Here is a 288,358-nt window from a genome sequence, read left to right on the forward strand (position 1 = left end):
AATGGAAAACATTGCAGCTTTGGAAAAATAGTGTTTCTTCTAATTCTTTGGCCACAGTTTTGATGTTTTAGGACTGCTTTTTTTTTTTTTTTTTTTCCCTTCCTTTTTTTCTTTTCCCCATTTGTGCTAGAAAAGGTGAACTTTTCAAATACCTATTCTGAATTAAAATATCGTTTTCATTGTTATGTTTCTGTTTTGTTGGCACTATTCATAATGACTTCTACCCTTCAGTGGCAGCAAAAGCTTATCATACCGTACAATTGGAAAGATCACAGAAAACTTCAGAGCTTTTGAAGAAAGGTGAGGAAAATCCATTCCCTGTTCTAGGCAGAGAGAGTGGCTGATTTCCAGAAAGGTAAATGGGCAGGATAAGGCCACTTCATGTTCACTGATGGCCAGTTGTACGGACTGTGAAGATAATGGACTACCAGCACAAGAGACGGTGCCAATAATCTAATCCAATCCAATCTATTTCAAGTGGTAGAGACCTGATACTCTATGACAATGTGAGGAAGACCTAACTGTCAGGCAAACTTTGAGATGATCATGTTCAGGATCTAAAACTGTTATGACAAGTGTCAACACAGGAAGGGTGAAACAAAGGCATGAATGTCATACAAGTACTGATAAATCTCAGGAAGGCTGGAAACCAAGGCAAATGGATGGAATAAGATGGTGCTTTGTGTTAGCAAGAAGCAGAGGATGGAGAAATTAAATGTTATGGGTCAGCAAAAGAGTGGTTTTGTGCAAATCACTGCTAAAGACAGACAGCCTTGCTAGCCTGCTCTTTGCTCTTAGCTCCAGTCTAATAGTGAATTCTCTCTGTACAGTTATCAGACACGTAAACAATAATGGGAATTATGGGAGACTTTAACTTCCCAGCAAAAGATTGAAAGATAATTACCACTTATGTTCACAGAGGTATACTATGTGATGGATTTCTTCCCAAAAGTGAAAAAATATAAGACCATTTTAGACTTGGCTCCTGTATGGGTTTAAATGTAGTAAAATTTGAATAAAGTGTGATCATGAGCTGACTTTTCTCATTTTACATTTCACGACAGACAAAACCAGGTTTAGAATGAAGGTTTTGAGGCTTAGAAATGCAAACTTTGAAATCTAAGGAAATGAATAATTGAGTCTGACTAAGCAGCTCTGGGACTTGAGTGCAGAGAAGGCATAGTTAAAATTCAAAATTCAAAGAGGAAAAAAGCGATGAGAAAAGGCATGTTTCAGAGGTTAAAAACTGCAGAAATAAAGTAAGAATGACCAAAAACCTCCTTCACATAGGAAATTAAACAATAATAGTAAGTGGTACTTAAGAACCAGAAACCAGGGGGAACAAAGAGAACAAATTAGGACAGTTGCACGCTTGAGGCAAAAATAGATCAAAAGTTACTGATGTCTCAAATGCTGCAAATCTTATTTCCTGCATCTAACAGCAACAACAATGTGATATTAAGGGCAGTGACAGGACTCCCATTGAAAAGGAGGGTAGGGCACTAGGCGCAACATCATCTGAGGTGAAATAACAATCTATAGCGATTCAAGTGAAAAATGAAAAGCTGATATCTACCTAGCCTATTAACAGCATTGGCACACAGAACAACAAGTCAAGTAGGAAAAATGCATAACAATTGTGCAAATCAGGGATAGTCCCCAGAATGGGAGAGTAACAAATACACCTCTGTCCAGAAGAGGGTAAAGAGTCATCCAGACAAGTGTGGGCCTGTTAGTTTGACATCAACACCATGCAAAGTTTTGGAGCAAGAACAGCTAAGACCAGGGAAGGAGGGGGTAATGTGTAATTTACAAAATAATTTATCAGAGCTAAATTGTTTCCAGATAATTTAATAGCTTTCCTTTCTAGGACCAGTTCTTCCCTACACAGGGGATGAATTACATCTATTTCACTTTCTGTGAGCTTCTGATACATTATCTACGGATTTGGGCTTTGGGGCTGCAAGTGAATAAAGGGAATTTACAATTGTTCACACTGAAGAGGGACTTACCAGCAAAGGAGTCGTTACCTATGGTAATTCTCAGAGACAGTTCTGAAACTGCAGCTGCTAAGGAGGCAAAGACTCATGGAGAAATGTAGGCTGGAAGGGACCTCTGAAAACCCAACCTCCTATTCAGGGCAGAGCTGACTTCAAAGTTAGATATGTTCGGTATGGACATGGTGGCTGAAGATTAAAAATTACACATGAGCTTTGAGATTTGCAGGGGACATAAGGTTGGGAAGTACTACCAAGCCTGACAGAAGGATATCGCTTGTGATTGAAATGGTTCAGGTGAAGTGACAGGTGATAATACAAAGCAGAGCCATTCTCAGAGCTTCTCAAAAAAGGGTGTTTTTTTGTCATGTTTGCTATATGGCAGTCAGGAGTTTAAAGCAAGCAAACAAACAAACAAACAAAAGTGACAACAAAACCTCACGTTCATGCACTGTTAGCACAAGGAGGACTGAAAAAGTTTAGTGGTTATATAGTGTGTATGGCTATTCATTTTTTTTTCCCTCCAGTATGAATACACTGGACAAGGCAGCCCTGACACTCATTTGAGACATGAGGCACAGTTCTGCCACTTGTATTCACATTGAACTTAGGAGGAAGAGTTCACAAGACAGAAGGAACAAGTTGCCTATTGCCTGGAAGGGAATGAAAGGACATCATTCTGCCCAGCCAGATGCCAGTTGAGAGAAGAATATGTTGTCTCTACGTAAATGAATTTCTTGAGTAAATATCAAGGAGAAATAGGAAATGTGTAAGTTGGGAGACACATCTGAAATGATGACTGCAGTTGGCTTATGAGCAAGTTTGGACGGGAAATTGGTAGAAACTTCCCATTTTAAGAATAAAGTGCACCATAGATATGAAGTCAGCATTCACCTAAAGAGTAATGGCCAACTCAAATCCCCCACAAGAAAGCAGTGGACAAACCAGAACACTAACAAACATGTTGGGGTCTAGAGTCAAATAGATATACCTAACTTTACTATGCCTAAACATCTGAGGGATTGCTTTTAGAGGCTGAGGGCTTGTACCCCATTTCCAATCACTTTCTCTGTGCCCCCTTCCCCAGAGAAGGAAGCTGCTTGGCTTCCCTGCCCTCTGATTCAGCTGCCCGCTGAGGCTGCCCGCCCCTCAGCACCTCTAAGCAGCAGCACCTTCACGTCTCCTCCTGCACCAGCAGCACATCAGCGCCTCTTGTTCCAGCAGCAGGACATCGGCGTCTCCCATTGCACCATGCAGACCTCCACGCCTCGAGTGCCACCAGCAGTACTCAATGCGAGCTGGACGCTCAGGGCACTTATGGCCACCCACCTTTGTGAGGTCAAAGGCTGACAGTGACTCTCTGCTGACCTCACACGGCTCTCGGGCGCCCCGATGGCAGAGGTTACGGCGCTAAGCTGACTGCCAGGAGAAAAGGCTGACATGAAATGGCTGCTCCACAATGCCAGGAGCAAGGTCTGCTGGAATGGGGGTTCGGAGGGGAGCTCGGCCTTGGGCCTGGGAACTGTGCCTGGGAGCCAGGGACGTCCTTGGTGTGCAGCTGGACACCTGGGCCTGAGAAAGCAAGGTTTCTTTAGAGAGAATTGGAAGCATCGTCACCTAGTGGCTGTGTCAGGGGGACGAGAGAAATGCACAGCATCTCTTGGTTCCCTGAAGTGCACGTGTCCTACGCCCTTGGATGTCTCCATGATAGAAAAAGGGACTGATTTTTACCCAAAACAGAGCTCCTTTCTCTCGGGAGCTTCTCATGCTGCGTGTCCTCCTCTCTTTCTTGTATTTGGCTATGACTTTAGGCTTGTTCTTGCTACTCCTTAAGCAGACTGAAGCTTCCCCGGAACATCACATTAACTGCTTTTCACTACCTCTAAGTGCCTTTCCTCCGCTTCTCATCTAATTAATTAGTGCTATCCTCTTCACGCCTGCTACAGAGGTATCTTTCCTACCTGGTACAAGCTAGAAGAGCTTAGCAGCATCCATACGTCTCTTTCCTTTAGTCCTCACAGTAGACTTGCTCGAGGTAATTTGTGTTGAGCAGTAATCAAGAGAAAGTGTCACCAAGCCAAGGCTGCATTTGCTTGTGCCTTATGGAATCCCTGCAGCTGTGTCCCCTCCCAGCTTCCTGTGTGCCCCAAGCATCCTCGCTTGCAGGGCAGTAGAAGATGCAGAAAAGTCCTGGCCTTAGTGGAAGCACTGCCCTGCAAGAGCTAAGACATCCCTCTTAGCAGCTCACTGTAGCCCCGAAATCCCAAAAAACGGCACGTGCCAGCTACCGGGAAGGAAATGAACTCTGTCATTGTGATATACCCGCTCAAGGCCCTGCTCTTTGGCCCAGGTGTCTACGAGGTGGTTTTGGAAATGAATCCTGTTGCGTGACTCCGTTCTTTCTGGGTGCTACTTTTCAGTTTAAAGCGGTTACTCCTTGTCCTGTCACTCCAGGCCCTGATAAAGACTCCCTCCCCAGCTTTCCTACAGGTTGCCTTTAAGTACAGGAAGGCTCTCCCTGGTGTCGCAGTAAGCTCACCTGTTACCCAGGTGTCACAGTTATTTCCTGTGATAGGAATAATGACCAGGGTTAATCTATTGCAGGTGATTTCATACAATTATAGAAAAGCTTTTGTTGGAAAGCACCTTAGAGGTCTCCAGATCACCCGCGTACTTCAAGCAGGGCCATTTTTAAAGCCCTGTCATATTGCTCAGGGGCTTGTACAGTCAAATTTTGAATGGCCCCAGCAAGAGACTCTACACTCTCACTGTGTCCCTTTGCCAGTGCCTAGGCAGAGTGTGCTTCCCCTGCTGGTCCTGGTGAGATGAACTGATACAAGTTTTGAGAAAACAGAAGTTTATGCTACTGCATGAAGTACCCTTTGTAACATTTTTTTTTTTAACCTTTACTGTTTCATATCTGAAATTTGAAATTCATCAGGGAACTCAGCCTGGCACACAGTAAAACTGATGGCAGATACTTCACAATATTATTCGAATTTCACGTAAACAGAACAGACTAGCAACTTACTTAGGAGAAGTAATACGATTTCAGAAATATTCAAAACCAAAGGCATTCCAAACTAAGTTTAAGTTCAGAGGAAATCCAAAGGAAAAACTAATTTTGAAACTAATAATCAGAGAACATAATCTTCTACAAACGATAGATTTTCCTCCTGTATTGGGTAATTTTGATCTGTCTTTAATGATCATCTAGACATGGCTTTGACACCGAGTATTTTGCTTTGCCACTGCATTAAGTCTTCTTCTCATGTGTGGTAAATGTCCTGCTCTCATGGGATGGGCCTAGGAGACATACGCACTGTGTCTCATGATGCTTGGCTATCATCTTAAATCTGTGAGAAGAGGAAAGGTCTCGCTGCTTCCTGAACAGGGAATTGGATGTCTGCAGTTGAGAACCCTCTGTCTAATCTAGAAACGTGAAGGAAGGAGTTTGCTGGATTGCAAGTGACAGTGAAGAAAGCCACAGATGACATATCAAACTGATTAAAATGTTATTTAGCTCAGGGCATGGCTAATGATGTGGAGCTGGAATAGTTTGACGATTGTAATTACACTCACTATCATTGTTATTTGTTTACAGGATGGTAATGCTTAAAGGTCCCGCTGGAGCCTGAAACAAGGTTGTGCTGGGTGCTGCACGTGCATATATCAGTGGCGATTTGAGAGCTAGTGATACAAACAGACAAAACAGAGATTGAAAGGAGAAACAGAGGGATAGAGAGAAGAAGATCTCCCTGCAGGTCATTTAGGGGAACCAGCCATGAGTACAGTGCATCCAGGTCTCCAGTGCTCTGCTGGCCCAGCCAGATGAATGGAAAACATTGCAGCTTTGGATAAATAGTGTTTCTTCTAATTCTTTGGCCACAGTTTTGATGTTTTAGGACTGCTTTTTTTTTTTTTTTTTCCTTTTTTTCTTTTCCCCATTTGTGCTAGAAAAGGTGAACTTTTCAAATACCTATTCTGAATTAAAATATCGTTTTCATTGTTATGTTTCTGTTTTGTTGGCACTATTCATAATGACTTCTACCCTTCAGTGGCAGCAAAAGCTTATCATACCGTACAATTGGAAAGATCACAGAAAACTTCAGAGCTTTTGAAGAAAGGTGAGGAAAATCCATTCCCTGTTCTAGGCAGAGAGAGTGGCTGATTTCCAGAAAGGTAAATGGGCAGGATAAGGCCACTTCATGTTCACTGACGGCCAGTTGTACGGACTGTGAAGATAATGGACTACCAGCACAAGAGACGGTGCCAATAATCTAATCCAATCCAATCTATTTCAAGTGGTAGAGACCTGATACTCTATGACAATGTGAGGAAGACCTAACTGTCAGGCAAACTTTGAGATGATCATGTTCAGGATCTAAAACTGTTATGACAAGTGTCAACACAGGAAGGGTGAAACAAAGGCATGAATGTCATACAAGTACTGATAAATCTCAGGAAGGCTGGAAACCAAGGCAAATGGATGGAATAAGATGGTGCTTTGTGTTAGCAAGAAGCAGAGGATGGAGAAATTAAATGTTATGGGTCAGCAAAAGAGTGGTTTTGTGCAAATCACTGCTAAAGATAGACAGCCTTGCTAGCCTGCTCTTTGCTCTTAGCTCCAGTCTAATAGTGAATTATCTCTGTACAGTTATCAGACACGTAAACAATAATGGGAATTATGGGAGACTTTAACTTCCCAGCAAAAGATTGAAAGATAATTACCACTTATGTTCACAGAGGTATACTATGTGATGGATTTCTTCCCAAAAGTGAAAAAATATAAGACCATTTTAGACTTGGCTCCTGTATGGGTTTAAATGTAGTAAAATTTGAATAAAGTGTGATCATGAGCTGACTTTTCTCATTTTACATTTCACGACAGACAAAACCAGGTTTAGAATGAAGGTTTTGAGGCTTAGAAATGCAAACTTTGAAATCTAAGGAAATGAATAATTGAGTCTGACTAAGCAGCTCTGGGACTTGAGTGCAGAGAAGGCATAGTTAAAATTCAAAATTCAAAGAGGAAAAAAGCGATGAGAAAAGGCATGTTTCAGAGGTTAAAAACTGCAGAAATAAAGTAAGAATGACCAAAAACCTCCTTCACATAGGAAATTAAACAATAATAGTAAGTGGTACTTAAGCCACAGAAACCAGGGGGAACAAAGAGAACAAATTAGGACAGTTGCACACTTGAGGCAAAAATAGATCAAAAGTTACTGATGTCTCAAATGCTGCAAATCTTATTTCCTGCATCTAACAGCAACAACAATGTGATATTAAGGGCAGTGACAGGACTCCCATTGAAAAGGAGGGTAGGGCACTAGGCGCAACATCATCTGAGGTGAAATAACAATCTATAGCGATTCAAGTGAAAAATGAAAAGCTGATATCTACCTAGCCTATTAACAGCATTGGCACACAGAACAACAAGTCAAGTAGGAAAAATGCATAACAATTGTGCAAATCAGGGATAGTCCCCAGAATGGGAGAGTAACAAATACACCTCTGTCCAGAAGAGGGTAAAGAGTCATCCAGACAAGTGTGGGCCTGTTAGTTTGACATCAACACCATGCAAAGTTTTGGAGCAAGAACAGCTAAGACCAGGGAAGGAGGGGGTAATGTGTAATTTACAAAATAATTTATCAGAGCTAAATTGTTTCCAGATAATTTAATAGCTTTCCTTTCTAGGACCAGTTCTTCCCTACACAGGGGATGAATTACATCTATTTCACTTTCTGTGAGCTTCTGATACATTATCTACGGATTTGGGCTTTGGGGCTGCAAGTGAATAAAGGGAATTTACAATTGTTCACACTGAAGAGGGACTTACCAGCAAAGGAGTCGTTACCTATGGTAATTCTCAGAGACAGTTCTGAAACTGCAGCTGCTAAGGAGGCAAAGACTCATGGAGAAATGTAGGCTGGAAGGGACCTCTGAAAACCCAACCTCCTATTCAGGGCAGAGCTGACTTCAAAGTTAGATATGTTCGGTATGGACATGGTGGCTGAAGATTAAAAATTACACATGAGCTTTGAGATTTGCAGGGGACATAAGGTTGGGAAGTACTACCAAGCCTGACAGAAGGATATCGCTTGTGATTGAAATGGTTCAGGTGAAGTGACAGGTGATAATACAAAGCAGAGCCATTCTCAGAGCTTCTCAAAAAAGGGTGTTTTTTTGTCATGTTTGCTATATGGCAGTCAGGAGTTTAAAGCAAGCAAACAAACAAACAAACAAAAATGACAACAAAACCTCACGTTCATGCACTGTTAGCACAAGGAGGACTGAAAAAGTTTAGTGGTTATATAGTGTGTATGGCTATTCATTTTTTTTTCCCTCCAGTATGAATACACTGGACAAGGCAGCCCTGACACTCATTTGAGACATGAGGCACAGTTCTGCCACTTGTATTCACATTGAACTTAGGAGGAAGAGTTCACAAGACAGAAGGAACAAGTTGCCTATTGCCTGGAAGGGAATGAAAGGACATCATTCTGCCCAGCCAGATGCCAGTTGAGAGAAGAATATGTTGTCTCTACGTAAATGAATTTCTTGAGTAAATATCAAGGAGAAATAGGAAATGTGTAAGTTGGGAGACACATCTGAAATGATGACTGCAGTTGGCTTATGAGCAAGTTTGGACGGGAAATTGGTAGAAACTTCCCATTTTAAGAATAAAGTGCACCATAGATATGAAGTCAGCATTCACCTAAAGAGTAATGGCCAACTCAAATCCCCCACAAGAAAGCAGTGGACAAACCAGAACACTAACAAACATGTTGGGGTCTAGAGTCAAATAGATATACCTAACTTTACTATGCCTAAACATCTGAGGGATTGCTTTTAGAGGCTGAGGGCTTGTACCCCATTTCCAATCACTTTCTCTGTGCCCCCTTCCCCAGAGAAGGAAGCTGCTTGGCTTCCCTGCCCTCTGATTCAGCTGCCCGCTGAGGCTGCCCGCCCCTCAGCACCTCTAAGCAGCAGCACCTTCACGTCTCCTCCTGCACCAGCAGCACATCAGCGCCTCTTGTTCCAGCAGCAGGACGTCGGCGTCTCCCATTGCACCATGCAGACCTCCACGCCTCGAGTGCCACCAGCAGTACTCAATGCGAGCTGGACGCTCAGGGCACTTATGGCCACCCACCTTTGTGAGGTCAAAGGCTGACAGTGACTCTCTGCTGACCTCACACGGCTCTCGGGCGCCCCGATGGCAGAGGTTACGGCGCTAAGCTGACTGCCAGGAGAAAAGGCTGACATGAAATGGCTGCTCCACAATGCCAGGAGCAAGGTCTGCTGGAATGGGGGTTGGGAGGGGAGCTCGGCCTTGGGCCTGGGAACTGTGCCTGGGAGCCAGGGACGTCCTTGGTGTGCAGCTGGACACCTGGGCCTGAGAAAGCAAGGTTTCTTTAGAGAGAATTGGAAGCATCGTCACCTAGTGGCTGTGTCAGGGGGACGAGAGAAATGCACAGCATCTCTTGGTTCCCTGAAGCGCACGTGTCCTACGCCCTTGGATGTCTCCATGATAGAAAAAGGGACTGATTTTTACCCAAAACAGAGCTCCTTTCTCTCGGGAGCTTCTCATGCTGCGTGTCCTCCTCTCTTTCTTGTATTTGGCTATGACTTTAGGCTTGTTCTTGCTACTCCTTAAGCAGACTGAAGCTTCCCCGGAACATCACATTAACTGCTTTTCACTACCTCTAAGTGCCTTTCCTCCGCTTCTCATCTAATTAATTAGTGCTATCCTCTTCACGCCTGCTACAGAGGTATCTTTCCTACCTGGTACAAGCTAGAAGAGCTTAGCAGCATCCATACGTCTCTTTCCTTTAGTCCTCACAGTAGACTTGCTCGAGGTAATTTGTGTTGAGCAGTAATCAAGAGAAAGTGTCACCAAGCCAAGGCTGCATTTGCTTGTGCCTTATGGAATCCCTGCAGCTGTGTCCCCTCCCAGCTTCCTGTGTGCCCCAAGCATCCTCGCTTGCAGGGCAGTAGAAGATGCAGAAAAGTCCTGGCCTTAGTGGAAGCACTGCCCTGCAAGAGCTAAGACATCCCTCTTAGCAGCTCACTGTAGCCCCGAAATCCCAAAAAACGGCACGTGCCAGCTACCGGGAAGGAAATGAACTCTGTCATTGTGATATACCCGCTCAAGGCCCTGCTCTTTGGCCCAGGTGTCTACGAGGTGGTTTTGGAAATGAATCCTGTTGCGTGACTCCGTTCTTTCTGGGTGCTACTTTTCAGTTTAAAGCGGTTACTCCTTGTCCTGTCACTCCAGGCCCTGATAAAGACTCCCTCCCCAGCTTTCCTACAGGTTGCCTTTAAGTACAGGAAGGCTCTCCCTGGTGTCGCAGTAAGCTCACCTGTTACCCAGGTGTCACAGTTATTTCCTGTGATAGGAATAATGACCAGGGTTAATCTATTGCAGGTGATTTCATACAATTATAGAAAAGCTTTTGTTGGAAAGCACCTTAGAGGTCTCCAGATCACCCGCGTACTTCAAGCAGGGCCATTTTTAAAGCCCTGTCATATTGCTCAGGGGCTTGTACAGTCAAATTTTGAATGGCCCCAGCAAGAGACCCTACACTCTCACTGTGTCCCTTTGCCAGTGCCTAGGCAGAGTGTGCTTCCCCTGCTGGTCCTGGTGAGATGAACTGATACAAGTTTTGAGAAAACAGAAGTTTATGCTACTGCATGAAGTACCCTTTGTAACATTTTTTTTTTTAACCTTTACTGTTTCATATCTGAAATTTGAAATTCATCAGGGAACTCAGCCTGGCACACAGTAAAACTGATGGCAGATACTTCACAATATTATTCGAATTTCACGTAAACAGAACAGACTAGCAACTTACTTAGGAGAAGTAATACGATTTCAGAAATATTCAAAACCAAAGGCATTCCAAACTAAGTTTAAGTTCAGAGGAAATCCAAAGGAAAAACTAATTTTGAAACTAATAATCAGAGAACATAATCTTCTACAAACGATAGATTTTCCTCCTGTATTGGGTAATTTTGATCTGTCTTTAATGATCATCTAGACATGGCTTTGACACCGAGTATTTTGCTTTGCCACTGCATTAAGTCTTCTTCTCATGTGTGGTAAATGTCCTGCTCTCATGGGATGGGCCTAGGAGACATACGCACTGTGTCTCATGATGCTTGGCTATCATCTTAAATCTGTGAGAAGAGGAAAGGTCTCGCTGCTTCCTGAACAGGGAATTGGATGTCTGCAGTTGAGAACCCTCTGTCTAATCTAGAAACGTGAAGGAAGGAGTTTGCTGGATTGCAAGTGACAGTGAAGAAAGCCACAGATGACATATCAAACTGATTAAAATGTTATTTAGCTCAGGGCATGGCTAATGATGTGGAGCTGGAATAGTTTGACGATTGTAATTACACTCACTATCATTGTTATTTGTTTACAGGATGGTAATGCCTAAAGGTCCCGCTGGAGCCTGAAACAAGGTTGTGCTGGGTGCTGCACGTGCATATATCAGTGGCGATTTGAGAGCTAGTGATACAAACAGACAAAACAGAGATTGAAAGGAGAAACAGAGGGATAGAGAGAAGAAGATCTCCCTGCAGGTCATTTAGGGGAACCAGCCATGAGTACAGTGCATCCAGGTCTCCAGTGCTCTGCTGGCCCAGCCAGATGAATGGAAAACATTGCAGCTTTGGAAAAATAGTGTTTCTTCTAATTCTTTGGCCACAGTTTTGATGTTTTAGGACTGCTTTTTTTTTTTTTTTTTTCCTTTTTTTCTTTTCCCCATTTGTGCTAGAAAAGGTGAACTTTTCAAATACCTATTCTGAATTAAAATATCGTTTTCATTGTTATGTTTCTGTTTTGTTGGCACTATTCATAATGACTTCTACCCTTCAGTGGCAGCAAAAGCTTATCATACCGTACAATTGGAAAGATCACAGAAAACTTCAGAGCTTTTGAAGAAAGGTGAGGAAAATCCATTCCCTGTTCTAGGCAGAGAGAGTGGCTGATTTCCAGAAAGGTAAATGGGCAGGATAAGGCCACTTCATGTTCACTGACGGCCAGTTGTACGGACTGTGAAGATAATGGACTACCAGCACAAGAGACGGTGCCAATAATCTAATCCAATCCAATCTATTTCAAGTGGTAGAGACCTGATACTCTATGACAATGTGAGGAAGACCTAACTGTCAGGCAAACTTTGAGATGATCATGTTCAGGATCTAAAACTGTTATGACAAGTGTCAACACAGGAAGGGTGAAACAAAGGCATGAATGTCATACAAGTACTGATAAATCTCAGGAAGGCTGGAAACCAAGGCAAATGGATGGAATAAGATGGTGCTTTGTGTTAGCAAGAAGCAGAGGATGGAGAAATTAAATGTTATGGGTCAGCAAAAGAGTGGTTTTGTGCAAATCACTGCTAAAGATAGACAGCCTTGCTAGCCTGCTCTTTGCTCTTAGCTCCAGTCTAATAGTGAATTATCTCTGTACAGTTATCAGACACGTAAACAATAATGGGAATTATGGGAGACTTTAACTTCCCAGCAAAAGATTGAAAGATAATTACCACTTATGTTCACAGAGGTGTACTATGTGATGGATTTCTTCCCAAAAGTGAAAAAATATAAGACCATTTTAGACTTGGCTCCTGTATGGGTTTAAATGTAGTAAAATTTGAATAAAGTGTGATCATGAGCTGACTTTTCTCATTTTACATTTCACGACAGACAAAACCAGGTTTAGAATGAAGGTTTTGAGGCTTAGAAATGCAAACTTTGAAATCTAAGGAAATGAATAATTGAGTCTGACTAAGCAGCTCTGGGACTTGAGTGCAGAGAAGGCATAGTTAAAATTCAAAATTCAAAGAGGAAAAAAGCGATGAGAAAAGGCATGTTTCAGAGGTTAAAAACTGCAGAAATAAAGTAAGAATGACCAAAAACCTCCTTCACATAGGAAATTAAACAATAATAGTAAGTGGTACTTAAGCCACAGAAACCAGGGGGAACAAAGAGAACAAATTAGGACAGTTGCACGCTTGAGGCAAAAATAGATCAAAAGTTACTGATGTCTCAAATGCTGCAAATCTTATTTCCTGCATCTAACAGCAACAACAATGTGATATTAAGGGCAGTGACAGGACTCCCACTGAAAAGGAGGGTAGGGCACTAGGCGCAACATCATCTGAGGTGAAATAACAATCTATAGCGATTCAAGTGAAAAATGAAAAGCTGATATCTACCTAGCCTATTAACAGCATTGGCACACAGAACAACAAGTCAAGTAGGAAAAATGCATAACAATTGTGCAAACCAGGGATAGTCCCCAGAATGGGAGAGTAACAAATACACCTCTGTCCAGAAGAGGGTAAAGAGTCATCCAGACAAGTGTGGGCCTGTTAGTTTGACATCAACACCATGCAAAGTTTTGGAGCAAGAACAGCTAAGACCAGGGAAGGAGGGGGTAATGTGTAATTTACAAAATAATTTATCAGAGCTAAATTGTTTCCAGATAATTTAATAGCTTTCCTTTCTAGGACCAGTTCTTCCCTACACAGGGGATGAATTACATCTATTTCACTTTCTGTGAGCTTCTGATACATTATCTACGGATTTGGGCTTTGGGGCTGCAAGTGAATAAAGGGAATTTACAATTGTTCACACTGAAGAGGGACTTACCAGCAAAGGAGTCGTTACCTATGGTAATTCTCAGAGACAGTTCTGAAACTGCAGCTGCTAAGGAGGCAAAGACTCATGGAGAAATGTAGGCTGGAAGGGACCTCTGAAAACCCAACCTCCTATTCAGGGCAGAGCTGACTTCAAAGTTAGATATGTTCGGTATGGACATGGTGGCTGAAGATTAAAAATTACACATGAGCTTTGAGATTTGCAGGGGACATAAGGTTGGGAAGTACTACCAAGCCTGACAGAAGGATATCGCTTGTGATTGAAATGGTTCAGGTGAAGTGACAGGTGATAATACAAAGCAGAGCCATTCTCAGAGCTTCTCAAAAAAGGGTGTTTTTTTGTCATGTTTGCTATATGGCAGTCAGGAGTTTAAAGCAAGCAAACAAACAAACAAACAAAAATGACAACAAAACCTCACGTTCATGCACTGTTAGCACAAGGAGGACTGAAAAAGTTTAGTGGTTATATAGTGTGTATGGCTATTCATTTTTTTTTCCCTCCAGTATGAATACACTGGACAAGGCAGCCCTGACACTCATTTGAGACATGAGGCACAGTTCTGCCACTTGTATTCACATTGAACTTAGGAGGAAGAGTTCACAAGACAGAAGGAACAAGTTGCCTATTGCCTGGAAGGGAATGAAAGGACATCATTCTGCCCAGCCAGATGCCAGTTGAGAGAAGAATATGTTGTCTCTACGTAAATGAATTTCTTGAGTAAATATCAAGGAGAAATAGGAAATGTGTAAGTTGGGAGACACATCTGAAATGATGACTGCAGTTGGCTTATGAGCAAGTTTGGACGGGAAATTGGTAGAAACTTCCCATTTTAAGAATAAAGTGCACCATAGATATGAAGTCAGCATTCACCTAAACAGTAATGGCCAACTCAAATCCCCCACAAGAAAGCAGTGGACAAACCAGAACACTAACAAACATGTTGGGGTCTAGAGTCAAATAGATATACCTAACTTTACTATGCCTAAACATCTGAGGGATTGCTTTTAGAGGCTGAGGGCTTGTACCCCATTTCCAATCACTTTCTCTGTGCCCCCTTCCCCAGAGAAGGAAGCTGCTTGGCTTCCCTGCCCTCTGATTCAGCTGCCCGCTGAGGCTGCCCGCCCCTCAGCACCTCTAAGCAGCAGCACCTTCACGTCTCCTCCTGCACCAGCAGCACATCAGCGCCTCTTGTTCCAGCAGCAGGACATCGGCGTCTCCCATTGCACCATGCAGACCTCCACGCCTCGAGTGCCACCAGCAGTACTCAATGCGAGCTGGACGCTCAGGGCACTTATGGCCACCCACCTTTGTGAGGTCAAAGGCTGACAGTGACTCTCTGCTGACCTCACACGGCTCTCGGGCGCCCCGATGGCAGAGGTTACGGCGCTAAGCTGACTGCCAGGAGAAAAGGCTGACATGAAATGGCTGCTCCACAATGCCAGGAGCAAGGTCTGCTGGAATGGGGGTTGGGAGGGGAGCTCGGCCTTGGGCCTGGGAACTGTGCCTGGGAGCCAGGGACGTCCTTGGTGTGCAGCTGGACACCTGGGCCTGAGAAAGCAAGGTTTCTTTAGAGAGAATTGGAAGCATCGTCACCTAGTGGCTGTGTCAGGGGGACGAGAGAAATGCACAGCATCTCTTGGTTCCCTGAAGCGCACGTGTCCTACGCCCTTGGATGTCTCCATGATAGAAAAAGGGACTGATTTTTACCCAAAACAGAGCTCCTTTCTCTCGGGAGCTTCTCATGCTGCGTGTCCTCCTCTCTTTCTTGTATTTGGCTATGACTTTAGGCTTGTTCTTGCTACTCCTTAAGCAGACTGAAGCTTCCCCGGAACATCACATTAACTGCTTTTCACTACCTCTAAGTGCCTTTCCTCCGCTTCTCATCTAATTAATTAGTGCTATCCTCTTCACGCCTGCTACAGAGGTATCTTTCCTACCTGGTACAAGCTAGAAGAGCTTAGCAGCATCCATACGTCTCTTTCCTTTAGTCCTCACAGTAGACTTGCTCGAGGTAATTTGTGTTGAGCAGTAATCAAGAGAAAGTGTCACCAAGCCAAGGCTGCATTTGCTTGTGCCTTATGGAATCCCTGCAGCTGTGTCCCCTCCCAGCTTCCTGTGTGCCCCAAGCATCCTCGCTTGCAGGGCAGTAGAAGATGCAGAAAAGTCCTGGCCTTAGTGGAAGCACTGCCCTGCAAGAGCTAAGACATCCCTCTTAGCAGCTCACTGTAGCCCCGAAATCCCAAAAAACGGCACGTGCCAGCTACCGGGAAGGAAATGAACTCTGTCATTGTGATATACCCGCTCAAGGCCCTGCTCTTTGGCCCAGGTGTCTACGAGGTGGTTTTGGAAATGAATCCTGTTGCGTGACTCCGTTCTTTCTGGGTGCTACTTTTCAGTTTAAAGCGGTTACTCCTTGTCCTGTCACTCCAGGCCCTGATAAAGACTCCCTCCCCAGCTTTCCTACAGGTTGCCTTTAAGTACAGGAAGGCTCTCCCTGGTGTCGCAGTAAGCTCACCTGTTACCCAGGTGTCACAGTTATTTCCTGTGATAGGAATAATGACCAGGGTTAATCTATTGCAGGTGATTTCATACAATTATAGAAAAGCTTTTGTTGGAAAGCACCTTAGAGGTCTCCAGATCACCCGCGTACTTCAAGCAGGGCCATTTTTAAAGCCCTGTCATATTGCTCAGGGGCTTGTACAGTCAAATTTTGAATGGCCCCAGCAAGAGACCCTACACTCTCACTGTGTCCCTTTGCCAGTGCCTAGGCAGAGTGTGCTTCCCCTGCTGGTCCTGGTGAGATGAACTGATACAAGTTTTGAGAAAACAGAAGTTTATGCTACTGCATGAAGTACCCTTTGTAACATTTTTTTTTTTAACCTTTACTGTTTCATATCTGAAATTTGAAATTCATCAGGGAACTCAGCCTGGCACACAGTAAAACTGATGGCAGATACTTCACAATATTATTCGAATTTCACGTAAACAGAACAGACTAGCAACTTACTTAGGAGAAGTAATACGATTTCAGAAATATTCAAAACCAAAGGCATTCCAAACTAAGTTTAAGTTCAGAGGAAATCCAAAGGAAAAACTAATTTTGAAACTAATAATCAGAGAACATAATCTTCTACAAACGATAGATTTTCCTCCTGTATTGGGTAATTTTGATCTGTCTTTAATGATCATCTAGACATGGCTTTGACACCGAGTATTTTGCTTTGCCACTGCATTAAGTCTTCTTCTCATGTGTGGTAAATGTCCTGCTCTCATGGGATGGGCCTAGGAGACATACGCACTGTGTCTCATGATGCTTGGCTATCATCTTAAATCTGTGAGAAGAGGAAAGGTCTCGCTGCTTCCTGAACAGGGAATTGGATGTCTGCAGTTGAGAACCCTCTGTCTAATCTAGAAACGTGAAGGAAGGAGTTTGCTGGATTGCAAGTGACAGTGAAGAAAGCCACAGATGACATATCAAACTGATTAAAATGTTATTTAGCTCAGGGCATGGCTAATGATGTGGAGCTGGAATAGTTTGACGATTGTAATTACACTCACTATCATTGTTATTTGTTTACAGGATGGTAATGCCTAAAGGTCCCGCTGGAGCCTGAAACAAGGTTGTGCTGGGTGCTGCACGTGCATATATCAGTGGCGATTTGAGAGCTAGTGATACAAACAGACAAAACAGAGATTGAAAGGAGAAACAGAGGGATAGAGAGAAGAAGATCTCCCTGCAGGTCATTTAGGGGAACCAGCCATGAGTACAGTGCATCCAGGTCTCCAGTGCTCTGCTGGCCCAGCCAGATGAATGGAAAACATTGCAGCTTTGGAAAAATAGTGTTTCTTCTAATTCTTTGGCCACAGTTTTGATGTTTTAGGACTGCTTTTTTTTTTTTTTTTTTCCTTTTTTTCTTTTCCCCATTTGTGCTAGAAAAGGTGAACTTTTCAAATACCTATTCTGAATTAAAATATCGTTTTCATTGTTATGTTTCTGTTTTGTTGGCACTATTCATAATGACTTCTACCCTTCAGTGGCAGCAAAAGCTTATCATACCGTACAATTGGAAAGATCACAGAAAACTTCAGAGCTTTTGAAGAAAGGTGAGGAAAATCCATTCCCTGTTCTAGGCAGAGAGAGTGGCTGATTTCCAGAAAGGTAAATGGGCAGGATAAGGCCACTTCATGTTCACTGACGGCCAGTTGTACGGACTGTGAAGATAATGGACTACCAGCACAAGAGACGGTGCCAATAATCTAATCCAATCCAATCTATTTCAAGTGGTAGAGACCTGATACTCTATGACAATGTGAGGAAGACCTAACTGTCAGGCAAACTTTGAGATGATCATGTTCAGGATCTAAAACTGTTATGACAAGTGTCAACACAGGAAGGGTGAAACAAAGGCATGAATGTCATACAAGTACTGATAAATCTCAGGAAGGCTGGAAACCAAGGCAAATGGATGGAATAAGATGGTGCTTTGTGTTAGCAAGAAGCAGAGGATGGAGAAATTAAATGTTATGGGTCAGCAAAAGAGTGGTTTTGTGCAAATCACTGCTAAAGATAGACAGCCTTGCTAGCCTGCTCTTTGCTCTTAGCTCCAGTCTAATAGTGAATTATCTCTGTACAGTTATCAGACACGTAAACAATAATGGGAATTATGGGAGACTTTAACTTCCCAGCAAAAGATTGAAAGATAATTACCACTTATGTTCACAGAGGTATACTATGTGATGGATTTCTTCCCAAAAGTGAAAAAATATAAGACCATTTTAGACTTGGCTCCTGTATGGGTTTAAATGTAGTAAAATTTGAATAAAGTGTGATCATGAGCTGACTTTTCTCATTTTACATTTCACGACAGACAAAACCAGGTTTAGAATGAAGGTTTTGAGGCTTAGAAATGCAAACTTTGAAATCTAAGGAAATGAATAATTGAGTCTGACTAAGCAGCTCTGGGACTTGAGTGCAGAGAAGGCATAGTTAAAATTCAAAATTCAAAGAGGAAAAAAGCGATGAGAAAAGGCATGTTTCAGAGGTTAAAAACTGCAGAAATAAAGTAAGAATGACCAAAAACCTCCTTCACATAGGAAATTAAACAATAATAGTAAGTGGTACTTAAGCCACAGAAACCAGGGGGAACAAAGAGAACAAATTAGGACAGTTGCACACTTGAGGCAAAAATAGATCAAAAGTTACTGATGTCTCAAATGCTGCAAATCTTATTTCCTGCATCTAACAGCAACAACAATGTGATATTAAGGGCAGTGACAGGACTCCCATTGAAAAGGAGGGTAGGGCACTAGGCGCAACATCATCTGAGGTGAAATAACAATCTATAGCGATTCAAGTGAAAAATGAAAAGCTGATATCTACCTAGCCTATTAACAGCATTGGCACACAGAACAACAAGTCAAGTAGGAAAAATGCATAACAATTGTGCAAACCAGGGATAGTCCCCAGAATGGGAGAGTAACAAATACACCTCTGTCCAGAAGAGGGTAAAGAGTCATCCAGACAAGTGTGGGCCTGTTAGTTTGACATCAACACCATGCAAAGTTTTGGAGCAAGAACAGCTAAGACCAGGGAAGGAGGGGGTAATGTGTAATTTACAAAATAATTTATCAGAGCTAAATTGTTTCCAGATAATTTAATAGCTTTCCTTTCTAGGACCAGTTCTTCCCTACACAGGGGATGAATTACATCTATTTCACTTTCTGTGAGCTTCTGATACATTATCTACGGATTTGGGCTTTGGGGCTGCAAGTGAATAAAGGGAATTTACAATTGTTCACACTGAAGAGGGACTTACCAGCAAAGGAGTCGTTACCTATGGTAATTCTCAGAGACAGTTCTGAAACTGCAGCTGCTAAGGAGGCAAAGACTCATGGAGAAATGTAGGCTGGAAGGGACCTCTGAAAACCCAACCTCCTATTCAGGGCAGAGCTGACTTCAAAGTTAGATATGTTCGGTATGGACATGGTGGCTGAAGATTAAAAATTACACATGAGCTTTGAGATTTGCAGGGGACATAAGGTTGGGAAGTACTACCAAGCCTGACAGAAGGATATCGCTTGTGATTGAAATGGTTCAGGTGAAGTGACAGGTGATAATACAAAGCAGAGCCATTCTCAGAGCTTCTCAAAAAAGGGTGTTTTTTTGTCATGTTTGCTATATGGCAGTCAGGAGTTTAAAGCAAGCAAACAAACAAACAAACAAAAATGACAACAAAACCTCACGTTCATGCACTGTTAGCACAAGGAGGACTGAAAAAGTTTAGTGGTTATATAGTGTGTATGGCTATGCATTTTTTTTTCCCTCCAGTATGAATACACTGGACAAGGCAGCCCTGACACTCATTTGAGACATGAGGCACAGTTCTGCCACTTGTATTCACATTGAACTTAGGAGGAAGAGTTCACAAGACAGAAGGAACAAGTTGCCTATTGCCTGGAAGGGAATGAAAGGACATCATTCTGCCCAGCCAGATGCCAGTTGAGAGAAGAATATGTTGTCTCTACGTAAATGAATTTCTTGAGTAAATATCAAGGAGAAATAGGAAATGTGTAAGTTGGGAGACACATCTGAAATGATGACTGCAGTTGGCTTATGAGCAAGTTTGGACGGGAAATTGGTAGAAACTTCCCATTTTAAGAATAAAGTGCACCATAGATATGAAGTCAGCATTCACCTAAACAGTAATGGCCAACTCAAATCCCCCACAAGAAAGCAGTGGACAAACCAGAACACTAACAAACATGTTGGGGTCTAGAGTCAAATAGATATACCTAACTTTACTATGCCTAAACATCTGAGGGATTGCTTTTAGAGGCTGAGGGCTTGTACCCCATTTCCAATCACTTTCTCTGTGCCCCCTTCCCCAGAGAAGGAAGCTGCTTGGCTTCCCTGCCCTCTGATTCAGCTGCCCGCTGAGGCTGCCCGCCCCTCAGCACCTCTAAGCAGCAGCACCTTCACGTCTCCTCCTGCACCAGCAGCACATCAGCGCCTCTTGTTCCAGCAGCAGGACGTCGGCGTCTCCCATTGCACCATGCAGACCTCCACGCCTCGAGTGCCACCAGCAGTACTCAATGCGAGCTGGACGCTCAGGGCACTTATGGCCACCCACCTTTGTGAGGTCAAAGGCTGACAGTGACTCTCTGCTGACCTCACACGGCTCTCGGGCGCCCCGATGGCAGAGGTTACGGCGCTAAGCTGACTGCCAGGAGAAAAGGCTGACATGAAATGGCTGCTCCACAATGCCAGGAGCAAGGTCTGCTGGAATGGGGGTTCGGAGGGGAGCTCGGCCTTGGGCCTGGGAACTGTGCCTGGGAGCCAGGGACGTCCTTGGTGTGCAGCTGGACACCTGGGCCTGAGAAAGCAAGGTTTCTTTAGAGAGAATTGGAAGCATCGTCACCTAGTGGCTGTGTCAGGGGGACGAGAGAAATGCACAGCATCTCTTGGTTCCCTGAAGTGCACGTGTCCTACGCCCTTGGATGTCTCCATGATAGAAAAAGGGACTGATTTTTACCCAAAACAGAGCTCCTTTCTCTCGGGAGCTTCTCATGCTGCGTGTCCTCCTCTCTTTCTTGTATTTGGCTATGACTTTAGGCTTGTTCTTGCTACTCCTTAAGCAGACTGAAGCTTCCCCGGAACATCACATTAACTGCTTTTCACTACCTCTAAGTGCCTTTCCTCCGCTTCTCATCTAATTAATTAGTGCTATCCTCTTCACGCCTGCTACAGAGGTATCTTTCCTACCTGGTACAAGCTAGAAGAGCTTAGCAGCATCCATACGTCTCTTTCCTTTAGTCCTCACAGTAGACTTGCTCGAGGTAATTTGTGTTGAGCAGTAATCAAGAGAAAGTGTCACCAAGCCAAGGCTGCATTTGCTTGTGCCTTATGGAATCCCTGCAGCTGTGTCCCCTCCCAGCTTCCTGTGTGCCCCAAGCATCCTCGCTTGCAGGGCAGTAGAAGATGCAGAAAAGTCCTGGCCTTAGTGGAAGCACTGCCCTGCAAGAGCTAAGACATCCCTCTTAGCAGCTCACTGTAGCCCCGAAATCCCAAAAAACGGCACGTGCCAGCTAGTGGGAAGGAAATGAACTCTGTCATTGTGATATACCCGCTCAAGGCCCTGCTCTTTGGCCCAGGTGTCTATGAGGTGGTTTTGGAAATGAATCCTGTTGCGTGACTCCGTTCTTTCTGGGTGCTACTTTTCAGTTTAAAGCGGTTACTCCTTGTCCTGTCACTCCAGGCCCTGATAAAGACTCCCTCCCCAGCTTTCCTACAGGTTGCCTTTAAGTACAGGAAGGCTCTCCCTGGTGTCGCAGTAAGCTCACCTGTTACCCAGGTGTCACAGTTATTTCCTGTGATAGGAATAATGACCAGGGTTAATCTATTGCAGGTGATTTCATACAATTATAGAAAAGCTTTTGTTGGAAAGCACCTTAGAGGTCTCCAGATCACCCGCGTACTTCAAGCAGGGCCATTTTTAAAGCCCTGTCATATTGCTCAGGGGCTTGTACAGTCAAATTTTGAATGGCCCCAGCAAGAGACCCTACACTCTCACTGTGTCCCTTTGCCAGTGCCTAGGCAGAGTGTGCTTCCCCTGCTGGTCCTGGTGAGATGAACTGATACAAGTTTTGAGAAAACAGAAGTTTATGCTACTGCATGAAGTACCCTTTGTAACATTTTTTTTTTTAACCTTTACTGTTTCATATCTGAAATTTGAAATTCATCAGGGAACTCAGCCTGGCACACAGTAAAACTGATGGCAGATACTTCACAATATTATTCGAATTTCACGTAAACAGAACAGACTAGCAACTTACTTAGGAGAAGTAATACGATTTCAGAAATATTCAAAACCAAAGGCATTCCAAACTAAGTTTAAGTTCAGAGGAAATCCAAAGGAAAAACTAATTTTGAAACTAATAATCAGAGAACATAATCTTCTACAAACGATAGATTTTCCTCCTGTATTGGGTAATTTTGATCTGTCTTTAATGATCATCTAGACATGGCTTTGACACCGAGTATTTTGCTTTGCCACTGCATTAAGTCTTCTTCTCATGTGTGGTAAATGTCCTGCTCTCATGGGATGGGCCTAGGAGACATACGCACTGTGTCTCATGATGCTTGGCTATCATCTTAAATCTGTGAGAAGAGGAAAGGTCTCGCTGCTTCCTGAACAGGGAATTGGATGTCTGCAGTTGAGAACCCTCTGTCTAATCTAGAAACGTGAAGGAAGGAGTTTGCTGGATTGCAAGTGACAGTGAAGAAAGCCACAGATGACATATCAAACTGATTAAAATGTTATTTAGCTCAGGGCATGGCTAATGATGTGGAGCTGGAATAGTTTGACGATTGTAATTACACTCACTATCATTGTTATTTGTTTACAGGATGGTAATGCCTAAAGGTCCCGCTGGAGCCTGAAACAAGGTTGTGCTGGGTGCTGCACGTGCATATATCAGTGGCGATTTGAGAGCTAGTGATACAAACAGACAAAACAGAGATTGAAAGGAGAAACAGAGGGATAGAGAGAAGAAGATCTCCCTGCAGGTCATTTAGGGGAACCAGCCATGAGTACAGTGCATCCAGGTCTCCAGTGCTCTGCTGGCCCAGCCAGATGAATGGAAAACATTGCAGCTTTGGAAAAATAGTGTTTCTTCTAATTCTTTGGCCACAGTTTTGATGTTTTAGGACTGCTTTTTTTTTTTTTTTTTTCCTTTTTTTCTTTTCCCCATTTGTGCTAGAAAAGGTGAACTTTTCAAATACCTATTCTGAATTAAAATATCGTTTTCATTGTTATGTTTCTGTTTTGTTGGCACTATTCATAATGACTTCTACCCTTCAGTGGCAGCAAAAGCTTATCATACCGTACAATTGGAAAGATCACAGAAAACTTCAGAGCTTTTGAAGAAAGGTGAGGAAAATCCATTCCCTGTTCTAGGCAGAGAGAGTGGCTGATTTCCAGAAAGGTAAATGGGCAGGATAAGGCCACTTCATGTTCACTGACGGCCAGTTGTACGGACTGTGAAGATAATGGACTACCAGCACAAGAGACGGTGCCAATAATCTAATCCAATCCAATCTATTTCAAGTGGTAGAGACCTGATACTCTATGACAATGTGAGGAAGACCTAACTGTCAGGCAAACTTTGAGATGATCATGTTCAGGATCTAAAACTGTTATGACAAGTGTCAACACAGGAAGGGTGAAACAAAGGCATGAATGTCATACAAGTACTGATAAATCTCAGGAAGGCTGGAAACCAAGGCAAATGGATGGAATAAGATGGTGCTTTGTGTTAGCAAGAAGCAGAGGATGGAGAAATTAAATGTTATGGGTCAGCAAAAGAGTGGTTTTGTGCAAATCACTGCTAAAGATAGACAGCCTTGCTAGCCTGCTCTTTGCTCTTAGCTCCAGTCTAATAGTGAATTATCTCTGTACAGTTATCAGACACGTAAACAATAATGGGAATTATGGGAGACTTTAACTTCCCAGCAAAAGATTGAAAGATAATTACCACTTATGTTCATAGAGGTGTACTATGTGATGGATTTCTTCCCAAAAGTGAAAAAATATAAGACCATTTTAGACTTGGCTCCTGTATGGGTTTAAATGTAGTAAAATTTGAATAAAGTGTGATCATGAGCTGACTTTTCTCATTTTACATTTCACGACAGACAAAACCAGGTTTAGAATGAAGGTTTTGAGGCTTAGAAATGCAAACTTTGAAATCTAAGGAAATGAATAATTGAGTCTGACTAAGCAGCTCTGGGACTTGAGTGCAGAGAAGGCATAGTTAAAATTCAAAATTCAAAGAGGAAAAAAGCGATGAGAAAAGGCATGTTTCAGAGGTTAAAAACTGCAGAAATAAAGTAAGAATGACCAAAAACCTCCTTCACATAGGAAATTAAACAATAATAGTAAGTGGTACTTAAGCCACAGAAACCAGGGGGAACAAAGAGAACAAATTAGGACAGTTGCACGCTTGAGGCAAAAATAGATCAAAAGTTACTGATGTCTCAAATGCTGCAAATCTTATTTCCTGCATCTAACAGCAACAACAATGTGATATTAAGGGCAGTGACAGGACTCCCATTGAAAAGGAGGGTAGGGCACTAGGCGCAACATCATCTGAGGTGAAATAACAATCTATAGTGATTCAAGTGAAAAATGAAAAGCTGATATCTACCTAGCCTATTAACAGCATTGGCACACAGAACAACAAGTCAAGTAGGAAAAATGCATAACAATTGTGCAAACCAGGGATAGTCCCCAGAATGGGAGAGTAACAAATACACCTCTGTCCAGAAGAGGGTAAAGAGTCATCCAGACAAGTGTGGGCCTGTTAGTTTGACATCAACACCATGCAAAGTTTTGGAGCAAGAACAGCTAAGACCAGGGAAGGAGGGGGTAATGTGTAATTTACAAAATAATTTATCAGAGCTAAATTGTTTCCAGATAATTTAATAGCTTTCCTTTCTAGGACCAGTTCTTCCCTACACAGGGGATGAATTACATCTATTTCACTTTCTGTGAGCTTCTGATACATTATCTACGGATTTGGGCTTTGGGGCTGCAAGTGAATAAAGGGAATTTACAATTGTTCACACTGAAGAGGGACTTACCAGCAAAGGAGTCGTTACCTATGGTAATTCTCAGAGACAGTTCTGAAACTGCAGCTGCTAAGGAGGCAAAGACTCATGGAGAAATGTAGGCTGGAAGGGACCTCTGAAAACCCAACCTCCTATTCAGGGCAGAGCTGACTTCAAAGTTAGATATGTTCGGTATGGACATGGTGGCTGAAGATTAAAAATTACACATGAGCTTTGAGATTTGCAGGGGACATAAGGTTGGGAAGTACTACCAAGCCTGACAGAAGGATATCGCTTGTGATTGAAATGGTTCAGGTGAAGTGACAGGTGATAATACAAAGCAGAGCCATTCTCAGAGCTTCTCAAAAAAGGGTGTTTTTTTGTCATGTTTGCTATATGGCAGTCAGGAGTTTAAAGCAAGCAAACAAACAAACAAACAAAAATGACAACAAAACCTCACGTTCATGCACTGTTAGCACAAGGAGGACTGAAAAAGTTTAGTGGTTATATAGTGTGTATGGCTATGCATTTTTTTTTCCCTCCAGTATGAATACACTGGACAAGGCAGCCCTGACACTCATTTGAGACATGAGGCACAGTTCTGCCACTTGTATTCACATTGAACTTAGGAGGAAGAGTTCACAAGACAGAAGGAACAAGTTGCCTATTGCCTGGAAGGGAATGAAAGGACATCATTCTGCCCAGCCAGATGCCAGTTGAGAGAAGAATATGTTGTCTCTACGTAAATGAATTTCTTGAGTAAATATCAAGGAGAAATAGGAAATGTGTAAGTTGGGAGACACATCTGAAATGATGACTGCAGTTGGCTTATGAGCAAGTTTGGACGGGAAATTGGTAGAAACTTCCCATTTTAAGAATAAAGTGCACCATAGATATGAAGTCAGCATTCACCTAAACAGTAATGGCCAACTCAAATCCCCCACAAGAAAGCAGTGGACAAACCAGAACACTAACAAACATGTTGGGGTCTAGAGTCAAATAGATATACCTAACTTTACTATGCCTAAACATCTGAGGGATTGCTTTTAGAGGCTGAGGGCTTGTACCCCATTTCCAATCACTTTCTCTGTGCCCCCTTCCCCAGAGAAGGAAGCTGCTTGGCTTCCCTGCCCTCTGATTCAGCTGCCCGCTGAGGCTGCCCGCCCCTCAGCACCTCTAAGCAGCAGCACCTTCACGTCTCCTCCTGCACCAGCAGCACATCAGCGCCTCTTGTTCCAGCAGCAGGACATCGGCGTCTCCCATTGCACCATGCAGACCTCCACGCCTCGAGTGCCACCAGCAGTACTCAATGCGAGCTGGACGCTCAGGGCACTTATGGCCACCCACCTTTGTGAGGTCAAAGGCTGACAGTGACTCTCTGCTGACCTCACACGGCTCTCGGGCGCCCCGATGGCAGAGGTTACGGCGCTAAGCTGACTGCCAGGAGAAAAGGCTGACATGAAATGGCTGCTCCACAATGCCAGGAGCAAGGTCTGCTGGAATGGGGGTTCGGAGGGGAGCTCGGCCTTGGGCCTGGGAACTGTGCCTGGGAGCCAGGGACGTCCTTGGTGTGCAGCTGGACACCTGGGCCTGAGAAAGCAAGGTTTCTTTAGAGAGAATTGGAAGCATCGTCACCTAGTGGCTGTGTCAGGGGGACGAGAGAAATGCACAGCATCTCTTGGTTCCCTGAAGCGCACGTGTCCTACGCCCTTGGATGTCTCCATGATAGAAAAAGGGACTGATTTTTACCCAAAACAGAGCTCCTTTCTCTCGGGAGCTTCTCATGCTGCGTGTCCTCCTCTCTTTCTTGTATTTGGCTATGACTTTAGGCTTGTTCTTGCTGCTCCTTAAGCAGACTGAAGCTTCCCCGGAACATCACATTAACTGCTTTTCACTACCTCTAAGTGCCTTTCCTCCGCTTCTCATCTAATTAATTAGTGCTATCCTCTTCACGCCTGCTACAGAGGTATCTTTCCTACCTGGTACAAGCTAGAAGAGCTTAGCAGCATCCATACGTCTCTTTCCTTTAGTCCTCACAGTAGACTTGCTCGAGGTAATTTGTGTTGAGCAGTAATCAAGAGAAAGTGTCACCAAGCCAAGGCTGCATTTGCTTGTGCCTTATGGAATCCCTGCAGCTGTGTCCCCTCCCAGCTTCCTGTGTGCCCCAAGCATCCTCGCTTGCAGGGCAGTAGAAGATGCAGAAAAGTCCTGGCCTTAGTGGAAGCACTGCCCTGCAAGAGCTAAGACATCCCTCTTAGCAGCTCACTGTAGCCCCGAAATCCCAAAAAACGGCACGTGCCAGCTACCGGGAAGGAAATGAACTCTGTCATTGTGATATACCCGCTCAAGGCCCTGCTCTTTGGCCCAGGTGTCTACGAGGTGGTTTTGGAAATGAATCCTGTTGCGTGACTCCGTTCTTTCTGGGTGCTACTTTTCAGTTTAAAGCGGTTACTCCTTGTCCTGTCACTCCAGGCCCTGATAAAGACTCCCTCCCCAGCTTTCCTACAGGTTGCCTTTAAGTACAGGAAGGCTCTCCCTGGTGTCGCAGTAAGCTCACCTGTTACCCAGGTGTCACAGTTATTTCCTGTGATAGGAATAATGACCAGGGTTAATCTATTGCAGGTGATTTCATACAATTATAGAAAAGCTTTTGTTGGAAAGCACCTTAGAGGTCTCCAGATCACCCGCGTACTTCAAGCAGGGCCATTTTTAAAGCCCTGTCATATTGCTCAGGGGCTTGTACAGTCAAATTTTGAATGGCCCCAGCAAGAGACCCTACACTCTCACTGTGTCCCTTTGCCAGTGCCTAGGCAGAGTGTGCTTCCCCTGCTGGTCCTGGTGAGATGAACTGATACAAGTTTTGAGAAAACAGAAGTTTATGCTACTGCATGAAGTACCCTTTGTAACATTTTTTTTTTTTAACCTTTACTGTTTCATATCTGAAATTTGAAATTCATCAGGGAACTCAGCCTGGCACACAGTAAAACTGATGGCAGATACTTCACAATATTATTCGAATTTCACGTAAACAGAACAGACTAGCAACTTACTTAGGAGAAGTAATACGATTTCAGAAATATTCAAAACCAAAGGCATTCCAAACTAAGTTTAAGTTCAGAGGAAATCCAAAGGAAAAACTAATTTTGAAACTAATAATCAGAGAACATAATCTTCTACAAACGATAGATTTTCCTCCTGTATTGGGTAATTTTGATCTGTCTTTAATGATCATCTAGACATGGCTTTGACACCGAGTATTTTGCTTTGCCACTGCATTAAGTCTTCTTCTCATGTGTGGTAAATGTCCTGCTCTCATGGGATGGGCCTAGGAGACATACGCACTGTGTCTCATGATGCTTGGCTATCATCTTAAATCTGTGAGAAGAGGAAAGGTCTCGCTGCTTCCTGAACAGGGAATTGGATGTCTGCAGTTGAGAACCCTCTGTCTAATCTAGAAACGTGAAGGAAGGAGTTTGCTGGATTGCAAGTGACAGTGAAGAAAGCCACAGATGACATATCAAACTGATTAAAATGTTATTTAGCTCAGGGCATGGCTAATGATGTGGAGCTGGAATAGTTTGACGATTGTAATTACACTCACTATCATTGTTATTTGTTTACAGGATGGTAATGCCTAAAGGTCCCGCTGGAGCCTGAAACAAGGTTGTGCTGGGTGCTGCACGTGCATATATCAGTGGCGATTTGAGAGCTAGTGATACAAACAGACAAAACAGAGATTGAAAGGAGAAACAGAGGGATAGAGACAAGAAGATCTCCCTGCAGGTCATTTAGGGGAACCAGCCATGAGTACAGTGCATCCAGGTCTCCAGTGCTCTGCTGGCCCAGCCAGATGAATGGAAAACATTGCAGCTTTGGAAAAATAGTGTTTCTTCTAATTCTTTGGCCACAGTTTTGATGTTTTAGGACTGCTTTTTTTTTTTTTTTTTTCCTTTTTTCCTTTTCCCCATTTGTGCTAGAAAAGGTGAACTTTTCAAATACCTATTCTGAATTAAAATATCGTTTTCATTGTTATGTTTCTGTTTTGTTGGCACTATTCATAATGACTTCTACCCTTCAGTGGCAGCAAAAGCTTATCATACCGTACAATTGGAAAGATCACAGAAAACTTCAGAGCTTTTGAAGAAAGGTGAGGAAAATCCATTCCCTGTTCTAGGCAGAGAGAGTGGCTGATTTCCAGAAAGGTAAATGGGCAGGATAAGGCCACTTCATGTTCACTGACGGCCAGTTGTACGGACTGTGAAGATAATGGACTACCAGCACAAGAGACGGTGCCAATAATCTAATCCAATCCAATCTATTTCAAGTGGTAGAGACCTGATACTCTATGACAATGTGAGGAAGACCTAACTGTCAGGCAAACTTTGAGATGATCATGTTCAGGATCTAAAACTGTTATGACAAGTGTCAACACAGGAAGGGTGAAACAAAGGCATGAATGTCATACAAGTACTGATAAATCTCAGGAAGGCTGGAAACCAAGGCAAATGGATGGAATAAGATGGTGCTTTGTGTTAGCAAGAAGCAGAGGATGGAGAAATTAAATGTTATGGGTCAGCAAAAGAGTGGTTTTGTGCAAATCACTGCTAAAGATAGACAGCCTTGCTAGCCTGCTCTTTGCTCTTAGCTCCAGTCTAATAGTGAATTATCTCTGTACAGTTATCAGACACGTAAACAATAATGGGAATTATGGGAGACTTTAACTTCCCAGCAAAAGATTGAAAGATAATTACCACTTATGTTCATAGAGGTGTACTATGTGATGGATTTCTTCCCAAAAGTGAAAAAATATAAGACCATTTTAGACTTGGCTCCTGTATGGGTTTAAATGTAGTAAAATTTGAATAAAGTGTGATCATGAGCTGACTTTTCTCATTTTACATTTCACGACAGACAAAACCAGGTTTAGAATGAAGGTTTTGAGGCTTAGAAATGCAAACTTTGAAATCTAAGGAAATGAATAATTGAGTCTGACTAAGCAGCTCTGGGACTTGAGTGCAGAGAAGGCATAGTTAAAATTCAAAATTCAAAGAGGAAAAAAGCGATGAGAAAAGGCATGTTTCAGAGGTTAAAAACTGCAGAAATAAAGTAAGAATGACCAAAAACCTCCTTCACATAGGAAATTAAACAATAATAGTAAGTGGTACTTAAGCCACAGAAACCAGGGGGAACAAAGAGAACAAATTAGGACAGTTGCACGCTTGAGGCAAAAATAGATCAAAAGTTACTGATGTCTCAAATGCTGCAAATCTTATTTCCTGCATCTAACAGCAACAACAATGTGATATTAAGGGCAGTGACAGGACTCCCATTGAAAAGGAGGGTAGGGCACTAGGCGCAACATCATCTGAGGTGAAATAACAATCTATAGCGATTCAAGTGAAAAATGAAAAGCTGATATCTACCTAGCCTATTAACAGCATTGGCACACAGAACAACAAGTCAAGTAGGAAAAATGCATAACAATTGTGCAAATCAGGGATAGTCCCCAGAATGGGAGAGTAACAAATACACCTCTGTCCAGAAGAGGGTAAAGAGTCATCCAGACAAGTGTGGGCCTGTTAGTTTGACATCAACACCATGCAAAGTTTTGGAGCAAGAACAGCTAAGACCAGGGAAGGAGGGGGTAATGTGTAATTTACAAAATAATTTATCAGAGCTAAATTGTTTCCAGATAATTTAATAGCTTTCCTTTCTAGGACCAGTTCTTCCCTACACAGGGGATGAATTACATCTATTTCACTTTCTGTGAGCTTCTGATACATTATCTACGGATTTGGGCTTTGGGGCTGCAAGTGAATAAAGGGAATTTACAATTGTTCACACTGAAGAGGGACTTACCAGCAAAGGAGTCGTTACCTATGGTAATTCTCAGAGACAGTTCTGAAACTGCAGCTGCTAAGGAGGCAAAGACTCATGGAGAAATGTAGGCTGGAAGGGACCTCTGAAAACCCAACCTCCTATTCAGGGCAGAGCTGACTTCAAAGTTAGATATGTTCGGTATGGACATGGTGGCTGAAGATTAAAAATTACACATGAGCTTTGAGATTTGCAGGGGACATAAGGTTGGGAAGTACTACCAAGCCTGACAGAAGGATATCGCTTGTGATTGAAATGGTTCAGGTGAAGTGACAGGTGATAATACAAAGCAGAGCCATTCTCAGAGCTTCTCAAAAAAGGGTGTTTTTTTGTCATGTTTGCTATATGGCAGTCAGGAGTTTAAAGCAAGCAAACAAACAAACAAACAAAAATGACAACAAAACCTCACGTTCATGCACTGTTAGCACAAGGAGGACTGAAAAAGTTTAGTGGTTATATAGTGTGTATGGCTATTCATTTTTTTTTCCCTCCAGTATGAATACACTGGACAAGGCAGCCCTGACACTCATTTGAGACATGAGGCACAGTTCTGCCACTTGTATTCACATTGAACTTAGGAGGAAGAGTTCACAAGACAGAAGGAACAAGTTGCCTATTGCCTGGAAGGGAATGAAAGGACATCATTCTGCCCAGCCAGATGCCAGTTGAGAGAAGAATATGTTGTCTCTACGTAAATGAATTTCTTGAGTAAATATCAAGGAGAAATAGGAAATGTGTAAGTTGGGAGACACATCTGAAATGATGACTGCAGTTGGCTTATGAGCAAGTTTGGACGGGAAATTGGTAGAAACTTCCCATTTTAAGAATAAAGTGCACCATAGATATGAAGTCAGCATTCACCTAAAGAGTAATGGCCAACTCAAATCCCCCACAAGAAAGCAGTGGACAAACCAGAACACTAACAAACATGTTGGGGTCTAGAGTCAAATAGATATACCTAACTTTACTATGCCTAAACATCTGAGGGATTGCTTTTAGAGGCTGAGGGCTTGTACCCCATTTCCAATCACTTTCTCTGTGCCCCCTTCCCCAGAGAAGGAAGCTGCTTGGCTTCCCTGCCCTCTGATTCAGCTGCCCGCTGAGGCTGCCCGCCCCTCAGCACCTCTAAGCAGCAGCACCTTCACGTCTCCTCCTGCACCAGCAGCACATCAGCGCCTCTTGTTCCAGCAGCAGGACATCGGCGTCTCCCATTGCACCATGCAGACCTCCACGCCTCGAGTGCCACCAGCAGTACTCAATGCGAGCTGGACGCTCAGGGCACTTATGGCCACCCACCTTTGTGAGGTCAAAGGCTGACAGTGACTCTCTGCTGACCTCACACGGCTCTCGGGCGCCCCGATGGCAGAGGTTACGGCGCTAAGCTGACTGCCAGGAGAAAAGGCTGACATGAAATGGCTGCTCCACAATGCCAGGAGCAAGGTCTGCTGGAATGGGGGTTCGGAGGGGAGCTCGGCCTTGGGCCTGGGAACTGTGCCTGGGAGCCAGGGACGTCCTTGGTGTGCAGCTGGACACCTGGGCCTGAGAAAGCAAGGTTTCTTTAGAGAGAATTGGAAGCATCGTCACCTAGTGGCTGTGTCAGGGGGACGAGAGAAATGCACAGCATCTCTTGGTTCCCTGAAGCGCACGTGTCCTACGCCCTTGGATGTCTCCATGATAGAAAAAGGGACTGATTTTTACCCAAAACAGAGCTCCTTTCTCTCGGGAGCTTCTCATGCTGCGTGTCCTCCTCTCTTTCTTGTATTTGGCTATGACTTTAGGCTTGTTCTTGCTGCTCCTTAAGCAGACTGAAGCTTCCCCGGAACATCACATTAACTGCTTTTCACTACCTCTAAGTGCCTTTCCTCCGCTTCTCATCTAATTAATTAGTGCTATCCTCTTCACGCCTGCTACAGAGGTATCTTTCCTACCTGGTACAAGCTAGAAGAGCTTAGCAGCATCCATACGTCTCTTTCCTTTAGTCCTCACAGTAGACTTGCTCGAGGTAATTTGTGTTGAGCAGTAATCAAGAGAAAGTGTCACCAAGCCAAGGCTGCATTTGCTTGTGCCTTATGGAATCCCTGCAGCTGTGTCCCCTCCCAGCTTCCTGTGTGCCCCAAGCATCCTCGCTTGCAGGGCAGTAGAAGATGCAGAAAAGTCCTGGCCTTAGTGGAAGCACTGCCCTGCAAGAGCTAAGACATCCCTCTTAGCAGCTCACTGTAGCCCCGAAATCCCAAAAAACGGCACGTGCCAGCTACCGGGAAGGAAATGAACTCTGTCATTGTGATATACCCGCTCAAGGCCCTGCTCTTTGGCCCAGGTGTCTACGAGGTGGTTTTGGAAATGAATCCTGTTGCGTGACTCCGTTCTTTCTGGGTGCTACTTTTCAGTTTAAAGCGGTTACTCCTTGTCCTGTCACTCCAGGCCCTGATAAAGACTCCCTCCCCAGCTTTCCTACAGGTTGCCTTTAAGTACAGGAAGGCTCTCCCTGGTGTCGCAGTAAGCTCACCTGTTACCCAGGTGTCACAGTTATTTCCTGTGATAGGAATAATGACCAGGGTTAATCTATTGCAGGTGATTTCATACAATTATAGAAAAGCTTTTGTTGGAAAGCACCTTAGAGGTCTCCAGATCACCCGCGTACTTCAAGCAGGGCCATTTTTAAAGCCCTGTCATATTGCTCAGGGGCTTGTACAGTCAAATTTTGAATGGCCCCAGCAAGAGACCCTACACTCTCACTGTGTCCCTTTGCCAGTGCCTAGGCAGAGTGTGCTTCCCCTGCTGGTCCTGGTGAGATGAACTGATACAAGTTTTGAGAAAACAGAAGTTTATGCTACTGCATGAAGTACCCTTTGTAACATTTTTTTTTTTAACCTTTACTGTTTCATATCTGAAATTTGAAATTCATCAGGGAACTCAGCCTGGCACACAGTAAAACTGATGGCAGATACTTCACAATATTATTCGAATTTCACGTAAACAGAACAGACTAGCAACTTACTTAGGAGAAGTAATACGATTTCAGAAATATTCAAAACCAAAGGCATTCCAAACTAAGTTTAAGTTCAGAGGAAATCCAAAGGAAAAACTAATTTTGAAACTAATAATCAGAGAACATAATCTTCTACAAACGATAGATTTTCCTCCTGTATTGGGTAATTTTGATCTGTCTTTAATGATCATCTAGACATGGCTTTGACACCGAGTATTTTGCTTTGCCACTGCATTAAGTCTTCTTCTCATGTGTGGTAAATGTCCTGCTCTCATGGGATGGGCCTAGGAGACATACGCACTGTGTCTCATGATGCTTGGCTATCATCTTAAATCTGTGAGAAGAGGAAAGGTCTCGCTGCTTCCTGAACAGGGAATTGGATGTCTGCAGTTGAGAACCCTCTGTCTAATCTAGAAACGTGAAGGAAGGAGTTTGCTGGATTGCAAGTGACAGTGAAGAAAGCCACAGATGACATATCAAACTGATTAAAATGTTATTTAGCTCAGGGCATGGCTAATGATGTGGAGCTGGAATAGTTTGACGATTGTAATTACACTCACTATCATTGTTATTTGTTTACAGGATGGTAATGCCTAAAGGTCCCGCTGGAGCCTGAAACAAGGTTGTGCTGGGTGCTGCACGTGCATATATCAGTGGCGATTTGAGAGCTAGTGATACAAACAGACAAAACAGAGATTGAAAGGAGAAACAGAGGGATAGAGACAAGAAGATCTCCCTGCAGGTCATTTAGGGGAACCAGCCATGAGTACAGTGCATCCAGGTCTCCAGTGCTCTGCTGGCCCAGCCAGATGAATGGAAAACATTGCAGCTTTGGAAAAATAGTGTTTCTTCTAATTCTTTGGCCACAGTTTTGATGTTTTAGGACTGCTTTTTTTTTTTTTTTTTCCTTTTTTCCTTTTCCCCATTTGTGCTAGAAAAGGTGAACTTTTCAAATACCTATTCTGAATTAAAATATCGTTTTCATTGTTATGTTTCTGTTTTGTTGGCACTATTCATAATGACTTCTACCCTTCAGTGGCAGCAAAAGCTTATCATACCGTACAATTGGAAAGATCACAGAAAACTTCAGAGCTTTTGAAGAAAGGTGAGGAAAATCCATTCCCTGTTCTAGGCAGAGAGAGTGGCTGATTTCCAGAAAGGTAAATGGGCAGGATAAGGCCACTTCATGTTCACTGACGGCCAGTTGTACGGACTGTGAAGATAATGGACTACCAGCACAAGAGACGGTGCCAATAATCTAATCCAATCCAATCTATTTCAAGTGGTAGAGACCTGATACTCTATGACAATGTGAGGAAGACCTAACTGTCAGGCAAACTTTGAGATGATCATGTTCAGGATCTAAAACTGTTATGACAAGTGTCAACACAGGAAGGGTGAAACAAAGGCATGAATGTCATACAAGTACTGATAAATCTCAGGAAGGCTGGAAACCAAGGCAAATGGATGGAATAAGATGGTGCTTTGTGTTAGCAAGAAGCAGAGGATGGAGAAATTAAATGTTATGGGTCAGCAAAAGAGTGGTTTTGTGCAAATCACTGCTAAAGATAGACAGCCTTGCTAGCCTGCTCTTTGCTCTTAGCTCCAGTCTAATAGTGAATTATCTCTGTACAGTTATCAGACACGTAAACAATAATGGGAATTATGGGAGACTTTAACTTCCCAGCAAAAGATTGAAAGATAATTACCACTTATGTTCATAGAGGTGTACTATGTGATGGATTTCTTCCCAAAAGTGAAAAAATATAAGACCATTTTAGACTTGGCTCCTGTATGGGTTTAAATGTAGTAAAATTTGAATAAAGTGTGATCATGAGCTGACTTTTCTCATTTTACATTTCACGACAGACAAAACCAGGTTTAGAATGAAGGTTTTGAGGCTTAGAAATGCAAACTTTGAAATCTAAGGAAATGAATAATTGAGTCTGACTAAGCAGCTCTGGGACTTGAGTGCAGAGAAGGCATAGTTAAAATTCAAAATTCAAAGAGGAAAAAAGCGATGAGAAAAGGCATGTTTCAGAGGTTAAAAACTGCAGAAATAAAGTAAGAATGACCAAAAACCTCCTTCACATAGGAAATTAAACAATAATAGTAAGTGGTACTTAAGCCACAGAAACCAGGGGGAACAAAGAGAACAAATTAGGACAGTTGCACGCTTGAGGCAAAAATAGATCAAAAGTTACTGATGTCTCAAATGCTGCAAATCTTATTTCCTGCATCTAACAGCAACAACAATGTGATATTAAGGGCAGTGACAGGACTCCCATTGAAAAGGAGGGTAGGGCACTAGGCGCAACATCATCTGAGGTGAAATAACAATCTATAGCGATTCAAGTGAAAAATGAAAAGCTGATATCTACCTAGCCTATTAACAGCATTGGCACACAGAACAACAAGTCAAGTAGGAAAAATGCATAACAATTGTGCAAATCAGGGATAGTCCCCAGAATGGGAGAGTAACAAATACACCTCTGTCCAGAAGAGGGTAAAGAGTCATCCAGACAAGTGTGGGCCTGTTAGTTTGACATCAACACCATGCAAAGTTTTGGAGCAAGAACAGCTAAGACCAGGGAAGGAGGGGGTAATGTGTAATTTACAAAATAATTTATCAGAGCTAAATTGTTTCCAGATAATTTAATAGCTTTCCTTTCTAGGACCAGTTCTTCCCTACACAGGGGATGAATTACATCTATTTCACTTTCTGTGAGCTTCTGATACATTATCTACGGATTTGGGCTTTGGGGCTGCAAGTGAATAAAGGGAATTTACAATTGTTCACACTGAAGAGGGACTTACCAGCAAAGGAGTCGTTACCTATGGTAATTCTCAGAGACAGTTCTGAAACTGCAGCTGCTAAGGAGGCAAAGACTCATGGAGAAATGTAGGCTGGAAGGGACCTCTGAAAACCCAACCTCCTATTCAGGGCAGAGCTGACTTCAAAGTTAGATATGTTCGGTATGGACATGGTGGCTGAAGATTAAAAATTACACATGAGCTTTGAGATTTGCAGGGGACATAAGGTTGGGAAGTACTACCAAGCCTGACAGAAGGATATCGCTTGTGATTGAAATGGTTCAGGTGAAGTGACAGGTGATAATACAAAGCAGAGCCATTCTCAGAGCTTCTCAAAAAAGGGTGTTTTTTTGTCATGTTTGCTATATGGCAGTCAGGAGTTTAAAGCAAGCAAACAAACAAACAAACAAAAATGACAACAAAACCTCACGTTCATGCACTGTTAGCACAAGGAGGACTGAAAAAGTTTAGTGGTTATATAGTGTGTATGGCTATTCATTTTTTTTTCCCTCCAGTATGAATACACTGGACAAGGCAGCCCTGACACTCATTTGAGACATGAGGCACAGTTCTGCCACTTGTATTCACATTGAACTTAGGAGGAAGAGTTCACAAGACAGAAGGAACAAGTTGCCTATTGCCTGGAAGGGAATGAAAGGACATCATTCTGCCCAGCCAGATGCCAGTTGAGAGAAGAATATGTTGTCTCTACGTAAATGAATTTCTTGAGTAAATATCAAGGAGAAATAGGAAATGTGTAAGTTGGGAGACACATCTGAAATGATGACTGCAGTTGGCTTATGAGCAAGTTTGGACGGGAAATTGGTAGAAACTTCCCATTTTAAGAATAAAGTGCACCATAGATATGAAGTCAGCATTCACCTAAAGAGTAATGGCCAACTCAAATCCCCCACAAGAAAGCAGTGGACAAACCAGAACACTAACAAACATGTTGGGGTCTAGAGTCAAATAGATATACCTAACTTTACTATGCCTAAACATCTGAGGGATTGCTTTTAGAGGCTGAGGGCTTGTACCCCATTTCCAATCACTTTCTCTGTGCCCCCTTCCCCAGAGAAGGAAGCTGCTTGGCTTCCCTGCCCTCTGATTCAGCTGCCCGCTGAGGCTGCCCGCCCCTCAGCACCTCTAAGCAGCAGCACCTTCACGTCTCCTCCTGCACCAGCAGCACATCAGCGCCTCTTGTTCCAGCAGCAGGACATCGGCGTCTCCCATTGCACCATGCAGACCTCCACGCCTCGAGTGCCACCAGCAGTACTCAATGCGAGCTGGACGCTCAGGGCACTTATGGCCACCCACCTTTGTGAGGTCAAAGGCTGACAGTGACTCTCTGCTGACCTCACACGGCTCTCGGGCGCCCCGATGGCAGAGGTTACGGCGCTAAGCTGACTGCCAGGAGAAAAGGCTGACATGAAATGGCTGCTCCACAATGCCAGGAGCAAGGTCTGCTGGAATGGGGGTTCGGAGGGGAGCTCGGCCTTGGGCCTGGGAACTGTGCCTGGGAGCCAGGGACGTCCTTGGTGTGCAGCTGGACACCTGGGCCTGAGAAAGCAAGGTTTCTTTAGAGAGAATTGGAAGCATCGTCACCTAGTGGCTGTGTCAGGGGGACGAGAGAAATGCACAGCATCTCTTGGTTCCCTGAAGTGCACGTGTCCTACGCCCTTGGATGTCTCCATGATAGAAAAAGGGACTGATTTTTACCCAAAACAGAGCTCCTTTCTCTCGGGAGCTTCTCATGCTGCGTGTCCTCCTCTCTTTCTTGTATTTGGCTATGACTTTAGGCTTGTTCTTGCTACTCCTTAAGCAGACTGAAGCTTCCCCGGAACATCACATTAACTGCTTTTCACTACCTCTAAGTGCCTTTCCTCCGCTTCTCATCTAATTAATTAGTGCTATCCTCTTCACGCCTGCTACAGAGGTATCTTTCCTACCTGGTACAAGCTAGAAGAGCTTAGCAGCATCCATACGTCTCTTTCCTTTAGTCCTCACAGTAGACTTGCTCGAGGTAATTTGTGTTGAGCAGTAATCAAGAGAAAGTGTCACCAAGCCAAGGCTGCATTTGCTTGTGCCTTATGGAATCCCTGCAGCTGTGTCCCCTCCCAGCTTCCTGTGTGCCCCAAGCATCCTCGCTTGCAGGGCAGTAGAAGATGCAGAAAAGTCCTGGCCTTAGTGGAAGCACTGCCCTGCAAGAGCTAAGACATCCCTCTTAGCAGCTCACTGTAGCCCCGAAATCCCAAAAAACGGCACGTGCCAGCTACCGGGAAGGAAATGAACTCTGTCATTGTGATATACCCGCTCAAGGCCCTGCTCTTTGGCCCAGGTGTCTACGAGGTGGTTTTGGAAATGAATCCTGTTGCGTGACTCCGTTCTTTCTGGGTGCTACTTTTCAGTTTAAAGCGGTTACTCCTTGTCCTGTCACTCCAGGCCCTGATAAAGACTCCCTCCCCAGCTTTCCTACAGGTTGCCTTTAAGTACAGGAAGGCTCTCCCTGGTGTCGCAGTAAGCTCACCTGTTACCCAGGTGTCACAGTTATTTCCTGTGATAGGAATAATGACCAGGGTTAATCTATTGCAGGTGATTTCATACAATTATAGAAAAGCTTTTGTTGGAAAGCACCTTAGAGGTCTCCAGATCACCCGCGTACTTCAAGCAGGGCCATTTTTAAAGCCCTGTCATATTGCTCAGGGGCTTGTACAGTCAAATTTTGAATGGCCCCAGCAAGAGACCCTACACTCTCACTGTGTCCCTTTGCCAGTGCCTAGGCAGAGTGTGCTTCCCCTGCTGGTCCTGGTGAGATGAACTGATACAAGTTTTGAGAAAACAGAAGTTTATGCTACTGCATGAAGTACCCTTTGTAACATTTTTTTTTTTTAACCTTTACTGTTTCATATCTGAAATTTGAAATTCATCAGGGAACTCAGCCTGGCACACAGTAAAACTGATGGCAGATACTTCACAATATTATTCGAATTTCACGTAAACAGAACAGACTAGCAACTTACTTAGGAGAAGTAATACGATTTCAGAAATATTCAAAACCAAAGGCATTCCAAACTAAGTTTAAGTTCAGAGGAAATCCAAAGGAAAAACTAATTTTGAAACTAATAATCAGAGAACATAATCTTCTACAAACGATAGATTTTCCTCCTGTATTGGGTAATTTTGATCTGTCTTTAATGATCATCCAGACATGGCTTTGACACTGAGTATTTTGCTTTGCCACTGCATTAAGTCTTCTTCTCATGTGTGGTAAATGTCCTGCTCTCATGGGATGGGCCTAGGAGACATACGCACTGTGTCTCATGATGCTTGGCTATCATCTTAAATCTGTGAGAAGAGGAAAGGTCTCGCTGCTTCCTGAACAGGGAATTGGATGTCTGCAGTTGAGAACCCTCTGTCTAATCTAGAAACGTGAAGGAAGGAGTTTGCTGGATTGCAAGTGACAGTGAAGAAAGCCACAGATGACATATCAAACTGATTAAAATGTTATTTAGCTCAGGGCATGGCTAATGATGTGGAGCTGGAATAGTTTGACGATTGTAATTACACTCACTATCATTGTTATTTGTTTACAGGATGGTAATGCCTAAAGGTCCCGCTGGAGCCTGAAACAAGGTTGTGCTGGGTGCTGCACGTGCATATATCAGTGGCGATTTGAGAGCTAGTGATACAAACAGACAAAACAGAGATTGAAAGGAGAAACAGAGGGATAGAGAGAAGAAGATCTCCCTGCAGGTCATTTAGGGGAACCAGCCATGAGTACAGTGCATCCAGGTCTCCAGTGCTCTGCTGGCCCAGCCAGATGAATGGAAAACATTGCAGCTTTGGATAAATAGTGTTTCTTCTAATTCTTTGGCCACAGTTTTGATGTTTTAGGACTGCTTTTTTTTTTTTTTTTTTCCTTTTTTTCTTTTCCCCATTTGTGCTAGAAAAGGTGAACTTTTCAAATACCTATTCTGAATTAAAATATCGTTTTCATTGTTATGTTTCTGTTTTGTTGGCACTATTCATAATGACTTCTACCCTTCAGTGGCAGCAAAAGCTTATCATACCGTACAATTGGAAAGATCACAGAAAACTTCAGAGCTTTTGAAGAAAGGTGAGGAAAATCCATTCCCTGTTCTAGGCAGAGAGAGTGGCTGATTTCCAGAAAGGTAAATGGGCAGGATAAGGCCACTTCATGTTCACTGATGGCCAGTTGTACGGACTGTGAAGATAATGGACTACCAGCACAAGAGACGGTGCCAATAATCTAATCCAATCCAATCTATTTCAAGTGGTAGAGACCTGATACTCTATGACAATGTGAGGAAGACCTAACTGTCAGGCAAACTTTGAGATGATCATGTTCAGGATCTAAAACTGTTATGACAAGTGTCAACACAGGAAGGGTGAAACAAAGGCATGAATGTCATACAAGTACTGATAAATCTCAGGAAGGCTGGAAACCAAGGCAAATGGATGGAATAAGATGGTGCTTTGTGTTAGCAAGAAGCAGAGGATGGAGAAATTAAATGTTATGGGTCAGCAAAAGAGTGGTTTTGTGCAAATCACTGCTAAAGATAGACAGCCTTGCTAGCCTGCTCTTTGCTCTTAGCTCCAGTCTAATAGTGAATTATCTCTGTACAGTTATCAGACACGTAAACAATAATGGGAATTATGGGAGACTTTAACTTCCCAGCAAAAGATTGAAAGATAATTACCACTTATGTTCATAGAGGTGTACTATGTGATGGATTTCTTCCCAAAAGTGAAAAAATATAAGACCATTTTAGACTTGGCTCCTGTATGGGTTTAAATGTAGTAAAATTTGAATAAAGTGTGATCATGAGCTGACTTTTCTCATTTTACATTTCACGACAGACAAAACCAGGTTTAGAATGAAGGTTTTGAGGCTTAGAAATGCAAACTTTGAAATCTAAGGAAATGAATAATTGAGTCTGACTAAGCAGCTCTGGGACTTGAGTGCAGAGAAGGCATAGTTAAAATTCAAAATTCAAAGAGGAAAAAAGCGATGAGAAAAGGCATGTTTCAGAGGTTAAAAACTGCAGAAATAAAGTAAGAATGACCAAAAACCTCCTTCACATAGGAAATTAAACAATAATAGTAAGTGGTACTTAAGCCACAGAAACCAGGGGGAACAAAGAGAACAAATTAGGACAGTTGCACACTTGAGGCAAAAATAGATCAAAAGTTACTGATGTCTCAAATGCTGCAAATCTTATTTCCTGCATCTAACAGCAACAACAATGTGATATTAAGGGCAGTGACAGGACTCCCATTGAAAAGGAGGGTAGGGCACTAGGCGCAACATCATCTGAGGTGAAATAACAATCTATAGCGATTCAAGTGAAAAATGAAAAGCTGATATCTACCTAGCCTATTAACAGCATTGGCACACAGAACAACAAGTCAAGTAGGAAAAATGCATAACAATTGTGCAAATCAGGGATAGTCCCCAGAATGGGAGAGTAACAAATACACCTCTGTCCAGAAGAGGGTAAAGAGTCATCCAGACAAGTGTGGGCCTGTTAGTTTGACATCAACACCATGCAAAGTTTTGGAGCAAGAACAGCTAAGACCAGGGAAGGAGGGGGTAATGTGTAATTTACAAAATAATTTATCAGAGCTAAATTGTTTCCAGATAATTTAATAGCTTTCCTTTCTAGGACCAGTTCTTCCCTACACAGGGGATGAATTACATCTATTTCACTTTCTGTGAGCTTCTGATACATTATCTACGGATTTGGGCTTTGGGGCTGCAAGTGAATAAAGGGAATTTACAATTGTTCACACTGAAGAGGGACTTACCAGCAAAGGAGTCGTTACCTATGGTAATTCTCAGAGACAGTTCTGAAACTGCAGCTGCTAAGGAGGCAAAGACTCATGGAGAAATGTAGGCTGGAAGGGACCTCTGAAAACCCAACCTCCTATTCAGGGCAGAGCTGACTTCAAAGTTAGATATGTTCGGTATGGACATGGTGGCTGAAGATTAAAAATTACACATGAGCTTTGAGATTTGCAGGGGACATAAGGTTGGGAAGTACTACCAAGCCTGACAGAAGGATATCGCTTGTGATTGAAATGGTTCAGGTGAAGTGACAGGTGATAATACAAAGCAGAGCCATTCTCAGAGATTCTCAAAAAAGGGTGTTTTTTTGTCATGTTTGCTATATGGCAGTCAGGAGTTTAAAGCAAGCAAACAAACAAAAATGACAACAAAACCTCACGTTCATGCACTGTTAGCACAAGGAGGACTGAAAAAGTTTAGTGGTTATATAGTGTGTATGGCTATTCATTTTTTTTTCCCTCCAGTATGAATACACTGGACAAGGCAGCCCTGACACTCATTTGAGACATGAGGCACAGTTCTGCCACTTGTATTCACATTGAACTTAGGAGGAAGAGTTCACAAGACAGAAGGAACAAGTTGCCTATTGCCTGGAAGGGAATGAAAGGACATCATTCTGCCCGGCCAGATGCCAGTTGAGAGAAGAATATGTTGTCTCTACGTAAATGAATTTCTTGAGTAAATATCAAGGAGAAATAGGAAATGTGTAAGTTGGGAGACACATCTGAAATGATGACTGCAGTTGGCTTATGAGCAAGTTTGGACGGGAAATTGGTAGAAACTTCCCATTTTAAGAATAAAGTGCACCATAGATATGAAGTCAGCATTCACCTAAAGAGTAATGGCCAACTCAAATCCCCCACAAGAAAGCAGTGGACAAACCAGAACACTAACAAACATGTTGGGGTCTAGAGTCAAATAGATATACCTAACTTTACTATGCCTAAACATCTGAGGGATTGCTTTTAGAGGCTGAGGGCTTGTACCCCATTTCCAATCACTTTCTCTGTGCCCCCTTCCCCAGAGAAGGAAGCTGCTTGGCTTCCCTGCCCTCTGATTCAGCTGCCCGCTGAGGCTGCCCGCCCCTCAGCACCTCTAAGCAGCAGCACCTTCACGTCTCCTCCTGCACCAGCAGCACATCAGCGCCTCTTGTTCCAGCAGCAGGACATCGGCGTCTCCCATTGCACCATGCAGACCTCCACGCCTCGAGTGCCACCAGCAGTACTCAATGCGAGCTGGACGCTCAGGGCACTTATGGCCACCCACCTTTGTGAGGTCAAAGGCTGACAGTGACTCTCTGCTGACCTCACACGGCTCTCGGGCGCCCCGATGGCAGAGGTTACGGCGCTAAGCTGACTGCCAGGAGAAAAGGCTGACATGAAATGGCTGCTCCACAATGCCAGGAGCAAGGTCTGCTGGAATGGGGGTTCGGAGCGGAGCTCGGCCTTGGGCCTGGGAACTGTGCCTGGGAGCCAGGGACGTCCTTGGTGTGCAGCTGGACACCTGGGCCTGAGAAAGCAAGGTTTCTTTAGAGAGAATTGGAAGCATCGTCACCTAGTGGCTGTGTCAGGGGGACGAGAGAAATGCACAGCATCTCTTGGTTCCCTGAAGTGCACGTGTCCTACGCCCTTGGATGTCTCCATGATAGAAAAAGGGACTGATTTTTACCCAAAACAGAGCTCCTTTCTCTCGGGAGCTTCTCATGCTGCGTGTCCTCCTCTCTTTCTTGTATTTGGCTATGACTTTAGGCTTGTTCTTGCTACTCCTTAAGCAGACTGAAGCTTCCCCGGAACATCACATTAACTGCTTTTCACTACCTCTAAGTGCCTTTCCTCCGCTTCTCATCTAATTAATTAGTGCTATCCTCTTCACGCCTGCTACAGAGGTATCTTTCCTACCTGGTACAAGCTAGAAGAGCTTAGCAGCATCCATACGTCTCTTTCCTTTAGTCCTCACAGTAGACTTGCTCGAGGTAATTTGTGCTGAGCAGTAATCAAGAGAAAGTGTCACCAAGCCAAGGCTGCATTTGCTTGTGCCTTATGGAATCCCTGCAGCTGTGTCCCCTCCCAGCTTCCTGTGTGCCCCAAGCATCCTCGCTTGCAGGGCAGTAGAAGATGCAGAAAAGTCCTGGCCTTAGTGGAAGCACTGCCCTGCAAGAGCTAAGACATCCCTCTTAGCAGCTCACTGTAGCCCCGAAATCCCAAAAAACGGCACGTGCCAGCTACTGGGAAGGAAATGAACTCTGCCATTGTGATATACCCGCTCAAGGCCCTGCTCTTTGGCCCAGGTGTCTATGAGGTGGTTTTGGAAATGAATCCTGTTGCGTGACTCCGTTCTTTCTGGGTGCTACTTTTCAGTTTAAAGCGGTTACTCCTTGTCCTGTCACTCCAGGCCCTGATAAAGACTCCCTCCCCAGCTTTCCTACAGGTTGCCTTTAAGTACAGGAAGGCTCTCCCTGGTGTCGCAGTAAGCTCACCTGTTACCCAGGTGTCACAGTTATTTCCTGTGATAGGAATAATGACCAGGGTTAATCTATTGCAGGTGATTTCATACAATTATAGAAAAGCTTTTGTTGGAAAGCACCTTAGAGGTCTCCAGATCACCCGCGTACTTCAAGCAGGGCCATTTTTAAAGCCCTGTCATATTGCTCAGGGGCTTGTACAGTCAAATTTTGAATGGCCCCAGCAAGAGACCCTACACTCTCACTGTGTCCCTTTGCCAGTGCCTAGGCAGAGTGTGCTTCCCCTGCTGGTCCTGGTGAGATGAACTGATACAAGTTTTGAGAAAACAGAAGTTTATGCTACTGCATGAAGTACCCTTTGTAACATTTTTTTTTTTTAACCTTTACTGTTTCATATCTGAAATTTGAAATTCATCAGGGAACTCAGCCTGGCACACAGTAAAACTGATGGCAGATACTTCACAATATTATTCGAATTTCACGTAAACAGAACAGACTAGCAACTTACTTAGGAGAAGTAATACGATTTCAGAAATATTCAAAACCAAAGGCATTCCAAACTAAGTTTAAGTTCAGAGGAAATCCAAAGGAAAAACTAATTTTGAAACTAATAATCAGAGAACATAATCTTCTACAAACGATAGATTTTCCTCCTGTATTGGGTAATTTTGATCTGTCTTTAATGATCATCTAGACATGGCTTTGACACCGAGTATTTTGCTTTGCCACTGCATTAAGTCTTCTTCTCATGTGTGGTAAATGTCCTGCTCTCATGGGATGGGCCTAGGAGACATACGCACTGTGTCTCATGATGCTTGGCTATCATCTTAAATCTGTGAGAAGAGGAAAGGTCTCGCTGCTTCCTGAACAGGGAATTGGATGTCTGCAGTTGAGAACCCTCTGTCTAATCTAGAAACGTGAAGGAAGGAGTTTGCTGGATTGCAAGTGACAGTGAAGAAAGCCACAGATGACATATCAAACTGATTAAAATGTTATTTAGCTCAGGGCATGGCTAATGATGTGGAGCTGGAATAGTTTGACGATTGTAATTACGCTCACTATCATTGTTATTTGTTTACAGGATGGTAATGCCTAAAGGTCGCGCTGGAGCCTGAAACAAGGTTGTGCTGGGTGCTGCACGTGCATATATCAGTGGCGATTTAAGAGCTAGTGATACAAACAGACAAAACAGAGATTGAAAGGAGAAACAGAGGGATAGAGAGAAGAAGATCTCCCTGCAGGTCATTTAGGGGAACCAGCCATGAGTACAGTGCATCCAGGTCTCCAGTGCTCTGCTGGCCCAGCCAGATGAATGGAAAACATTGCAGCTTTGGAAAAATAGTGTTTCTTCTAATTCTTTGGCCACAGTTTTGATGTTTTAGGACTGCTTTTTTTTTTTTTTTTCCTTCCTTTTTTTCTTTTCCCCATTTGTGCTAGAAAAGGTGAACTTTTCAAATACCTATTCTGAATTAAAATATCGTTTTCATTGTTATGTTTCTGTTTTGTTGGCACTATTCATAATGACTTCTACCCTTCAGTGGCAGCAAAAGCTTATCATACCGTACAATTGGAAAGATCACAGAAAACTTCAGAGCTTTTGAAGAAAGGTGAGGAAAATCCATTCCCTGTTCTAGGCAGACAGAGTGGCTGATTTCCAGAAAGGTAAATGGGCAGGATAAGGCCACTTCATGTTCACTGATGGCCAGTTGTACGGACTGTGAAGATAATGGACTACCAGCACAAGAGACGGTGCCAATAATCTAATCCAATCCAATCTATTTCAAGTGGTAGAGACCTGATACTCTATGACAATGTGAGGAAGACCTAACTGTCAGGCAAACTTTGAGATGATCATGTTCAGGATCTAAAACTGTTATGACAAGTGTCAACACAGGAAGGGTGAAACAAAGTCATGAATATCATACAAGTACTGATAAATCTCAGGAAGGCTGGAAACCAAGGCAAATGGATGGAATAAGATGGTGCTTTGTGTTAGCAAGAAGCAGAGGATGGAGAAATTAAATGTTATGGGTCAGCAAAAGAGTGGTTTTGTGCAAATCACTGCTAAAGATAGACAGCCTTGCTAGCCTGCTCTTTGCTCTTAGCTCCAGTCTAATAGTGAATTATCTCTGTACAGTTATCAGACACGTAAACAATAATGGGAATTATGGGAGACTTTAACTTCCCAGCAAAAGATTGAAAGATAATTACCACTTATGTTCATAGAGGTATACTATGTGATGGATTTCTTCCCAAAAGTGAAAAAATATAAGACCATTTTAGACTTGGCTCCTGTATGGGTTTAAATGTAGTAAAATTTGAATAAAGTGTGATCATGAGCTGACTTTTCTCATTTTACATTTCACGACAGACAAAACCAGGTTTAGAATGAAGGTTTTGAGGCTTAGAAATGCAAACTTTGAAATCTAAGGAAATGAATAATTGAGTCTGACTAAGCAGCTCTGGGACTTGAGTGCAGAGAAGGCATAGTTAAAATTCAAAATTCAAAGAGGAAAAAAGCGATGAGAAAAGGCATGTTTCAGAGGTTAAAAACTGCAGAAATAAAGTAAGAATGACCAAAAACCTCCTTCACATAGGAAATTAAACAATAATAGTAAGTGGTACTTAAGCCACAGAAACCAGGGGGAACAAAGAGAACAAATTAGGACAGTTGCACGCTTGAGGCAAAAATAGATCAAAAGTTACTGATGTCTCAAATGCTGCAAATCTTATTTCCTGCATCTAACAGCAACAACAATGTGATATTAAGGGCAGTGACAGGACTCCCATTGAAAAGGAGGGTAGGGCACTAGGCGCAACATCATCTGAGGTGAAATAACAATCTATAGCGATTCAAGTGAAAAATGAAAAGCTGATATCTACCTAGCCTATTAACAGCATTGGCACACAGAACAACAAGTCAAGTAGGAAAAATGCATAACAATTGTGCAAATCAGGGATAGTCCCCAGAATGGGAGAGTAACAAATACACCTCTGTCCAGAAGAGGGTAAAGAGTCATCCAGACAAGTGTGGGCCTGTTAGTTTGACATCAACACCATGCAAAGTTTTGGAGCAAGAACAGCTAAGACCAGGGAAGGAGGGGGTAATGTGTAATTTACAAAATAATTTATCAGAGCTAAATTGTTTCCAGATAATTTAATAGCTTTCCTTTCTAGGACCAGTTCTTCCTTACACAGGGGATGAATTACATCTATTTCACTTTCTGTGAGCTTCTGATACATTATCTACGGATTTGGGCTTTGGGGCTGCAAGTGAATAAAGGGAATTTACAATTGTTCACACTGAAGAGGGACTTACCAGCAAAGGAGTCGTTACCTATGGTAATTCTCAGAGACAGTTCTGAAACTGCAGCTGCTAAGGAGGCAAAGACTCATGGAGAAATGTAGGCTGGAAGGGACCTCTGAAAACCCAACCTCCTATTCAGGGCAGAGCTGACTTCAAAGTTAGATATGTTCGGTATGGACATGGTGGCTGAAGATTAAAAATTACACATGAGCTTTGAGATTTGCAGGGGACATAAGGTTGGGAAGTACTACCAAGCCTGACAGAAGGATATCGCTTGTGATTGAAATGGTTCAGGTGAAGTGACAGGTGATAATACAAAGCAGAGCCATTCTCAGAGATTCTCAAAAAAGGGTGTTTTTTTGTCATGTTTGCTATATGGCAGTCAGGAGTTTAAAGCAAGCAAACAAACAAAAATGACAACAAAACCTCACGTTCATGCACTGTTAGCACAAGGAGGACTGAAAAAGTTTAGTGGTTATATAGTGTGTATGGCTATTCTTTTTTTTTTCCCTCCAGTATGAATACACTGGACAAGGCAGCCCTGACACTCATTTGAGACATGAGGCACAGTTCTGCCACTTGTATTCACATTGAACTTAGGAGGAAGAGTTCACAAGACAGAAGGAACAAGTTGCCTATTGCCTGGAAGGGAATGAAAGGACATCATTCTGCCCGGCCAGATGCCAGTTGAGAGAAGAATATGTTGTCTCTACGTAAATGAATTTCTTGAGTAAATATCAAGGAGAAATAGGAAATGTGTAAGTTGGGAGACACATCTGAAATGATGACTGCAGTTGGCTTATGAGCAAGTTTGGACGGGAAATTGGTAGAAACTTCCCATTTTAAGAATAAAGTGCACCATAGATATGAAGTCAGCATTCACCTAAAGAGTAATGGCCAACTCAAATCCCCCACAAGAAAGCAGTGGACAAACCAGAACACTAACAAACATGTTGGGGTCTAGAGTCAAATAGATATACCTAACTTTACTATGCCTAAACATCTGAGGGATTGCTTTTAGAGGCTGAGGGCTTGTACCCCATTTCCAATCACTTTCTCTGTGCCCCCTTCCCCAGAGAAGGAAGCTGCTTGGCTTCCCTGCCCTCTGATTCAGCTGCCCGCTGAGGCTGCCCGCCCCTCAGCACCTCTAAGCAGCAGCACCTTCACGTCTCCTCCTGCACCAGCAGCACATCAGCGCCTCTTGTTCCAGCAGCAGGACATCGGCGTCTCCCATTGCACCATGCAGACCTCCACGCCTCGAGTGCCACCAGCAGTACTCAATGCGAGCTGGACGCTCAGGGCACTTATGGCCACCCACCTTTGTGAGGTCAAAGGCTGACAGTGACTCTCTGCTGACCTCACACGGCTCTCGGGCGCCCCGATGGCAGAGGTTACGGCGCTAAGCTGACTGCCAGGAGAAAAGGCTGACATGAAATGGCTGCTCCACAATGCCAGGAGCAAGGTCTGCTGGAATGGGGGTTCGGAGGGGAGCTCGGCCTTGGGCCTGGGAACTGTGCCTGGGAGCCAGGGACGTCCTTGGTGTGCAGCTGGACACCTGGGCCTGAGAAAGCAAGGTTTCTTTAGAGAGAATTGGAAGCATCGTCACCTAGTGGCTGTGTCAGGGGGACGAGAGAAATGCACAGCATCTCTTGGTTCCCTGAAGCGCACGTGTCCTACGCCCTTGGATGTCTCCATGATAGAAAAAGGGACTGATTTTTACCCAAAACAGAGCTCCTTTCTCTCGGGAGCTTCTCATGCTGCGTGTCCTCCTCTCTTTCTTGTATTTGGCTATGACTTTAGGCTTGTTCTTGCTACTCCTTAAGCAGACTGAAGCTTCCCCGGAACATCACATTAACTGCTTTTCACTACCTCTAAGTGCCTTTCCTCCGCTTCTCATCTAATTAATTAGTGCTATCCTCTTCACGCCTGCTACAGAGGTATCTTTCCTACCTGGTACAAGCTAGAAGAGCTTAGCAGCATCCATACGTCTCTTTCCTTTAGTCCTCACAGTAGACTTGCTCGAGGTAATTTGTGTTGAGCAGTAATCAAGAGAAAGTGTCACCAAGCCAAGGCTGCATTTGCTTGTGTCTTATGGAATCCCTGCAGCTGTGTCCCCTCCCAGCTTCCTGTGTGCCCCAAGCATCCTCGCTTGCAGGGCAGTAGAAGATGCAGAAAAGTCCTGGCCTTAGTGGAAGCACTGCCCTGCAAGAGCTAAGACATCCCTCTTAGCAGCTCACTGTAGCCCCGAAATCCCAAAAAACGGCACGTGCCAGCTACTGGGAAGGAAATGAACTCTGCCATTGTGATATACCCGCTCAAGGCCCTGCTCTTTGGCCCAGGTGTCTACGAGGTGGTTTTGGAAATGAATCCTGTTGCGTGACTCCGTTCTTTCTGGGTGCTACTTTTCAGTTTAAAGCGGTTACTCCTTGTCCTGTCACTCCAGGCCCTGATAAAGACTCCCTCCCCAGCTTTCCTACAGGTTGCCTTTAAGTACAGGAAGGCTCTCCCTGGTGTCGCAGTAAGCTCACCTGTTACCCAGGTGTCACAGTTATTTCCTGTGATAGGAATAATGACCAGGGTTAATCTATTGCAGGTGATTTCATACAATTATAGAAAAGCTTTTGTTGGAAAGCACCTTAGAGGTCTCCAGATCACCCGCGTACTTCAAGCAGGGCCATTTTTAAAGCCCTGTCATATTGCTCAGGGGCTTGTACAGTCAAATTTTGAATGGCCCCAGCAAGAGACCCTACACTCTCACTGTGTCCCTTTGCCAGTGCCTAGGCAGAGTGTGCTTCCCCTGCTGGTCCTGGTGAGATGAACTAATACAAGTTTTGAGAAAACAGAAGTTTATGCTACTGCATGAAGTACCCTTTGTAACATGTTTTTTTTTTAACCTTTACTGTTTCATATCTGAAATTTGAAATTCATCAGGGAACTCAGCCTGGCACACAGTAAAACTGATGGCAGATACTTCACAATATTATTCGAATTTCACGTAAATAGAACAGACTAGCAACTTACTTAGGAGAAGTAATACGATTTCAGAAATATTCAAAACCAAAGGCATTCCAAACTAAGTTTAAGTTCAGAGGAAATCCAAAGGAAAAACTAATTTTGAAACTAATAATCAGAGAACATAATCTTCTACAAACGATAGATTTTCCTCCTGTATTGGGTAATTTTGATCTGTCTTTAATGATCATCTAGACATGGCTTTGACACTGAGTATTTTGCTTTGCCACTGCATTAAGTCTTCTTCTCATGTGTGGTAAATGTCCTGCTCTCATGGGATGGGCCTAGGAGACATACGCACTGTGTCTCATGATGCTTGGCTATCATCTTAAATCTGTGAGAAGAGGAAAGGTCTCGCTGCTTCCTGAACAGGGAATTGGATGTCTGCAGTTGAGAACCCTCTGTCTAATCTAGAAACGTGAAGGAAGGAGTTTGCTGGATTGCAAGTGACAGTGAAGAAAGCCACAGATGACATATCAAACTGATTAAAATGTTATTTAGCTCAGGGCATGGCTAATGATGTGGAGCTGGAATAGTTTGACGATTGTAATTACACTCACTATCATTGTTATTTGTTTACAGGATGGTAATGCCTAAAGGTCCCGCTGGAGCCTGAAACAAGGTTGTGCTGGGTGCTGCACGTGCATATATCAGTGGCGATTTGAGAGCTAGTGATACAAACAGACAAAACAGAGATTGAAAGGAGAAACAGAGGGATAGAGAGAAGAAGATCTCCCTGCAGGTCATTTAGGGGAACCAGCCATGAGTACAGTGCATCCAGGTCTCCAGTGCTCTGCTGGCCCAGCCAGATGAATGGAAAACATTGCAGCTTTGGAAAAATAGTGTTTCTTCTAATTCTTTGGCCACAGTTTTGATGTTTTAGGACTGCTTTTTTTTTTTTTTTTTCCTTCCTTTTTTTCTTTTCCCCATTTGTGCTAGAAAAGGTGAACTTTTCAAATACCTATTCTGAATTAAAATATCGTTTTCATTGTTATGTTTCTGTTTTGTTGGCACTATTCATAATGACTTCTACCCTTCAGTGGCAGCAAAAGCTTATCATACCGTACAATTGGAAAGATCACAGAAAACTTCAGAGCTTTTGAAGAAAGGTGAGGAAAATCCATTCCCTGTTCTAGGCAGACAGAGTGGCTGATTTCCAGAAAGGTAAATGGGCAGGATAAGGCCACTTCATGTTCACTGATGGCCAGTTGTACGGACTGTGAAGATAATGGACTACCAGCACAAGAGACGGTGCCAATAATCTAATCCAATCCAATCTATTTCAAGTGGTAGAGACCTGATACTCTATGACAATGTGAGGAAGACCTAACTGTCAGGCAAACTTTGAGATGATCATGTTCAGGATCTAAAACTGTTATGACAAGTGTCAACACAGGAAGGGTGAAACAAAGGCATGAATGTCATACAAGTACTGATAAATCTCAGGAAGGCTGGAAACCAAGGCAAATGGATGGAATAAGATGGTGCTTTGTGTTAGCAAGAAGCAGAGGATGGAGAAATTAAATGTTATGGGTCAGCAAAAGAGTGGTTTTGTGCAAATCACTGCTAAAGATAGACAGCCTTGCTAGCCTGCTCTTTGCTCTTAGCTCCAGTCTAATAGTGAATTATCTCTGTACAGTTATCAGACACGTAAACAATAATGGGAATTATGGGAGACTTTAACTTCCCAGCAAAAGATTGAAAGATAATTACCACTTATGTTCATAGAGGTATACTATGTGATGGATTTCTTCCCAAAAGTGAAAAAATATAAGACCATTTTAGACTTGGCTCCTGTATGGGTTTAAATGTAGTAAAATTTGAATAAAGTGTGATCATGAGCTGACTTTTCTCATTTTACATTTCACGACAGACAAAACCAGGTTTAGAATGAAGGTTTTGAGGCTTAGAAATGCAAACTTTGAAATCTAAGGAAATGAATAATTGAGTCTGACTAAGCAGCTCTGGGACTTGAGTGCAGAGAAGGCATAGTTAAAATTCAAAATTCAAAGAGGAAAAAAGCGATGAGAAAAGGCATGTTTCAGAGGTTAAAACCTGCAGAAATAAAGTAAGAATGACCAAAAACCTCCTTCACATAGGAAATTAAACAATAATAGTAAGTGGTACTTAAGCCACAGAAACCAGGGGGAACAAAGAGAACAAATTAGGACAGTTGCACACTTGAGGCAAAAATAGATCAAAAGTTACTGATGTCTCAAATGCTGCAAATCTTATTTCCTGCATCTAACAGCAACAACAATGTGATATTAAGGGCAGTGACAGGACTCCCATTGAAAAGGAGGGTAGGGCACTAGGCGCAACATCATCTGAGGTGAAATAACAATCTATAGCGATTCAAGTGAAAAATGAAAAGCTGATATCTACCTAGCCTATTAACAGCATTGGCACACAGAACAACAAGTCAAGTAGGAAAAATGCATAACAATTGTGCAAATCAGGGATAGTCCCCAGAATGGGAGAGTAACAAATACACCTCTGTCCAGAAGAGGGTAAAGAGTCATCCAGACAAGTGTGGGCCTGTTAGTTTGACATCAACACCATGCAAAGTTTTGGAGCAAGAACAGCTAAGACCAGGGAAGGAGGGGGTAATGTGTAATTTACAAAATAATTTATCAGAGCTAAATTGTTTCCAGATAATTTAATAGCTTTCCTTTCTAGGACCAGTTCTTCCCTACACAGGGGATGAATTACATCTATTTCACTTTCTGTGAGCTTCTGATACATTATCTACGGATTTGGGCTTTGGGGCTGCAAGTGAATAAAGGGAATTTACAATTGTTCACACTGAAGAGGGACTTACCAGCAAAGGAGTCGTTACCTATGGTAATTCTCAGAGACAGTTCTGAAACTGCAGCTGCTAAGGAGGCAAAGACTCATGGAGAAATGTAGGCTGGAAGGGACCTCTGAAAACCCAACCTCCTATTCAGGGCAGAGCTGACTTCAAAGTTAGATATGTTCGGTATGGACATGGTGGCTGAAGATTAAAAATTACACATGAGCTTTGAGATTTGCAGGGGACATAAGGTTGGGAAGTACTACCAAGCCTGACAGAAGGATATCGCTTGTGATTGAAATGGTTCAGGTGAAGTGACAGGTGATAATACAAAGCAGAGCCATTCTCAGAGATTCTCAAAAAAGGGTGTTTTTTGGTCATGTTTGCTATATGGCAGTCAGGAGTTTAAAGCAAGCAAACAAACAAACAAACAAAAATGACAACAAAACCTCACGTTCATGCACTGTTAGCACAAGGAGGACTGAAAAAGTTTAGTGGTTATATAGTGTGTATGGCTATTCTTTTTTTTTTCCCTCCAGTATGAATACACTGGACAAGGCAGCCCTGACACTCATTTGAGACATGAGGCACAGTTCTGCCACTTGTATTCACATTGAACTTAGGAGGAAGAGTTCACAAGACAGAAGGAACAAGTTGCCTATTGCCTGGAAGGGAATGAAAGGACATCATTCTGCCCGGCCAGATGCCAGTTGAGAGAAGAATATGTTGTCTCTACGTAAATGAATTTCTTGAGTAAATATCAAGGAGAAATAGGAAATGTGTAAGTTGGGAGACACATCTGAAATGATGACTGCAGTTGGCTTATGAGCAAGTTTGGACGGGAAATTGGTAGAAACTTCCCATTTTAAGAATAAAGTGCACCATAGATATGAAGTCAGCATTCACCTAAAGAGTAATGGCCAACTCAAATCCCCCACAAGAAAGCAGTGGACAAACCAGAACACTAACAAACATGTTGGGGTCTAGAGTCAAATAGATATACCTAACTTTACTATGCCTAAACATCTGAGGGATTGCTTTTAGAGGCTGAGGGCTTGTACCCCATTTCCAATCACTTTCTCTGTGCCCCCTTCCCCAGAGAAGGAAGCTGCTTGGCTTCCCTGCCCTCTGATTCAGCTGCCCGCTGAGGCTGCCCGCCCCTCAGCACCTCTAAGCAGCAGCACCTTCACGTCTCCTCCTGCACCAGCAGCACATCAGCGCCTCTTGTTCCAGCAGCAGGACATCGGCGTCTCCCATTGCACCATGCAGACCTCCACGCCTCGAGTGCCACCAGCAGTACTCAATGCGAGCTGGACGCTCAGGGCACTTATGGCCACCCACCTTTGTGAGGTCAAAGGCTGACAGTGACTCTCTGCTGACCTCACACGGCTCTCGGGCGCCCCGATGGCAGAGGTTACGGCGCTAAGCTGACTGCCAGGAGAAAAGGCTGACATGAAATGGCTGCTCCACAATGCCAGGAGCAAGGTCTGCTGGAATGGGGGTTCGGAGGGGAGCTCGGCCTTGGGCCTGGGAACTGTGCCTGGGAGCCAGGGACGTCCTTGGTGTGCAGCTGGACACCTGGGCCTGAGAAAGCAAGGTTTCTTTAGAGAGAATTGGAAGCATCGTCACCTAGTGGCTGTGTCAGGGGGACGAGAGAAATGCACAGCATCTCTTGGTTCCCTGAAGTGCACGTGTCCTACGCCCTTGGATGTCTCCATGATAGAAAAAGGGACTGATTTTTACCCAAAACAGAGCTCCTTTCTCTCGGGAGCTTCTCATGCTGCGTGTCCTCCTCTCTTTCTTGTATTTGGCTATGACTTTAGGCTTGTTCTTGCTACTCCTTAAGCAGACTGAAGCTTCCCCGGAACATCACATTAACTGCTTTTCACTACCTCTAAGTGCCTTTCCTCCGCTTCTCATCTAATTAATTAGTGCTATCCTCTTCACGCCTGCTACAGAGGTATCTTTCCTACCTGGTACAAGCTAGAAGAGCTTAGCAGCATCCATACGTCTCTTTCCTTTAGTCCTCACAGTAGACTTGCTCGAGGTAATTTGTGTTGAGCAGTAATCAAGAGAAAGTGTCACCAAGCCAAGGCTGCATTTGCTTGTGTCTTATGGAATCCCTGCAGCTGTGTCCGCTCCCAGCTTCCTGTGTGCCCCAAGCATCCTCGCTTGCAGGGCAGTAGAAGATGCAGAAAAGTCCTGGCCTTAGTGGAAGCACTGCCCTGCAAGAGCTAAGACATCCCTCTTAGCAGCTCACTGTAGCCCCGAAATCCCAAAAAACGGCACGTGCCAGCTACTGGGAAGGAAATGAACTCTGTCATTGTGATATACCCGCTCAAGGCCCTGCTCTTTGGCCCAGGTGTCTATGAGGTGGTTTTGGAAATGAATCCTGTTGCGTGACTCCGTTCTTTCTGGGTGCTACTTTTCAGTTTAAAGCGGTTACTCCTTGTCCTGTCACTCCAGGCCCTGATAAAGACTCCCTCCCCAGCTTTCCTACAGGTTGCCTTTAAGTACAGGAAGGCTCTCCCTGGTGTCGCAGTAAGCTCACCTGTTACCCAGGTGTCACAGTTATTTCCTGTGATAGGAATAATGACCAGGGTTAATCTATTGCAGGTGATTTCATACAATTACAGAAAAGCTTTTGTTGGAAAGCACCTTAGAGGTCTCCAGATCACCCGCGTACTTCAAGCAGGGCCATTTTTAAAGCCCTGTCATATTGCTCAGGGGCTTGTACAGTCAAATTTTGAATGGCCCCAGCAAGAGACCCTACACTCTCACTGTGTCCCTTTGCCAGTGCCTAGGCAGAGTGTGCTTCCCCTGCTGGTCCTGGTGAGATGAACTGATACAAGTTTTGAGAAAACAGAAGTTTATGCTACTGCATGAAGTACCCTTTGTAACATGTTTTTTTTTTAACCTTTACTGTTTCATATCTGAAATTTGAAATTCATCAGGGAACTCAGCCTGGCACACAGTAAAACTGATGGCAGATACTTCACAATATTATTCGAATTTCACGTAAACAGAACAGACTAGCAACTTACTTAGGAGAAGTAATACGATTTCAGAAATATTCAAAACCAAAGGCATTCCAAACTAAGTTTAAGTTCAGAGGAAATCCAAAGGAAAAACTAATTTTGAAACTAATAATCAGAGAACATAATCTTCTACAAACGATAGATTTTCCTCCTGTATTGGGTAATTTTGATCTGTCTTTAATGATCATCTAGACATGGCTTTGACACCGAGTATTTTGCTTTGCCACTGCATTAAGTCTTCTTCTCATGTGTGGTAAATGTCCTGCTCTCATGGGATGGGCCTAGGAGACATACGCACTGTGTCTCATGATGCTTGGCTATCATCTTAAATCTGTGAGAAGAGGAAAGGTCTCGCTGCTTCCTGAACAGGGAATTGGATGTCTGCAGTTGAGAACCCTCTGTCTAATCTAGAAACGTGAAGGAAGGAGTTTGCTGGATTGCAAGTGACAGTGAAGAAAGCCACAGATGACATATCAAACTGATTAAAATGTTATTTAGCTCAGGGCATGGCTAATGATGTGGAGCTGGAATAGTTTGACGATTGTAATTACACTCACTATCATTGTTATTTGTTTACAGGATGGTAATGCCTAAAGGTCCCGCTGGAGCCTGAAACAAGGTTGTGCTGGGTGCTGCACGTGCATATATCAGTGGCGATTTGAGAGCTAGTGATACAAACAGACAAAACAGAGATTGAAAGGAGAAACAGAGGGATAGAGAGAAGAAGATCTCCCTGCAGGTCATTTAGGGGAACCAGCCATGAGTACAGTGCATCCAGGTCTCCAGTGCTCTGCTGGCCCAGCCAGATGAATGGAAAACATTGCAGCTTTGGAAAAATAGTGTTTCTTCTAATTCTTTGGCCACAGTTTTGATGTTTTAGGACTGCTTTTTTTTTTTTTTTTTCCTTCCTTTTTTTCTTTTCCCCATTTGTGCTAGAAAAGGTGAACTTTTCAAATACCTATTCTGAATTAAAATATCGTTTTCATTGTTATGTTTCTGTTTTGTTGGCACTATTCATAATGACTTCTACCCTTCAGTGGCAGCAAAAGCTTATCATACCGTACAATTGGAAAGATCACAGAAAACTTCAGAGCTTTTGAAGAAAGGTGAGGAAAATCCATTCCCTGTTCTAGGCAGACAGAGTGGCTGATTTCCAGAAAGGTAAATGGGCAGGATAAGGCCACTTCATGTTCACTGATGGCCAGTTGTACGGACTGTGAACATAATGGACTACCAGCACAAGAGACGGTGCCAATAATCTAATCCAATCCAATCTATTTCAAGTGGTAGAGACCTGATACTCTATGACAATGTGAGGAAGACCTAACTGTCAGGCAAACTTTGAGATGATCATGTTCAGGATCTAAAACTGTTATGACAAGTGTCAACACAGGAAGGGTGAAACAAAGGCATGAATGTCATACAAGTACTGATAAATCTCAGGAAGGCTGGAAACCAAGGCAAATGGATGGAATAAGATGGTGCTTTGTGTTAGCAAGAAGCAGAGGATGGAGAAATTAAATGTTATGGGTCAGCAAAAGAGTGGTTTTGTGCAAATCACTGCTAAAGATAGACAGCCTTGCTAGCCTGCTCTTTGCTCTTAGCTCCAGTCTAATAGTGAATTATCTCTGTACAGTTATCAGACACGTAAACAATAATGGGAATTATGGGAGACTTTAACTTCCCAGCAAAAGATTGAAAGATAATTACCACTTATGTTCACAGAGGTATACTATGTGATGGATTTCTTCCCAAAAGTGAAAAAATATAAGACCATTTTAGACTTGGCTCCTGTATGGGTTTAAATGTAGTAAAATTTGAATAAAGTGTGATCATGAGCTGACTTTTCTCATTTTACATTTCATGACAGACAAAACCAGGTTTAGAATGAAGGTTTTGAGGCTTAGAAATGCAAACTTTGAAATCTAAGGAAATGAATAATTGAGTCTGACTAAGCAGCTCTGGGACTTGAGTGCAGAGAAGGCATAGTTAAAATTCAAAATTCAAAGAGGAAAAAAGCGATGAGAAAAGGCATGTTTCAGAGGTTAAAAACTGCAGAAATAAAGTAAGAATGACCAAAAACCTCCTTCACATAGGAAATTAAACAATAATAGTAAGTGGTACTTAAGCCACAGAAACCAGGGGGAACAAAGAGAACAAATTAGGACAGTTGCACGCTTGAGGCAAAAATAGATCAAAAGTTACTGATGTCTCAAATGCTGCAAATCTTATTTCCTGCATCTAACAGCAACAACAATGTGATATTAAGGGCAGTGACAGGACTCCCATTGAAAAGGAGGGTAGGGCACTAGGCGCAACATCATCTGAGGTGAAATAACAATCTATAGCGATTCAAGTGAAAAATGAAAAGCTGATATCTACCTAGCCTATTAACAGCATTGGCACACAGAACAACAAGTCAAGTAGGAAAAATGCATAACAATTGTGCAAACCAGGGATAGTCCCCAGAATGGGAGAGTAACAAATACACCTCTGTCCAGAAGAGGGTAAAGAGTCATCCAGACAAGTGTGGGCCTGTTAGTTTGACATCAACACCATGCAAAGTTTTGGAGCAAGAACAGCTAAGACCAGGGAAGGAGGGGGTAATGTGTAATTTACAAAATAATTTATCAGAGCTAAATTGTTTCCAGATAATTTAATAGCTTTCCTTTCTAGGACCAGTTCTTCCCTACACAGGGGATGAATTACATCTATTTCACTTTCTGTGAGCTTCTGATACATTATCTACGGATTTGGGCTTTGGGGCTGCAAGTGAATAAAGGGAATTTACAATTGTTCACACTGAAGAGGGACTTACCAGCAAAGGAGTCGTTACCTATGGTAATTCTCAGAGACAGTTCTGAAACTGCAGCTGCTAAGGAGGCAAAGACTCATGGAGAAATGTAGGCTGGAAGGGACCTCTGAAAACCCAACCTCCTATTCAGGGCAGAGCTGACTTCAAAGTTAGATATGTTCGGTATGGACATGGTGGCTGAAGATTAAAAATTACACATGAGCTTTGAGATTTGCAGGGGACATAAGGTTGGGAAGTACTACCAAGCCTGACAGAAGGATATCGCTTGTGATTGAAATGGTTCAGGTGAAGTGACAGGTGATAATACAAAGCAGAGCCATTCTCAGAGATTCTCAAAAAAGGGTGTTTTTTTGTCATGTTTGCTATATGGCAGTCAGGAGTTTAAAGCAAGCAAACAAACAAACAAACAAAAATGACAACAAAACCTCACGTTCATGCACTGTTAGCACAAGGAGGACTGAAAAAGTTTAGTGGTTATATAGTGTGTATGGCTATTCATTTTTTTTTCCCTCCAGTATGAATACACTGGACAAGGCAGCCCTGACACTCATTTGAGACATGAGGCACAGTTCTGCCACTTGTATTCACATTGAACTTAGGAGGAAGAGTTCACAAGACAGAAGGAACAAGTTGCCTATTGCCTGGAAGGGAATGAAAGGACATCATTCTGCCCGGCCAGATGCCAGTTGAGAGAAGAATATGTTGTCTCTACGTAAATGAATTTCTTGAGTAAATATCAAGGAGAAATAGGAAATGTGTAAGTTGGGAGACACATCTGAAATGATGACTGCAGTTGGCTTATGAGCAAGTTTGGACGGGAAATTGGTAGAAACTTCCCATTTTAAGAATAAAGTGCACCATAGATATGAAGTCAGCATTCACCTAAAGAGTAATGGCCAACTCAAATCCCCCACAAGAAAGCAGTGGACAAACCAGAACACTAACAAACATGTTGGGGTCTAGAGTCAAATAGATATACCTAACTTTACTATGCCTAAACATCTGAGGGATTGCTTTTAGAGGCTGAGGGCTTGTACCCCATTTCCAATCACTTTCTCTGTGCCCCCTTCCCCAGAGAAGGAAGCTGCTTGGCTTCCCTGCCCTCTGATTCAGCTGCCCGCTGAGGCTGCCCGCCCCTCAGCACCTCTAAGCAGCAGCACCTTCACGTCTCCTCCTGCACCAGCAGCACATCAGCGCCTCTTGTTCCAGCAGCAGGACATCGGCGTCTCCCATTGCACCATGCAGACCTCCACGCCTCGAGTGCCACCAGCAGTACTCAATGCGAGCTGGACGCTCAGGGCACTTATGGCCACCCACCTTTGTGAGGTCAAAGGCTGACAGTGACTCTCTGCTGACCTCACACGGCTCTCGGGCGCCCCGATGGCAGAGGTTACGGCGCTAAGCTGACTGCCAGGAGAAAAGGCTGACATGAAATGGCTGCTCCACAATGCCAGGAGCAAGGTCTGCTGGAATGGGGGTTCGGAGCGGAGCTCGGCCTTGGGCCTGGGAACTGTGCCTGGGAGCCAGGGACGTCCTTGGTGTGCAGCTGGACACCTGGGCCTGAGAAAGCAAGGTTTCTTTAGAGAGAATTGGAAGCATCGTCACCTAGTGGCTGTGTCAGGGGGACGAGAGAAATGCACAGCATCTCTTGGTTCCCTGAAGTGCACGTGTCCTACGCCCTTGGATGTCTCCATGATAGAAAAAGGGACTGATTTTTACCCAAAACAGAGCTCCTTTCTCTCGGGAGCTTCTCATGCTGCGTGTCCTCCTCTCTTTCTTGTATTTGGCTATGACTTTAGGCTTGTTCTTGCTACTCCTTAAGCAGACTGAAGCTTCCCCGGAACATCACATTAACTGCTTTTCACTACCTCTAAGTGCCTTTCCTCCGCTTCTCATCTAATTAATTAGTGCTATCCTCTTCACGCCTGCTACAGAGGTATCTTTCCTACCTGGTACAAGCTAGAAGAGCTTAGCAGCATCCATACGTCTCTTTCCTTTAGTCCTCACAGTAGACTTGCTCGAGGCAATTTGTGTTGAGCAGTAATCAAGAGAAAGTGTCACCAAGCCAAGGCTGCATTTGCTTGTGCCTTATGGAATCCCTGCAGCTGTGTCCCCTCCCAGCTTCCTGTGTGCCCCAAGCATCCTCGCTTGCAGGGCAGTAGAAGATGCAGAAAAGTCCTGGCCTTAGTGGAAGCACTGCCCTGCAAGAGCTAAGACATCCCTCTTAGCAGCTCACTGTAGCCCCGAAATCCCAAAAAACGGCACGTGCCAGCTACTGGGAAGGAAATGAACTCTGCCATTGTGATATACCCGCTCAAGGCCCTGCTCTTTGGCCCAGGTGTCTATGAGGTGGTTTTGGAAATGAATCCTGTTGCGTGACTCCGTTCTTTCTGGGTGCTACTTTTCAGTTTAAAGCGGTTACTCCTTGTCCTGTCACTCCAGGCCCTGATAAAGACTCCCTCCCCAGCTTTCCTACAGGTTGCCTTTAAGTACAGGAAGGCTCTCCCTGGTGTCGCAGTAAGCTCACCTGTTACCCAGGTGTCACAGTTATTTCCTGTGATAGGAATAATGACCAGGGTTAATCTATTGCAGGTGATTTCATACAATTATAGAAAAGCTTTTGTTGGAAAGCACCTTAGAGGTCTCCAGATCACCCGCGTACTTCAAGCAGGGCCATTTTTAAAGCCCTGTCATATTGCTCAGGGGCTTGTACAGTCAAATTTTGAATGGCCCCAGCAAGAGACCCTACAGTCTCACTGTGTGCCTTTGCCAGTGCCTAGGCAGAGTGTGCTTCCCCTGCTGGTCCTGGTGAGATGAACTGATACAAGTTTTGAGAAAACAGAAGTTTATGCTACTGCATGAAGTACCCTTTGTAACATTTTTTTTTTTAACCTTTACTGTTTCATATCTGAAATTTGAAATTCATCAGGGAACTCAGCCTGGCACACAGTAAAACTGATGGCAGATACTTCACAATATTATTCGAATTTCACGTAAATAGAACAGACTAGCAACTTACTTAGGAGAAGTAATACGATTTCAGAAATATTCAAAACCAAAGGCATTCCAAACTAAGTTTAAGTTCAGAGGAAATCCAAAGGAAAAACTAATTTTGAAACTAATAATCAGAGAACATAATCTTCTACAAACGATAGATTTTCCTCCTGTATTGGGTAATTTTGATCTGTCTTTAATGATCATCTAGACATGGCTTTGACACTGAGTATTTTGCTTTGCCACTGCATTAAGTCTTCTTCTCATGTGTGGTAAATGTCCTGCTCTCATGGGATGGGCCTAGGAGACATACGCACTGTGTCTCATGATGCTTGGCTATCATCTTAAATCTGTGAGAAGAGGAAAGGTCTCGCTGCTTCCTGAACAGGGAATTGGATGTCTGCAGTTGAGAACCGTCTGTCTAATCTAGAAACGTGAAGGAAGGAGTTTGCTGGATTGCAAGTGACAGTGAAGAAAGCCACAGATGACATATCAAACTGATTAAAATGTTATTTAGCTCAGGGCATGGCTAATGATGTGGAGCTGGAATAGTTTGACGATTGTAATTACACTCACTATCATTGTTATTTGTTTACAGGATGGTAATGCCTAAAGGTCCCGCTGGAGCCTGAAACAAGGTTGTGCTGGGTGCTGCACGTGCATATATCAGTGGCGATTTGAGAGCTAGTGATACAAACAGACAAAACAGAGATTGAAAGGAGAAACAGAGGGATAGAGAGAAGAAGATCTCCCTGCAGGTCATTTAGGGGAACCAGCCATGAGTACAGTGCATCCAGGTCTCCAGTGCTCTGCTGGCCCAGCCAGATGAATGGAAAACATTGCAGCTTTGGAAAAATAGTGTTTCTTCTAATTCTTTGGCCACAGTTTTGATGTTTTGGGACTGCTTTTTTTTTTTTTTTTCCTTCCTTTTTTTCTTTTCCCCATTTGTGCTAGAAAAGGTGAACTTTTCAAATACCTATTCTGAATTAAAATATCGTTTTCATTGTTATGTTTCTGTTTTGTTGGCACTATTCATAATGACTTCTACCCTTCAGTGGCAGCAAAAGCTTATCATACCGTACAATTGGAAAGATCACAGAAAACTTCAGAGCTTTTGAAGAAAGGTGAGGAAAATCCATTCCCTGTTCTAGGCAGACAGAGTGGCTGATTTCCAGAAAGGTAAATGGGCAGGATAAGGCCACTTCATGTTCACTGATGGCCAGTTGTACGGACTGTGAAGATAATGGACTACCAGCACAAGAGACGGTGCCAATAATCTAATCCAATCCAATCTATTTCAAGTGGTAGAGACCTGATACTCTATGACAATGTGAGGAAGACCTAACTGTCAGGCAAACTTTGAGATGATCATGTTCAGGATCTAAAACTGTTATGACAAGTGTCAACACAGGAAGGGTGAAACAAAGGCATGAATGTCATACAAGTACTGATAAATCTCAGGAAGGCTGGAAACCAAGGCAAATGGATGGAATAAGATGGTGCTTTGTGTTAGCAAGAAGCAGAGGATGGAGAAATTAAATGTTATGGGTCAGCAAAAGAGTGGTTTTGTGCAAATCACTGCTAAAGATAGACAGCCTTGCTAGCCTGCTCTTTGCTCTTAGCTCCAGTCTAATAGTGAATTATCTCTGTACAGTTATCAGACACGTAAACAATAATGGGAATTATGGGAGACTTTAACTTCCCAGCAAAAGATTGAAAGATAATTACCACTTATGTTCACAGAGGTATACTATGTGATGGATTTCTTCCCAAAAGTGAAAAAATATAAGACCATTTTAGACTTGGCTCCTGTATGGGTTTAAATGTAGTAAAATTTGAATAAAGTGTGATCATGAGCTGACTTTTCTCATTTTACATTTCACGACAGACAAAACCAGGTTTAGAATGAAGGTTTTGAGGCTTAGAAATGCAAACTTTGAAATCTAAGGAAATGAATAATTGAGTCTGACTAAGCAGCTCTGGGACTTGAGTGCAGAGAAGGCATAGTTAAAATTCAAAATTCAAAGAGGAAAAAAGCGATGAGAAAAGGCATGTTTCAGAGGTTAAAAACTGCAGAAATAAAGTAAGAATGACCAAAAACCTCCTTCACATAGGAAATTAAACAATAATAGTAAGTGGTACTTAAGCCACAGAAACCAGGGGGAACAAAGAGAACAAATTAGGACAGTTGCACGCTTGAGGCAAAAATAGATCAAAAGTTACTGATGTCTCAAATGCTGCAAATCTTATTTCCTGCATCTAACAGCAACAACAATGTGATATTAAGGGCAGTGACAGGACTCCCATTGAAAAGGAGGGTAGGGCACTAGGCGCAACATCATCTGAGGTGAAATAACAATCTATAGCGATTCAAGTGAAAAATGAAAAGCTGATATCTACCTAGCCTATTAACAGCATTGGCACACAGAACAACAAGTCAAGTAGGAAAAATGCATAACAATTGTGCAAACCAGGGATAGTCCCCAGAATGGGAGAGTAACAAATACACCTCTGTCCAGAAGAGGGTAAAGAGTCATCCAGACAAGTGTGGGCCTGTTAGTTTGACATCAACACCATGCAAAGTTTTGGAGCAAGAACAGCTAAGACCAGGGAAGGAGGGGGTAATGTGTAATTTACAAAATAATTTATCAGAGCTAAATTGTTTCCAGATAATTTAATAGCTTTCCTTTCTAGGACCAGTTCTTCCCTACACAGGGGATGAATTACATCTATTTCACTTTCTGTGAGCTTCTGATACATTATCTACGGATTTGGGCTTTGGGGCTGCAAGTGAATAAAGGGAATTTACAATTGTTCACACTGAAGAGGGACTTACCAGCAAAGGAGTCGTTACCTATGGTAATTCTCAGAGACAGTTCTGAAACTGCAGCTGCTAAGGAGGCAAAGACTCATGGAGAAATGTAGGCTGGAAGGGACCTCTGAAAACCCAACCTCCTATTCAGGGCAGAGCTGACTTCAAAGTTAGATATGTTCGGTATGGACATGGTGGCTGAAGATTAAAAATTACACATGAGCTTTGAGATTTGCAGGGGACATAAGGTTGGGAAGTACTACCAAGCCTGACAGAAGGATATCGCTTGTGATTGAAATGGTTCAGGTGAAGTGACAGGTGATAATACAAAGCAGAGCCATTCTCAGAGATTCTCAAAAAAGGGTGTTTTTTTGTCATGTTTGCTATATGGCAGTCAGGAGTTTAAAGCAAGCAAACAAACAAACAAACAAAAATGACAACAAAACCTCACGTTCATGCACTGTTAGCACAAGGAGGACTGAAAAAGTTTAGTGGTTATATAGTGTGTATGGCTATTCATTTTTTTTTCCCTCCAGTATGAATACACTGGACAAGGCAGCCCTGACACTCATTTGAGACATGAGGCACAGTTCTGCCACTTGTATTCACATTGAACTTAGGAGGAAGAGTTCACAAGACAGAAGGAACAAGTTGCCTATTGCCTGGAAGGGAATGAAAGGACATCATTCTGCCCAGCCAGATGCCAGTTGAGAGAAGAATATGTTGTCTCTACGTAAATGAATTTCTTGAGTAAATATCAAGGAGAAATAGGAAATGTGTAAGTTGGGAGACACATCTGAAATGATGACTGCAGTTGGCTTATGAGCAAGTTTGGACGGGAAATTGGTAGAAACTTCCCATTTTAAGAATAAAGTGCACCATAGATATGAAGTCAGCATTCACCTAAAGAGTAATGGCCAACTCAAATCCCCCACAAGAAAGCAGTGGACAAACCAGAACACTAACAAACATGTTGGGGTCTAGAGTCAAACAGATATACCTAACTTTACTATGCCTAAACATCTGAGGGATTGCTTTTAGAGGCTGAGGGCTTGTACCCCATTTCCAATCACTTTCTCTGTGCCCCCTTCCCCAGAGAAGGAAGCTGCTTGGCTTCCCTGCCCTCTGATTCAGCTGCCCGCTGAGGCTGCCCGCCCCTCAGCACCTCTAAGCAGCAGCACCTTCACGTCTCCTCCTGCACCAGCAGCACATCAGCGCCTCTTGTTCCAGCAGCAGGACATCGGCGTCTCCCATTGCACCATGCAGACCTCCACGCCTCGAGTGCCACCAGCAGTACTCAATGCGAGCTGGACGCTCAGGGCACTTATGGCCACCCACCTTTGTGAGGTCAAAGGCTGACAGTGACTCTCTGCTGACCTCACACGGCTCTCGGGCGCCCCGATGGCAGAGGTTACGGCGCTAAGCTGACTGCCAGGAGAAAAGGCTGACATGAAATGGCTGCTCCACAATGCCAGGAGCAAGGTCTGCTGGAATGGGGGTTCGGAGGGGAGCTCGGCCTTGGGCCTGGGAACTGTGCCTGGGAGCCAGGGACGTCCTTGGTGTGCAGCTGGACACCTGGGCCTGAGAAAGCAAGGTTTCTTTAGAGAGAATTGGAAGCATCGTCACCTAGTGGCTGTGTCAGGGGGATGAGAGAAATGCACAGCATCTCTTGGTTCCCTGAAGTGCACGTGTCCTACGCCCTTGGATGTCTCCATGATAGAAAAAGGGACTGATTTTTACCCAAAACAGAGCTCCTTTCTCTCGGGAGTTTCTCATGCTGCGTGTCCTCCTCTCTTTCTTGTATTTGGCTATGACTTTAGGCTTGTTCTTGCTACTCCTTAAGCAGACTGAAGCTTCCCCGGAACATCACATTAACTGCTTTTCACTACCTCTAAGTGCCTTTCCTCCGCTTCTCATCTAATTAATTAGTGCTATCCTCTTCACGCCTGCTACAGAGGTATCTTTCCTACCTGGTACAAGCTAGAAGAGCTTAGCAGCATCCATACGTCTCTTTCCTTTAGTCCTCACAGTAGACTTGCTCGAGGTAATTTGTGTTGAGCAGTAATCAAGAGAAAGTGTCACCAAGCCAAGGCTGCATTTGCTTGTGCCTTATGGAATCCCTGCAGCTGTGTCCGCTCCCAGCTTCCTGTGTGCCCCAAGCATCCTCGCTTGCAGGGCAGTAGAAGATGCAGAAAAGTCCTGGCCTTAGTGGAAGCACTGCCCTGCAAGAGCTAAGACATCCCTCTTAGCAGCTCACTGTAGCCCCGAAATCCCAAAAAACGGCACGTGCCAGCTACTGGGAAGGAAATGAACTCTGTCATTGTGATATACCCGCTCAAGGCCCTGCTCTTTGGCCCAGGTGTCTATGAGGTGGTTTTGGAAATGAATCCTGTTGCGTGACTCCGTTCTTTCTGGGTGCTACTTTTCAGTTTAAAGCGGTTACTCCTTGTCCTGTCACTCCAGGCCCTGATAAAGACTCCCTCCCCAGCTTTCCTACAGGTTGCCTTTAAGTACAGGAAGGCTCTCCCTGGTGTCGCAGTAAGCTCACCTGTTACCCAGGTGTCACAGTTATTTCCTGTGATAGGAATAATGACCAGGGTTAATCTATTGCAGGTGATTTCATACAATTATAGAAAAGCTTTTGTTGGAAAGCACCTTAGAGGTCTCCAGATCACCCGCGTACTTCAAGCAGGGCCATTTTTAAAGCCCTGTCATATTGCTCAGGGGCTTGTACAGTCAAATTTTGAATGGCCCCAGCAAGAGACCCTACACTCTCACTGTGTCCCTTTGCCAGTGCCTAGGCAGAGTGTGCTTCCCCTGCTGGTCCTGGTGAGATGAACTGATACAAGTTTTGAGAAAACAGAAGTTTATGCTACTGCATGAAGTACCCTTTGTAACATGTTTTTTTTTTAACCTTTACTGTTTCATATCTGAAATTTGAAATTCATCAGGGAACTCAGCCTGGCACACAGTAAAACTGATGGCAGATACTTCACAATATTATTCGAATTTCACGTAAACAGAACAGACTAGCAACTTACTTAGGAGAAGTAATACGATTTCAGAAATATTCAAAACCAAAGGCATTCCAAACTAAGTTTAAGTTCAGAGGAAATCCAAAGGAAAAACTAATTTTGAAACTAATAATCAGAGAACATAATCTTCTACAAACGATAGATTTTCCTCCTGTATTGGGTAATTTTGATCTGTCTTTAATGATCATCTAGACATGGCTTTGACACCGAGTATTTTGCTTTGCCACTGCATTAAGTCTTCTTCTCATGTGTGGTAAATGTCCTGCTCTCATGGGATGGGCCTAGGAGACATACGCACTGTGTCTCATGATGCTTGGCTATCATCTTAAATCTGTGAGAAGAGGAAAGGTCTCGCTGCTTCCTGAACAGGGAATTGGATGTCTGCAGTTGAGAACCCTCTGTCTAATCTAGAAACGTGAAGGAAGGAGTTTGCTGGATTGCAAGTGACAGTGAAGAAAGCCACAGATGACATATCAAACTGATTAAAATGTTATTTAGCTCAGGGCATGGCTAATGATGTGGAGCTGGAATAGTTTGACGATTGTAATTACACTCACTATCATTGTTATTTGTTTACAGGATGGTAATGCCTAAAGGTCCCGCTGGAGCCTGAAACAAGGTTGTGCTGGGTGCTGCACGTGCATATATCAGTGGCGATTTGAGAGCTAGTGATACAAACAGACAAAACAGAGATTGAAAGGAGAAACAGAGGGATAGAGAGAAGAAGATCTCCCTGCAGGTCATTTAGGGGAACCAGCCATGAGTACAGTGCATCCAGGTCTCCAGTGCTCTGCTGGCCCAGCCAGATGAATGGAAAACATTGCAGCTTTGGAAAAATAGTGTTTCTTCTAATTCTTTGGCCACACTTTTGATGTTTTAGGACTGCTTTTTTTTTTTTTTTTTTCCCTTCCTTTTTTTCTTTTCCCCATTTGTGCTAGAAAAGGTGAACTTTTCAAATACCTATTCTGAATTAAAATATCGTTTTCATTGTTATGTTTCTGTTTTGTTGGCACTATTCATAATGACTTCTACCCTTCAGTGGCAGCAAAAGCTTATCATACCATACAATTGGAAAGATCACAGAAAACTTCAGAGCTTTTGAAGAAAGGTGAGGAAAATCCATTCCCTGTTCTAGGCAGAGAGAGTGGCTGATTTCCAGAAAGGTAAATGGGCAGGATAAGGCCACTTCATGTTCACTGATGGCCAGTTGTACGGACTGTGAAGATAATGGACTACCAGCACAAGAGACGGTGCCAATAATCTAATCCAATCCAATCTATTTCAAGTGGTAGAGACCTGATACTCTATGACAATGTGAGGAAGACCTAACTGTCAGGCAAACTTTGAGATGATCATGTTCAGGATCTAAAACTGTTATGACAAGTGTCAACACAGGAAGGGTGAAACAAAGGCATGAATGTCATACAAGTACTGATAAATCTCAGGAAGGCTGGAAACCAAGGCAAATGGATGGAATAAGATGGTGCTTTGTGTTAGCAAGAAGCAGAGGATGGAGAAATTAAATGTTATGGGTCAGCAAAAGAGTGGTTTTGTGCAAATCACTGCTAAAGATAGACAGCCTTGCTAGCCTGCTCTTTGCTCTTAGCTCCAGTCTAATAGTGAATTATCTCTGTACAGTTATCAGACATGTAAACAATAATGGGAATTATGGGAGACTTTAACTTCCCAGCAAAAGATTGAAAGATAATTACCACTTATGTTCACAGAGGTGTACTATGTGATGGATTTCTTCCCAAAAGTGAAAAAATATAAGACCATTTTAGACTTGGCTCCTGTATGGGTTTAAATGTAGTAAAATTTGAATAAAGTGTGATCATGAGCTGACTTTTCTCATTTTACATTTCACGACAGACAAAACCAGGTTTAGAATGAAGGTTTTGAGGCTTAGAAATGCAAACTTTGAAATCTAAGGAAATGAATAATTGAGTCTGACTAAGCAGCTCTGGGACTTGAGTGCAGAGAAGGCATAGTTAAAATTCAAAATTCAAAGAGGAAAAAAGCGATGAGAAAAGGCATGTTTCAGAGGTTAAAAACTGCAGAAATAAAGTAAGAATGACCAAAAACCTCCTTCACATAGGAAATTAAACAATAATAGTAAGTGGTACTTAAGCCACAGAAACCAGGGGGAACAAAGAGAACAAATTAGGACAGTTGCACGCTTGAGGCAAAAATAGATCAAAAGTTACTGATGTCTCAAATGCTGCAAATCTTATTTCCTGCATCTAACAGCAACAACAATGTGATATTAAGGGCAGTGACAGGACTCCCATTGAAAAGGAGGGTAGGGCACTAGGCGCAACATCATCTGAGGTGAAATAACAATCTATAGCGATTCAAGTGAAAAATGAAAAGCTGATATCTACCTAGCCTATTAACAGCATTGGCACACAGAACAACAAGTCAAGTAGGAAAAATGCATAACAATTGTGCAAATCAGGGATAGTCCCCAGAATGGGAGAGTAACAAATACACCTCTGTCCAGAAGAGGGTAAAGAGTCATCCAGACAAGTGTGGGCCTGTTAGTTTGACATCAACACCATGCAAAGTTTTGGAGCAAGAACAGCTAAGACCAGGGAAGGAGGGGGTAATGTGTAATTTACAAAATAATTTATCAGAGCTAAATTGTTTCCAGATAATTTAATAGCTTTCCTTTCTAGGACCAGTTCTTCCCTACACAGGGGATGAATTACATCTATTTCACTTTCTGTGAGCTTCTGATACATTATCTACGGATTTGGGCTTTGGGGCTGCAAGTGAATAAAGGGAATTTACAATTGTTCACACTGAAGAGGGACTTACCAGCAAAGGAGTCGTTACCTATGGTAATTCTCAGAGACAGTTCTGAAACTGCAGCTGCTAAGGAGGCAAAGACTCATGGAGAAATGTAGGCTGGAAGGGACCTCTGAAAACCCAACCTCCTATTCAGGGCAGAGCTGACTTCAAAGTTAGATATGTTCGGTATGGACATGGTGGCTGAAGATTAAAAATTACACATGAGCTTTGAGATTTGCAGGGGACATAAGGTTGGGAAGTACTACCAAGCCTGACAGAAGGATATCGCTTGTGATTGAAATGGTTCAGGTGAAGTGACAGGTGATAATACAAAGCAGAGCCATTCTCAGAGATTCTCAAAAAAGGGTGTTTTTTTGTCATGTTTGCTATATGGCAGTCAGGAGTTTAAAGCAAGCAAACAAACAAACAAACAAAAATGACAACAAAACCTCACGTTCATGCACTGTTAGCACAAGGAGGACTGAAAAAGTTTAGTGGTTATATAGTGTGTATGGCTATTCATTTTTTTTTCCCTCCAGTATGAATACACTGGACAAGGCAGCCCTGACACTCATTTGAGACATGAGGCACAGTTCTGCCACTTGTATTCACATTGAACTTAGGAGGAAGAGTTCACAAGACAGAAGGAACAAGTTGCCTATTGCCTGGAAGGGAATGAAAGGACATCATTCTGCCCGGCCAGATGCCAGTTGAGAGAAGAATATGTTGTCTCTACGTAAATGAATTTCTTGAGTAAATATCAAGGAGAAATAGGAAATGTGTAAGTTGGGAGACACATCTGAAATGATGACTGCAGTTGGCTTATGAGCAAGTTTGGACGGGAAATTGGTAGAAACTTCCCATTTTAAGAATAAAGTGCACCATAGATATGAAGTCAGCATTCACCTAAACAGTAATGGCCAACTCAAATCCCCCACAAGAAAGCAGTGGACAAACCAGAACACTAACAAACATGTTGGGGTCTAGAGTCAAATAGATATACCTAACTTTACTATGCCTAAACATCTGAGGGATTGCTTTTAGAGGCTGAGGGCTTGTACCCCATTTACAATCACTTTCTCTGTGCACCCTTCCCCAGAGAAGGAAGCTGCTTGGCTTCCCTGCCCTCTGATTCAGCTGCCCGCTGAGGCTGCCCGCCCCTCAGCACCTCTAAGCAGCAGCACCTTCACGTCTCCTCCTGCACCAGCAGCACATCAGCGCCTCTTGTTCCAGCAGCAGGACATCGGCGTCTCCCATTGCACCATGCAGACCTCCACGCCTCGAGTGCCACCAGCAGTACTCAATGTGAGCTGGACGCTCAGGGCACTTACGGCCACCCACCTTTGTGAGGTCAAAGGCTGACAGTGACTCTCTGCTGACCTCACACGGCTCTCGGGCGCCCCGATGGCAGAGGTTACGGCGCTAAGCTGACTGCCAGGAGAAAAGGCTGACATGAAATGGCTGCTCCACAATGCCAGGAGCAAGGTCTGCTGGAATGGGGGTTCGGAGGGGAGCTCGGCCTTGGGCCTGGGAACTGTGCCTGGGAGCCAGGGACGTCCTTGGTGTGCAGCTGGACACCTGGGCCTGAGAAAGCAAGGTTTCTTTAGAGAGAATTGGAAGCATCGTCACCTAGTGGCTGTGTCAGGGGGATGAGAGAAATGCACAGCATCTCTTGGTTCCCTGAAGTGCACGTGTCCTACGCACTTGGATGTCTCCATGATAGAAAAAGGGACTGATTTTTACCCAAAACAGAGCTCCTTTCTCTCGGGAGCTTCTCATGCTGCGTGTCCTCCTCTCTTTCTTGTATTTGGCTATGACTTTAGGCTTGTTCTTGCTACTCCTTAAGCAGACTGAAGCTTCCCCGGAACATCACATTAACTGCTTTTCACTACCTCTAAGTGCCTTTCCTCCGCTTCTCATCTAATTAATTAGTGCTATCCTCTTCACGCCTGCTACAGAGGTATCTTTCCTACCTGGTACAAGCTAGAAGAGCTTAGCAGCATCCATACGTCTCTTTCCTTTAGTCCTCACAGTAGACTTGCTCGAGGTAATTTGTGTTGAGCAGTAATCAAGAGAAAGTGTCACCAAGCCAAGGCTGCATTTGCTTGTGTCTTATGGAATCCCTGCAGCTGTGTCCGCTCCCAGCTTCCTGTGTGCCCCAAGCATCCTCGCTTGCAGGGCAGTAGAAGATGCAGAAAAGTCCTGGCCTTAGTGGAAGCACTGCCCTGCAAGAGCTAAGACATCCCTCTTAGCAGCTCACTGTAGCCCCGAAATCCCAAAAAACGGCACGTGCCAGCTACTGGGAAGGAAATGAACTCTGCCATTGTGATATACCCGCTCAAGGCCCTGCTCTTTGGCCCAGGTGTCTATGAGGTGGTTTTGGAAATGAATCCTGTTGCGTGACTCCGTTCTTTCTGGGTGCTACTTTTCAGTTTAAAGCGGTTACTCCTTGTCCTGTCACTCCAGGCCCTGATAAAGACTCCCTCCCCAGCTTTCCTACAGGTTGCCTTTAAGTACAGGAAGGCTCTCCCTGGTGTCGCAGTAAGCTCACCTGTTACCCAGGTGTCACAGTTATTTCCTGTGATAGGAATAATGACCAGGGTTAATCTATTGCAGGTGATTTCATACAATTATAGAAAAGCTTTTGTTGGAAAGCACCTTAGAGGTCTCCAGATCACCCGCGTACTTCAAGCAGGGCCATTTTTAAAGCCCTGTCATATTGCTCAGGGGCTTGTACAGTCAAATTTTGAATGGCCCCAGCAAGAGACCCTACACTCTCACTGTGTCCCTTTGCCAGTGCCTAGGCAGAGTGTGCTTCCCCTGCTGGTCCTGGTGAGATGAACTGATACAAGTTTTGAGAAAACAGAAGTTTATGCTACTGCATGAAGTACCCTTTGTAACATTTTTTTTTTTTAACCTTTACTGTTTCATATCTGAAATTTGAAATTCATCAGGGAACTCAGCCTGGCACACAGTAAAACTGATGGCAGATACTTCACAATATTATTCGAATTTCACGTAAATAGAACAGACTAGCAACTTACTTAGGAGAAGTAATACGATTTCAGAAATATTCAAAACCAAAGGCATTCCAAACTAAGTTTAAGTTCAGAGGAAATCCAAAGGAAAAACTAATTTTGAAACTAATAATCAGAGAACATAATCTTCTACAAACGATAGATTTTCCTCCTGTATTGGGTAATTTTGATCTGTCTTTAATGATCATCTAGACATGGCTTTGACACTGAGTATTTTGCTTTGCCACTGCATTAAGTCTTCTTCTCATGTGTGGTAAATGTCCTGCTCTCATGGGATGGGCCTAGGAGACATACGCACTGTGTCTCATGATGCTTGGCTATCATCTTAAATCTGTGAGAAGAGGAAAGGTCTCGCTGCTTCCTGAACAGGGAATTGGATGTCTGCAGTTGAGAACCCTCTGTCTAATCTAGAAACGTGAAGGAAGGAGTTTGCTGGATTGCAAGTGACAGTGAAGAAAGCCACAGATGACATATCAAACTGATTAAAATGTTATTTAGCTCAGGGCATGGCTAATGATGTGGAGCTGGAATAGTTTGACGATTGTAATTACACTCACTATCATTGTTATTTGTTTACAGGATGGTAATGCCTAAAGGTCCCGCTGGAGCCTGAAACAAGGTTGTGCTGGGTGCTGCACGTGCATATATCAGTGGCGATTTGAGAGCTAGTGATACAAACAGACAAAACAGAGATTGAAAGGAGAAACAGAGGGATAGAGAGAAGAAGATCTCCCTGCAGGTCATTTAGGGGAACCAGCCATGAGTACAGTGCATCCAGGTCTCCAGTGCTCTGCTGGCCCAGCCAGATGAATGGAAAACATTGCAGCTTTGGAAAAATAGTGTTTCTTCTAATTCTTTGGCCACACTTTTGATGTTTTAGGACTGCTTTTTTTTTTTTTTTTTTCCCTTCCTTTTTTTCTTTTCCCCATTTGTGCTAGAAAAGGTGAACTTTTCAAATACCTATTCTGAATTAAAATATCGTTTTCATTGTTATGTTTCTGTTTTGTTGGCACTATTCATAATGACTTCTACCCTTCAGTGGCAGCAAAAGCTTATCATACCGTACAATTGGAAAGATCACAGAAAACTTCAGAGCTTTTGAAGAAAGGTGAGGAAAATCCATTCCCTGTTCTAGGCAGAGAGAGTGGCTGATTTCCAGAAAGGTAAATGGGCAGGATAAGGCCACTTCATGTTCACTGATGGCCAGTTGTACGGACTGTGAAGATAATGGACTACCAGCACAAGAGACGGTGCCAATAATCTAATCCAATCCCATCTATTTCAAGTGGTAGAGACCTGATACTCTATGACAATGTGAGGAAGACCTAACTGTCAGGCAAACTTTGAGATGATCATGTTCAGGATCTAAAACTGTTATGACAAGTGTCAACACAGGAAGGGTGAAACAAAGGCATGAATGTCATACAAGTACTGATAAATCTCAGGAAGGCTGGAAACCAAGGCAAATGGATGGAATAAGATGGTGCTTTGTGTTAGCAAGAAGCAGAGGATGGAGAAATTAAATGTTATGGGTCAGCAAAAGAGTGGTTTTGTGCAAATCACTGCTAAAGATAGACAGCCTTGCTAGCCTGCTCTTTGCTCTTAGCTCCAGTCTAATAGTGAATTATCTCTGTACAGTTATCAGACACGTAAACAATAATGGGAATTATGGGAGACTTTAACTTCCCAACAAAAGATTGAAAGATAGTTACCACTTATGTTCATAGAGGTGTACTATGTGATGGATTTCTTCCCAAAAGTGAAAAAATATAAGACCATTTTAGACTTGGCTCCTGTATGGGTTTAAATGTAGTAAAATTTGAATAAAGTGTGATCATGAGCTGACTTTTCTCATTTTACATTTCACGACAGACAAAACCAGGTTTAGAATGAAGGTTTTGAGGCTTAGAAATGCAAACTTTGAAATCTAAGGAAATGAATAATTGAGTCTGACTAAGCAGCTCTGGGACTTGAGTGCAGAGAAGGCATAGTTAAAATTCAAAATTCAAAGAGGAAAAAAGCGATGAGAAAAGGCATGTTTCAGAGGTTAAAAACTGCAGAAATAAAGTAAGAATGACCAAAAACCTCCTTCACATAGGAAATTAAACAATAATAGTAAGTGGTACTTAAGCCACAGAAACCAGGGGGAACAAAGAGAACAAATTAGGACAGTTGCACGCTTGAGGCAAAAATAGATCAAAAGTTACTGATGTCTCAAATGCTGCAAATCTTATTTCCTGCATCTAACAGCAACAACAATGTGATATTAAGGGCAGTGACAGGACTCCCATTGAAAAGGAGGGTAGGGCACTAGGCGCAACATCATCTGAGGTGAAATAACAATCTATAGCGATTCAAGTGAAAAATGAAAAGCTGATATCTACCTAGCCTATTAACAGCATTGGCACACAGAACAACAAGTCAAGTAGGAAAAATGCATAACAATTGTGCAAATCAGGGATAGTCCCCAGAATGGGAGAGTAACAAATACACCTCTGTCCAGAAGAGGGTAAAGAGTCATCCAGACAAGTGTGGGCCTGTTAGTTTGACATCAACACCATGCAATGTTTTGGAGCAAGAACAGCTAAGACCAGGGAAGGAGGGGGTAATGTGTAATTTACAAAATAATTTATCAGAGCTAAATTGTTTCCAGATAATTTAATAGCTTTCCTTTCTAGGACCAGTTCTTCCCTACACAGGGGATGAATTACATCTATTTCACTTTCTGTGAGCTTCTGATACATTATCTACGGATTTGGGCTTTGGGGCTGCAAGTGAATAAAGGGAATTTACAATTGTTCACACTGAAGAGGGACTTACCAGCAAAGGAGTCGTTACCTATGGTAATTCTCAGAGACAGTTCTGAAACTGCAGCTGCTAAGGAGGCAAAGACTCATGGAGAAATGTAGGCTGGAAGGGACCTCTGAAAACCCAACCTCCTATTCAGGGCAGAGCTGACTTCAAAGTTAGATATGTTTGGTATGGACATGGTGGCTGAAGATTAAAAATTACACATGAGCTTTGAGATTTGCAGGGGACATAAGGTTGGGAAGTACTACCAAGCCTGACAGAAGGATATCGCTTGTGATTGAAATGGTTCAGGTGAAGTGACAGGTGATAATACAAAGCAGAGCCATTCTCAGAGATTCTCAAAAAAGGGTGTTTTTTTGTCATGTTTGCTATATGGCAGTCAGGAGTTTAAAGCAAGCAAACAAACAAACAAACAAAAATGACAACAAAACCTCACGTTCATGCACTGTTAGCACAAGGAGGACTGAAAAAGTTTAGTGGTTATATAGTGTGTATGGCTATTCATTTTTTTTTCCCTCCAGTATGAATACACTGGACAAGGCAGCCCTGACACTCATTTGAGACATGAGGCACAGTTCTGCCACTTGTATTCACATTGAACTTAGGAGGAAGAGTTCACAAGACAGAAGGAACAAGTTGCCTATTGCCTGGAAGGGAATGAAAGGACATCATTCTGCCCGGCCAGATGCCAGTTGAGAGAAGAATATGTTGTCTCTACGTAAATGAATTTCTTGAGTAAATATCAAGGAGAAATAGGAAATGTGTAAGTTGGGAGACACATCTGAAATGATGACTGCAGTTGGCTTATGAGCAAGTTTGGACGGGAAATTGGTAGAAACTTCCCATTTTAAGAATAAAGTGCACCATAGATATGAAGTCAGCATTCACCTAAACAGTAATGGCCAACTCAAATCCCCCACAAGAAAGCAGTGGACAAACCAGAACACTAACAAACATGTTGGGGTCTAGAGTCAAATAGATATACCTAACTTTACTATGCCTAAACATCTGAGGGATTGCTTTTAGAGGCTGAGGGCTTGTACCCCATTTCCAATCACTTTCTCTGTGCCCCCTTCCCCAGAGAAGGAAGCTGCTTGGCTTCCCTGCCCTCTGATTCAGCTGCCCGCTGAGGCTGCCCGCCCCTCAGCACCTCTAAGCAGCAGCACCTTCACGTCTCCTCCTGCACCAGCAGCACATCAGCGCCTCTTGTTCCAGCAGCAGGACATCGGCGTCTCCCATTGCACCATGCAGACCTCCACGCCTCGAGTGCCACCAGCAGTACTCAATGCGAGCTGGACGCTCAGGGCACTTATGGCCACCCACCTTTGTGAGGTCAAAGGCTGACAGTGACTCTCTGCTGACCTCACACGGCTCTCGGGCGCCCCGATGGCAGAGGTTACGGCGCTAAGCTGACTGCCAGGAGAAAAGGCTGACATGAAATGGCTGCTCCACAATGCCAGGAGCAAGGTCTGCTGGAATGGGGGTTCGGAGGGGAGCTCGGCCTTGGGCCTGGGAACTGTGCCTGGGAGCCAGGGACGTCCTTGGTGTGCAGCTGGACACCTGGGCCTGAGAAAGCAAGGTTTCTTTAGAGAGAATTGGAAGCATCGTCACCTAGTGGCTGTGTCAGGGGGACGAGAGAAATGCACAGCATCTCTTGGTTCCCTGAAGTGCACGTGTCCTACGCCCTTGGATGTCTCCATGATAGAAAAAGGGACTGATTTTTACCCAAAACAGAGCTCCTTTCTCTCGGGAGCTTCTCATGCTGCGTGTCCTCCTCTCTTTCTTGTATTTGGCTATGACTTTAGGCTTGTTCTTGCTACTCCTTAAGCAGACTGAAGCTTCCCCGGAACATCACATTAACTGCTTTTCACTACCTCTAAGTGCCTTTCCTCCGCTTCTCATCTAATTAATTAGTGCTATCCTCTTCACGCCTGCTACAGAGGTATCTTTCCTACCTGGTACAAGCTAGAAGAGCTTAGCAGCATCCATACGTCTCTTTCCTTTAGTCCTCACAGTAGACTTGCTCGAGGTAATTTGTGTTGAGCAGTAATCAAGAGAAAGTGTCACCAAGCCAAGGCTGCATTTGCTTGTGTCTTATGGAATCCCTGCAGCTGTGTCCGCTCCCAGCTTCCTGTGTGCCCCAAGCATCCTCGCTTGCAGGGCAGTAGAAGATGCAGAAAAGTCCTGGCCTTAGTGGAAGCACTGCCCTGCAAGAGCTAAGACATCCCTCTTAGCAGCTCACTGTAGCCCCGAAATCCCAAAAAACGGCACGTGCCAGCTAGTGGGAAGGAAATGAACTCTGTCATTGTGATATACCCGCTCAAGGCCCTGCTCTTTGGCCCAGGTGTCTATGAGGTGGTTTTGGAAATGAATCCTGTTGCGTGACTCCGTTCTTTCTGGGTGCTACTTTTCAGTTTAAAGCGGTTACTCCTTGTCCTGTCACTCCAGGCCCTGATAAAGACTCCCTCCCCAGCTTTCCTACAGGTTGCCTTTAAGTACAGGAAGGCTCTCCCTGGTGTCGCAGTAAGCTCACCTGTTACCCAGGTGTCACCGTTATTTCCTGTGATAGGAATAATGACCAGGGTTAATCTATTGCAGGTGATTTCATACAATTATAGAAAAGCTTTTGTTGGAAAGCACCTTAGAGGTCTCCAGATCACCCGCGTACTTCAAGCAGGGCCATTTTTAAAGCCCTGTCATATTGCTCAGGGGCTTGTACAGTCAAATTTTGAATGGCCCCAGCAAGAGACCCTACACTCTCACTGTGTCCCTTTGCCAGTGCCTAGGCAGAGTGTGCTTCCCCTGCTGGTCCTGGTGAGATGAACTGATACAAGTTTTGAGAAAACAGAAGTTTATGCTACTGCATGAAGTACCCTTTGTAACATTTTTTTTTTTTAACCTTTACTGTTTCATATCTGAAATTTGAAATTCATCAGGGAACTCAGCCTGGCACACAGTAAAACTGATGGCAGATACTTCACAATATTATTCGAATTTCACGTAAATAGAACAGACTAGCAACTTACTTAGGAGAAGTAATACGATTTCAGAAATATTCAAAACCAAAGGCATTCCAAACTAAGTTTAAGTTCAGAGGAAATCCAAAGGAAAAACTAATTTTGAAACTAATAATCAGAGAACATAATCTTCTACAAACGATAGATTTTCCTCCTGTATTGGGTAATTTTGATCTGTCTTTAATGATCATCTAGACATGGCTTTGACACTGAGTATTTTGCTTTGCCACTGCATTAAGTCTTCTTCTCATGTGTGGTAAATGTCCTGCTCTCATGGGATGGGCCTAGGAGACATACGCACTGTGTCTCATGATGCTTGGCTATCATCTTAAATCTGTGAGAAGAGGAAAGGTCTCGCTGCTTCCTGAACAGGGAATTGGATGTCTGCAGTTGAGAACCCTCTGTCTAATCTAGAAACGTGAAGGAAGGAGTTTGCTGGATTGCAAGTGACAGTGAAGAAAGCCACAGATGACATATCAAACTGATTAAAATGTTATTTAGCTCAGGGCATGGCTAATGATGTGGAGCTGGAATAGTTTGACGATTGTAATTACACTCACTATCATTGTTATTTGTTTACAGGATGGTAATGCCTAAAGGTCCCGCTGGAGCCTGAAACAAGGTTGTGCTGGGTGCTGCACGTGCATATATCAGTGGCGATTTGAGAGCTAGTGATACAAACAGACAAAACAGAGATTGAAAGGAGAAACAGAGGGATAGAGAGAAGAAGATCTCCCTGCAGGTCATTTAGGGGAACCAGCCATGAGTACAGTGCATCCAGGTCTCCAGTGCTCTGCTGGCCCAGCCAGATGAATGGAAAACATTGCAGCTTTGGAAAAATAGTGTTTCTTCTAATTCTTTGGCCACAGTTTTGATGTTTTAGGACTGCTTTTTTTTTTTTTTTCCTTCCTTTTTTTCTTTTCCCCATTTGTGCTAGAAAAGGTGAACTTTTCAAATACCTATTCTGAATTAAAATATCGTTTTCATTGTTATGTTTCTGTTTTGTTGGCACTATTCATAATGACTTCTACCCTTCAGTGGCAGCAAAAGCTTATCATACCGTACAATTGGAAAGATCACAGAAAACTTCAGAGCTTTTGAAGAAAGGTGAGGAAAATCCATTCCCTGTTCTAGGCAGAGAGAGTGGCTGATTTCCAGAAAGGTAAATGGGCAGGATAAGGCCACTTCATGTTCACTGATGGCCAGTTGTACGGACTGTGAAGATAATGGACTACCAGCACAAGAGACGGTGCCAATAATCTAATCCAATCCAATCTATTTCAAGTGGTAGAGACCTGATACTCTATGACAATGTGAGGAAGACCTAACTGTCAGGCAAACTTTGAGATGATCATGTTCAGGATCTAAAACTGTTATGACAAGTGTCAACACAGGAAGGGTGAAACAAAGGCATGAATGTCATACAAGTACTGATAAATCTCAGGAAGGCTGGAAACCAAGGCAAATGGATGGAATAAGATGGTGCTTTGTGTTAGCAAGAAGCAGAGGATGGAGAAATTAAATGTTATGGGTCAGCAAAAGAGTGGTTTTGTGCAAATCACTGCTAAAGATAGACAGCCTTGCTAGCCTGCTCTTTGCTCTTAGCTCCAGTCTAATAGTGAATTCTCTCTGTACAGTTATCAGACACGTAAACAATAATGGGAATTATGGGAGACTTTAACTTCCCAGCAAAAGATTGAAAGATAATTACCACTTATGTTCACAGAGGTATACTATGTGATGGATTTCTTCCCAAAAGTGAAAAAATATAAGACCATTTTAGACTTGGCTCCTGTATGGGTTTAAATGTAGTAAAATTTGAATAAAGTGTGATCATGAGCTGACTTTTCTCATTTTACATTTCACGACAGACAAAACCAGGTTTAGAATGAAGGTTTTGAGGCTTAGAAATGCAAACTTTGAAATCTAAGGAAATGAATAATTGAGTCTGACTAAGCAGCTCTGGGACTTGAGTGCAGAGAAGGCATAGTTAAAATTCAAAATTCAAAGAGGAAAAAAGCGATGAGAAAAGGCATGTTTCAGAGGTTAAAACCTGCAGAAATAAAGTAAGAATGACCAAAAACCTCCTTCACATAGGAAATTAAACAATAATAGTAAGTGGTACTTAAGCCACAGAAACCAGGGGGAACAAAGAGAACAAATTAGGACAGTTGCACACTTGAGGCAAAAATAGATCAAAAGTTACTGATGTCTCAAATGCTGCAAATCTTATTTCCTGCATCTAACAGCAACAACAATGTGATATTAAGGGCAGTGACAGGACTCCCATTGAAAAGGAGGGTAGGGCACTAGGCGCAACATCATCTGAGGTGAAATAACAATCTATAGCGATTCAAGTGAAAAATGAAAAGCTGATATCTACCTAGCCTATTAACAGCATTGGCACACAGAACAACAAGTCAAGTAGGAAAAATGCATAACAATTGTGCAAATCAGGGATAGTCCCCAGAATGGGAGAGTAACAAATACACCTCTGTCCAGAAGAGGGTAAAGAGTCATCCAGACAAGTGTGGGCCTGTTAGTTTGACATCAACACCATGCAAAGTTTTGGAGCAAGAACAGCTAAGACCAGGGAAGGAGGGGGTAATGTGTAATTTACAAAATAATTTATCAGAGCTAAATTGTTTCCAGATAATTTAATAGCTTTCCTTTCTAGGACCAGTTCTTCCCTACACAGGGGATGAATTACATCTATTTCACTTTCTGTGAGCTTCTGATACATTATCTACGGATTTGGGCTTTGGGGCTGCAAGTGAATAAAGGGAATTTACAATTGTTCACACTGAAGAGGGACTTACCAGCAAAGGAGTCGTTACCTATGGTAATTCTCAGAGACAGTTCTGAAACTGCAGCTGCTAAGGAGGCAAAGACTCATGGAGAAATGTAGGCTGGAAGGGACCTCTGAAAACCCAACCTCCTATTCAGGGCAGAGCTGACTTCAAAGTTAGATATGTTCGGTATGGACATGGTGGCTGAAGATTAAAAATTACACATGAGCTTTGAGATTTGCAGGGGACATAAGGTTGGGAAGTACTACCAAGCCTGACAGAAGGATATCGCTTGTGATTGAAATGGTTCAGGTGAAGTGACAGGTGATAATACAAAGCAGAGCCATTCTCAGAGATTCTCAAAAAAGGGTGTTTTTTTGTCATGTTTGCTATATGGCAGTCAGGAGTTTAAAGCAAGCAAACAAACAAACAAACAAAAATGACAACAAAACCTCACGTTCATGCACTGTTAGCACAAGGAGGACTGAAAAAGTTTAGTGGTTATATAGTGTGTATGGCTATTCATTTTTTTTTCCCTCCAGTATGAATACACTGGACAAGGCAGCCCTGACACTCATTTGAGACATGAGGCACAGTTCTGCCACTTGTATTCACATTGAACTTAGGAGGAAGAGTTCACAAGACAGAAGGAACAAGTTGCCTATTGCCTGGAAGGGAATGAAAGGACATCATTCTGCCCGGCCAGATGCCAGTTGAGAGAAGAATATGTTGTCTCTACGTAAATGAATTTCTTGAGTAAATATCAAGGAGAAATAGGAAATGTGTAAGTTGGGAGACACATCTGAAATGATGACTGCAGTTGGCTTATGAGCAAGTTTGGACGGGAAATTGGTAGAAACTTCCCATTTTAAGAATAAAGTGCACCATAGATATGAAGTCAGCATTCACCTAAAGAGTAATGGCCAACTCAAATCCCCCACAAGAAAGCAGTGGACAAACCAGAACACTAACAAACATGTTGGGGTCTAGAGTCAAATAGATATACCTAACTTTACTATGCCTAAACATCTGAGGGATTGCTTTTAGAGGCTGAGGGCTTGTACCCCATTTCCAATCACTTTCTCTGTGCCCCCTTCCCCAGAGAAGGAAGCTGCTTGGCTTCCCTGCCCTCTGATTCAGCTGCCCGCTGAGGCTGCCCGCCCCTCAGCACCTCTAAGCAGCAGCACCTTCACGTCTCCTCCTGCACCAGCAGCACATCAGCGCCTCTTGTTCCAGCAGCAGGACATCGGCGTCTCCCATTGCACCATGCAGACCTCCACGCCTCGAGTGCCACCAGCAGTACTCAATGCGAGCTGGACGCTCAGGGCACTTATGGCCACCCACCTTTGTGAGGTCAAAGGCTGACAGTGACTCTCTGCTGACCTCACACGGCTCTCGGGCGCCCCGATGGCAGAGGTTACGGCGCTAAGCTGACTGCCAGGAGAAAAGGCTGACATGAAATGGCTGCTCCACAATGCCAGGAGCAAGGTCTGCTGGAATGGGGGTTCGGAGCGGAGCTCGGCCTTGGGCCTGGGAACTGTGCCTGGGAGCCAGGGACGTCCTTGGTGTGCAGCTGGACACCTGGGCCTGAGAAAGCAAGGTTTCTTTAGAGAGAATTGGAAGCATCGTCACCTAGTGGCTGTGTCAGGGGGACGAGAGAAATGCACAGCATCTCTTGGTTCCCTGAAGTGCACGTGTCCTACGCCCTTGGATGTCTCCATGATAGAAAAAGGGACTGATTTTTACCCAAAACAGAGCTCCTTTCTCTCGGGAGCTTCTCATGCTGCGTGTCCTCCTCTCTTTCTTGTATTTGGCTATGACTTTAGGCTTGTTCTTGCTACTCCTTAAGCAGACTGAAGCTTCCCCGGAACATCACATTAACTGCTTTTCACTACCTCTAAGTGCCTTTCCTCCGCTTCTCATCTAATTAATTAGTGCTATCCTCTTCACGCCTGCTACAGAGGTATCTTTCCTACCTGGTACAAGCTAGAAGAGCTTAGCAGCATCCATACGTCTCTTTCCTTTAGTCCTCACAGTAGACTTGCTCGAGGTAATTTGTGTTGAGCAGTAATCAAGAGAAAGTGTCACCAAGCCAAGGCTGCATTTGCTTGTGTCTTATGGAATCCCTGCAGCTGTGTCCCCTCCCAGCTTCCTGTGTGCCCCAAGCATCCTCGCTTGCAGGGCAGTAGAAGATGCAGAAAAGTCCTGGCCTTAGTGGAAGCACTGCCCTGCAAGAGCTAAGACATCCCCCTTAGCAGCTCACTGTAGCCCCGAAATCCCAAAAAACGGCACGTGCCAGCTACTGGGAAGGAAATGAACTCTGCCATTGTGATATACCCGCTCAAGGCCCTGCTCTTTGGCCCAGGTGTCTATGAGGTGGTTTTGGAAATGAATCCTGTTGCGTGACTCCGTTCTTTCTGGATGCTACTTTTCAGTTTAAAGCGGTTACTCCTTGTCCTGTCACTCCAGGCCCTGATAAAGACTCCCTCCCCAGCTTTCCTACAGGTTGCCTTTAAGTACAGGAAGGCTCTCCCTGGTGTCGCAGTAAGCTCACCTGTTACCCAGGTGTCACAGTTATTTCCTGTGATAGGAATAATGACCAGGGTTAATCTATTGCAGGTGATTTCATACAATTATAGAAAAGCTTTTGTTGGAAAGCACCTTAGAGGTCTCCAGATCACCCGCGTACTTCAAGCAGGGCCATTTTTAAAGCCCTGTCATATTGCTCAGGGGCTTGTACAGTCAAATTTTGAATGGCCCCAGCAAGAGACCCTACACTCTCACTGTGTCCCTTTGCCAGTGCCTAGGCAGAGTGTGCTTCCCCTGCTGGTCCTGGTGAGATGAACTGATACAAGTTTTGAGAAAACAGAAGTTTATGCTACTGCATGAAGTACCCTTTGTAACATTTTTTTTTTTTAACCTTTACTGTTTCATATCTGAAATTTGAAATTCATCAGGGAACTCAGCCTGGCACACAGTAAAACTGATGGCAGATACTTCACAATATTATTCGAATTTCACGTAAATAGAACAGACTAGCAACTTACTTAGGAGAAGTAATACGATTTCAGAAATATTCAAAACCAAAGGCATTCCAAACTAAGTTTAAGTTCAGAGGAAATCCAAAGGAAAAACTAATTTTGAAACTAATAATCAGAGAACATAATCTTCTACAAACGATAGATTTTCCTCCTGTATTGGGTAATTTTGATCTGTCTTTAATGATCATCTAGACATGGCTTTGACACCGAGTATTTTGCTTTGCCACTGCATTAAGTCTTCTTCTCATGTGTGGTAAATGTCCTGCTCTCATGGGATGGGCCTAGGAGACATACGCACTGTGTCTCATGATGCTTGGCTATCATCTTAAATCTGTGAGAAGAGGAAAGGTCTCGCTGCTTCCTGAACAGGGAATTGGATGTCTGCAGTTGAGAACCCTCTGTCTAATCTAGAAACGTGAAGGAAGGAGTTTGCTGGATTGCAAGTGACAGTGAAGAAAGCCACAGATGACATATCAAACTGATTAAAATGTTATTTAGCTCAGGGCATGGCTAATGATGTGGAGCTGGAATAGTTTGACGATTGTAATTACACTCACTATCATTGTTATTGTGTTTACAGGATGGTAATGCCTAAAGGTCCCGCTGGAGCCTGAAACAAGGTTGTGCTGGGTGCTGCACGTGCATATATCAGTGGCGATTTGAGAGCTAGTGATACAAACAGACAAAACAGAGATTGAAAGGAGAAACAGAGGGATAGAGAGAAGAAGATCTCCCTGCAGGTCATTTAGGGGAACCAGCCATGAGTACAGTGCATCCAGGTCTCCAGTGCTCTGCTGGCCCAGCCAGATGAATGGAAAACATTGCAGCTTTGGAAAAATAGTGTTTCTTCTAATTCTTTGGCCACACTTTTGATGTTTTAGGACTGCTTTTTTTTTTTTTTTTTTCCTTCCTATTTTTCTTTTCCCCATTTGTGCTAGAAAAGGTGAACTTTTCAAATACCTATTCTGAATTAAAATATCGTTTTCATTGTTATGTTTCTGTTTTGTTGGCACTATTCATAATGACTTCTACCCTTCAGTGGCAGCAAAAGCTTATCATACCGTACAATTGGAAAGATCACAGAAAACTTCAGAGCTTTTGAAGAAAGGTGAGGAAAATCCATTCCCTGTTCTAGGCAGACAGAGTGGCTGATTTCCAGAAAGGTAAATGGGCAGGATAAGGCCACTTCATGTTCACTGATGGCCAGTTGTACGGACTGTGAAGATAATGGACTACCAGCACAAGAGACGGTGCCAATAATCTAATCCAATCCAATCTATTTCAAGTGGTAGAGACCTGATACTCTATGACAATGTGAGGAAGACCTAACTGTCAGGCAAACTTTGAGATGATCATGTTCAGGATCTAAAACTGTTATGACAAGTGTCAACACAGGAAGGGTGAAACAAAGGCATGAATGTCATACAAGTACTGATAAATCTCAGGAAGGCTGGAAACCAAGGCAAATGGATGGAATAAGATGGTGCTTTGTGTTAGCAAGAAGCAGAGGATGGAGAAATTAAATGTTATGGGTCAGCAAAAGAGTGGTTTTGTGCAAATCACTGCTAAAGATAGACAGCCTTGCTAGCCTGCTCTTTGCTCTTAGCTCCAGTCTAATAGTGAATTATCTCTGTACAGTTATCAGACACGTAAACAATAATGGGAATTATGGGAGACTTTAACTTCCCAGCAAAAGATTGAAAGATAATTACCACTTATGTTCATAGAGGTATACTATGTGATGGATTTCTTCCCAAAAGTGAAAAAATATAAGACCATTTTAGACTTGGCTCCTGTATGGGTTTAAATGTAGTAAAATTTGAATAAAGTGTGATCATGAGCTGACTTTTCTCATTTTACATTTCACGACAGACAAAACCAGGTTTAGAATGAAGGTTTTGAGGCTTAGAAATGCAAACTTTGAAATCTAAGGAAATGAATAATTGAGTCTGACTAAGCAGCTCTGGGACTTGAGTGCAGAGAAGGCATAGTTAAAATTCAAAATTCAAAGAGGAAAAAAGCGATGAGAAAAGGCATGTTTCAGAGGTTAAAACCTGCAGAAATAAAGTAAGAATGACCAAAAACCTCCTTCACATAGGAAATTAAACAATAATAGTAAGTGGTACTTAAGCCACAGAAACCAGGGGGAACAAAGAGAACAAATTAGGACAGTTGCACACTTGAGGCAAAAATAGATCAAAAGTTACTGATGTCTCAAATGCTGCAAATCTTATTTCCTGCATCTAACAGCAACAACAATGTGATATTAAGGGCAGTGACAGGACTCCCATTGAAAAGGAGGGTAGGGCACTAGGCGCAACATCATCTGAGGTGAAATAACAATCTATAGCGATTCAAGTGAAAAATGAAAAGCTGATATCTACCTAGCCTATTAACAGCATTGGCACACAGAACAACAAGTCAAGTAGGAAAAATGCATAACAATTGTGCAAATCAGGGATAGTCCCCAGAATGGGAGAGTAACAAATACACCTCTGTCCAGAAGAGGGTAAAGAGTCATCCAGACAAGTGTGGGCCTGTTAGTTTGACATCAACACCATGCAAAGTTTTGGAGCAAGAACAGCTAAGACCAGGGAAGGAGGGGGTAATGTGTAATTTACAAAATAATTTATCAGAGCTAAATTGTTTCCAGATAATTTAATAGCTTTCCTTTCTAGGACCAGTTCTTCCCTACACAGGGGATGAATTACATCTATTTCACTTTCTGTGAGCTTCTGATACATTATCTACGGATTTGGGCTTTGGGGCTGCAAGTGAATAAAGGGAATTTACAATTGTTCACACTGAAGAGGGACTTAGCAGCAAAGGAGTCGTTACCTATGGTAATTCTCAGAGACAGTTCTGAAACTGCAGCTGCTAAGGAGGCAAAGACTCATGGAGAAATGTAGGCTGGAAGGGACCTCTGAAAACCCAACCTCCTATTCAGGGCAGAGCTGACTTCAAAGTTAGATATGTTCGGTATGGACATGGTGGCTGAAGATTAAAAATTACACATGAGCTTTGAGATTTGCAGGGGACATAAGGTTGGGAAGTACTACCAAGCCTGACAGAAGGATATCGCTTGTGATTGAAATGGTTCAGGTGAAGTGACAGGTGATAATACAAAGCAGAGCCATTCTCAGAGATTCTCAAAAAAGGGTGTTTTTTTGTCATGTTTGCTATATGGCAGTCAGGAGTTTAAAGCAAGCAAACAAACAAACAAACAAAAATGACAACAAAACCTCACGTTCATGCACTGTTAGCACAAGGAGGACTGAAAAAGTTTAGTGGTTATATAGTGTGTATGGCTATTCATTTTTTTTTCCCTCCAGTATGAATACACTGGACAAGGCAGCCCTGACACTCATTTGAGACATGAGGCACAGTTCTGCCACTTGTATTCACATTGAACTTAGGAGGAAGAGTTCACAAGACAGAAGGAACAAGCTGCCTATTGCCTGGAAGGGAATGAAAGGACATCATTCTGCCCGGCCAGATGCCAGTTGAGAGAAGAATATGTTGTCTCTACGTAAATGAATTTCTTGAGTAAATATCAAGGAGAAATAGGAAATGTGTAAGTTGGGAGACACATCTGAAATGATGACTGCAGTTGGCTTATGAGCAAGTTTGGACGGGAAATTGGTAGAAACTTCCCATTTTAAGAATAAAGTGCACCATAGATATGAAGTCAGCATTCACCTAAACAGTAATGGCCAACTCAAATCCCCCACAAGAAAGCAGTGGACAAACCAGAACACTAACAAACATGTTGGGGTCTAGAGTCAAATAGATATACCTAACTTTACTATGCCTAAACATCTGAGGGATTGCTTTTAGAGGCTGAGGGCTTGTACCCCATTTCCAATCACTTTCTCTGTGTCCCCTTCCCCAGAGAAGGAAGCTGCTTGGCTTCCCTGCCCTCTGATTCAGCTGCCCGCTGAGGCTGCCCGCCCCTCAGCACCTCTAAGCAGCAGCACCTTCACGTCTCCTCCTGCACCAGCAGCACATCAGCGCCTCTTGTTCCAGCAGCAGGACATCGGCGTCTCCCATTGCACCATGCAGACCTCCACGCCTCGAGTGCCACGAGCAGTACTCAATGCGAGCTGGACGCTCAGGGCACTTATGGCCACCCACCTTTGTGAGGTCAAAGGCTGACAGTGACTCTCTGCTGACCTCACACGGCTCTCGGGCGCCCCGATGGCAGAGGTTACGGCGCTAAGCTGACTGCCAGGAGAAAAGGCTGACATGAAATGGCTGCTCCACAATGCCAGGAGCAAGGTCTGCTGGAATGGGGGTTCGGAGCGGAGCTCGGCCTTGGGCCTGGGAACTGTGCCTGGGAGCCAGGGACGTCCTTGGTGTGCAGCTGGACACCTGGGCCTGAGAAAGCAAGGTTTCTTTAGAGAGAATTGGAAGCATCGTCACCTAGTGGCTGTGTCAGGGGGACGAGAGAAATGCACAGCATCTCTTGGTTCCCTGAAGTGCACGTGTCCTACGCCCTTGGATGTCTCCATGATAGAAAAAGGGACTGATTTTTACCCAAAACAGAGCTCCTTTCTCTCGGGAGCTTCTCATGCTGCGTGTCCTCCTCTCTTTCTTGTATTTGGCTATGACTTTAGGCTTGTTCTTGCTACTCCTTAAGCAGACTGAAGCTTCCCCGGAACATCACATTAACTGCTTTTCACTACCTCTAAGTGCCTTTCCTCCGCTTCTCATCTAATTAATTAGTGCTATCCTCTTCACGCCTGCTACAGAGGTATCTTTCCTACCTGGTACAAGCTAGAAGAGCTTAGCAGCATCCATACATCTCTTTCCTTTAGTCCTCACAGTAGACTTGCTCGAGGTAATTTGTGTTGAGCAGTAATCAAGAGAAAGTGTCACCAAGCCAAGGCTGCATTTGCTTGTGTCTTATGGAATCCCTGCAGCTGTGTCCCCTCCCAGCTTCCTGTGTGCCCCAAGCATCCTCGCTTGCAGGGCCGTAGAAGATGCAGAAAAGTCCTGGCCTTAGTGGAAGCACTGCCCTGCAAGAGCTAAGACATCCCTCTTAGCAGCTCACTGTAGCCCCGAAATCCCAAAAAACGGCACGTGCCAGCTACTGGGAAGGAAATGAACTCCGTCATTGTGATATACCCGCTCAAGGCCCTGCTCTTTGGCCCAGGTGTCTATGAGGTGGTTTTGGAAATGAATCCTGTTGCGTGACTCCGTTCTTTCTGGGTGCTACTTTTCAGTTTAAAGCGGTTACTCCTTGTCCTGTCACTCCAGGCCCTGATAAAGACTCCCTCCCCAGCTTTCCTACAGGTTGCCTTTAAGTACAGGAAGGCTCTCCCTGGTGTCGCAGTAAGCTCACCTGTTACCCAGGTGTCACAGTTATTTCCTGTGATAGGAATAATGACCAGGGTTAATCTATTGCAGGTGATTTCATACAATTATAGAAAAGCTTTTGTTGGAAAGCACCTTAGAGGTCTCCAGATCACCCGCGTACTTCAAGCAGGGCCATTTTTAAAGCCCTGTCATATTGCTCAGGTGCTTGTACAGTCAAATTTTGAATGGCCCCAGCAAGAGACCCTACACTCTCACTGTGTCCCTTTGCCAGTGCCTAGGCAGAGTGTGCTTCCCCTGCTGGTCCTGGTGAGATGAACTGATACAAGTTTTGAGAAAACAGAAGTTTATGCTACTGCATGAAGTACCCTTTGTAACATTTTTTTTTTTAACCTTTACTGTTTCATATCTGAAATTTGAAATTCATCAGGGAACTCAGCCTGGCACACAGTAAAACTGATGGCAGATACTTCACAATATTATTCGAATTTCACGTAAACAGAACAGACTAGCAACTTACTTAGGAGAAGTAATACGATTTCAGAAATATTCAAAACCAAAGGCATTCCAAACTAAGTTTAAGTTCAGAGGAAATCCAAAGGAAAAACTAATTTTGAAACTAATAATCAGAGAACATAATCTACTACAAACGATAGATTTTCCTCCTGTATTGGGTAATTTTGATCTATCTTTAATGATCATCTAGACATGGCTTTGACACCGAGTATTTTGCTTTGCCACTGCATTAAGTCTTCTTCTCATGTGTGGTAAATGTCCTGCTCTCATGGGATGGGCCTAGGAGACATACGCACTGTGTCTCATGATGCTTGGCTATCATCTTAAATCTGTGAGAAGAGGAAAGGTCTCGCTGCTTCCTGAACAGGGAATTGGATGTCTGCAGTTGAGAACCCTCTGTCTAATCTAGAAACGTGAAGGAAGGAGTTTGCTGGATTGCAAGTGACAGTGAAGAAAGCCACAGATGACATATCAAACTGATTAAAATGTTATTTAGCTCAGGGCATGGCTAATGATGTGGAGCTGGAATAGTTTGACGATTGTAATTACACTCACTATCATTGTTATTTGTTTACAGGATGGTAATGCCTAAAGGTCCCGCTGGAGCCTGAAACAAGGTTGTGCTGGGTGCTGCACGTGCATATATCAGTGGCGATTTGAGAGCTAGTGATACAAACAGACAAAACAGAGATTGAAAGGAGAAACAGAGGGATAGAGAGAAGAAGATCTCCCTGCAGGTCATTTAGGGGAACCAGCCATGAGTACAGTGCATCCAGGTCTCCAGTGCTCTGCTGGCCCAGCCAGATGAATGGAAAACATTGCAGCTTTGGAAAAATAGTGTTTCTTCTAATTCTTTGGCCACAGTTTTGATGTTTTAGGACTGCTTTTTTTTTTTTTTTTTTTCCTTCCTTTTTTTCTTTTCCCCATTTGTGCTAGTAAAGGTGAACTTTTCAAATACCTATTCTGAATTAAAATATCGTTTTCATTGTTATGTTTCTGTTTTGTTGGCACTATTCATAATGACTTCTACCCTTCAGTGGCAGCAAAAGCTTATCATACCGTACAATTGGAAAGATCACAGAAAACTTCAGAGCTTTTGAAGAAAGGTGAGGAAAATCCATTCCCTGTTCTAGGCAGACAGAGTGGCTGATTTCCAGAAAGGTAAATGGGCAGGATAAGGCCACTTCATGTTCACTGATGGCCAGTTGTACGGACTGTGAAGATAATGGACTACCAGCACAAGAGACGGTGCCAATAATCTAATCCAATCCAATCTATTTCAAGTGGTAGAGACCTGATACTCTATGACAATGTGAGGAAGACCTAACTGTCAGGCAAACTTTGAGATGATCATGTTCAGGATCTAAAACTGTTATGACAAGTGTCAACACAGGAAGGGTGAAACAAAGGCATGAATGTCATACAAGTACTGATAAATCTCAGGAAGGCTGGAAACCAAGGCAAATGGATGGAATAAGATGGTGCTTTGTGTTAGCAAGAAGCAGAGGATGGAGAAATTAAATGTTATGGGTCAGCAAAAGAGTGGTTTTGTGCAAATCACTGCTAAAGATAGACAGCCTTGCTAGCCTGCTCTTTGCTCTTAGCTCCAGTCTAATAGTGAATTATCTCTGTACAGTTATCAGACAAGTAAACAATAATGGGAATTATGGGAGACTTTAACTTCCCAGCAAAAGATTGAAAGATAATTACCACTTATGTTCATAGAGGTGTACTATGTGATGGATTTCTTCCCAAAAGTGAAAAAATATAAGACCATTTTAGACTTGGCTCCTGTATGGGTTTAAATGTAGTAAAATTTGAATAAAGTGTGATCATGAGCTGACTTTTCTCATTTTACATTTCACGACAGACAAAACCAGGTTTAGAATGAAGGTTTTGAGGCTTAGAAATGCAAACTTTGAAATCTAAGGAAATGAATAATTGAGTCTGACTAAGCAGCTCTGGGACTTGAGTGCAGAGAAGGCATAGTTAAAATTCAAAATTCAAAGAGGAAAAAAGCGATGAGAAAAGGCATGTTTCAGAGGTTAAAAACTGCAGAAATAAAGTAAGAATGACCGAAAACTTCCTTCACATAGGAAATTAAACAATAATAGTAAGTGGTACTTAAGCCACAGAAACCAGGGGGAACAAAGAGAACAAATTAGGACAGTTGCACGCTTGAGGCAAAAATAGATCAAACGTTACTGATGTCTCAAATGCTGCAAATCTTATTTCCTGCATCTAACAGCAACAACAATGTGATATTAAGGGCAGTGACAGGACTCCCATTGAAAAGGAGGGTAGGGCACTAGGCGCAACATCATCTGAGGTGAAATAACAATCTATAGCGATTCAAGTGAAAAATGAAAAGCTGATATCTACCTAGCCTATTAACAGCATTGGCACACAGAACAACAAGTCAAGTAGGAAAAATGCATAACAATTGTGCAAATCAGGGATAGTCCCCAGAATGGGAGAGTAACAAATACACCTCTGTCCAGAAGAGGGTAAAGAGTCATCCAGACAAGTGTGGGCCTGTTAGTTTGACATCAACACCATGCAAAGTTTTGGAGCAAGAACAGCTAAGACCAGGGAAGGAGGGGGTAATGTGTAATTTACAAAATAATTTATCAGAGCTAAATTGTTTCCAGATAATTTAATAGCTTTCCTTTCTAGGACCAGTTCTTCCCTACACAGGGGATGAATTACATCTATTTCACTTTCTGTGAGCTTCTGATACATTATCTACGGATTTGGGCTTTGGGGCTGCAAGTGAATAAAGGGAATTTACAATTGTTCACACTGAAGAGGGACTTACCAGCAAAGGAGTCGTTACCTATGGTAATTCTCAGAGACAGTTCTGAAACTGCAGCTGCTAAGGAGGCAAAGACTCATGGAGAAATGTAGGCTGGAAGGGACCTCTGAAAACCCAACCTCCTATTCAGGGCAGAGCTGACTTCAAAGTTAGATATGTTCGGTATGGACATGGTGGCTGAAGATTAAAAATTACACATGAGCTTTGAGATTTGCAGGGGACATAAGGTTGGGAAGTACTACCAAGCCTGACAGAAGGATATCGCTTGTGATTGAAATGGTTCAGGTGAAGTGACAGGTGATAATACAAAGCAGAGCCATTCTCAGAGATTCTCAAAAAAGGGTGTTTTTTTGTCATGTTTGCTATATGGCAGTCAGGAGTTTAAAGCAAGCAAACAAACAAACAAACAAAAATGACAACAAAACCTCACGTTCATGCACTGTTAGCACAAGGAGGACTGAAAAAGTTTAGTGGTTATATAGTGTGTATGGCTATTCATTTTTTTTTCCCTCCAGTATGAATACACTGGACAAGGCAGCCCTGACACTCATTTGAGACATGAGGCACAGTTCTGCCACTTGTATTCACATTGAACTTAGGAGGAAGAGTTCACAAGACAGAAGGAACAAGTTGCCTATTGCCTGGAAGGGAATGAAAGGACATCATTCTGCCCGGCCAGATGCCAGTTGAGAGAAGAATATGTTGTCTCTACGTAAATGAATTTCTTGAGTAAATATCAAGGAGAAATAGGAAATGTGTAAGTTGGGAGACACATCTGAAATGATGACTGCAGTTGGCTTATGAGCAAGTTTGGACGGGAAATTGGTAGAAACTTCCCATTTTAAGAATAAAGTGCACCATAGATATGAAGTCAGCATTCACCTAAAGAGTAATGGCCAACTCAAATCCCCCACAAGAAAGCAGTGGACAAACCAGAACACTAACAAACATGTTGGGGTCTAGAGTCAAATAGATATACCTAACTTTACTATGCCTAAACATCTGAGGGATTGCTTTTAGAGGCTGAGGGCTTGTACCCCATTTCCAATCACTTTCTCTGTGCCCCCTTCCCCAGAGAAGGAAGCTGCTTGGCTTCCCTGCCCTCTGATTCAGCTGCCCGCTGAGGCTGCCCGCCCCTCAGCACCTCTAAGCAGCAGCACCTTCACGTCTCCTCCTGCACCAGCAGCACATCAGCGCCTCTTGTTCCAGCAGCAGGACATCGGCGTCTCCCATTGCACCATGCAGACCTCCACGCCTCGAGTGCCACCAGCAGTACTCAATGCGAGCTGGACGCTCAGGGCACTTATGGCCACCCACCTTTGTGAGGTCAAAGGCTGACAGTGACTCTCTGCTGACCTCACACGGCTCTCGGGCGCCCCGATGGCAGAGGTTACGGCGCTAAGCTGACTGCCAGGAGAAAAGGCTGACATGAAATGGCTGCTCCACAATGCCAGGAGCAAGGTCTGCTGGAATGGGGGTTCGGAGGGGAGCTCGGCCTTGGGCCTGGGAACTGTGCCTGGGAGCCAGGGACGTCCTTGGTGTGCAGCTGGACACCTGGGCCTGAGAAAGCAAGGTTTCTTTAGAGAGAATTGGAAGCATCGTCACCTAGTGGCTGTGTCAGGGGGACGAGAGAAATGCACAGCATCTCTTGGTTCCCTGAAGTGCACGTGTCCTACGCCCTTGGATGTCTCCATGATAGAAAAAGGGACTGATTTTTACCCAAAACAGAGCTCCTTTCTCTCGGGAGCTTCTCATGCTGCGTGTCCTCCTCTCTTTCTTGTATTTGGCTATGACTTTAGGCTTGTTCTTGCTACTCCTTAAGCAGACTGAAGCTTCCCCGGAACATCACATTAACTGCTTTTCACTACCTCTAAGTGCCTTTCCTCCGCTTCTCATCTAATTAATTAGTGCTATCCTCTTCACGCCTGCTACAGAGGTATCTTTCCTACCTGGTACAAGCTAGAAGAGCTTAGCAGCATCCATACGTCTCTTTCCTTTAGTCCTCACAGTAGACTTGCTCGAGGTAATTTGTGTTGAGCAGTAATCAAGAGAAAGTGTCACCAAGCCAAGGCTGCATTTGCTTGTGTCTTATGGAATCCCTGCAGCTGTGTCCCCTCCCAGCTTCCTGTGTGCCCCAAGCATCCTCGCTTGCAGGGCAGTAGAAGATGCAGAAAAGTCCTGGCCTTAGTGGAAGCACTGCCCTGCAAGAGCTAAGACATCCCTCTTAGCAGCTCACTGTAGCCCCGAAATCCCAAAAAACGGCACGTGCCAGCTACTGGGAAGGAAATGAACTCCGTCATTGTGATATACCCGCTCAAGGCCCTGCTCTTTGGCCCAGGTGTCTATGAGGTGGTTTTGGAAATGAATCCTGTTGCGTGACTCCGTTCTTTCTGGGTGCTACTTTTCAGTTTAAAGCGGTTACTCCTTGTCCTGTCACTCCAGGCCCTGATAAAGACTCCCTCCCCAGCTTTCCTACAGGTTGCCTTTAAGTACAGGAAGGCTCTCCCTGGTGTCGCAGTAAGCTCACCTGTTACCCAGGTGTCACAGTTATTTCCTGTGATAGGAATAATGACCAGGGTTAATCTATTGCAGGTGATTTCATACAATTATAGAAAAGCTTTTGTTGGAAAGCACCTTAGAGGTCTCCAGATCACCCGCGTACTTCAAGCAGGGCCATTTTTAAAGCCCTGTCATATTGCTCAGGGGCTTGTACAGTCAAATTTTGAATGGCCCCAGCAAGAGACCCTACACTCTCACTGTGTCCCTTTGCCAGTGCCTAGGCAGAGTGTGCTTCCCCTGCTGGTCCTGGTGAGATGAACTGATACAAGTTTTGAGAAAACAGAAGTTTATGCTACTGCATGAAGTACCCTTTGTAACATTTTTTTTTTTTAACCTTTACTGTTTCATATCTGAAATTTGAAATTCATCAGGGAACTCAGCCTGGCACACAGTAAAACTGATGGCAGATACTTCACAATATTATTCGAATTTCACGTAAACAGAACAGACTAGCAACTTACTTAGGAGAAGTAATACGATTTCAGAAATATTCAAAACCAAAGGCATTCCAAACTAAGTTTAAGTTCAGAGGAAATCCAAAGGAAAAACTAATTTTGAAACTAATAATCAGAGAACATAATCTACTACAAACGATAGATTTTCCTCCTGTATTGGGTAATTTTGATCTATCTTTAATGATCATCTAGACATGGCTTTGACACCGAGTATTTTGCTTTGCCACTGCATTAAGTCTTCTTCTCATGTGTGGTAAATGTCCTGCTCTCATGGGATGGGCCTAGGAGACATACGCACTGTGTCTCATGATGCTTGGCTATCATCTTAAATCTGTGAGAAGAGGAAAGGTCTCGCTGCTTCCTGAACAGGGAATTGGATGTCTGCAGTTGAGAACCGTCTGTCTAATCTAGAAACGTGAAGGAAGGAGTTTGCTGGATTGCAAGTGACAGTGAAGAAAGCCACAGATGACATATCAAACTGATTAAAATGTTATTTAGCTCAGGGCATGGCTAATGATGTGGAGCTGGAATAGTTTGACGATTGTAATTACACTCACTATCATTGTTATTTGTTTACAGGATGGTAATGCCTAAAGGTCCCGCTGGAGCCTGAAACAAGGTTGTGCTGGGTGCTGCACGTGCATATATCAGTGGCGATTTGAGAGCTAGTGATACAAACAGACAAAACAGAGATTGAAAGGAGAAACAGAGGGATAGAGAGAAGAAGATCTCCCTGCAGGTCATTTAGGGGAACCAGCCATGAGTACAGTGCATCCAGGTCTCCAGTGCTCTGCTGGCCCAGCCAGATGAATGGAAAACATTGCAGCTTTGGAAAAATAGTGTTTCTTCTAATTCTTTGGCCACAGTTTTGATGTTTTAGGACTGCTTTTTTTTTTTTTTTTCCTTCCTTTTTTTCTTTTCCCCATTTGTGCTAGTAAAGGTGAACTTTTCAAATACCTATTCTGAATTAAAATATCGTTTTCATTGTTATGTTTCTGTTTTGTTGGCACTATTCATAATGACTTCTACCCTTCAGTGGCAGCAAAAGCTTATCATACCGTACAATTGGAAAGATCACAGAAAACTTCAGAGCTTTTGAAGAAAGGTGAGGAAAATCCATTCCCTGTTCTAGGCAGACAGAGTGGCTGATTTCCAGAAAGGTAAATGGGCAGGATAAGGCCACTTCATGTTCACTGATGGCCAGTTGTACGGACTGTGAAGATAATGGACTACCAGCACAAGAGACGGTGCCAATAATCTAATCCAATCCAATCTATTTCAAGTGGTAGAGACCTGATACTCTATGACAATGTGAGGAAGACCTAACTGTCAGGCAAACTTTGAGATGATCATGTTCAGGATCTAAAACTGTTATGACAAGTGTCAACACAGGAAGGGTGAAACAAAGGCATGAATGTCATACAAGTACTGATAAATCTCAGGAAGGCTGGAAACCAAGGCAAATGGATGGAATAAGATGGTGCTTTGTGTTAGCAAGAAGCAGAGGATGGAGAAATTAAATGTTATGGGTCAGCAAAAGAGTGGTTTTGTGCAAATCACTGCTAAAGATAGACAGCCTTGCTAGCCTGCTCTTTGCTCTTAGCTCCAGTCTAATAGTGAATTATCTCTGTACAGTTATCAGACAAGTAAACAATAATGGGAATTATGGGAGACTTTAACTTCCCAGCAAAAGATTGAAAGATAATTACCACTTATGTTCATAGAGGTGTACTATGTGATGGATTTCTTCCCAAAAGTGAAAAAATATAAGACCATTTTAGACTTGGCTCCTGTATGGGTTTAAATGTAGTAAAATTTGAATAAAGTGTGATCATGAGCTGACTTTTCTCATTTTACATTTCACGACAGACAAAACCAGGTTTAGAATGAAGGTTTTGAGGCTTAGAAATGCAAACTTTGAAATCTAAGGAAATGAATAATTGAGTCTGACTAAGCAGCTCTGGGACTTGAGTGCAGAGAAGGCATAGTTAAAATTCAAAATTCAAAGAGGAAAAAAGCGATGAGAAAAGGCATGTTTCAGAGGTTAAAAACTGCAGAAATAAAGTAAGAATGACCGAAAACTTCCTTCACATAGGAAATTAAACAATAATAGTAAGTGGTACTTAAGCCACAGAAACCAGGGGGAACAAAGAGAACAAATTAGGACAGTTGCACGCTTGAGGCAAAAATAGATCAAACGTTACTGATGTCTCAAATGCTGCAAATCTTATTTCCTGCATCTAACAGCAACAACAATGTGATATTAAGGGCAGTGACAGGACTCCCATTGAAAAGGAGGGTAGGGCACTAGGCGCAACATCATCTGAGGTGAAATAACAATCTATAGCGATTCAAGTGAAAAATGAAAAGCTGATATCTACCTAGCCTATTAACAGCATTGGCACACAGAACAACAAGTCAAGTAGGAAAAATGCATAACAATTGTGCAAATCAGGGATAGTCCCCAGAATGGGAGAGTAACAAATACACCTCTGTCCAGAAGAGGGTAAAGAGTCATCCAGACAAGTGTGGGCCTGTTAGTTTGACATCAACACCATGCAAAGTTTTGGAGCAAGAACAGCTAAGACCAGGGAAGGAGGGGGTAATGTGTAATTTACAAAATAATTTATCAGAGCTAAATTGTTTCCAGATAATTTAATAGCTTTCCTTTCTAGGACCAGTTCTTCCCTACACAGGGGATGAATTACATCTATTTCACTTTCTGTGAGCTTCTGATACATTATCTACGGATTTGGGCTTTGGGGCTGCAAGTGAATAAAGGGAATTTACAATTGTTCACACTGAAGAGGGACTTACCAGCAAAGGAGTCGTTACCTATGGTAATTCTCAGAGACAGTTCTGAAACTGCAGCTGCTAAGGAGGCAAAGACTCATGGAGAAATGTAGGCTGGAAGGGACCTCTGAAAACCCAACCTCCTATTCAGGGCAGAGCTGACTTCAAAGTTAGATATGTTCGGTATGGACATGGTGGCTGAAGATTAAAAATTACACATGAGCTTTGAGATTTGCAGGGGACATAAGGTTGGGAAGTACTACCAAGCCTGACAGAAGGATATCGCTTGTGATTGAAATGGTTCAGGTGAAGTGACAGGTGATAATACAAAGCAGAGCCATTCTCAGAGATTCTCAAAAAAGGGTGTTTTTTTGTCATGTTTGCTATATGGCAGTCAGGAGTTTAAAGCAAGCAAACAAACAAACAAACAAAAATGACAACAAAACCTCACGTTCATGCACTGTTAGCACAAGGAGGACTGAAAAAGTTTAGTGGTTATATAGTGTGTATGGCTATTCATTTTTTTTTCCCTCCAGTATGAATACACTGGACAAGGCAGCCCTGACACTCATTTGAGACATGAGGCACAGTTCTGCCACTTGTATTCACATTGAACTTAGGAGGAAGAGTTCACAAGACAGAAGGAACAAGTTGCCTATTGCCTGGAAGGGAATGAAAGGACATCATTCTGCCCGGCCAGATGCCAGTTGAGAGAAGAATATGTTGTCTCTACGTAAATGAATTTCTTGAGTAAATATCAAGGAGAAATAGGAAATGTGTAAGTTGGGAGACACATCTGAAATGATGACTGCAGTTGGCTTATGAGCAAGTTTGGACGGGAAATTGGTAGAAACTTCCCATTTTAAGAATAAAGTGCACCATAGATATGAAGTCAGCATTCACCTAAAGAGTAATGGCCAACTCAAATCCCCCACAAGAAAGCAGTGGACAAACCAGAACACTAACAAACATGTTGGGGTCTAGAGTCAAATAGATATACCTAACTTTACTATGCCTAAACATCTGAGGGATTGCTTTTAGAGGCTGAGGGCTTGTACCCCATTTCCAATCACTTTCTCTGTGCCCCCTTCCCCAGAGAAGGAAGCTGCTTGGCTTCCCTGCCCTCTGATTCAGCTGCCCGCTGAGGCTGCCCGCCCCTCAGCACCTCTAAGCAGCAGCACCTTCACGTCTCCTCCTGCACCAGCAGCACATCAGCGCCTCTTGTTCCAGCAGCAGGACATCGGCGTCTCCCATTGCACCATGCAGACCTCCACGCCTCGAGTGCCACCAGCAGTACTCAATGCGAGCTGGACGCTCAGGGCACTTATGGCCACCCACCTTTGTGAGGTCAAAGGCTGACAGTGACTCTCTGCTGACCTCACACGGCTCTCGGGCGCCCCGATGGCAGAGGTTACGGCGCTAAGCTGACTGCCAGGAGAAAAGGCTGACATGAAATGGCTGCTCCACAATGCCAGGAGCAAGGTCTGCTGGAATGGGGGTTGGGAGGGGAGCTCGGCCTTGGGCCTGGGAACTGTGCCTGGGAGCCAGGGACGTCCTTGGTGTGCAGCTGGACACCTGGGCCTGAGAAAGCAAGGTTTCTTTAGAGAGAATTGGAAGCATCGTCACCTAGTGGCTGTGTCAGGGGGACGAGAGAAATGCACAGCATCTCTTGGTTCCCTGAAGCGCACGTGTCCTACGCCCTTGGATGTCTCCATGATAGAAAAAGGGACTGATTTTTACCCAAAACAGAGCTCCTTTCTCTCGGGAGCTTCTCATGCTGCGTGTCCTCCTCTCTTTCTTGTATTTGGCTATGACTTTAGGCTTGTTCTTGCTACTCCTTAAGCAGACTGAAGCTTCCCCGGAACATCACATTAACTGCTTTTCACTACCTCTAAGTGCCTTTCCTCCGCTTCTCATCTAATTAATTAGTGCTATCCTCTTCACGCCTGCTACAGAGGTATCTTTCCTACCTGGTACAAGCTAGAAGAGCTTAGCAGCATCCATACGTCTCTTTCCTTTAGTCCTCACAGTAGACTTGCTCGAGGTAATTTGTGTTGAGCAGTAATCAAGAGAAAGTGTCACCAAGCCAAGGCTGCATTTGCTTGTGCCTTATGGAATCCCTGCAGCTGTGTCCCCTCCCAGCTTCCTGTGTGCCCCAAGCATCCTCGCTTGCAGGGCAGTAGAAGATGCAGAAAAGTCCTGGCCTTAGTGGAAGCACTGCCCTGCAAGAGCTAAGACATCCCTCTTAGCAGCTCACTGTAGCCCCGAAATCCCAAAAAACGGCACGTGCCAGCTACCGGGAAGGAAATGAACTCTGTCATTGTGATATACCCGCTCAAGGCCCTGCTCTTTGGCCCAGGTGTCTACGAGGTGGTTTTGGAAATGAATCCTGTTGCGTGACTCCGTTCTTTCTGGGTGCTACTTTTCAGTTTAAAGCGGTTACTCCTTGTCCTGTCACTCCAGGCCCTGATAAAGACTCCCTCCCCAGCTTTCCTACAGGTTGCCTTTAAGTACAGGAAGGCTCTCCCTGGTGTCGCAGTAAGCTCACCTGTTACCCAGGTGTCACAGTTATTTCCTGTGATAGGAATAATGACCAGGGTTAATCTATTGCAGGTGATTTCATACAATTATAGAAAAGCTTTTGTTGGAAAGCACCTTAGAGGTCTCCAGATCACCCGCGTACTTCAAGCAGGGCCATTTTTAAAGCCCTGTCATATTGCTCAGGGGCTTGTACAGTCAAATTTTGAATGGCCCCAGCAAGAGACCCTACACTCTCACTGTGTCCCTTTGCCAGTGCCTAGGCAGAGTGTGCTTCCCCTGCTGGTCCTGGTGAGATGAACTGATACAAGTTTTGAGAAAACAGAAGTTTATGCTACTGCATGAAGTACCCTTTGTAACATTTTTTTTTTTAACCTTTACTGTTTCATATCTGAAATTTGAAATTCATCAGGGAACTCAGCCTGGCACACAGTAAAACTGATGGCAGATACTTCACAATATTATTCGAATTTCACGTAAACAGAACAGACTAGCAACTTACTTAGGAGAAGTAATACGATTTCAGAAATATTCAAAACCAAAGGCATTCCAAACTAAGTTTAAGTTCAGAGGAAATCCAAAGGAAAAACTAATTTTGAAACTAATAATCAGAGAACATAATCTTCTACAAACGATAGATTTTCCTCCTGTATTGGGTAATTTTGATCTGTCTTTAATGATCATCTAGACATGGCTTTGACACCGAGTATTTTGCTTTGCCACTGCATTAAGTCTTCTTCTCATGTGTGGTAAATGTCCTGCTCTCATGGGATGGGCCTAGGAGACATACGCACTGTGTCTCATGATGCTTGGCTATCATCTTAAATCTGTGAGAAGAGGAAAGGTCTCGCTGCTTCCTGAACAGGGAATTGGATGTCTGCAGTTGAGAACCCTCTGTCTAATCTAGAAACGTGAAGGAAGGAGTTTGCTGGATTGCAAGTGACAGTGAAGAAAGCCACAGATGACATATCAAACTGATTAAAATGTTATTTAGCTCAGGGCATGGCTAATGATGTGGAGCTGGAATAGTTTGACGATTGTAATTACACTCACTATCATTGTTATTTGTTTACAGGATGGTAATGCCTAAAGGTCCCGCTGGAGCCTGAAACAAGGTTGTGCTGGGTGCTGCACGTGCATATATCAGTGGCGATTTGAGAGCTAGTGATACAAACAGACAAAACAGAGATTGAAAGGAGAAACAGAGGGATAGAGAGAAGAAGATCTCCCTGCAGGTCATTTAGGGGAACCAGCCATGAGTACAGTGCATCCAGGTCTCCAGTGCTCTGCTGGCCCAGCCAGATGAATGGAAAACATTGCAGCTTTGGAAAAATAGTGTTTCTTCTAATTCTTTGGCCACAGTTTTGATGTTTTAGGACTGCTTTTTTTTTTTTTTTTTTCCTTTTTTTCTTTTCCCCATTTGTGCTAGAAAAGGTGAACTTTTCAAATACCTATTCTGAATTAAAATATCGTTTTCATTGTTATGTTTCTGTTTTGTTGGCACTATTCATAATGACTTCTACCCTTCAGTGGCAGCAAAAGCTTATCATACCGTACAATTGGAAAGATCACAGAAAACTTCAGAGCTTTTGAAGAAAGGTGAGGAAAATCCATTCCCTGTTCTAGGCAGAGAGAGTGGCTGATTTCCAGAAAGGTAAATGGGCAGGATAAGGCCACTTCATGTTCACTGACGGCCAGTTGTACGGACTGTGAAGATAATGGACTACCAGCACAAGAGACGGTGCCAATAATCTAATCCAATCCAATCTATTTCAAGTGGTAGAGACCTGATACTCTATGACAATGTGAGGAAGACCTAACTGTCAGGCAAACTTTGAGATGATCATGTTCAGGATCTAAAACTGTTATGACAAGTGTCAACACAGGAAGGGTGAAACAAAGGCATGAATGTCATACAAGTACTGATAAATCTCAGGAAGGCTGGAAACCAAGGCAAATGGATGGAATAAGATGGTGCTTTGTGTTAGCAAGAAGCAGAGGATGGAGAAATTAAATGTTATGGGTCAGCAAAAGAGTGGTTTTGTGCAAATCACTGCTAAAGATAGACAGCCTTGCTAGCCTGCTCTTTGCTCTTAGCTCCAGTCTAATAGTGAATTATCTCTGTACAGTTATCAGACACGTAAACAATAATGGGAATTATGGGAGACTTTAACTTCCCAGCAAAAGATTGAAAGATAATTACCACTTATGTTCACAGAGGTATACTATGTGATGGATTTCTTCCCAAAAGTGAAAAAATATAAGACCATTTTAGACTTGGCTCCTGTATGGGTTTAAATGTAGTAAAATTTGAATAAAGTGTGATCATGAGCTGACTTTTCTCATTTTACATTTCACGACAGACAAAACCAGGTTTAGAATGAAGGTTTTGAGGCTTAGAAATGCAAACTTTGAAATCTAAGGAAATGAATAATTGAGTCTGACTAAGCAGCTCTGGGACTTGAGTGCAGAGAAGGCATAGTTAAAATTCAAAATTCAAAGAGGAAAAAAGCGATGAGAAAAGGCATGTTTCAGAGGTTAAAAACTGCAGAAATAAAGTAAGAATGACCAAAAACCTCCTTCACATAGGAAATTAAACAATAATAGTAAGTGGTACTTAAGCCACAGAAACCAGGGGGAACAAAGAGAACAAATTAGGACAGTTGCACACTTGAGGCAAAAATAGATCAAAAGTTACTGATGTCTCAAATGCTGCAAATCTTATTTCCTGCATCTAACAGCAACAACAATGTGATATTAAGGGCAGTGACAGGACTCCCATTGAAAAGGAGGGTAGGGCACTAGGCGCAACATCATCTGAGGTGAAATAACAATCTATAGCGATTCAAGTGAAAAATGAAAAGCTGATATCTACCTAGCCTATTAACAGCATTGGCACACAGAACAACAAGTCAAGTAGGAAAAATGCATAACAATTGTGCAAACCAGGGATAGTCCCCAGAATGGGAGAGTAACAAATACACCTCTGTCCAGAAGAGGGTAAAGAGTCATCCAGACAAGTGTGGGCCTGTTAGTTTGACATCAACACCATGCAAAGTTTTGGAGCAAGAACAGCTAAGACCAGGGAAGGAGGGGGTAATGTGTAATTTACAAAATAATTTATCAGAGCTAAATTGTTTCCAGATAATTTAATAGCTTTCCTTTCTAGGACCAGTTCTTCCCTACACAGGGGATGAATTACATCTATTTCACTTTCTGTGAGCTTCTGATACATTATCTACGGATTTGGGCTTTGGGGCTGCAAGTGAATAAAGGGAATTTACAATTGTTCACACTGAAGAGGGACTTACCAGCAAAGGAGTCGTTACCTATGGTAATTCTCAGAGACAGTTCTGAAACTGCAGCTGCTAAGGAGGCAAAGACTCATGGAGAAATGTAGGCTGGAAGGGACCTCTGAAAACCCAACCTCCTATTCAGGGCAGAGCTGACTTCAAAGTTAGATATGTTCGGTATGGACATGGTGGCTGAAGATTAAAAATTACACATGAGCTTTGAGATTTGCAGGGGACATAAGGTTGGGAAGTACTACCAAGCCTGACAGAAGGATATCGCTTGTGATTGAAATGGTTCAGGTGAAGTGACAGGTGATAATACAAAGCAGAGCCATTCTCAGAGCTTCTCAAAAAAGGGTGTTTTTTTGTCATGTTTGCTATATGGCAGTCAGGAGTTTAAAGCAAGCAAACAAACAAACAAACAAAAATGACAACAAAACCTCACGTTCATGCACTGTTAGCACAAGGAGGACTGAAAAAGTTTAGTGGTTATATAGTGTGTATGGCTATGCATTTTTTTTTCCCTCCAGTATGAATACACTGGACAAGGCAGCCCTGACACTCATTTGAGACATGAGGCACAGTTCTGCCACTTGTATTCACATTGAACTTAGGAGGAAGAGTTCACAAGACAGAAGGAACAAGTTGCCTATTGCCTGGAAGGGAATGAAAGGACATCATTCTGCCCAGCCAGATGCCAGTTGAGAGAAGAATATGTTGTCTCTACGTAAATGAATTTCTTGAGTAAATATCAAGGAGAAATAGGAAATGTGTAAGTTGGGAGACACATCTGAAATGATGACTGCAGTTGGCTTATGAGCAAGTTTGGACGGGAAATTGGTAGAAACTTCCCATTTTAAGAATAAAGTGCACCATAGATATGAAGTCAGCATTCACCTAAACAGTAATGGCCAACTCAAATCCCCCACAAGAAAGCAGTGGACAAACCAGAACACTAACAAACATGTTGGGGTCTAGAGTCAAATAGATATACCTAACTTTACTATGCCTAAACATCTGAGGGATTGCTTTTAGAGGCTGAGGGCTTGTACCCCATTTCCAATCACTTTCTCTGTGCCCCCTTCCCCAGAGAAGGAAGCTGCTTGGCTTCCCTGCCCTCTGATTCAGCTGCCCGCTGAGGCTGCCCGCCCCTCAGCACCTCTAAGCAGCAGCACCTTCACGTCTCCTCCTGCACCAGCAGCACATCAGCGCCTCTTGTTCCAGCAGCAGGACGTCGGCGTCTCCCATTGCACCATGCAGACCTCCACGCCTCGAGTGCCACCAGCAGTACTCAATGCGAGCTGGACGCTCAGGGCACTTATGGCCACCCACCTTTGTGAGGTCAAAGGCTGACAGTGACTCTCTGCTGACCTCACACGGCTCTCGGGCGCCCCGATGGCAGAGGTTACGGCGCTAAGCTGACTGCCAGGAGAAAAGGCTGACATGAAATGGCTGCTCCACAATGCCAGGAGCAAGGTCTGCTGGAATGGGGGTTCGGAGGGGAGCTCGGCCTTGGGCCTGGGAACTGTGCCTGGGAGCCAGGGACGTCCTTGGTGTGCAGCTGGACACCTGGGCCTGAGAAAGCAAGGTTTCTTTAGAGAGAATTGGAAGCATCGTCACCTAGTGGCTGTGTCAGGGGGACGAGAGAAATGCACAGCATCTCTTGGTTCCCTGAAGTGCACGTGTCCTACGCCCTTGGATGTCTCCATGATAGAAAAAGGGACTGATTTTTACCCAAAACAGAGCTCCTTTCTCTCGGGAGCTTCTCATGCTGCGTGTCCTCCTCTCTTTCTTGTATTTGGCTATGACTTTAGGCTTGTTCTTGCTACTCCTTAAGCAGACTGAAGCTTCCCCGGAACATCACATTAACTGCTTTTCACTACCTCTAAGTGCCTTTCCTCCGCTTCTCATCTAATTAATTAGTGCTATCCTCTTCACGCCTGCTACAGAGGTATCTTTCCTACCTGGTACAAGCTAGAAGAGCTTAGCAGCATCCATACGTCTCTTTCCTTTAGTCCTCACAGTAGACTTGCTCGAGGTAATTTGTGTTGAGCAGTAATCAAGAGAAAGTGTCACCAAGCCAAGGCTGCATTTGCTTGTGCCTTATGGAATCCCTGCAGCTGTGTCCCCTCCCAGCTTCCTGTGTGCCCCAAGCATCCTCGCTTGCAGGGCAGTAGAAGATGCAGAAAAGTCCTGGCCTTAGTGGAAGCACTGCCCTGCAAGAGCTAAGACATCCCTCTTAGCAGCTCACTGTAGCCCCGAAATCCCAAAAAACGGCACGTGCCAGCTAGTGGGAAGGAAATGAACTCTGTCATTGTGATATACCCGCTCAAGGCCCTGCTCTTTGGCCCAGGTGTCTATGAGGTGGTTTTGGAAATGAATCCTGTTGCGTGACTCCGTTCTTTCTGGGTGCTACTTTTCAGTTTAAAGCGGTTACTCCTTGTCCTGTCACTCCAGGCCCTGATAAAGACTCCCTCCCCAGCTTTCCTACAGGTTGCCTTTAAGTACAGGAAGGCTCTCCCTGGTGTCGCAGTAAGCTCACCTGTTACCCAGGTGTCACAGTTATTTCCTGTGATAGGAATAATGACCAGGGTTAATCTATTGCAGGTGATTTCATACAATTATAGAAAAGCTTTTGTTGGAAAGCACCTTAGAGGTCTCCAGATCACCCGCGTACTTCAAGCAGGGCCATTTTTAAAGCCCTGTCATATTGCTCAGGGGCTTGTACAGTCAAATTTTGAATGGCCCCAGCAAGAGACCCTACACTCTCACTGTGTCCCTTTGCCAGTGCCTAGGCAGAGTGTGCTTCCCCTGCTGGTCCTGGTGAGATGAACTGATACAAGTTTTGAGAAAACAGAAGTTTATGCTACTGCATGAAGTACCCTTTGTAACATTTTTTTTTTTAACCTTTACTGTTTCATATCTGAAATTTGAAATTCATCAGGGAACTCAGCCTGGCACACAGTAAAACTGATGGCAGATACTTCACAATATTATTCGAATTTCACGTAAACAGAACAGACTAGCAACTTACTTAGGAGAAGTAATACGATTTCAGAAATATTCAAAACCAAAGGCATTCCAAACTAAGTTTAAGTTCAGAGGAAATCCAAAGGAAAAACTAATTTTGAAACTAATAATCAGAGAACATAATCTTCTACAAACGATAGATTTTCCTCCTGTATTGGGTAATTTTGATCTGTCTTTAATGATCATCTAGACATGGCTTTGACACCGAGTATTTTGCTTTGCCACTGCATTAAGTCTTCTTCTCATGTGTGGTAAATGTCCTGCTCTCATGGGATGGGCCTAGGAGACATACGCACTGTGTCTCATGATGCTTGGCTATCATCTTAAATCTGTGAGAAGAGGAAAGGTCTCGCTGCTTCCTGAACAGGGAATTGGATGTCTGCAGTTGAGAACCCTCTGTCTAATCTAGAAACGTGAAGGAAGGAGTTTGCTGGATTGCAAGTGACAGTGAAGAAAGCCACAGATGACATATCAAACTGATTAAAATGTTATTTAGCTCAGGGCATGGCTAATGATGTGGAGCTGGAATAGTTTGACGATTGTAATTACACTCACTATCATTGTTATTTGTTTACAGGATGGTAATGCCTAAAGGTCCCGCTGGAGCCTGAAACAAGGTTGTGCTGGGTGCTGCACGTGCATATATCAGTGGCGATTTGAGAGCTAGTGATACAAACAGACAAAACAGAGATTGAAAGGAGAAACAGAGGGATAGAGAGAAGAAGATCTCCCTGCAGGTCATTTAGGGGAACCAGCCATGAGTACAGTGCATCCAGGTCTCCAGTGCTCTGCTGGCCCAGCCAGATGAATGGAAAACATTGCAGCTTTGGAAAAATAGTGTTTCTTCTAATTCTTTGGCCACAGTTTTGATGTTTTAGGACTGCTTTTTTTTTTTTTTTTTTCCTTTTTTTCTTTTCCCCATTTGTGCTAGAAAAGGTGAACTTTTCAAATACCTATTCTGAATTAAAATATCGTTTTCATTGTTATGTTTCTGTTTTGTTGGCACTATTCATAATGACTTCTACCCTTCAGTGGCAGCAAAAGCTTATCATACCGTACAATTGGAAAGATCACAGAAAACTTCAGAGCTTTTGAAGAAAGGTGAGGAAAATCCATTCCCTGTTCTAGGCAGAGAGAGTGGCTGATTTCCAGAAAGGTAAATGGGCAGGATAAGGCCACTTCATGTTCACTGACGGCCAGTTGTACGGACTGTGAAGATAATGGACTACCAGCACAAGAGACGGTGCCAATAATCTAATCCAATCCAATCTATTTCAAGTGGTAGAGACCTGATACTCTATGACAATGTGAGGAAGACCTAACTGTCAGGCAAACTTTGAGATGATCATGTTCAGGATCTAAAACTGTTATGACAAGTGTCAACACAGGAAGGGTGAAACAAAGGCATGAATGTCATACAAGTACTGATAAATCTCAGGAAGGCTGGAAACCAAGGCAAATGGATGGAATAAGATGGTGCTTTGTGTTAGCAAGAAGCAGAGGATGGAGAAATTAAATGTTATGGGTCAGCAAAAGAGTGGTTTTGTGCAAATCACTGCTAAAGATAGACAGCCTTGCTAGCCTGCTCTTTGCTCTTAGCTCCAGTCTAATAGTGAATTATCTCTGTACAGTTATCAGACACGTAAACAATAATGGGAATTATGGGAGACTTTAACTTCCCAGCAAAAGATTGAAAGATAATTACCACTTATGTTCATAGAGGTGTACTATGTGATGGATTTCTTCCCAAAAGTGAAAAAATATAAGACCATTTTAGACTTGGCTCCTGTATGGGTTTAAATGTAGTAAAATTTGAATAAAGTGTGATCATGAGCTGACTTTTCTCATTTTACATTTCACGACAGACAAAACCAGGTTTAGAATGAAGGTTTTGAGGCTTAGAAATGCAAACTTTGAAATCTAAGGAAATGAATAATTGAGTCTGACTAAGCAGCTCTGGGACTTGAGTGCAGAGAAGGCATAGTTAAAATTCAAAATTCAAAGAGGAAAAAAGCGATGAGAAAAGGCATGTTTCAGAGGTTAAAAACTGCAGAAATAAAGTAAGAATGACCAAAAACCTCCTTCACATAGGAAATTAAACAATAATAGTAAGTGGTACTTAAGCCACAGAAACCAGGGGGAACAAAGAGAACAAATTAGGACAGTTGCACGCTTGAGGCAAAAATAGATCAAAAGTTACTGATGTCTCAAATGCTGCAAATCTTATTTCCTGCATCTAACAGCAACAACAATGTGATATTAAGGGCAGTGACAGGACTCCCATTGAAAAGGAGGGTAGGGCACTAGGCGCAACATCATCTGAGGTGAAATAACAATCTATAGTGATTCAAGTGAAAAATGAAAAGCTGATATCTACCTAGCCTATTAACAGCATTGGCACACAGAACAACAAGTCAAGTAGGAAAAATGCATAACAATTGTGCAAACCAGGGATAGTCCCCAGAATGGGAGAGTAACAAATACACCTCTGTCCAGAAGAGGGTAAAGAGTCATCCAGACAAGTGTGGGCCTGTTAGTTTGACATCAACACCATGCAAAGTTTTGGAGCAAGAACAGCTAAGACCAGGGAAGGAGGGGGTAATGTGTAATTTACAAAATAATTTATCAGAGCTAAATTGTTTCCAGATAATTTAATAGCTTTCCTTTCTAGGACCAGTTCTTCCCTACACAGGGGATGAATTACATCTATTTCACTTTCTGTGAGCTTCTGATACATTATCTACGGATTTGGGCTTTGGGGCTGCAAGTGAATAAAGGGAATTTACAATTGTTCACACTGAAGAGGGACTTACCAGCAAAGGAGTCGTTACCTATGGTAATTCTCAGAGACAGTTCTGAAACTGCAGCTGCTAAGGAGGCAAAGACTCATGGAGAAATGTAGGCTGGAAGGGACCTCTGAAAACCCAACCTCCTATTCAGGGCAGAGCTGACTTCAAAGTTAGATATGTTCGGTATGGACATGGTGGCTGAAGATTAAAAATTACACATGAGCTTTGAGATTTGCAGGGGACATAAGGTTGGGAAGTACTACCAAGCCTGACAGAAGGATATCGCTTGTGATTGAAATGGTTCAGGTGAAGTGACAGGTGATAATACAAAGCAGAGCCATTCTCAGAGCTTCTCAAAAAAGGGTGTTTTTTTGTCATGTTTGCTATATGGCAGTCAGGAGTTTAAAGCAAGCAAACAAACAAACAAACAAAAATGACAACAAAACCTCACGTTCATGCACTGTTAGCACAAGGAGGACTGAAAAAGTTTAGTGGTTATATAGTGTGTATGGCTATGCATTTTTTTTTCCCTCCAGTATGAATACACTGGACAAGGCAGCCCTGACACTCATTTGAGACATGAGGCACAGTTCTGCCACTTGTATTCACATTGAACTTAGGAGGAAGAGTTCACAAGACAGAAGGAACAAGTTGCCTATTGCCTGGAAGGGAATGAAAGGACATCATTCTGCCCAGCCAGATGCCAGTTGAGAGAAGAATATGTTGTCTCTACGTAAATGAATTTCTTGAGTAAATATCAAGGAGAAATAGGAAATGTGTAAGTTGGGAGACACATCTGAAATGATGACTGCAGTTGGCTTATGAGCAAGTTTGGACGGGAAATTGGTAGAAACTTCCCATTTTAAGAATAAAGTGCACCATAGATATGAAGTCAGCATTCACCTAAACAGTAATGGCCAACTCAAATCCCCCACAAGAAAGCAGTGGACAAACCAGAACACTAACAAACATGTTGGGGTCTAGAGTCAAATAGATATACCTAACTTTACTATGCCTAAACATCTGAGGGATTGCTTTTAGAGGCTGAGGGCTTGTACCCCATTTCCAATCACTTTCTCTGTGCCCCCTTCCCCAGAGAAGGAAGCTGCTTGGCTTCCCTGCCCTCTGATTCAGCTGCCCGCTGAGGCTGCCCGCCCCTCAGCACCTCTAAGCAGCAGCACCTTCACGTCTCCTCCTGCACCAGCAGCACATCAGCGCCTCTTGTTCCAGCAGCAGGACATCGGCGTCTCCCATTGCACCATGCAGACCTCCACGCCTCGAGTGCCACCAGCAGTACTCAATGCGAGCTGGACGCTCAGGGCACTTATGGCCACCCACCTTTGTGAGGTCAAAGGCTGACAGTGACTCTCTGCTGACCTCACACGGCTCTCGGGCGCCCCGATGGCAGAGGTTACGGCGCTAAGCTGACTGCCAGGAGAAAAGGCTGACATGAAATGGCTGCTCCACAATGCCAGGAGCAAGGTCTGCTGGAATGGGGGTTCGGAGGGGAGCTCGGCCTTGGGCCTGGGAACTGTGCCTGGGAGCCAGGGACGTCCTTGGTGTGCAGCTGGACACCTGGGCCTGAGAAAGCAAGGTTTCTTTAGAGAGAATTGGAAGCATCGTCACCTAGTGGCTGTGTCAGGGGGACGAGAGAAATGCACAGCATCTCTTGGTTCCCTGAAGCGCACGTGTCCTACGCCCTTGGATGTCTCCATGATAGAAAAAGGGACTGATTTTTACCCAAAACAGAGCTCCTTTCTCTCGGGAGCTTCTCATGCTGCGTGTCCTCCTCTCTTTCTTGTATTTGGCTATGACTTTAGGCTTGTTCTTGCTGCTCCTTAAGCAGACTGAAGCTTCCCCGGAACATCACATTAACTGCTTTTCACTACCTCTAAGTGCCTTTCCTCCGCTTCTCATCTAATTAATTAGTGCTATCCTCTTCACGCCTGCTACAGAGGTATCTTTCCTACCTGGTACAAGCTAGAAGAGCTTAGCAGCATCCATACGTCTCTTTCCTTTAGTCCTCACAGTAGACTTGCTCGAGGTAATTTGTGTTGAGCAGTAATCAAGAGAAAGTGTCACCAAGCCAAGGCTGCATTTGCTTGTGCCTTATGGAATCCCTGCAGCTGTGTCCCCTCCCAGCTTCCTGTGTGCCCCAAGCATCCTCGCTTGCAGGGCAGTAGAAGATGCAGAAAAGTCCTGGCCTTAGTGGAAGCACTGCCCTGCAAGAGCTAAGACATCCCTCTTAGCAGCTCACTGTAGCCCCGAAATCCCAAAAAACGGCACGTGCCAGCTACCGGGAAGGAAATGAACTCTGTCATTGTGATATACCCGCTCAAGGCCCTGCTCTTTGGCCCAGGTGTCTACGAGGTGGTTTTGGAAATGAATCCTGTTGCGTGACTCCGTTCTTTCTGGGTGCTACTTTTCAGTTTAAAGCGGTTACTCCTTGTCCTGTCACTCCAGGCCCTGATAAAGACTCCCTCCCCAGCTTTCCTACAGGTTGCCTTTAAGTACAGGAAGGCTCTCCCTGGTGTCGCAGTAAGCTCACCTGTTACCCAGGTGTCACAGTTATTTCCTGTGATAGGAATAATGACCAGGGTTAATCTATTGCAGGTGATTTCATACAATTATAGAAAAGCTTTTGTTGGAAAGCACCTTAGAGGTCTCCAGATCACCCGCGTACTTCAAGCAGGGCCATTTTTAAAGCCCTGTCATATTGCTCAGGGGCTTGTACAGTCAAATTTTGAATGGCCCCAGCAAGAGACCCTACACTCTCACTGTGTCCCTTTGCCAGTGCCTAGGCAGAGTGTGCTTCCCCTGCTGGTCCTGGTGAGATGAACTGATACAAGTTTTGAGAAAACAGAAGTTTATGCTACTGCATGAAGTACCCTTTGTAACATTTTTTTTTTTAACCTTTACTGTTTCATATCTGAAATTTGAAATTCATCAGGGAACTCAGCCTGGCACACAGTAAAACTGATGGCAGATACTTCACAATATTATTCGAATTTCACGTAAACAGAACAGACTAGCAACTTACTTAGGAGAAGTAATACGATTTCAGAAATATTCAAAACCAAAGGCATTCCAAACTAAGTTTAAGTTCAGAGGAAATCCAAAGGAAAAACTAATTTTGAAACTAATAATCAGAGAACATAATCTTCTACAAACGATAGATTTTCCTCCTGTATTGGGTAATTTTGATCTGTCTTTAATGATCATCTAGACATGGCTTTGACACCGAGTATTTTGCTTTGCCACTGCATTAAGTCTTCTTCTCATGTGTGGTAAATGTCCTGCTCTCATGGGATGGGCCTAGGAGACATACGCACTGTGTCTCATGATGCTTGGCTATCATCTTAAATCTGTGAGAAGAGGAAAGGTCTCGCTGCTTCCTGAACAGGGAATTGGATGTCTGCAGTTGAGAACCCTCTGTCTAATCTAGAAACGTGAAGGAAGGAGTTTGCTGGATTGCAAGTGACAGTGAAGAAAGCCACAGATGACATATCAAACTGATTAAAATGTTATTTAGCTCAGGGCATGGCTAATGATGTGGAGCTGGAATAGTTTGACGATTGTAATTACACTCACTATCATTGTTATTTGTTTACAGGATGGTAATGCCTAAAGGTCCCGCTGGAGCCTGAAACAAGGTTGTGCTGGGTGCTGCACGTGCATATATCAGTGGCGATTTGAGAGCTAGTGATACAAACAGACAAAACAGAGATTGAAAGGAGAAACAGAGGGATAGAGAGAAGAAGATCTCCCTGCAGGTCATTTAGGGGAACCAGCCATGAGTACAGTGCATCCAGGTCTCCAGTGCTCTGCTGGCCCAGCCAGATGAATGGAAAACATTGCAGCTTTGGAAAAATAGTGTTTCTTCTAATTCTTTGGCCACAGTTTTGATGTTTTAGGACTGCTTTTTTTTTTTTTTTTTTCCTTTTTTCCTTTTCCCCATTTGTGCTAGAAAAGGTGAACTTTTCAAATACCTATTCTGAATTAAAATATCGTTTTCATTGTTATGTTTCTGTTTTGTTGGCACTATTCATAATGACTTCTACCCTTCAGTGGCAGCAAAAGCTTATCATACCGTACAATTGGAAAGATCACAGAAAACTTCAGAGCTTTTGAAGAAAGGTGAGGAAAATCCATTCCCTGTTCTAGGCAGAGAGAGTGGCTGATTTCCAGAAAGGTAAATGGGCAGGATAAGGCCACTTCATGTTCACTGACGGCCAGTTGTACGGACTGTGAAGATAATGGACTACCAGCACAAGAGACGGTGCCAATAATCTAATCCAATCCAATCTATTTCAAGTGGTAGAGACCTGATACTCTATGACAATGTGAGGAAGACCTAACTGTCAGGCAAACTTTGAGATGATCATGTTCAGGATCTAAAACTGTTATGACAAGTGTCAACACAGGAAGGGTGAAACAAAGGCATGAATGTCATACAAGTACTGATAAATCTCAGGAAGGCTGGAAACCAAGGCAAATGGATGGAATAAGATGGTGCTTTGTGTTAGCAAGAAGCAGAGGATGGAGAAATTAAATGTTATGGGTCAGCAAAAGAGTGGTTTTGTGCAAATCACTGCTAAAGATAGACAGCCTTGCTAGCCTGCTCTTTGCTCTTAGCTCCAGTCTAATAGTGAATTATCTCTGTACAGTTATCAGACACGTAAACAATAATGGGAATTATGGGAGACTTTAACTTCCCAGCAAAAGATTGAAAGATAATTACCACTTATGTTCATAGAGGTGTACTATGTGATGGATTTCTTCCCAAAAGTGAAAAAATATAAGACCATTTTAGACTTGGCTCCTGTATGGGTTTAAATGTAGTAAAATTTGAATAAAGTGTGATCATGAGCTGACTTTTCTCATTTTACATTTCACGACAGACAAAACCAGGTTTAGAATGAAGGTTTTGAGGCTTAGAAATGCAAACTTTGAAATCTAAGGAAATGAATAATTGAGTCTGACTAAGCAGCTCTGGGACTTGAGTGCAGAGAAGGCATAGTTAAAATTCAAAATTCAAAGAGGAAAAAAGCGATGAGAAAAGGCATGTTTCAGAGGTTAAAAACTGCAGAAATAAAGTAAGAATGACCAAAAACCTCCTTCACATAGGAAATTAAACAATAATAGTAAGTGGTACTTAAGCCACAGAAACCAGGGGGAACAAAGAGAACAAATTAGGACAGTTGCACGCTTGAGGCAAAAATAGATCAAAAGTTACTGATGTCTCAAATGCTGCAAATCTTATTTCCTGCATCTAACAGCAACAACAATGTGATATTAAGGGCAGTGACAGGACTCCCATTGAAAAGGAGGGTAGGGCACTAGGCGCAACATCATCTGAGGTGAAATAACAATCTATAGCGATTCAAGTGAAAAATGAAAAGCTGATATCTACCTAGCCTATTAACAGCATTGGCACACAGAACAACAAGTCAAGTAGGAAAAATGCATAACAATTGTGCAAATCAGGGATAGTCCCCAGAATGGGAGAGTAACAAATACACCTCTGTCCAGAAGAGGGTAAAGAGTCATCCAGACAAGTGTGGGCCTGTTAGTTTGACATCAACACCATGCAAAGTTTTGGAGCAAGAACAGCTAAGACCAGGGAAGGAGGGGGTAATGTGTAATTTACAAAATAATTTATCAGAGCTAAATTGTTTCCAGATAATTTAATAGCTTTCCTTTCTAGGACCAGTTCTTCCCTACACAGGGGATGAATTACATCTATTTCACTTTCTGTGAGCTTCTGATACATTATCTACGGATTTGGGCTTTGGGGCTGCAAGTGAATAAAGGGAATTTACAATTGTTCACACTGAAGAGGGACTTACCAGCAAAGGAGTCGTTACCTATGGTAATTCTCAGAGACAGTTCTGAAACTGCAGCTGCTAAGGAGGCAAAGACTCATGGAGAAATGTAGGCTGGAAGGGACCTCTGAAAACCCAACCTCCTATTCAGGGCAGAGCTGACTTCAAAGTTAGATATGTTCGGTATGGACATGGTGGCTGAAGATTAAAAATTACACATGAGCTTTGAGATTTGCAGGGGACATAAGGTTGGGAAGTACTACCAAGCCTGACAGAAGGATATCGCTTGTGATTGAAATGGTTCAGGTGAAGTGACAGGTGATAATACAAAGCAGAGCCATTCTCAGAGCTTCTCAAAAAAGGGTGTTTTTTTGTCATGTTTGCTATATGGCAGTCAGGAGTTTAAAGCAAGCAAACAAACAAACAAACAAAAATGACAACAAAACCTCACGTTCATGCACTGTTAGCACAAGGAGGACTGAAAAAGTTTAGTGGTTATATAGTGTGTATGGCTATTCATTTTTTTTTCCCTCCAGTATGAATACACTGGACAAGGCAGCCCTGACACTCATTTGAGACATGAGGCACAGTTCTGCCACTTGTATTCACATTGAACTTAGGAGGAAGAGTTCACAAGACAGAAGGAACAAGTTGCCTATTGCCTGGAAGGGAATGAAAGGACATCATTCTGCCCAGCCAGATGCCAGTTGAGAGAAGAATATGTTGTCTCTACGTAAATGAATTTCTTGAGTAAATATCAAGGAGAAATAGGAAATGTGTAAGTTGGGAGACACATCTGAAATGATGACTGCAGTTGGCTTATGAGCAAGTTTGGACGGGAAATTGGTAGAAACTTCCCATTTTAAGAATAAAGTGCACCATAGATATGAAGTCAGCATTCACCTAAACAGTAATGGCCAACTCAAATCCCCCACAAGAAAGCAGTGGACAAACCAGAACACTAACAAACATGTTGGGGTCTAGAGTCAAATAGATATACCTAACTTTACTATGCCTAAACATCTGAGGGATTGCTTTTAGAGGCTGAGGGCTTGTACCCCATTTCCAATCACTTTCTCTGTGCCCCCTTCCCCAGAGAAGGAAGCTGCTTGGCTTCCCTGCCCTCTGATTCAGCTGCCCGCTGAGGCTGCCCGCCCCTCAGCACCTCTAAGCAGCAGCACCTTCACGTCTCCTCCTGCACCAGCAGCACATCAGCGCCTCTTGTTCCAGCAGCAGGACATCGGCGTCTCCCATTGCACCATGCAGACCTCCACGCCTCGAGTGCCACCAGCAGTACTCAATGCGAGCTGGACGCTCAGGGCACTTATGGCCACCCACCTTTGTGAGGTCAAAGGCTGACAGTGACTCTCTGCTGACCTCACACGGCTCTCGGGCGCCCCGATGGCAGAGGTTACGGCGCTAAGCTGACTGCCAGGAGAAAAGGCTGACATGAAATGGCTGCTCCACAATGCCAGGAGCAAGGTCTGCTGGAATGGGGGTTCGGAGGGGAGCTCGGCCTTGGGCCTGGGAACTGTGCCTGGGAGCCAGGGACGTCCTTGGTGTGCAGCTGGACACCTGGGCCTGAGAAAGCAAGGTTTCTTTAGAGAGAATTGGAAGCATCGTCACCTAGTGGCTGTGTCAGGGGGACGAGAGAAATGCACAGCATCTCTTGGTTCCCTGAAGTGCACGTGTCCTACGCCCTTGGATGTCTCCATGATAGAAAAAGGGACTGATTTTTACCCAAAACAGAGCTCCTTTCTCTCGGGAGCTTCTCATGCTGCGTGTCCTCCTCTCTTTCTTGTATTTGGCTATGACTTTAGGCTTGTTCTTGCTACTCCTTAAGCAGACTGAAGCTTCCCCGGAACATCACATTAACTGCTTTTCACTACCTCTAAGTGCCTTTCCTCCGCTTCTCATCTAATTAATTAGTGCTATCCTCTTCACGCCTGCTACAGAGGTATCTTTCCTACCTGGTACAAGCTAGAAGAGCTTAGCAGCATCCATACGTCTCTTTCCTTTAGTCCTCACAGTAGACTTGCTCGAGGTAATTTGTGTTGAGCAGTAATCAAGAGAAAGTGTCACCAAGCCAAGGCTGCATTTGCTTGTGCCTTATGGAATCCCTGCAGCTGTGTCCCCTCCCAGCTTCCTGTGTGCCCCAAGCATCCTCGCTTGCAGGGCAGTAGAAGATGCAGAAAAGTCCTGGCCTTAGTGGAAGCACTGCCCTGCAAGAGCTAAGACATCCCTCTTAGCAGCTCACTGTAGCCCCGAAATCCCAAAAAACGGCACGTGCCAGCTACCGGGAAGGAAATGAACTCTGTCATTGTGATATACCCGCTCAAGGCCCTGCTCTTTGGCCCAGGTGTCTACGAGGTGGTTTTGGAAATGAATCCTGTTGCGTGACTCCGTTCTTTCTGGGTGCTACTTTTCAGTTTAAAGCGGTTACTCCTTGTCCTGTCACTCCAGGCCCTGATAAAGACTCCCTCCCCAGCTTTCCTACAGGTTGCCTTTAAGTACAGGAAGGCTCTCCCTGGTGTCGCAGTAAGCTCACCTGTTACCCAGGTGTCACAGTTATTTCCTGTGATAGGAATAATGACCAGGGTTAATCTATTGCAGGTGATTTCATACAATTATAGAAAAGCTTTTGTTGGAAAGCACCTTAGAGGTCTCCAGATCACCCGCGTACTTCAAGCAGGGCCATTTTTAAAGCCCTGTCATATTGCTCAGGGGCTTGTACAGTCAAATTTTGAATGGCCCCAGCAAGAGACCCTACACTCTCACTGTGTCCCTTTGCCAGTGCCTAGGCAGAGTGTGCTTCCCCTGCTGGTCCTGGTGAGATGAACTGATACAAGTTTTGAGAAAACAGAAGTTTATGCTACTGCATGAAGTACCCTTTGTAACATTTTTTTTTTTTAACCTTTACTGTTTCATATCTGAAATTTGAAATTCATCAGGGAACTCAGCCTGGCACACAGTAAAACTGATGGCAGATACTTCACAATATTATTCGAATTTCACGTAAACAGAACAGACTAGCAACTTACTTAGGAGAAGTAATACGATTTCAGAAATATTCAAAACCAAAGGCATTCCAAACTAAGTTTAAGTTCAGAGGAAATCCAAAGGAAAAACTAATTTTGAAACTAATAATCAGAGAACATAATCTTCTACAAACGATAGATTTTCCTCCTGTATTGGGTAATTTTGATCTGTCTTTAATGATCATCCAGACATGGCTTTGACACTGAGTATTTTGCTTTGCCACTGCATTAAGTCTTCTTCTCATGTGTGGTAAATGTCCTGCTCTCATGGGATGGGCCTAGGAGACATACGCACTGTGTCTCATGATGCTTGGCTATCATCTTAAATCTGTGAGAAGAGGAAAGGTCTCGCTGCTTCCTGAACAGGGAATTGGATGTCTGCAGTTGAGAACCCTCTGTCTAATCTAGAAACGTGAAGGAAGGAGTTTGCTGGATTGCAAGTGACAGTGAAGAAAGCCACAGATGACATATCAAACTGATTAAAATGTTATTTAGCTCAGGGCATGGCTAATGATGTGGAGCTGGAATAGTTTGACGATTGTAATTACACTCACTATCATTGTTATTTGTTTACAGGATGGTAATGCCTAAAGGTCCCGCTGGAGCCTGAAACAAGGTTGTGCTGGGTGCTGCACGTGCATATATCAGTGGCGATTTGAGAGCTAGTGATACAAACAGACAAAACAGAGATTGAAAGGAGAAACAGAGGGATAGAGAGAAGAAGATCTCCCTGCAGGTCATTTAGGGGAACCAGCCATGAGTACAGTGCATCCAGGTCTCCAGTGCTCTGCTGGCCCAGCCAGATGAATGGAAAACATTGCAGCTTTGGATAAATAGTGTTTCTTCTAATTCTTTGGCCACAGTTTTGATGTTTTAGGACTGCTTTTTTTTTTTTTTTTTCCTTTTTTTCTTTTCCCCATTTGTGCTAGAAAAGGTGAACTTTTCAAATACCTATTCTGAATTAAAATATCGTTTTCATTGTTATGTTTCTGTTTTGTTGGCACTATTCATAATGACTTCTACCCTTCAGTGGCAGCAAAAGCTTATCATACCGTACAATTGGAAAGATCACAGAAAACTTCAGAGCTTTTGAAGAAAGGTGAGGAAAATCCATTCCCTGTTCTAGGCAGAGAGAGTGGCTGATTTCCAGAAAGGTAAATGGGCAGGATAAGGCCACTTCATGTTCACTGATGGCCAGTTGTACGGACTGTGAAGATAATGGACTACCAGCACAAGAGACGGTGCCAATAATCTAATCCAATCCAATCTATTTCAAGTGGTAGAGACCTGATACTCTATGACAATGTGAGGAAGACCTAACTGTCAGGCAAACTTTGAGATGATCATGTTCAGGATCTAAAACTGTTATGACAAGTGTCAACACAGGAAGGGTGAAACAAAGGCATGAATGTCATACAAGTACTGATAAATCTCAGGAAGGCTGGAAACCAAGGCAAATGGATGGAATAAGATGGTGCTTTGTGTTAGCAAGAAGCAGAGGATGGAGAAATTAAATGTTATGGGTCAGCAAAAGAGTGGTTTTGTGCAAATCACTGCTAAAGATAGACAGCCTTGCTAGCCTGCTCTTTGCTCTTAGCTCCAGTCTAATAGTGAATTATCTCTGTACAGTTATCAGACACGTAAACAATAATGGGAATTATGGGAGACTTTAACTTCCCAGCAAAAGATTGAAAGATAATTACCACTTATGTTCATAGAGGTGTACTATGTGATGGATTTCTTCCCAAAAGTGAAAAAATATAAGACCATTTTAGACTTGGCTCCTGTATGGGTTTAAATGTAGTAAAATTTGAATAAAGTGTGATCATGAGCTGACTTTTCTCATTTTACATTTCACGACAGACAAAACCAGGTTTAGAATGAAGGTTTTGAGGCTTAGAAATGCAAACTTTGAAATCTAAGGAAATGAATAATTGAGTCTGACTAAGCAGCTCTGGGACTTGAGTGCAGAGAAGGCATAGTTAAAATTCAAAATTCAAAGAGGAAAAAAGCGATGAGAAAAGGCATGTTTCAGAGGTTAAAACCTGCAGAAATAAAGTAAGAATGACCAAAAACCTCCTTCACATAGGAAATTAAACAATAATAGTAAGTGGTACTTAAGCCACAGAAACCAGGGGGAACAAAGAGAACAAATTAGGACAGTTGCACACTTGAGGCAAAAATAGATCAAAAGTTACTGATGTCTCAAATGCTGCAAATCTTATTTCCTGCATCTAACAGCAACAACAATGTGATATTAAGGGCAGTGACAGGACTCCCATTGAAAAGGAGGGTAGGGCACTAGGCGCAACATCATCTGAGGTGAAATAACAATCTATAGCGATTCAAGTGAAAAATGAAAAGCTGATATCTACCTAGCCTATTAACAGCATTGGCACACAGAACAACAAGTCAAGTAGGAAAAATGCATAACAATTGTGCAAATCAGGGATAGTCCCCAGAATGGGAGAGTAACAAATACACCTCTGTCCAGAAGAGGGTAAAGAGTCATCCAGACAAGTGTGGGCCTGTTAGTTTGACATCAACACCATGCAAAGTTTTGGAGCAAGAACAGCTAAGACCAGGGAAGGAGGGGGTAATGTGTAATTTACAAAATAATTTATCAGAGCTAAATTGTTTCCAGATAATTTAATAGCTTTCCTTTCTAGGACCAGTTCTTCCCTACACAGGGGATGAATTACATCTATTTCACTTTCTGTGAGCTTCTGATACATTATCTACGGATTTGGGCTTTGGGGCTGCAAGTGAATAAAGGGAATTTACAATTGTTCACACTGAAGAGGGACTTACCAGCAAAGGAGTCGTTACCTATGGTAATTCTCAGAGACAGTTCTGAAACTGCAGCTGCTAAGGAGGCAAAGACTCATGGAGAAATGTAGGCTGGAAGGGACCTCTGAAAACCCAACCTCCTATTCAGGGCAGAGCTGACTTCAAAGTTAGATATGTTCGGTATGGACATGGTGGCTGAAGATTAAAAATTACACATGAGCTTTGAGATTTGCAGGGGACATAAGGTTGGGAAGTACTACCAAGCCTGACAGAAGGATATCGCTTGTGATTGAAATGGTTCAGGTGAAGTGACAGGTGATAATACAAAGCAGAGCCATTCTCAGAGATTCTCAAAAAAGGGTGTTTTTTTGTCATGTTTGCTATATGGCAGTCAGGAGTTTAAAGCAAGCAAACAAACAAACAAACAAAAATGACAACAAAACCTCACGTTCATGCACTGTTAGCACAAGGAGGACTGAAAAAGTTTAGTGGTTATATAGTGTGTATGGCTATTCATTTTTTTTTCCCTCCAGTATGAATACACTGGACAAGGCAGCCCTGACACTCATTTGAGACATGAGGCACAGTTCTGCCACTTGTATTCACATTGAACTTAGGAGGAAGAGTTCACAAGACAGAAGGAACAAGTTGCCTATTGCCTGGAAGGGAATGAAAGGACATCATTCTGCCCGGCCAGATGCCAGTTGAGAGAAGAATATGTTGTCTCTACGTAAATGAATTTCTTGAGTAAATATCAAGGAGAAATAGGAAATGTGTAAGTTGGGAGACACATCTGAAATGATGACTGCAGTTGGCTTATGAGCAAGTTTGGACGGGAAATTGGTAGAAACTTCCCATTTTAAGAATAAAGTGCACCATAGATATGAAGTCAGCATTCACCTAAAGAGTAATGGCCAACTCAAATCCCCCACAAGAAAGCAGTGGACAAACCAGAACACTAACAAACATGTTGGGGTCTAGAGTCAAATAGATATACCTAACTTTACTATGCCTAAACATCTGAGGGATTGCTTTTAGAGGCTGAGGGCTTGTACCCCATTTCCAATCACTTTCTCTGTGCCCCCTTCCCCAGAGAAGGAAGCTGCTTGGCTTCCCTGCCCTCTGATTCAGCTGCCCGCTGAGGCTGCCCGCCCCTCAGCACCTCTAAGCAGCAGCACCTTCACGTCTCCTCCTGCACCAGCAGCACATCAGCGCCTCTTGTTCCAGCAGCAGGACATCGGCGTCTCCCATTGCACCATGCAGACCTCCACGCCTCGAGTGCCACCAGCAGTACTCAATGCGAGCTGGACGCTCAGGGCACTTATGGCCACCCACCTTTGTGAGGTCAAAGGCTGACAGTGACTCTCTGCTGACCTCACACGGCTCTCGGGCGCCCCGATGGCAGAGGTTACGGCGCTAAGCTGACTGCCAGGAGAAAAGGCTGACATGAAATGGCTGCTCCACAATGCCAGGAGCAAGGTCTGCTGGAATGGGGGTTCGGAGCGGAGCTCGGCCTTGGGCCTGGGAACTGTGCCTGGGAGCCAGGGACGTCCTTGGTGTGCAGCTGGACACCTGGGCCTGAGAAAGCAAGGTTTCTTTAGAGAGAATTGGAAGCATCGTCACCTAGTGGCTGTGTCAGGGGGACGAGAGAAATGCACAGCATCTCTTGGTTCCCTGAAGTGCACGTGTCCTACGCCCTTGGATGTCTCCATGATAGAAAAAGGGACTGATTTTTACCCAAAACAGAGCTCCTTTCTCTCGGGAGCTTCTCATGGTGCGTGTCCTCCTCTCTTTCTTGTATTTGGCTATGACTTTAGGCTTGTTCTTGCTACTCCTTAAGCAGACTGAAGCTTCCCCGGAACATCACATTAACTGCTTTTCACTACCTCTAAGTGCCTTTCCTCCGCTTCTCATCTAATTAATTAGTGCTATCCTCTTCACGCCTGCTACAGAGGTATCTTTCCTACCTGGTACAAGCTAGAAGAGCTTAGCAGCATCCATACGTCTCTTTCCTTTAGTCCTCACAGTAGACTTGCTCGAGGTAATTTGTGCTGAGCAGTAATCAAGAGAAAGTGTCACCAAGCCAAGGCTGCATTTGCTTGTGCCTTATGGAATCCCTGCAGCTGTGTCCCCTCCCAGCTTCCTGTGTGCCCCAAGCATCCTCGCTTGCAGGGCAGTAGAAGATGCAGAAAAGTCCTGGCCTTAGTGGAAGCACTGCCCTGCAAGAGCTAAGACATCCCTCTTAGCAGCTCACTGTAGCCCCGAAATCCCAAAAAACGGCACGTGCCAGCTACTGGGAAGGAAATGAACTCTGCCATTGTGATATACCCGCTCAAGGCCCTGCTCTTTGGCCCAGGTGTCTATGAGGTGGTTTTGGAAATGAATCCTGTTGCGTGACTCCGTTCTTTCTGGGTGCTACTTTTCAGTTTAAAGCGGTTACTCCTTGTCCTGTCACTCCAGGCCCTGATAAAGACTCCCTCCCCAGCTTTCCTACAGGTTGCCTTTAAGTACAGGAAGGCTCTCCCTGGTGTCGCAGTAAGCTCACCTGTTACCCAGGTGTCACAGTTATTTCCTGTGATAGGAATAATGACCAGGGTTAATCTATTGCAGGTGATTTCATACAATTATAGAAAAGCTTTTGTTGGAAAGCACCTTAGAGGTCTCCAGATCACCCGCGTACTTCAAGCAGGGCCATTTTTAAAGCCCTGTCATATTGCTCAGGGGCTTGTACAGTCAAATTTTGAATGGCCCCAGCAAGAGACCCTACACTCTCACTGTGTCCCTTTGCCAGTGCCTAGGCAGAGTGTGCTTCCCCTGCTGGTCCTGGTGAGATGAACTGATACAAGTTTTGAGAAAACAGAAGTTTATGCTACTGCATGAAGTACCCTTTGTAACATTTTTTTTTTTTAACCTTTACTGTTTCATATCTGAAATTTGAAATTCATCAGGGAACTCAGCCTGGCACACAGTAAAACTGATGGCAGATACTTCACAATATTATTCGAATTTCACGTAAACAGAACAGACTAGCAACTTACTTAGGAGAAGTAATACGATTTCAGAAATATTCAAAACCAAAGGCATTCCAAACTAAGTTTAAGTTCAGAGGAAATCCAAAGGAAAAACTAATTTTGAAACTAATAATCAGAGAACATAATCTTCTACAAACGATAGATTTTCCTCCTGTATTGGGTAATTTTGATCTGTCTTTAATGATCATCTAGACATGGCTTTGACACCGAGTATTTTGCTTTGCCACTGCATTAAGTCTTCTTCTCATGTGTGGTAAATGTCCTGCTCTCATGGGATGGGCCTAGGAGACATACGCACTGTGTCTCATGATGCTTGGCTATCATCTTAAATCTGTGAGAAGAGGAAAGGTCTCGCTGCTTCCTGAACAGGGAATTGGATGTCTGCAGTTGAGAACCCTCTGTCTAATCTAGAAACGTGAAGGAAGGAGTTTGCTGGATTGCAAGTGACAGTGAAGAAAGCCACAGATGACATATCAAACTGATTAAAATGTTATTTAGCTCAGGGCATGGCTAATGATGTGGAGCTGGAATAGTTTGACGATTGTAATTACGCTCACTATCATTGTTATTTGTTTACAGGATGGTAATGCCTAAAGGTCGCGCTGGAGCCTGAAACAAGGTTGTGCTGGGTGCTGCACGTGCATATATCAGTGGCGATTTAAGAGCTAGTGATACAAACAGACAAAACAGAGATTGAAAGGAGAAACAGAGGGATAGAGAGAAGAAGATCTCCCTGCAGGTCATTTAGGGGAACCAGCCATGAGTACAGTGCATCCAGGTCTCCAGTGCTCTGCTGGCCCAGCCAGATGAATGGAAAACATTGCAGCTTTGGAAAAATAGTGTTTCTTCTAATTCTTTGGCCACAGTTTTGATGTTTTAGGACTGCTTTTTTTTTTTTTTTTCCTTCCTTTTTTTCTTTTCCCCATTTGTGCTAGAAAAGGTGAACTTTTCAAATACCTATTCTGAATTAAAATATCGTTTTCATTGTTATGTTTCTGTTTTGTTGGCACTATTCATAATGACTTCTACCCTTCAGTGGCAGCAAAAGCTTATCATACCGTACAATTGGAAAGATCACAGAAAACTTCAGAGCTTTTGAAGAAAGGTGAGGAAAATCCATTCCCTGTTCTAGGCAGACAGAGTGGCTGATTTCCAGAAAGGTAAATGGGCAGGATAAGGCCACTTCATGTTCACTGATGGCCAGTTGTACGGACTGTGAAGATAATGGACTACCAGCACAAGAGACGGTGCCAATAATCTAATCCAATCCAATCTATTTCAAGTGGTAGAGACCTGATACTCTATGACAATGTGAGGAAGACCTAACTGTCAGGCAAACTTTGAGATGATCATGTTCAGGATCTAAAACTGTTATGACAAGTGTCAACACAGGAAGGGTGAAACAAAGTCATGAATATCATACAAGTACTGATAAATCTCAGGAAGGCTGGAAACCAAGGCAAATGGATGGAATAAGATGGTGCTTTGTGTTAGCAAGAAGCAGAGGATGGAGAAATTAAATGTTATGGGTCAGCAAAAGAGTGGTTTTGTGCAAATCACTGCTAAAGATAGACAGCCTTGCTAGCCTGCTCTTTGCTCTTAGCTCCAGTCTAATAGTGAATTATCTCTGTACAGTTATCAGACACGTAAACAATAATGGGAATTATGGGAGACTTTAACTTCCCAGCAAAAGATTGAAAGATAATTACCACTTATGTTCATAGAGGTATACTATGTGATGGATTTCTTCCCAAAAGTGAAAAAATATAAGACCATTTTAGACTTGGCTCCTGTATGGGTTTAAATGTAGTAAAATTTGAATAAAGTGTGATCATGAGCTGACTTTTCTCATTTTACATTTCACGACAGACAAAACCAGGTTTAGAATGAAGGTTTTGAGGCTTAGAAATGCAAACTTTGAAATCTAAGGAAATGAATAATTGAGTCTGACTAAGCAGCTCTGGGACTTGAGTGCAGAGAAGGCATAGTTAAAATTCAAAATTCAAAGAGGAAAAAAGCGATGAGAAAAGGCATGTTTCAGAGGTTAAAAACTGCAGAAATAAAGTAAGAATGACCAAAAACCTCCTTCACATAGGAAATTAAACAATAATAGTAAGTGGTACTTAAGCCACAGAAACCAGGGGGAACAAAGAGAACAAATTAGGACAGTTGCACGCTTGAGGCAAAAATAGATCAAAAGTTACTGATGTCTCAAATGCTGCAAATCTTATTTCCTGCATCTAACAGCAACAACAATGTGATATTAAGGGCAGTGACAGGACTCCCATTGAAAAGGAGGGTAGGGCACTAGGCGCAACATCATCTGAGGTGAAATAACAATCTATAGCGATTCAAGTGAAAAATGAAAAGCTGATATCTACCTAGCCTATTAACAGCATTGGCACACAGAACAACAAGTCAAGTAGGAAAAATGCATAACAATTGTGCAAATCAGGGATAGTCCCCAGAATGGGAGAGTAACAAATACACCTCTGTCCAGAAGAGGGTAAAGAGTCATCCAGACAAGTGTGGGCCTGTTAGTTTGACATCAACACCATGCAAAGTTTTGGAGCAAGAACAGCTAAGACCAGGGAAGGAGGGGGTAATGTGTAATTTACAAAATAATTTATCAGAGCTAAATTGTTTCCAGATAATTTAATAGCTTTCCTTTCTAGGACCAGTTCTTCCTTACACAGGGGATGAATTACATCTATTTCACTTTCTGTGAGCTTCTGATACATTATCTACGGATTTGGGCTTTGGGGCTGCAAGTGAATAAAGGGAATTTACAATTGTTCACACTGAAGAGGGACTTACCAGCAAAGGAGTCGTTACCTATGGTAATTCTCAGAGACAGTTCTGAAACTGCAGCTGCTAAGGAGGCAAAGACTCATGGAGAAATGTAGGCTGGAAGGGACCTCTGAAAACCCAACCTCCTATTCAGGGCAGAGCTGACTTCAAAGTTAGATATGTTCGGTATGGACATGGTGGCTGAAGATTAAAAATTACACATGAGCTTTGAGATTTGCAGGGGACATAAGGTTGGGAAGTACTACCAAGCCTGACAGAAGGATATCGCTTGTGATTGAAATGGTTCAGGTGAAGTGACAGGTGATAATACAAAGCAGAGCCATTCTCAGAGATTCTCAAAAAAGGGTGTTTTTTTGTCATGTTTGCTATATGGCAGTCAGGAGTTTAAAGCAAGCAAACAAACAAAAATGACAACAAAACCTCACGTTCATGCACTGTTAGCACAAGGAGGACTGAAAAAGTTTAGTGGTTATATAGTGTGTATGGCTATTCTTTTTTTTTTCCCTCCAGTATGAATACACTGGACAAGGCAGCCCTGACACTCATTTGAGACATGAGGCACAGTTCTGCCACTTGTATTCACATTGAACTTAGGAGGAAGAGTTCACAAGACAGAAGGAACAAGTTGCCTATTGCCTGGAAGGGAATGAAAGGACATCATTCTGCCCGGCCAGATGCCAGTTGAGAGAAGAATATGTTGTCTCTACGTAAATGAATTTCTTGAGTAAATATCAAGGAGAAATAGGAAATGTGTAAGTTGGGAGACACATCTGAAATGATGACTGCAGTTGGCTTATGAGCAAGTTTGGACGGGAAATTGGTAGAAACTTCCCATTTTAAGAATAAAGTGCACCATAGATATGAAGTCAGCATTCACCTAAAGAGTAATGGCCAACTCAAATCCCCCACAAGAAAGCAGTGGACAAACCAGAACACTAACAAACATGTTGGGGTCTAGAGTCAAATAGATATACCTAACTTTACTATGCCTAAACATCTGAGGGATTGCTTTTAGAGGCTGAGGGCTAGTACCCCATTTCCAATCACTTTCTCTGTGCCCCCTTCCCCAGAGAAGGAAGCTGCTTGGCTTCCCTGCCCTCTGATTCAGCTGCCCGCTGAGGCTGCCCGCCCCTCAGCACCTCTAAGCAGCAGCACCTTCACGTCTCCTCCTGCACCAGCAGCACATCAGCGCCTCTTGTTCCAGCAGCAGGACATCGGCGTCTCCCATTGCACCATGCAGACCTCCACGCCTCGAGTGCCACCAGCAGTACTCAATGCGAGCTGGACGCTCAGGGCACTTATGGCCACCCACCTTTGTGAGGTCAAAGGCTGACAGTGACTCTCTGCTGACCTCACACGGCTCTCGGGCGCCCCGATGGCAGAGGTTACGGCGCTAAGCTGACTGCCAGGAGAAAAGGCTGACATGAAATGGCTGCTCCACAATGCCAGGAGCAAGGTCTGCTGGAATGGGGGTTCGGAGGGGAGCTCGGCCTTGGGCCTGGGAACTGTGCCTGGGAGCCAGGGACGTCCTTGGTGTGCAGCTGGACACCTGGGCCTGAGAAAGCAAGGTTTCTTTAGAGAGAATTGGAAGCATCGTCACCTAGTGGCTGTGTCAGGGGGACGAGAGAAATGCACAGCATCTCTTGGTTCCCTGAAGCGCACGTGTCCTACGCCCTTGGATGTCTCCATGATAGAAAAAGGGACTGATTTTTACCCAAAACAGAGCTCCTTTCTCTCGGGAGCTTCTCATGCTGCGTGTCCTCCTCTCTTTCTTGTATTTGGCTATGACTTTAGGCTTGTTCTTGCTACTCCTTAAGCAGACTGAAGCTTCCCCGGAACATCACATTAACTGCTTTTCACTACCTCTAAGTGCCTTTCCTCCGCTTCTCATCTAATTAATTAGTGCTATCCTCTTCACGCCTGCTACAGAGGTATCTTTCCTACCTGGTACAAGCTAGAAGAGCTTAGCAGCATCCATACGTCTCTTTCCTTTAGTCCTCACAGTAGACTTGCTCGAGGTAATTTGTGTTGAGCAGTAATCAAGAGAAAGTGTCACCAAGCCAAGGCTGCATTTGCTTGTGTCTTATGGAATCCCTGCAGCTGTGTCCGCTCCCAGCTTCCTGTGTGCCCCAAGCATCCTCGCTTGCAGGGCAGTAGAAGATGCAGAAAAGTCCTGGCCTTAGTGGAAGCACTGCCCTGCAAGAGCTAAGACATCCCTCTTAGCAGCTCACTGTAGCCCCGAAATCCCAAAAAACGGCACGTGCCAGCTACTGGGAAGGAAATGAACTCTGTCATTGTGATATACCCGCTCAAGGCCCTGCTCTTTGGCCCAGGTGTCTATGAGGTGGTTTTGGAAATGAATCCTGTTGCGTGACTCCGTTCTTTCTGGGTGCTACTTTTCAGTTTAAAGCGGTTACTCCTTGTCCTGTCACTCCAGGCCCTGATAAAGACTCCCTCCCCAGCTTTCCTACAGGTTGCCTTTAAGTACAGGAAGGCTCTCCCTGGTGTCGCAGTAAGCTCACCTGTTACCCAGGTGTCACAGTTATTTCCTGTGATAGGAATAATGACCAGGGTTAATCTATTGCAGGTGATTTCATACAATTACAGAAAAGCTTTTGTTGGAAAGCACCTTAGAGGTCTCCAGATCACCCGCGTACTTCAAGCAGGGCCATTTTTAAAGCCCTGTCATATTGCTCAGGGGCTTGTACAGTCAAATTTTGAATGGCCCCAGCAAGAGACCCTACACTCTCACTGTGTCCCTTTGCCAGTGCCTAGGCAGAGTGTGCTTCCCCTGCTGGTCCTGGTGAGATGAACTGATACAAGTTTTGAGAAAACAGAAGTTTATGCTACTGCATGAAGTACCCTTTGTAACATGTTTTTTTTTTAACCTTTACTGTTTCATATCTGAAATTTGAAATTCATCAGGGAACTCAGCCTGGCACACAGTAAAACTGATGGCAGATACTTCACAATATTATTCGAATTTCACGTAAACAGAACAGACTAGCAACTTACTTAGGAGAAGTAATACGATTTCAGAAATATTCAAAACCAAAGGCATTCCAAACTAAGTTTAAGTTCAGAGGAAATCCAAAGGAAAAACTAATTTTGAAACTAATAATCAGAGAACATAATCTTCTACAAACGATAGATTTTCCTCCTGTATTGGGTAATTTTGATCTGTCTTTAATGATCATCTAGACATGGCTTTGACACCGAGTATTTTGCTTTGCCACTGCATTAAGTCTTCTTCTCATGTGTGGTAAATGTCCTGCTCTCATGGGATGGGCCTAGGAGACATACGCACTGTGTCTCATGATGCTTGGCTATCATCTTAAATCTGTGAGAAGAGGAAAGGTCTCGCTGCTTCCTGAACAGGGAATTGGATGTCTGCAGTTGAGAACCGTCTGTCTAATCTAGAAACGTGAAGGAAGGAGTTTGCTGGATTGCAAGTGACAGTGAAGAAAGCCACAGATGACATATCAAACTGATTAAAATGTTATTTAGCTCAGGGCATGGCTAATGATGTGGAGCTGGAATAGTTTGACGATTGTAATTACACTCACTATCATTGTTATTTGTTTACAGGATGGTAATGCCTAAAGGTCCCGCTGGAGCCTGAAACAAGGTTGTGCTGGGTGCTGCACGTGCATATATCAGTGGCGATTTGAGAGCTAGTGATACAAACAGACAAAACAGAGATTGAAAGGAGAAACAGAGGGATAGAGAGAAGAAGATCTCCCTGCAGGTCATTTAGGGGAACCAGCCATGAGTACAGTGCATCCAGGTCTCCAGTGCTCTGCTGGCCCAGCCAGATGAATGGAAAACATTGCAGCTTTGGAAAAATAGTGTTTCTTCTAATTCTTTGGCCACAGTTTTGATGTTTTAGGACTGCTTTTTTTTTTTTTTTTTTCCTTCCTTTTTTTCTTTTCCCCATTTGTGCTAGAAAAGGTGAACTTTTCAAATACCTATTCTGAATTAAAATATCGTTTTCATTGTTATGTTTCTGTTTTGTTGGCACTATTCATAATGACTTCTACCCTTCAGTGGCAGCAAAAGCTTATCATACCGTACAATTGGAAAGATCACAGAAAACTTCAGAGCTTTTGAAGAAAGGTGAGGAAAATCCATTCCCTGTTCTAGGCAGACAGAGTGGCTGATTTCCAGAAAGGTAAATGGGCAGGATAAGGCCACTTCATGTTCACTGATGGCCAGTTGTACGGACTGTGAACATAATGGACTACCAGCACAAGAGACGGTGCCAATAATCTAATCCAATCCAATCTATTTCAAGTGGTAGAGACCTGATACTCTATGACAATGTGAGGAAGACCTAACTGTCAGGCAAACTTTGAGATGATCATGTTCAGGATCTAAAACTGTTATGACAAGTGTCAACACAGGAAGGGTGAAACAAAGGCATGAATGTCATACAAGTACTGATAAATCTCAGGAAGGCTGGAAACCAAGGCAAATGGATGGAATAAGATGGTGCTTTGTGTTAGCAAGAAGCAGAGGATGGAGAAATTAAATGTTATGGGTCAGCAAAAGAGTGGTTTTGTGCAAATCACTGCTAAAGATAGACAGCCTTGCTAGCCTGCTCTTTGCTCTTAGCTCCAGTCTAATAGTGAATTATCTCTGTACAGTTATCAGACACGTAAACAATAATGGGAATTATGGGAGACTTTAACTTCCCAGCAAAAGATTGAAAGATAATTACCACTTATGTTCACAGAGGTATACTATGTGATGGATTTCTTCCCAAAAGTGAAAAAATATAAGACCATTTTAGACTTGGCTCCTGTATGGGTTTAAATGTAGTAAAATTTGAATAAAGTGTGATCATGAGCTGACTTTTCTCATTTTACATTTCATGACAGACAAAACCAGGTTTAGAATGAAGGTTTTGAGGCTTAGAAATGCAAACTTTGAAATCTAAGGAAATGAATAATTGAGTCTGACTAAGCAGCTCTGGGACTTGAGTGCAGAGAAGGCATAGTTAAAATTCAAAATTCAAAGAGGAAAAAAGCGATGAGAAAAGGCATGTTTCAGAGGTTAAAAACTGCAGAAATAAAGTAAGAATGACCAAAAACCTCCTTCACATAGGAAATTAAACAATAATAGTAAGTGGTACTTAAGCCACAGAAACCAGGGGGAACAAAGAGAACAAATTAGGACAGTTGCACGCTTGAGGCAAAAATAGATCAAAAGTTACTGATGTCTCAAATGCTGCAAATCTTATTTCCTGCATCTAACAGCAACAACAATGTGATATTAAGGGCAGTGACAGGACTCCCATTGAAAAGGAGGGTAGGGCACTAGGCGCAACATCATCTGAGGTGAAATAACAATCTATAGCGATTCAAGTGAAAAATGAAAAGCTGATATCTACCTAGCCTATTAACAGCATTGGCACACAGAACAACAAGTCAAGTAGGAAAAATGCATAACAATTGTGCAAATCAGGGATAGTCCCCAGAATGGGAGAGTAACAAATACACCTCTGTCCAGAAGAGGGTAAAGAGTCATCCAGACAAGTGTGGGCCTGTTAGTTTGACATCAACACCATGCAATGTTTTGGAGCAAGAACAGCTAAGACCAGGGAAGGAGGGGGTAATGTGTAATTTACAAAATAATTTATCAGAGCTAAATTGTTTCCAGATAATTTAATAGCTTTCCTTTCTAGGACCAGTTCTTCCCTACACAGGGGATGAATTACATCTATTTCACTTTCTGTGAGCTTCTGATACATTATCTACGGATTTGGGCTTTGGGGCTGCAAGTGAATAAAGGGAATTTACAATTGTTCACACTGAAGAGGGACTTACCAGCAAAGGAGTCGTTACCTATGGTAATTCTCAGAGACAGTTCTGAAACTGCAGCTGCTAAGGAGGCAAAGACTCATGGAGAAATGTAGGCTGGAAGGGACCTCTGAAAACCCAACCTCCTATTCAGGGCAGAGCTGACTTCAAAGTTAGATATGTTTGGTATGGACATGGTGGCTGAAGATTAAAAATTACACATGAGCTTTGAGATTTGCAGGGGACATAAGGTTGGGAAGTACTACCAAGCCTGACAGAAGGATATCGCTTGTGATTGAAATGGTTCAGGTGAAGTGACAGGTGATAATACAAAGCAGAGCCATTCTCAGAGATTCTCAAAAAAGGGTGTTTTTTTGTCATGTTTGCTATATGGCAGTCAGGAGTTTAAAGCAAGCAAACAAACAAACAAACAAAAATGACAACAAAACCTCACGTTCATGCACTGTTAGCACAAGGAGGACTGAAAAAGTTTAGTGGTTATATAGTGTGTATGGCTATTCATTTTTTTTTCCCTCCAGTATGAATACACTGGACAAGGCAGCCCTGACACTCATTTGAGACATGAGGCACAGTTCTGCCACTTGTATTCACATTGAACTTAGGAGGAAGAGTTCACAAGACAGAAGGAACAAGTTGCCTATTGCCTGGAAGGGAATGAAAGGACATCATTCTGCCCGGCCAGATGCCAGTTGAGAGAAGAATATGTTGTCTCTACGTAAATGAATTTCTTGAGTAAATATCAAGGAGAAATAGGAAATGTGTAAGTTGGGAGACACATCTGAAATGATGACTGCAGTTGGCTTATGAGCAAGTTTGGACGGGAAATTGGTAGAAACTTCCCATTTTAAGAATAAAGTGCACCATAGATATGAAGTCAGCATTCACCTAAACAGTAATGGCCAACTCAAATCCCCCACAAGAAAGCAGTGGACAAACCAGAACACTAACAAACATGTTGGGGTCTAGAGTCAAATAGATATACCTAACTTTACTATGCCTAAACATCTGAGGGATTGCTTTTAGAGGCTGAGGGCTTGTACCCCATTTCCAATCACTTTCTCTGTGCCCCCTTCCCCAGAGAAGGAAGCTGCTTGGCTTCCCTGCCCTCTGATTCAGCTGCCCGCTGAGGCTGCCCGCCCCTCAGCACCTCTAAGCAGCAGCACCTTCACGTCTCCTCCTGCACCAGCAGCACATCAGCGCCTCTTGTTCCAGCAGCAGGACATCGGCGTCTCCCATTGCACCATGCAGACCTCCACGCCTCGAGTGCCACCAGCAGTACTCAATGCGAGCTGGACGCTCAGGGCACTTATGGCCACCCACCTTTGTGAGGTCAAAGGCTGACAGTGACTCTCTGCTGACCTCACACGGCTCTCGGGCGCCCCGATGGCAGAGGTTACGGCGCTAAGCTGACTGCCAGGAGAAAAGGCTGACATGAAATGGCTGCTCCACAATGCCAGGAGCAAGGTCTGCTGGAATGGGGGTTCGGAGGGGAGCTCGGCCTTGGGCCTGGGAACTGTGCCTGGGAGCCAGGGACGTCCTTGGTGTGCAGCTGGACACCTGGGCCTGAGAAAGCAAGGTTTCTTTAGAGAGAATTGGAAGCATCGTCACCTAGTGGCTGTGTCAGGGGGACGAGAGAAATGCACAGCATCTCTTGGTTCCCTGAAGTGCACGTGTCCTACGCCCTTGGATGTCTCCATGATAGAAAAAGGGACTGATTTTTACCCAAAACAGAGCTCCTTTCTCTCGGGAGCTTCTCATGCTGCGTGTCCTCCTCTCTTTCTTGTATTTGGCTATGACTTTAGGCTTGTTCTTGCTACTCCTTAAGCAGACTGAAGCTTCCCCGGAACATCACATTAACTGCTTTTCACTACCTCTAAGTGCCTTTCCTCCGCTTCTCATCTAATTAATTAGTGCTATCCTCTTCACGCCTGCTACAGAGGTATCTTTCCTACCTGGTACAAGCTAGAAGAGCTTAGCAGCATCCATACGTCTCTTTCCTTTAGTCCTCACAGTAGACTTGCTCGAGGTAATTTGTGTTGAGCAGTAATCAAGAGAAAGTGTCACCAAGCCAAGGCTGCATTTGCTTGTGTCTTATGGAATCCCTGCAGCTGTGTCCGCTCCCAGCTTCCTGTGTGCCCCAAGCATCCTCGCTTGCAGGGCAGTAGAAGATGCAGAAAAGTCCTGGCCTTAGTGGAAGCACTGCCCTGCAAGAGCTAAGACATCCCTCTTAGCAGCTCACTGTAGCCCCGAAATCCCAAAAAACGGCACGTGCCAGCTACCGGGAAGGAAATGAACTCTGTCATTGTGATATACCCGCTCAAGGCCCTGCTCTTTGGCCCAGGTGTCTATGAGGTGGTTTTGGAAATGAATCCTGTTGCGTGACTCCGTTCTTTCTGGGTGCTACTTTTCAGTTTAAAGCGGTTACTCCTTGTCCTGTCACTCCAGGCCCTGATAAAGACTCCCTCCCCAGCTTTCCTACAGGTTGCCTTTAAGTACAGGAAGGCTCTCCCTGGTGTCGCAGTAAGCTCACCTGTTACCCAGGTGTCACCGTTATTTCCTGTGATAGGAATAATGACCAGGGTTAATCTATTGCAGGTGATTTCATACAATTATAGAAAAGCTTTTGTTGGAAAGCACCTTAGAGGTCTCCAGATCACCCGCGTACTTCAAGCAGGGCCATTTTTAAAGCCCTGTCATATTGCTCAGGGGCTTGTACAGTCAAATTTTGAATGGCCCCAGCAAGAGACCCTACACTCTCACTGTGTCCCTTTGCCAGTGCCTAGGCAGAGTGTGCTTCCCCTGCTGGTCCTGGTGAGATGAACTGATACAAGTTTTGAGAAAACAGAAGTTTATGCTACTGCATGAAGTACCCTTTGTAACATTTTTTTTTTTTAACCTTTACTGTTTCATATCTGAAATTTGAAATTCATCAGGGAACTCAGCCTGGCACACAGTAAAACTGATGGCAGATACTTCACAATATTATTCGAATTTCACGTAAATAGAACAGACTAGCAACTTACTTAGGAGAAGTAATACGATTTCAGAAATATTCAAAACCAAAGGCATTCCAAACTAAGTTTAAGTTCAGAGGAAATCCAAAGGAAAAACTAATTTTGAAACTAATAATCAGAGAACATAATCTTCTACAAACGATAGATTTTCCTCCTGTATTGGGTAATTTTGATCTGTCTTTAATGATCATCTAGACATGGCTTTGACACTGAGTATTTTGCTTTGCCACTGCATTAAGTCTTCTTCTCATGTGTGGTAAATGTCCTGCTCTCATGGGATGGGCCTAGGAGACATACGCACTGTGTCTCATGATGCTTGGCTATCATCTTAAATCTGTGAGAAGACGAAAGGTCTCGCTGCTTCCTGAACAGGGAATTGGATGTCTGCAGTTGAGAACCCTCTGTCTAATCTAGAAACGTGAAGGAAGGAGTTTGCTGGATTGCAAGTGACAGTGAAGAAAGCCACAGATGACATATCAAACTGATTAAAATGTTATTTAGCTCAGGGCATGGCTAATGATGTGGAGCTGGAATAGTTTGACGATTGTAATTACACTCACTATCATTGTTATTTGTTTACAGGATGGTAATGCCTAAAGGTCCCGCTGGAGCCTGAAACAAGGTTGTGCTGGGTGCTGCACGTGCATATATCAGTGGCGATTTGAGAGCTAGTGATACAAACAGACAAAACAGAGATTGAAAGGAGAAACAGAGGGATAGAGAGAAGAAGATCTCCCTGCAGGTCATTTAGGGGAACCAGCCATGAGTACAGTGCATCCAGGTCTCCAGTGCTCTGCTGGCCCAGCCAGATGAATGGAAAACATTGCAGCTTTGGAAAAATAGTGTTTCTTCTAATTCTTTGGCCACAGTTTTGATGTTTTAGGACTGCTTTTTTTTTTTTTTTCCTTCCTTTTTTTCTTTTCCCCATTTGTGCTAGAAAAGGTGAACTTTTCAAATACCTATTCTGAATTAAAATATCGTTTTCATTGTTATGTTTCTGTTTTGTTGGCACTATTCATAATGACTTCTACCCTTCAGTGGCAGCAAAAGCTTATCATACCGTACAATTGGAAAGATCACAGAAAACTTCAGAGCTTTTGAAGAAAGGTGAGGAAAATCCATTCCCTGTTCTAGGCAGAGAGAGTGGCTGATTTCCAGAAAGGTAAATGGGCAGGATAAGGCCACTTCATGTTCACTGATGGCCAGTTGTACGGACTGTGAAGATAATGGACTACCAGCACAAGAGACGGTGCCAATAATCTAATCCAATCCAATCTATTTCAAGTGGTAGAGACCTGATACTCTATGACAATGTGAGGAAGACCTAACTGTCAGGCAAACTTTGAGATGATCATGTTCAGGATCTAAAACTGTTATGACAAGTGTCAACACAGGAAGGGTGAAACAAAGGCATGAATGTCATACAAGTACTGATAAATCTCAGGAAGGCTGGAAACCAAGGCAAATGGATGGAATAAGATGGTGCTTTGTGTTAGCAAGAAGCAGAGGATGGAGAAATTAAATGTTATGGGTCAGCAAAAGAGTGGTTTTGTGCAAATCACTGCTAAAGATAGACAGCCTTGCTAGCCTGCTCTTTGCTCTTAGCTCCAGTCTAATAGTGAATTCTCTCTGTACAGTTATCAGACACGTAAACAATAATGGGAATTATGGGAGACTTTAACTTCCCAGCAAAAGATTGAAAGATAATTACCACTTATGTTCACAGAGGTATACTATGTGATGGATTTCTTCCCAAAAGTGAAAAAATATAAGACCATTTTAGACTTGGCTCCTGTATGGGTTTAAATGTAGTAAAATTTGAATAAAGTGTGATCATGAGCTGACTTTTCTCATTTTACATTTCACGACAGACAAAACCAGGTTTAGAATGAAGGTTTTGAGGCTTAGAAATGCAAACTTTGAAATCTAAGGAAATGAATAATTGAGTCTGACTAAGCAGCTCTGGGACTTGAGTGCAGAGAAGGCATAGTTAAAATTCAAAATTCAAAGAGGAAAAAAGCGATGAGAAAAGGCATGTTTCAGAGGTTAAAACCTGCAGAAATAAAGTAAGAATGACCAAAAACCTCCTTCACATAGGAAATTAAACAATAATAGTAAGTGGTACTTAAGCCACAGAAACCAGGGGGAACAAAGAGAACAAATTAGGACAGTTGCACACTTGAGGCAAAAATAGATCAAAAGTTACTGATGTCTCAAATGCTGCAAATCTTATTTCCTGCATCTAACAGCAACAACAATGTGATATTAAGGGCAGTGACAGGACTCCCATTGAAAAGGAGGGTAGGGCACTAGGCGCAACATCATCTGAGGTGAAATAACAATCTATAGCGATTCAAGTGAAAAATGAAAAGCTGATATCTACCTAGCCTATTAACAGCATTGGCACACAGAACAACAAGTCAAGTAGGAAAAATGCATAACAATTGTGCAAACCAGGGATAGTCCCCAGAATGGGAGAGTAACAAATACACCTCTGTCCAGAAGAGGGTAAAGAGTCATCCAGACAAGTGTGGGCCTGTTAGTTTGACATCAACACCATGCAAAGTTTTGGAGCAAGAACAGCTAAGACCAGGGAAGGAGGGGGTAATGTGTAATTTACAAAATAATTTATCAGAGCTAAATTGTTTCCAGATAATTTAATAGCTTTCCTTTCTAGGACCAGTTCTTCCCTACACAGGGGATGAATTACATCTATTTCACTTTCTGTGAGCTTCTGATACATTATCTACGGATTTGGGCTTTGGGGCTGCAAGTGAATAAAGGGAATTTACAATTGTTCACACTGAAGAGGGACTTAGCAGCAAAGGAGTCGTTACCTATGGTAATTCTCAGAGACAGTTCTGAAACTGCAGCTGCTAAGGAGGCAAAGACTCATGGAGAAATGTAGGCTGGAAGGGACCTCTGAAAACCCAACCTCCTATTCAGGGCAGAGCTGACTTCAAAGTTAGATATGTTCGGTATGGACATGGTGGCTGAAGATTAAAAATTACACATGAGCTTTGAGATTTGCAGGGGACATAAGGTTGGGAAGTACTACCAAGCCTGACAGAAGGATATCGCTTGTGATTGAAATGGTTCAGGTGAAGTGACAGGTGATAATACAAAGCAGAGCCATTCTCAGAGATTCTCAAAAAAGGGTGTTTTTTTGTCATGTTTGCTATATGGCAGTCAGGAGTTTAAAGCAAGCAAACAAACAAACAAACAAAAATGACAACAAAACCTCACGTTCATGCACTGTTAGCACAAGGAGGACTGAAAAAGTTTAGTGGTTATATAGTGTGTATGGCTATTCATTTTTTTTTCCCTCCAGTATGAATACACTGGACAAGGCAGCCCTGACACTCATTTGAGACATGAGGCACAGTTCTGCCACTTGTATTCACATTGAACTTAGGAGGAAGAGTTCACAAGACAGAAGGAACAAGCTGCCTATTGCCTGGAAGGGAATGAAAGGACATCATTCTGCCCGGCCAGATGCCAGTTGAGAGAAGAATATGTTGTCTCTACGTAAATGAATTTCTTGAGTAAATATCAAGGAGAAATAGGAAATGTGTAAGTTGGGAGACACATCTGAAATGATGACTGCAGTTGGCTTATGAGCAAGTTTGGACGGGAAATTGGTAGAAACTTCCCATTTTAAGAATAAAGTGCACCATAGATATGAAGTCAGCATTCACCTAAACAGTAATGGCCAACTCAAATCCCCCACAAGAAAGCAGTGGACAAACCAGAACACTAACAAACATGTTGGGGTCTAGAGTCAAATAGATATACCTAACTTTACTATGCCTAAACATCTGAGGGATTGCTTTTAGAGGCTGAGGGCTTGTACCCCATTTCCAATCACTTTCTCTGTGTCCCCTTCCCCAGAGAAGGAAGCTGCTTGGCTTCCCTGCCCTCTGATTCAGCTGCCCGCTGAGGCTGCCCGCCCCTCAGCACCTCTAAGCAGCAGCACCTTCACGTCTCCTCCTGCACCAGCAGCACATCAGCGCCTCTTGTTCCAGCAGCAGGACATCGGCGTCTCCCATTGCACCATGCAGACCTCCACGCCTCGAGTGCCACCAGCAGTACTCAATGCGAGCTGGACGCTCAGGGCACTTATGGCCACCCACCTTTGTGAGGTCAAAGGCTGACAGTGACTCTCTGCTGACCTCACACGGCTCTCGGGCGCCCCGATGGCAGAGGTTACGGCGCTAAGCTGACTGCCAGGAGAAAAGGCTGACATGAAATGGCTGCTCCACAATGCCAGGAGCAAGGTCTGCTGGAATGGGGGTTCGGAGCGGAGCTCGGCCTTGGGCCTGGGAACTGTGCCTGGGAGCCAGGGACGTCCTTGGTGTGCAGCTGGACACCTGGGCCTGAGAAAGCAAGGTTTCTTTAGAGAGAATTGGAAGCATCGTCACCTAGTGGCTGTGTCAGGGGGACGAGAGAAATGCACAGCATCTCTTGGTTCCCTGAAGTGCACGTGTCCTACGCCCTTGGATGTCTCCATGATAGAAAAAGGGACTGATTTTTACCCAAAACAGAGCTCCTTTCTCTCGGGAGCTTCTCATGCTGCGTGTCCTCCTCTCTTTCTTGTATTTGGCTATGACTTTAGGCTTGTTCTTGCTACTCCTTAAGCAGACTGAAGCTTCCCCGGAACATCACATTAACTGCTTTTCACTACCTCTAAGTGCCTTTCCTCCGCTTCTCATCTAATTAATTAGTGCTATCCTCTTCACGCCTGCTACAGAGGTATCTTTCCTACCTGGTACAAGCTAGAAGAGCTTAGCAGCATCCATACATCTCTTTCCTTTAGTCCTCACAGTAGACTTGCTCGAGGTAATTTGTGTTGAGCAGTAATCAAGAGAAAGTGTCACCAAGCCAAGGCTGCATTTGCTTGTGTCTTATGGAATCCCTGCAGCTGTGTCCCCTCCCAGCTTCCTGTGTGCCCCAAGCATCCTCGCTTGCAGGGCCGTAGAAGATGCAGAAAAGTCCTGGCCTTAGTGGAAGCACTGCCCTGCAAGAGCTAAGACATCCCTCTTAGCAGCTCACTGTAGCCCCGAAATCCCAAAAAACGGCACGTGCCAGCTACTGGGAAGGAAATGAACTCCGTCATTGTGATATACCCGCTCAAGGCCCTGCTCTTTGGCCCAGGTGTCTATGAGGTGGTTTTGGAAATGAATCCTGTTGCGTGACTCCGTTCTTTCTGGGTGCTACTTTTCAGTTTAAAGCGGTTACTCCTTGTCCTGTCACTCCAGGCCCTGATAAAGACTCCCTCCCCAGCTTTCCTACAGGTTGCCTTTAAGTACAGGAAGGCTCTCCCTGGTGTCGCAGTAAGCTCACCTGTTACCCAGGTGTCACAGTTATTTCCTGTGATAGGAATAATGACCAGGGTTAATCTATTGCAGGTGATTTCATACAATTATAGAAAAGCTTTTGTTGGAAAGCACCTTAGAGGTCTCCAGATCACCCGCGTACTTCAAGCAGGGCCATTTTTAAAGCCCTGTCATATTGCTCAGGTGCTTGTACAGTCAAATTTTGAATGGCCCCAGCAAGAGACCCTACACTCTCACTGTGTCCCTTTGCCAGTGCCTAGGCAGAGTGTGCTTCCCCTGCTGGTCCTGGTGAGATGAACTGATACAAGTTTTGAGAAAACAGAAGTTTATGCTACTGCATGAAGTACCCTTTGTAACATTTTTTTTTTTAACCTTTACTGTTTCATATCTGAAATTTGAAATTCATCAGGGAACTCAGCCTGGCACACAGTAAAACTGATGGCAGATACTTCACAATATTATTCGAATTTCACGTAAACAGAACAGACTAGCAACTTACTTAGGAGAAGTAATACGATTTCAGAAATATTCAAAACCAAAGGCATTCCAAACTAAGTTTAAGTTCAGAGGAAATCCAAAGGAAAAACTAATTTTGAAACTAATAATCAGAGAACATAATCTACTACAAACGATAGATTTTCCTCCTGTATTGGGTAATTTTGATCTATCTTTAATGATCATCTAGACATGGCTTTGACACCGAGTATTTTGCTTTGCCACTGCATTAAGTCTTCTTCTCATGTGTGGTAAATGTCCTGCTCTCATGGGATGGGCCTAGGAGACATACGCACTGTGTCTCATGATGCTTGGCTATCATCTTAAATCTGTGAGAAGAGGAAAGGTCTCGCTGCTTCCTGAACAGGGAATTGGATGTCTGCAGTTGAGAACCCTCTGTCTAATCTAGAAACGTGAAGGAAGGAGTTTGCTGGATTGCAAGTGACAGTGAAGAAAGCCACAGATGACATATCAAACTGATTAAAATGTTATTTAGCTCAGGGCATGGCTAATGATGTGGAGCTGGAATAGTTTGACGATTGTAATTACACTCACTATCATTGTTATTTGTTTACAGGATGGTAATGCCTAAAGGTCCCGCTGGAGCCTGAAACAAGGTTGTGCTGGGTGCTGCACGTGCATATATCAGTGGCGATTTGAGAGCTAGTGATACAAACAGACAAAACAGAGATTGAAAGGAGAAACAGAGGGATAGAGAGAAGAAGATCTCCCTGCAGGTCATTTAGGGGAACCAGCCATGAGTACAGTGCATCCAGGTCTCCAGTGCTCTGCTGGCCCAGCCAGATGAATGGAAAACATTGCAGCTTTGGAAAAATAGTGTTTCTTCTAATTCTTTGGCCACAGTTTTGATGTTTTAGGACTGCTTTTTTTTTTTTTTTTTTTTCCTTCCTTTTTTTCTTTTCCCCATTTGTGCTAGTAAAGGTGAACTTTTCAAATACCTATTCTGAATTAAAATATCGTTTTCATTGTTATGTTTCTGTTTTGTTGGCACTATTCATAATGACTTCTACCCTTCAGTGGCAGCAAAAGCTTATCATACCGTACAATTGGAAAGATCACAGAAAACTTCAGAGCTTTTGAAGAAAGGTGAGGAAAATCCATTCCCTGTTCTAGGCAGACAGAGTGGCTGATTTCCAGAAAGGTAAATGGGCAGGATAAGGCCACTTCATGTTCACTGATGGCCAGTTGTACGGACTGTGAAGATAATGGACTACCAGCACAAGAGACGGTGCCAATAATCTAATCCAATCCAATCTATTTCAAGTGGTAGAGACCTGATACTCTATGACAATGTGAGGAAGACCTAACTGTCAGGCAAACTTTGAGATGATCATGTTCAGGATCTAAAACTGTTATGACAAGTGTCAACACAGGAAGGGTGAAACAAAGGCATGAATGTCATACAAGTACTGATAAATCTCAGGAAGGCTGGAAACCAAGGCAAATGGATGGAATAAGATGGTGCTTTGTGTTAGCAAGAAGCAGAGGATGGAGAAATTAAATGTTATGGGTCAGCAAAAGAGTGGTTTTGTGCAAATCACTGCTAAAGATAGACAGCCTTGCTAGCCTGCTCTTTGCTCTTAGCTCCAGTCTAATAGTGAATTATCTCTGTACAGTTATCAGACAAGTAAACAATAATGGGAATTATGGGAGACTTTAACTTCCCAGCAAAAGATTGAAAGATAATTACCACTTATGTTCATAGAGGTGTACTATGTGATGGATTTCTTCCCAAAAGTGAAAAAATATAAGACCATTTTAGACTTGGCTCCTGTATGGGTTTAAATGTAGTAAAATTTGAATAAAGTGTGATCATGAGCTGACTTTTCTCATTTTACATTTCACGACAGACAAAACCAGGTTTAGAATGAAGGTTTTGAGGCTTAGAAATGCAAACTTTGAAATCTAAGGAAATGAATAATTGAGTCTGACTAAGCAGCTCTGGGACTTGAGTGCAGAGAAGGCATAGTTAAAATTCAAAATTCAAAGAGGAAAAAAGCGATGAGAAAAGGCATGTTTCAGAGGTTAAAAACTGCAGAAATAAAGTAAGAATGACCGAAAACTTCCTTCACATAGGAAATTAAACAATAATAGTAAGTGGTACTTAAGCCACAGAAACCAGGGGGAACAAAGAGAACAAATTAGGACAGTTGCACGCTTGAGGCAAAAATAGATCAAACGTTACTGATGTCTCAAATGCTGCAAATCTTATTTCCTGCATCTAACAGCAACAACAATGTGATATTAAGGGCAGTGACAGGACTCCCATTGAAAAGGAGGGTAGGGCACTAGGCGCAACATCATCTGAGGTGAAATAACAATCTATAGCGATTCAAGTGAAAAATGAAAAGCTGATATCTACCTAGCCTATTAACAGCATTGGCACACAGAACAACAAGTCAAGTAGGAAAAATGCATAACAATTGTGCAAATCAGGGATAGTCCCCAGAATGGGAGAGTAACAAATACACCTCTGTCCAGAAGAGGGTAAAGAGTCATCCAGACAAGTGTGGGCCTGTTAGTTTGACATCAACACCATGCAAAGTTTTGGAGCAAGAACAGCTAAGACCAGGGAAGGAGGGGGTAATGTGTAATTTACAAAATAATTTATCAGAGCTAAATTGTTTCCAGATAATTTAATAGCTTTCCTTTCTAGGACCAGTTCTTCCCTACACAGGGGATGAATTACATCTATTTCACTTTCTGTGAGCTTCTGATACATTATCTACGGATTTGGGCTTTGGGGCTGCAAGTGAATAAAGGGAATTTACAATTGTTCACACTGAAGAGGGACTTAGCAGCAAAGGAGTCGTTACCTATGGTAATTCTCAGAGACAGTTCTGAAACTGCAGCTGCTAAGGAGGCAAAGACTCATGGAGAAATGTAGGCTGGAAGGGACCTCTGAAAACCCAACCTCCTATTCAGGGCAGAGCTGACTTCAAAGTTAGATATGTTCGGTATGGACATGGTGGCTGAAGATTAAAAATTACACATGAGCTTTGAGATTTGCAGGGGACATAAGGTTGGGAAGTACTACCAAGCCTGACAGAAGGATATCGCTTGTGATTGAAATGGTTCAGGTGAAGTGACAGGTGATAATACAAAGCAGAGCCATTCTCAGAGATTCTCAAAAAAGGGTGTTTTTTTGTCATGTTTGCTATATGGCAGTCAGGAGTTTAAAGCAAGCAAACAAACAAACAAACAAAAATGACAACAAAACCTCACGTTCATGCACTGTTAGCACAAGGAGGACTGAAAAAGTTTAGTGGTTATATAGTGTGTATGGCTATTCATTTTTTTTTCCCTCCAGTATGAATACACTGGACAAGGCAGCCCTGACACTCATTTGAGACATGAGGCACAGTTCTGCCACTTGTATTCACATTGAACTTAGGAGGAAGAGTTCACAAGACAGAAGGAACAAGTTGCCTATTGCCTGGAAGGGAATGAAAGGACATCATTCTGCCCGGCCAGATGCCAGTTGAGAGAAGAATATGTTGTCTCTACGTAAATGAATTTCTTGAGTAAATATCAAGGAGAAATAGGAAATGTGTAAGTTGGGAGACACATCTGAAATGATGACTGCAGTTGGCTTATGAGCAAGTTTGGACGGGAAATTGGTAGAAACTTCCCATTTTAAGAATAAAGTGCACCATAGATATGAAGTCAGCATTCACCTAAACAGTAATGGCCAACTCAAATCCCCCACAAGAAAGCAGTGGACAAACCAGAACACTAACAAACATGTTGGGGTCTAGAGTCAAATAGATATACCTAACTTTACTATGCCTAAACATCTGAGGGATTGCTTTTAGAGGCTGAGGGCTTGTACCCCATTTCCAATCACTTTCTCTGTGCCCCCTTCCCCAGAGAAGGAAGCTGCTTGGCTTCCCTGCCCTCTGATTCAGCTGCCCGCTGAGGCTGCCCGCCCCTCAGCACCTCTAAGCAGCAGCACCTTCACGTCTCCTCCTGCACCAGCAGCACATCAGCGCCTCTTGTTCCAGCAGCAGGACATCGGCGTCTCCCATTGCACCATGCAGACCTCCACGCCTCGAGTGCCACCAGCAGTACTCAATGCGAGCTGGACGCTCAGGGCACTTATGGCCACCCACCTTTGTGAGGTCAAAGGCTGACAGTGACTCTCTGCTGACCTCACACGGCTCTCGGGCGCCCCGATGGCAGAGGTTACGGCGCTAAGCTGACTGCCAGGAGAAAAGGCTGACATGAAATGGCTGCTCCACAATGCCAGGAGCAAGGTCTGCTGGAATGGGGGTTCGGAGGGGAGCTCGGCCTTGGGCCTGGGAACTGTGCCTGGGAGCCAGGGACGTCCTTGGTGTGCAGCTGGACACCTGGGCCTGAGAAAGCAAGGTTTCTTTAGAGAGAATTGGAAGCATCGTCACCTAGTGGCTGTGTCAGGGGGACGAGAGAAATGCACAGCATCTCTTGGTTCCCTGAAGTGCACGTGTCCTACGCCCTTGGATGTCTCCATGATAGAAAAAGGGACTGATTTTTACCCAAAACAGAGCTCCTTTCTCTCGGGAGCTTCTCATGCTGCGTGTCCTCCTCTCTTTCTTGTATTTGGCTATGACTTTAGGCTTGTTCTTGCTACTCCTTAAGCAGACTGAAGCTTCCCCGGAACATCACATTAACTGCTTTTCACTACCTCTAAGTGCCTTTCCTCCGCTTCTCATCTAATTAATTAGTGCTATCCTCTTCACGCCTGCTACAGAGGTATCTTTCCTACCTGGTACAAGCTAGAAGAGCTTAGCAGCATCCATACGTCTCTTTCCTTTAGTCCTCACAGTAGACTTGCTCGAGGTAATTTGTGTTGAGCAGTAATCAAGAGAAAGTGTCACCAAGCCAAGGCTGCATTTGCTTGTGTCTTATGGAATCCCTGCAGCTGTGTCCCCTCCCAGCTTCCTGTGTGCCCCAAGCATCCTCGCTTGCAGGGCAGTAGAAGATGCAGAAAAGTCCTGGCCTTAGTGGAAGCACTGCCCTGCAAGAGCTAAGACATCCCTCTTAGCAGCTCACTGTAGCCCCGAAATCCCAAAAAACGGCACGTGCCAGCTACTGGGAAGGAAATGAACTCCGTCATTGTGATATACCCGCTCAAGGCCCTGCTCTTTGGCCCAGGTGTCTATGAGGTGGTTTTGGAAATGAATCCTGTTGCGTGACTCCGTTCTTTCTGGGTGCTACTTTTCAGTTTAAAGCGGTTACTCCTTGTCCTGTCACTCCAGGCCCTGATAAAGACTCCCTCCCCAGCTTTCCTACAGGTTGCCTTTAAGTACAGGAAGGCTCTCCCTGGTGTCGCAGTAAGCTCACCTGTTACCCAGGTGTCACAGTTATTTCCTGTGATAGGAATAATGACCAGGGTTAATCTATTGCAGGTGATTTCATACAATTATAGAAAAGCTTTTGTTGGAAAGCACCTTAGAGGTCTCCAGATCACCCGCGTACTTCAAGCAGGGCCATTTTTAAAGCCCTGTCATATTGCTCAGGGGCTTGTACAGTCAAATTTTGAATGGCCCCAGCAAGAGACCCTACACTCTCACTGTGTCCCTTTGCCAGTGCCTAGGCAGAGTGTGCTTCCCCTGCTGGTCCTGGTGAGATGAACTGATACAAGTTTTGAGAAAACAGAAGTTTATGCTACTGCATGAAGTACCCTTTGTAACATTTTTTTTTTTTAACCTTTACTGTTTCATATCTGAAATTTGAAATTCATCAGGGAACTCAGCCTGGCACACAGTAAAACTGATGGCAGATACTTCACAATATTATTCGAATTTCACGTAAATAGAACAGACTAGCAACTTACTTAGGAGAAGTAATACGATTTCAGAAATATTCAAAACCAAAGGCATTCCAAACTAAGTTTAAGTTCAGAGGAAATCCAAAGGAAAAACTAATTTTGAAACTAATAATCAGAGAACATAATCTACTACAAACGATAGATTTTCCTCCTGTATTGGGTAATTTTGATCTATCTTTAATGATCATCTAGACATGGCTTTGACACCGAGTATTTTGCTTTGCCACTGCATTAAGTCTTCTTCTCATGTGTGGTAAATGTCCTGCTCTCATGGGATGGGCCTAGGAGACATACGCACTGTGTCTCATGATGCTTGGCTATCATCTTAAATCTGTGAGAAGAGGAAAGGTCTCGCTGCTTCCTGAACAGGGAATTGGATGTCTGCAGTTGAGAACCGTCTGTCTAATCTAGAAACGTGAAGGAAGGAGTTTGCTGGATTGCAAGTGACAGTGAAGAAAGCCACAGATGACATATCAAACTGATTAAAATGTTATTTAGCTCAGGGCATGGCTAATGATGTGGAGCTGGAATAGTTTGACGATTGTAATTACACTCACTATCATTGTTATTTGTTTACAGGATGGTAATGCCTAAAGGTCCCGCTGGAGCCTGAAACAAGGTTGTGCTGGGTGCTGCACGTGCATATATCAGTGGCGATTTGAGAGCTAGTGATACAAACAGACAAAACAGAGATTGAAAGGAGAAACAGAGGGATAGAGAGAAGAAGATCTCCCTGCAGGTCATTTAGGGGAACCAGCCATGAGTACAGTGCATCCAGGTCTCCAGTGCTCTGCTGGCCCAGCCAGATGAATGGAAAACATTGCAGCTTTGGAAAAATAGTGTTTCTTCTAATTCTTTGGCCACAGTTTTGATGTTTTAGGACTGCTTTTTTTTTTTTTTTTCCTTCCTTTTTTTCTTTTCCCCATTTGTGCTAGTAAAGGTGAACTTTTCAAATACCTATTCTGAATTAAAATATCGTTTTCATTGTTATGTTTCTGTTTTGTTGGCACTATTCATAATGACTTCTACCCTTCAGTGGCAGCAAAAGCTTATCATACCGTACAATTGGAAAGATCACAGAAAACTTCAGAGCTTTTGAAGAAAGGTGAGGAAAATCCATTCCCTGTTCTAGGCAGAGAGAGTGGCTGATTTCCAGAAAGGTAAATGGGCAGGATAAGGCCACTTCATGTTCACTGATGGCCAGTTGTACGGACTGTGAAGATAATGGACTACCAGCACAAGAGACGGTGCCAATAATCTAATCCAATCCAATCTATTTCAAGTGGTAGAGACCTGATACTCTATGACAATGTGAGGAAGACCTAACTGTCAGGCAAACTTTGAGATGATCATGTTCAGGATCTAAAACTGTTATGACAAGTGTCAACACAGGAAGGGTGAAACAAAGGCATGAATGTCATACAAGTACTGATAAATCTCAGGAAGGCTGGAAACCAAGGCAAATGGATGGAATAAGATGGTGCTTTGTGTTAGCAAGAAGCAGAGGATGGAGAAATTAAATGTTATGGGTCAGCAAAAGAGTGGTTTTGTGCAAATCACTGCTAAAGATAGACAGCCTTGCTAGCCTGCTCTTTGCTCTTAGCTCCAGTCTAATAGTGAATTATCTCTGTACAGTTATCAGACAAGTAAACAATAATGGGAATTATGGGAGACTTTAACTTCCCAGCAAAAGATTGAAAGATAATTACCACTTATGTTCATAGAGGTGTACTATGTGATGGATTTCTTCCCAAAAGTGAAAAAATATAAGACCATTTTAGACTTGGCTCCTGTATGGGTTTAAATGTAGTAAAATTTGAATAAAGTGTGATCATGAGCTGACTTTTCTCATTTTACATTTCACGACAGACAAAACCAGGTTTAGAATGAAGGTTTTGAGGCTTAGAAATGCAAACTTTGAAATCTAAGGAAATGAATAATTGAGTCTGACTAAGCAGCTCTGGGACTTGAGTGCAGAGAAGGCATAGTTAAAATTCAAAATTCAAAGAGGAAAAAAGCGATGAGAAAAGGCATGTTTCAGAGGTTAAAAACTGCAGAAATAAAGTAAGAATGACCGAAAACTTCCTTCACATAGGAAATTAAACAATAATAGTAAGTGGTACTTAAGCCACAGAAACCAGGGGGAACAAAGAGAACAAATTAGGACAGTTGCACGCTTGAGGCAAAAATAGATCAAACGTTACTGATGTCTCAAATGCTGCAAATCTTATTTCCTGCATCTAACAGCAACAACAATGTGATATTAAGGGCAGTGACAGGACTCCCATTGAAAAGGAGGGTAGGGCACTAGGCGCAACATCATCTGAGGTGAAATAACAATCTATAGCGATTCAAGTGAAAAATGAAAAGCTGATATCTACCTAGCCTATTAACAGCATTGGCACACAGAACAACAAGTCAAGTAGGAAAAATGCATAACAATTGTGCAAATCAGGGATAGTCCCCAGAATGGGAGAGTAACAAATACACCTCTGTCCAGAAGAGGGTAAAGAGTCATCCAGACAAGTGTGGGCCTGTTAGTTTGACATCAACACCATGCAAAGTTTTGGAGCAAGAACAGCTAAGACCAGGGAAGGAGGGGGTAATGTGTAATTTACAAAATAATTTATCAGAGCTAAATTGTTTCCAGATAATTTAATAGCTTTCCTTTCTAGGACCAGTTCTTCCCTACACAGGGGATGAATTACATCTATTTCACTTTCTGTGAGCTTCTGATACATTATCTACGGATTTGGGCTTTGGGGCTGCAAGTGAATAAAGGGAATTTACAATTGTTCACACTGAAGAGGGACTTACCAGCAAAGGAGTCGTTACCTATGGTAATTCTCAGAGACAGTTCTGAAACTGCAGCTGCTAAGGAGGCAAAGACTCATGGAGAAATGTAGGCTGGAAGGGACCTCTGAAAACCCAACCTCCTATTCAGGGCAGAGCTGACTTCAAAGTTAGATATGTTCGGTATGGACATGGTGGCTGAAGATTAAAAATTACACATGAGCTTTGAGATTTGCAGGGGACATAAGGTTGGGAAGTACTACCAAGCCTGACAGAAGGATATCGCTTGTGATTGAAATGGTTCAGGTGAAGTGACAGGTGATAATACAAAGCAGAGCCATTCTCAGAGATTCTCAAAAAAGGGTGTTTTTTTGTCATGTTTGCTATATGGCAGTCAGGAGTTTAAAGCAAGCAAACAAACAAACAAACAAAAATGACAACAAAACCTCACGTTCATGCACTGTTAGCACAAGGAGGACTGAAAAAGTTTAGTGGTTATATAGTGTGTATGGCTATTCATTTTTTTTTCCCTCCAGTATGAATACACTGGACAAGGCAGCCCTGACACTCATTTGAGACATGAGGCACAGTTCTGCCACTTGTATTCACATTGAACTTAGGAGGAAGAGTTCACAAGACAGAAGGAACAAGTTGCCTATTGCCTGGAAGGGAATGAAAGGACATCATTCTGCCCGGCCAGATGCCAGTTGAGAGAAGAATATGTTGTCTCTACGTAAATGAATTTCTTGAGTAAATATCAAGGAGAAATAGGAAATGTGTAAGTTGGGAGACACATCTGAAATGATGACTGCAGTTGGCTTATGAGCAAGTTTGGACGGGAAATTGGTAGAAACTTCCCATTTTAAGAATAAAGTGCACCATAGATATGAAGTCAGCATTCACCTAAAGAGTAATGGCCAACTCAAATCCCCCACAAGAAAGCAGTGGACAAACCAGAACACTAACAAACATGTTGGGGTCTAGAGTCAAATAGATATACCTAACTTTACTATGCCTAAACATCTGAGGGATTGCTTTTAGAGGCTGAGGGCTTGTACCCCATTTCCAATCACTTTCTCTGTGCCCCCTTCCCCAGAGAAGGAAGCTGCTTGGCTTCCCTGCCCTCTGATTCAGCTGCCCGCTGAGGCTGCCCGCCCCTCAGCACCTCTAAGCAGCAGCACCTTCACGTCTCCTCCTGCACCAGCAGCACATCAGCGCCTCTTGTTCCAGCAGCAGGACATCGGCGTCTCCCATTGCACCATGCAGACCTCCACGCCTCGAGTGCCACCAGCAGTACTCAATGCGAGCTGGACGCTCAGGGCACTTATGGCCACCCACCTTTGTGAGGTCAAAGGCTGACAGTGACTCTCTGCTGACCTCACACGGCTCTCGGGCGCCCCGATGGCAGAGGTTACGGCGCTAAGCTGACTGCCAGGAGAAAAGGCTGACATGAAATGGCTGCTCCACAATGCCAGGAGCAAGGTCTGCTGGAATGGGGGTTCGGAGGGGAGCTCGGCCTTGGGCCTGGGAACTGTGCCTGGGAGCCAGGGACGTCCTTGGTGTGCAGCTGGACACCTGGGCCTGAGAAAGCAAGGTTTCTTTAGAGAGAATTGGAAGCATCGTCACCTAGTGGCTGTGTCAGGGGGACGAGAGAAATGCACAGCATCTCTTGGTTCCCTGAAGTGCACGTGTCCTACGCCCTTGGATGTCTCCATGATAGAAAAAGGGACTGATTTTTACCCAAAACAGAGCTCCTTTCTCTCGGGAGCTTCTCATGCTGCATGTCCTCCTCTCTTTCTTGTATTTGGCTATGACTTTAGGCTTGTTCTTGCTACTCCTTAAGCAGACTGAAGCTTCCCCGGAACATCACATTAACTGCTTTTCACTACCTCTAAGTGCCTTTCCTCCGCTTCTCATCTAATTAATTAGTGCTATCCTCTTCACGCCTGCTACAGAGGTATCTTTCCTACCTGGTACAAGCTAGAAGAGCTTAGCAGCATCCATACGTCTCTTTCCTTTAGTCCTCACAGTAGACTTGCTCGAGGTAATTTGTGTTGAGCAGTAATCAAGAGAAAGTGTCACCAAGCCAAGGCTGCATTTGCTTGTGTCTTATGGAATCCCTGCAGCTGTGTCCCCTCCCAGCTTCCTGTGTGCCCCAAGCATCCTCGCTTGCAGGGCAGTAGAAGATGCAGAAAAGTCCTGGCCTTAGTGGAAGCACTGCCCTGCAAGAGCTAAGACATCCCTCTTAGCAGCTCACTGTAGCCCCGAAATCCCAAAAAACGGCACGTGCCAGCTACTGGGAAGGAAATGAACTCCGTCATTGTGATATACCCGCTCAAGGCCCTGCTCTTTGGCCCAGGTGTCTATGAGGTGGTTTTGGAAATGAATCCTGTTGCGTGACTCCGTTCTTTCTGGGTGCTACTTTTCAGTTTAAAGCGGTTACTCCTTGTCCTGTCACTCCAGGCCCTGATAAAGACTCCCTCCCCAGCTTTCCTACAGGTTGCCTTTAAGTACAGGAAGGCTCTCCCTGGTGTCGCAGTAAGCTCACCTGTTACCCAGGTGTCACAGTTATTTCCTGTGATAGGAATAATGACCAGGGTTAATCTATTGCAGGTGATTTCATACAATTATAGAAAAGCTTTTGTTGGAAAGCACCTTAGAGGTCTCCAGATCACCCGCGTACTTCAAGCAGGGCCATTTTTAAAGCCCTGTCATATTGCTCAGGGGCTTGTACAGTCAAATTTTGAATGGCCCCAGCAAGAGACCCTACACTCTCACTGTGTCCCTTTGCCAGTGCCTAGGCAGAGTGTGCTTCCCCTGCTGGTCCTGGTGAGATGAACTGATACAAGTTTTGAGAAAACAGAAGTTTATGCTACTGCATGAAGTACCCTTTGTAACATTTTTTTTTTTTAACCTTTACTGTTTCATATCTGAAATTTGAAATTCATCAGGGAACTCAGCCTGGCACACAGTAAAACTGATGGCAGATACTTCACAATATTATTCGAATTTCACGTAAATAGAACAGACTAGCAACTTACTTAGGAGAAGTAATACGATTTCAGAAATATTCAAAACCAAAGGCATTCCAAACTAAGTTTAAGTTCAGAGGAAATCCAAAGGAAAAACTAATTTTGAAACTAATAATCAGAGAACATAATCTACTACAAACGATAGATTTTCCTCCTGTATTGGGTAATTTTGATCTATCTTTAATGATCATCTAGACATGGCTTTGACACCGAGTATTTTGCTTTGCCACTGCATTAAGTCTTCTTCTCATGTGTGGTAAATGTCCTGCTCTCATGGGATGGGCCTAGGAGACATACGCACTGTGTCTCATGATGCTTGGCTATCATCTTAAATCTGTGAGAAGAGGAAAGGTCTCGCTGCTTCCTGAACAGGGAATTGGATGTCTGCAGTTGAGAACCGTCTGTCTAATCTAGAAACGTGAAGGAAGGAGTTTGCTGGATTGCAAGTGACAGTGAAGAAAGCCACAGATGACATATCAAACTGATTAAAATGTTATTTAGCTCAGGGCATGGCTAATGATGTGGAGCTGGAATAGTTTGACGATTGTAATTACACTCACTATCATTGTTATTTGTTTACAGGATGGTAATGCCTAAAGGTCCCGCTGGAGCCTGAAACAAGGTTGTGCTGGGTGCTGCACGTGCATATATCAGTGGCGATTTGAGAGCTAGTGATACAAACAGACAAAACAGAGATTGAAAGGAGAAACAGAGGGATAGAGAGAAGAAGATCTCCCTGCAGGTCATTTAGGGGAACCAGCCATGAGTACAGTGCATCCAGGTCTCCAGTGCTCTGCTGGCCCAGCCAGATGAATGGAAAACATTGCAGCTTTGGAAAAATAGTGTTTCTTCTAATTCTTTGGCCACAGTTTTGATGTTTTAGGACTGCTTTTTTTTTTTTTTTTCCTTCCTTTTTTTCTTTTCCCCATTTGTGCTAGAAAAGGTGAACTTTTCAAATACCTATTCTGAATTAAAATATCGTTTTCATTGTTATGTTTCTGTTTTGTTGGCACTATTCATAATGACTTCTACCCTTCAGTGGCAGCAAAAGCTTATCATACCGTACAATTGGAAAGATCACAGAAAACTTCAGAGCTTTTGAAGAAAGGTGAGGAAAATCCATTCCCTGTTCTAGGCAGAGAGAGTGGCTGATTTCCAGAAAGGTAAATGGGCAGGATAAGGCCACTTCATGTTCACTGATGGCCAGTTGTACGGACTGTGAAGATAATGGACTACCAGCACAAGAGACGGTGCCAATAATCTAATCCAATCCAATCTATTTCAAGTGGTAGAGACCTGATACTCTATGACAATGTGAGGAAGACCTAACTGTCAGGCAAACTTTGAGATGATCATGTTCAGGATCTAAAACTGTTATGACAAGTGTCAACACAGGAAGGGTGAAACAAAGGCATGAATGTCATACAAGTACTGATAAATCTCAGGAAGGCTGGAAACCAAGGCAAATGGATGGAATAAGATGGTGCTTTGTGTTAGCAAGAAGCAGAGGATGGAGAAATTAAATGTTATGGGTCAGCAAAAGAGTGGTTTTGTGCAAATCACTGCTAAAGATAGACAGCCTTGCTAGCCTGCTCTTTGCTCTTAGCTCCAGTCTAATAGTGAATTATCTCTGTACAGTTATCAGACAAGTAAACAATAATGGGAATTATGGGAGACTTTAACTTCCCAGCAAAAGATTGAAAGATAATTACCACTTATGTTCATAGAGGTGTACTATGTGATGGATTTCTTCCCAAAAGTGAAAAAATATAAGACCATTTTAGACTTGGCTCCTGTATGGGTTTAAATGTAGTAAAATTTGAATAAAGTGTGATCATGAGCTGACTTTTCTCATTTTACATTTCACGACAGACAAAACCAGGTTTAGAATGAAGGTTTTGAGGCTTAGAAATGCAAACTTTGAAATCTAAGGAAATGAATAATTGAGTCTGACTAAGCAGCTCTGGGACTTGAGTGCAGAGAAGGCATAGTTAAAATTCAAAATTCAAAGAGGAAAAAAGCGATGAGAAAAGGCATGTTTCAGAGGTTAAAAACTGCAGAAATAAAGTAAGAATGACCGAAAACTTCCTTCACATAGGAAATTAAACAATAATAGTAAGTGGTACTTAAGCCACAGAAACCAGGGGGAACAAAGAGAACAAATTAGGACAGTTGCACGCTTGAGGCAAAAATAGATCAAACGTTACTGATGTCTCAAATGCTGCAAATCTTATTTCCTGCATCTAACAGCAACAACAATGTGATATTAAGGGCAGTGACAGGACTCCCATTGAAAAGGAGGGTAGGGCACTAGGCGCAACATCATCTGAGGTGAAATAACAATCTATAGCGATTCAAGTGAAAAATGAAAAGCTGATATCTACCTAGCCTATTAACAGCATTGGCACACAGAACAACAAGTCAAGTAGGAAAAATGCATAACAATTGTGCAAATCAGGGATAGTCCCCAGAATGGGAGAGTAACAAATACACCTCTGTCCAGAAGAGGGTAAAGAGTCATCCAGACAAGTGTGGGCCTGTTAGTTTGACATCAACACCATGCAAAGTTTTGGAGCAAGAACAGCTAAGACCAGGGAAGGAGGGGGTAATGTGTAATTTACAAAATAATTTATCAGAGCTAAATTGTTTCCAGATAATTTAATAGCTTTCCTTTCTAGGACCAGTTCTTCCCTACACAGGGGATGAATTACATCTATTTCACTTTCTGTGAGCTTCTGATACATTATCTACGGATTTGGGCTTTGGGGCTGCAAGTGAATAAAGGGAATTTACAATTGTTCACACTGAAGAGGGACTTACCAGCAAAGGAGTCGTTACCTATGGTAATTCTCAGAGACAGTTCTGAAACTGCAGCTGCTAAGGAGGCAAAGACTCATGGAGAAATGTAGGCTGGAAGGGACCTCTGAAAACCCAACCTCCTATTCAGGGCAGAGCTGACTTCAAAGTTAGATATGTTCGGTATGGACATGGTGGCTGAAGATTAAAAATTACACATGAGCTTTGAGATTTGCAGGGGACATAAGGTTGGGAAGTACTACCAAGCCTGACAGAAGGATATCGCTTGTGATTGAAATGGTTCAGGTGAAGTGACAGGTGATAATACAAAGCAGAGCCATTCTCAGAGATTCTCAAAAAAGGGTGTTTTTTTGTCATGTTTGCTATATGGCAGTCAGGAGTTTAAAGCAAGCAAACAAACAAACAAACAAAAATGACAACAAAACCTCACGTTCATGCACTGTTAGCACAAGGAGGACTGAAAAAGTTTAGTGGTTATATAGTGTGTATGGCTATTCATTTTTTTTTCCCTCCAGTATGAATACACTGGACAAGGCAGCCCTGACACTCATTTGAGACATGAGGCACAGTTCTGCCACTTGTATTCACATTGAACTTAGGAGGAAGAGTTCACAAGACAGAAGGAACAAGTTGCCTATTGCCTGGAAGGGAATGAAAGGACATCATTCTGCCCGGCCAGATGCCAGTTGAGAGAAGAATATGTTGTCTCTACGTAAATGAATTTCTTGAGTAAATATCAAGGAGAAATAGGAAATGTGTAAGTTGGGAGACACATCTGAAATGATGACTGCAGTTGGCTTATGAGCAAGTTTGGACGGGAAATTGGTAGAAACTTCCCATTTTAAGAATAAAGTGCACCATAGATATGAAGTCAGCATTCACCTAAACAGTAATGGCCAACTCAAATCCCCCACAGGAAAGCAGTGGACAAACCAGAACACTAACAAACATGTTGGGGTCTAGAGTCAAATAGATATACCTAACTTTACTATGCCTAAACATCTGAGGGATTGCTTTTAGAGGCTGAGGGCTTGTACCCCATTTCCAATCACTTTCTCTGTGCCCCCTTCCCCAGAGAAGGAAGCTGCTTGGCTTCCCTGCCCTCTGATTCAGCTGCCCGCTGAGGCTGCCCGCCCCTCAGCACCTCTAAGCAGCAGCACCTTCACGTCTCCTCCTGCACCAGCAGCACATCAGCGCCTCTTGTTCCAGCAGCAGGACATCGGCGTCTCCCATTGCACCATGCAGACCTCCACGCCTCGAGTGCCACCAGCAGTACTCAATGCGAGCTGGACGCTCAGGGCACTTATGGGCACCCACCTTTGTGAGGTCAAAGGCTGACAGTGACTCTCTGCTGACCTCACACGGCTCTCGGGCGCCCCGATGGCAGAGGTTACGGCGCTAAGCTGACTGCCAGGAGAAAAGGCTGACATGAAATGGCTGCTCCACAATGCCAGGAGCAAGGTCTGCTGGAATGGGGGTTCGGAGGGGAGCTCGGCCTTGGGCCTGGGAACTGTGCCTGGGAGCCAGGGACGTCCTTGGTGTGCAGCTGGACACCTGGGCCTGAGAAAGCAAGGTTTCTTTAGAGAGAATTGGAAGCATCGTCACCTAGTGGCTGTGTCAGGGGGACGAGAGAAATGCACAGCATCTCTTGGTTCCCTGAAGTGCACGTGTCCTACGCCCTTGGATGTCTCCATGATAGAAAAAGGGACTGATTTTTACCCAAAACAGAGCTCCTTTCTCTCGGGAGCTTCTCATGCTGCGTGTCCTCCTCTCTTTCTTGTATTTGGCTATGACTTTAGGCTTGTTCTTGCTACTCCTTAAGCAGACTGAAGCTTCCCCGGAACATCACATTAACTGCTTTTCACTACCTCTAAGTGCCTTTCCTCCGCTTCTCATCTAATTAATTAGTGCTATCCTCTTCACGCCTGCTACAGAGGTATCTTTCCTACCTGGTACAAGCTAGAAGAGCTTAGCAGCATCCATACGTCTCTTTCCTTTAGTCCTCACAGTAGACTTGCTCGAGGTAATTTGTGTTGAGCAGTAATCAAGAGAAAGTGTCACCAAGCCAAGGCTGCATTTGCTTGTGTCTTATGGAATCCCTGCAGCTGTGTCCCCTCCCAGCTTCCTGTGTGCCCCAAGCATCCTCGCTTGCAGGGCAGTAGAAGATGCAGAAAAGTCCTGGCCTTAGTGGAAGCACTGCCCTGCAAGAGCTAAGACATCCCTCTTAGCAGCTCACTGTAACCCCGAAATCCCAAAAAACGGCATGTGCCAGCTACTGGGAAGGAAATGAACTCTGTCATTGTGATATACCCGCTCAAGGCCCTGCACTTTGGCCCAGGTGTCTCTGAGACGGTTTTGGAAATGAATCCTGTTGTGTGACTCCGTTCTTTCTGGGTGCTACGTCCCCATAAAGCTTGCTTTTCAAGGCCCAGGAGGGTCTGCCGGGCACTGGCCTGGGTTCCCAGCCTGACCCACCTGCTGGGAATCAGGGAGGCTCGGTCGGTGTCTTGTGTTGGGTTTACGAGGACAGGTTCTGGTAGCGGGGGGCTGCAGGGGTGTCCTCTGTGAGGAGAATGCAGCAGCTGCCCCATGTTAGATAAGGGCCGGTTCCAGGAGGCTCCAGAGGGACCCGCTGCTGCCCAGAAGTGAGACAAAACGGATGATGTTTGCGCCTGTGTGAGAGCCCATCTAAGAAAGGGAAAGAAACCTGCTGCACAGCAGCGTCTGGGTCAGGGAGGAGTGAGAAACCTCTCTGCAGCCCCCAAGGTGAGTGCAGCAGGAGGCAGGAGGTGCTCCAGGCTCACAGCAGCAGTTCCCCTGCGGCCTGGGGAGAGGCCCCTGGTGGAGCAGGCTGTCCCCCTGCAGCCCACGGGTCCCACACGGAGCAGATCTCCACGCTGCAGCCCGTGGAGGAGCCCCCGGTGGAGCAGGTGGATGTGGCCTGGAGGAGGCCGCGGCCTGTGGAGAGCCCCCGCAGGAGCAGGCCCGGGCTGGACTGGAACAGGCTCTGCTGAGCCTCTTTTGCCCGTGACGATCATTGTGGAGTGATCTCCCTGTCCTTCTCTCAGCCCTTGAGCCCTTTCCATCCTATTTTCTCCCCTTTCCCTTTGAGGAGGGGCAGGGAGAGAGCGGTTGAGGTGGAGCTCAGCTGCCCAGCTGAGGAAAACCACCACGTCTCTCCCTTGCCGCTGCTGCAGCACGGTGGGAGCAGCCAACACCTGCTGTTCTTCGACCCTCAGCAACCCCACAGCATCTTCCTGGAAGGGATCCCTTTCCTTCACGCCTGACAGGCGCCGCCTCCAGAGGCTTGTGCCCCGTTTCCGATCGCTTTCTCAGTGCCCCCTTCCCCAGAGAAGGATCCCAGCTGCTTGGCTTCCCTGCCCTCCGATTCCAGGCTCCCGGAGCTGTTATCCCAGCATCGCAGCAGCCAGGTGACAATGTGCTCGCCTGCATGACAGCTGAAATCTTGTCCCATGTCTCGCAGCTCGCCCAGGGATGGGGATCACCTGCTTACTGCTGCTTTTCTCTCTTTTCTATTTTATAACAGCCTCCTCTTCCCTGGGATGGCCCTACATTGGGGTCGCCTGCCTCGCCTTCCTCTTGCTCCTTCCCCTTCTTCGGAGGACTTTCTTCCCTGCCTAAACGAGATGACTTCTGCATCCGTTCCTTCATCTTGTGTGTGTATTGGCGACTGATACGGCAACGGGGTAGTCCCCGGAGCCAGCTGTAGGGCCTGTCACAGGGTTGGAGTGGCTGCTGGTAAAATCACAGGGCTTGGAGGGGCTGCAGGTAAAATCACAGGGGTTGCAGGGGCTGCAGGTAAAATCACAGGGGTTGCAGGGGCTGCAGGGTGCGTCGCAGGTTTGCATCAGATCAAGATGCATTTCCCTAGAACCACACATTTCCTCCTGAAGGTGCTGAATAGTATTGAATGGTCTTCAAAATGCATAGAGCAGACCCAGCAAACGTACAGCTGGTGCTCGGAAGTAGTTAACTTTTATTTTGTTGCTGTTAATTTTGTATCATGACAACAGATGCAAATATGTATCTTGAGTTGAGGGCAAAGGTGAGCTTGGATCTGAAGCACACAGGCGTTCACTAATGTCCCCCCCATCCTGAGTGAATCCAGAACGACTCGGAAGGAAAAATGAAGTACAAAGCAGTGCGTTGTGATAAAGAGAGTTTAATAGGGTAGAAAAGGAAGAGAACCTAAAAAAATGCCATCCTGTACAACACAGTCAATAAAGTAAATTTAATAAATAAAATTAATAAATATAATAAATAAAATAAATATTAAAATTAATAAAATAATAAATAAAAATGAAACCAATTTGTCCTATTCTAATGAATTCCTATCCCCATCGTGACTTCCCATCCCACTGGTCATTTCCTATCCCAACAACCTCCCGTGTCTGATCCCAAGGCTGAATTCCCAACTCCCATCACCCTCCCATCCACCCAGCCGTCCACCCATTTTCTCCCGTCCGTGCTGGCCATGCCCACATCCATGCACGGACTGAGCATGGGCAGCGGGAGCGGGCTGCATGAAATCCCCTCGGCATCCCAGTGCCAGAACAGCTGCAGGCAGAGGCCTTGCTGAGTGAACACCTACACTAGAGGAATTTAATAAGGAAGGCACTAAAGAAGAGAAATGACCCGAAAGAAGAAAGAAGTTTGGGATCTCAGCCATTTGGTGTCCCAACAAGCAGTTCCCACGCCCAACCTTTCCCACCCCAGCTATTGCCAACATCCCAACAGCTTCCCATTGCAACGTTCATTCGTGACGCGCGCATTTCCCATTGCCCCAGTTGCCCATCCCTGACAGTGGCAAACACTGCCTAGCTGCAGCACTGGAGAAGGGAGAGGGCAAGCGAGAGGGGCAAGGGCTGAGGAGCGTGGCTGAAGCTGGAGCAGGCGCCTGCAGAGGTCTCTGTGCCTGCATGCTGAGCAGGCCCGGGTGCTGCGGGGGCCGTCGAGGAGCGCAGGGTCACGGGTAGCCGTAATACTTGGCTATGGCGTGGTCCTTCTGCCGCTGCACGAAGAATTGCACGGGGCCGATCTTCATCTGGTGGGCCGCCCGCTGCCGCTCCTCCTGGGCCAGCTTCTTCAGGCGCTCCCGCTCGGGACGCTGCTGCGGCGTGATGGGCACCGACGCCTCCTGCTCCTCCAGCGGCGTGGGCGCCGCGTCGCCGCCTGCCCAGGGCCCCACGCAGGGCACGTAGTCCACGCGGGGCTGCGCCGGACGCTGCAGCGTGCGCGGCTGCGTGGGCAGAGGCTCCCGCTGCGCTTGGCCCCCCGCGGCTGGCAGGCACGGCGCTCTGGGCGCCTGCTGCAGGGGAGCTCTCCACGCTCGCGCTGTGCTGCCTGGTGGTGCCGGCACCGCCTGGGCCTTGTCTCCAGCTGGGGGCCGGGGGGCAGCGGGCACAGCGCTGGAGCCTGGCACCGTCGGCGGGGCCTTGGGCATGCTGCTGGGGCCGCTGGAGGTGGGCTGCGGCTGCACACAGGGCGGCTGGCGCACTGGCCCCAGCGCCTTCGCCCTGGCCCCCAGCGGCTGCAAAGTCTCGCTGGGGGTCTTTGTCCCCGGGTGCTGGCGCTGCAGCGTCTTGTCCCCGATGGCTTGGGGACGGAGCCTGTCCTGGGCCCGCACGGCACGGGCACGGGCACGGGGCTTAATGGGGGGGGGCTCCAGAAGCAGCAGCGCTCTCCGGGGAGGCGGTGCCGCTGCTCCTTGCCCCCCAGCAGCCCCCGGGCTTCGGGCCCTCTTGCTGGGCGCCCTGGTGCTGTCGCTCGCCGGCTGCTGCCTGCCGCCGCCCGCTTGGCCGCTGCTGCCAGCCACCGCGCTGTGGCCACCCGTCTTCCCCTGGCACAGCGTCTTGGGGCCTTGGCCACCCTGGCCCAGCAGCGTCGTCTTCTCCTTGCCGGGGGTTTTCTCCGTCGCCGGCCTCCTGTGCTGGGAGCTCTGCGCTGTGCTGGGGGTGCTGGTGGGCGCGGGGCGCTTGGCCCCCCACTTGGTGCCGGTGGGCGCAGGGGCAGGCGGGGGGCTCTTGAGGGGACTCAGAGGGGGATTGGGCAGGGGCCTCCTAAGGGCACTAATAAATTCAGGGCCGGGGGGGCTCTTGAGGGGACCCAGAGGGGGATTGGGCAGGGGTCTCCTAAGGGCACTAATAAATTCAGGGTCGGGGGGGCTCTTGAGGGGACTCAGGCGAGGCTTGGGCAGGGGTCTCCTAAGGGAATTAAGGAATTGAGGGTCGGGGGGTCTCTTGAGGGGACGCGAGGGAGGGTTGGGCAGGGGTCTGCTAAGGGCAGTGAGGAATTCAGGGTGGGGGGGCCTTTTGGGGAGAGTGAAGGGAGGGTTGGGCAGGGGTCTCCTGAGGGCACTGAGCTGGGGACTGGCTGCAGGCTTGAGGGGGGAGCTCACTGCCGGCACAGCAGGGGGCTGCACCGCCCGCCCACCCTGCACCTTCTCGGGGTGCACCCCAGGGGTTGAGGGTACCTCACCCAGCGCTCTGGTGGCTGCCAGTCCCTGTGTGCTCGGCTCCTCGATGTCCTCGCAGAGGTCGGGCAGCTCAGACAGGAAGCGGCTGAGCACAGGACTGCTGGGGACACCGGGGAAGGCGTCCTGGGGCTCCACGGCATCGAGCCAGCTGAGCAGCTCCTCCAAGCCGGAGATGTCCAGGTCGGCCGGGAGCTGGTCCTGCAGGTGCTGCAGCTGCTGGCTGTCCCCTGCCAGGTGGGGAAAGGCCTCGGCGAAGGCATCGGGGCCCAGCTCAAGCAGCTCCAGGGGCTCCTCAGGCACCTCTGCAACTGTCGCCGCTGACGAAAAAGCAAGCAAATCCCCCAGGATGGGCGATGCCAGCTTTCCCATGGCTCCTGGGTGTGGGGCGCCCAGCGGCCGGCTGTGCCAGCCCCAAACTCACCGTTGGGCGTCACCGTCTGGGTGCTGGCGGTCGTTGGAGCCTGGGCAGGCTCGGGGGGAGTGGGGCCGGGCAGCGGGGGCCCCTGGTCCTCGCTGAGCCCCACGGCGTGGTCGCAGGGCTCCGGCAGCTGCCCCCGGCTGCTGGTCAGGGTGCGGGGCGCGGGGAGCGCCTGCCCCCGCAGCGGAGGCCCCGGGACGAGGAGTGGTGGGGGGCCGGGGTGGGCAGGGGCCTGCAGCAGGCAGGTGCCTGCGGGGTGCAGGAGCTCCCCATGGAGCACGGCCCCGGGCCCCAGCCAGAGGGGATCCTGGGGCAGCACCGTCCCCGTCCCCACGGGCTGTCCCCACTGGTAGACGGGGGCCCAGGGAGGAGCGGTGTGGGGGAGCTGCCCCACAGCAGGGAGCTGCCCCACGGCGGGGAGCTGCCCAAGCTGCAGGTGGTGCCCCTCGGGTGGGAGGTGCCCCCCAGGTGCCAGCTGCACCCCGGCGGGGAGCTGCAGCACCTGCCCCTGGACCCCCGGCACCACGTGCCAGACGGTGGCCTGGGGCAGCGCGTAGGGGAGGGTGGGTACCTGGGGGGGCTGCAAGGGCAGCGCCATCGCTCCGGGGAGGGAGGGCAGCAGCCAGGCAGCCACCGTTGGCGGCACGGCTGGGACGACGAAGGGGGAGTTTTGCGTCTGCGGAAGCCGCGGAAGCCGTCTGGGGAAACCCTCTGTGGGAAAAAGGGCGCTGGGGTGAGATCCGGGGCGCTGGGCTCGCCAGCAGGGCCGCAGCCCCGGGAGGAGCGGGAGCCGGCTGCTGTACCTGCCATGGTGGCTGGAGAGTGGGGCGGTCGGTTGGGGAACGCGGGCAACGGCCGTTCCGTCCCAACGGCTGACCAGCCCCTCGCCGCCATCTTGGTGAGGACTGCAGCTTTTGGACCCAAGCAGGCTTCCCATCGCAAGACTTTTCCATCCCCATCGGGCTTTCCCTCCCACGCATCATTTGCCATGCCCAGGACGGTTTCACACCAACACTTCCCCGTCCCAAGCATTTCCCGTCCCAGTACCAGCTTTGCATCCTAACGGTCATTTCCCATCCTTACAATTTCACATGATAACAGATTCCCATACGAGATATTTCCCATCGACACGAAGCCTTTCTTAATCCAAAGAGATCTCATCCCAAAGAATTCCCATTCCTCTGATTACTTTTCCAAGTACTTCCTTCCCCAGTGAATGTTACCCACCCCATTAAAGACTTCCCATCCCAATACTTCCCCATCCCCGGAGTGATTTCCCATCCCAACGCTTTTGCTTCCCAATGATTTCAAACCCAGGGAAGATTTCCCATCTCTTTGAGTTCCTAGCCCAATGGCTTTCCACCCCAAGGAAGTCTTCCCATCCCAGCAATGATTTCTCGGCCCACTCATCATTTCCCATCCCAATCATTTCCCATTTTCACCATCCAACAGACAGCTTAGCCAGCCCACAGCTAGAGAGAGATCACAACAGGGATTTGGACGATTCTGTTAGATGCAAGGTCACGGAGACTTGGTGTGCTACCAATTGCTCTTTATTACAGATCAACACAGATCGCCAGTACCAAGGGCGCTGGGATGAATCTGGTGAATATGCAGATACAAGGCTCTTACATTTCTTACCAGGAAATAAACAGATATGGGCATTTCTCTCTACCCACCTTAGTAAAAAGATAGGAAGGGTAGAGCACTAATTAAGAGTAGCATGCTCAGCCACCGGCACGGAGGCTGCCCGCTCCTCAGCACCTCTAAGCAGCAGCACCTTCACGTCTCCTCCTGCACCAGCAGCACATCAGCGCCTCTTGTTCCAGCAGCAGGACATCGGCGTCTCCCATTGCACCATGCAGACCTCCACGCCTCGAGTGCCACCAGCAGTACTCAATGCGAGCTGGACGCTCAGGGCACTTATGGCCACCCACCTTTGTGAGGTCAAAGGCTGACAGTGACTCTCTGCTGACCTCACACGGCTCTCGGGCGCCCCGATGGCAGAGGTTACGGCGCTAAGCTGACTGCCAGGAGAAAAGGCTGACATGAAATGGCTGCTCCACAATGCCAGGAGCAAGGTCTGCTGGAATGGGGGTTCGGAGCGGAGCTCGGCCTTGGGCCTGGGAACTGTGCCTGGGAGCCAGGGACGTCCTTGGTGTGCAGCTGGACACCTGGGCCTGAGAAAGCAAGGTTTCTTTAGAGAGAATTGGAAGCATCGTCACCTAGTGGCTGTGTCAGGGGGACGAGAGAAATGCACAGCATCTCTTGGTTCCCTGAAGTGCACGTGTCCTACGCCCTTGGATGTCTCCATGATAGAAAAAGGGACTGATTTTTACCCAAAACAGAGCTCCTTTCTCTCGGGAGCTTCTCATGCTGCGTGTCCTCCTCTCTTTCTTGTATTTGGCTATGACTTTAGGCTTGTTCTTGCTACTCCTTAAGCAGACTGAAGCTTCCCCGGAACATCACATTAACTGCTTTTCACTACCTCTAAGTGCCTTTCCTCCGCTTCTCATCTAATTAATTAGTGCTATCCTCTTCACGCCTGCTACAGAGGTATCTTTCCTACCTGGTACAAGCTAGAAGAGCTTAGCAGCATCCATACGTCTCTTTCCTTTAGTCCTCACAGTAGACTTGCTCGAGGTAATTTGTGTTGAGCAGTAATCAAGAGAAAGTGTCACCAAGCCAAGGCTGCATTTGCTTGTGTCTTATGGAATCCCTGCAGCTGTGTCCCCTCCCAGCTTCCTGTGTGCCCCAAGCATCCTCGCTTGCAGGGCAGTAGAAGATGCAGAAAAGTCCTGGCCTTAGTGGAAGCACTGCCCTGCAAGAGCTAAGACATCCCTCTTAGCAGCTCACTGTAGCCCCGAAATCCCAAAAAACGGCATGTGCCAGCTACTGGGAAGGAAATGAACTCTGCAATTGTGATATACCCGCTCAAGGCCCTGCTCTTTGGCCCAGGTGTCTATGAGACGGTTTTGGAAATGAATCCTGTTGTGTGACTCCGTTCTTTCTGGGTGCTACATCCCCATAAAGCTTGCTTTTCAAGGCCCAGGAGGGTCTGCCGGGCACTGGCCTGGGTTCCCAGCCTGACCCACCTGCTGGGAATCAGGGAGGCTCGGTCGGTGTCTTGTGTTGGGTTTACGAGGACAGGTTCTGGTAGCGGGGGGCTGCAGGGGTGTCCTCTGTGAGGAGAATGCAGCAGCTGCCCCATGTTAGATAAGGGCCGGTTCCAGGAGGCTCCAGAGGGACCCGCTGCTGCCCAGAAGTGAGACAAAACGGATGATGTTTGCGCCTGTGTGAGAGCCCATCTAAGAAAGGGAAAGAAACCTGCTGCACAGCAGCGTCTGGGTCAGGGAGGAGTGAGAAACCTCTCTGCAGCCCCCAAGGTGAGTGCAGCAGGAGGCAGGAGGTGCTCCAGGCTCACAGCAGCAGTTCCCCTGCGGCCTGGGGAGAGGCCCCTGGTGGAGCAGGCTGTCCCCCTGCAGCCCACGGGTCCCACACGGAGCAGATCTCCACGCTGCAGCCCGTGGAGGAGCCCCCGGTGGAGCAGGTGGATGTGGCCTGGAGGAGGCCGCGGCCTGTGGAGAGCCCCCGCAGGAGCAGGCCCGGGCTGGACTGGAACAGGCTCTGCTGAGCCTCTTTTGCCCGTGACGATCATTGTGGAGTGATCTCCCTGTCCTTCTCTCAGCCCTTGAGCCCTTTCCATCCTATTTTCTCCCCTTTCCCTTTGAGGAGGGGCAGGGAGAGAGCGGTTGAGGTGGAGCTCAGCTGCCCAGCTGAGGAAAACCACCACGTCTCTCCCTTGCCGCTGCTGCAGCACGGTGGGTGCAGGCAACACCTGCTGTTCTTCGACCCTCAGCAACCCCACAGCATCTTCCTGGAAGGGATCCCTTTCCTTCACGCCTGACAGGCGCCGCCTCCAGAGGCTTGTGCCCCGTTTCCGATCGCTTTCTCAGTGCCCCCTTCCCCAGAGAAGGATCCCAGCTGCTTGGCTTCCCTGCCCTCCGATTCCAGGCTCCCGGAGCTGTTATCCCAGCATCGCAGCAGCCAGGTGACAATGTGCTCGCCTGCATGACAGCTGAAATCTTGTCCCATGTCTCGCAGCTCGCCCAGGGATGGGGATCACCTGCTTACTGCTGCTTTTCTCTCTTTTCTATTTTATAACAGCCTCCTCTTCCCTGGGATGGCCCTACATTGGGGTCGCCTGCCTCGCCTTCCTCTTGCTCCTTCCCCTTCTTCGGAGGACTTTCTTCCCTGCCTAAACGAGATGACTTCTGCATCCATTCCTTCATCTTGTGTGTGTATTGGCGACTGATACGGCAACGGGGTAGTCCCCGGAGCCAGCTGTAGGGCCTGTCACAGGGTTGGAGTGGCTGCTGGTAAAATCACAGGGCTTGGAGGGGCTGCAGGTAAAATCACAGGGGTTGCAGGGGCTGCAGGTAAAATCACAGGGGTTGGAGGGGCTGCAGGGTGCGTCGCAGGTTTGCATCAGATCAAGATGCATTTCCCTAGAACCACACATTTCCTCCTGAAGGTGCTGAATAGTATTGAATGGTCTTCAAAATGCATAGAGCAGACCCAGCAAACGTACAGCTGGTGCTCGGAAGTAGTTAACTTTTATTTTGTTGCTGTTAATTTTGTATCATGACAACAGATGCAAATATGTATCTTGAGTTGAGGGCAAAGGTGAGCTTGGATCTGAAGCACACAGGCGTTCACTAATGTCCCCCCCATCCTGAGTGAATCCAGAACGACTCGGAAGGAAAAATGAAGTACAAAGCAGTGCGTTGTGATAAAGAGAGTTTAATAGGGTAGAAAAGGAAGAGAACCTAAAAAAATGCCATCCTGTACAACACAGTCAATAAAGTAAATTTAATAAATAAAATTAATAAATATAATAAATAAAATAAATATTAAAATTAATAAAATAATAAATAAAAATGAAACCAATTTGTCCTATTCTAATGAATTCCTATCCCCATCGTGACTTCCCATCCCACTGGTCATTTCCTATCCCAACAACCTCCCGTGTCTGATCCCAAGGCTGAATTCCCAACTCCCATCACCCTCCCATCCACCCAGCCGTCCACCCATTTTCTCCCGTCCGTGCTGGCCATGCCCACATCCATGCACGGACTGAGCATGGGCAGCGGGAGCGGGCTGCATGAAATCCCCTCGGCATCCCAGTGCCAGAACAGCTGCAGGCAGAGGCCTTGCTGAGTGAACACCTACACTAGAGGAATTTAATAAGGAAGGCACTAAAGAAGAGAAATGACCCGAAAGAAGAAAGAAGTTTGGGATCTCAGCCATTTGGTGTCCCAACAAGCAGTTCCCACGCCCAACCTTTCCCACCCCAGCTATTGCCAACATCCCAACAGCTTCCCATTGCAACGTTCATTCGTGACGCGCGCATTTCCCATTGCCCCAGTTGCCCATCCCTGACAGTGGCAAACACTGCCTAGCTGCAGCACTGGAGAAGGGAGAGGGCAAGCGAGAGGGGCAAGGGCTGAGGAGCGTGGCTGAAGCTGGAGCAGGCGCCTGCAGAGGTCTCTGTGCCTGCATGCTGAGCGGGCCCGGGTGCTGCGGGGGCCGTCGAGGAGCGCAGGGTCACGGGTAGCCGTAATACTTGGCTATGGCGTGGTCCTTCTGCCGCTGCACGAAGAATTGCACGGGGCCGATCTTCATCTGGTGGGCCGCCCGCTGCCGCTCCTCCTGGGCCAGCTTCTTCAGGCGCTCCCGCTCGGGACGCTGCTGCGGCGTGATGGGCACCGACGCCTCCTGCTCCTCCAGCGGCGTGGGCGCCGCGTCGCCGCCTGCCCAGGGCCCCACGCAGGGCACGTAGTCCACGCGGGGCTGCGCCGGACGCTGCAGCGTGCGCGGCTGCGTGGGCAGAGGCTCCCGCTGCGCTTGGCCCCCCGCGGCTGGCAGGCACGGCGCTCTGGGCGCCTGCTGCAGGGGAGCTCTCCACGCTCGCGCCGTGCTGCCTGGTGGTGCCGGCACCGCCTGGGCCTTGTCTCCAGCTGGGGGCCGGGGGGCAGCGGGCACAGCGCTGGAGCCTGGCACCGTCGGCGGGGCCTTGGGCATGCTGCTGGGGCCGCTGGAGGTGGGCTGCGGCTGCACACAGGGCGGCTGGCGCACTGGCCCCAGCGCCTTCGCCCTGGCCCCCAGCGGCTGCAAAGTCTCGCTGGGGGTCTTTGTCCCCGGGTGCTGGCGCTGCAGCGTCTTGTCCCCGATGGCTTGGGGACGGAGCCTGTCCTGGGCCCGCACGGCACGGGCACGGGCACGGGGCTTAATGGGGGGGGGCTCCAGCAGCAGCAGCGCTCTCCGGGGAGGCGGTGCCGCTGCTCCTTGCCCCCCAGCAGCCCCCGGGCTTCGGGCCCTCTTGCTGGGTGCCCTGGTGCTGTCGCTCGCCGGCTGCTGCCTGCCGCCGCCCGCTTGGCCGCTGCTGCCAGCCACCGCGCTGTGGCCACCCGTCTTCCCCTGGCACAGCGTCTTGGGGCCTTGGCCACCCTGGCCCAGCAGCGTCGTCTTCTCCTTGCCGGGGGTTTTCTCCGTCGCCGGCCTCCTGTGCTGGGAGCTCTGCGCTGTGCTGGGGGTGCTGGTGGGCGCGGGGCGCTTGGCCCCCCACTTGGTGCCGGTGGGCGCAGGGGCAGGCGGGGGGCTCTTGAGGGGACTCAGAGGGGGATTGGGCAGGGGCCTCCTAAGGGCACTAATAAATTCAGGGCCGGGGGGGCTCTTGAGGGGACCCAGAGGGGGATTGGGCAGGGGTCTCCTAAGGGCACTAATAAATTCAGGGTCGGGGGGGCTCTTGAGGGGACTCAGGCGAGGCTTGGGCAGGGGTCTCCTAAGGGAATTAAGGAATTGAGGGTCGGGGGGTCTCTTGAGGGGACGCGAGGGAGGGTTGGGCAGGGGTCTGCTAAGGGCAGTGAGGAATTCAGGGTGGGGGGGCCTTTTGGGGAGAGTGAAGGGAGGGTTGGGCAGGGGTCTCCTGAGGGCACTGAGCTGGGGACTGGCTGCAGGCTTGAGGGGGGAGCTCGCTGCCGGCACAGCAGGGGGCTGCACCGCCCGCCCACCCTGCACCTTCTCGGGGTGCACCCCAGGGGTTGAGGGTACCTCACCCAGCGCTCTGGTGGCTGCCAGTCCCTGTGTGCTCGGCTCCTCGATGTCCTCGCAGAGGTCGGGCAGCTCAGACAGGAAGCGGCTGAGCACAGGACTGCTGGGGACACCGGGGAAGGCGTCCTGGGGCTCCACGGCATCGAGCCAGCTGAGCAGCTCCTCCAAGCCGGAGATGTCCAGGTCGGCCGGGAGCTGGTCCTGCAGGTGCTGCAGCTGCTGGCTGTCCCCTGCCAGGTGGGGAAAGGCCTCGGCGAAGGCATCGGGGCCCAGCTCAAGCAGCTCCAGGGGCTCCTCAGGCACCTCTGCAACTGTCGCCGCTGAGGAAAAAGCAAGCAAATCCCCCAGGATGGGCGATGCCAGCTTTCCCATGGCTCCTGGGTGTGGGGCGCCCCGCGGCCGGCTGTGCCAGCCCCAAACTCACCGTCGGGCGTCACCGTCTGGGTGCTGGCGGTCGTTGGAGCCTGGGCAGGCTCGGGGGGAGTGGGGCCGGGCAGCGGGGGCCCCTGGTCCTCGCTGAGCCCCACGGCGTGGTCGCAGGGCTCCGGCAGCTGCCCCCGGCTGCTGGTCAGGGTGCGGGGCGCGGGGAGCGCCTGCCCCCGCAGCGGAGGCCCCGGGACGAGGAGTGGTGGGGGGCCGGGGTGGGCAGGGGCCTGCAGCAGGCAGGTGCCTGCGGGGTGCAGGAGCTCCCCATGGAGCACGGCCCCGGGCCCCAGCCAGAGGGGATCCTGGGGCAGCACCGTCCCCGTCCCCACGGGCTGTCCCCACTGGTAGACGGGGGCCCAGGGAGGAGCGGTGTGGGGGAGCTGCCCCACAGCAGGGAGCTGCCCCACGGCGGGGAGCTGCCCAAGCTGCAGGTGGTGCCCCTCGGGTGGGAGGTGCCCCCCAGGTGCCAGCTGCACCCCGGCGGGGAGCTGCAGCACCTGCCCCTGGACCCCCGGCACCACGTGCCAGACGGTGGCCTGGGGCAGCGCGTAGGGGAGGGTGGGTACCTGGGGGGGCTGCAAGGGCAGCGCCATCGCTCCGGGGAGGGAGGGCAGCAGCCAGGCAGCCACCGTTGGCGGCACGGCTGGGACGACGAAGGGGGAGTTTTGCGTCTGCGGAAGCCGCGGAAGCCGTCTGGGGAAACCCTCTGTGGGAAAAAGGGCGCTGGGGTGAGATCCGGGGCGCTGGGCTCGCCAGCAGGGCCGCAGCCCCGGGAGGAGCGGGAGCCGGCTGCTGTACCTGCCATGGTGGCTGGAGAGTGGGGCGGTCGGTTGGGGAACGCGGGCAACGGCCGTTCCGTCCCAACGGCTGACCAGCCCCTCGCCGCCATCTTGGTGAGGACTGCAGCTTTTGGACCCAAGCAGGCTTCCCATCGCAAGACTTTTCCAGCCCCATCGGGCTTTCCCTCCCACGCATCATTTGCCATGCCCAGGACGGTTTCACACCAACACTTCCCCGTCCCAAGCATTTCCCGTCCCAGTACCAGCTTTGCATCCTAACGGTCATTTCCCATCCTTACAATTTCACATGATAACAGATTCCCATACGAGATATTTCCCATCGACACGAAGCCTTTCTTAATCCAAAGAGATCTCATCCCAAAGAATTCCCATTCCTCTGATTACTTTTCCAAGTACTTCCTTCCCCAGTGAATGTTACCCACCCCATTAAAGACTTCCCATCCCAATACTTCCCCATCCCCGGAGTGATTTCCCATCCCAACGCTTTTGCTTCCCAATGATTTCAAACCCAGGGAAGATTTCCCATCTCTTTGAGTTCCTAGCCCAATGGCTTTCCACCCCAAGGAAGTCTTCCCATCCCAGCAATGATTTCTCGGCCCACTCATCATTTCCCATCCCAATCATTTCCCATTTTCACCATCCAACAGACAGCTTAGCCAGCCCACAGCTAGAGAGAGATCACAACAAGGATTTGGACGATTCTGTTAGATGCAAGGTCACGGAGACTTGGTGTGCTACCAATTGCTCTTTATTACAGATCAACACAGATCGCCAGTACCAAGGGCGCTGGGATGAATCTGGTGAATATGCAGATACAAGGCTCTTACATTTCTTACCAGGAAATAAACAGATATGGGCATTTCTCTCTACCCACCTTAGTAAAAAGATAGGAAGGGTAGAGCACTAATTAAGAGTAGCATGCTCAGCCACCGGCACGGAGGCTGCCCGCTCCTCAGCACCTCTAAGCAGCAGCACCTTCACGTCTCCTCCTGCACCAGCAGCACATCAGCGCCTCTTGTTCCAGCAGCAGGACATCGGCGTCTCCCATTGCACCATGCAGACCTCCACGCCTCGAGTGCCACCAGCAGTACTCAATGCGAGCTGGACGCTCAGGGCACTTATGGCCACCCACCTTTGTGAGGTCAAAGGCTGACAGTGACTCTCTGCTGACCTCACACGGCTCTCGGGCGCCCCGATGGCAGAGGTTACGGCGCTAAGCTGACTGCCAGGAGAAAAGGCTGACATGAAATGGCTGCTCCACAATGCCAGGAGCAAGGTCTGCTGGAATGGGGGTTCGGAGGGGAGCTCGGCCTTGGGCCTGGGAACTGTGCCTGGGAGCCAGGGACGTCCTTGGTGTGCAGCTGGACACCTGGGCCTGAGAAAGCAAGGTTTCTTTAGAGAGAATTGGAAGCATCGTCACCTAGTGGCTGTGTCAGGGGGACGAGAGAAATGCACAGCATCTCTTGGTTCCCTGAAGTGCACGTGTCCTACGCCCTTGGATGTCTCCATGATAGAAAAAGGGACTGATTTTTACCCAAAACAGAGCTCCTTTCTCTCGGGAGCTTCTCATGCTGCGTGTCCTCCTCTCTTTCTTGTATTTGGCTATGACTTTAGGCTTGTTCTTGCTACTCCTTAAGCAGACTGAAGCTTCCCCGGAACATCACATTAACTGCTTTTCACTACCTCTAAGTGCCTTTCCTCCGCTTCTCATCTAATTAATTAGTGCTATCCTCTTCACGCCTGCTACAGAGGTATCTTTCCTACCTGGTACAAGCTAGAAGAGCTTAGCAGCATCCATACGTCTCTTTCCTTTAGTCCTCACAGTAGACTTGCTCGAGGTAATTTGTGTTGAGCAGTAATCAAGAGAAAGTGTCACCAAGCCAAGGCTGCATTTGCTTGTGTCTTATGGAATCCCTGCAGCTGTGTCCCCTCCCAGCTTCCTGTGTGCCCCAAGCATCCTCGCTTGCAGGGCAGTAGAAGATGCAGAAAAGTCCTGGCCTTAGTGGAAGCACTGCCCTGCAAGAGCTAAGACATCCCTCTTAGCAGCTCACTGTAGCCCCGAAATCCCAAAAAACGGCACGTGCCAGCTACTGGGAAGGAAATGAACTCTGTCATTGTGATATACCCGCTCAAGGCCCTGCACTTTGGCCCAGGTGTCTATGAGACGGTTTTGGAAATGAATCCTGTTGTGTGACTCCGTTCTTTCTGGGTGCTACATCCCCATAAAGCTTGCTTTTCAAGGCCCAGGAGGGTCTGCCGGGCACTGGCCTGGGTTCCCAGCCTGACCCACCTGCTGGGAATCAGGGAGGCTCGGTCGGTGTCTTGTGTTGGGTTTACGAGGACAGGTTCTGGTAGCGGGGGGCTGCAGGGGTGTCCTCTGTGAGGAGAATGCAGCAGCTGCCCCATGTTAGATAAGGGCCGGTTCCAGGAGGCTCCAGAGGGACCCGCTGCTGCCCAGAAGTGAGACAAAACGGATGATGTTTGCGCCTGTGTGAGAGCCCATCTAAGAAAGGGAAAGAAACCTGCTGCACAGCAGCGTCTGGGTCAGGGAGGAGTGAGAAACCTCTCTGCAGCCCCCAAGGTGAGTGCAGCAGGAGGCAGGAGGTGCTCCAGGCTCACAGCAGCAGTTCCCCTGCGGCCTGGGGAGAGGCCCCTGGTGGAGCAGGCTGTCCCCCTGCAGCCCACGGGTCCCACACGGAGCAGATCTCCACGCTGCAGCCCGTGGAGGAGCCCCCGGTGGAGCAGGTGGATGTGGCCTGGAGGAGGCCGCGGCCTGTGGAGAGCCCCCGCAGGAGCAGGCCCGGGCTGGACTGGAACAGGCTCTGCTGAGCCTCTTTTGCCCGTGACGATCATTGTGGAGTGATCTCCCTGTCCTTCTCTCAGCCCTTGAGCCCTTTCCATCCTATTTTCTCCCCTTTCCCTTTGAGGAGGGGCAGGGAGAGAGCGGTTGAGGTGGAGCTCAGCTGCCCAGCTGAGGAAAACCACCACGTCTCTCCCTTGCCGCTGCTGCAGCACGGTGGGTGCAGGCAACACCTGCTGTTCTTCGACCCTCAGCAACCCCACAGCATCTTCCTGGAAGGGATCCCTTTCCTTCACGCCTGACAGGCGCCGCCTCCAGAGGCTTGTGCCCCGTTTCCGATCGCTTTCTCAGTGCCCCCTTCCCCAGAGAAGGATCCCAGCTGCTTGGCTTCCCTGCCCTCCGATTCCAGGCTCCCGGAGCTGTTATCCCAGCATCGCAGCAGCCAGGTGACAATGTGCTCGCCTGCATGACAGCTGAAATCTTGTCCCATGTCTCGCAGCTCGCCCAGGGATGGGGATCACCTGCTTACTGCTGCTTTTCTCTCTTTTCTATTTTATAACAGCCTCCTCTTCCCTGGGATGGCCCTACATTGGGGTCGCCTGCCTCGCCGTCCTGTTGCTCCTTCCCCTTCTTCGGAGGACTTTCTTCCCTGCCTAAACGAGATGACTTCTGCATCCATTCCTTCATCTTGTGTGTGTATTGGCGACTGATACGGCAACGGGGTAGTCCCCGGAGCCAGCTGTAGGGCCTGTCACAGGGTTGGAGTGGCTGCTGGTAAAATCACAGGGCTTGGAGGGGCTGCAGGTAAAATCACAGGGGTTGCAGGGGCTGCAGGTAAAATCACAGGGGTTGGAGGGGCTGCAGGGTGCGTCGCAGGTTTGCATCAGATCAAGATGCATTTCCCTAGAACCACACATTTCCTCCTGAAGGTGCTGAATAGTATTGAATGGTCTTCAAAATGCATAGAGCAGACCCAGCAAACGTACAGCTGGTGCTCGGAAGTAGTTAACTTTTATTTTGTTGCTGTTAATTTTGTATCATGACAACAGATGCAAATATGTATCTTGAGTTGAGGGCAAAAGTGAGCTTGGATCTGAAGCACACAGGCGTTCACTAATGTCCCCCCCATCCTGAGTGAATCCAGAACGACTCGGAAGGAAAAATGAAGTACAAAGCAGTGCGTTGTGATAAAGAGAGTTTAATAGGGTAGAAAAGGAAGAGAACCTAAAAAAATGCCATCCTGTACAACACAGTCAATAAAGTAAATTTAATAAATAAAATTAATAAATATAATAAATAAAATAAATATTAAAATTAATAAAATAATAAATAAAAATGAAACCAATTTGTCCTATTCTAATGAATTCCTATCCCCATCGTGACTTCCCATCCCACTGGTCATTTCCTATCCCAACAACCTCCCGTGTCTGATCCCAAGGCTGAATTCCCAACTCCCATCACCCTCCCATCCACCCAGCCGTCCACCCATTTTCTCCCGTCCGTGCTGGCCATGCCCACATCCATGCACGGACTGAGCATGGGCAGCGGGAGCGGGCTGCATGAAATCCCCTCGGCATCCCAGTGCCAGAACAGCTGCAGGCAGAGGCCTTGCTGAGTGAACACCTACACTAGAGGAATTTAATAAGGAAGGCACTAAAGAAGAGAAATGACCCGAAAGAAGAAAGAAGTTTGGGATCTCAGCCATTTGGTGTCCCAACAAGCAGTTCCCACGCCCAACCTTTCCCACCCCAGCTATTGCCAACATCCCAACAGCTTCCCATTGCAACGTTCATTCGTGACGCGCGCATTTCCCATTGCCCCAGTTGCCCATCCCTGACAGTGGCAAACACTGCCTAGCTGCAGCACTGGAGAAGGGAGAGGGCAAGCGAGAGGGGCAAGGGCTGAGGAGCGTGGCTGAAGCTGGAGCAGGCGCCTGCAGAGGTCTCTGTGCCTGCATGCTGAGCGGGCCCGGGTGCTGCGGGGGCCGTCGAGGAGCGCAGGGTCACGGGTAGCCGTAATACTTGGCTATGGCGTGGTCCTTCTGCCGCTGCACGAAGAATTGCACGGGGCCGATCTTCATCTGGTGGGCCGCCCGCTGCCGCTCCTCCTGGGCCAGCTTCTTCAGGCGCTCCCGCTCGGGACGCTGCTGCGGCGTGATGGGCACCGACGCCTCCTGCTCCTCCAGCGGCGTGGGCGCCGCGTCGCCGCCTGCCCAGGGCCCCACGCAGGGCACGTAGTCCACGCGGGGCTGCGCCGGACGCTGCAGCGTGCGCGGCTGCGTGGGCAGAGGCTCCCGCTGCGCTTGGCCCCCCGCGGCTGGCAGGCACGGCGCTCTGGGCGCCTGCTGCAGGGGAGCTCTCCACGCTCGCGCTGTGCTGCCTGGTGGTGCCGGCACCGCCTGGGCCTTGTCTCCAGCTGGGGGCCGGGGGGCAGCGGGCACAGCGCTGGAGCCTGGCACCGTCGGCGGGGCCCTGGGCATGCTGCTGGGGCCGCTGGAGGTGGGCTGCGGCTGCACACAGGGCGGCTGGCGCACTGGCCCCAGCGCCTTCGCCCTGGCCCCCAGCGGCTGCAAAGTCTCGCTGGGGGTCTTTGTCCCCGGGTGCTGGCGCTGCAGCGTCTTGTCCCCGATGGCTTGGGGACGGAGCCTGTCCTGGGCCCGCACGGCACGGGCACGGGCACGGGGCTTAATGGGGGGGGGCTCCAGCAGCAGCAGCGCTCTCCGGGGAGGCGGTGCCGCTGCTCCTTGCCCCCCAGCAGCCCCCGGGCTTCGGGCCCTCTTGCTGGGCGCCCTGGTGCTGTCGCTCGCCGGCTGCTGCCTGCCGCCGCCCGCTTGGCCGCTGCTGCCAGCCACCGCGCTGTGGCCACCCGTCTTCCCCTGGCACAGCGTCTTGGGGCCTTGGCCACCCTGGCCCAGCAGCGTCATCTTCTCCTTGCCGGGGGTTTTCTCCGTCGCCGGCCTCCTGTGCTGGGAGCTCTGCGCTGTGCTGGGGGTGCTGGTGGGCGCGGGGCGCTTGGCCCCCCACTTGGTGCCGGTGGGCGCAGGGGCAGGCGGGGGGCTCTTGAGGGGACTCAGAGGGGGATTGGGCAGGGGCCTCCTAAGGGCACTAATAAATTCAGGGCCGGGGGGGCTCTTGAGGGGACCCAGAGGGGGATTGGGCAGGGGTCTCCTAAGGGCACTAATAAATTCAGGGTCGGGGGGGCTCTTGAGGGGACTCAGGCGAGGCTTGGGCAGGGGTCTCCTAAGGGAATTAAGGAATTGAGGGTCGGGGGGTCTCTTGAGGGGACGCGAGGGAGGGTTGGGCAGGGGTCTGCTAAGGGCAGTGAGGAATTCAGGGTGGGGGGGCCTTTTGGGGAGAGTGAAGGGAGGGTTGGGCAGGGGTCTCCTGAGGGCACTGAGCTGGGGACTGGCTGCAGGCTTGAGGGGGGAGCTCGCTGCCGGCACAGCAGGGGGCTGCACTGCCCGCCCACCCTGCACCTTCTCGGGGTGCACCCCAGGGGTTGAGGGTACCTCACCCAGCGCTCTGGTGGCTGCCAGTCCCTGTGTGCTCGGCTCCTCGATGTCCTCGCAGAGGTCGGGCAGCTCAGACAGGAAGCGGCTGAGCACAGGACTGCTGGGGACACCGGGGAAGGCGTCCTGGGGCTCCACGGCATCGAGCCAGCTGAGCAGCTCCTCCAAGCCGGAGATGTCCAGGTCGGCCGGGAGCTGGTCCTGCAGGTGCTGCAGCTGCTGGCTGTCCCCTGCCAGGTGGGGAAAGGCCTCGGCGAAGGCATCGGGGCCCAGCTCAAGCAGCTCCAGGGGCTCCTCAGGCACCTCTGCAACTGTCGCCGCTGAGGAAAAAGCAAGCAAATCCCCCAGGATGGGCGATGCCAGCTTTCCCATGGCTCCTGGGTGTGGGGCGCCCCGCGGCCGGCTGTGCCAGCCCCAAACTCACCGTCGGGCGTCACCGTCTGGGTGCTGGCGGTCGTTGGAGCCTGGGCAGGCTCGGGGGGAGTGGGGCCGGGCAGCGGGGGCCCCTGGTCCTCGCTGAGCCCCACGGCGTGGTCGCAGGGCTCCGGCAGCTGCCCCCGGCTGCTGGTCAGGGTGCGGGGCGCGGGGAGCGCCTGCCCCCGCAGCGGAGGCCCCGGGACGAGGAGTGGTGGGGGGCCGGGGTGGGCAGGGGCCTGCAGCAGGCAGGTGCCTGCGGGGTGCAGGAGCTCCCCATGGAGCACGGCCCCGGGCCCCAGCCAGAGGGGATCCTGGGGCAGCACCGTCCCCGTCCCCACGGGCTGTCCCCACTGGTAGACGGGGGCCCAGGGAGGAGCGGTGTGGGGGAGCTGCCCCACAGCAGGGAGCTGCCCCACGGCGGGGAGCTGCCCAAGCTGCAGGTGGTGCCCCTCGGGTGGGAGGTGCCCCCCAGGTGCCAGCTGCACCCCGGCGGGGAGCTGCAGCACCTGCCCCTGGACCCCCGGCACCACGTGCCAGACGGTGGCCTGGGGCAGCGCGTAGGGGAGGGTGGGTACCTGGGGGGGCTGCAAGGGCAGCGCCATCGCTCCGGGGAGGGAGGGCAGCAGCCAGGCAGCCACCGTTGGCGGCACGGCTGGGACGACGAAGGGGGAGTTTTGCGTCTGCGGAAGCCGCGGAAGCCGTCTGGGGAAACCCTCTGTGGGAAAAAGGGCGCTGGGGTGAGATCCGGGGCGCTGGGCTCGCCAGCAGGGCCGCAGCCCCGGGAGGAGCGGGAGCCGGCTGCTGTACCTGCCATGGTGGCTGGAGAGTGGGGCGGTCGGTTGGGGAACGCGGGCAACGGCCGTTCCGTCCCAACGGCTGACCAGCCCCTCGCCGCCATCTTGGTGAGGACTGCAGCTTTTGGACCCAAGCAGGCTTCCCATCGCAAGACTTTTCCAGCCCCATCGGGCTTTCCCTCCCACGCATCATTTGCCATGCCCAGGACGGTTTCACACCAACACTTCCCCGTCCCAAGCATTTCCCGTCCCAGTACCAGCTTTGCATCCTAACGGTCATTTCCCATCCTTACAATTTCACATGATAACAGATTCCCATACGAGATATTTCCCATCGACACGAAGCCTTTCTTAATCCAAAGAGATCTCATCCCAAAGAATTCCCATTCCTCTGATTACTTTTCCAAGTACTTCCTTCCCCAGTGAATGTTACCCACCCCATTAAAGACTTCCCATCCCAATACTTCCCCATCCCCGGAGTGATTTCCCATCCCAACGCTTTTGCTTCCCAATGATTTCAAACCCAGGGAAGATTTCCCATCTCTTTGAGTTCCTAGCCCAATGGCTTTCCACCCCAAGGAAGTCTTCCCATCCCAGCAATGATTTCTCGGCCCACTCATCATTTCCCATCCCAATCATTTCCCATTTTCACCATCCAACAGACAGCTTAGCCAGCCCACAGCTAGAGAGAGATCACAACAGGGATTTGGACGATTCTGTTAGATGCAAGGTCACGGAGACTTGGTGTGCTACCAATTGCTCTTTATTACAGATCAACACAGATCGCCAGTACCAAGGGCGCTGGGATGAATCTGGTGAATATGCAGATACAAGGCTCTTACATTTCTTACCAGGAAATAAACAGATATGGGCATTTCTCTCTACCCACCTTAGTAAAAAGATAGGAAGGGTAGAGCACTAATTAAGAGTAGCATGCTCAGCCACCGGCACGGAGGCTGCCCGCTCCTCAGCACCTCTAAGCAGCAGCACCTTCACGTCTCCTCCTGCACCAGCAGCACATCAGCGCCTCTTGTTCCAGCAGCAGGACATCGGCGTCTCCCATTGCACCATGCAGACCTCCACGCCTCGAGTGCCACCAGCAGTACTCAATGCGAGCTGGACGCTCAGGGCACTTATGGCCACCCACCTTTGTGAGGTCAAAGGCTGACAGTGACTCTCTGCTGACCTCACACGGCTCTCGGGCGCCCCGATGGCAGAGGTTACGGCGCTAAGCTGACTGCCAGGAGAAAAGGCTGACATGAAATGGCTGCTCCACAATGCCAGGAGCAAGGTCTGCTGGAATGGGGGTTCGGAGCGGAGCTCGGCCTTGGGCCTGGGAACTGTGCCTGGGAGCCAGGGACGTCCTTGGTGTGCAGCTGGACACCTGGGCCTGAGAAAGCAAGGTTTCTTTAGAGAGAATTGGAAGCATCGTCACCTAGTGGCTGTGTCAGGGGGACGAGAGAAATGCACAGCATCTCTTGGTTCCCTGAAGTGCACGTGTCCTACGCCCTTGGATGTCTCCATGATAGAAAAAGGGACTGATTTTTACCCAAAACAGAGCTCCTTTCTCTCGGGAGCTTCTCATGCTGCGTGTCCTCCTCTCTTTCTTGTATTTGGCTATGACTTTAGGCTTGTTCTTGCTACTCCTTAAGCAGACTGAAGCTTCCCCGGAACATCACATTAACTGCTTTTCACTACCTCTAAGTGCCTTTCCTCCGCTTCTCATCTAATTAATTAGTGCTATCCTCTTCACGCCTGCTACAGAGGTATCTTTCCTACCTGGTACAAGCTAGAAGAGCTTAGCAGCATCCATACGTCTCTTTCCTTTAGTCCTCACAGTAGACTTGCTCGAGGTAATTTGTGTTGAGCAGTAATCAAGAGAAAGTGTCACCAAGCCAAGGCTGCATTTGCTTGTGTCTTATGGAATCCCTGCAGCTGTGTCCCCTCCCAGCTTCCTGTGTGCCCCAAGCATCCTCGCTTGCAGGGCAGTAGAAGATGCAGAAAAGTCCTGGCCTTAGTGGAAGCACTGCCCTGCAAGAGCTAAGACATCCCTCTTAGCAGCTCACTGTAGCCCCGAAATCCCAAAAAACGGCACGTGCCAGCTACTGGGAAGGAAATGAACTCTGTCATTGTGATATACCCGCTCAAGGCCCTGCACTTTGGCCCAGGTGTCTATGAGACGGTTTTGGAAATGAATCCTGTTGTGTGACTCCGTTCTTTCTGGGTGCTACATCCCCATAAAGCTTGCTTTTCAAGGCCCAGGAGGGTCTGCCGGGCACTGGCCTGGGTTCCCAGCCTGACCCACCTGCTGGGAATCAGGGAGGCTCGGTCGGTGTCTTGTGTTGGGTTTACGAGGACAGGTTCTGGTAGCGGGGGGCTGCAGGGGTGTCCTCTGTGAGGAGAATGCAGCAGCTGCCCCATGTTAGATAAGGGCCGGTTCCAGGAGGCTCCAGAGGGACCCGCTGCTGCCCAGAAGTGAGACAAAACGGATGATGTTTGCGCCTGTGTGAGAGCCCATCTAAGAAAGGGAAAGAAACCTGCTGCACAGCAGCGTCTGGGTCAGGGAGGAGTGAGAAACCTCTCTGCAGCCCCCAAGGTGAGTGCAGCAGGAGGCAGGAGGTGCTCCAGACTCACAGCAGCAGTTCCCCTGCGGCCTGGGGAGAGGCCCCTGGTGGAGCAGGCTGTCCCCCTGCAGCCCACGGGTCCCACACGGAGCAGATCTCCACGCTGCAGCCCGTGGAGGAGCCCCCGGTGGAGCAGGTGGATGTGGCCTGGAGGAGGCCGCGGCCTGTGGAGAGCCCCCGCAGGAGCAGGCCCGGGCTGGACTGGAACAGGCTCTGCTGAGCCTCTTTTGCCCGTGACGATCATTGTGGAGTGATCTCCCTGTCCTTCTCTCAGCCCTTGAGCCCTTTCCATCCTATTTTCTCCCCTTTCCCTTTGAGGAGGGGCAGGGAGAGAGCGGTTGAGGTGGAGCTCAGCTGCCCAGCTGAGGAAAACCACCACGTCTCTCCCTTGCCGCTGCTGCAGCACGGTGGGTGCAGGCAACACCTGCTGTTCTTCGACCCTCAGCAACCCCACAGCATCTTCCTGGAAGGGATCCCTTTCCTTCACGCCTGACAGGCGCCGCCTCCAGAGGCTTGTGCCCCGTTTCCGATCGCTTTCTCAGTGCCCCCTTCCCCAGAGAAGGATCCCAGCTGCTTGGCTTCCCTGCCCTCCGATTCCAGGCTCCCGGAGCTGTTATCCCAGCATCGCAGCAGCCAGGTGACAATGTGCTCGCCTGCATGACAGCTGAAATCTTGTCCCATGTCTCGCAGCTCGCCCAGGGATGGGGATCACCTGCTTACTGCTGCTTTTCTCTCTTTTCTATTTTATAACAGCCTCCTCTTCCCTGGGATGGCCCTACATTGGGGTCGCCTGCCTCGCCGTCCTGTTGCTCCTTCCCCTTCTTCGGAGGACTTTCTTCCCTGCCTAAACGAGATGACTTCTGCATCCATTCCTTCATCTTGTGTGTGTATTGGCGACTGATACGGCAACGGGGTAGTCCCCGGAGCCAGCTGTAGGGCCTGTCACAGGGTTGGAGTGGCTGCTGGTAAAATCACAGGGCTTGGAGGGGCTGCAGGTAAAATCACAGGGGTTGCAGGGGCTGCAGGTAAAATCACAGGGGTTGGAGGGGCTGCAGGGTGCGTCGCAGGTTTGCATCAGATCAAGATGCATTTCCCTAGAACCACACATTTCCTCCTGAAGGTGCTGAATAGTATTGAATGGTCTTCAAAATGCATAGAGCAGACCCAGCAAACGTACAGCTGGTGCTCGGAAGTAGTTAACTTTTATTTTGTTGCTGTTAATTTTGTATCATGACAACAGATGCAAATATGTATCTTGAGTTGAGGGCAAAAGTGAGCTTGGATCTGAAGCACACAGGCGTTCACTAATGTCCCCCCCATCCTGAGTGAATCCAGAACGACTCGGAAGGAAAAATGAAGTACAAAGCAGTGCGTTGTGATAAAGAGAGTTTAATAGGGTAGAAAAGGAAGAGAACCTAAAAAAATGCCATCCTGTACAACACAGTCAATAAAGTAAATTTAATAAATAAAATTAATAAATATAATAAATAAAATAAATATTAAAATTAATAAAATAATAAATAAAAATGAAACCAATTTGTCCTATTCTAATGAATTCCTATCCCCATCGTGACTTCCCATCCCACTGGTCATTTCCTATCCCAACAACCTCCCGTGTCTGATCCCAAGGCTGAATTCCCAACTCCCATCACCCTCCCATCCACCCAGCCGTCCACCCATTTTCTCCCGTCCGTGCTGGCCATGCCCACATCCATGCACGGACTGAGCATGGGCAGCGGGAGCGGGCTGCATGAAATCCCCTCGGCATCCCAGTGCCAGAACAGCTGCAGGCAGAGGCCTTGCTGAGTGAACACCTACACTAGAGGAATTTAATAAGGAAGGCACTAAAGAAGAGAAATGACCCGAAAGAAGAAAGAAGTTTGGGATCTCAGCCATTTGGTGTCCCAACAAGCAGTTCCCACGCCCAACCTTTCCCACCCCAGCTATTGCCAACATCCCAACAGCTTCCCATTGCAACGTTCATTCGTGACGCGCGCATTTCCCATTGCCCCAGTTGCCCATCCCTGACAGTGGCAAACACTGCCTAGCTCCAGCACTGGAGAAGGGAGAGGGCAAGCGAGAGGGGCAAGGGCTGAGGAGCGTGGCTGAAGCTGGAGCAGGCGCCTGCAGAGGTCTCTGTGCCTGCATGCTGAGCGGGCCCGGGTGCTGCGGGGGCCGTCGAGGAGCGCAGGGTCACGGGTAGCCGTAATACTTGGCTATGGCGTGGTCCTTCTGCCGCTGCACGAAGAATTGCACGGGGCCGATCTTCATCTGGTGGGCCGCCCGCTGCCGCTCCTCCTGGGCCAGCTTCTTCAGGCGCTCCCGCTCGGGACGCTGCTGCGGCGTGATGGGCACCGACGCCTCCTGCTCCTCCAGCGGCGTGGGCGCCGCGTCGCCGCCTGCCCAGGGCCCCACGCAGGGCACGTAGTCCACGCGGGGCTGCGCCGGACGCTGCAGCGTGCGCGGCTGCGTGGGCAGAGGCTCCCGCTGCGCTTGGCCCCCCGCGGCTGGCAGGCACGGCGCTCTGGGCGCCTGCTGCAGGGGAGCTCTCCACGCTCGCGCTGTGCTGCCTGGTGGTGCCGGCACCGCCTGGGCCTTGTCTCCAGCTGGGGGCCGGGGGGCAGCGGGCACAGCGCTGGAGCCTGGCACCGTCGGCGGGGCCCTGGGCATGCTGCTGGGGCCGCTGGAGGTGGGCTGCGGCTGCACACAGGGCGGCTGGCGCACTGGCCCCAGCGCCTTCGCCCTGGCCCCCAGCGGCTGCAAAGTCTCGCTGGGGGTCTTTGTCCCCGGGTGCTGGCGCTGCAGCGTCTTGTCCCCGATGGCTTGGGGACGGAGCCTGTCCTGGGCCCGCACGGCACGGGCACGGGCACGGGGCTTAATGGGGGGGGGCTCCAGCAGCAGCAGCGCTCTCCGGGGAGGCGGTGCCGCTGCTCCTTGCCCCCCAGCAGCCCCCGGGCTTCGGGCCCTCTTGCTGGGTGCCCTGGTGCTGTCGCTCGCCGGCTGCTGCCTGCCGCCGCCCGCTTGGCCGCTGCTGCCAGCCACCGCGCTGTGGCCACCCGTCTTCCCCTGGCACAGCGTCTTGGGGCCTTGGCCACCCTGGCCCAGCAGCGTCATCTTCTCCTTGCCGGGGGTTTTCTCCGTCGCCGGCCTCCTGTGCTGGGAGCTCTGCGCTGTGCTGGGGGTGCTGGTGGGCGCGGGGCGCTTGGCCCCCCACTTGGTGCCGGTGGGCGCAGGGGCAGGCGGGGGGCTCTTGAGGGGACTCAGAGGGGGATTGGGCAGGGGCCTCCTAAGGGCACTAATAAATTCAGGGCCGGGGGGGCTCTTGAGGGGACCCAGAGGGGGATTGGGCAGGGGTCTCCTAAGGGCACTAATAAATTCAGGGTCGGGGGGGCTCTTGAGGGGACTCAGGCGAGGCTTGGGCAGGGGTCTCCTAAGGGAATTAAGGAATTGAGGGTCGGGGGGTCTCTTGAGGGGACGCGAGGGAGGGTTGGGCAGGGGTCTGCTAAGGGCAGTGAGGAATTCAGGGTGGGGGGGCCTTTTGGGGAGAGTGAAGGGAGGGTTGGGCAGGGGTCTCCTGAGGGCACTGAGCTGGGGACTGGCTGCAGGCTTGAGGGGGGAGCTCGCTGCCGGCACAGCAGGGGGCTGCACCGCCCGCCCACCCTGCACCTTCTCGGGGTGCACCCCAGGGGTTGAGGGTACCTCACCCAGCGCTCTGGTGGCTGCCAGTCCCTGTGTGCTCGGCTCCTCGATGTCCTCGCAGAGGTCGGGCAGCTCAGACAGGAAGCGGCTGAGCACAGGACTGCTGGGGACACCGGGGAAGGCGTCCTGGGGCTCCACGGCATCGAGCCAGCTGAGCAGCTCCTCCAAGCCGGAGATGTCCAGGTCGGCCGGGAGCTGGTCCTGCAGGTGCTGCAGCTGCTGGCTGTCCCCTGCCAGGTGGGGAAAGGCCTCGGCGAAGGCATCGGGGCCCAGCTCAAGCAGCTCCAGGGGCTCCTCAGGCACCTCTGCAACTGTCGCCGCTGAGGAAAAAGCAAGCAAATCCCCCAGGATGGGCGATGCCAGCTTTCCCATGGCTCCTGGGTGTGGGGCGCCCCGCGGCCGGCTGTGCCAGCCCCAAACTCACCGTCGGGCGTCACCGTCTGGGTGCTGGCGGTCGTTGGAGCCTGGGCAGGCTCGGGGGGAGTGGGGCCGGGCAGCGGGGGCCCCTGGTCCTCGCTGAGCCCCACGGCGTGGTCGCAGGGCTCCGGCAGCTGCCCCCGGCTGCTGGTCAGGGTGCGGGGCGCGGGGAGCGCCTGCCCCCGCAGCGGAGGCCCCGGGACGAGGAGTGGTGGGGGGCCGGGGTGGGCAGGGGCCTGCAGCAGGCAGGTGCCTGCGGGGTGCAGGAGCTCCCCATGGAGCACGGCCCCGGGCCCCAGCCAGAGGGGATCCTGGGGCAGCACCGTCCCCGTCCCCACGGGCTGTCCCCACTGGTAGACGGGGGCCCAGGGAGGAGCGGTGTGGGGGAGCTGCCCCACAGCAGGGAGCTGCCCCACGGCGGGGAGCTGCCCAAGCTGCAGGTGGTGCCCCTCGGGTGGGAGGTGCCCCCCAGGTGCCAGCTGCACCCCGGCGGGGAGCTGCAGCACCTGCCCCTGGACCCCCGGCACCACGTGCCAGACGGTGGCCTGGGGCAGCGCGTAGGGGAGGGTGGGTACCTGGGGGGGCTGCAAGGGCAGCGCCATCGCTCCGGGGAGGGAGGGCAGCAGCCAGGCAGCCACCGTTGGCGGCACGGCTGGGACGACGAAGGGGGAGTTTTGCGTCTGCGGAAGCCGCGGAAGCCGTCTGGGGAAACCCTCTGTGGGAAAAAGGGCGCTGGGGTGAGATCCGGGGCGCTGGGCTCGCCAGCAGGGCCGCAGCCCCGGGAGGAGCGGGAGCCGGCTGCTGTACCTGCCATGGTGGCTGGAGAGTGGGGCGGTCGGTTGGGGAACGCGGGCAACGGCCGTTCCGTCCCAACGGCTGACCAGCCCCTCGCCGCCATCTTGGTGAGGACTGCAGCTTTTGGACCCAAGCAGGCTTCCCATCGCAAGACTTTTCCATCCCCATCGGGCTTTCCCTCCCACGCATCATTTGCCATGCCCAGGACGGTTTCACACCAACACTTCCCCGTCCCAAGCATTTCCCGTCCCAGTACCAGCTTTGCATCCTAACGGTCATTTCCCATCCTTACAATTTCACATGATAACAGATTCCCATACGAGATATTTCCCATCGACACGAAGCCTTTCTTAATCCAAAGAGATCTCATCCCAAAGAATTCCCATTCCTCTGATTACTTTTCCAAGTACTTCCTTCCCCAGTGAATGTTACCCACCCCATTAAAGACTTCCCATCCCAATACTTCCCCATCCCCGGAGTGATTTCCCATCCCAACGCTTTTGCTTCCCAATGATTTCAAACCCAGGGAAGATTTCCCATCTCTTTGAGTTCCTAGCCCAATGGCTTTCCACCCCAAGGAAGTCTTCCCATCCCAGCAATGATTTCTCGGCCCACTCATCATTTCCCATCCCAATCATTTCCCATTTTCACCATCCAACAGACAGCTTAGCCAGCCCACAGCTAGAGAGAGATCACAACAGGGATTTGGACGATTCTGTTAGATGCAAGGTCACGGAGACTTGGTGTGCTACCAATTGCTCTTTATTACAGATCAACACAGATCGCCAGTACCAAGGGCGCTGGGATGAATCTGGTGAATATGCAGATACAAGGCTCTTACATTTCTTACCAGGAAATAAACAGATATGGGCATTTCTCTCTACCCACCTTAGTAAAAAGATAGGAAGGGTAGAGCACTAATTAAGAGTAGCATGCTCAGCCACCGGCACGGAGGCTGCCCGCTCCTCAGCACCTCTAAGCAGCAGCACCTTCACGTCTCCTCCTGCACCAGCAGCACATCAGCGCCTCTTGTTCCAGCAGCAGGACATCGGCGTCTCCCATTGCACCATGCAGACCTCCACGCCTCGAGTGCCACCAGCAGTACTCAATGCGAGCTGGACGCTCAGGGCACTTATGGCCACCCACCTTTGTGAGGTCAAAGGCTGACAGTGACTCTCTGCTGACCTCACACGGCTCTCGGGCGCCCCGATGGCAGAGGTTACGGCGCTAAGCTGACTGCCAGGAGAAAAGGCTGACATGAAATGGCTGCTCCACAATGCCAGGAGCAAGGTCTGCTGGAATGGGGGTTCGGAGCGGAGCTCGGCCTTGGGCCTGGGAACTGTGCCTGGGAGCCAGGGACGTCCTTGGTGTGCAGCTGGACACCTGGGCCTGAGAAAGCAAGGTTTCTTTAGAGAGAATTGGAAGCATCGTCACCTAGTGGCTGTGTCAGGGGGACGAGAGAAATGCACAGCATCTCTTGGTTCCCTGAAGTGCACGTGTCCTACGCCCTTGGATGTCTCCATGATAGAAAAAGGGACTGATTTTTACCCAAAACAGAGCTCCTTTCTCTCGGGAGCTTCTCATGCTGCGTGTCCTCCTCTCTTTCTTGTATTTGGCTATGACTTTAGGCTTGTTCTTGCTACTCCTTAAGCAGACTGAAGCTTCCCCGGAACATCACATTAACTGCTTTTCACTACCTCTAAGTGCCTTTCCTCCGCTTCTCATCTAATTAATTAGTGCTATCCTCTTCACGCCTGCTACAGAGGTATCTTTCCTACCTGGTACAAGCTAGAAGAGCTTAGCAGCATCCATACGTCTCTTTCCTTTAGTCCTCACAGTAGACTTGCTCGAGGTAATTTGTGTTGAGCAGTAATCAAGAGAAAGTGTCACCAAGCCAAGGCTGCATTTGCTTGTGTCTTATGGAATCCCTGCAGCTGTGTCCCCTCCCAGCTTCCTGTGTGCCCCAAGCATCCTCGCTTGCAGGGCAGTAGAAGATGCAGAAAAGTCCTGGCCTTAGTGGAAGCACTGCCCTGCAAGAGCTAAGACATCCCTCTTAGCAGCTCACTGTAGCCCCGAAATCCCAAAAAACGGCATGTGCCAGCTACTGGGAAGGAAATGAACTCTGTCATTGTGATATACCCGCTCAAGGCCCTGCTCTTTGGCCCAGGTGTCTACGAGGTGGTTTTGGAAATGAATCCTGTTGCGTGACTCCGTTCTTTCTGGGTGCTACTTTTCAGTTTAAAGCGGTTACTCCTTGTCCTGTCACTCCAGGCCCTGATAAAGACTCCCTCCCCAGCTTTCCTACAGGTTGCCTTTAAGTACAGGAAGGCTCTCCCTGGTGTCGCAGTAAGCTCACCTGTTACCCAGGTGTCACAGTTATTTCCTGTGATAGGAATAATGACCAGGGTTAATCTATTGCAGGTGATTTCATACAATTATAGAAAAGCTTTTGTTGGAAAGCACCTTAGAGGTCTCCAGATCACCCGCGTACTTCAAGCAGGGCCATTTTTAAAGCCCTGTCATATTGCTCAGGGGCTTGTACAGTCAAATTTTGAATGGCCCCAGCAAGAGACCCTACACTCTCACTGTGTCCCTTTGCCAGTGCCTAGGCAGAGTGTGCTTCCCCTGCTGGTCCTGGTGAGATGAACTGATACAAGTTTTGAGAAAACAGAAGTTTATGCTACTGCATGAAGTACCCTTTGTAACATTTTTTTTTTTAACCTTTACTGTTTCATATCTGAAATTTGAAATTCATCAGGGAACTCAGCCTGGCACACAGTAAAACTGATGGCAGATACTTCACAATATTATTCGAATTTCACGTAAACAGAACAGACTAGCAACTTACTTAGGAGAAGTAATACGATTTCAGAAATATTCAAAACCAAAGGCATTCCAAACTAAGTTTAAGTTCAGAGGAAATCCAAAGGAAAAACTAATTTTGAAACTAATAATCAGAGAACATAATCTTCTACAAACGATAGATTTTCCTCCTGTATTGGGTAATTTTGATCTGTCTTTAATGATCATCTAGACATGGCTTTGACACTGAGTATTTTGCTTTGCCACTGCATTAAGTCTTCTTCTCATGTGTAGTAAATGTCCTGCTCTCATGGGATGGGCCTAGGAGACATACGCACTGTGTCTCATGATGCTTGGCTATCATCTTAAATCTGTGAGAAGAGGAAAGGTCTCGCTGCTTCCTGAACAGGGAATTGGATGTCTGCAGTTGAGAACCGTCTGTCTAATCTAGAAACGTGAAGGAAGGAGTTTGCTGGATTGCAAGTGACAGTGAAGAAAGCCACAGATGACATATCAAACTGATTAAAATGTTATTTAGCTCAGGGCATGGCTAATGATGTGGAGCTGGAATAGTTTGACGATTGTAATTACACTCACTATCATTGTTATTTGTTTACAGGATGGTAATGCCTAAAGGTCCCGCTGGAGCCTGAAACAAGGTTGTGCTGGGTGCTGCACGTGCATATATCAGTGGCGATTTGAGAGCTAGTGATACAAACAGACAAAACAGAGATTGAAAGGAGAAACAGAGGGATAGAGAGAAGAAGATCTCCCTGCAGGTCATTTAGGGGAACCAGCCATGAGTACAGTGCATCCAGGTCTCCAGTGCTCTGCTGGCCCAGCCAGATGAATGGAAAACATTGCAGCTTTGGAAAAATAGTGTTTCTTCTAATTCTTTGGCCACAGTTTTGATGTTTTAGGACTGCTTTTTTTTTTTTTCCTTCCTTTTTTTCTTTTCCCCATTTGTGCTAGAAAAGGTGAACTTTTCAAATACCTATTCTGAATTAAAATATCGTTTTCATTGTTATGTTTCTGTTTTGTTGGCACTATTCATAATGACTTCTACCCTTCAGTGGCAGCAAAAGCTTATCATACCGTACAATTGGAAAGATCACAGAAAACTTCAGAGCTTTTGAAGAAAGGTGAGGAAAATCCATTCCCTGTTCTAGGCAGAGAGAGTGGCTGATTTCCAGAAAGGTAAATGGGCAGGATAAGGCCACTTCATGTTCACTGATGGCCAGTTGTACGGACTGTGAAGATAATGGACTACCAGCACAAGAGACGGTGCCAATAATCTAATCCAATCCAATCTATTTCAAGTGGTAGAGACCTGATACTCTATGACAATGTGAGGAAGACCTAACTGTCAGGCAAACTTTGAGATGATCATGTTCAGGATCTAAAACTGTTATGACAAGTGTCAACACAGGAAGGGTGAAACAAAGGCATGAATGTCATACAAGTACTGATAAATCTCAGGAAGGCTGGAAACCAAGGCAAATGGATGGAATAAGATGGTGCTTTGTGTTAGCAAGAAGCAGAGGATGGAGAAATTAAATGTTATGGGTCAGCAAAAGAGTGGTTTTGTGCAAATCACTGCTAAAGACAGACAGCCTTGCTAGCCTGCTCTTTGCTCTTAGCTCCAGTCTAATAGTGAATTATCTCTGTACAGTTATCAGACACGTAAACAATAATGGGAATTATGGGAGACTTTAACTTCCCAGCAAAAGATTGAAAGATAATTACCACTTATGTTCATAGAGGTATACTATGTGATGGATTTCTTCCCAAAAGTGAAAAAATATAAGACCATTTTAGACTTGGCTCCTGTATGGGTTTAAATGTAGTAAAATTTGAATAAAGTGTGATCATGAGCTGACTTTTCTCATTTTACATTTCACGACAGACAAAACCAGGTTTAGAATGAAGGTTTTGAGGCTTAGAAATGCAAACTTTGAAATCTAAGGAAATGAATAATTGAGTCTGACTAAGCAGCTCTGGGACTTGAGTGCAGAGAAGGCATAGTTAAAATTCAAAATTCAAAGAGGAAAAAAGCGATGAGAAAAGGCATGTTTCAGAGGTTAAAAACTGCAGAAATAAAGTAAGAATGACCAAAAACCTCCTTCACATAGGAAATTAAACAATAATAGTAAGTGGTACTTAAGCCACAGAAACCAGGGGGAACAAAGAGAACAAATTAGGACAGTTGCACGCTTGAGGCAAAAATAGATCAAAAGTTACTGATGTCTCAAATGCTGCAAATCTTATTTCCTGCATCTAACAGCAACAACAATGTGATATTAAGGGCAGTGACAGGACTCCCATTGAAAAGGAGGGTAGGGCACTAGGCGCAACATCATCTGAGGTGAAATAACAATCTATAGCGATTCAAGTGAAAAATGAAAAGCTGATATCTACCTAGCCTATTAACAGCATTGGCACACAGAACAACAAGTCAAGTAGGAAAAATGCATAACAATTGTGCAAATCAGGGATAGTCCCCAGAATGGGAGAGTAACAAATACACCTCTGTCCAGAAGAGGGTAAAGAGTCATCCAGACAAGTGTGGGCCTGTTAGTTTGACATCAACACCATGCAAAGTTTTGGAGCAAGAACAGCTAAGACCAGGGAAGGAGGGGGTAATGTGTAATTTACAAAATAATTTATCAGAGCTAAATTGTTTCCAGATAATTTAATAGCTTTCCTTTCTAGGACCAGTTCTTCCCTACACAGGGGATGAATTACATCTATTTCACTTTCTGTGAGCTTCTGATACATTATCTACGGATTTGGGCTTTGGGGCTGCAAGTGAATAAAGGGAATTTACAATTGTTCACACTGAAGAGGGACTTACCAGCAAAGGAGTCGTTACCTATGGTAATTCTCAGAGACAGTTCTGAAACTGCAGCTGCTAAGGAGGCAAAGACTCATGGAGAAATGTAGGCTGGAAGGGACCTCTGAAAACCCAACCTCCTATTCAGGGCAGAGCTGACTTCAAAGTTAGATATGTTCGGTATGGACATGGTGGCTGAAGATTAAAAATTACACATGAGCTTTGAGATTTGCAGGGGACATAAGGTTGGGAAGTACTACCAAGCCTGACAGAAGGATATCGCTTGTGATTGAAATGGTTCAGGTGAAGTGACAGGTGATAATACAAAGCAGAGCCATTCTCAGAGCTTCTCAAAAAAGGGTGTTTTTTTGTCATGTTTGCTATATGGCAGTCAGGAGTTTAAAGCAAGCAAACAAACAAACAAACAAAAATGACAACAAAACCTCACGTTCATGCACTGTTAGCACAAGGAGGACTGAAAAAGTTTAGTGGTTATATAGTGTGTATGGCTATTCATTTTTTTTTCCCTCCAGTATGAATACACTGGACAAGGCAGCCCTGACACTCATTTGAGACATGAGGCACAGTTCTGCCACTTGTATTCACATTGAACTTAGGAGGAAGAGTTCACAAGACAGAAGGAACAAGTTGCCTATTGCCTGGAAGGGAATGAAAGGACATCATTCTGCCCAGCCAGATGCCAGTTGAGAGAAGAATATGTTGTCTCTACGTAAATGAATTTCTTGAGTAAATATCAAGGAGAAATAGGAAATGTGTAAGTTGGGAGACACATCTGAAATGATGACTGCAGTTGGCTTATGAGCAAGTTTGGACGGGAAATTGGTAGAAACTTCCCATTTTAAGAATAAAGTGCACCATAGATATGAAGTCAGCATTCACCTAAACAGTAATGGCCAACTCAAATCCCCCACAAGAAAGCAGTGGACAAACCAGAACACTAACAAACATGTTGGGGTCTAGAGTCAAATAGATATACCTAACTTTACTATGCCTAAACATCTGAGGGATTGCTTTTAGAGGCTGAGGGCTTGTACCCCATTTCCAATCACTTTCTCTGTGCCCCCTTCCCCAGAGAAGGAAGCTGCTTGGCTTCCCTGCCCTCTGATTCAGCTGCCCGCTGAGGCTGCCCGCTCCTCAGCACCTCTAAGCAGCAGCACCTTCACGTCTCCTCCTGCACCAGCAGCACATCAGCGCCTCTTGTTCCAGCAGCAGGACATCGGCGTCTCCCATTGCACCATGCAGACCTCCACGCCTCGAGTGCCACCAGCAGTACTCAATGCGAGCTGGACGCTCAGGGCACTTATGGCCACCCACCTTTGTGAGGTCAAAGGCTGACAGTGACTCTCTGCTGACCTCACACGGCTCTCGGGCGCCCCGATGGCAGAGGTTACGGCGCTAAGCTGACTGCCAGGAGAAAAGGCTGACATGAAATGGCTGCTCCACAATGCCAGGAGCAAGGTCTGCTGGAATGGGGGTTCGGAGCGGAGCTCGGCCTTGGGCCTGGGAACTGTGCCTGGGAGCCAGGGACGTCCTTGGTGTGCAGCTGGACACCTGGGCCTGAGAAAGCAAGGTTTCTTTAGAGAGAATTGGAAGCATCGTCACCTAGTGGCTGTGTCAGGGGGACGAGAGAAATGCACAGCATCTCTTGGTTCCCTGAAGCGCACGTGTCCTACGCCCTTGGATGTCTCCATGATAGAAAAAGGGACTGATTTTTACCCAAAACAGAGCTCCTTTCTCTCGGGAGCTTCTCATGCTGCGTGTCCTCCTCTCTTTCTTGTATTTGGCTATGACTTTAGGCTTGTTCTTGCTACTCCTTAAGCAGACTGAAGCTTCCCCGGAACATCACATTAACTGCTTTTCACTACCTCTAAGTGCCTTTCCTCCGCTTCTCATCTAATTAATTAGTGCTATCCTCTTCACGCCTGCTACAGAGGTATCTTTCCTACCTGGTACAAGCTAGAAGAGCTTAGCAGCATCCATACGTCTCTTTCCTTTAGTCCTCACAGTAGACTTGCTCGAGGTAATTTGTGTTGAGCAGTAATCAAGAGAAAGTGTCACCAAGCCAAGGCTGCATTTGCTTGTGCCTTATGGAATCCCTGCAGCTGTGTCCGCTCCCAGCTTCCTGTGTGCCCCAAGCATCCTCGCTTGCAGGGCAGTAGAAGATGCAGAAAAGTCCTGGCCTTAGTGGAAGCACTGCCCTGCAAGAGCTAAGACATCCCTCTTAGCAGCTCACTGTAGCCCCGAAATCCCAAAAAACGGCACGTGCCAGCTACTGGGAAGGAAATGAACTCCGCCATTGTGATATACCCGCTCAAGGCCCTGCTCTTTGGCCCAGGTGTCTATGAGGTGGTTTTGGAAATGAATCCTGTTGCGTGACTCCGTTCTTTCTGGGTGCTACTTTTCAGTTTAAAGCGGTTACTCCTTGTCCTGTCACTCCAGGCCCTGATAAAGACTCCCTCCCCAGCTTTCCTACAGGTTGCCTTTAAGTACAGGAAGGCTCTCCCTGGTGTCGCAGTAAGCTCACCTGTTACCCAGGTGTCACAGTTATTTCCTGTGATAGGAATAATGACCAGGGTTAATCTATTGCAGGTGATTTCATACAATTATAGAAAAGCTTTTGTTGGAAAGCACCTTAGAGGTCTCCAGATCACCCGCGTACTTCAAGCAGGGCCATTTTTAAAGCCCTGTCATATTGCTCAGGGGCTTGTACAGTCAAATTTTGAATGGCCCCAGCAAGAGACCCTACACTCTCACTGTGTCCCTTTGCCAGTGCCTAGGCAGAGTGTGCTTCCCCTGCTGGTCCTGGTGAGATGAACTGATACAAGTTTTGAGAAAACAGAAGTTTATGCTACTGCATGAAGTACCCTTTGTAACATTTTTTTTTTTTAACCTTTACTGTTTCATATCTGAAATTTGAAATTCATCAGGGAACTCAGCCTGGCACACAGTAAAACTGATGGCAGATACTTCACAATATTATTCGAATTTCACGTAAATAGAACAGACTAGCAACTTACTTAGGAGAAGTAATACGATTTCAGAAATATTCAAAACCAAAGGCATTCCAAACTAAGTTTAAGTTCAGAGGAAATCCAAAGGAAAAACTAATTTTGAAACTAATAATCAGAGAACATAATCTTCTACAAACGATAGATTTTCCTCCTGTATTGGGTAATTTTGATCTGTCTTTAATGATCATCTAGACATGGCTTTGACACCGAGTATTTTGCTTTGCCACTGCATTAAGTGTTCTTCTCATGTGTGGTAAATGTCCTGCTCTCATGGGATGGGCCTAGGAGACATACGCACTGTGTCTCATGATGCTTGGCTATCATCTTAAATCTGTGAGAAGAGGAAAGGTCTCGCTGCTTCCTGAACAGGGAATTGGATGTCTGCAGTTGAGAACCCTCTGTCTAATCTAGAAACGTGAAGGAAGGAGTTTGCTGGATTGCAAGTGACAGTGAAGAAAGCCACAGATGACATATCAAACTGATTAAAATGTTATTTAGCTCAGGGCATGGCTAATGATGTGGAGCTGGAATAGTTTGACGATTGTAATTACACTCACTATCATTGTTATTTGTTTACAGGATGGTAATGCCTAAAGGTCCCGCTGGAGCCTGAAACAAGGTTGTGCTGGGTGCTGCACGTGCATATATCAGTGGCGATTTGAGAGCTAGTGATACAAACAGACAAAACAGAGATTGAAAGGAGAAACAGAGGGATAGAGAGAAGAAGATCTCCCTGCAGGTCATTTAGGGGAACCAGCCATGAGTACAGTGCATCCAGGTCTCCAGTGCTCTGCTGGCCCAGCCAGATGAATGGAAAACATTGCAGCTTTGGAAAAATAGTGTTTCTTCTAATTCTTTGGCCACAGTTTTGATGTTTTAGGACTGCTTTTTTTTTTTTTTTTTCCTTTTTTTCTTTTCCCCATTTGTGCTAGAAAAGGTGAACTTTTCAAATACCTATTCTGAATTAAAATATCGTTTTCATTGTTATGTTTCTGTTTTGTTGGCACTATTCATAATGACTTCTACCCTTCAGTGGCAGCAAAAGCTTATCATACCGTACAATTGGAAAGATCACAGAAAACTTCAGAGCTTTTGAAGAAAGGTGAGGAAAATCCATTCCCTGTTCTAGGCAGAGAGAGTGGCTGATTTCCAGAAAGGTAAATGGGCAGGATAAGGCCACTTCATGTTCACTGACGGCCAGTTGTACGGACTGTGAAGATAATGGACTACCAGCACAAGAGACGGTGCCAATAATCTAATCCAATCCAATCTATTTCAAGTGGTAGAGACCTGATACTCTATGACAATGTGAGGAAGACCTAACTGTCAGGCAAACTTTGAGATGATCATGTTCAGGATCTAAAACTGTTATGACAAGTGTCAACACAGGAAGGGTGAAACAAAGGCATGAATGTCATACAAGTACTGATAAATCTCAGGAAGGCTGGAAACCAAGGCAAATGGATGGAATAAGATGGTGCTTTGTGTTAGCAAGAAGCAGAGGATGGAGAAATTAAATGTTATGGGTCAGCAAAAGAGTGGTTTTGTGCAAATCACTGCTAAAGATAGACAGCCTTGCTAGCCTGCTCTTTGCTCTTAGCTCCAGTCTAATAGTGAATTCTCTCTGTACAGTTATCAGACACGTAAACAATAATAGGAATTATGGGAGACTTTAACTTCCCAGCAAAAGATTGAAAGATAATTACCACTTATGTTCATAGAGGTATACTATGTGATGGATTTCTTCCCAAAAGTGAAAAAATATAAGACCATTTTAGACTTGGCTCCTGTATGGGTTTAAATGTAGTAAAATTTGAATAAAGTGTGATCATGAGCTGACTTTTCTCATTTTACATTTCACGACAGACAAAACCAGGTTTAGAATGAAGGTTTTGAGGCTTAGAAATGCAAACTTTGAAATCTAAGGAAATGAATAATTGAGTCTGACTAAGCAGCTCTGGGACTTGAGTGCAGAGAAGGCATAGTTAAAATTCAAAATTCAAAGAGGAAAAAAGCGATGAGAAAAGGCATGTTTCAGAGGTTAAAAACTGCAGAAATAAAGTAAGAATGACCAAAAACCTCCTTCACATAGGAAATTAAACAATAATAGTAAGTGGTACTTAAGCCACAGAAACCAGGGGGAACAAAGAGAACAAATTAGGACAGTTGCACGCTTGAGGCAAAAATAGATCAAAAGTTACTGATGTCTCAAATGCTGCAAATCTTATTTCCTGCATCTAACAGCAACAACAATGTGATATTAAGGGCAGTGACAGGACTCCCATTGAAAAGGAGGGTAGGGCACTAGGCGCAACATCATCTGAGGTGAAATAACAATCTATAGCGATTCAAGTGAAAAATGAAAAGCTGATATCTACCTAGCCTATTAACAGCATTGGCACACAGAACAACAAGTCAAGTAGGAAAAATGCATAACAATTGTGCAAATCAGGGATAGTCCCCAGAATGGGAGAGTAACAAATACACCTCTGTCCAGAAGAGGGTAAAGAGTCATCCAGACAAGTGTGGGCCTGTTAGTTTGACATCAACACCATGCAAAGTTTTGGAGCAAGAACAGCTAAGACCAGGGAAGGAGGGGGTAATGTGTAATTTACAAAATAATTTATCAGAGCTAAATTGTTTCCAGATAATTTAATAGCTTTCCTTTCTAGGACCAGTTCTTCCCTACACAGGGGATGAATTACATCTATTTCACTTTCTGTGAGCTTCTGATACATTATCTACGGATTTGGGCTTTGGGGCTGCAAGTGAATAAAGGGAATTTACAATTGTTCACACTGAAGAGGGACTTACCAGCAAAGGAGTCGTTACCTATGGTAATTCTCAGAGACAGTTCTGAAACTGCAGCTGCTAAGGAGGCAAAGACTCATGGAGAAATGTAGGCTGGAAGGGACCTCTGAAAACCCAACCTCCTATTCAGGGCAGAGCTGACTTCAAAGTTAGATATGTTCGGTATGGACATGGTGGCTGAAGATTAAAAATTACACATGAGCTTTGAGATTTGCAGGGGACATAAGGTTGGGAAGTACTACCAAGCCTGACAGAAGGATATCGCTTGTGATTGAAATGGTTCAGGTGAAGTGACAGGTGATAATACAAAGCAGAGCCATTCTCAGAGCTTCTCAAAAAAGGGTGTTTTTTGGTCATGTTTGCTATATGGCAGTCAGGAGTTTAAAGCAAGCAAACAAACAAACAAACAAAAATGACAACAAAACCTCACGTTCATGCACTGTTAGCACAAGGAGGACTGAAAAAGTTTAGTGGTTATATAGTGTGTATGGCTATTCATTTTTTTTTCCCTCCAGTATGAATACACTGGACAAGGCAGCCCTGACACTCATTTGAGACATGAGGCACAGTTCTGCCACTTGTATTCACATTGAACTTAGGAGGAAGAGTTCACAAGACAGAAGGAACAAGTTGCCTATTGCCTGGAAGGGAATGAAAGGACATCATTCTGCCCAGCCAGATGCCAGTTGAGAGAAGAATATGTTGTCTCTACGTAAATGAATTTCTTGAGTAAATATCAAGGAGAAATAGGAAATGTGTAAGTTGGGAGACACATCTGAAATGATGACTGCAGTTGGCTTATGAGCAAGTTTGGACGGGAAATTGGTAGAAACTTCCCATTTTAAGAATAAAGTGCACCATAGATATGAAGTCAGCATTCACCTAAACAGTAATGGCCAACTCAAATCCCCCACAAGAAAGCAGTGGACAAACCAGAACACTAACAAACATGTTGGGGTCTAGAGTCAAATAGATATACCTAACTTTACTATGCCTAAACATCTGAGGGATTGCTTTTAGAGGCTGAGGGCTTGTACCCCATTTCCAATCACTTTCTCTGTGCCCCCTTCCCCAGAGAAGGAAGCTGCTTGGCTTCCCTGCCCTCTGATTCAGCTGCCCGCTGAGGCTGCCCGCTCCTCAGCACCTCTAAGCAGCAGCACCTTCACGTCTCCTCCTGCACCAGCAGCACATCAGCGCCTCTTGTTCCAGCAGCAGGACATCGGCGTCTCCCATTGCACCATGCAGACCTCCACGCCTCGAGTGCCACCAGCAGTACTCAATGCGAGCTGGACGCTCAGGGCACTTATGGCCACCCACCTTTGTGAGGTCAAAGGCTGACAGTGACTCTCTGCTGACCTCACACGGCTCTCGGGCGCCCCGATGGCAGAGGTTACGGCGCTAAGCTGACTGCCAGGAGAAAAGGCTGACATGAAATGGCTGCTCCACAATGCCAGGAGCAAGGTCTGCTGGAATGGGGGTTCGGAGGGGAGCTCGGCCTTGGGCCTGGGAACTGTGCCTGGGAGCCAGGGACGTCCTTGGTGTGCAGCTGGACACCTGGGCCTGAGAAAGCAAGGTTTCTTTAGAGAGAATTGGAAGCATCGTCACCTAGTGGCTGTGTCAGGGGGACGAGAGAAATGCACAGCATCTCTTGGTTCCCTGAAGTGCACGTGTCCTACGCCCTTGGATGTCTCCATGATAGAAAAAGGGACTGATTTTTACCCAAAACAGAGCTCCTTTCTCTCGGGAGCTTCTCATGCTGCGTGTCCTCCTCTCTTTCTTGTATTTGGCTATGACTTTAGGCTTGTTCTTGCTACTCCTTAAGCAGACTGAAGCTTCCCCGGAACATCACATTAACTGCTTTTCACTACCTCTAAGTGCCTTTCCTCCGCTTCTCATCTAATTAATTAGTGCTATCCTCTTCACGCCTGCTACAGAGGTATCTTTCCTACCTGGTACAAGCTAGAAGAGCTTAGCAGCATCCATACGTCTCTTTCCTTTAGTCCTCACAGTAGACTTGCTCGAGGTAATTTGTGTTGAGCAGTAATCAAGAGAAAGTGTCACCAAGCCAAGGCTGCATTTGCTTGTGCCTTATGGAATCCCTGCAGCTGTGTCCCCTCCCAGCTTCCTGTGTGCCCCAAGCATCCTCGCTTGCAGGGCAGTAGAAGATGCAGAAAAGTCCTGGCCTTAGTGGAAGCACTGCCCTGCAAGAGCTAAGACATCCCTCTTAGCAGCTCACTGTAGCCCCGAAATCCCAAAAAACGGCACGTGCCAGCTACTGGGAAGGAAATGAACTCCGTCATTGTGATATACCCGCTCAAGGCCCTGCTCTTTGGCCCAGGTGTCTATGAGGTGGTTTTGGAAATGAATCCTGTTGCGTGACTCCGTTCTTTCTGGGTGCTACTTTTCAGTTTAAAGCGGTTACTCCTTGTCCTGTCACTCCAGGCCCTGATAAAGACTCCCTCCCCAGCTTTCCTACAGGTTGCCTTTAAGTACAGGAAGGCTCTCCCTGGTGTCGCAGTAAGCTCACCTGTTACCCAGGTGTCACAGTTATTTCCTGTGATAGGAATAATGACCAGGGTTAATCTATTGCAGGTGATTTCATACAATTATAGAAAAGCTTTTGTTGGAAAGCACCTTAGAGGTCTCCAGATCACCCGCGTACTTCAAGCAGGGCCATTTTTAAAGCCCTGTCATATTGCTCAGGGGCTTGTACAGTCAAATTTTGAATGGCCCCAGCAAGAGACCCTACACTCTCACTGTGTCCCTTTGCCAGTGCCTAGGCAGAGTGTGCTTCCCCTGCTGGTCCTGGTGAGATGAACTGATACAAGTTTTGAGAAAACAGAAGTTTATGCTACTGCATGAAGTACCCTTTGTAACATTTTTTTTTTAACCTTTACTGTTTCATATCTGAAATTTGAAATTCATCAGGGAACTCAGCCTGGCACACAGTAAAACTGATGGCAGATACTTCACAATATTATTCGAATTTCACGTAAATAGAACAGACTAGCAACTTACTTAGGAGAAGTAATACGATTTCAGAAATATTCAAAACCAAAGGCATTCCAAACTAAGTTTAAGTTCAGAGGAAATCCAAAGGAAAAACTAATTTTGAAACTAATAATCAGAGAACATAATCTTCTACAAACGATAGATTTTCCTCCTGTATTGGGTAATTTTGATCTGTCTTTAATGATCATCTAGACATGGCTTTGACACTGAGTATTTTGCTTTGCCACTGCATTAAGTCTTCTTCTCATGTGTGGTAAATGTCCTGCTCTCATGGGATGGGCCTAGGAGACATACGCACTGTGTCTCATGATGCTTGGCTATCATCTTAAATCTGTGAGAAGAGGAAAGGTCTCGCTGCTTCCTGAACAGGGAATTGGATGTCTGCAGTTGAGAACCCTCTGTCTAATCTAGAAACGTGAAGGAAGGAGTTTGCTGGATTGCAAGTGACAGTGAAGAAAGCCACAGATGACATATCAAACTGATTAAAATGTTATTTAGCTCAGGGCATGGCTAATGATGTGGAGCTGGAATAGTTTGACGATTGTAATTACACTCACTATCATTGTTATTTGTTTACAGGATGGTAATGCCTAAAGGTCCCGCTGGAGCCTGAAACAAGGTTGTGCTGGGTGCTGCACGTGCATATATCAGTGGCGATTTGAGAGCTAGTGATACAAACAGACAAAACAGAGATTGAAAGGAGAAACAGAGGGATAGAGAGAAGAAGATCTCCCTGCAGGTCATTTAGGGGAACCAGCCATGAGTACAGTGCATCCAGGTCTCCAGTGCTCTGCTGGCCCAGCCAGATGAATGGAAAACATTGCAGCTTTGGAAAAACAGTGTTTCTTCTAATTCTTTGGCCACAGTTTTGATGTTTTAGGACTGCTTTTTTTTTTTTTTTTTTCCTTTTTTTCTTTTCCCCATTTGTGCTAGAAAAGGTGAACTTTTCAAATACCTATTCTGAATTAAAATATCGTTTTCATTGTTATGTTTCTGTTTTGTTGGCACTATTCATAATGACTTCTACCCTTCAGTGGCAGCAAAAGCTTATCATACCGTACAATTGGAAAGATCACAGAAAACTTCAGAGCTTTTGAAGAAAGGTGAGGAAAATCCATTCCCTGTTCTAGGCAGAGAGAGTGGCTGATTTCCAGAAAGGTAAATGGGCAGGATAAGGCCACTTCATGTTCACTGACGGCCAGTTGTACGGACTGTGAAGATAATGGACTACCAGCACAAGAGACGGTGCCAATAATCTAATCCAATCCAATCTATTTCAAGTGGTAGAGACCTGATACTCTATGACAATGTGAGGAAGACCTAACTGTCAGGCAAACTTTGAGATGATCATGTTCAGGATCTAAAACTGTTATGACAAGTGTCAACACAGGAAGGGTGAAACAAAGGCATGAATGTCATACAAGTACTGATAAATCTCAGGAAGGCTGGAAACCAAGGCAAATGGATGGAATAAGATGGTGCTTTGTGTTAGCAAGAAGCAGAGGATGGAGAAATTAAATGTTATGGGTCAGCAAAAGAGTGGTTTTGTGCAAATCACTGCTAAAGATAGACAGCCTTGCTAGCCTGCTCTTTGCTCTTAGCTCCAGTCTAATAGTGAATTATCTCTGTACAGTTATCAGACACGTAAACAATAATGGGAATTATGGGAGACTTTAACTTCCCAGCAAAAGATTGAAAGATAATTACCACTTATGTTCATAGAGGTGTACTATGTGATGGATTTCTTCCCAAAAGTGAAAAAATATAAGACCATTTTAGACTTGGCTCCTGTATGGGTTTAAATGTAGTAAAATTTGAATAAAGTGTGATCATGAGCTGACTTTTCTCATTTTACATTTCACGACAGACAAAACCAGGTTTAGAATGAAGGTTTTGAGGCTTAGAAATGCAAACTTTGAAATCTAAGGAAATGAATAATTGAGTCTGACTAAGCAGCTCTGGGACTTGAGTGCAGAGAAGGCATAGTTAAAATTCAAAATTCAAAGAGGAAAAAAGCGATGAGAAAAGGCATGTTTCAGAGGTTAAAAACTGCAGAAATAAAGTAAGAATGACCAAAAACCTCCTTCACATAGGAAATTAAACAATAATAGTAAGTGGTACTTAAGCCACAGAAACCAGGGGGAACAAAGAGAACAAATTAGGACAGTTGCACGCTTGAGGCAAAAATAGATCAAAAGTTACTGATGTCTCAAATGCTGCAAATCTTATTTCCTGCATCTAACAGCAACAACAATGTGATATTAAGGGCAGTGACAGGACTCCCATTGAAAAGGAGGGTAGGGCACTAGGCGCAACATCATCTGAGGTGAAATAACAATCTATAGCGATTCAAGTGAAAAATGAAAAGCTGATATCTACCTAGCCTATTAACAGCATTGGCACACAGAACAACAAGTCAAGTAGGAAAAATGCATAACAATTGTGCAAACCAGGGATAGTCCCCAGAATGGGAGAGTAACAAATACACCTCTGTCCAGAAGAGGGTAAAGAGTCATCCAGACAAGTGTGGGCCTGTTAGTTTGACATCAACACCATGCAAAGTTTTGGAGCAAGAACAGCTAAGACCAGGGAAGGAGGGGGTAATGTGTAATTTACAAAATAATTTATCAGAGCTAAATTGTTTCCAGATAATTTAATAGCTTTCCTTTCTAGGACCAGTTCTTCCCTACACAGGGGATGAATTACATCTATTTCACTTTCTGTGAGCTTCTGATACATTATCTACGGATTTGGGCTTTGGGGCTGCAAGTGAATAAAGGGAATTTACAATTGTTCACACTGAAGAGGGACTTACCAGCAAAGGAGTCGTTACCTATGGTAATTCTCAGAGACAGTTCTGAAACTGCAGCTGCTAAGGAGGCAAAGACTCATGGAGAAATGTAGGCTGGAAGGGACCTCTGAAAACCCAACCTCCTATTCAGGGCAGAGCTGACTTCAAAGTTAGATATGTTCGGTATGGACATGGTGGCTGAAGATTAAAAATTACACATGAGCTTTGAGATTTGCAGGGGACATAAGGTTGGGAAGTACTACCAAGCCTGACAGAAGGATATCGCTTGTGATTGAAATGGTTCAGGTGAAGTGACAGGTGATAATACAAAGCAGAGCCATTCTCAGAGCTTCTCAAAAAAGGGTGTTTTTTTGTCATGTTTGCTATATGGCAGTCAGGAGTTTAAAGCAAGCAAGCAAACAAACAAACAAAAGTGACAACAAAACCTCACGTTCATGCACTGTTAGCACAAGGAGGACTGAAAAAGTTTAGTGGTTATATAGTGTGTATGGCTATTCATTTTTTTTTCCCTCCAGTATGAATACACTGGACAAGGCAGCCCTGACACTCATTTGAGACATGAGGCACAGTTCTGCCACTTGTATTCACATTGAACTTAGGAGGAAGAGTTCACAAGACAGAAGGAACAAGTTGCCTATTGCCTGGAAGGGAATGAAAGGACATCATTCTGCCCAGCCAGATGCCAGTTGAGAGAAGAATATGTTGTCTCTACGTAAATGAATTTCTTGAGTAAATATCAAGGAGAAATAGGAAATGTGTAAGTTGGGAGACACATCTGAAATGATGACTGCAGTTGGCTTATGAGCAAGTTTGGACGGGAAATTGGTAGAAACTTCCCATTTTAAGAATAAAGTGCACCATAGATATGAAGTCAGCATTCACCTAAACAGTAATGGCCAACTCAAATCCCCCACAGGAAAGCAGTGGACAAACCAGAACACTAACAAACATGTTGGGGTCTAGAGTCAAATAGATATACCTAACTTTACTATGCCTAAACATCTGAGGGATTGCTTTTAGAGGCTGAGGGCTTGTACCCCATTTCCAATCACTTTCTCTGTGCCCCCTTCCCCAGAGAAGGAAGCTGCTTGGCTTCCCTGCCCTCTGATTCAGCTGCCCGCTGAGGCTGCCCGCTCCTCAGCACCTCTAAGCAGCAGCACCTTCACGTCTCCTCCTGCACCAGCAGCACATCAGCGCCTCTTGTTCCAGCAGCAGGACATCGGCGTCTCCCATTGCACCATGCAGACCTCCACGCCTCGAGTGCCACCAGCAGTACTCAATGCGAGCTGGACGCTCAGGGCACTTATGGCCACCCACCTTTGTGAGGTCAAAGGCTGACAGTGACTCTCTGCTGACCTCACACGGCTCTCGGGCGCCCCGATGGCAGAGGTTACGGCGCTAAGCTGACTGCCAGGAGAAAAGGCTGACATGAAATGGCTGCTCCACAATGCCAGGAGCAAGGTCTGCTGGAATGGGGGTTCGGAGGGGAGCTCGGCCTTGGGCCTGGGAACTGTGCCTGGGAGCCAGGGACGTCCTTGGTGTGCAGCTGGACACCTGGGCCTGAGAAAGCAAGGTTTCTTTAGAGAGAATTGGAAGCATCGTCACCTAGTGGCTGTGTCAGGGGGACGAGAGAAATGCACAGCATCTCTTGGTTCCCTGAAGCGCACGTGTCCTACGCCCTTGGATGTCTCCATGATAGAAAAAGGGACTGATTTTTACCCAAAACAGAGCTCCTTTCTCTCGGGAGCTTCTCATGCTGCGTGTCCTCCTCTCTTTCTTGTATTTGGCTATGACTTTAGGCTTGTTCTTGCTACTCCTTAAGCAGACTGAAGCTTCCCCGGAACATCACATTAACTGCTTTTCACTACCTCTAAGTGCCTTTCCTCCGCTTCTCATCTAATTAATTAGTGCTATCCTCTTCACGCCTGCTACAGAGGTATCTTTCCTACCTGGTACAAGCTAGAAGAGCTTAGCAGCATCCATACGTCTCTTTCCTTTAGTCCTCACAGTAGACTTGCTCGAGGTAATTTGTGTTGAGCAGTAATCAAGAGAAAGTGTCACCAAGCCAAGGCTGCATTTGCTTGTGTCTTATGGAATCCCTGCAGCTGTGTCCCCTCCCAGCTTCCTGTGTGCCCCAAGCATCCTCGCTTGCAGGGCAGTAGAAGATGCAGAAAAGTCCTGGCCTTAGTGGAAGCACTGCCCTGCAAGAGCTAAGACATCCCTCTTAGCAGCTCACTGTAGCCCCGAAATCCCAAAAAACGGCACGTGCCAGCTACTGGGAAGGAAATGAACTCCGCCATTGTGATATACCCGCTCAAGGCCCTGCTCTTTGGCCCAGGTGTCTACGAGGTGGTTTTGGAAATGAATCCTGTTGCGTGACTCCGTTCTTTCTGGGTGCTACTTTTCAGTTTAAAGCGGTTACTCCTTGTCCTGTCACTCCAGGCCCTGATAAAGACTCCCTCCCCAGCTTTCCTACAGGTTGCCTTTAAGTACAGGAAGGCTCTCCCTGGTGTCGCAGTAAGCTCACCTGTTACCCAGGTGTCACAGTTATTTCCTGTGATAGGAATAATGACCAGGGTTAATCTATTGCAGGTGATTTCATACAATTATAGAAAAGCTTTTGTTGGAAAGCACCTTAGAGGTCTCCAGATCACCCGCGTACTTCAAGCAGGGCCATTTTTAAAGCCCTGTCATATTGCTCAGGGGCTTGTACAGTCAAATTTTGAATGGCCCCAGCAAGAGACCCTACACTCTCACTGTGTCCCTTTGCCAGTGCCTAGGCAGAGTGTGCTTCCCCTGCTGGTCCTGGTGAGATGAACTGATACAAGTTTTGAGAAAACAGAAGTTTATGCTACTGCATGAAGTACCCTTTGTAACATTTTTTTTTTAACCTTTACTGTTTCATATCTGAAATTTGAAATTCATCAGGGAACTCAGCCTGGCACACAGTAAAACTGATGGCAGATACTTCACAATATTATTCGAATTTCACGTAAATAGAACAGACTAGCAACTTACTTAGGAGAAGTAATACGATTTCAGAAATATTCAAAACCAAAGGCATTCCAAACTAAGTTTAAGTTCAGAGGAAATCCAAAGGAAAAACTAATTTTGAAACTAATAATCAGAGAACATAATCTTCTACAAACGATAGATTTTCCTCCTGTATTGGGTAATTTTGATCTGTCTTTAATGATCATCTAGACATGGCTTTGACACCGAGTGTTTTGCTTTGCCACTGCATTAAGTCTTCTTCTCATGTGTGGTAAATGTCCTGCTCTCATGGGATGGGCCTAGGAGACATACGCACTGTGTCTCATGATGCTTGGCTATCATCTTAAATCTGTGAGAAGAGGAAAGGTCTCGCTGCTTCCTGAACAGGGAATTGGATGTCTGCAGTTGAGAACCCTCTGTCTAATCTAGAAACGTGAAGGAAGGAGTTTGCTGGATTGCAAGTGACAGTGAAGAAAGCCACAGATGACATATCAAACTGATTAAAATGTTATTTAGCTCAGGGCATGGCTAATGATGTGGAGCTGGAATAGTTTGACGATTGTAATTACACTCACTATCATTGTTATTTGTTTACAGGATGGTAATGCCTAAAGGTCCCGCTGGAGCCTGAAACAAGGTTGTGCTGGGTGCTGCACGTGCATATATCAGTGGCGAATTGAGAGCTAGTGATACAAACAGACAAAACAGAGATTGAAAGGAGAAACAGAGGGATAGAGAGAAGAAGATCTCCCTGCAGGTCATTTAGGGGAACCAGCCATGAGTACAGTGCATCCAGGTCTCCAGTGCTCTGCTGGCCCAGCCAGATGAATGGAAAACATTGCAGCTTTGGAAAAATAGTGTTTCTTCTAATTCTTTGGCCACAGTTTTGATGTTTTAGGACTGCTTTTTTTTTTTTTTTTCCCTTCCTTTTTTTCTTTTCCCCATTTGTGCTAGAAAAGGTGAACTTTTCAAATACCTATTCTGAATTAAAATATCGTTTTCATTGTTATGTTTCTGTTTTGTTGGCACTATTCATAATGACTTCTACCCTTCAGTGGCAGCAAAAGCTTATCATACCGTACAATTGGAAAGATCACAGAAAACTTCAGAGCTTTTGAAGAAAGGTGAGGAAAATCCATTCCCTGTTCTAGGCAGAGAGAGTGGCTGATTTCCAGAAAGGTAAATGGGCAGGATAAGGCCACTTCATGTTCACTGACGGCCAGTTGTACGGACTGTGAAGATAATGGACTACCAGCACAAGAGACGGTGCCAATAATCTAATCCAATCCAATCTATTTCAAGTGGTAGAGACCTGATACTCTATGACAATGTGAGGAAGACCTAACTGTCAGGCAAACTTTGAGATGATCATGTTCAGGATCTAAAACTGTTATGACAAGTGTCAACACAGGAAGGGTGAAACAAAGGCATGAATGTCATACAAGTACTGATAAATCTCAGGAAGGCTGGAAACCAAGGCAAATGGATGGAATAAGATGGTGCTTTGTGTTAGCAAGAAGCAGAGGATGGAGAAATTAAATGTTATGGGTCAGCAAAAGAGTGGTTTTGTGCAAATCACTGCTAAAGATAGACAGCCTTGCTAGCCTGCTCTTTGCTCTTAGCTCCAGTCTAATAGTGAATTATCTCTGTACAGTTATCAGACACGTAAACAATAATGGGAATTATGGGAGACTTTAACTTCCCAGCAAAAGATTGAAAGATAATTACCACTTATGTTCATAGAGGTATACTATGTGATGGATTTCTTCCCAAAAGTGAAAAAATATAAGACCGTTTTAGACTTGGCTCCTGTATGGGTTTAAATGTAGTAAAATTTGAATAAAGTGTGATCATGAGCTGACTTTTCTCATTTTACATTTCACGACAGACAAAACCAGGTTTAGAATGAAGGTTTTGAGGCTTAGAAATGCAAACTTTGAAATCTAAGGAAATGAATAATTGAGTCTGACTAAGCAGCTCTGGGACTTGAGTGCAGAGAAGGCATAGTTAAAATTCAAAATTCAAAGAGGAAAAAAGCGATGAGAAAAGGCATGTTTCAGAGGTTAAAAACTGCAGAAATAAAGTAAGAATGACCAAAAACCTCCTTCACATAGGAAATTAAACAATAATAGTAAGTGGTACTTAAGCCACAGAAACCAGGGGGAACAAAGAGAACAAATTAGGACAGTTGCACGCTTGAGGCAAAAATAGATCAAAAGTTACTGATGTCTCAAATGCTGCAAATCTTATTTCCTGCATCTAACAGCAACAACAATGTGATATTAAGGGCAGTGACAGGACTCCCATTGAAAAGGAGGGTAGGGCACTAGGCGCAACATCATCTGAGGTGAAATAACAATCTATAGCGATTCAAGTGAAAAATGAAAAGCTGATATCTACCTAGCCTATTAACAGCATTGGCACACAGAACAACAAGTCAAGTAGGAAAAATGCATAACAATTGTGCAAACCAGGGATAGTCCCCAGAATGGGAGAGTAACAAATACACCTCTGTCCAGAAGAGGGTAAAGAGTCATCCAGACAAGTGTGGGCCTGTTAGTTTGACATCAACACCATGCAAAGTTTTGGAGCAAGAACAGCTAAGACCAGGGAAGGAGGGGGTAATGTGTAATTTACAAAATAATTTATCAGAGCTAAATTGTTTCCAGATAATTTAATAGCTTTCCTTTCTAGGACCAGTTCTTCCCTACACAGGGGATGAATTACATCTATTTCACTTTCTGTGAGCTTCTGATACATTATCTACGGATTTGGGCTTTGGGGCTGCAAGTGAATAAAGGGAATTTACAATTGTTCACACTGAAGAGGGACTTACCAGCAAAGGAGTCGTTACCTATGGTAATTCTCAGAGACAGTTCTGAAACTGCAGCTGCTAAGGAGGCAAAGACTCATGGAGAAATGTAGGCTGGAAGGGACCTCTGAAAACCCAACCTCCTATTCAGGGCAGAGCTGACTTCAAAGTTAGATACGTTCGGTATGGACATGGTGGCTGAAGATTAAAAATTACACATGAGCTTTGAGATTTGCAGGGGACATAAGGTTGGGAAGTACTACCAAGCCTGACAGAAGGATATCGCTTGTGATTGAAATGGTTCAGGTGAAGTGACAGGTGATAATACAAAGCAGAGCCATTCTCAGAGATTCTCAAAAAAGGGTGTTTTTTTGTCATGTTTGCTATATGGCAGTCAGGAGTTTAAAGCAAGCAAACAAACAAACAAACAAAAATGACAACAAAACCTCACGTTCATGCACTGTTAGCACAAGGAGGACTGAAAAAGTTTAGTGGTTATATAGTGTGTATGGCTATTCATTTTTTTTTCCCTCCAGTATGAATACACTGGACAAGGCAGCCCTGACACTCATTTGAGACATGAGGCACAGTTCTGCCACTTGTATTCACATTGAACTTAGGAGGAAGAGTTCACAAGACAGAAGGAACAAGTTGCCTATTGCCTGGAAGGGAATGAAAGGACATCATTCTGCCCAGCCAGATGCCAGTTGAGAGAAGAATATGTTGTCTCTACGTAAATGAATTTCTTGAGTAAATATCAAGGAGAAATAGGAAATGTGTAAGTTGGGAGACACATCTGAAATGATGACTGCAGTTGGCTTATGAGCAAGTTTGGACGGGAAATTGGTAGAAACTTCCCATTTTAAGAATAAAGTGCACCATAGATATGAAGTCAGCATTCACCTAAACAGTAATGGCCAACTCAAATCCCCCACAAGAAAGCAGTGGACAAACCAGAACACTAACAAACATGTTGGGGTCTAGAGTCAAATAGATATACCTAACTTTACTATGCCTAAACATCTGAGGGATTGCTTTTAGAGGCTGAGGGCTTGTACCCCATTTCCAATCACTTTCTCTGTGCCCCCTTCCCCAGAGAAGGAAGCTGCTTGGCTTCCCTGCCCTCTGATTCAGCTGCCCGCTGAGGCTGCCCGCTCCTCAGCACCTCTAAGCAGCAGCACCTTCACGTCTCCTCCTGCACCAGCAGCACATCAGCGCCTCTTGTTCCAGCAGCAGGACATCGGCGTCTCCCATTGCACCATGCAGACCTCCACGCCTCGAGTGCCACCAGCAGTACTCAATGCGAGCTGGACGCTCAGGGCACTTATGGCCACCCACCTTTGTGAGGTCAAAGGCTGACAGTGACTCTCTGCTGACCTCACACGGCTCTCGGGCGCCCCGATGGCAGAGGTTACGGCGCTAAGCTGACTGCCAGGAGAAAAGGCTGACATGAAATGGCTGCTCCACAATGCCAGGAGCAAGGTCTGCTGGAATGGGGGTTCGGAGGGGAGCTCGGCCTTGGGCCTGGGAACTGTGCCTGGGAGCCAGGGACGTCCTTGGTGTGCAGCTGGACACCTGGGCCTGAGAAAGCAAGGTTTCTTTAGAGAGAATTGGAAGCATCGTCACCTAGTGGCTGTGTCAGGGGGACGAGAGAAATGCACAGCATCTCTTGGTTCCCTGAAGCGCACGTGTCCTACGCCCTTGGATGTCTCCATGATAGAAAAAGGGACTGATTTTTACCCAAAACAGAGCTCCTTTCTCTCGGGAGCTTCTCATGCTGCGTGTCCTCCTCTCTTTCTTGTATTTGGCTATGACTTTAGGCTTGTTCTTGCTACTCCTTAAGCAGACTGAAGCTTCCCCGGAACATCACATTAACTGCTTTTCACTACCTCTAAGTGCCTTTCCTCCGCTTCTCATCTAATTAATTAGTGCTATCCTCTTCACGCCTGCTACAGAGGTATCTTTCCTACCTGGTACAAGCTAGAAGAGCTTAGCAGCATCCATACGTCTCTTTCCTTTAGTCCTCACAGTAGACTTGCTCGAGGTAATTTGTGTTGAGCAGTAATCAAGAGAAAGTGTCACCAAGCCAAGGCTGCATTTGCTTGTGTCTTATGGAATCCCTGCAGCTGTGTCCCCTCCCAGCTTCCTGTGTGCCCCAAGCATCCTCGCTTGCAGGGCAGTAGAAGATGCAGAAAAGTCCTGGCCTTAGTGGAAGCACTGCCCTGCAAGAGCTAAGACATCCCTCTTAGCAGCTCACTGTAGCCCCGAAATCCCAAAAAACGGCACGTGCCAGCTACTGGGAAGGAAATGAACTCTGCCATTGTGATATACCCGCTCAAGGCCCTGCTCTTTGGCCCAGGTGTCTACGAGGTGGTTTTGGAAATGAATCCTGTTGCGTGACTCCGTTCTTTCTGGGTGCTACTTTTCAGTTTAAAGCGGTTACTCCTTGTCCTGTCACTCCAGGCCCTGATAAAGACTCCCTCCCCAGCTTTCCTACAGGTTGCCTTTAAGTACAGGAAGGCTCTCCCTGGTGTCGCAGTAAGCTCACCTGTTACCCAGGTGTCACAGTTATTTCCTGTGATAGGAATAATGACCAGGGTTAATCTATTGCAGGTGATTTCATACAATTATAGAAAAGCTTTTGTTGGAAAGCACCTTAGAGGTCTCCAGATCACCCGCGTACTTCAAGCAGGGCCATTTTTAAAGCCCTGTCATATTGCTCAGGGGCTTGTACAGTCAAATTTTGAATGGCCCCAGCAAGAGACCCTACACTCTCACTGTGTCCCTTTGCCAGTGCCTAGGCAGAGTGTGCTTCCCCTGCTGGTCCTGGTGAGATGAACTGATACAAGTTTTGAGAAAACAGAAGTTTATGCTACTGCATGAAGTACCCTTTGTAACATTTTTTTTTTTAACCTTTACTGTTTCATATCTGAAATTTGAAATTCATCAGGGAACTCAGCCTGGCACACAGTAAAACTGATGGCAGATACTTCACAATATTATTCGAATTTCACGTAAACAGAACAGACTAGCAACTTACTTAGGAGAAGTAATACGATTTCAGAAATATTCAAAACCAAAGGCATTCCAAACTAAGTTTAAGTTCAGAGGAAATCCAAAGGAAAAACTAATTTTGAAACTAATAATCAGAGAACATAATCTTCTACAAACGATAGATTTTCCTCCTGTATTGGGTAATTTTGATCTGTCTTTAATGATCATCTAGACATGGCTTTGACACCGAGTGTTTTGCTTTGCCACTGCATTAAGTCTTCTTCTCATGTGTGGTAAATGTCCTGCTCTCATGGGATGGGCCTAGGAGACATACGCACTGTGTCTCATGATGCTTGGCTATCATCTTAAATCTGTGAGAAGAGGAAAGGTCTCGCTGCTTCCTGAACAGGGAATTGGATGTCTGCAGTTGAGAACCCTCTGTCTAATCTAGAAACGTGAAGGAAGGAGTTTGCTGGATTGCAAGTGACAGTGAAGAAAGCCACAGATGACATATCAAACTGATTAAAATGTTATTTAGCTCAGGGCATGGCTAATGATGTGGAGCTGGAATAGTTTGACGATTGTAATTACACTCACTATCATTGTTATTTGTTTACAGGATGGTAATGCCTAAAGGTCCCGCTGGAGCCTGAAACAAGGTTGTGCTGGGTGCTGCACGTGCATATATCAGTGGCGATTTGAGAGCTAGTGATACAAACAGACAAAACAGAGATTGAAAGGAGAAACAGAGGGATAGAGAGAAGAAGATCTCCCTGCAGGTCATTTAGGGGAACCAGCCATGAGTACAGTGCATCCAGGTCTCCAGTGCTCTGCTGGCCCAGCCAGATGAATGGAAAACATTGCAGCTTTGGAAAAACAGTGTTTCTTCTAATTCTTTGGCCACAGTTTTGATGTTTTAGGACTGCTTTTTTTTTTTTTTTTCCTTCCTTTTTTTCTTTTCCCCATTTGTGCTAGAAAAGGTGAACTTTTCAAATACCTATTCTGAATTAAAATATCGTTTTCATTGTTATGTTTCTGTTTTGTTGGCACTATTCATAATGACTTCTACCCTTCAGTGGCAGCAAAAGCTTATCATACCGTACAATTGGAAAGATCACAGAAAACTTCAGAGCTTTTGAAGAAAGGTGAGGAAAATCCATTCCCTGTTCTAGGCAGAGAGAGTGGCTGATTTCCAGAAAGGTAAATGGGCAGGATAAGGCCACTTCATGTTCACTGACGGCCAGTTGTACGGACTGTGAAGATAATGGACTACCAGCACAAGAGACGGTGCCAATAATCTAATCCAATCCAATCTATTTCAAGTGGTAGAGACCTGATACTCTATGACAATGTGAGGAAGACCTAACTGTCAGGCAAACTTTGAGATGATCATGTTCAGGATCTAAAACTGTTATGACAAGTGTCAACACAGGAAGGGTGAAACAAAGGCATGAATGTCATACAAGTACTGATAAATCTCAGGAAGGCTGGAAACCAAGGCAAATGGATGGAATAAGATGGTGCTTTGTGTTAGCAAGAAGCAGAGGATGGAGAAATTAAATGTTATGGGTCAGCAAAAGAGTGGTTTTGTGCAAATCACTGCTAAAGATAGACAGCCTTGCTAGCCTGCTCTTTGCTCTTAGCTCCAGTCTAATAGTGAATTATCTCTGTACAGTTATCAGACACGTAAACAATAATGGGAATTATGGGAGACTTTAACTTCCCAGCAAAAGATTGAAAGATAATTACCACTTATGTTCATAGAGGTGTACTATGTGATGGATTTCTTCCCAAAAGTGAAAAAATATAAGACCATTTTAGACTTGGCTCCTGTATGGGTTTAAATGTAGTAAAATTTGAATAAAGTGTGATCATGAGCTGACTTTTCTCATTTTACATTTCACGACAGACAAAACCAGGTTTAGAATGAAGGTTTTGAGGCTTAGAAATGCAAACTTTGAAATCTAAGGAAATGAATAATTGAGTCTGACTAAGCAGCTCTGGGACTTGAGTGCAGAGAAGGCATAGTTAAAATTCAAAGTTCAAAGAGGAAAAAAGCGATGAGAAAAGGCATGTTTCAGAGGTTAAAAACTGCAGAAATAAAGTAAGAATGACCAAAAACCTCCTTCACATAGGAAATTAAACAATAATAGTAAGTGGTACTTAAGCCACAGAAACCAGGGGGAACAAAGAGAACAAATTAGGACAGTTGCACGCTTGAGGCAAAAATAGATCAAAAGTTACTGATGTCTCAAATGCTGCAAATCTTATTTCCTGCATCTAACAGCAACAACAATGTGATATTAAGGGCAGTGACAGGACTCCCATTGAAAAGGAGGGTAGGGCACTAGGCGCAACATCATCTGAGGTGAAATAACAATCTATAGCGATTCAAGTGAAAAATGAAAAGCTGATATCTACCTAGCCTATTAACAGCATTGGCACACAGAACAACAAGTCAAGTAGGAAAAATGCATAACAATTGTGCAAACCAGGGATAGTCCCCAGAATGGGAGAGTAACAAATACACCTCTGTCCAGAAGAGGGTAAAGAGTCATCCAGACAAGTGTGGGCCTGTTAGTTTGACATCAACACCATGCAAAGTTTTGGAGCAAGAACAGCTAAGACCAGGGAAGGAGGGGGTAATGTGTAATTTACAAAATAATTTATCAGAGCTAAATTGTTTCCAGATAATTTAATAGCTTTCCTTTCTAGGACCAGTTCTTCCCTACACAGGGGATGAATTACATCTATTTCACTTTCTGTGAGCTTCTGATACATTATCTACGGATTTGGGCTTTGGGGCTGCAAGTGAATAAAGGGAATTTACAATTGTTCACACTGAAGAGGGACTTACCAGCAAAGGAGTCGTTACCTATGGTAATTCTCAGAGACAGTTCTGAAACTGCAGCTGCTAAGGAGGCAAAGACTCATGGAGAAATGTAGGCTGGAAGGGACCTCTGAAAACCCAACCTCCTATTCAGGGCAGAGCTGACTTCAAAGTTAGATATGTTCGGTATGGACATGGTGGCTGAAGATTAAAAATTACACATGAGCTTTGAGATTTGCAGGGGACATAAGGTTGGGAAGTACTACCAAGCCTGACAGAAGGATATCGCTTGTGATTGAAATGGTTCAGGTGAAGTGACAGGTGATAATACAAAGCAGAGCCATTCTCAGAGATTCTCAAAAAAGGGTGTTTTTTTGTCATGTTTGCTATATGGCAGTCAGGAGTTTAAAGCAAGCAAACAAACAAACAAACAAAAGTGACAACAAAACCTCACGTTCATGCACTGTTAGCACAAGGAGGACTGAAAAAGTTTAGTGGTTATATAGTGTGTATGGCTATTCATTTTTTTTTCCCTCCAGTATGAATACACTGGACAAGGCAGCCCTGACACTCATTTGAGACATGAGGCACAGTTCTGCCACTTGTATTCACATTGAACTTAGGAGGAAGAGTTCACAAGACAGAAGGAACAAGTTGCCTATTGCCTGGAAGGGAATGAAAGGACATCATTCTGCCCAGCCAGATGCCAGTTGAGAGAAGAATATGTTGTCTCTACGTAAATGAATTTCTTGAGTAAATATCAAGGAGAAATAGGAAATGTGTAAGTTGGGAGACACATCTGAAATGATGACTGCAGTTGGCTTATGAGCAAGTTTGGACGGGAAATTGGTAGAAACTTCCCATTTTAAGAATAAAGTGCACCATAGATATGAAGTCAGCATTCACCTAAAGAGTAATGGCCAACTCAAATCCCCCACAAGAAAGCAGTGGACAAACCAGAACACTAACAAACATGTTGGGGTCTAGAGTCAAATAGATATACCTAACTTTACTATGCCTAAACATCTGAGGGATTGCTTTTAGAGGCTGAGGGCTTGTACCCCATTTCCAATCACTTTCTCTGTGCCCCCTTCCCCAGAGAAGGAAGCTGCTTGGCTTCCCTGCCCTCTGATTCAGCTGCCCGCTGAGGCTGCCCGCTCCTCAGCACCTCTAAGCAGCAGCACCTTCACGTCTCCTCCTGCACCAGCAGCACATCAGCGCCTCTTGTTCCAGCAGCAGGACATCGGCGTCTCCCATTGCACCATGCAGACCTCCACGCCTCGAGTGCCACCAGCAGTACTCAATGCGAGCTGGACGCTCAGGGCACTTATGGCCACCCACCTTTGTGAGGTCAAAGGCTGACAGTGACTCTCTGCTGACCTCACACGGCTCTCGGGCGCCCCGATGGCAGAGGTTACGGCGCTAAGCTGACTGCCAGGAGAAAAGGCTGACATGAAATGGCTGCTCCACAATGCCAGGAGCAAGGTCTGCTGGAATGGGGGTTCGGAGGGGAGCTCGGCCTTGGGCCTGGGAACTGTGCCTGGGAGCCAGGGACGTCCTTGGTGTGCAGCTGGACACCTGGGCCTGAGAAAGCAAGGTTTCTTTAGAGAGAATTGGAAGCATCGTCACCTAGTGGCTGTGTCAGGGGGACGAGAGAAATGCACAGCATCTCTTGGTTCCCTGAAGCGCACGTGTCCTACGCCCTTGGATGTCTCCATGATAGAAAAAGGGACTGATTTTTACCCAAAACAGAGCTCCTTTCTCTCGGGAGCTTCTCATGCTGCGTGTCCTCCTCTCTTTCTTGTATTTGGCTATGACTTTAGGCTTGTTCTTGCTACTCCTTAAGCAGACTGAAGCTTCCCCGGAACATCACATTAACTGCTTTTCACTACCTCTAAGTGCCTTTCCTCCGCTTCTCATCTAATTAATTAGTGCTATCCTCTTCACGCCTGCTACAGAGGTATCTTTCCTACCTGGTACAAGCTAGAAGAGCTTAGCAGCATCCATACGTCTCTTTCCTTTAGTCCTCACAGTAGACTTGCTCGAGGTAATTTGTGTTGAGCAGTAATCAAGAGAAAGTGTCACCAAGCCAAGGCTGCATTTGCTTGTGTCTTATGGAATCCCTGCAGCTGTGTCCCCTCCCAGCTTCCTGTGTGCCCCAAGCATCCTCGCTTGCAGGGCAGTAGAAGATGCAGAAAAGTCCTGGCCTTAGTGGAAGCACTGCCCTGCAAGAGCTAAGACATCCCTCTTAGCAGCTCACTGTAGCCCCGAAATCCCAAAAAACGGCACGTGCCAGCTACTGGGAAGGAAATGAACTCTGCCATTGTGATATACCCGCTCAAGGCCCTGCTCTTTGGCCCAGGTGTCTACGAGGTGGTTTTGGAAATGAATCCTGTTGCGTGACTCCGTTCTTTCTGGGTGCTACTTTTCAGTTTAAAGCGGTTACTCCTTGTCCTGTCACTCCAGGCCCTGATAAAGACTCCCTCCCCAGCTTTCCTACAGGTTGCCTTTAAGTACAGGAAGGCTCTCCCTGGTGTCGCAGTAAGCTCACCTGTTACCCAGGTGTCACAGTTATTTCCTGTGATAGGAATAATGACCAGGGTTAATCTATTGCAGGTGATTTCATACAATTATAGAAAAGCTTTTGTTGGAAAGCACCTTAGAGGTCTCCAGATCACCCGCGTACTTCAAGCAGGGCCATTTTTAAAGCCCTGTCATATTGCTCAGGGGCTTGTACAGTCAAATTTTGAATGGCCCCAGCAAGAGACCCTACACTCTCACTGTGTCCCTTTGCCAGTGCCTAGGCAGAGTGTGCTTCCCCTGCTGGTCCTGGTGAGATGAACTGATACAAGTTTTGAGAAAACAGAAGTTTATGCTACTGCATGGAGTACCCTTTGTAACATTTTTTTTTTTTAACCTTTACTGTTTCATATCTGAAATTTGAAATTCATCAGGGAACTCAGCCTGGCACACAGTAAAACTGATGGCAGATACTTCACAATATTATTCGAATTTCACGTAAATAGAACAGACTAGCAACTTACTTAGGAGAAGTAATACGATTTCAGAAATATTCAAAACCAAAGGCATTCCAAACTAAGTTTAAGTTCAGAGGAAATCCAAAGGAAAAACTAATTTTGAAACTAATAATCAGAGAACATAATCTTCTACAAACGATAGATTTTCCTCCTGTATTGGGTAATTTTGATCTGTCTTTAATGATCATCTAGACGTGGCTTTGACACTGAGTATTTTGCTTTGCCACTGCATTAAGTCTTCTTCTCATGTGTGGTAAATGTCCTGCTCTCATGGGATGGGCCTAGGAGACATACGCACTGTGTCTCATGATGCTTGGCTATCATCTTAAATCTGTGTGAAGAGGAAAGGTCTCGCTGCTTCCTGAGCAGGGAATTGGATGTCTGCAGTTGAGAACCCTCTGTCTAATCTAGAAACGTGAAGGAAGGAGTTTGCTGGATTGCAAGTGACAGTGAAGAAAGCCACAGATGACATATCAAACTGATTAAAATGTTATTTAGCTCAGGGCATGGCTAATGATGTGGAGCTGGAATAGTTTGACGATTGTAATTACACTCACTATCATTGTTATTTGTTTACAGGATGGTAATGCCTAAAGGTCCCGCTGGAGCCTGAAACAAGGTTGTGCTGGGTGCTGCACGTGCATATATCAGTGGCGATTTGAGAGCTAGTGATACAAACAGACAAAACAGAGATTGAAAGGAGAAACAGAGGGATAGAGAGAAGAAGATCTCCCTGCAGGTCATTTAGGGGAACCAGCCATGAGTACAGTGCATCCAGGTCTCCAGTGCTCTGCTGGCCCAGCCAGATGAATGGAAAACATTGCAGCTTTGGAAAAATAGTGTTTCTTCTAATTCTTTGGCCACAGTTTTGATGTTTTAGGACTGCTTTTTTTTTTTTTTTTTCCTTCCTTTTTTTCTTTTCCCCATTTGTGCTAGAAAAGGTGAACTTTTCAAATACCTATTCTGAATTAAAATATCGTTTTCATTGTTATGTTTCTGTTTTGTTGGCACTATTCATAATGACTTCTACCCTTCAGTGGCAGCAAAAGCTTATCATACCGTACAATTGGAAAGATCACAGAAAACTTCAGAGCTTTTGAAGAAAGGTGAGGAAAATCCATTCCCTGTTCTAGGCAGAGAGAGTGGCTGATTTCCAGAAAGGTAAATGGGCAGGATAAGGCCACTTCATGTTCACTGATGGCCAGTTGTACGGACTGTGAAGATAATGGACTACCAGCACAAGAGACGGTGCCAATAATCTAATCCAATCCAATCTATTTCAAGTGGTAGAGACCTGATACTCTATGACAATGTGAGGAAGACCTAACTGTCAGGCAAACTTTGAGATGATCATGTTCAGGATCTAAAACTGTTATGACAAGTGTCAACACAGGAAGGGTGAAACAAAGGCATGAATGTCATACAAGTACTGATAAATCTCAGGAAGGCTGGAAACCAAGGCAAATGGATGGAATAAGATGGTGCTTTGTGTTAGCAAGAAGCAGAGGATGGAGAAATTAAATGTTATGGGTCAGCAAAAGAGTGGTTTTGTGCAAATCACTGCTAAAGATAGACAGCCTTGCTAGCCTGCTCTTTGCTCTTAGCTCCAGTCTAATAGTGAATTATCTCTGTACAGTTATCAGACACGTAAACAATAATGGGAATTATGGGAGACTTTAACTTCCCAGCAAAAGATTGAAAGATAATTACCACTTATGTTCACAGAGGTGTACTATGTGATGGATTTCTTCCCAAAAGTGAAAAAATATAAGACCATTTTAGACTTGGCTCCTGTATGGGTTTAAATGTAGTAAAATTTGAATAAAGTGTGATCATGAGCTGACTTTTCTCATTTTACATTTCACGACAGACAAAACCAGGTTTAGAATGAAGGTTTTGAGGCTTAGAAATGCAAACTTTGAAATCTAAGGAAATGAATAATTGAGTCTGACTAAGCAGCTCTGGGACTTGAGTGCAGAGAAGGCATAGTTAAAATTCAAAATTCAAAGAGGAAAAAAGCGATGAGAAAAGGCATGTTTCAGAGGTTAAAAACTGCAGAAATAAAGTAAGAATGACCAAAAACCTCCTTCACATAGGAAATTAAACAATAATAGTAAGTGGTACTTAAGCCACAGAAACCAGGGGGAACAAAGAGAACAAATTAGGACAGTTGCACGCTTGAGGCAAAAATAGATCAAAAGTTACTGATGTCTCAAATGCTGCAAATCTTATTTCCTGCATCTAACAGCAACAACAATGTGATATTAAGGGCAGTGACAGGACTCCCATTGAAAAGGAGGGTAGGGCACTAGGCGCAACATCATCTGAGGTGAAATAACAATCTATAGCGATTCAAGTGAAAAATGAAAAGCTGATATCTACCTAGCCTATTAACAGCATTGGCACACAGAACAACAAGTCAAGTAGGAAAAATGCATAACAATTGTGCAAATCAGGGATAGTCCCCAGAATGGGAGAGTAACAAATACACCTCTGTCCAGAAGAGGGTAAAGAGTCATCCAGACAAGTGTGGGCCTGTTAGTTTGACATCAACACCATGCAAAGTTTTGGAGCAAGAACAGCTAAGACCAGGGAAGGAGGGGGTAATGTGTAATTTACAAAATAATTTATCAGAGCTAAATTGTTTCCAGATAATTTAATAGCTTTCCTTTCTAGGACCAGTTCTTCCCTACACAGGGGATGAATTACATCTGTTTCACTTTCTGTGAGCTTCTGATACATTATCTATGGATTTGGGCTTTGGGGCTGCAAGTGAATAAAGGGAATTTACAATTGTTCACACTGAAGAGGGACTTACCAGCAAAGGAGTCGTTACCTATGGTAATTCTCAGAGACAGTTCTGAAACTGCAGCTGCTAAGGAGGCAAAGACTCATGGAGAAATGTAGGCTGGAAGGGACCTCTGAAAACCCAACCTCCTATTCAGGGCAGAGCTGACTTCAAAGTTAGATATGTTCGGTATGGACATGGTGGCTGAAGATTAAAAATTACACATGAGCTTTGAGATTTGCAGGGGACATAAGGTTGGGAAGTACTACCAAGCCTGACAGAAGGATATCGCTTGTGATTGAAATGGTTCAGGTGAAGTGACAGGTGATAATACAAAGAAGAGCCATTCTCAGAGATTCTCAAAAAAGGGTGTTTTTTTGTCATGTTTGCTATATGGCAGTCAGGAGTTTAAAGCAAGCAAACAAACAAACAAACAAAAATGACAACAAAACCTCACGTTCATGCACTGTTAGCACAAGGAGGACTGAAAAAGTTTAGTGGTTATATAGTGTGTATGGCTATTCATTTTTTTTTCCCTCCAGTATGAATACACTGGACAAGGCAGCCCTGACACTCATTTGAGACATGAGGCACAGTTCTGCCACTTGTATTCACATTGAACTTAGGAGGAAGAGTTCACAAGACAGAAGGAACAAGTTGCCTATTGCCTGGAAGGGAATGAAAGGACATCATTCTGCCCAGCCAGATGCCAGTTGAGAGAAGAATATGTTGTCTCTACGTAAATGAATTTCTTGAGTAAATATCAAGGAGAAATAGGAAATGTGTAAGTTGGGAGACACATCTGAAATGATGACTGCAGTTGGCTTATGAGCAAGTTTGGACGGGAAATTGGTAGAAACTTCCCATTTTAAGAATAAAGTGCACCATAGATATGAAGTCAGCATTCACCTAAAGAGTAATGGCCAACTCAAATCCCCCACAAGAAAGCAGTGGACAAACCAGAACACTAACAAACATGTTGGGGTCTAGAGTCAAATAGATATACCTAACTTTACTATGCCTAAACATCTGAGGGATTGCTTTTAGAGGCTGAGGGCTTGTACCCCATTTCCAATCACTTTCTCTGTGCCCCCTTCCCCAGAGAAGGAAGCTGCTTGGCTTCCCTGCCCTCTGATTCAGCTGCCCGCTGAGGCTGCCCGCTCCTCAGCACCTCTAAGCAGCAGCACCTTCACGTCTTCTCCTGCACCAGCAGCACATCAGCGCCTCTTGTTCCAGCAGCAGGACATCGGCGTCTCCCATTGCACCATGCAGACCTCCACGCCTCGAGTGCCACCAGCAGTACTCAATGCGAGCTGGACGCTCAGGGCACTTACGGCCACCCACCTTTGTGAGGTCAAAGGCTGACAGTGACTCTCTGCTGACCTCACACGGCTCTCGGGCGCCCCGATGGCAGAGGTTACGGCGCTAAGCTGACTGCCAGGAGAAAAGGCTGACATGAAATGGCTGCTCCACAATGCCAGGAGCAAGGTCTGCTGGAATGGGGGTTCGGAGGGGAGCTCGGCCTTGGGCCTGGGAACTGTGCCTGGGAGCCAGGGACGTCCTTGGTGTGCAGCTGGACACCTGGGCCTGAGAAAGCAAGGTTTCTTTAGAGAGAATTGGAAGCATCGTCACCTAGTGGCTGTGTCAGGGGGACGAGAGAAATGCACAGCATCTCTTGGTTCCCTGAAGTGCACGTGTCCTACGCCCTTGGATGTCTCCATGATAGAAAAAGGGACTGATTTTTACCCAAAACAGAGCTCCTTTCTCTCGGGAGCTTCTCATGCTGCGTGTCCTCCTCTCTTTCTTGTATTTGGCTATGACTTTAGGCTTGTTCTTGCTACTCCTTAAGCAGACTGAAGCTTCCCCGGAACATCACATTAACTGCTTTTCACTACCTCTAAGTGCCTTTCCTCCGCTTCTCATCTAATTAATTAGTGCTATCCTCTTCACGCCTGCTACAGAGGTATCTTTCCTACCTGGTACAAGCTAGAAGAGCTTAGCAGCATCCATACGTCTCTTTCCTTTAGTCCTCACAGTAGACTTGCTCGAGGTAATTTGTGTTGAGCAGTAATCAAGAGAAAGTGTCACCAAGCCAAGGCTGCATTTGCTTGTGTCTTATGGAATCCCTGCAGCTGTGTCCGCTCCCAGCTTCCTGTGTGCCCCAAGCATCCTCGCTTGCAGGGCAGTAGAAGATGCAGAAAAGTCCTGGCCTTAGTGGAAGCACTGCCCTGCAAGAGCTAAGACATCCCTCTTAGCAGCTCACTGTAGCCCCGAAATCCCAAAAAACGGCACGTGCCAGCTACTGGGAAGGAAATGAACTCTGTCATTGTGATATACCCGCTCAAGGCCCTGCTCTTTGGCCCAGGTGTCTATGAGGTGGTTTTGGAAATGAATCCTGTTGCGTGACTCCGTTCTTTCTGGGTGCTACTTTTCAGTTTAAAGCGGTTACTCCTTGTCCTGTCACTCCAGGCCCTGATAAAGACTCCCTCCCCAGCTTTCCTACAGGTTGCCTTTAAGTACAGGAAGGCTCTCCCTGGTGTCGCAGTAAGCTCACCTGTTACCCAGGTGTCACAGTTATTTCCTGTGATAGGAATAATGACCAGGGTTAATCTATTGCAGGTGATTTCATACAATTATAGAAAAGCTTTTGTTGGAAAGCACCTTAGAGGTCTCCAGATCACCCGCGTACTTCAAGCAGGGCCATTTTTAAAGCCCTGTCATATTGCTCAGGGGCTTGTACAGTCAAATTTTGAATGGCCCCAGCAAGAGACCCTACACTCTCACTGTGTCCCTTTGCCAGTGCCTAGGCAGAGTGTGCTTCCCCTGCTGGTCCTGGTGAGATGAACTGATACAAGTTTTGAGAAAACAGAAGTTTATGCTACTGCATGAAGTACCCTTTGTAACATTTTTTTTTTTAACCTTTACTGTTTCATATCTGAAATTTGAAATTCATCAGGGAACTCAGCCTGGCACACAGTAAAACTGATGGCAGATACTTCACAATATTATTCGAATTTCACGTAAACAGAACAGACTAGCAACTTACTTAGGAGAAGTAATACGATTTCAGAAATATTCAAAACCAAAGGCATTCCAAACTAAGTTTAAGTTCAGAGGAAATCCAAAGGAAAAACTAATTTTGAAACTAATAATCAGAGAACATAATCTTCTACAAACGATAGATTTTCCTCCTGTATTGGGTAATTTTGATCTGTCTTTAATGATCATCTAGACATGGCTTTGACACCGAGTGTTTTGCTTTGCCACTGCATTAAGTCTTCTTCTCATGTGTGGTAAATGTCCTGCTCTCATGGGATGGGCCTAGGAGACATACGCACTGTGTCTCATGATGCTTGGCTATCATCTTAAATCTGTGAGAAGAGGAAAGGTCTCGCTGCTTCCTGAACAGGGAATTGGATGTCTGCAGTTGAGAACCCTCTGTCTAATCTAGAAACGTGAAGGAAGGAGTTTGCTGGATTGCAAGTGACAGTGAAGAAAGCCACAGATGACATATCAAACTGATTAAAATGTTATTTAGCTCAGGGCATGGCTAATGATGTGGAGCTGGAATAGTTTGACGATTGTAATTACACTCACTATCATTGTTATTTGTTTACAGGATGGTAATGCCTAAAGGTCCCGCTGGAGCCTGAAACAAGGTTGTGCTGGGTGCTGCACGTGCATATATCAGTGGCGATTTGAGAGCTAGTGATACAAACAGACAAAACAGAGATTGAAAGGAGAAACAGAGGGATAGAGAGAAGAAGATCTCCCTGCAGGTCATTTAGGGGAACCAGCCATGAGTACAGTGCATCCAGGTCTCCAGTGCTCTGCTGGCCCAGCCAGATGAATGGAAAACATTGCAGCTTTGGAAAAACAGTGTTTCTTCTAATTCTTTGGCCACAGTTTTGATGTTTTAGGACTGCTTTTTTTTTTTTTTTTCCTTCCTTTTTTTCTTTTCCCCATTTGTGCTAGAAAAGGTGAACTTTTCAAATACCTATTCTGAATTAAAATATCGTTTTCATTGTTATGTTTCTGTTTTGTTGGCACTATTCATAATGACTTCTACCCTTCAGTGGCAGCAAAAGCTTATCATACCGTACAATTGGAAAGATCACAGAAAACTTCAGAGCTTTTGAAGAAAGGTGAGGAAAATCCATTCCCTGTTCTAGGCAGAGAGAGTGGCTGATTTCCAGAAAGGTAAATGGGCAGGATAAGGCCACTTCATGTTCACTGACGGCCAGTTGTACGGACTGTGAAGATAATGGACTACCAGCACAAGAGACGGTGCCAATAATCTAATCCAATCCAATCTATTTCAAGTGGTAGAGACCTGATACTCTATGACAATGTGAGGAAGACCTAACTGTCAGGCAAACTTTGAGATGATCATGTTCAGGATCTAAAACTGTTATGACAAGTGTCAACACAGGAAGGGTGAAACAAAGGCATGAATGTCATACAAGTACTGATAAATCTCAGGAAGGCTGGAAACCAAGGCAAATGGATGGAATAAGATGGTGCTTTGTGTTAGCAAGAAGCAGAGGATGGAGAAATTAACTGTTATGGGTCAGCAAAAGAGTGGTTTTGTGCAAATCACTGCTAAAGATAGACAGCCTTGCTAGCCTGCTCTTTGCTCTTAGCTCCAGTCTAATAGTGAATTATCTCTGTACAGTTATCAGACACGTAAACAATAATGGGAATTATGGGAGACTTTAACTTCCCAGCAAAAGATTGAAAGATAATTACCACTTATGTTCATAGAGGTGTACTATGTGATGGATTTCTTCCCAAAAGTGAAAAAATATAAGACCATTTTAGACTTGGCTCCTGTATGGGTTTAAATGTAGTAAAATTTGAATAAAGTGTGATCATGAGCTGACTTTTCTCATTTTACATTTCACGACAGACAAAACCAGGTTTAGAATGAAGGTTTTGAGGCTTAGAAATGCAAACTTTGAAATCTAAGGAAATGAATAATTGAGTCTGACTAAGCAGCTCTGGGACTTGAGTGCAGAGAAGGCATAGTTAAAATTCAAAATTCAAAGAGGAAAAAAGCGATGAGAAAAGGCATGTTTCAGAGGTTAAAAACTGCAGAAATAAAGTAAGAATGACCAAAAACCTCCTTCACATAGGAAATTAAACAATAATAGTAAGTGGTACTTAAGCCACAGAAACCAGGGGGAACAAAGAGAACAAATTAGGACAGTTGCACGCTTGAGGCAAAAATAGATCAAAAGTTACTGATGTCTCAAATGCTGCAAATCTTATTTCCTGCATCTAACAGCAACAACAATGTGATATTAAGGGCAGTGACAGGACTCCCATTGAAAAGGAGGGTAGGGCACTAGGCGCAACATCATCTGAGGTGAAATAACAATCTATAGCGATTCAAGTGAAAAATGAAAAGCTGATATCTACCTAGCCTATTAACAGCATTGGCACACAGAACAACAAGTCAAGTAGGAAAAATGCATAACAATTGTGCAAACCAGGGATAGTCCCCAGAATGGGAGAGTAACAAATACACCTCTGTCCAGAAGAGGGTAAAGAGTCATCCAGACAAGTGTGGGCCTGTTAGTTTGACATCAACACCATGCAAAGTTTTGGAGCAAGAACAGCTAAGACCAGGGAAGGAGGGGGTAATGTGTAATTTACAAAATAATTTATCAGAGCTAAATTGTTTCCAGATAATTTAATAGCTTTCCTTTCTAGGACCAGTTCTTCCCTACACAGGGGATGAATTACATCTATTTCACTTTCTGTGAGCTTCTGATACATTATCTACGGATTTGGGCTTTGGGGCTGCAAGTGAATAAAGGGAATTTACAATTGTTCACACTGAAGAGGGACTTACCAGCAAAGGAGTCGTTACCTATGGTAATTCTCAGAGACAGTTCTGAAACTGCAGCTGCTAAGGAGGCAAAGACTCATGGAGAAATGTAGGCTGGAAGGGACCTCTGAAAACCCAACCTCCTATTCAGGGCAGAGCTGACTTCAAAGTTAGATATGTTCGGTATGGACATGGTGGCTGAAGATTAAAAATTACACATGAGCTTTGAGATTTGCAGGGGACATAAGGTTGGGAAGTACTACCAAGCCTGACAGAAGGATATCGCTTGTGATTGAAATGGTTCAGGTGAAGTGACAGGTGATAATACAAAGCAGAGCCATTCTCAGAGATTCTCAAAAAAGGGTGTTTTTTTGTCATGTTTGCTATATGGCAGTCAGGAGTTTAAAGCAAGCAAACAAACAAACAAACAAAAGTGACAACAAAACCTCACGTTCATGCACTGTTAGCACAAGGAGGACTGAAAAAGTTTAGTGGTTATATAGTGTGTATGGCTATTCATTTTTTTTTCCCTCCAGTATGAATACACTGGACAAGGCAGCCCTGACACTCATTTGAGACATGAGGCACAGTTCTGCCACTTGTATTCACATTGAACTTAGGAGGAAGAGTTCACAAGACAGAAGGAACAAGTTGCCTATTGCCTGGAAGGGAATGAAAGGACATCATTCTGCCCAGCCAGATGCCAGTTGAGAGAAGAATATGTTGTCTCTACGTAAATGAATTTCTTGAGTAAATATCAAGGAGAAATAGGAAATGTGTAAGTTGGGAGACACATCTGAAATGATGACTGCAGTTGGCTTATGAGCAAGTTTGGACGGGAAATTGGTAGAAACTTCCCATTTTAAGAATAAAGTGCACCATAGATATGAAGTCAGCATTCACCTAAACAGTAATGGCCAACTCAAATCCCCCACAAGAAAGCAGTGGACAAACCAGAACACTAACAAACATGTTGGGGTCTAGAGTCAAATAGATATACCTAACTTTACTATGCCTAAACATCTGAGGGATTGCTTTTAGAGGCTGAGGGCTTGTACCCCATTTCCAATCACTTTCTCTGTGCCCCCTTCCCCAGAGAAGGAAGCTGCTTGGCTTCCCTGCCCTCTGATTCAGCTGCCCGCTGAGGCTGCCCGCTCCTCAGCACCTCTAAGCAGCAGCACCTTCACGTCTCCTCCTGCACCAGCAGCACATCAGCGCCTCTTGTTCCAGCAGCAGGACATCGGCGTCTCCCATTGCACCATGCAGACCTCCACGCCTCGAGTGCCACCAGCAGTACTCAATGCGAGCTGGACGCTCAGGGCACTTATGGCCACCCACCTTTGTGAGGTCAAAGGCTGACAGTGACTCTCTGCTGACCTCACACGGCTCTCGGGCGCCCCGATGGCAGAGGTTACGGCGCTAAGCTGACTGCCAGGAGAAAAGGCTGACATGAAATGGCTGCTCCACAATGCCAGGAGCAAGGTCTGCTGGAATGGGGGTTCGGAGCGGAGCTCGGCCTTGGGCCTGGGAACTGTGCCTGGGAGCCAGGGACGTCCTTGGTGTGCAGCTGGACACCTGGGCCTGAGAAAGCAAGGTTTCTTTAGAGAGAATTGGAAGCATCGTCACCTAGTGGCTGTGTCAGGGGGACGAGAGAAATGCACAGCATCTCTTGGTTCCCTGAAGCGCACGTGTCCTACGCCCTTGGATGTCTCCATGATAGAAAAAGGGACTGATTTTTACCCAAAACAGAGCTCCTTTCTCTCGGGAGCTTCTCATGCTGCGTGTCCTCCTCTCTTTCTTGTATTTGGCTATGACTTTAGGCTTGTTCTTGCTACTCCTTAAGCAGACTGAAGCTTCCCCGGAACATCACATTAACTGCTTTTCACTACCTCTAAGTGCCTTTCCTCCGCTTCTCATCTAATTAATTAGTGCTATCCTCTTCACGCCTGCTACAGAGGTATCTTTCCTACCTGGTACAAGCTAGAAGAGCTTAGCAGCATCCATACGTCTCTTTCCTTTAGTCCTCACAGTAGACTTGCTCGAGGTAATTTGTGTTGAGCAGTAATCAAGAGAAAGTGTCACCAAGCCAAGGCTGCATTTGCTTGTGTCTTATGGAATCCCTGCAGCTGTGTCCCCTCCCAGCTTCCTGTGTGCCCCAAGCATCCTCGCTTGCAGGGCAGTAGAAGATGCAGAAAAGTCCTGGCCTTAGTGGAAGCACTGCCCTGCAAGAGCTAAGACATCCCTCTTAGCAGCTCACTGTAGCCCCGAAATCCCAAAAAACGGCACGTGCCAGCTACTGGGAAGGAAATGAACTCTGCCATTGTGATATACCCGCTCAAGGCCCTGCTCTTTGGCCCAGGTGTCTACGAGGTGGTTTTGGAAATGAATCCTGTTGCGTGACTCCGTTCTTTCTGGGTGCTACTTTTCAGTTTAAAGCGGTTACTCCTTGTCCTGTCACTCCAGGCCCTGATAAAGACTCCCTCCCCAGCTTTCCTACAGGTTGCCTTTAAGTACAGGAAGGCTCTCCCTGGTGTCGCAGTAAGCTCACCTGTTACCCAGGTGTCACAGTTATTTCCTGTGATAGGAATAATGACCAGGGTTAATCTATTGCAGGTGATTTCATACAATTATAGAAAAGCTTTTGTTGGAAAGCACCTTAGAGGTCTCCAGATCACCCGCGTACTTCAAGCAGGGCCATTTTTAAAGCCCTGTCATATTGCTCAGGGGCTTGTACAGTCAAATTTTGAATGGCCCCAGCAAGAGACCCTACACTCTCACTGTGTCCCTTTGCCAGTGCCTAGGCAGAGTGTGCTTCCCCTGCTGGTCCTGGTGAGATGAACTGATACAAGTTTTGAGAAAACAGAAGTTTATGCTACTGCATGGAGTACCCTTTGTAACATTTTTTTTTTTTAACCTTTACTGTTTCATATCTGAAATTTGAAATTCATCAGGGAACTCAGCCTGGCACACAGTAAAACTGATGGCAGATACTTCACAATATTATTCAAATTTCACGTAAATAGAACAGACTAGCAACTTACTTAGGAGAAGTAATACGATTTCAGAAATATTCAAAACCAAAGGCATTCCAAACTAAGTTTAAGTTCAGAGGAAATCCAAAGGAAAAACTAATTTTGAAACTAATAATCAGAGAACATAATCTTCTACAAACGATAGATTTTCCTCCTGTATTGGGTAATTTTGATCTGTCTTTAATGATCATCTAGACATGGCTTTGACACTGAGTATTTTGCTTTGCCACTGCATTAAGTCTTCTTCTCATGTGTGGTAAATGTCCTGCTCTCATGGGATGGGCCTAGGAGACATACGCACTGTGTCTCATGATGCTTGGCTATCATCTTAAATCTGTGAGAAGAGGAAAGGTCTCGCTGCTTCCTGAGCAGGGAATTGGATGTCTGCAGTTGAGAACCCTCTGTCTAATCTAGAAACGTGAAGGAAGGAGTTTGCTGGATTGCAAGTGACAGTGAAGAAAGCCACAGATGACATATCAAACTGATTAAAATGTTATTTAGCTCAGGGCATGGCTAATGATGTGGAGCTGGAATAGTTTGACGATTGTAATTACACTCACTATCATTGTTATTTGTTTACAGGATGGTAATGCCTAAAGGTCCCGCTGGAGCCTGAAACAAGGTTGTGCTGGGTGCTGCACGTGCATATATCAGTGGCGAATTGAGAGCTAGTGATACAAACAGACAAAACAGAGATTGAAAGGAGAAACAGAGGGATAGAGATAAGAAGATCTCCCTGCAGGTCATTTAGGGGAACCAGCCATGAGTACAGTGCATCCAGGTCTCCAGTGCTCTGCTGGCCCAGCCAGATGAATGGAAAACATTGCAGCTTTGGAAAAATAGTGTTTCTTCTAATTCTTTGGCCACAGTTTTGATGTTTTAGGACTGCTTTTTTTTTTTTTTTTTTCCCTTCCTTTTTTTCTTTTCCCCATTTGTGCTAGAAAAGGTGAACTTTTCAAATACCTATTCTGAATTAAAATATCGTTTTCATTGTTATGTTTCTGTTTTGTTGGCACTATTCATAATGACTTCTACCCTTCAGTGGCAGCAAAAGCTTATCATACCGTACAATTGGAAAGATCACAGAAAACTTCAGAGCTTTTGAAGAAAGGTGAGGAAAATCCATTCCCTGTTCTAGGCAGAGAGAGTGGCTGATTTCCAGAAAGGTAAATGGGCAGGATAAGGCCACTTCATGTTCACTGACGGCCAGTTGTACGGACTGTGAAGATAATGGACTACCAGCACAAGAGACGGTGCCAATAATCTAATCCAATCCAATCTATTTCAAGTGGTAGAGACCTGATACTCTATGACAATGTGAGGAAGACCTAACTGTCAGGCAAACTTTGAGATGATCATGTTCAGGATCTAAAACTGTTATGACAAGTGTCAACACAGGAAGGGTGAAACAAAGGCATGAATGTCATACAAGTACTGATAAATCTCAGGAAGGCTGGAAACCAAGGCAAATGGATGGAATAAGATGGTGCTTTGTGTTAGCAAGAAGCAGAGGATGGAGAAATTAAACGTTATGGGTCAGCAAAAGAGTGGTTTTGTGCAAATCACTGCTAAAGATAGACAGCCTTGCTAGCCTGCTCTTTGCTCTTAGCTCCAGTCTAATAGTGAATTATCTCTGTACAGTTATCAGACACGTAAACAATAATGGGAATTATGGGAGACTTTAACTTCCCAGCAAAAGATTGAAAGATAATTACCACTTATGTTCACAGAGGTGTACTATGTGATGGATTTCTTCCCAAAAGTGAAAAAATATAAGACCATTTTAGACTTGGCTCCTGTATGGGTTTAAATGTAGTAAAATTTGAATAAAGTGTGATCATGAGCTGACTTTTCTCATTTTACATTTCACGACAGACAAAACCAGGTTTAGAATGAAGGTTTTGAGGCTTAGAAATGCAAACTTTGAAATCTAAGGAAATGAATAATTGAGTCTGACTAAGCAGCTCTGGGACTTGAGTGCAGAGAAGGCATAGTTAAAATTCAAAATTCAAAGAGGAAAAAAGCGATGAGAAAAGGCATGTTTCAGAGGTTAAAAACTGCAGAAATAAAGTAAGAATGACCAAAAACCTCCTTCACATAGGAAATTAAACAATAATAGTAAGTGGTACTTAAGCCACAGAAACCAGGGGGAACAAAGAGAACAAATTAGGACAGTTGCACACTTAGGCAAAAATAGATCAAAAGTTACTGATGTCTCAAATGCTGCAAATCTTATTTCCTGCATCTAACAGCAACAACAATGTGATATTAAGGGCAGTGACAGGACTCCCATTGAAAAGGAGGGTAGGGCACTAGGCGCAACATCATCTGAGGTGAAATAACAATCTATAGCGATTCAAGTGAAAAATGAAAAGCTGATATCTACCTAGCCTATTAACAGCATTGGCACACAGAACAACAAGTCAAGTAGGAAAAATGCATAACAATTGTGCAAATCAGGGATAGTCCCCAGAATGGGAGAGTAACAAATACACCTCTGTCCAGAAGAGGGTAAAGAGTCATCCAGACAAGTGTGGGCCTGTTAGTTTGACATCAACACCATGCAAAGTTTTGGAGCAAGAACAGCTAAGACCAGGGAAGGAGGGGGTAATGTGTAATTTACAAAATAATTTATCAGAGCTAAATTGTTTCCAGATAATTTAATAGCTTTCCTTTCTAGGACCAGTTCTTCCCTACACAGGGGATGAATTACATCTATTTCACTTTCTGTGAGCTTCTGATACATTATCTACGGATTTGGGCTTTGGGGCTGCAAGTGAATAAAGGGAATTTACAATTGTTCACACTGAAGAGGGACTTACCAGCAAAGGAGTCGTTACCTATGGTAATTCTCAGAGACAGTTCTGAAACTGCAGCTGCTAAGGAGGCAAAGACTCATGGAGAAATGTAGGCTGGAAGGGACCTCTGAAAACCCAACCTCCTATTCAGGGCAGAGCTGACTTCAAAGTTAGATATGTTCGGTATGGACATGGTGGCTGAAGATTAAAAATTACACATGAGCTTTGAGATTTGCAGGGGACATAAGGTTGGGAAGTACTACCAAGCCTGACAGAAGGATATCGCTTGTGATTGAAATGGTTCAGGTGAAGTGACAGGTGATAATACAAAGCAGAGCCATTCTCAGAGCTTCTCAAAAAAGGGTGTTTTTTTGTCATGTTTGCTATATGGCAGTCAGGAGTTTAAAGCAAGCAAACAAACAAACAAACAAAAATGACAACAAAACCTCACGTTCATGCACTGTTAGCACAAGGAGGACTGAAAAAGTTTAGTGGTTATATAGTGTGTATGGCTATTCATTTTTTTTTCCCTCCAGTATGAATACACTGGACAAGGCAGCCCTGACACTCATTTGAGACATGAGGCACAGTTCTGCCACTTGTATTCACATTGAACTTAGGAGGAAGAGTTCACAAGACAGAAGGAACAAGTTGCCTATTGCCTGGAAGGGAATGAAAGGACATCATTCTGCCCAGCCAGATGCCAGTTGAGAGAAGAATATGTTGTCTCTACGTAAATGAATTTCTTGAGTAAATATCAAGGAGAAATAGGAAATGTGTAAGTTGGGAGACACATCTGAAATGATGACTGCAGTTGGCTTATGAGCAAGTTTGGACGGGAAATTGGTAGAAACTTCCCATTTTAAGAATAAAGTGCACCATAGATATGAAGTCAGCATTCACCTAAAGAGTAATGGCCAACTCAAATCCCCCACAAGAAAGCAGTGGACAAACCAGAACACTAACAAACATGTTGGGGTCTAGAGTCAAATAGATATACCTAACTTTACTATGCCTAAACATCTGAGGGATTGCTTTTAGAGGCTGAGGGCTTGTACCCCATTTCCAATCACTTTCTCTGTGCCCCCTTCCCCAGAGAAGGAAGCTGCTTGGCTTCCCTGCCCTCTGATTCAGCTGCCCGCTGAGGCTGCCCGCTCCTCAGCACCTCTAAGCAGCAGCACCTTCACGTCTCCTCCTGCACCAGCAGCACATCAGCGCCTCTTGTTCCAGCAGCAGGACATCGGCGTCTCCCATTGCACCATGCAGACCTCCACGCCTCGAGTGCCACCAGCAGTACTCAATGCGAGCTGGACGCTCAGGGCACTTATGGCCACCCACCTTTGTGAGGTCAAAGGCTGACAGTGACTCTCTGCTGACCTCACACGGCTCTCGGGCGCCCCGATGGCAGAGGTTACGGCGCTAAGCTGACTGCCAGGAGAAAAGGCTGACATGAAATGGCTGCTCCACAATGCCAGGAGCAAGGTCTGCTGGAATGGGGGTTCGGAGGGGAGCTCGGCCTTGGGCCTGGGAACTGTGCCTGGGAGCCAGGGACGTCCTTGGTGTGCAGCTGGACACCTGGGCCTGAGAAAGCAAGGTTTCTTTAGAGAGAATTGGAAGCATCGTCACCTAGTGGCTGTGTCAGGGGGACGAGAGAAATGCACAGCATCTCTTGGTTCCCTGAAGCGCACGTGTCCTACGCCCTTGGATGTCTCCATGATAGAAAAAGGGACTGATTTTTACCCAAAACAGAGCTCCTTTCTCTCGGGAGCTTCTCATGCTGCGTGTCCTCCTCTCTTTCTTGTATTTGGCTATGACTTTAGGCTTGTTCTTGCTACTCCTTAAGCAGACTGAAGCTTCCCCGGAACATCACATTAACTGCTTTTCACTACCTCTAAGTGCCTTTCCTCCGCTTCTCATCTAATTAATTAGTGCTATCCTCTTCACGCCTGCTACAGAGGTATCTTTCCTACCTGGTACAAGCTAGAAGAGCTTAGCAGCATCCATACGTCTCTTTCCTTTAGTCCTCACAGTAGACTTGCTCGAGGTAATTTGTGTTGAGCAGTAATCAAGAGAAAGTGTCACCAAGCCAAGGCTGCATTTGCTTGTGTCTTATGGAATCCCTGCAGCTGTGTCCCCTCCCAGCTTCCTGTGTGCCCCAAGCATCCTCGCTTGCAGGGCAGTAGAAGATGCAGAAAAGTCCTGGCCTTAGTGGAAGCACTGCCCTGCAAGAGCTAAGACATCCCTCTTAGCAGCTCACTGTAGCCCCGAAATCCCAAAAAACGGCACGTGCCAGCTACTGGGAAGGAAATGAACTCTGCCATTGTGATATACCCGCTCAAGGCCCTGCTCTTTGGCCCAGGTGTCTACGAGGTGGTTTTGGAAATGAATCCTGTTGCGTGACTCCGTTCTTTCTGGGTGCTACTTTTCAGTTTAAAGCGGTTACTCCTTGTCCTGTCACTCCAGGCCCTGATAAAGACTCCCTCCCCAGCTTTCCTACAGGTTGCCTTTAAGTACAGGAAGGCTCTCCCTGGTGTCGCAGTAAGCTCACCTGTTACCCAGGTGTCACAGTTATTTCCTGTGATAGGAATAATGACCAGGGTTAATCTATTGCAGGTGATTTCATACAATTATAGAAAAGCTTTTGTTGGAAAGCACCTTAGAGGTCTCCAGATCACCCGCGTACTTCAAGCAGGGCCATTTTTAAAGCCCTGTCATATTGCTCAGGGGCTTGTACAGTCAAATTTTGAATGGCCCCAGCAAGAGACCCTACACTCTCACTGTGTCCCTTTGCCAGTGCCTAGGCAGAGTGTGCTTCCCCTGCTGGTCCTGGTGAGATGAACTGATACAAGTTTTGAGAAAACAGAAGTTTATGCTACTGCATGGAGTACCCTTTGTAACATTTTTTTTTTTTAACCTTTACTGTTTCATATCTGAAATTTGAAATTCATCAGGGAACTCAGCCTGGCACACAGTAAAACTGATGGCAGATACTTCACAATATTATTCAAATTTCACGTAAATAGAACAGACTAGCAACTTACTTAGGAGAAGTAATACGATTTCAGAAATATTCAAAACCAAAGGCATTCCAAACTAAGTTTAAGTTCAGAGGAAATCCAAAGGAAAAACTAATTTTGAAACTAATAATCAGAGAACATAATCTTCTACAAACGATAGATTTTCCTCCTGTATTGGGTAATTTTGATCTGTCTTTAATGATCATCTAGACATGGCTTTGACACTGAGTATTTTGCTTTGCCACTGCATTAAGTCTTCTTCTCATGTGTGGTAAATGTCCTGCTCTCATGGGATGGGCCTAGGAGACATACGCACTGTGTCTCATGATGCTTGGCTATCATCTTAAATCTGTGAGAAGAGGAAAGGTCTCGCTGCTTCCTGAGCAGGGAATTGGATGTCTGCAGTTGAGAACCCTCTGTCTAATCTAGAAACGTGAAGGAAGGAGTTTGCTGGATTGCAAGTGACAGTGAAGAAAGCCACAGATGACATATCAAACTGATTAAAATGTTATTTAGCTCAGGGCATGGCTAATGATGTGGAGCTGGAATAGTTTGACGATTGTAATTACACTCACTATCATTGTTATTTGTTTACAGGATGGTAATGCCTAAAGGTCCCGCTGGAGCCTGAAACAAGGTTGTGCTGGGTGCTGCACGTGCATATATCAGTGGCGAATTGAGAGCTAGTGATACAAACAGACAAAACAGAGATTGAAAGGAGAAACAGAGGGATAGAGAGAAGAAGATCTCCCTGCAGGTCATTTAGGGGAACCAGCCATGAGTACAGTGCATCCAGGTCTCCAGTGCTCTGCTGGCCCAGCCAGATGAATGGAAAACATTGCAGCTTTGGAAAAATAGTGTTTCTTCTAATTCTTTGGCCACAGTTTTGATGTTTTAGGACTGCTTTTTTTTTTTTTTTTTTCCTTCCTTTTTTTCTTTTCCCCATTTGTGCTAGAAAAGGTGAACTTTTCAAATACCTATTCTGAATTAAAATATCGTTTTCATTGTTATGTTTCTGTTTTGTTGGCACTATTCATAATGACTTCTACCCTTCAGTGGCAGCAAAAGCTTATCATACCGTACAATTGGAAAGATCACAGAAAACTTCAGAGCTTTTGAAGAAAGGTGAGGAAAATCCATTCCCTGTTCTAGGCAGAGAGAGTGGCTGATTTCCAGAAAGGTAAATGGGCAGGATAAGGCCACTTCATGTTCACTGATGGCCAGTTGTACGGACTGTGAAGATAATGGACTACCAGCACAAGAGACGGTGCCAATAATCTAATCCAATCCAATCTATTTCAAGTGGTAGAGACCTGATACTCTATGACAATGTGAGGAAGACCTAACTGTCAGGCAAACTTTGAGATGATCATGTTCAGGATCTAAAACTGTTATGACAAGTGTCAACACAGGAAGGGTGAAACAAAGGCATGAATGTCATACAAGTACTGATAAATCTCAGGAAGGCTGGAAACCAAGGCAAATGGATGGAATAAGATGGTGCTTTGTGTTAGCAAGAAGCAGAGGATGGAGAAATTAAATGTTATGGGTCAGCAAAAGAGTGGTTTTGTGCAAATCACTGCTAAAGATAGACAGCCTTGCTAGCCTGCTCTTTGCTCTTAGCTCCAGTCTAATAGTGAATTCTCTCTGTACAGTTATCAGACACGTAAACAATAATGGGAATTATGGGAGACTTTAACTTCCCAGCAAAAGATTGAAAGATAATTACCACTTATGTTCACAGAGGTGTACTATGTGATGGATTTCTTCCCAAAAGTGAAAAAATATAAGACCATTTTAGACTTGGCTCCTGTATGGGTTTAAATGTAGTAAAATTTGAATAAAGTGTGATCATGAGCTGACTTTTCTCATTTTACATTTCACGACAGACAAAACCAGGTTTAGAATGAAGGTTTTGAGGCTTAGAAATGCAAACTTTGAAATCTAAGGAAATGAATAATTGAGTCTGACTAAGCAGCTCTGGGACCTGAGTGCAGAGAAGGCATAGTTAAAATTCAAAATTCAAAGAGGAAAAAAGCGATGAGAAAAGGCATGTTTCAGAGGTTAAAAACTGCAGAAATAAAGTAAGAATGACCGAAAACTTCCTTCACATAGGAAATTAAACAATAATAGTAAGTGGTACTTAAGCCACAGAAACCAGGGGGAACAAAGAGAACAAATTAGGACAGTTGCACGCTTGAGGCAAAAATAGATCAAAAGTTACTGATGTCTCATATGCTGCAAATCTTATTTCCTGCATCTAACAGCAACAACAATGTGATATTAAGGGCAGTGACAGGACTCCCATTGAAAAGGAGGGTAGGGCACTAGGCGCAACATCATCTGAGGTGAAATAACAATCTATAGCGATTCAAGTGAAAAATGAAAAGCTGATATCTACCTAGCCTATTAACAGCATTGGCACACAGAACAACAAGTCAAGTAGGAAAAATGCATAACAATTGTGCAAATCAGGGATAGTCCCCAGAATGGGAGAGTAACAAATACACCTCTGTCCAGAAGAGGGTAAAGAGTCATCCAGACAAGTGTGGGCCTGTTAGTTTGACATCAACACCATGCAAAGTTTTGGAGCAAGAACAGCTAAGACCAGGGAAGGAGGGGGTAATGTGTAATTTACAAAATAATTTATCAGAGCTAAATTGTTTCCAGATAATTTAATAGCTTTCCTTTCTAGGACCAGTTCTTCCCTACACAGGGGATGAATTACATCTATTTCACTTTCTGTGAGCTTCTGATACATTATCTACGGATTTGGGCTTTGGGGCTGCAAGTGAATAAAGGGAATTTACAATTGTTCACACTGAAGAGGGACTTAGCAGCAAAGGAGTCGTTACCTATGGTAATTCTCAGAGACAGTTCTGAAACTGCAGCTGCTAAGGAGGCAAAGACTCATGGAGAAATGTAGGCTGGAAGGGACCTCTGAAAACCCAACCTCCTATTCAGGGCAGAGCTGACTTCAAAGTTAGATATGTTCGGTATGGACATGGTGGCTGAAGATTAAAAATTACACATGAGCTTTGAGATTTGCAGGGGACATAAGGTTGGGAAGTACTACCAAGCCTGACAGAAGGATATCGCTTGTGATTGAAATGGTTCAGGTGAAGTGACAGGTGATAATACAAAGCAGAGCCATTCTCAGAGCTTCTCAAAAAAGGGTGTTTTTTTGTCATGTTTGCTATATGGCAGTCAGGAGTTTAAAGCAAGCAAACAAACAAACAAACAAAAATGACAACAAAACCTCACGTTCATGCACTGTTAGCACAAGGAGGACTGAAAAAGTTTAGTGGTTATATAGTGTGTATGGCTATTCATTTTTTTTTTCCCTCCAGTATGAATACACTGGACAAGGCAGCCCTGACACTCATTTGAGACATGAGGCACAGTTCTGCCACTTGTATTCACATTGAACTTAGGAGGAAGAGTTCACAAGACAGAAGGAACAAGTTGCCTATTGCCTGGAAGGGAATGAAAGGACATCATTCTGCCCGGCCAGATGCCAGTTGAGAGAAGAATATGTTGTCTCTACGTAAATGAATTTCTTGAGTAAATATCAAGGAGAAATAGGAAATGTGTAAGTTGGGAGACACATCTGAAATGATGACTGCAGTTGGCTTATGAGCAAGTTTGGACGGGAAATTGGTAGAAACTTCCCATTTTAAGAATAAAGTGCACCATAGATATGAAGTCAGCATTCACCTAAAGAGTAATGGCCAACTCAAATCCCCCACAAGAAAGCAGTGGACAAACCAGAACACTAACAAACATGTTGGGGTCTAGAGTCAAATAGATATACCTAACTTTACTATGCCTAAACATCTGAGGGATTGCTTTTAGAGGCTGAGGGCTTGTACCCCATTTCCAATCACTTTCTCTGTGCCCCCTTCCCCAGAGAAGGAAGCTGCTTGGCTTCCCTGCCCTCTGATTCAGCTGCCCGCTGAGGCTGCCCGCCCCTCAGCACCTCTAAGCAGCAGCACCTTCACGTCTCCTCCTGCACCAGCAGCACATCAGCGCCTCTTGTTCCAGCAGCAGGGCATCGGCGTCTCCCATTGCACCATGCAGACCTCCACGCCTCGAGTGCCACCAGCAGTACTCAATGCGAGCTGGACGCTCAGGGCACTTATGGCCACCCACCTTTGTGAGGTCAAAGGCTGACAGTGACTCTCTGCTGACCTCACACGGCTCTCGGGCGCCCCGATGGCAGAGGTTACGGCGCTAAGCTGACTGCCAGGAGAAAAGGCTGACATGAAATGGCTGCTCCACAATGCCAGGAGCAAGGTCTGCTGGAATGGGGGTTCGGAGGGGAGCTCGGCCTTGGGCCTGGGAACTGTGCCTGGGAGCCAGGGACGTCCTTGGTGTGCAGCTGGACACCTGGGCCTGAGAAAGCAAGGTTTCTTTAGAGAGAATTGGAAGCATCGTCACCTAGTGGCTGTGTCAGGGGGACGAGAGAAATGCACAGCATCTCTTGGTTCCCTGAAGTGCACGTGTCCTACGCCCTTGGATGTCTCCATGATAGAAAAAGGGACTGATTTTTACCCAAAACAGAGCTCCTTTCTCTCGGGAGCTTCTCATGCTGCGTGTCCTCCTCTCTTTCTTGTATTTGGCTATGACTTTAGGCTTGTTCTTGCTACTCCTTAAGCAGACTGAAGCTTCCCCGGAACATCACATTAACTGCTTTTCACTACCTCTAAGTGCCTTTCCTCCGCTTCTCATCTAATTAATTAGTGCTATCCTCTTCACGCCTGCTACAGAGGTATCTTTCCTACCTGGTACAAGCTAGAAGAGCTTAGCAGCATCCATACGTCTCTTTCCTTTAGTCCTCACAGTAGACTTGCTCGAGGTAATTTGTGTTGAGCAGTAATCAAGAGAAAGTGTCACCAAGCCAAGGCTGCATTTGCTTGTGCCTTATGGAATCCCTGCAGCTGTGTCCGCTCCCAGCTTCCTGTGTGCCCCAAGCATCCTCGCTTGCAGGGCAGTAGAAGATGCAGAAAAGTCCTGGCCTTAGTGGAAGCACTGCCCTGCAAGAGCTAAGACATCCCTCTTAGCAGCTCACTGTAGCCCCGAAATCCCAAAAAACGGCACGTGCCAGCTACTGGGAAGGAAATGAACTCTGCCATTGTGATATACCCGCTCAAGGCCCTGCTCTTTGGCCCAGGTGTCTATGAGGTGGTTTTGGAAATGAATCCTGTTGCGTGACTCCGTTCTTTCTGGGTGCTACTTTTCAGTTTAAAGCGGTTACTCCTTGTCCTGTCACTCCAGGCCCTGATAAAGACTCCCTCCCCAGCTTTCCTACAGGTTGCCTTTAAGTACAGGAAGGCTCTCCCTGGTGTCGCAGTAAGCTCACCTGTTACCCAGGTGTCACAGTTATTTCCTGTGATAGGAATAATGACCAGGGTTAATCTATTGCAGGTGATTTCATACAATTATAGAAAAGCTTTTGTTGGAAAGCACCTTAGAGGTCTCCAGATCACCCGCGTACTTCAAGCAGGGCCATTTTTAAAGCCCTGTCATATTGCTCAGGGGCTTGTACAGTCAAATTTTGAATGGCCCCAGCAAGAGACCCTACACTCTCACTGTGTCCCTTTGCCAGTGCCTAGGCAGAGTGTGCTTCCCCTGCTGGTCCTGGTGAGATGAACTGATACAAGTTTTGAGAAAACAGAAGTTTATGCTACTGCATGAAGTACCCTTTGTAACATTTTTTTTTTTTAACCTTTACTGTTTCATATCTGAAATTTGAAATTCATCAGGGAACTCAGCCTGGCACACAGTAAAACTGATGGCAGATACTTCACAATATTATTCGAATTTCACGTAAACAGAACAGACTAGCAACTTACTTAGGAGAAGTAATACGATTTCAGAAATATTCAAAACCAAAGGCATTCCAAACTAAGTTTAAGTTCAGAGGAAATCCAAAGGAAAAACTAATTTTGAAACTAATAATCAGAGAACATAATCTTCTACAAACGATAGATTTTCCTCCTGTATTGGGTAATTTTGATCTGTCTTTAATGATCATCTAGACATGGCTTTGACACCGAGTATTTTGCTTTGCCACTGCATTAAGTCTTCTTCTCATGTGTGGTAAATGTCCTGCTCTCATGGGATGGGCCTAGGAGACATACGCACTGTGTCTCATGATGCTTGGCTATCATCTTAAATCTGTGAGAAGAGGAAAGGTCTCGCTGCTTCCTGAACAGGGAATTGGATGTCTGCAGTTGAGAACCCTCTGTCTAATCTAGAAACGTGAAGGAAGGAGTTTGCTGGATTGCAAGTGACAGTGAAGAAAGCCACAGATGACATATCAAACTGATTAAAATGTTATTTAGCTCAGGGCATGGCTAATGATGTGGAGCTGGAATAGTTTGACGATTGTAATTACACTCACTATCATTGTTATTTGTTTACAGGATGGTAATGCCTAAAGGTCCCGCTGGAGCCTGAAACAAGGTTGTGCTGGGTGCTGCACGTGCATATATCAGTGGCGAATTGAGAGCTAGTGATACAAACAGACAAAACAGAGATTGAAAGGAGAAACAGAGGGATAGAGATAAGAAGATCTCCCTGCAGGTCATTTAGGGGAACCAGCCATGAGTACAGTGCATCCAGGTCTCCAGTGCTCTGCTGGCCCAGCCAGATGAATGGAAAACATTGCAGCTTTGGAAAAATAGTGTTTCTTCTAATTCTTTGGCCACAGTTTTGATGTTTTAGGACTGCTTTTTTTTTTTTTTTCCTTCCTTTTTTTCTTTTCCCCATTTGTGCTAGAAAAGGTGAACTTTTCAAATACCTATTCTGAATTAAAATATCGTTTTCATTGTTATGTTTCTGTTTTGTTGGCACTATTCATAATGACTTCTACCCTTCAGTGGCAGCAAAAGCTTATCATACCGTACAATTGGAAAGATCACAGAAAACTTCAGAGCTTTTGAAGAAAGGTGAGGAAAATCCATTCCCTGTTCTAGGCAGAGAGAGTGGCTGATTTCCAGAAAGGTAAATGGGCAGGATAAGGCCACTTCATGTTCACTGATGGCCAGTTGTACGGACTGTGAAGATAATGGACTACCAGCACAAGAGACGGTGCCAATAATCTAATCCAATCCAATCTATTTCAAGTGGTAGAGACCTGATACTCTATGACAATGTGAGGAAGACCTAACTGTCAGGCAAACTTTGAGATGATCATGTTCAGGATCTAAAACTGTTATGACAAGTGTCAACACAGGAAGGGTGAAACAAAGGCATGAATGTCATACAAGTACTGATAAATCTCAGGAAGGCTGGAAACCAAGGCAAATGGATGGAATAAGATGGTGCTTTGTGTTAGCAAGAAGCAGAGGATGGAGAAATTAAATGTTATGGGTCAGCAAAAGAGTGGTTTTGTGCAAATCACTGCTAAAGATAGACAGCCTTGCTAGCCTGCTCTTTGCTCTTAGCTCCAGTCTAATAGTGAATTCTCTCTGTACAGTTATCAGACACGTAAACAATAATGGGAATTATGGGAGACTTTAACTTCCCAGCAAAAGATTGAAAGATAATTACCACTTATGTTCACAGAGGTGTACTATGTGATGGATTTCTTCCCAAAAGTGAAAAAATATAAGACCATTTTAGACTTGGCTCCTGTATGGGTTTAAATGTAGTAAAATTTGAATAAAGTGTGATCATGAGCTGACTTTTCTCATTTTACATTTCACGACAGACAAAACCAGGTTTAGAATGAAGGTTTTGAGGCTTAGAAATGCAAACTTTGAAATCTAAGGAAATGAATAATTGAGTCTGACTAAGCAGCTCTGGGACTTGAGTGCAGAGAAGGCATAGTTAAAATTCAAAATTCAAAGAGGAAAAAAGCGATGAGAAAAGGCATGTTTCAGAGGTTAAAAACTGCAGAAATAAAGTAAGAATGACCGAAAACTTCCTTCACATAGGAAATTAAACAATAATAGTAAGTGGTACTTAAGCCACAGAAACCAGGGGGAACAAAGAGAACAAATTAGGACAGTTGCACGCTTGAGGCAAAAATAGATCAAAAGTTACTGATGTCTCAAATGCTGCAAATCTTATTTCCTGCATCTAACAGCAACAACAATGTGATATTAAGGGCAGTGACAGGACTCCCATTGAAAAGGAGGGTAGGGCACTAGGCGCAACATCATCTGAGGTGAAATAACAATCTATAGCGATTCAAGTGAAAAATGAAAAGCTGATATCTACCTAGCCTATTAACAGCATTGGCACACAGAACAACAAGTCAAGTAGGAAAAATGCATAACAATTGTGCAAATCAGGGATAGTCCCCAGAATGGGAGAGTAACAAATACACTTCTGTCCAGAAGAGGGTAAAGAGTCATCCAGACAAGTGTGGGCCTGTTAGTTTGACATCAACACCATGCAAAGTTTTGGAGCAAGAACAGCTAAGACCAGGGAAGGAGGGGGTAATGTGTAATTTACAAAATAATTTATCAGAGCTAAATTGTTTCCAGATAATTTAATAGCTTTCCTTTCTAGGACCAGTTCTTCCCTACACAGGGGATGAATTACATCTATTTCACTTTCTGTGAGCTTCTGATACATTATCTACGGATTTGGGCTTTGGGGCTGCAAGTGAATAAAGGGAATTTACAATTGTTCACACTGAAGAGGGACTTACCAGCAAAGGAGTCGTTACCTATGGTAATTCTCAGAGACAGTTCTGAAACTGCAGCTGCTAAGGAGGCAAAGACTCATGGAGAAATGTAGGCTGGAAGGGACCTCTGAAAACCCAACCTCCTATTCAGGGCAGAGCTGACTTCAAAGTTAGATATGTTCGGTATGGACATGGTGGCTGAAGATTAAAAATTACACATGAGCTTTGAGATTTGCAGGGGACATAAGGTTGGGAAGTACTACCAAGCCTGACAGAAGGATATCGCTTGTGATTGAAATGGTTCAGGTGAAGTGACAGGTGATAATACAAAGCAGAGCCATTCTCAGAGATTCTCAAAAAAGGGTGTTTTTTTGTCATGTTTGCTATATGGCAGTCAGGAGTTTAAAGCAAGCAAACAAACAAACAAACAAAAATGACAACAAAACCTCACGTTCATGCACTGTTAGCACAAGGAGGACTGAAAAAGTTTAGTGGTTATATAGTGTGTATGGCTATTCATTTTTTTTTCCCTCCAGTATGAATACACTGGACAAGGCAGCCCTGACACTCATTTGAGACATGAGGCACAGTTCTGCCACTTGTATTCACATTGAACTTAGGAGGAAGAGTTCACAAGACAGAAGGAACAAGTTGCCTATTGCCTGGAAGGGAATGAAAGGACATCATTCTGCCCGGCCAGATGCCAGTTGAGAGAAGAATATGTTGTCTCTACGTAAATGAATTTCTTGAGTAAATATCAAGGAGAAATAGGAAATGTGTAAGTTGGGAGACACATCTGAAATGATGACTGCAGTTGGCTTATGAGCAAGTTTGGACGGGAAATTGGTAGAAACTTCCCATTTTAAGAATAAAGTGCACCATAGATATGAAGTCAGCATTCACCTAAACAGTAATGGCCAACTCAAATCCCCCACAGGAAAGCAGTGGACAAACCAGAACACTAACAAACATGTTGGGGTCTAGAGTCAAATAGATATACCTAACTTTACTATGCCTAAACATCTGAGGGATTGCTTTTAGAGGCTGAGGGCTTGTACCCCATTTCCAATCACTTTCTCTGTGCCCCCTTCCCCAGAGAAGGAAGCTGCTTGGCTTCCCTGCCCTCTGATTCAGCTGCCCGCTGAGGCTGCCCGCTCCTCAGCACCTCTAAGCAGCAGCACCTTCACGTCTCCTCCTGCACCAGCAGCACATCAGCGCCTCTTGTTCCAGCAGCAGGACATCGGCGTCTCCCATTGCACCATGCAGACCTCCACGCCTCGAGTGCCACCAGCAGTACTCAATGCGAGCTGGACGCTCAGGGCACTTATGGCCACCCACCTTTGTGAGGTCAAAGGCTGACAGTGACTCTCTGCTGACCTCACACGGCTCTCGGGCGCCCCGATGGCAGAGGTTACGGCGCTAAGCTGACTGCCAGGAGAAAAGGCTGACATGAAATGGCTGCTCCACAATGCCAGGAGCAAGGTCTGCTGGAATGGGGGTTCGGAGGGGAGCTCGGCCTTGGGCCTGGGAACTGTGCCTGGGAGCCAGGGACGTCCTTGGTGTGCAGCTGGACACCTGGGCCTGAGAAAGCAAGGTTTCTTTAGAGAGAATTGGAAGCATCGTCACCTAGTGGCTGTGTCAGGGGGACGAGAGAAATGCACAGCATCTCTTGGTTCCCTGAAGCGCACGTGTCCTACGCCCTTGGATGTCTCCATGATAGAAAAAGGGACTGATTTTTACCCAAAACAGAGCTCCTTTCTCTCGGGAGCTTCTCATGCTGCGTGTCCTCCTCTCTTTCTTGTATTTGGCTATGACTTTAGGCTTGTTCTTGCTACTCCTTAAGCAGACTGAAGCTTCCCCGGAACATCACATTAACTGCTTTTCACTACCTCTAAGTGCCTTTCCTCCGCTTCTCATCTAATTAATTAGTGCTATCCTCTTCACGCCTGCTACAGAGGTATCTTTCCTACCTGGTACAAGCTAGAAGAGCTTAGCAGCATCCATACGTCTCTTTCCTTTAGTCCTCACAGTAGACTTGCTCGAGGTAATTTGTGTTGAGCAGTAATCAAGAGAAAGTGTCACCAAGCCAAGGCTGCATTTGCTTGTGTCTTATGGAATCCCTGCAGCTGTGTCCCCTCCCAGCTTCCTGTGTGCCCCAAGCATCCTCGCTTGCAGGGCAGTAGAAGATGCAGAAAAGTCCTGGCCTTAGTGGAAGCACTGCCCTGCAAGAGCTAAGACATCCCTCTTAGCAGCTCACTGTAGCCCCGAAATCCCAAAAAACGGCACGTGCCAGCTACTGGGAAGGAAATGAACTCTGCCATTGTGATATACCCGCTCAAGGCCCCGCTCTTTGGCCCAGGTGTCTATGAGGTGGTTTTGGAAATGAATCCTGTTGCGTGACTCCGTTCTTTCTGGGTGCTACTTTTCAGTTTAAAGCGGTTACTCCTTGTCCTGTCACTCCAGGCCCTGATAAAGACTCCCTCCCCAGCTTTCCTACAGGTTGCCTTTAAGTACAGGAAGGCTCTCCCTGGTGTCGCAGTAAGCTCACCTGTTACCCAGGTGTCACAGTTATTTCCTGTGATAGGAATAATGACCAGGGTTAATCTATTGCAGGTGATTTCATACAATTATAGAAAAGCTTTTGTTGGAAAGCACCTTAGAGGTCTCCAGATCACCCGCGTACTTCAAGCAGGGCCATTTTTAAAGCCCTGTCATATTGCTCAGGGGCTTGTACAGTCAAATTTTGAATGGCCCCAGCAAGAGACCCTACACTCTCACTGTGTCCCTTTGCCAGTGCCTAGGCAGAGTGTGCTTCCCCTGCTGGTCCTGGTGAGATGAACTGATACAAGTTTTGAGAAAACAGAAGTTTATGCTACTGCATGAAGTACCCTTTGTAACATTTTTTTTTTTTAACCTTTACTGTTTCATATCTGAAATTTGAAATTCATCAGGGAACTCAGCCTGGCACACAGTAAAACTGATGGCAGATACTTCACAATATTATTCGAATTTCACGTAAATAGAACAGACTAGCAACTTACTTAGGAGAAGTAATACGATTTCAGAAATATTCAAAACCAAAAGCATTCCAAACTAAGTTTAAGTTCAGAGGAAATCCAAAGGAAAAACTAATTTTGAAACTAATAATCAGAGAACATAATCTTCTACAAACGATAGATTTTCCTCCTGTATTGGGTAATTTTGATCTGTCTTTAATGATCATCTAGACATGGCTTTGACACCGAGTATTTTGCTTTGCCACTGCATTAAGTCTTCTTCTCATGTGTGGTAAATGTCCTGCTCTCATGGGATGGGCCTAGGAGACATACGCACTGTGTCTCATGATGCTTGGCTATCATCTTAAATCTGTGAGAAGAGGAAAGGTCTCGCTGCTTCCTGAACAGGGAATTGGATGTCTGCAGTTGAGAACCCTCTGTCTAATCTAGAAACGTGAAGGAAGGAGTTTGCTGGATTGCAAGTGACAGTGAAGAAAGCCACAGATGACATATCAAACTGATTAAAATGTTATTTAGCTCAGGGCATGGCTAATGATGTGGAGCTGGAATAGTTTGACGATTGTAATTACACTCACTATCATTGTTATTTGTTTACAGGATGGTAATGCCTAAAGGTCCCGCTGGAGCCTGAAACAAGGTTGTGCTGGGTGCTGCACGTGCATATATCAGTGGCGATTTGAGAGCTAGTGATACAAACAGACAAAACAGAGATTGAAAGGAGAAACAGAGGGATAGAGAGAAGAAGATCTCCCTGCAGGTCATTTAGGGGAACCAGCCATGAGTACAGTGCATCCAGGTCTCCAGTGCTCTGCTGGCCCAGCCAGATGAATGGAAAACATTGCAGCTTTGGAAAAATAGTGTTTCTTCTAATTCTTTGGCCACAGTTTTGATGTTTTAGGACTGCTTTTTTTTTTTTTTTTTCCTTCCTTTTTTTCTTTTCCCCATTTGTGCTAGAAAAGGTGAACTTTTCAAATACCTATTCTGAATTAAAATATCGTTTTCATTGTTATGTTTCTGTTTTGTTGGCACTATTCATAATGACTTCTACCCTTCAGTGGCAGCAAAAGCTTATCATACCGTACAATTGGAAAGATCACAGAAAACTTCAGAGCTTTTGAAGAAAGGTGAGGAAAATCCATTCCCTGTTCTAGGCAGAGAGAGTGGCTGATTTCCAGAAAGGTAAATGGGCAGGATAAGGCCACTTCATGTTCACTGATGGCCAGTTGTACGGACTGTGAAGATAATGGACTACCAGCACAAGAGACGGTGCCAATAATCTAATCCAATCCAATCTATTTCAAGTGGTAGAGACCTGATACTCTATGACAATGTGAGGAAGACCTAACTGTCAGGCAAACTTTGAGATGATCATGTTCAGGATCTAAAACTGTTATGACAAGTGTCAACACAGGAAGGGTGAAACAAAGGCATGAATGTCATACAAGTACTGATAAATCTCAGGAAGGCTGGAAACCAAGGCAAATGGATGGAATAAGATGGTGCTTTGTGTTAGCAAGAAGCAGAGGATGGAGAAATTAAATGTTATGGGTCAGCAAAAGAGTGGTTTTGTGCAAATCACTGCTAAAGATAGACAGCCTTGCTAGCCTGCTCTTTGCTCTTAGCTCCAGTCTAATAGTGAATTCTCTCTGTACAGTTATCAGACACGTAAACAATAATGGGAATTATGGGAGACTTTAACTTCCCAGCAAAAGATTGAAAGATAATTACCACTTATGTTCATAGAGGTATACTATGTGATGGATTTCTTCCCAAAAGTGAAAAAATATAAGACCATTTTAGACTTGGCACCTGTATGGGTTTAAATGTAGTAAAATTTGAATAAAGTGTGATCATGAGCTGACTTTTCTCATTTTACATTTCACGACAGACAAAACCAGGTTTAGAATGAAGGTTTTGAGGCTTAGAAATGCAAACTTTGAAATCTAAGGAAATGAATAATTGAGTCTGACTAAGCAGCTCTGGGACTTGAGTGCAGAGAAGGCATAGTTAAAATTCAAAATTCAAAGAGGAAAAAAGCGATGAGAAAAGGCATGTTTCAGAGGTTAAAACCTGCAGAAATAAAGTAAGAATGACCAAAAACCTCCTTCACATAGGAAATTAAACAATAATAGTAAGTGGTACTTAAGCCACAGAAACCAGGGGGAACAAAGAGAACAAATTAGGACAGTTGCACACTTGAGGCAAAAATAGATCAAAAGTTACTGATGTCTCAAATGCTGCAAATCTTATTTCCTGCATCTAACAGCAACAACAATGTGATATTAAGGGCAGTGACAGGACTCCCATTGAAAAGGAGGGTAGGGCACTAGGCGCAACATCATCTGAGGTGAAATAACAATCTATAGCGATTCAAGTGAAAAATGAAAAGCTGATATCTACCTAGCCTATTAACAGCATTGGCACACAGAACAACAAGTCAAGTAGGAAAAATGCATAACAATTGTGCAAATCAGGGATAGTCCCCAGAATGGGAGAGTAACAAATACACCTCTGTCCAGAAGAGGGTAAAGAGTCATCCAGACAAGTGTGGGCCTGTTAGTTTGACATCAACACCATGCAAAGTTTTGGAGCAAGAACAGCTAAGACCAGGGAAGGAGGGGGTAATGTGTAATTTACAAAATAATTTATCAGAGCTAAATTGTTTCCAGATAATTTAATAGCTTTCCTTTCTAGGACCAGTTCTTCCCTACACAGGGGATGAATTACATCTATTTCACTTTCTGTGAGCTTCTGATACATTATCTACGGATTTGGGCTTTGGGGCTGCAAGTGAATAAAGGGAATTTACAATTGTTCACACTGAAGAGGGACTTACCAGCAAAGGAGTCGTTACCTATGGTAATTCTCAGAGACAGTTCTGAAACTGCAGCTGCTAAGGAGGCAAAGACTCATGGAGAAATGTAGGCTGGAAGGGACCTCTGAAAACCCAACCTCCTATTCAGGGCAGAGCTGACTTCAAAGTTAGATATGTTCGGTATGGACATGGTGGCTGAAGATTAAAAATTACACATGAGCTTTGAGATTTGCAGGGGACATAAGGTTGGGAAGTACTACCAAGCCTGACAGAAGGATATCGCTTGTGATTGAAATGGTTCAGGTGAAGTGACAGGTGATAATACAAAGCAGAGCCATTCTCAGAGATTCTCAAAAAAGGGTGTTTTTTTGTCATGTTTGCTATATGGCAGTCAGGAGTTTAAAGCAAGCAAACAAACAAAAATGACAACAAAACCTCACGTTCATGCACTGTTAGCACAAGGAGGACTGAAAAAGTTTAGTGGTTATATAGTGTGTATGGCTATTCATTTTTTTTTCCCTCCAGTATGAATACACTGGACAAGGCAGCCCTGACACTCATTTGAGACATGAGGCACAGTTCTGCCACTTGTATTCACATTGAACTTAGGAGGAAGAGTTCACGAGACAGAAGGAACAAGTTGCCTATTGCCTGGAAGGGAATGAAAGGACATCATTCTGCCCAGCCAGATGCCAGTTGAGAGAAGAATATGTTGTCTCTACGTAAATGAATTTCTTGAGTAAATATCAAGGAGAAATAGGAAATGTGTAAGTTGGGAGACACATCTGAAATGATGACTGCAGTTGGCTTATGAGCAAGTTTGGACGGGAAATTGGTAGAAACTTCCCATTTTAAGAATGAAGTGCACCATAGATATGAAGTCAGCATTCACCTAAAGAGTAATGGCCAACTCAAATCCCCCACAAGAAAGCAGTGGACAAACCAGAACACTAACAAACATGTTGGGGTCTAGAGTCAAATAGATATACCTAACTTTACTATGCCTAAACATCTGAGGGATTGCTTTTAGAGGCTGAGGGCTTGTACCCCATTTCCAATCACTTTCTCTGTGCCCCCTTCCCCAGAGAAGGAAGCTGCTTGGCTTCCCTGCCCTCTGATTCAGCTGCCCGCTGAGGCTGCCCGCCCCTCAGCACCTCTAAGCAGCAGCACCTTCACGTCTCCTCCTGCACCAGCAGCACATCAGCGCCTCTTGTTCCAGCAGCAGGACATCGGCGTCTCCCATTGCACCATGCAGACCTCCACGCCTCGAGTGCCACCAGCAGTACTCAATGCGAGCTGGACGCTCAGGGCACTTATGGCCACCCACCTTTGTGAGGTCAAAGGCTGACAGTGACTCTCTGCTGACCTCACACGGCTCTCGGGCGCCCCGATGGCAGAGGTTACGGCGCTAAGCTGACTGCCAGGAGAAAAGGCTGACATGAAATGGCTGCTCCACAATGCCAGGAGCAAGGTCTGCTGGAATGGGGGTTCGGAGGGGAGCTCGGCCTTGGGCCTGGGAACTGTGCCTGGGAGCCAGGGACGTCCTTGGTGTGCAGCTGGACACCTGGGCCTGAGAAAGCAAGGTTTCTTTAGAGAGAATTGGAAGCATCGTCACCTAGTGGCTGTGTCAGGGGGACGAGAGAAATGCACAGCATCTCTTGGTTCCCTGAAGTGCACGTGTCCTACGCCCTTGGATGTCTCCATGATAGAAAAAGGGACTGATTTTTACCCAAAACAGAGCTCCTTTCTCTCGGGAGCTTCTCATGCTGCGTGTCCTCCTCTCTTTCTTGTATTTGGCTATGACTTTAGGCTTGTTCTTGCTGCTCCTTAAGCAGACTGAAGCTTCCCCGGAACATCACATTAACTGCTTTTCACTACCTCTAAGTGCCTTTCCTCCGCTTCTCATCTAATTAATTAGTGCTATCCTCTTCACGCCTGCTACAGAGGTATCTTTCCTACCTGGTACAAGCTAGAAGAGCTTAGCAGCATCCATACGTCTCTTTCCTTTAGTCCTCACAGTAGACTTGCTCGAGGTAATTTGTGTTGAGCAGTAATCAAGAGAAAGTGTCACCAAGCCAAGGCTGCATTTGCTTGTGCCTTATGGAATCCCTGCAGCTGTGTCCCCTCCCAGCTTCCTGTGTGCCCCAAGCATCCTCGCTTGCAGGGCAGTAGAAGATGCAGAAAAGTCCTGGCCTTAGTGGAAGCACTGCCCTGCAAGAGCTAAGACATCCCTCTTAGCAGCTCACTGTAGCCCCGAAATCCCAAAAAACGGCACGTGCCAGCTACTGGGAAGGAAATGAACTCTGCCATTGTGATATACCCGCTCAAGGCCCTGCTCTTTGGCCCAGGTGTCTATGAGGTGGTTTTGGAAATGAATCCTGTTGCGTGACTCCGTTCTTTCTGGGTGCTACTTTTCAGTTTAAAGCGGTTACTCCTTGTCCTGTCACTCCAGGCCCTGATAAAGACTCCCTCCCCAGCTTTCCTACAGGTTGCCTTTAAGTACAGGAAGGCTCTCCCTGGTGTCGCAGTAAGCTCACCTGTTACCCAGGTGTCACAGTTATTTCCTGTGATAGGAATAATGACCAGGGTTAATCTATTGCAGGTGATTTCATACAATTATAGAAAAGCTTTTGTTGGAAAGCACCTTAGAGGTCTCCAGATCACCCGCGTACTTCAAGCAGGGCCATTTTTAAAGCCCTGTCATATTGCTCAGGGGCTTGTACAGTCAAATTTTGAATGGCCCCAGCAAGAGACCCTACACTCTCACTGTGTCCCTTTGCCAGTGCCTAGGCAGAGTGTGCTTCCCCTGCTGGTCCTGGTGAGATGAACTGATACAAGTTTTGAGAAAACAGAAGTTTATGCTACTGCATGAAGTACCCTTTGTAACATTTTTTTTTTTTTAACCTTTACTGTTTCATATCTGAAATTTGAAATTCATCAGGGAACTCAGCCTGGCACACAGTAAAACTGATGGCAGATACTTCACAATATTATTCGAATTTCACGTAAATAGAACAGACTAGCAACTTACTTAGGAGAAGTAATACGATTTCAGAAATATTCAAAACCAAAGGCATTCCAAACTAAGTTTAAGTTCAGAGGAAATCCAAAGGAAAAACTAATTTTGAAACTAATAATCAGAGAACATAATCTTCTACAAACGATAGATTTTCCTCCTGTATTGGGTAATTTTGATCTGTCTTTAATGATCATCTAGACATGGCTTTGACACCGAGTATTTTGCTTTGCCACTGCATTAAGTCTTCTTCTCATGTGTGGTAAATGTCCTGCTCTCATGGGATGGGCCTAGGAGACATACGCACTGTGTCTCATGATGCTTGGCTATCATCTTAAATCTGTGAGAAGAGGAAAGGTCTCGCTGCTTCCTGAACAGGGAATTGGATGTCTGCAGTTGAGAACCCTCTGTCTAATCTAGAAACGTGAAGGAAGGAGTTTGCTGGATTGCAAGTGACAGTGAAGAAAGCCACAGATGACATATCAAACTGATTAAAATGTTATTTAGCTCAGGGCATGGCTAATGATGTGGAGCTGGAATAGTTTGACGATTGTAATTACACTCACTATCATTGTTATTTGTTTACAGGATGGTAATGCCTAAAGGTCCCGCTGGAGCCTGAAACAAGGTTGTGCTGGGTGCTGCACGTGCATATATCAGTGGCGATTTGAGAGCTAGTGATACAAACAGACAAAACAGAGATTGAAAGGAGAAACAGAGGGATAGAGAGAAGAAGATCTCCCTGCAGGTCATTTAGGGGAACCAGCCATGAGTACAGTGCATCCAGGTCTCCAGTGCTCTGCTGGCCCAGCCAGATGAATGGAAAACATTGCAGCTTTGGAAAAATAGTGTTTCTTCTAATTCTTTGGCCACAGTTTTGATGTTTTAGGACTGCTTTTTTTTTTTTTTTTTCCTTCCTTTTTTTCTTTTCCCCATTTGTGCTAGAAAAGGTGAACTTTTCAAATACCTATTCTGAATTAAAATATCGTTTTCATTGTTATGTTTCTGTTTTGTTGGCACTATTCATAATGACTTCTACCCTTCAGTGGCAGCAAAAGCTTATCATACCGTACAATTGGAAAGATCACAGAAAACTTCAGAGCTTTTGAAGAAAGGTGAGGAAAATCCATTCCCTGTTCTAGGCAGAGAGAGTGGCTGATTTCCAGAAAGGTAAATGGGCAGGATAAGGCCACTTCATGTTCACTGATGGCCAGTTGTACGGACTGTGAAGATAATGGACTACCAGCACAAGAGACGGTGCCAATAATCTAATCCAATCCAATCTATTTCAAGTGGTAGAGACCTGATACTCTATGACAATGTGAGGAAGACCTAACTGTCAGGCAAACTTTGAGATGATCATGTTCAGGATCTAAAACTGTTATGACAAGTGTCAACACAGGAAGGGTGAAACAAAGGCATGAATGTCATACAAGTACTGATAAATCTCAGGAAGGCTGGAAACCAAGGCAAATGGATGGAATAAGATGGTGCTTTGTGTTAGCAAGAAGCAGAGGATGGAGAAATTAAATGTTATGGGTCAGCAAAAGAGTGGTTTTGTGGAAATCACTGCTAAAGATAGACAGCCTTGCTAGCCTGCTCTTTGCTCTTAGCTCCAGTCTAATAGTGAATTCTCTCTGTACAGTTATCAGACACGTAAACAATAATGGGAATTATGGGAGACTTTAACTTCCCAGCAAAAGATTGAAAGATAATTACCACTTATGTTCATAGAGGTATACTATGTGATGGATTTCTTCCCAAAAGTGAAAAAATATAAGACCATTTTAGACTTGGCACCTGTATGGGTTTAAATGTAGTAAAATTTGAATAAAGTGTGATCATGAGCTGACTTTTCTCATTTTACATTTCACGACAGACAAAACCAGGTTTAGAATGAAGGTTTTGAGGCTTAGAAATGCAAACTTTGAAATCTAAGGAAATGAATAATTGAGTCTGACTAAGCAGCTCTGGGACTTGAGTGCAGAGAAGGCATAGTTAAAATTCAAAATTCAAAGAGGAAAAAAGCGATGAGAAAAGGCATGTTTCAGAGGTTAAAACCTGCAGAAATAAAGTAAGAATGACCAAAAACCTCCTTCACATAGGAAATTAAACAATAATAGTAAGTGGTACTTAAGCCACAGAAACCAGGGGGAACAAAGAGAACAAATTAGGACAGTTGCACACTTGAGGCAAAAATAGATCAAAAGTTACTGATGTCTCAAATGCTGCAAATCTTATTTCCTGCATCTAACAGCAACAACAATGTGATATTAAGGGCAGTGACAGGACTCCCATTGAAAAGGAGGGTAGGGCACTAGGCGCAACATCATCTGAGGTGAAATAACAATCTATAGCGATTCAAGTGAAAAATGAAAAGCTGATATCTACCTAGCCTATTAACAGCATTGGCACACAGAACAACAAGTCAAGTAGGAAAAATGCATAACAATTGTGCAAATCAGGGATAGTCCCCAGAATGGGAGAGTAACAAATACACCTCTGTCCAGAAGAGGGTAAAGAGTCATCCAGACAAGTGTGGGCCTGTTAGTTTGACATCAACACCATGCAAAGTTTTGGAGCAAGAACAGCTAAGACCAGGGAAGGAGGGGGTAATGTGTAATTTACAAAATAATTTATCAGAGCTAAATTGTTTCCAGATAATTTAATAGCTTTCCTTTCTAGGACCAGTTCTTCCCTACACAGGGGATGAATTACATCTATTTCACTTTCTGTGAGCTTCTGATACATTATCTACGGATTTGGGCTTTGGGGCTGCAAGTGAATAAAGGGAATTTACAATTGTTCACACTGAAGAGGGACTTACCAGCAAAGGAGTCGTTACCTATGGTAATTCTCAGAGACAGTTCTGAAACTGCAGCTGCTAAGGAGGCAAAGACTCATGGAGAAATGTAGGCTGGAAGGGACCTCTGAAAACCCAACCTCCTATTCAGGGCAGAGCTGACTTCAAAGTTAGATATGTTCGGTATGGACATGGTGGCTGAAGATTAAAAATTACACATGAGCTTTGAGATTTGCAGGGGACATAAGGTTGGGAAGTACTACCAAGCCTGACAGAAGGATATCGCTTGTGATTGAAATGGTTCAGGTGAAGTGACAGGTGATAATACAAAGCAGAGCCATTCTCAGAGCTTCTCAAAAAAGGGTGTTTTTTTGTCATGTTTGCTATATGGCAGTCAGGAGTTTAAAGCAAGCAAACAAACAAACAAACAAAAATGACAACAAAACCTCACGTTCATGCACTGTTAGCACAAGGAGGACTGAAAAAGTTTAGTGGTTATATAGTGTGTATGGCTATTCATTTTTTTTTCCCTCCAGTATGAATACACTGGACAAGGCAGCCCTGACACTCATTTGAGACATGAGGCACAGTTCTGCCACTTGTATTCACATTGAACTTAGGAGGAAGAGTTCACAAGACAGAAGGAACAAGTTGCCTATTGCCTGGAAGGGAATGAAAGGACATCATTCTGCCCAGCCAGATGCCAGTTGAGAGAAGAATATGTTGTCTCTACGTAAATGAATTTCTTGAGTAAATATCAAGGAGAAATAGGAAATGTGTAAGTTGGGAGACACATCTGAAATGATGACTGCAGTTGGCTTATGAGCAAGTTTGGACGGGAAATTGGTAGAAACTTCCCATTTTAAGAATGAAGTGCACCATAGATATGAAGTCAGCATTCACCTAAAGAGTAATGGCCAACTCAAATCCCCCACAAGAAAGCAGTGGACAAACCAGAACACTAACAAACATGTTGGGGTCTAGAGTCAAATAGATATACCTAACTTTACTATGCCTAAACATCTGAGGGATTGCTTTTAGAGGCTGAGGGCTTGTACCCCATTTCCAATCACTTTCTCTGTGCCCCCTTCCCCAGAGAAGGAAGCTGCTTGGCTTCCCTGCCCTCTGATTCAGCTGCCCGCTGAGGCTGCCCGCCCCTCAGCACCTCTAAGCAGCAGCACCTTCACGTCTCCTCCTGCACCAGCAGCACATCAGCGCCTCTTGTTCCAGCAGCAGGACATCGGCGTCTCCCATTGCACCATGCAGACCTCCACGCCTCGAGTGCCACCAGCAGTACTCAATGCGAGCTGGACGCTCAGGGCACTTATGGCCACCCACCTTTGTGAGGTCAAAGGCTGACAGTGACTCTCTGCTGACCTCACACGGCTCTCGGGCGCCCCGATGGCAGAGGTTACGGCGCTAAGCTGACTGCCAGGAGAAAAGGCTGACATGAAATGGCTGCTCCACAATGCCAGGAGCAAGGTCTGCTGGAATGGGGGTTCGGAGCGGAGCTCGGCCTTGGGCCTGGGAACTGTGCCTGGGAGCCAGGGACGTCCTTGGTGTGCAGCTGGACACCTGGGCCTGAGAAAGCAAGGTTTCTTTAGAGAGAATTGGAAGCATCGTCACCTAGTGGCTGTGTCAGGGGGACGAGAGAAATGCACAGCATCTCTTGGTTCCCTGAAGTGCACGTGTCCTACGCCCTTGGATGTCTCCATGATAGAAAAAGGGACTGATTTTTACCCAAAACAGAGCTCCTTTCTCTCGGGAGCTTCTCATGCTGCGTGTCCTCCTCTCTTTCTTGTATTTGGCTATGACTTTAGGCTTGTTCTTGCTGCTCCTTAAGCAGACTGAAGCTTCCCCGGAACATCACATTAACTGCTTTTCACTACCTCTAAGTGCCTTTCCTCCGCTTCTCATCTAATTAATTAGTGCTATCCTCTTCACGCCTGCTACAGAGGTATCTTTCCTACCTGGTACAAGCTAGAAGAGCTTAGCAGCATCCATACGTCTCTTTCCTTTAGTCCTCACAGTAGACTTGCTCGAGGTAATTTGTGTTGAGCAGTAATCAAGAGAAAGTGTCACCAAGCCAAGGCTGCATTTGCTTGTGCCTTATGGAATCCCTGCAGCTGTGTCCCCTCCCAGCTTCCTGTGTGCCCCAAGCATCCTCGCTTGCAGGGCAGTAGAAGATGCAGAAAAGTCCTGGCCTTAGTGGAAGCACTGCCCTGCAAGAGCTAAGACATCCCTCTTAGCAGCTCACTGTAGCCCCGAAATCCCAAAAAACGGCACGTGCCAGCTACTGGGAAGGAAATGAACTCTGCCATTGTGATATACCCGCTCAAGGCCCTGCTCTTTGGCCCAGGTGTCTATGAGGTGGTTTTGGAAATGAATCCTGTTGCGTGACTCCGTTCTTTCTGGGTGCTACTTTTCAGTTTAAAGCGGTTACTCCTTGTCCTGTCACTCCAGGCCCTGATAAAGACTCCCTCCCCAGCTTTCCTACAGGTTGCCTTTAAGTACAGGAAGGCTCTCCCTGGTGTCGCAGTAAGCTCACCTGTTACCCAGGTGTCACAGTTATTTCCTGTGATAGGAATAATGACCAGGGTTAATCTATTGCAGGTGATTTCATACAATTATAGAAAAGCTTTTGTTGGAAAGCACCTTAGAGGTCTCCAGATCACCCGCGTACTTCAAGCAGGGCCATTTTTAAAGCCCTGTCATATTGCTCAGGGGCTTGTACAGTCAAATTTTGAATGGCCCCAGCAAGAGACCCTACACTCTCACTGTGTCCCTTTGCCAGTGCCTAGGCAGAGTGTGCTTCCCCTGCTGGTCCTGGTGAGATGAACTGATACAAGTTTTGAGAAAACAGAAGTTTATGCTACTGCATGAAGTACCCTTTGTAACATTTTTTTTTTTAACCTTTACTGTTTCATATCTGAAATTTGAAATTCATCAGGGAACTCAGCCTGGCACACAGTAAAACTGATGGCAGATACTTCACAATATTATTCGAATTTCACGTAAATAGAACAGACTAGCAACTTACTTAGGAGAAGTAATACGATTTCAGAAATATTCAAAACCAAAGGCATTCCAAACTAAGTTTAAGTTCAGAGGAAATCCAAAGGAAAAACTAATTTTGAAACTAATAATCAGAGAACATAATCTTCTACAAACGATAGATTTTCCTCCTGTATTGGGTAATTTTGATCTGTCTTTAATGATCATCTAGACATGGCTTTGACACCGAGTATTTTGCTTTGCCACTGCATTAAGTCTTCTTCTCATGTGTGGTAAATGTCCTGCTCTCATGGGATGGGCCTAGGAGACATACGCACTGTGTCTCATGATGCTTGGCTATCATCTTAAATCTGTGAGAAGAGGAAAGGTCTCGCTGCTTCCTGAACAGGGAATTGGATGTCTGCAGTTGAGAACCCTCTGTCTAATCTAGAAACGTGAAGGAAGGAGTTTGCTGGATTGCAAGTGACAGTGAAGAAAGCCACAGATGACATATCAAACTGATTAAAATGTTATTTAGCTCAGGGCATGGCTAATGATGTGGAGCTGGAATAGTTTGACGATTGTAATTACACTCACTATCATTGTTATTTGTTTACAGGATGGTAATGCCTAAAGGTCCCGCTGGAGCCTGAAACAAGGTTGTGCTGGGTGCTGCACGTGCATATATCAGTGGCGATTTGAGAGCTAGTGATACAAACAGACAAAACAGAGATTGAAAGGAGAAACAGAGGGATAGAGAGAAGAAGATCTCCCTGCAGGTCATTTAGGGGAACCAGCCATGAGTACAGTGCATCCAGGTCTCCAGTGCTCTGCTGGCCCAGCCAGATGAATGGAAAACATTGCAGCTTTGGAAAAATAGTGTTTCTTCTAATTCTTTGGCCACAGTTTTGATGTTTTAGGACTGCTTTTTTTTTTTTTTTTCCTTCCTTTTTTTCTTTTCCCCATTTGTGCTAGAAAAGGTGAACTTTTCAAATACCTATTCTGAATTAAAATATCGTTTTCATTGTTATGTTTCTGTTTTGTTGGCACTATTCATAATGACTTCTACCCTTCAGTGGCAGCAAAAGCTTATCATACCGTACAATTGGAAAGATCACAGAAAACTTCAGAGCTTTTGAAGAAAGGTGAGGAAAATCCATTCCCTGTTCTAGGCAGACAGAGTGGCTGATTTCCAGAAAGGTAAATGGGCAGGATAAGGCCACTTCATGTTCACTGATGGCCAGTTGTACGGACTGTGAAGATAATGGACTACCAGCACAAGAGACGGTGCCAATAATCTAATCCAATCCAATCTATTTCAAGTGGTAGAGACCTGATACTCTATGACAATGTGAGGAAGACCTAACTGTCAGGCAAACTTTGAGATGATCATGTTCAGGATCTAAAACTGTTATGACAAGTGTCAACACAGGAAGGGTGAAACAAAGGCATGAATGTCATACAAGTACTGATAAATCTCAGGAAGGCTGGAAACCAAGGCAAATGGATGGAATAAGATGGTGCTTTGTGTTAGCAAGAAGCAGAGGATGGAGAAATTAAATGTTATGGGTCAGCAAAAGAGTGGTTTTGTGCAAATCACTGCTAAAGATAGACAGCCTTGCTAGCTTGCTCTTTGCTCTTAGCTCCAGTCTAATAGTGAATTATCTCTGTACAGTTATCAGACACGTAAACAATAATGGGAATTATGGGAGACTTTAACTTCCCAGCAAAAGATTGAAAGATAATTACCACTTATGTTCACAGAGGTATACTATGTGATGGATTTCTTCCCAAAAGTGAAAAAATATAAGACCATTTTAGACTTGGCTCCTGTATGGGTTTAAATGTAGTAAAATTTGAATAAAGTGTGATCATGAGCTGACTTTTCTCATTTTACATTTCACGACAGACAAAACCAGGTTTAGAATGAAGGTTTTGAGGCTTAGAAATGCAAACTTTGAAATCTAAGGAAATGAATAATTGAGTCTGACTAAGCAGCTCTGGGACTTGAGTGCAGAGAAGGCATAGTTAAAATTCAAAATTCAAAGAGGAAAAAAGCGATGAGAAAAGGCATGTTTCAGAGGTTAAAAACTGCAGAAATAAAGTAAGAATGACCAAAAACTTCCTTCACATAGGAAATTAAACAATAATAGTAAGTGGTACTTAAGCCACAGAAACCAGGGGGAACAAAGAGAACAAATTAGGACAGTTGCACGCTTGAGGCAAAAATAGATCAAAAGTTACTGATGTCTCAAATGCTGCAAATCTTATTTCCTGCATCTAACAGCAACAACAATGTGATATTAAGGGCAGTGACAGGACTCCCATTGAAAAGGAGGGTAGGGCACTAGGCGCAACATCATCTGAGGTGAAATAACAATCTATAGCGATTCAAGTGAAAAATGAAAAGCTGATATCTACCTAGCCTATTAACAGCATTGGCACACAGAACAACAAGTCAAGTAGGAAAAATGCATAACAATTGTGCAAATCAGGGATAGTCCCCAGAATGGGAGAGTAACAAATACACCTCTGTCCAGAAGAGGGTAAAGAGTCATCCAGACAAGTGTGGGCCTGTTAGTTTGACATCAACACCATGCAAAGTTTTGGAGCAAGAACAGCTAAGACCAGGGAAGGAGGGGGTAATGTGTAATTTACAAAATAATTTATCAGAGCTAAATTGTTTCCAGATAATTTAATAGCTTTCCTTTCTAGGACCAGTTCTTCCCTACACAGGGGATGAATTACATCTATTTCACTTTCTGTGAGCTTCTGATACATTATCTACGGATTTGGGCTTTGGGGCTGCAAGTGAATAAAGGGAATTTACAATTGTTCACACTGAAGAGGGACTTACCAGCAAAGGAGTCGTTACCTATGGTAATTCTCAGAGACAGTTCTGAAACTGCAGCTGCTAAGGAGGCAAAGACTCATGGAGAAATGTAGGCTGGAAGGGACCTCTGAAAACCCAACCTCCTATTCAGGGCAGAGCTGACTTCAAAGTTAGATATGTTCGGTATGGACATGGTGGCTGAAGATTAAAAATTACACATGAGCTTTGAGATTTGCAGGGGACATAAGGTTGGGAAGTACTACCAAGCCTGACAGAAGGATATCGCTTGTGATTGAAATGGTTCAGGTGAAGTGACAGGTGATAATACAAAGCAGAGCCATTCTCAGAGATTCTCAAAAAAGGGTGTTTTTTTGTCATGTTTGCTATATGGCAGTCAGGAGTTTAAAGCAAGCAAACAAACAAACAAACAAAAATGACAACAAAACCTCACGTTCATGCACTGTTAGCACAAGGAGGACTGAAAAAGTTTAGTGGTTATATAGTGTGTATGGCTATTCATTTTTTTTTCCCTCCAGTATGAATACACTGGACAAGGCAGCCCTGACACTCATTTGAGACATGAGGCACAGTTCTGCCACTTGTATTCACATTGAACTTAGGAGGAAGAGTTCACAAGACAGAAGGAACAAGTTGCCTATTGCCTGGAAGGGAATGAAAGGACATCATTCTGCCCAGCCAGATGCCAGTTGAGAGAAGAATATGTTGTCTCTACGTAAATGAATTTCTTGAGTAAATATCAAGGAGAAATAGGAAATGTGTAAGTTGGGAGACACATCTGAAATGATGACTGCAGTTGGCTTATGAGCAAGTTTGGACGGGAAATTGGTAGAAACTTCCCATTTTAAGAATAAAGTGCACCATAGATATGAAGTCAGCATTCACCTAAAGAGTAATGGCCAACTCAAATCCCCCACAAGAAAGCAGTGGACAAACCAGAACACTAACAAACATGTTGGGGTCTAGAGTCAAACAGATATACCTAACTTTACTATGCCTAAACATCTGAGGGATTGCTTTTAGAGGCTGAGGGCTTGTACCCCATTTCCAATCACTTTCTCTGTGCCCCCTTCCCCAGAGAAGGAAGCTGCTTGGCTTCCCTGCCCTCTGATTCAGCTGCCCGCTGAGGCTGCCCGCCCCTCAGCACCTCTAAGCAGCAGCACCTTCACGTCTCCTCCTGCACCAGCAGCACATCAGCGCCTCTTGTTCCAGCAGCAGGACATCGGCGTCTCCCATTGCACCATGCAGACCTCCACGCCTCGAGTGCCACCAGCAGTACTCAATGCGAGCTGGACGCTCAGGGCACTTACGGCCACCCACCTTTGTGAGGTCAAAGGCTGACAGTGACTCTCTGCTGACCTCACACGGCTCTCGGGCGCCCCGATGGCAGAGGTTACGGCGCTAAGCTGACTGCCAGGAGAAAAGGCTGACATGAAATGGCTGCTCCACAATGCCAGGAGCAAGGTCTGCTGGAATGGGGGTTCGGAGCGGAGCTCGGCCTTGGGCCTGGGAACTGTGCCTGGGAGCCAGGGACGTCCTTGGTGTGCAGCTGGACACCTGGGCCTGAGAAAGCAAGGTTTCTTTAGAGAGAATTGGAAGCATCGTCACCTAGTGGCTGTGTCAGGGGGACGAGAGAAATGCACAGCATCTCTTGGTTCCCTGAAGTGCACGTGTCCTACGCCCTTGGATGTCTCCATGATAGAAAAAGGGACTGATTTTTACCCAAAACAGAGCTCCTTTCTCTCGGGAGCTTCTCATGCTGCGTGTCCTCCTCTCTTTCTTGTATTTGGCTATGACTTTAGGCTTGTTCTTGCTGCTCCTTAAGCAGACTGAAGCTTCCCCGGAACATCACATTAACTGCTTTTCACTACCTCTAAGTGCCTTTCCTCCGCTTCTCATCTAATTAATTAGTGCTATCCTCTTCACGCCTGCTACAGAGGTATCTTTCCTACCTGGTACAAGCTAGAAGAGCTTAGCAGCATCCATACGTCTCTTTCCTTTAGTCCTCACAGTAGACTTGCTCGAGGTAATTTGTGTTGAGCAGTAATCAAGAGAAAGTGTCACCAAGCCAAGGCTGCATTTGCTTGTGCCTTATGGAATCCCTGCAGCTGTGTCCCCTCCCAGCTTCCTGTGTGCCCCAAGCATCCTCGCTTGCAGGGCAGTAGAAGATGCAGAAAAGTCCTGGCCTTAGTGGAAGCACTGCCCTGCAAGAGCTAAGACATCCCTCTTAGCAGCTCACTGTAGCCCCGAAATCCCAAAAAACGGCACGTGCCAGCTACTGGGAAGGAAATGAACTCTGCCATTGTGATATACCCGCTCAAGGCCCTGCTCTTTGGCCCAGGTGTCTACGAGGTGGTTTTGGAAATGAATCCTGTTGCGTGACTCCGTTCTTTCTGGGTGCTACTTTTCAGTTTAAAGCGGTTACTCCTTGTCCTGTCACTCCAGGCCCTGATAAAGACTCCCTCCCCAGCTTTCCTACAGGTTGCCTTTAAGTACAGGAAGGCTCTCCCTGGTGTCGCAGTAAGCTCACCTGTTACCCAGGTGTCACAGTTATTTCCTGTGATAGGAATAATGACCAGGGTTAATCTATTGCAGGTGATTTCATACAATTATAGAAAAGCTTTTGTTGGAAAGCACCTTAGAGGTCTCCAGATCACCCGCGTACTTCAAGCAGGGCCATTTTTAAAGCCCTGTCATATTGCTCAGGGGCTTGTACAGTCAAATTTTGAATGGCCCCAGCAAGAGACCCTACACTCTCACTGTGTCCCTTTGCCAGTGCCTAGGCAGAGTGTGCTTCCCCTGCTGGTCCTGGTGAGATGAACTGATACAAGTTTTGAGAAAACAGAAGTTTATGCTACTGCATGAAGTACCCTTTGTAACATTTTTTTTTTTTAACCTTTACTGTTTCATATCTGAAATTTGAAATTCATCAGGGAACTCAGCCTGGCACACAGTAAAACTGATGGCAGATACTTCACAATATTATTCGAATTTCACGTAAACAGAACAGACTAGCAACTTACTTAGGAGAAGTAATACGATTTCAGAAATATTCAAAACCAAAGGCATTCCAAACTAAGTTTAAGTTCAGAGGAAATCCAAAGGAAAAACTAATTTTGAAACTAATAATCAGAGAACATAATCTTCTACAAACGATAGATTTTCCTCCTGTATTGGGTAATTTTGATCTGTCTTTAATGATCATCTAGACATGGCTTTGACACTGAGTATTTTGCTTTGCCACTGCATTAAGTCTTCTTCTCATGTGTGGTAAATGTCCTGCTCTCATGGGATGGGCCTAGGAGACATACGCACTGTGTCTCATGATGCTTGGCTATCATCTTAAATCTGTGAGAAGAGGAAAGGTCTCGCTGCTTCCTGAACAGGGAATTGGATGTCTGCAGTTGAGAACCCTCTGTCTAATCTAGAAACGTGAAGGAAGGAGTTTGCTGGATTGCAAGTGACAGTGAAGAAAGCCACAGATGACATATCAAACTGATTAAAATGTTATTTAGCTCAGGGCATGGCTAATGATGTGGAGCTGGAATAGTTTGACGATTGTAATTACACTCACTATCATTGTTATTTGTTTACAGGATGGTAATGCCTAAAGGTCCCGCTGGAGCCTGAAACAAGGTTGTGCTGGGTGCTGCACGTGCATATATCAGTGGCGATTTGAGAGCTAGTGATACAAACAGACAAAACAGAGATTGAAAGGAGAAACAGAGGGATAGAGAGAAGAAGATCTCCCTGCAGGTCATTTAGGGGAACCAGCCATGAGTACAGTGCATCCAGGTCTCCAGTGCTCTGCTGGCCCAGCCAGATGAATGGAAAACATTGCAGCTTTGGAAAAATAGTGTTTCTTCTAATTCTTTGGCCACAGTTTTGATGTTTTAGGACTGCTTTTTTTTTTTTTTTCCTTCCTTTTTTTCTTTTCCCCATTTGTGCTAGAAAAGGTGAACTTTTCAAATACCTATTCTGAATTAAAATATCGTTTTCATTGTTATGTTTCTGTTTTGTTGGCACTATTCATAATGACTTCTACCCTTCAGTGGCAGCAAAAGCTTATCATACCGTACAATTGGAAAGATCACAGAAAACTTCAGAGCTTTTGAAGAAAGGTGAGGAAAATCCATTCCCTGTTCTAGGCAGACAGAGTGGCTGATTTCCAGAAAGGTAAATGGGCAGGATAAGGCCACTTCATGTTCACTGATGGCCAGTTGTACGGACTGTGAAGATAATGGACTACCAGCACAAGAGACGGTGCCAATAATCTAATCCAATCCAATCTATTTCAAGTGGTAGAGACCTGATACTCTATGACAATGTGAGGAAGACCTAACTGTCAGGCAAACTTTGAGATGATCATGTTCAGGATCTAAAACTGTTATGACAAGTGTCAACACAGGAAGGGTGAAACAAAGGCATGAATGTCATACAAGTACTGATAAATCTCAGGAAGGCTGGAAACCAAGGCAAATGGATGGAATAAGATGGTGCTTTGTGTTAGCAAGAAGCAGAGGATGGAGAAATTAAATGTTATGGGTCAGCAAAAGAGTGGTTTTGTGCAAATCACTGCTAAAGATAGACAGCCTTGCTAGCCTGCTCTTTGCTCTTAGCTCCAGTCTAATAGTGAATTCTCTCTGTACAGTTATCAGACACGTAAACAATAATGGGAATTATGGGAGACTTTAACTTCCCAGCAAAAGATTGAAAGATAATTACCACTTATGTTCATAGAGGTATACTATGTGATGGATTTCTTCCCAAAAGTGAAAAAATATAAGACCATTTTAGACTTGGCTCCTGTATGGGTTTAAATGTAGTAAAATTTGAATAAAGTGTGATCATGAGCTGACTTTTCTCATTTTACATTTCACGACAGACAAAACCAGGTTTAGAATGAAGGTTTTGAGGCTTAGAAATGCAAACTTTGAAATCTAAGGAAATGAATAATTGAGTCTGACTAAGCAGCTCTGGGACTTGAGTGCAGAGAAGGCATAGTTAAAATTCAAAATTCAAAGAGGAAAAAAGCGATGAGAAAAGGCATGTTTCAGAGGTTAAAAACTGCAGAAATAAAGTAAGAATGACCAAAAACCTCCTTCACATAGGAAATTAAACAATAATAGTAAGTGGTACTTAAGCCACAGAAACCAGGGGGAACAAAGAGAACAAATTAGGACAGTTGCACGCTTGAGGCAAAAATAGATCAAAAGTTACTGATGTCTCAAATGCTGCAAATCTTATTTCCTGCATCTAACAGCAACAACAATGTGATATTAAGGGCAGTGACAGGACTCCCATTGAAAAGGAGGGTAGGGCACTAGGCGCAACATCATCTGAGGTGAAATAACAATCTATAGCGATTCAAGTGAAAAATGAAAAGCTGATATCTACCTAGCCTATTAACAGCATTGGCACACAGAACAACAAGTCAAGTAGGAAAAATGCATAACAATTGTGCAAACCAGGGATAGTCCCCAGAATGGGAGAGTAACAAATACACCTCTGTCCAGAAGAGGGTAAAGAGTCATCCAGACAAGTGTGGGCCTGTTAGTTTGACATCAACACCATGCAAAGTTTTGGAGCAAGAACAGCTAAGACCAGGGAAGGAGGGGGTAATGTGTAATTTACAAAATAATTTATCAGAGCTAAATTGTTTCCAGATAATTTAATAGCTTTCCTTTCTAGGACCAGTTCTTCCCTACACAGGGGATGAATTACATCTATTTCACTTTCTGTGAGCTTCTGATACATTATCTACGGATTTGGGCTTTGGGGCTGCAAGTGAATAAAGGGAATTTACAATTGTTCACACTGAAGAGGGACTTACCAGCAAAGGAGTCGTTACCTATGGTAATTCTCAGAGACAGTTCTGAAACTGCAGCTGCTAAGGAGGCAAAGACTCATGGAGAAATGTAGGCTGGAAGGGACCTCTGAAAACCCAACCTCCTATTCAGGGCAGAGCTGACTTCAAAGTTAGATATGTTCGGTATGGACATGGTGGCTGAAGATTAAAAATTACACATGAGCTTTGAGATTTGCAGGGGACATAAGGTTGGGAAGTACTACCAAGCCTGACAGAAGGATATCGCTTGTGATTGAAATGGTTCAGGTGAAGTGACAGGTGATAATACAAAGCAGAGCCATTCTCAGAGATTCTCAAAAAAGGGTGTTTTTTTGTCATGTTTGCTATATGGCAGTCAGGAGTTTAAAGCAAGCAAACAAACAAACAAACAAAAATGACAACAAAACCTCACGTTCATGCACTGTTAGCACAAGGAGGACTGAAAAAGTTTAGTGGTTATATAGTGTGTATGGCTATTCATTTTTTTTTCCCTCCAGTATGAATACACTGGACAAGGCAGCCCTGACACTCATTTGAGACATGAGGCACAGTTCTGCCACTTGTATTCACATTGAACTTAGGAGGAAGAGTTCACAAGACAGAAGGAACAAGTTGCCTATTGCCTGGAAGGGAATGAAAGGACATCATTCTGCCCGGCCAGATGCCAGTTGAGAGAAGAATATGTTGTCTCTACGTAAATGAATTTCTTGAGTAAATATCAAGGAGAAATAGGAAATGTGTAAGTTGGGAGACACATCTGAAATGATGACTGCAGTTGGCTTATGAGCAAGTTTGGACGGGAAATTGGTAGAAACTTCCCATTTTAAGAATAAAGTGCACCATAGATATGAAGTCAGCATTCACCTAAACAGTAATGGCCAACTCAAATCCCCCACAAGAAAGCAGTGGACAAACCAGAACACTAACAAACATGTTGGGGTCTAGAGTCAAATAGATATACCTAACTTTACTATGCCTAAACATCTGAGGGATTGCTTTTAGAGGCTGAGGGCTTGTACCCCATTTCCAATCACTTTCTCTGTGCCCCCTTCCCCAGAGAAGGAAGCTGCTTGGCTTCCCTGCCCTCTGATTCAGCTGCCCGCTGAGGCTGCCCGCCCCTCAGCACCTCTAAGCAGCAGCACCTTCACGTCTCCTCCTGCACCAGCAGCACATCAGCGCCTCTTGTTCCAGCAGCAGGACATCGGCGTCTCCCATTGCACCATGCAGACCTCCACGCCTCGAGTGCCACCAGCAGTACTCAATGCGAGCTGGACGCTCAGGGCACTTATGGCCACCCACCTTTGTGAGGTCAAAGGCTGACAGTGACTCTCTGCTGACCTCACACGGCTCTCGGGCGCCCCGATGGCAGAGGTTACGGCGCTAAGCTGACTGCCAGGAGAAAAGGCTGACATGAAATGGCTGCTCCACAATGCCAGGAGCAAGGTCTGCTGGAATGGGGGTTCGGAGCGGAGCTCGGCCTTGGGCCTGGGAACTGTGCCTGGGAGCCAGGGACGTCCTTGGTGTGCAGCTGGACACCTGGGCCTGAGAAAGCAAGGTTTCTTTAGAGAGAATTGGAAGCATCGTCACCTAGTGGCTGTGTCAGGGGGACGAGAGAAATGCACAGCATCTCTTGGTTCCCTGAAGTGCACGTGTCCTACGCCCTTGGATGTCTCCATGATAGAAAAAGGGACTGATTTTTACCCAAAACAGAGCTCCTTTCTCTCGGGAGCTTCTCATGCTGCGTGTCCTCCTCTCTTTCTTGTATTTGGCTATGACTTTAGGCTTGTTCTTGCTACTCCTTAAGCAGACTGAAGCTTCCCCGGAACATCACATTAACTGCTTTTCACTACCTCTAAGTGCCTTTCCTCCGCTTCTCATCTAATTAATTAGTGCTATCCTCTTCACGCCTGCTACAGAGGTATCTTTCCTACCTGGTACAAGCTAGAAGAGCTTAGCAGCATCCATACGTCTCTTTCCTTTAGTCCTCACAGTAGACTTGCTCGAGGTAATTTGTGTTGAGCAGTAATCAAGAGAAAGTGTCACCAAGCCAAGGCTGCATTTGCTTGTGCCTTATGGAATCCCTGCAGCTGTGTCCGCTCCCAGCTTCCTGTGTGCCCCAAGCATCCTCGCTTGCAGGGCAGTAGAAGATGCAGAAAAGTCCTGGCCTTAGTGGAAGCACTGTCCTGCAAGAGCTAAGACATCCCTCTTAGCAGCTCACTGTAGCCCCGAAATCCCCAAAAACGGCACGTGCCAGCTAGTGGGAAGGAAATGAACTCTGTCATTGTGATATACCCGCTCAAGGCCCTGCTCTTTGGCCCAGGTGTCTGTGAGACGGTTTTGGAAATGAATCCTGTTGCGTAACTCCGTTCTTTCTGGGTGCTACTTTTCAGTTTAAAGCGGTTACTCCTTGTCCTGTCACTGCAGGCCCTGATAAAGACTCCCTCCCCAGCTTTCCTACAGGTTGCCTTTAAGTACAGGAAGGCTCTCCCTGGTGTCGCAGTAAGCTCACCTGTTACCCAGGTGTCACAGTTATTTCCTGTGATAGGAATAATGACCAGGGTTAATCTATTGCAGGTGATTTCATACAATTATAGAAAAGCTTTTGTTGGAAAGCACCTTAGAGGTCTCCAGATCACCCGCGTACTTCAAGCAGGGCCATTTTTAAAGCCCTGTCATATTGCTCAGGGGCTTGTACAGTCAAATTTTGAATGGCCCCAGCAAGAGACCCTACACTCTCACTGTGTCCCTTTGCCAGTGCCTAGGCAGAGTGTGCTTCCCCTGCTGGTCCTGGTGAGATGAACTGATACAAGTTTTGAGAAAACAGAAGTTTATGCTACTGCATGAAGTACCCTTTGTAACATTTTTTTTTTTAACCTTTACTGTTTCATATCTGAAATTTGAAATTCATCAGGGAACTCAGCCTGGCACACAGTAAAACTGATGGCAGATACTTCACAATATTATTCGAATTTCACGTAAACAGAACAGACTAGCAACTTACTTAGGAGAAGTAATACGATTTCAGAAATATTCAAAACCAAAGGCATTCCAAACTAAGTTTAAGTTCAGAGGAAATCCAAAGGAAAAACTAATTTTGAAACTAATAATCAGAGAACATAATCTTCTACAAACGATAGATTTTCCTCCTGTATTGGGTAATTTTGATCTGTCTTTAATGATCATCTAGACATGGCTTTGACACCGAGTATTTTGCTTTGCCACTGCATTAAGTCTTCTTCTCATGTGTGGTAAATGTCCTGCTCTCATGGGATGGGCCTAGGAGACATACGCACTGTGTCTCATGATGCTTGGCTATCATCTTAAATCTGTGAGAAGAGGAAAGGTCTCGCTGCTTCCTGAACAGGGAATTGGATGTCTGCAGTTGAGAACCCTCTGTCTAATCTAGAAACGTGAAGGAAGGAGTTTGCTGGATTGCAAGTGACAGTGAAGAAAGCCACAGATGACATATCAAACTGATTAAAATGTTATTTAGCTCAGGGCATGGCTAATGATGTGGAGCTGGAATAGTTTGACGATTGTAATTACACTCACTATCATTGTTATTTGTTTACAGGATGGTAATGCCTAAAGGTCCCGCTGGAGCCTGAAACAAGGTTGTGCTGGGTGCTGCACGTGCATATATCAGTGGCGATTTGAGAGCTAGTGATACAAACAGACAAAACAGAGATTGAAAGGAGAAACAGAGGGATAGAGAGAAGAAGATCTCCCTGCAGGTCATTTAGGGGAACCAGCCATGAGTACAGTGCATCCAGGTCTCCAGTGCTCTGCTGGCCCAGCCAGATGAATGGAAAACATTGCAGCTTTGGAAAAATAGTGTTTCTTCTAATTCTTTGGCCACAGTTTTGATGTTTTAGGACTGCTTTTTTTTTTTTTTTTCCTTCCTTTTTTTCTTTTCCCCATTTGTGCTAGAAAAGGTGAACTTTTCAAATACCTATTCTGAATTAAAATATCGTTTTCATTGTTATGTTTCTGTTTTGTTGGCACTATTCGTAATGACTTCTACCCTTCAGTGGCAGCAAAAGCTTATCATACCGTACAATTGGAAAGATCACAGAAAACTTCAGAGCTTTTGAAGAAAGGTGAGGAAAATCCATTCCCTGTTCTAGGCAGACAGAGTGGCTGATTTCCAGAAAGGTAAATGGGCAGGATAAGGCCACTTCATGTTCACTGATGGCCAGTTGTACGGACTGTGAAGATAATGGACTACCAGCACAAGAGACGGTGCCAATAATCTAATCCAATCCAATCTATTTCAAGTGGTAGAGACCTGATACTCTATGACAATGTGAGGAAGACCTAACTGTCAGGCAAACTTTGAGATGATCATGTTCAGGATCTAAAACTGTTATGACAAGTGTCAACACAGGAAGGGTGAAACAAAGGCATGAATGTCATACAAGTACTGATAAATCTCAGGAAGGCTGGAAACCAAGGCAAATGGATGGAATAAGATGGTGCTTTGTGTTAGCAAGAAGCAGAGGATGGAGAAATTAAATGTTATGGGTCAGCAAAAGAGTGGTTTTGTGCAAATCACTGCTAAAGATAGACAGCCTTGCTAGCCTGCTCTTTGCTCTTAGCTCCAGTCTAATAGTGAATTCTCTCTGTGCAGTTATCAGACACGTAAACAATAATGGGAATTATGGGAGACTTTAACTTCCCAGCAAAAGATTGAAAGATAATTACCACTTATGTTCACAGAGGTATACTATGTGATGGATTTCTTCCCAAAAGTGAAAAAATATAAGACCATTTTAGACTTGGCTCCTGTATGGGTTTAAATGTAGTAAAATTTGAATAAAGTGTGATCATGAGCTGACTTTTCTCATTTTACATTTCACGACAGACAAAACCAGGTTTAGAATGAAGGTTTTGAGGCTTAGAAATGCAAACTTTGAAATCTAAGGAAATGAATAATTGAGTCTGACTAAGCAGCTCTGGGACTTGAGTGCAGAGAAGGCATAGTTAAAATTCAAAATTCAAAGAGGAAAAAAGCGATGAGAAAAGGCATGTTTCAGAGGTTAAAAACTGCAGAAATAAAGTAAGAATGACCAAAAACCTCCTTCACATAGGAAATTAAACAATAATAGTAAGTGGTACTTAAGCCACAGAAACCAGGGGGAACAAAGAGAACAAATTAGGACAGTTGCACGCTTGAGGCAAAAATAGATCAAAAGTTACTGATGTCTCAAATGCTGCAAATCTTATTTCCTGCATCTAACAGCAACAACAATGTGATATTAAGGGCAGTGACAGGACTCCCATTGAAAAGGAGGGTAGGGCACTAGGCGTAACATCATCTGAGGTGAAATAACAATCTATAGCGATTCAAGTGAAAAATGAAAAGCTGATATCTACCTAGCCTATTAACAGCATTGGCACACAGAACAACAAGTCAAGTAGGAAAAATGCATAACAATTGTGCAAATCAGGGATAGTCCCCAGAATGGGAGAGTAACAAATACACCTCTGTCCAGAAGAGGGTAAAGAGTCATCCAGACAAGTGTGGGCCTGTTAGTTTGACATCAACACCATGCAAAGTTTTGGAGCAAGAACAGCTAAGACCAGGGAAGGAGGGGGTAATGTGTAATTTACAAAATAATTTATCAGAGCTAAATTGTTTCCAGATAATTTAATAGCTTTCCTTTCTAGGACCAGTTCTTCCCTACACAGGGGATGAATTACATCTATTTCACTTTCTGTGAGCTTCTGATACATTATCTACGGATTTGGGCTTTGGGGCTGCAAGTGAATAAAGGGAATTTACAATTGTTCACACTGAAGAGGGACTTACCAGCAAAGGAGTCGTTACCTATGGTAATTCTCAGAGACAGTTCTGAAACTGCAGCTGCTAAGGAGGCAAAGACTCATGGAGAAATGTAGGCTGGAAGGGACCTCTGAAAACCCAACCTCCTATTCAGGGCAGAGCTGACTTCAAAGTTAGATATGTTCGGTATGGACATGGTGGCTGAAGATTAAAAATTACACATGAGCTTTGAGATTTGCAGGGGACATAAGGTTGGGAAGTACTACCAAGCCTGACAGAAGGATATCGCTTGTGATTGAAATGGTTCAGGTGAAGTGACAGGTGATAATACAAAGCAGAGCCATTCTCAGAGATTCTCAAAAAAGGGTGTTTTTTGGTCATGTTTGCTATATGGCAGTCAGGAGTTTAAAGCAAGCAAACAAACAAACAAACAAAAATGACAACAAAACCTCACGTTCATGCACTGTTAGCACAAGGAGGACTGAAAAAGTTTAGTGGTTATATAGTGTGTATGGCTATTCATTTTTTTTTCCCTCCAGTATGAATACACTGGACAAGGCAGCCCTGACACTCATTTGAGACATGAGGCACAGTTCTGCCACTTGTATTCACATTGAACTTAGGAGGAAGAGTTCACAAGACAGAAGGAACAAGTTGCCTATTGCCTGGAAGGGAATGAAAGGACATCATTCTGCCCAGCCAGATGCCAGTTGAGAGAAGAATATGTTGTCTCTACGTAAATGAATTTCTTGAGTAAATATCAAGGAGAAATAGGAAATGTGTAAGTTGGGAGACACATCTGAAATGATGACTGCAGTTGGCTTATGAGCAAGTTTGGACGGGAAATTGGTAGAAACTTCCCATTTTAAGAATAAAGTGCACCATAGATATGAAGTCAGCATTCACCTAAAGAGTAATGGCCAACTCAAATCCCCCACAAGAAAGCAGTGGACAAACCAGAACACTAACAAACATGTTGGGGTCTAGAGTCAAATAGATATACCTAACTTTACTATGCCTAAACATCTGAGGGATTGCTTTTAGAGGCTGAGGGCTTGTACCCCATTTCCAATCACTTTCTCTGTGCCCCCTTCCCCAGAGAAGGAAGCTGCTTGGCTTCCCTGCCCTCTGATTCAGCTGCCCGCTGAGGCTGCCCGCCCCTCAGCACCTCTAAGCAGCAGCACCTTCACGTCTCCTCCTGCACCAGCAGCACATCAGCGCCTCTTGTTCCAGCAGCAGGACATCGGCGTCTCCCATTGCACCATGCAGACCTCCACGCCTCGAGTGCCACCAGCAGTACTCAATGCGAGCTGGACGCTCAGGGCCCTTACGGCCACCCACCTTTGTGAGGTCAAAGGCTGACAGTGACTCTCTGCTGACCTCACACGGCTCTCGGGCGCCCCGATGGCAGAGGTTACGGCGCTAAGCTGACTGCCAGGAGAAAAGGCTGACATGAAATGGCTGCTCCACAATGCCAGGAGCAAGGTCTGCTGGAATGGGGGTTCGGAGCGGAGCTCGGCCTTGGGCCTGGGAACTGTGCCTGGGAGCCAGGGACGTCCTTGGTGTGCAGCTGGACACCTGGGCCTGAGAAAGCAAGGTTTCTTTAGAGAGAATTGGAAGCATCGTCACCTAGTGGCTGTGTCAGGGGGACGAGAGAAATGCACAGCATCTCTTGGTTCCCTGAAGCGCACGTGTCCTACGCCCTTGGATGTCTCCATGATAGAAAAAGGGACTGATTTTTACCCAAAACAGAGCTCCTTTCTCTCGGGAGCTTCTCATGCTGCGTGTCCTCCTCTCTTTCTTGTATTTGGCTATGACTTTAGGCTTGTTCTTGCTACTCCTTAAGCAGACTGAAGCTTCCCCGGAACATCACATTAACTGCTTTTCACTACCTCTAAGTGCCTTTCCTCCGCTTCTCATCTAATTAATTAGTGCTATCCTCTTCACGCCTGCTACAGAGGTATCTTTCCTACCTGGTACAAGCTAGAAGAGCTTAGCAGCATCCATACGTCTCTTTCCTTTAGTCCTCACAGTAGACTTGCTCGAGGTAATTTGTGTTGAGCAGTAATCAAGAGAAAGTGTCACCAAGCCAAGGCTGCATTTGCTTGTGTCTTATGGAATCCCTGCAGCTGTGTCCCCTCCCAGCTTCCTGTGTGCCCCAAGCATCCTCGCTTGCAGGGCAGTAGAAGATGCAGAAAAGTCCTGGCCTTAGTGGAAGCACTGCCCTGCAAGAGCTAAGACATCCCTCTTAGCAGCTCACTGTAGCCCCGAAATCCCAAAAAACGGCACGTGCCAGCTACTGGGAAGGAAATGAACTCTGCCATTGTGATATACCCGCTCAAGGCCCTGCTCTTTGGCCCAGGTGTCTACGAGGTGGTTTTGGAAATGAATCCTGTTGCGTGACTCCGTTCTTTCTGGGTGCTACTTTTCAGTTTAAAGCGGTTACTCCTTGTCCTGTCACTCCAGGCCCTGATAAAGACTCCCTCCCCAGCTTTCCTACAGGTTGCCTTTAAGTACAGGAAGGCTCTCCCTGGTGTCGCAGTAAGCTCACCTGTTACCCAGGTGTCACAGTTATTTCCTGTGATAGGAATAATGACCAGGGTTAATCTATTGCAGGTGATTTCATACAATTATAGAAAAGCTTTTGTTGGAAAGCACCTTAGAGGTCTCCAGATCACCCGCGTACTTCAAGCAGGGCCATTTTTAAAGCCCTGTCATATTGCTCAGGGGCTTGTACAGTCAAATTTTGAATGGCCCCAGCAAGAGACCCTACACTCTCACTGTGTCCCTTTGCCAGTGCCTAGGCAGAGTGTGCTTCCCCTGCTGGTCCTGGTGAGATGAACTGATACAAGTTTTGAGAAAACAGAAGTTTATGCTACTGCATGAAGTACCCTTTGTAACATTTTTTTTTTTTTAACCTTTACTGTTTCATATCTGAAATTTGAAATTCATCAGGGAACTCAGCCTGGCACACAGTAAAACTGATGGCAGATACTTCACAATATTATTCGAATTTCACGTAAACAGAACAGACTAGCAACTTACTTAGGAGAAGTAATACGATTTCAGAAATATTCAAAACCAAAGGCATTCCAAACTAAGTTTAAGTTCAGAGGAAATCCAAAGGAAAAACTAATTTTGAAACTAATAATCAGAGAACATAATCTTCTACAAACGATAGATTTTCCTCCTGTATTGGGTAATTTTGATCTGTCTTTAATGATCATCTAGACATGGCTTTGACATCGAGTATTTTGCTTTGCCACTGCATTAAGTCTTCTTCTCATGTGTGGTAAATGTCCTGCTCTCATGGGATGGGCCTAGGAGACATACGCACTGTGTCTCATGATGCTTGGCTATCATCTTAAATCTGTGAGAAGAGGAAAGGTCTCGCTGCTTCCTGAACAGGGAATTGGATGTCTGCAGTTGAGAACCGTCTGTCTAATCTAGAAACGTGAAGGAAGGAGTTTGCTGGATTGCAAGTGACAGTGAAGAAAGCCACAGATGACATATCAAACTGATTAAAATGTTATTTAGCTCAGGGCATGGCTAATGATGTGGAGCTGGAATAGTTTGACGATTGTAATTACACTCACTATCATTGTTATTTGTTTACAGGATGGTAATGCCTAAAGGTCCCGCTGGAGCCTGAAACAAGGTTGTGCTGGGTGCTGCACGTGCATATATCAGTGGCGATTTGAGAGCTAGTGATACAAACAGACAAAACAGAGATTGAAAGGAGAAACAGAGGGATAGAGAGAAGAAGATCTCCCTGCAGGTCATTTAGGGGAACCAGCCATGAGTACAGTGCATCCAGGTCTCCAGTGCTCTGCTGGCCCAGCCAGATGAATGGAAAACATTGCAGCTTTGGAAAAATAGTGTTTCTTCTAATTCTTTGGCCACAGTTTTGATGTTTTAGGACTGCTTTTTTTTTTTTTTTCCTTCCTTTTTTTCTTTTCCCCATTTGTGCTAGAAAAGGTGAACTTTTCAAATACCTATTCTGAATTAAAATATCGTTTTCATTGTTATGTTTCTGTTTTGTTGGCACTATTCATAATGACTTCTACCCTTCAGTGGCAGCAAAAGCTTATCATACCGTACAATTGGAAAGATCACAGAAAACTTCAGAGCTTTTGAAGAAAGGTGAGGAAAATCCATTCCCTGTTCTAGGCAGAGAGAGTGGCTGATTTCCAGAAAGGTAAATGGGCAGGATAAGGCCACTTCATGTTCACTGATGGCCAGTTGTACGGACTGTGAAGATAATGGACTACCAGCACAAGAGACGGTGCCAATAATCTAATCCAATCCAATCTATTTCAAGTGGTAGAGACCTGATACTCTATGACAATGTGAGGAAGACCTAACTGTCAGGCAAACTTTGAGATGATCATGTTCAGGATCTAAAACTGTTATGACAAGTGTCAACACAGGAAGGGTGAAACAAAGGCATGAATGTCATACAAGTACTGATAAATCTCAGGAAGGCTGGAAACCAAGGCAAATGGATGGAATAAGATGGTGCTTTGTGTTAGCAAGAAGCAGAGGATGGAGAAATTAAATGTTATGGGTCAGCAAAAGAGTGGTTTTGTGCAAATCACTGCTAAAGATAGACAGCCTTGCTAGCCTGCTCTTTGCTCTTAGCTCCAGTCTAATAGTGAATTCTCTCTGTACAGTTATCAGACACGTAAACAATAATGGGAATTATGGGAGACTTTAACTTCCCAGCAAAAGATTGAAAGATAATTACCACTTATGTTCATAGAGGTATACTATGTGATGGATTTCTTCCCAAAAGTGAAAAAATATAAGACCATTTTAGACTTGGCTCCTGTATGGGTTTAAATGTAGTAAAATTTGAATAAAGTGTGATCATGAGCTGACTTTTCTCATTTTACATTTCACGACAGACAAAACCAGGTTTAGAATGAAGGTTTTGAGGCTTAGAAATGCAAACTTTGAAATCTAAGGAAATGAATAATTGAGTCTGACTAAGCAGCTCTGGGACTTGAGTGCAGAGAAGGCATAGTTAAAATTCAAAATTCAAAGAGGAAAAAAGCGATGAGAAAAGGCATGTTTCAGAGGTTAAAAACTGCAGAAATAAAGTAAGAATGACCGAAAACTTCCTTCACATAGGAAATTAAACAATAATAGTAAGTGGTACTTAAGAACCAGAAACCAGGGGGAACAAAGAGAACAAATTAGGACAGTTGCACGCTTGAGGCAAAAATAGATCAAAAGTTACTGATGTCTCAAATGCTGCAAATCTTATTTCCTGCATCTAACAGCAACAACAATGTGATATTAAGGGCAGTGACAGGACTCCCATTGAAAAGGAGGGTAGGGCACTAGGCGCAACATCATCTGAGGTGAAATAACAATCTATAGCGATTCAAGTGAAAAATGAAAAGCTGATATCTACCTAGCCTATTAACAGCATTGGCACACAGAACAACAAGTCAAGTAGGAAAAATGCATAACAATTGTGCAAATCAGGGATAGTCCCCAGAATGGGAGAGTAACAAATACACCTCTGTCCAGAAGAGGGTAAAGAGTCATCCAGACAAGTGTGGGCCTGTTAGTTTGACATCAACACCATGCAAAGTTTTGGAGCAAGAACAGCTAAGACCAGGGAAGGAGGGGGTAATGTGTAATTTACAAAATAATTTATCAGAGCTAAATTGTTTCCAGATAATTTAATAGCTTTCCTTTCTAGGACCAGTTCTTCCCTACACAGGGGATGAATTACATCTATTTCACTTTCTGTGAGCTTCTGATACATTATCTACGGATTTGGGCTTTGGGGCTGCAAGTGAATAAAGGGAATTTACAATTGTTCACACTGAAGAGGGACTTACCAGCAAAGGAGTCGTTACCTATGGTAATTCTCAGAGACAGTTCTGAAACTGCAGCTGCTAAGGAGGCAAAGACTCATGGAGAAATGTAGGCTGGAAGGGACCTCTGAAAACCCAACCTCCTATTCAGGGCAGAGCTGACTTCAAAGTTAGATATGTTCGGTATGGACATGGTGGCTGAAGATTAAAAATTACACATGAGCTTTGAGATTTGCAGGGGACATAAGGTTGGGAAGTACTACCAAGCCTGACAGAAGGATATCGCTTGTGATTGAAATGGTTCAGGTGAAGTGACAGGTGATAATACAAAGCAGAGCCATTCTCAGAGATTCTCAAAAAAGGGTGTTTTTTGGTCATGTTTGCTATATGGCAGTCAGGAGTTTAAAGCAAGCAAACAAACAAACAAACAAAAATGACAACAAAACCTCACGTTCATGCACTGTTAGCACAAGGAGGACTGAAAAAGTTTAGTGGTTATATAGTGTGTATGGCTATTCATTTTTTTTTCCCTCCAGTATGAATACACTGGACAAGGCAGCCCTGACACTCATTTGAGACATGAGGCACAGTTCTGCCACTTGTATTCACATTGAACTTAGGAGGAAGAGTTCACAAGACAGAAGGAACAAGTTGCCTATTGCCTGGAAGGGAATGAAAGGACATCATTCTGCCCAGCCAGATGCCAGTTGAGAGAAGAATATGTTGTCTCTACGTAAATGAATTTCTTGAGTAAATATCAAGGAGAAATAGGAAATGTGTAAGTTGGGAGACACATCTGAAATGATGACTGCAGTTGGCTTATGAGCAAGTTTGGACGGGAAATTGGTAGAAACTTCCCATTTTAAGAATAAAGTGCACCATAGATATGAAGTCAGCATTCACCTAAAGAGTAATGGCCAACTCAAATCCCCCACAAGAAAGCAGTGGACAAACCAGAACACTAACAAACATGTTGGGGTCTAGAGTCAAACAGATATACCTAACTTTACTATGCCTAAACATCTGAGGGATTGCTTTTAGAGGCTGAGGGCTTGTACCCCATTTCCAATCACTTTCTCTGTGCCCCCTTCCCCAGAGAAGGAAGCTGCTTGGCTTCCCTGCCCTCTGATTCAGCTGCCCGCTGAGGCTGCCCGCCCCTCAGCACCTCTAAGCAGCAGCACCTTCACATCTCCTCCTGCACCAGCAGCACATCAGCGCCTCTTGTTCCAGCAGCAGGACATCGGCGTCTCCCATTGCACCATGCAGACCTCCACGCCTCGAGTGCCACCAGCAGTACTCAATGCGAGCTGGACGCTCAGGGCACTTATGGCCACCCACCTTTGTGAGGTCAAAGGCTGACAGTGACTCTCTGCTGACCTCACACGGCTCTCGGGCGCCCCGATGGCAGAGGTTACGGCGCTAAGCTGACTGCCAGGAGAAAAGGCTGACATGAAATGGCTGCTCCACAATGCCAGGAGCAAGGTCTGCTGGAATGGGGGTTCGGAGGGGAGCTCGGCCTTGGGCCTGGGAACTGTGCCTGGGAGCCAGGGACGTCCTTGGTGTGCAGCTGGACACCTGGGCCTGAGAAAGCAAGGTTTCTTTAGAGAGAATTGGAAGCATCGTCACCTAGTGGCTGTGTCAGGGGGACGAGAGAAATGCACAGCATCTCTTGGTTCCCTGAAGTGCACGTGTCCTACGCCCTTGGATGTCTCCATGATAGAAAAAGGGACTGATTTTTACCCAAAACAGAGCTCCTTTCTCTCGGGAGCTTCTCATGCTGCGTGTCCTCCTCTCTTTCTTGTATTTGGCTATGACTTTAGGCTTGTTCTTGCTACTCCTTAAGCAGACTGAAGCTTCCCCGGAACATCACATTAACTGCTTTTCACTACCTCTAAGTGCCTTTCCTCCGCTTCTCATCTAATTAATTAGTGCTATCCTCTTCACGCCTGCTACAGAGGTATCTTTCCTACCTGGTACAAGCTAGAAGAGCTTAGCAGCATCCATACGTCTCTTTCCTTTAGTCCTCACAGTAGACTTGCTCGAGGTAATTTGTGTTGAGCAGTAATCAAGAGAAAGTGTCACCAAGCCAAGGCTGCATTTGCTTGTGTCTTATGGAATCCCTGCAGCTGTGTCCGCTCCCAGCTTCCTGTGTGCCCCAAGCATCCTCGCTTGCAGGGCAGTAGAAGATGCAGAAAAGTCCTGGCCTTAGTGGAAGCACTGCCCTGCAAGAGCTAAGACATCCCTCTTAGCAGCTCACTGTAGCCCCGAAATCCCAAAAAACGGCACGTGCCAGCTACTGGGAAGGAAATGAACTCTGTCATTGTGATATACCCGCTCAAGGCCCTGCTCTTTGGCCCAGGTGTCTATGAGGTGGTTTTGGAAATGAATCCTGTTGCGTGACTCCGTTCTTTCTGGGTGCTACTTTTCAGTTTAAAGCGGTTACTCCTTGTCCTGTCACTCCAGGCCCTGATAAAGACTCCCTCCCCAGCTTTCCTACAGGTTGCCTTTAAGTACAGGAAGGCTCTCCCTGGTGTCGCAGTAAGCTCACCTGTTACCCAGGTGTCACAGTTATTTCCTGTGATAGGAATAATGACCAGGGTTAATCTATTGCAGGTGATTTCATACAATTATAGAAAAGCTTTTGTTGGAAAGCACCTTAGAGGTCTCCAGATCACCCGCGTACTTCAAGCAGGGCCATTTTTAAAGCCCTGTCATATTGCTCAGGGGCTTGTACAGTCAAATTTTGAATGGCCCCAGCAAGAGACCCTACACTCTCACTGTGTCCCTTTGCCAGTGCCTAGGCAGAGTGTGCTTCCCCTGCTGGTCCTGGTGAGATGAACTGATACAAGTTTTGAGAAAACAGAAGTTTATGCTACTGCATGGAGTACCCTTTGTAACATTTTTTTTTTTTAACCTTTACTGTTTCATATCTGAAATTTGAAATTCATCAGGGAACTCAGCCTGGCACACAGTAAAACTGATGGCAGATACTTCACAATATTATTCGAATTTCACGTAAACAGAACAGACTAGCAACTTACTTAGGAGAAGTAATACGATTTCAGAAATATTCAAAACCAAAGGCATTCCAAACTAAGTTTAAGTTCAGAGGAAATCCAAAGGAAAAACTAATTTTGAAACTAATAATCAGAGAACATAATCTTCTACAAACGATAGATTTTCCTCCTGTATTGGGTAATTTTGATCTGTCTTTAATGATCATCTAGACATGGCTTTGACATCGAGTATTTTGCTTTGCCACTGCATTAAGTCTTCTTCTCATGTGTGGTAAATGTCCTGCTCTCATGGGATGGGCCTAGGAGACATACGCACTGTGTCTCATGATGCTTGGCTATCATCTTAAATCTGTGAGAAGAGGAAAGGTCTCGCTGCTTCCTGAACAGGGAATTGGATGTCTGCAGTTGAGAACCGTCTGTCTAATCTAGAAACGTGAAGGAAGGAGTTTGCTGGATTGCAAGTGACAGTGAAGAAAGCCACAGATGACATATCAAACTGATTAAAATGTTATTTAGCTCAGGGCATGGCTAATGATGTGGAGCTGGAATAGTTTGACGATTGTAATTACACTCACTATCATTGTTATTTGTTTACAGGATGGTAATGCCTAAAGGTCCCGCTGGAGCCTGAAACAAGGTTGTGCTGGGTGCTGCACGTGCATATATCAGTGGCGATTTGAGAGCTAGTGATACAAACAGACAAAACAGAGATTGAAAGGAGAAACAGAGGGATAGAGAGAAGAAGATCTCCCTGCAGGTCATTTAGGGGAACCAGCCATGAGTACAGTGCATCCAGGTCTCCAGTGCTCTGCTGGCCCAGCCAGATGAATGGAAAACATTGCAGCTTTGGAAAAATAGTGTTTCTTCTAATTCTTTGGCCACAGTTTTGATGTTTTAGGACTGCTTTTTTTTTTTTTTTTTTTCCTTCCTTTTTTTCTTTTCCCCATTTGTGCTAGAAAAGGTGAACTTTTCAAATACCTATTCTGAATTAAAATATCGTTTTCATTGTTATGTTTCTGTTTTGTTGGCACTATTCATAATGACTTCTACCCTTCAGTGGCAGCAAAAGCTTATCATACCGTACAATTGGAAAGATCACAGAAAACTTCAGAGCTTTTGAAGAAAGGTGAGGAAAATCCATTCCCTGTTCTAGGCAGACAGAGTGGCTGATTTCCAGAAAGGTAAATGGGCAGGATAAGGCCACTTCATGTTCACTGATGGCCAGTTGTACGGACTGTGAAGATAATGGACTACCAGCACAAGAGACGGTGCCAATAATCTAATCCAATCCAATCTATTTCAAGTGGTAGAGACCTGATACTCTATGACAATGTGAGGAAGACCTAACTGTCAGGCAAACTTTGAGATGATCATGTTCAGGATCTAAAACTGTTATGACAAGTGTCAACACAGGAAGGGTGAAACAAAGGCATGAATGTCATACAAGTACTGATAAATCTCAGGAAGGCTGGAAACCAAGGCAAATGGATGGAATAAGATGGTGCTTTGTGTTAGCAAGAAGCAGAGGATGGAGAAATTAAATGTTATGGGTCAGCAAAAGAGTGGTTTTGTGCAAATCACTGCTAAAGATAGACAGCCTTGCTAGCCTGCTCTTTGCTCTTAGCTCCAGTCTAATAGTGAATTATCTCTGTACAGTTATCAGACACGTAAACAATAATGGGAATTATGGGAGACTTTAACTTCCCAGCAAAAGATTGAAAGATAATTACCACTTATGTTCACAGAGGTATACTATGTGATGGATTTCTTCCCAAAAGTGAAAAAATATAAGACCATTTTAGACTTGGCTCCTGTATGGGTTTAAATGTAGTAAAATTTGAATAAAGTGTGATCATGAGCTGACTTTTCTCATTTTACATTTCACGACAGACAAAACCAGGTTTAGAATGAAGGTTTTGAGGCTTAGAAATGCAAACTTTGAAATCTAAGGAAATGAATAATTGAGTCTGACTAAGCAGCTCTGGGACTTGAGTGCAGAGAAGGCATAGTTAAAATTCAAAATTCAAAGAGGAAAAAAGCGATGAGAAAAGGCATGTTTCAGAGGTTAAAAACTGCAGAAATAAAGTAAGAATGACCAAAAACCTCCTTCACATAGGAAATTAAACAATAATAGTAAGTGGTACTTAAGCCACAGAAACCAGGGGGAACAAAGAGAACAAATTAGGACAGTTGCACACTTGAGGCAAAAATAGATCAAAAGTTACTGATGTCTCAAATGCTGCAAATCTTATTTCCTGCATCTAACAGCAACAACAATGTGATATTAAGGGCAGTGACAGGACTCCCATTGAAAAGGAGGGTAGGGCACTAGGCGCAACATCATCTGAGGTGAAATAACAATCTATAGCGATTCAAGTGAAAAATGAAAAGCTGATATCTACCTAGCCTATTAACAGCATTGGCACACAGAACAACAAGTCAAGTAGGAAAAATGCATAACAATTGTGCAAACCAGGGATAGTCCCCAGAATGGGAGAGTAACAAATACACCTCTGTCCAGAAGAGGGTAAAGAGTCATCCAGACAAGTGTGGGCCTGTTAGTTTGACATCAACACCATGCAAAGTTTTGGAGCAAGAACAGCTAAGACCAGGGAAGGAGGGGGTAATGTGTAATTTACAAAATAATTTATCAGAGCTAAATTGTTTCCAGA

Source organism: Anser anser (assembly GCF_964211835.1).
Source record: "Anser anser genome assembly, chromosome: 17".
Classification (NCBI taxonomy): Eukaryota; Metazoa; Chordata; class Aves; order Anseriformes; family Anatidae; genus Anser; species Anser anser.